Source organism: Solea senegalensis, linkage group LG4 (genome assembly GCF_019176455.1).
Source record: "Solea senegalensis isolate Sse05_10M linkage group LG4, IFAPA_SoseM_1, whole genome shotgun sequence".
Taxonomy (NCBI): domain Eukaryota; kingdom Metazoa; phylum Chordata; class Actinopteri; order Pleuronectiformes; family Soleidae; genus Solea; species Solea senegalensis.
In genome coordinates this window covers 363469-651826 of record NC_058024.1, presented here as the reverse complement: position 1 = coordinate 651826, position 288358 = coordinate 363469, and the positions used below count along the sequence as shown (strand labels likewise).

The 288358-nt window shown below is 42.2% G+C and overlaps 2 protein-coding genes and 1 long non-coding RNA gene across 7 annotated transcripts; 2 read left to right on the top strand and 1 right to left on the bottom strand.

The window, feature by feature from the left end:
* The first annotated feature begins 64302 nt into the window (after nt 1–64302).
* LOC122768544 (chemokine-like protein TAFA-1) lies at nt 64303–212461 on the top strand. Of its 4 annotated transcripts, none has more exons than XM_044024615.1 (6): nt 64303–64498; nt 67585–67721; nt 177832–177972; nt 196029–196153; nt 197876–197967; nt 209993–212461. In XM_044024615.1, exons 2-5 carry the CDS (start codon nt 67598–67600, stop codon nt 197900–197902), a joined length of 417 nt encoding a protein of 138 aa, XP_043880550.1. In that variant the 5' UTR covers nt 64303–64498; nt 67585–67597; the 3' UTR covers nt 197903–197967; nt 209993–212461. The 4 variants fall into 4 exon arrangements, with proteins under 4 accessions (XP_043880550.1, XP_043880548.1, XP_043880549.1 ...); XM_044024613.1 differs by having other exon boundaries at nt 196809–197967; XM_044024614.1 differs by lacking the exon at nt 209993–212461 and adding an exon at nt 203205–204221 and having other exon boundaries at nt 196809–197967.
* LOC122768545 lies at nt 205556–207933 on the top strand. 2 transcript variants are annotated; one of them, XR_006360318.1, is made up of 4 exons: nt 205556–205834; nt 206886–206917; nt 207117–207209; nt 207441–207933. It is a non-coding gene; the product is annotated as an uncharacterized LOC122768545 (long non-coding RNA). The 2 variants fall into 2 exon arrangements; XR_006360317.1 differs by having other exon boundaries at nt 205556–206917.
* A 43084-nt stretch (nt 212462–255545) lies between the features above and the next one.
* tafa4b (TAFA chemokine like family member 4b) lies at nt 255546–286223 on the bottom strand. The gene is made up of 5 exons (XM_044023199.1): nt 286090–286223; nt 284571–284686; nt 278932–279087; nt 260487–260611; nt 255546–256457 (listed from the first exon to the last, which is right to left on the bottom strand). Exons 2-5 carry the CDS (start codon nt 284683–284685, stop codon nt 256446–256448), a joined length of 408 nt encoding a protein of 135 aa, XP_043879134.1. The 5' UTR covers nt 284686; nt 286090–286223; the 3' UTR covers nt 255546–256445.
* Between the last annotated feature and the right edge of the window lie 2135 nt (nt 286224–288358).

The following is a 288358-nucleotide window of genomic DNA, read 5'->3' as shown; positions in this document are numbered from 1 at the left end:
TCCTTTATCCTAATCCTAAACTAAACCCTAACCCTAACCCTAAAAAGCCCTTAAAGTGGTGGGGCCCAGGCAAAATGTCTCACAGATGAAAGGTCCTCACAAATATATATATATATATATATATATATATATATATATATATATATATACACTGCTTTGACTTCCATTCATCTGGACAGCCTTAACCAAGCGTTCTCAGTGTTCAGTGTGCCGTAAATAGAAACGACAACGAGTTTCTTATTTCTTTTACGTTATACACAAATTTATTAAAGGTTTTCACCACATTTTCTATCCGGCAATCAATAAAACAACAACAACAACCTTGAAATGACCATTTCAATTCTGGATTTTTGATGTCAGGGGTGTACCTAATAAAGTGGCCGGCGGGATTATTCCACAGCAGAAATGTCATTCTTTCGTAGAGATCCTTCACGTCACACGGCTGCCCTTTTTTAACCTTCAGAAGAGAGAGAGAGAGAGAGAGAGAGAGGCTCCAGGCAAAAGTCAGTCAAGCCTGAAAAGAAAAGACAGGAACCTTTAAAAAACACAATCTGAGGCTTTTATTGACATTATTTTCTTATGTTATTGGGGCACAAATCACCGTTGCACGTGCCATAATTGCATCATGATGCTGTCGCTCCTCACGTGATGATTGATGGCGTGAAAATGATCAGCACTGGGGTTTTCCTTCAGTCCGCTCTCTCTCTCTCTCTCTCTGTTTTTCTTTCCCACGCCGTTTATCGTCATGCTTTATCAGACGTGTTCACACTGATATTCACACTTGTTGATTCATAAATGCAGAGAGAACGCGGACATTTCCACAGAGAGCGGACGCAGCGCTGCCCACTCAGAGCGCTTTCATCAACCTAAATCAGGTTCATTCAAAGTTATGTGTGTCCGGGGTTATTGTTTTGTCGCCAACAGGATTTTTTTATGGGGTTTTAACGTGTGAAAAGCGATGTGACGGATGCAAATGTCGCCGCTCAAAATGCAAATGCACGTCGTTACATGCACGCTTTCCCCTTTGTGCTGCCCGTGTGTTTGAACGGAGAGAAAAGACACTTTCATGCTTTTCTTTCTTTCTTTTCCTTTTTTAAATGCATAAATCTCCTCTTCTTGTGCCCGAGGAGTGTAACACTGAATTTAAATGTTCAGCAAAAACGGGGGTGGGTGGGATACAAGCGCTGGAACATTACACAAGGTTGTTGAAGATAGTCAGGCTCCTCCAGGCACTTTAGTTAAGTTCTGACCCCATTGTAAATCCATCAGTGCCATTTTTTTGCTAATGAACTGATGTATGATTTACGCCGTCGCTGGAGCTCGTTTCCTCCCCCGATGCCTCTCGCAAAGTGCTGACATCACATCGCTCGCTCTTCATATCCAGCAGGACCTTTTGTGTTGTTATTATTGGACGTAAGCTGATTTGCGTTATTCGTCTTAAATCCCTGCTTCAGTCTGGTCGTCATCGATAACTTTGGGTCTCACACACACACACACACACACACACACGGGAAAAATGCTTAGTGGAAAAAAGTTTCATCTCATAAAAAAAACAATTACTAAGCTGATCTCTGGTCTACATATGCATTTTCATACAGTTTGCTGAGTGGCTCACTTTATATGAGGCCAGTAGTTTCTTAAAGAAGTCTTTAATACCTTTGTTCTGCGAGTGCTTCTGTTTCTGTGGTCTTTGAAGGTCAAGTGTGTTTATTGACACAAATCAAAACATTTCACTTTAAAACGAAGGCCGTGCGTCATGGTGGCAAAATGTAGGACTCAAATCCAGGCTAGTTTAATAAAACACGGTTACTAAACCTCCTAAAATAGCTATGATTTTAAATCTTTTACTCATGTTCCCCCAGTCAAACTCAGAGGTGAGTGAATGACTGTAAAGTGCTGATAAAATGAAGTAAGATCTATAAAAAAAACATTGAGTACTGGCCCAAGTTATAAAAAGCAGGGTTAGCTAAAAGCACTCATGGCTAACGGCTATGCTAACGAACGTTGAACGTGCACGCTAGCGTAGCGCCGCACATGATGCAAGAATTTAAATCTTACGTGATTCTGGTTAAAGACATTCCTAACTGTTTAAACTGGAGGTGTTAGCTTAACTCTTAACTCTTCTGTTGTCGCCGACAGGATTCAAACACAGACGAGATTCACGAGCGCGTCACACACTTCTCAGGACCGGAATTCCTACACGGTTAAATAAACAAGTGCCAGATGAGTATCATGAAAAAGGAAGTGTGCAGTGAGAGAGAGTGTGGAGCAGTATCGAAATAAAAGTACTTCAGTTACTTCAGTTCACTTTGTTAAAATCTGCAATACTTAACACTGAAATGTGAAGATTTGCTCCTGAATCCACAGATGACATAACTAGATATATAGTAATTAACAACTGGGGAAAAAAAAGGTTAAGGACTTAGTTACAAAACTCACAAAACACAAAATAAAGCTGAAATAATTCAAGGCAGGAGGAGAAACTTTAAAGAAAAACAAGAACAGGAAATTACCTTCAAGCAAAAGGAGCGGAAACACATGGAACAGGATGAACCGACACTGGGGAGGCGGGGATAACACAGGTGAATCACATCAGGGCGGGGCAGACAATCAGGACGGGGGGAAACCGGACATTGGGAAGATTTTCAAAATATAACAGGAAACTAAAACGGCACAAGGCTAAATATCGTTAATATTAACAAATACAAGCTGGCAAAATGAATTTCATAGCAGGTGGAGCCAAGCACTGCAGGGCATGCTGATTTAACTGAGAATATGGAAAGTAAACCTCAGCAACACGCCTAATGTTTCGAAACAGATACAGAACGGATGAAATATTTGGTTTATGGACTGAAAAACTCAAGAGAAAATGAAAGAAAACGGAGAAAAATGAGACTCCAATTACGATAAAAGTGGAACTAGTTTGAGTGCAAGATGATTTGAGTTTGCCGGTCATCAGAGACCAGGTACAGTACCTGCCACATGTTTATTCAGTTGTTTGTGTTAAATATACACATTGCAATTCATTTTTCAGTATATTTTTGAATGGCAAGTACAAGCTCAGGGCTATCATCAATAATTACAATCCCCAGCTTTTCCCATGCTGTGACACAGTTGTGTGTGTGTGTGTGTGTTTCCACATAATATTGTCCTCAGGTCTGATTTTACGCGGCACTTCTCATTGATTGTTTAGTTTTCAGTGTGATTAAAGTTAATGATGTTCTTCTGGCCTTCCTCCTGCACGATGAATGATTTTTAGACCGTGGGTGGGCGAGGTCATGGTGCGAGTTGACGCTAAATAAACAGACAGGCAGCGACGCGAATGTGTTAAACAGCATATACATGTGCATGAGCATCACTGGAGCAATAAAGCAGACGGATTAATCTGGGATGAGGGAGATAATCTGGAGATGGAGTTTCCATAGAGACCACACTTGGTTTGGATATGAGTGATTGTTGACATTTGGAGAGGTGTAACTGAACAAAATTTTGGATCAATTTTGGATAAATTTTGGATCAATACCATCTACCGCTAGGAACCTACCTTCCTACCTAACCCTAACCGTAACCCTTACCCTTACCCTACCTACCTCCCTAACTAATCTGTGAGTAGTAGATAACTTTCCCATTGACTTCCATTCAGACTTACTTCATTTAGCAAACAGTCTCCCCCTGGTGGCTATATAAATATACTGTATTCTTACTCATGGGTTGTCGTCAGCTAACAAACAAATGAATGGTGTCTTCCATTTATATCGGAAGTCAGAAGTAGGAGTGCCGACACTCCCACATGTAAACAGATTACAAACAAACACTTAGAGCAACGACGAACTTGGAAATTCCCATTTACGTCTACAACTGTATCGCACAATAGTTCCACATTCTTAAGCTGTCCGTGGCCGTGGTTCTCAAACTGTGGTGCGCAAGCTACCTCTGGTTGGTTCTTGGAGGAAAATCCGAAACACTCTTCTGTTGTGTGGAGCTGGAGTTGGTCGAAAATAAAACAAGTAAGGATAAGAAATGAAATGATAACGATTAGAGTCACATTATCTCTGGCTCCATCTCAATCTAATTTCACTACACCAGTGTGTGAAGTATATGTGAGGTGAGAGGAGGCTGATGAGAGAATAACTGGATTTAACGTTGGTGATAATGGTGTTACTGAGAGAGCTCAATAATCCTCAGGTGCTACGTGATATGAAAAAGGCGTGACAACCTCTGCTCTACGCTCGTCGAGCTCCGTCTTTAAGAAGTCATTTCTTCTCCGGATAAGCAGCCATTAGCGGAATGTGTCTGGAGTTCATCGACGATGCTGCTGCAGTGACGCCGGTGCCCCGCGTCGCTGAACCCCACCCTCTTCCTTTCTCTGCCCTTGACCTCCAGCTGCAGCTCCGTCGTGTCTACACAGACACAGCTTCTGTGTTTCTCGGGGATAAACAGCTCTGAATGTTGACAATGACTGTAATTTTATGAAGAGAGGTGAGAAACTGTGGCTCTTTATTCTCCTAACATGATTACAGGCCTTCTCTGCTGCCTGCGCGAGGACACAGTGTAATCTAAAAGCAACACCTGGGCCACTCGGCGATGCAAAACAGACACCATGCCAAAGTACTGGCACTCCCCCCAAAGTGAATTATGGTGGGCTATTCAGGTCTGTCCTGACCTTGGAAGGATGTGCATGCTGGTTTCTGCTCTCGCAGAGAAAAAGATGAATTCAGTCTTTTATTACAGAGTCGCTGTGAAATGTGTAATATATGTTAATGCTTCTGGGACGTGGACGAGGACGAGGAATGGTGTTAGGTGAGAAGAGAGGGAGGGGAAACTGGTTCAGAGTGGAGACGAGACGTGAGAGAGGGACAATGATGGAAAGACGGATGGAGACAGAAGGGAGGACAAGGGCATGTTCCCACCGCAGCTGATTTTCTTATCTTCCAGTCAGCGTGATGTAAAGAGCAGTCTGACGTGGAATATTAGGTGTTTTTCTTCTTGCTCTGAACTAAAGATCAGTCTCTGCTGTGAATGACAGTCATGAAAGTTGACAGCGCTGCCATGAAAATACCAGCAAGCAATGAAATTCACCTGCGAGCGCTGAGACAACCTCTTTTATTTCAAAATAAATGGCAGATTTATAATGAATGAAACAGCCCAAAAATCATGCCATGAATAAGATGTTTTTCATGTTAATGTTACCGTTTCTTTCTTGATAATTATGAATAACAATCATTTTAGATGTTTGGTTGGGTTTTATTGTAGTGGACTCTCTGGGAAGCAGATAAACGATCTCTGTTATCCCAAGATAACGCATTAGTTTATCTCGTTATAAAACGATCTCAGAGAGCGCTCCGTTATCTTGTGATAATGAATTGACTATTCCATAAACTCAGTGTCTGTTCTGGGCTTCCGTAGATATTAGTGAAAGCATAAAAATGCTAAATCAAATAGTTATCTGCGAACTCCACGTTCTTGTACAGCATACACGCTGCGGTGATCATTTTAAACTCGTTTGTAACAGGAAATATTTATGAAGTTCACGTTAGGTTGACTTGGTGAAAACAGCAGGGACAGGAAGTGGGTGTGGTCAAGTCAATGGTTGGGCAAAATAGCCCGACTATATCTGGTAAGCTGTCAGCCAACGATGCAGAGATGTTCTACAGTCGGTGTCTGCAGAAGTTACCAAAGTATTTAGGGATCTTCTACTGCTCACACACACACACACACACACACACCCCGCCCCCCCCAGGCCTGGCTCAGGAGGGAGGAGGGTCTGAAACAACTACTAAGAGACAATGGGAAAGTTTTCAATCGATATTGGAGTTTTTAAACTTTTAGAGTTTCCTCATAGCAACAACTTAGTTAAGGACGTTGTAAATGTCAATTGAACGCACCATAAATGCACAGGTTGACTTGGTGAAAACTGCAGGGACGAGCAACTAGAAGAGAAACTAGAAAAGAAGAAATACATCCATAATGCATGTGTTTGATTAGAGGACAGCAGGATGACATGTGAGTGCTGCTGTACATCCCAAAATAACACGAGCGGCTGCTCTGGAAACAGCCCGACACGAGCCGTCGAGGTGTGAACACAGACACAGTGTGTTGATGGAACCTCCGCCGAGGCTCCAGTCGGATCACTCGGCCCACACCGGCCGCAACCGGAGCCGCATCAGGCGGCATCAGGCGGCTTCTCCTCCCAGAGCGCGAGCCACGCGATCCTCCCCCGTCTCCCCCCGTCTCCCCCGCAGCTGATCAGCATGTGAGCTGCTGCCAGGAGGAGCGAGGTAAAAAAAAAAAAAGAGGATACGAGTAAGTAATCTACAGCTGCCATGATGGCGTTGAGGAGCCCGGCAGTTTCCGCTCTCCTCTTCCCCACAGTCGCAATCCCGGGAGCTGTCAGCGGACGCAGAGTTATGCTGTGATCAGGGAGAGGCCATTTTGTCAAAGAGATGAAAAGTGGAGAGAAAGAATGTGAGCAGCTGAGGTCTATAAAATTGTTTTATTGTGTTTCGGAGAGAGTCGCGCTCTCTCAGCACATGGCTTTAATTAACAACATGGACGCCGCTGCAGGAAACGGTTACTCGCAGCGTGAGCGCCACTTCATGTTCGCAATAAGCCATGAAAACTTTCACAGTGAAAGCGCCGCCGTGCTGGGAAAATTGCTCTTTACTGTAATTAGCGAGTGCAGTAAAAGTGGATTTACCTGATTTATCTGTCGGCGTGTGACACAGTGTTATGTTACTACTTTACCCGGTAACGAGTAGTGTAGGGGATTAAAATGTACAAAAACATGATGATAATAATAATGATAATAGTGCTTCACAAATGTATTAGCCACCGCTGCAGCATAAGTGATTTATTACACTCTTTATAACACACACAGCACTTTGTTGTCATAAACGAGGACTTTGTGACCAGGTGCATTGTGAATGCGTTGCTGCTTTCCAGATAGGATATGAAAAATACATGGGATTCAGGAGGTGGAGAGGGTGAAAGTGCAGCCTCACGTCAAAGCCATCGCAGAAAAGACGGGAAGACCCGGTCGCATGAAAGATTGACGAGGCACTTAAAGCTAAGATTAACAAAGTATGGAGGGAAAAAACAAAAAGGAATCTTTGATAAGTCGCCGTAAAAGAACGCGGGAGGAGCTCTCGCCCTCCGCCAGATAACTCCTGAAATATAAATCAGTGTGGATCTGCGAGGCGCAGTGCACACAGAGAGTCTGTCGCTCTCAGCTGTGATGGTCCTTGATCGCGGGTCATGTTTTATAGAAGCTGCAGCACAAAGAAAATGGAAAGAGTTCCTTCATTGTTTTATTAATCCCTCAGTATTTGATCTGAAAACTAAAAAAAAACCTCACTGTCCTTTAACAACAGTTTCACGTCATTTCATTTCACGTTATTGTGACGTCGTCGCGTGAATGCATCTCGTTATAACATGAGAAACATCGTTATAATAATAGAGTTATGTATAATATATAATATTTTATAATAATAGACTGAGAATGATTACATGTATGAGTCTGTTGGTGAAAGACAGAAGCTTTTTTTAAAGACTTCAGACACTGTCTCTCTGTGATGTGAAGCCGCAGCTTAAACTCCAGTAAATCTTTACTGAACGTCTCCTCTATTTAAAGCTAATTGTTGCATCTGTAAAACAAGAAAGCAACAATTTCCCTGAGAGAAATGGATCCATGTCATTTTCTGCCTCAGAATCCATTTCCACCCACAGTTAATGTAACAGAGCTGCACCTCAAACTGTTCACCATGCAAATTCACTCATTTATCTACATGACTTGATTTAAATTCTCTAAATGTGGATTTAATCTCTCGTGTGAGTCGTGTTGGCCTGTATTTGAATGTGCTCCATAAATACAGAAAATGAACCAGCTGTTCAAAAGACTTTCTTAATATTATTGGATAATTCATTCTTTTTGGAAACGAAAGCATCATACAGAAGAGCGACTTCATTGAATTAATTAAATATCATTTTTATTCAGCCGATTCAAGACAAAACAATATTTTCAAATTAATTAAGCCTAACTTCTATTAAACTGTTCTTATATGTTTTGGGGTTTTTTTGCCTTAGAAGAAAAACAGATTTTGCAGTAGAAAAAGTAAAAATATCATAACAATGTCATGAGATAAAGGTTAATATGAAATATTAACTGCTCCTGGTTTGAATTAAATGCTTTATACATTTTAAAACAAAACAACTTTAATTAGTATCACCCAGATTCATTAGCGAGCCAGTTGTTTTCATGAAACTTGGTAAGTTTAGTCTGAACAACTTTTTTAGGAAAAGGATGTTCCCCTCCAGGAAAGCTAACAAACAAAATAACACTTTTTTGAGAGAAGAGGACAAACAAGAAAACTCTTTTGAGGAAAGCTAACAAACAAAAAACTCTTTGGGGGAAAGCTAACAAACAAAAAAGAAAGAGGAAAGCTAACAAACAAAAAACTCTTTTGAGAAAGCTAACAAACAAAAGCTAACTAACAAACAAAAAACTCTCTTTTGAGGAAAGCTAACAAACAAAAAACAAAAGCTAACAAACAAAAAAGGAAAGCTAACAAACAAAAAACTCTTTTGAGGAAAGCTAACAAACAACAAACTCTTTGGAGGAAAGCTAACAAACAAAAAAGGAAAGCTAACAGAGGAAAGCTAACAAACAAAACTCTTTTGAGGAAAGCTAACAGAAACAAACTAACTCTTTGAGGAAAGCTGAGGAAAGCTAACAAATCTAAAAGCTGAGGAAAGCTAACAAACAGCTAACTTTTGAGGAAAGCTAACAAATCTTTTGAGGAAAGCTAACTCTTTTGAGGAAAGCTAACAAAGAAAACTCTTTTGAGGAAAGCTAACAAATTTGAGGAAAGCTAACAAATTAAACACTCTTTGAGGAAAGCTAACAAATGAGGAAAGCTAACAAACAGAGGAAAGCTAACAAATTAAACACTCTTTTGAGGAAAGCTAACAAATTAAAAACTATTTTGAGGAAAGCTAAGAGGAAAGCTAACAAACAGAAAACTCTTTTGAGGAAAGCTAACAAACAGAAAACTCTTTTGAGGAAAGCTAACAAACAAAAACTCTTTTGAGGAAAGCTAACAAACAGAAAACTCTTTGAGGAAAGCTAACAAACAGAAAAACTCTTTTGAGAAAGCTAACAAACAGAAAACTCTTTTGAGGAAAGCTAACAAACTAAAAACTATTTTGAGGAAAGCTAACAAACAAAAAACTCTTTGGAGGAAAGCTAACAAACAAAACACTCTTGAGGAAAGCTAACAAACAAAACCACTCTTTTGAGGAAAGCTAACAAACAAAACACTCTTTCAAGGCAAAACTACTAGCAAAAACAACAAAAGAAGGACTACTTTCACAATATGAAAGTAGAAAACCTGACGACACAGGGGCACGGACAAGGCTATGGCACGCGGGTTTACAACAGGTTCCATCCTATTTATTTTACCACCAATATACACACACTAGCTAATGGGGAACAGGTGGAAACAATCAGGGCGGGAAAAACACAAGAGGAATGGGCAAGTTACCTGAAACGACAACATTAGCATAAGACAACAACTAGCTTTCTTGGTCATGACAATAATGGTGTTACTGAGAGAGCTAAAGGGTTTTTACAGTTCCTGCTACGTTCGACGTGACGTCGCGCTGCTGTAAATACATTTCATGTATAAAGTTCATACACACACAGCTCATAACGCGGCTTGTGTGTCCTGACGAGTTAGCGTCAATAGTGTCTGTACGTAAACGTGCCCGAGGCGGTGGAATTAGTCATGTTGATAAGCACTTTTTTTTTTTTTTCTAATTGCATCACATTTGCAGAGAGACACAGATAAACAAAGCAGAGACGCATGTGATGTTTCTTTAATGAGTTCATGGTAAGATCAGACATTAGAATGTCTCCGGGATATTTAGTTCATCTCAAAGCCACAAATGAAATGAACAAATGTGGATTTTTTATTTATTTATTTGTTTGATCGTTATATGTAATGACTCTGACTCTGCAGGGAGGGACGGACGTTCGACTGACTGTGACCTTTACATGGCTTTTATTTCACACAATGGGAGCTGGGCTATTTCTGAAGGCTGAGGGCTTTTGTTTTTTTTTACTACAGAGAGCTTTGAAATGATACAAGAAAACAAGACACACGTGTCTTTAATCTCAGACACACACACACACGCACACACACACGCACACACACAGTGATGACCTCTATTTGGATTCTATTTTTTTACAAATATACTTTTATTTGTTCACAGAGGCTTTTATTAACATACACACACACACACACACACTTTAGCAATAAGTCAATAACAATATACACATATTGCAGTGGTGAACCGTGAGCACGACAGCTGCTCACTTCACCTCAGCCGTCATTGCAGAGAAAATAATCATATCATCGCGGAAAAAAAAAGCGACAGTACGATGAATTGAAAGCGTTCAACAACTGCAATTCTTTCATTAACGATGACAAGGATGTAAACAAAGACAAGACCAGAACATCAACATTAACTTCAGAAAACTGGAGACCATTATGGCGACATCGTTGAAATGAAATAAACATACTCAGTGCAAACAAATATAACCGGGCCTACGGATGATTCTGATTGGATAACATGTTTCATTGCTGATGGGAATGTGACAGTTAACTTAACTTTAGAACATAGATGAGAGCAAATATTATTAAATCTATTGTATTAAACTAAATTGAATTAAATGACATAGATCTTTTAAATATATATATATGTAATATAATACTCTTTTTTGAGAAACATCATACGCTGTTTCTCAATACTCAAGTATGCAAGTATGTATGTATTGTTCTGCTGTTTGAATGTTGGCTGGCGCCAAGTGCTGCAATCTCATTACCGCCACCTACAGTGTTGATAAATGAACATATGAAATATTTATAAATAAATGCATATATATTGTTATTATTTTCACATTTTAACTTCATTTATTCCTTTTTTATTTATTTTCAATTAGAAATATTTTCATTTATTTCTATTAAAATATACAATACAAATAATAATGTGGAATGTGGAAAATAGCTATATTACAGCATTATAGAGTAGTATATATACTATACTATAAATATATAACGTGTACAAATATATAATACTATTTATAAGTAATTTACATATTATATTTAAATACAGATACAATGACTGTGCAACTTTAATATAAATCTAAAATTCAAAGATAAAATAAATAAAACATTAATAATATACAAACTTTCAAACTGTCAGGTCAAAACATTAAAAACAAAATAACAACAAATCAATGGATCACACCGGTCATTTCATCAGGACAGGCCGAGGTAACGCTGCCCTCTGCTGGACACAGTGAGCGCTGAGCGTCCGCAGAGGCGGAGCTTATCACCTCCGACAAACGTCGCTGACAAACTATAAATACGTCATATCTTCATACACAAACCACATGTTTGCTCCGCCGAAATGTATTCTGGGATAGTAAAATAGTGGATGAATTTGTAAATAACTGCCAGATATTGAACGTTATTCTGGAAAAATTTACATTTTCTGGCTCCGTTATGCATTTATTTTATGAATTTATTACTTATGGGAAACATTTCAAGAGCAACAGGCTTACCTGGACAAGCGGGTGTAATGCGGAAGACGTAGTCCACCAGCGTTGGCCCCGCCCATCAAGTGCAGTTGAATTCGGAAGCAAAATTTTAGAACTTGAAAGCAAAGAGGACTGATTTATAAGCAACATGGTCGTATGTTTTTAATTACAAACATTAGTTTTGATAGAAGTTGGAGAAATATGTTCTCGCATTTTTTTTTCTGTTTCGATCTCAAAAAATGATTATTCTATTGAATAATAAAGGAACAGAATTCTCTCCATAAGACAGACACTTTGAGGCTCAGGTGTTTAAGGGTAAAGACAAGTTGTTTCACAATCTTTGTTTTGGTCACGTTCAGATGGTTCACCATCACTTGGTCCTGGATGAAACTGTTTCTAACGAGTTCTGGATCAGCGCGAGCGTACAGTAAACGTAGAATAACCTTTCAAACAAAGGCAGACGTGGCTCTGCCTCAGGGCGACAACTCGCCAGGTTCTTTCTTGTCACGTACATCAGAGAGAGAGCGAGAGAGGAAGACGAAGACGAAGAACACTGGAGAGAAAATCATGTATTTACACTTCAAACACTTGCTGGGTTTTATTTCAAAATAAATAATCTAAATAAATAAATAAATAAAAGCCACGCGTTCTCTCGAGACGTCTCCTGCTGCCGACAGACGGGGGGGGTAAAATAGTGTCTTGTCAGCGTGTTTGCACACGGGAGCAGAAAATTCCCTGTTACATTCATAGAAACAGAGACACAGTGAACTCGATGTGACAACAACACGGAGAGATAATGAGTTTTCTTCTGTTAAATATTGACTTCACTCACTACAGTATAAGGCTGATGCCAGTGCCGCACCTACGCTTTTCTTTCTGGTGCCCAAAAGCAAAAGACCAGATTGGGATCCGGTGCCCGGGGAAGTTTCCAATAGAATGCCATTGTTTTGTAAGAGTATTTTTATTATTTGTGAAGCTGTGCACTGGCAGCACCACCAGCACGCGAGGGGTCAACACGGTCAAGAGTACGGCGAGTTCAAGACCCGTACCAACGAGCAGGAGCGCGCTGAACAAAACAGATCACGATTTTGTACCTTAAAGCAACAATGCTTGGGGACATGTGGTGTTTTACATCATTTGAAAAGAAAATATTGTACTGGCTTCTTTATTTTATAAACTATCTACTACAAATATTAACCGTAGAATCAGATCAATGGTGTTGTTTAAATACTGTATCGAATCGTTTATCACAGAGTGAGATGTGTAATCCTAGTGCTTAGCCACTAGAGGGCGGTTTGTGTAGAAGTGGATGAGTAAATAACATGATTCAGAACGTCAGTAAAGCTTTTTTTTGAGATGTTAATGTTTCTAAACACTAGTTTCGAGTCGTGTGCAACAGAATACGACGACAATTCCAGATTATCTTGGGTGACGTCGCGACAGGAGGTTTGGATTAAGACCGGCAGAGTACAGTATCTATCTAACGTGATAGAACGCCATCATTTGTGTGTAACCTGGTGTTTTTACGTTGTTCACTGGTGTGACTGTGACATCGGCACAAGAATTCCAATGAGCAAAAATGGAAACTAGTCCTTGAAACGTGAGGGCAGCTTTGAAAAGGCCCTTCCCCCGTTTTTTAAATAAAAGATGACGACGACGACGATGATGATGATGATGACAGCTAAAGAATTCCTGTAACTACTGCTTGTATTGTTTGTGCACAGAGTTCATATCGAGTCTGAAAGATCAGCCAGTGGAGCTGCACTGAGCTCCTGCAGCAAATAAAAATAATCCTATATAATGTGAGCGTCAATACAAACACCCATCTCTCTGACATTTAGAAAATAACCTTAATCTGCAGCCGTAACCACGAGGAGCCGGAGCTTAGAGGTAATGTTCTCCTCATGCATGGATGGACTGAAATCATGCGAGGGCGTGCTGGCGACTTGAGATCCATCTCCTCATGTATTCATGTGCGTTACTTACAGGAAAACATGCCTCGTGGACATTGATCTCAGGCCAATGAAGCCGGAGGCAGAAATGTCTTTATTGTATTTCAGCCTAAACAGCCTTTCATCTTACTCGTAACAGTATTGACAGCATCATGAGGAGAGACAATGAGATGCAGTCACACAGAGCTGCACTTTATCCGACTGCGTATTCTTTTACGTTATTTTTAAACCTTCTCCGACGTTCCTTAAAACCTGCCTTCTTTCAGTGTGGCAATGTTTTTATTTACCTTGGACAGTAAGTAGGTAAATGCCAGCAAGGAGGAAAAGAACTCCAAATAATAATTTCTTATCAATACTTAAACGTCCAAAAATAGCAAAATAACTTAAATCATTTAAACTATGAGCAATAACACATTCTAGCATTCATTGATTTTATTTTCAATTCAATTCAATTCAATTTTATTTGTATAGCGCCAAATCATAACATACATGATCTCAGTACATAGACAACATCAAAGAGAGCAGAGAGTGTAGAGAAGCTAACACTGGAGTTATATGGTCTCTCTTTCTAGTTCCTGTCAGAACTCGTGCTGCAGCATTTTGAATGAACTGAAGGATTCTAACAGACTTGTTAGAACATCCTGCTAATAAGGAGTTACAGTAATCTAATCTAGATTAACAAAAGCATGAACTAGTTTTTCAGCATCCTGTAAAGACAGAATGTTTCTAATTTTCATAATGTTCCGCAGGTGGAAGAAGGCTGTTCTGGAAATGAGTTTTATGTGTGAATCAAAAGACATTTCCTGGTCAAAAGTAACTCCAAGGTTCCTCACAGTGGAACTGGAAGCCAGGGTGATGTCATCTAAAGTGACAATGTGGGCAGAAAGTTTTTCTCTGAGGTGTTTAGGGCCGTTTAAAAGTAGAAAGTTACAGGTCATCCAGGACTTAATGTCTCTGAGACATTCCTGGAGTTGAACAACCTGATTTATTTCATCCGGCCTCATTGATAAATATAGCTGTGTGTCATCTGCATAACAATGAAAGTGTATGTTATGCTTTCTAATAATGTTCCCTAGAGGAAGCATATATAAGGTAAAAAGTATAGGCCCAAGCACTGAGCCTTGTGGAACTCCACAATTAACTTGTTGTTTGTAGTGAGGCTTTATCATTAACGTGAACAAACTGGAATCTATCAGATAAGTATGATTTAAACCAGCAGAGGGCAGCACCTGTGATACCAAGAGTCTGCTCCAATCTCTGCAGTAGAATATCATGATCAATGGTGTCAAATGCAGCACTAAGATCTAACAGGACAAGTAAAGAGACTAGACCATTATCTGAGTTACTAACTTTAACTAGTGCTGTTTCTGTGCTATGGTTTAATCTAAAACCTGACTGAAAATCTTCAAACAGGCCATTAATGCACAAATATTCACATCATTGATTAGCAACTGCCTTTTCTAAGATTTTAGAGACAAAGGGAAGATTAGATATCGGTCGGTAATTAGCTAAAATATCTGGGTCAAGGGTCGCTTTTTTTAGAAGGGGTTTAATAACTGCTACTTTAAACGTTTGGGGCACATATCCAGTTAATAAGGATAGATTAATTTGAGTTAATATAGAGTTGTTAATTAAAGGAAACACATCTTTAAACAGTTTGGTGGGGATAGGATCTAACTGACAGGTTGATGGCTTAGATGATGAAACTAATGATGTTAACTCAGGGAGATCTATAGGGGAGAAACTGTCCAACTGTGCACCTGGTGCTTCTAAAGCTCTTGTACTAGAAGATGAGTCAGTCCCAATATGAGGGAGGAAATGATCAATTTTTTTTCTAATTGATGTTATTTTATTCACAAAGACGTTGATAAAGTCATCACTGCTCAGTGTTAAAGGAATAGATGGTTCAGTGGAGCTGTGGCTCTGTGTCAGCCTGGCTACAGTGCTGAAAAGAAATCTATGATTATTCTTATTTTCTTCAATTAGAGAAGAATAATAGGCAACTCTAGCTTTGTGTAGGGCTTTTTTGTAAGCTACAAAACCATCTTTCCAGGCTATATGAAGTTCCTCTAGGTTACTGGAACGCCATTTTCTTTCTAATCTACGTAACGTCTGTTTAAGAGCACGAGTATTGGAGTTAAACCATGGTGCTCGTCTCATCTGATTCACCACTTTCTTTTTCAGAGGGGCAACACGATCTAATGTAGTACGCAGTGAGGCTGCTGTACTATCAACAAGGTTATCTATGAGGGCGGGAGTAAAATCACAAAAGGTACCTTCAGATGTACTGACATATGGCACCGAGTTAAATAAAGGTTGCACTGTCTCTTTGAATGTATTCATATTATTATCAGACAGTATTTCTTATTTATGTTATTGTAGTTCATTATTGAACAGTTAAATGTGAGTAAATAATGATCAGTAAGGAGAGGGTTTTGAGGAACTATGTTTAAGTTATCAATATCAATACCATAAGTTAAAACAAGGTCGAGGGTGTGATTAAGGCAATGAGTTGGTTCATTAACGTGTTGAATAAAACCTATTGATTCCAACAGCGAGTTAAATGTGCAGCTAAGACTATCACGGTCAACATCTACATGGATGTTGAAATCCCCTACAATTATGATTTGATCTGTTTTAAGCAACTCAGATAAGAACTCAGAGAACTCTGATAGAAACTCTGAATAAGGTGCAGGTGGACGATAAACTGTGACTATCATCATTGGTTTCTGTGATTTACAACTAGGATGAGATAGATTAAGAATAAGGCTTTCGAACGATGAATATCCTAGTTTGGGCTTGGGATTGATTAATAATCTAGTATTAAAAATGGCTGCTACTCCTCCGCCTCGGCCTGAGCTTCTAGGAATATGGGTATTAGCATGAGTGGGTGGAGTTGATTCATTTAGACTGACGTAATCTTCTTCATGTAACCAAGTTTCAGTTACACAGAATAAATCAATACAATTGTCAGAAATTAGATCATTTATTAAAACAGATTTTGAGGAGAGAGACCTTATATTTAATAGTCCACATTTAAAAGTGGTATTATTTGACTCTATTTTATTGTTGATATTAATCTTTATTAAGTTAGAATGTCTAACTCCTCTTCTGTTTGTTATTGGTTTATTTACTTTATTTACTTTAGTTTTTACTTTAGTAGGTCGAGGGGCAGACACAGTCTCTATGGGGTTTTTAATTGGTGACAAATCGAAAAGAAGCACAGAGAAGCATGAAAGACTGCAACAAAGACAAAGACAGCTTTCAGAGACCAGATCCGATTGCACAAACTGTCGTGTAATTACGATAATGCAGAGATGCGATAGGTTGTGTTAAATGTGTTTGAACGTAACTTAGCGGGAACAATCTGAAACAATGTGGTGTACCATCTAGTGGTCACCATGTGTAACTACAAGGGACAAGTACAGCTTTCGGCTACTAGGATTAGATTACCAGGTTACATTGTCAGATTATATGTATTAGAATCACATTTGACTGCTGTTTAGACTACAGTCCAAATCAGAGGTTTGTAAGAATATCCAATCAGAATCTGATCTTCTTGACCAACTGTTCACACTATATAAACTGCAAGTGATGAGATCTGAACTGCGTGTGTCCATGTTTCTGTGTGTGTCTCGTCTTCCACATGGATTTCTGTAGTTAGAGTCCATGCTGTGGAGAAAACAAGTCGTCTAAACAATCTGTGCCAGTTTCTGTCCCAAATGGTTCTTCTGATGTTAAAATTATTGCCTTCAATTGTCGATCGTTTTAATGCACGACAATTAACTCCCTCTGGATCTACAATATGTCATTGTTGTTGTCATTTGATTCACACGCAGATGCATGCGCGTGGAACCGTGGTGGAGAAGACACGTTGACAACCCATCTCAACTGGATCTGTAAAAATCTGGTTTTTCGCCTCAAAAAAATCAAGCTACATACAATCTGGATCTGCTTAAAAAAAAAGAAGTCCAAACAAGGCCCAAGAGCCTCGCAATTTATATGCACATAGAGATGAAACACGTCTTCTTTGTGACAGACTCGTATAAAAACACACAGAGAGAGAATGAGAGTCAGCGCGAGCACAGAGGTTTTATATACAACACATCCAAATATATCCAGCCGATGTGTTACCAAATATGCAGGACCTATTTATGTCAGCGAGCATCAGCGCATCCCACTTTACAGACACAAAGTGCTTCTTCGACTCCTCGGCAAAGCCGAGCGTTCGGGGAACAGCGTGTCACACATAAGAGGAAACAGCTGTACTGTTTGCAGAGCTGTGGTCACCTTTTTAACCTGGATTAGATAGCTAGATTACACACACCTAAATAGATTCTCCACTTCCCGAGACCATGACACACTTAAATACATGAAACCTTTATTTATGCTTTAGAAACCATTGAGGAGTGAGCCTCATTTAGATTGAGCAAAAGCAACAACATAGGAAAAACACAAGGCATTTAAATGAAGTTAATAAATTATAAACCGTTGGATTATAACAACTTGGCAGATCGCAGTGACCAGAATGTAAAATATGACATTAATACTTGATGTAAAAACCATAAAAGATAGACTACAGTTATATAAAACTCTTGCAAACAGAAGTTGTCATATTTTTTAAGTGTCCAATGGGGACAAGTTGATGAATAATTAATTGTGCATTTTGTGTATTTTGTGTCCATGAGTCATGAGTACTAAGAGGAGAAAACAGTATTTCCAAATTCAGAATTAAAAGTAAAACCAACAACAAACAAAACAAGCACAGTCAGAGGAGCGTGTCTGTTAAAATTCTATCTGTAATAATAGTTTTATAAAAGCTGGTCGCTATATGAAAAGAAAAACCCTAAAAACAAATTAAAACGATGTCTCTCTTGAAGAGACGCCCTCTCAACATTATTTTTGAGCAGCCATTCTCAAACTTTAAAATGCAGTGGCCCAATTTAATGCTGAAAATCTTCTTTGGCTAACCAAAACTGACCTTGGTCAACACTCAAGACAACAGGAACCAGTTTTTCTATAAATATTATTACAGTCAGAGACAGAAAATGACTGAAAATATCTTAACCAGGCCTTTCCATGTGTAGCATATTCAGTTATCCACAATTTGTCCATCAAAATCATTTGACATGTAAAAGTGACCTGTATGCAGATGATGCCATCTTGTAAGTATATGACAGAATGGCATTAAATTGCTGCATATAGTGAAGATGACTGGGCCCAGGACTGAACCTTGTGGAACACCTTCCATCATTGCTGAGAACTAGGATTGGTGAATTCACCATTTACACACACAGTATGTAGTTTCTGTCGCTGGGAATCTCTCATACGAAACAACAATACAAGATGATGTATTGATGCTTAGAGGAGTGTGGGATCATGGGAATTGTTGTCTTGTTATGTGTTTGTCTTTTACAGGAAGGGCTTAATGCAGAAATGTTCATTTACTGCATTCTTCAAGATGGAAAAAGATACCAACCTTTCAACTGCCAGCTGCTCAGAATCAGCAACGCAATATTAGATATATGTGTCATCTGCATATAAAATGTGAACACATAAATGACCATTAGCAAGGACTGAATTTCATATAAATAGTGAAGATGACTGGGCCCAGGATTGAACCTTGTGGAACACATTTTGCCACTGTTGCTAGGGGTCTCTCAGTCAAAGCAACAAAACGATGATGTATTGATGCTTCGGAGTGTGGGATCATGGGAATTGTTATCTTGTGATGCGTTTGCCCTTTACTTAAATCGTGAAGGTGACTGGGCCTAGGATTGAACCTTGTGGAACACATTTTTAATATTACTGCTAAAACAAAACCTCTTGGTGCCGTCCCTCTTTAATAAGTGCTTGTATCTGTATGAAAGGTATAGTTCTGGAATTAAATCAAGGATTTTAGAACACACAGCAGAGCTGAGGGGGAAACAGGCCTGCAGGGCAGACAAGAATCTTCCAAGCAGTCCTTCTACTTTGAGGCATTTCATTATTTCCCACAGTATTTGTGATGACAACGAGAAAGCAGCAGCTTAGTAAGACTTTTAACTTCTTTGTGTCACAGAGAAGGGAAGGTCAGTGTTATCAGGCTGCGCTCAAAGATATCGAGGTGTCTGTAGAAGAAGTGGAAGCCGAGTGGAGGGAGGGAAAGATAGCGATACGTGGCAGATAAGGCGAGAGGGAAAGAGACTGCTGCATACAAACTCCCCATGATTCCTCACAGATGTGAGAGGGAACAGCAGCAGCAGCACACAGACATCAGCCGACACCGCTGCTCTGACGCTAACCACTGCTGTCAATGAGTGGGATTGACTCCTCCTACTCAGGATCAGGGGCCGGGGGCGTCCCAGGGGGCGGCTGCAGCCTGAAATGGAAATACAGGAAGTAATGTGTCAAAGGGAGGATGCGTCGCTCTCCTTCTGTCTGCTCATCCCGCTGCTGCTGCTGCTTTATTACTGTCACTTTCTGTCCATATTAAGCCATAATCATACATGGCACATAATCACGTTCACGCCACACAGAAACACTATCAGTTTCCCATTGATTCTTATTGATTTAAAATCCTCTGTCAACAGGAGCGGCGTCTCAGAGCAGTTCTCTTGAATTAAATGCCTGAAAATGGCCAGGCTGATTCAAAAATGATAGAAATGCAACAGTAACTTGTTACAACCATTTATGCCTCTTCAAGTCCACGCTGGCCACTTTATCTTATCATTAGTCATTCTTTTCTGGCTGGAAACTGAAGTGTATAAGCCGCTCTCTCACTCCTACACCAAACTCCATAGAGAAAATCTGTGTTTTTTTTTACTTAGGAGCTGCTGATCAACTGCTGCCATGTTTGCTAAACGTATACAAGGGATTTCAAGCACAGAAGTCACACAACGCACAGTTGAACTTACACATGGAGGTGGAGGTGCAGCAGTGGATCAGCAACTTAACTGTCGTGCTGTGATGTAAAAATCAAAAAAACAAAACTCCCTTTCCATTTGAAAAAGGCAGACAAACATTTTCTCAGCGTAGCGCTGACTTAAACAGGCCGAGAGTTTATTAGGTGATTAGGTGTTCCTCCTGTCCCTGTCGGCGGCCATGTTTTCAGTTAGAGCAAGTGTTCAGTTCTCAGGCGGCTCCGTGGCAACGATGCAGTCAGTGTTGATAATGTATGAACACGTGCAACACTCCAATAACCCATTAGCACAACTGGCCGGATCAATAATACTGCACTTTGAGAGATTTCCTTTATGTCCACGTTAACAAAGACCAGCAAGAAAAGCCATAAATGTTTATAACATGCTATTAAAGACATTTAATGTACACTATAAACCTGTAGCTGCTAACAAATAATGACTCACTGCCTCTACTGGAGAAAATCTGTTTATATACAGTATTCATTTTTATGTTTGTTTGTGGCTCCTGGCAAAAATTACACATGCTCAGCCTCAGAAAGAGCACAGCGGCTCTTTTCCGATTCATGCATCCGCCTGTCAGCTCTGTTTAGGTGTTGAAAGGCAAGATATCAAAATCTTTAAATCTTTGATTCATGCAGCTCCAGACACTTCAGAGAACAAAGCAGCCCTGGGCTACCCAGACTCTGGCAGCGCAGCCTCGGCGCGATGCATTTAGCCAGCATGTGTGTGCGTGAAAGGATCTTTAATGCTGGCCACAAACCCCCCCCCCACGATGCGGTCGAAATGCCGATATGTGTTCACCGGGAAAACAGGCCCAGATCCGGTCCCTGCTGTGCCGCTCAGTCAAACCCCCCGCGTGTGTCCCCTTTTTCCCCAAACAATGCGACTCAAAAATCACTCGCGTCATCTCTCATCTAGTTGATGAAAGAAGTCGAGGCTCGCAGGCGCCAGAGAGCGGAGGGAAGAGGGAGAGCGGTCAATTTTATGCAAAGTGAGCGGAGCGGAGTGGAGGGGTGTTTTGTTTCCATAGTTAACAATCGTTCTCCCCTGTTTGTGAGACCTGATACTGGTCTAGAGAGTCGTTGGAAGAGAGCTCAGGACAGCGTTGTAGGTGGCTCATAGTTGGTGTCTTAGTCCACCTCCTCTGTTGAGTCATGGTTTCTCCAGGTTCACATAGATGTCTTCCTTCACTCCTCTGTCTTCAAACCATCTGTTCCCTGGTCATAATGTAAAACATTCTCATCCTCATTAAATAGTGAAGGGGACCGGGCCCAGGGCTGAGCCTTGTGGAACACCTGTTGTCACTGCTTTGAATTATAATTGGTGAATTTCCCATTTAAACACACAGTACACTATGTAATTCCTGTTGCTAGGGGTCTCTCAGTCAAAAAAAATGATACAGTACTAGTGGCTCCACCCACAACAGTCGACCTGAGTAAAACCTCAGCACAATCGAGCCTTTTCTGTATAGGCTCGATTGTGTTTCCCAAAGTCATTTAAACCAATAGAAATAAAATCAAACTAAAGACCCTCCACCATTTCATCTGACTTTCATCATGATTTCATTGTGTTTGATCTTCTTGCTGAGCCTTATTTTTTGTTTCTTTTCACAACCGTTCACCAGGTCAGGTCGACTTGACTTTGATTCTCAGTGAGAATAAAAACTGAAAAGATGTTTCTATTGTGGACTTTTGTAAAAGATCAAAAAGCTCGGGTGATTGTATATGTATAAAGTGTAAGTATTTATTATCTATCTGTATTATCTAATAGAGTTATTTTACCTTCAAAGTAAAATCATTTCAGCTACATTTTACAGCCTGGACTTAAACTGTTTAAATCTCTTTTTTTCATGCGTTACATTCTCTCTGTATGAAAAGTGCTGTATAAATAAAGACTGACTGATTGATTTTTATGTCAGCATGAAGGAGTTGTCTTCACACACACAATCAACAGTTTGAGTTTAGTTTGTGAACCTGTCAAAGTCACCAGCTGGAATGTGACGCCTCTAAAATAAGATCTCACTTCTCACTCACAGATGACGGAGTTCTCTTTCTTTTTTTAATTCATGAGCAAAAAACATGGTGGTGACATCAGCTGTATGACGCAGAGGTGGAGGGGGCGAGCTTAGGTTCGGATGAGAGGCGGCGGGGTGGGGGTCGTCTGAGGAAGAGGGAAATCAGCAATTCAATTACATGAAAGCAATTGTTTTTTATCTTGAGTGCAAGTTAATGAAACTAATTAGTCTTTGCAGCGTGAACCCTCTGGCAAGTCAGATAATCGCCACAGGCTCAGATAGTGCCAGTCAATTTTTAGCTTGCTGCAGTTGGGGGTGGGGTTGGTCAAATCAAGGCCTTATCTGTGCAGCAGAAATCACACCTGGGGTTTATTACAACAACTTCAAGAACTCTTTTCCACTTTAAAACGCACTGCTCATTTACATGAGGAGGAATCCACGAAGAGACACTCTTATTTCATTGATCCGGTTTTGACAAAAGTGCTTTACAAGGTAAAAAGGTTCAATAGCAAGGTTCAGCAAGAACATAAGACACAATAAATCTTGTGCAAGGAAAAAAAAATGGTCAGAAGACTTGAGTCGGATCCATCTGGACAAAAATCTTTTTCATCCTGAAGAGAAGGTCAGAGAGTCTTTAAAAGTGATTTTCTCAAGCGTGTCATGTAAGGGAAACTACGGTGGCCCGCACACAAAAGGGAAACACACTGTGACGGCTTTTATGAAGATCACATTTGGTTCTCTCCACTTGATTATATGCCAGCAAAACTGTTTTTAATTTAAGATAACAATTCCTTTAATAAATATAGGATCATTTTATACGGTCATAATTTGTCTCACATGCTTAAATGTAATCGCCTTTCTCATTTTAGGCCATGTTGAATCCCTCAGGGTTAACCACTACAACACTTAACCCTTCTGCTACCATTTGGCATGTGCACTTCTCATCACCGTAACTCCTACACCGTTTGTGATATCAAGAAAATTCAAAAACTATGGACTGGCAACCCTCATGTGGAGGATAAAGCTGTAGAAGATGGATGGATGTGTTATTTTACACTCATTGAACATTTCTAATGACAGTTCTACAGCCACAAAATCCATTTGTCCAACTAAAATCGAGCTAGTCTTAGTCGGACTAACATACCTGGATAATGCGATTCATAGTCTGATTACTCCTGCATGTATAGGCTTAGTCAGACTGGAGTCAGACTAACCCATGGACCAACATTACCTCGACGTATAAAATAAAAACATTTCGGTGAAGGAGCTGCAAGTGAAGGTGCCAGCAGAAGTGGGCCGTCCAAACTGTATGGTCACAACTCTAGACGTGGTTCAAGGCTATAAAATGTCCGTGACTGAGCAGCGTGCCATCACATGACCTACATTCAGATCTGACGTACAAACTCACCAGTGGTGATCTTTAGTTTGCAGTTGTTTTGACACATATATCACAGATTTAACAGCTTATTTATGAGCATACACATTTGACACATGACTATGAGGCACCTGCAGAAAAAAGATTTTTTCAACCAGGAAGGCAAACACTTGCACTGAGCTTGTTTATGAACCAGATTCAGACAAAAACCCTGACGCATGTGAAGGAGTCTGGTTCACAGACGAATGCTCGTCTCACCGAGAGACAAACACAATGTTTCAAACTCAAAAATGTGACGAGGCAGTGATTTAGCGTCCTACACGCTCGGGTCAGAGGGTTCAGCTGCAGCCCCATCATACAGATGCGACATCCACAGAGGGAGGGTCAGAAGAAGAGAGAAGTAAAAAGATGAACCAAAACCGTGGCCAAGGCCGGACTGTTCCAGCTTTAGTTCGGATGCAAGCAGAAATCAAAAGGTCACACGAAAGTTTTCTGCAGAAAATGTTTTTCCTCCACTGCCTCAGATCCTCAGGGGGACAGTGGACAAAGTCTCCTTTAGTTTTATTCTTTTCTGCAATTATGAGCATTCATTGTAACGATGTCCACTCTTGTAAAAGCTACTTGTTTCATCAAATAAGTTTCTTATCACATATCACATAACCTTCTACTCATTCATTAACTTTTTACACTGTATTTTGTATTTTTGTATGAAGAAATAAAAAAAACTACTTAAATGTACCCAATGTTACATTAACTATTGACTAACATGAAATTATGGATCATTTTTTGGATTTTTGGGTCCCTATAGGCTCAGGTCAGGCATTCATGATCTGCAGTCATGGTTCTCACACTGTGGTACGTGTACCATAGCTGTGTACCATAGCTTCCTCTGGTGGTACTTGGAGGAAAATCAGAAATACTGTTCTACCATGTGATATGTGATCGGAGTGGAGCTGAGGAACTGTGACCTAAGAATGCGTAGAAAACCAAATCAATTACAGAAAATTAGTATAAATTAACACTTTAACACCGAGCGTATTGCAGACAAGGGCATTTTACATTACCGTAATTTTGTGACGGTAATTTCCATTTTTTGGGCCTGTTTTTGGACAAATGTTTTATACTGTTGACATTTCAAATTTAACATATACAATCTGCTGTTCATGTATACCTGCAGTGTAACTTTTTGTTTGTCTTCATTTTAAATGTGTTATCACACCACTTGAACATGCAGTGAAGTGTAAATAACTGCCAGATATTGAAAGTTATTCTGGGAAAAATGGGCACTTCACTGACAGGACATTTTCTGGTTCTCTTTTTATGGTGAAAATAAGGACATTTCTATTGTCCCTATACCAGTGTGTGCCTCCTGTGAAAAGTATTTATTTACACCATTGTATTTTAACGTTGGTTATAGTGGTGTTACTGACAGAGCTCAGTATTTTCTCTGAATTAGATTACTATTTTGTGTCATGTTTATTGCAAAATGTGAGAATATTTTGTAAATACAAATACAAAAAAAAGTAATCAGAATAAATGTTAAAAAGTAGCTCTCAGAAGAAAAAAGAGAGGAATGAGGATTAGACCGTCAGCAGCGAGAGCTGTCCATGGTCCTGAACACAGGCTCCGTCATGAATAACAGTGGGTGGGGATCTGTCCATGGTGCTGAACCATCAAGCAGCTAAAAAGCAACATTCCCTGACACGTAGAGTGAACCCTGGTCTGAAGCACATGCATACGAAGTCGTCTTTATTCAACATTCATGAATAATGAATTTTTCGTGACCTAAGTTTGTTGTGTTTTTTTTTTTTTAAATTTGAATGTTTGAATATGACTGGCAAATATTTATGCATGACTGCGGTGAACTTGTTCAGTAACTGAAAATACATTTAAAATAAAATAAAAAAAGGGCACAGTTTGATCCGAGGAGATTCAGACATTAACGGAAAAAAGAACTTTGTGGAATTACGGCGATGGATTGCTCGCAGCATTGATCTGAAGAAGCATCACCTTGCGTTTCCTGTTTTTTAATACAGACGATTGATTGACTGACCTTCATGTATATAAATGGACATGACCCTCGGTGTGGCCGGCATTTATTATTTCCACTTAAACCCCCGCGTGTCAAAGAAGCTCTACGAACCCCCGGCTTGTTAATCAATGGCCAGGACTGCGTGAGGATCTGTCGATCCACATCAGGAAGTCATGAAAAACACAAGTGAGTGAGTGAGTTTGGGTTCAGTCGTATTGTGAAGTGCGGAATAAAACAGCTGTGCTTTGCAATGCCCTTTGATTTGATAAAAAAAAGACAATAATTATTTCTTTTTTTCCTCATTGCAGCTAAAGTTGCCATCAATTTCACAAACACTATTAAAAGTTCAAGCAAAAAAAACAACTTCGCTCATTATCTGCTCATCGTTACACTGATGGAGGCGTCGGAGGAAAATTTCTAACTAAAGTTTAAAACACTTTTGGACTTTTAGGTTTGTGTTCACGTTCAATATTTATGAAATAATTAAGTGTACTGAGCGATCACTCTACTATGATTATACTGTATAATCTATTCTTTTTTAATGTGTTTTTATTCATATATATCATTTTATAAATATATATATATACTGCATATATATATATATATATATATATCATTAATTGAATTAAATTGAAAATTGCTTTAGTATAGCAATTATATATACGCATACATACATTTTCAACTTGTCCTGTGGAGGATAAAGCTGTAGAATGTAGAAAATGGATGGATAAATGTGTCTCGCTCATTTACGTAGGGTACAACTCTCCAAAACGTTGTACTCCAAAATTCCAAATGGCCGACTTCCTGTTGAGTTGAGGCCATTGTTACCTTCGACTTATTTCTTTGTCTTGGTCTATAAAATCTTCCCACCAAGTTTGGGGAAATTCGGTGGAACTCAATTTTGCCTCAGTTGTCATATAGAGTCTATAGAGACCTATAGAGACAGTTTTTCAAAGCCACGGATATTTGTGATTATTGTACTCACTGCACGATCATTTCTGTACACATGGGACAAACAATTGTCTTATTGCAGGCTTAGAATGTGAAGCCCCATTGCTCTGTAGCCCAGAGAATGGCAAACTGAAAACAAGGGGTCCCTAGTGGCCTCGATGAAGTCCTCTAAACTAGGGGGGACAACCACAGACTGAAGACTTGGAGTCGCAGATGGTTCGAATGAACTCACCCAGTCCAGCAGTGATGGTATTCTGGCCCAAACCATCTTATTTCCCCAAACTTAACTTTAACCTTCACCTTAACCTAACCCTTACCTCAGCTCAGTTTTAGTATAAAGTACCTAAAAGGTAAAACTAGAAAAACACATAACAAAGAATTTGTGAAAACTGTACTTGAAACACGTCTTCACATTAAAATGTAGTCATTTACATCTGATTAAGATGAAGTCTCATCTGACTTGATAATATCCGAGCTTGATTTATGTTTAAAATCTAAAAAGTAAAGCCTTTTCTCTTCTGTAGCCTCCTACATTGGATTGAATGATACCGAGTGAGTCAATAAATGATATTTTGGAGCCTTGGGCCAAAATATTAACCACAACCAGGTTGTGTGCAGCAGGCGTGAGGAGGAGGAGGCGGCTCGTGGACTCTCTTTTATTTCTTTATTTAAAATAGCAAGCTGCAACTTTTCTCAACATCTTACAACTGTGTGGGTTCATCTCATGTGTAGGTTTGCTGCTGAGTGAGAAGCACGCGCCATAATGTACTCACGTAAACGCGACTGTGTGACACAACACTGATTCTCTTTTGGGTTTGACTGTGCGACCGTGTGCCACATCTCTAATGAAGTCAGCACAGTGTCAGGAGGCCGATGTCCACATTACTCCTCTGACATTTCAGCTCCACTGAAACGGAAACCACCAGTGCAAAGATTCCATTAGGTGTGCGGGGAGCACGGCGGCAGAACAGGACACACGCAGGGATTCCTCACCCTGTCATATCCTCACTCTCACTCTCTCTCTCTCTGCGAATAATGAAATCAAGTTTGGCTCCTCTGTCGCCCACAGCTCTGTCCAATGTGCTATTGCATCATAGGTCACAATAAAAACAGTTTCAAAAAAAGACATCAGATTTAACCATTTTTGGAACCCTTGTATTGGGAGGAAACAATGGAAGAAAGAAAGAATGAAAGAAAGAAAGAAAGAAAGAAAGAGAAGAAAGAAAGAAAGAGAAGACGACTCTGCTGTCCTACCATTGTGTGACTAATCAAGTATTATCTTAAATAAGCAGCCTACAGTTAAGCTGCTTTAAATATAGAATAATAAAATTGCACTTGGCTGTTTTTTGTTTTTTGTTTTAATCCTAAAATGAGTCAACGCAGCTGACGTGATTACAGCAGTGAGACATTTACACGAGGCGGCTCATGTAGAATGCTTGGAAAATAACTTGGAAATGTCGCCACTTTCACAGAAATGTGCCTCAAAACTAAGAAAAATATGAAATTGAATAAAGTAAACACAAATCACAAGCTGTCATGTAAGAAATGTTCACTTAAATACGGTCTCTTTTCTTGATTAAGCTGATTACAGTACACATAAAATACAAAAATAAAAATGATACGTCTGTATTTAATCAGAGGTGGAAAGAGGACTGCAGTATTCTACTCAAGTAAAAAGTACTGCTCTAAAAATGTACTCAGAGTAAATGTTACTTAGTTACTTTTTTTCTTGTGTCGTGCAAAAACGACAAGGGAACACAAATCTTTACAAATTAAAGTGCAGACAAAATGAAATATGTAAACACATCACATATCAGTCAAAAAGGACCTTAATTTCCCTGTCCTCTTCAATCACCTGTCCCCGTCATTCCCCAGTCCTCATCATTCCAAGTTTCCAGTGTGTGCATTTATTTATTTATTTTAAATTAATGCCAATATTTTCATTTTTACTTAGTAACAGATGTGATTTAAAATATAGCAAAGTACAGTACACACTTAAGTCAAAGTAAGTAATTACTTTCCACCTTTATATTTAACACATATTAACACACAAACCAGGAACATGAGTAGAATTCTTTTATGGTAATAAACCGTTGTGTAAATAACCACCTGTTAATGTGCTAAATTAGCATTTGTATTTTGTTATTGTGAAGTCACCATATTTAATAATTTCCTGTTTAAACGGTAGTTTATTTTGAAAGGGGGTGCCCATGTAATTGATGCAACTTAACAGCGAAAAAGGAACGAAGCTAACGGGGAAAACCGGTGACAAAGACGACAAATACTGTACAATTTTACAAAGATAACGCAAACGTTTCACAGAATATTAGCACCAGTCATGAGTGGCAACAAGCTAATTTGTGGATTACATTTTTTTTCTACATTTATTGGCTAGTTTTGTAAACTTGCTAGCTTATTATGCAACGGTTGAGTTTGCTATTCTGCTAGCATGACTGTATTTACATTTATTTCCATATTTATGGAATTTCTTTTTCTTTTCTGTTAAATATATGTTTATCTTTATATGTTGGTCTTTGCCATCAGATTAAATAATTGAACCATCAGTCAAGCTTTTATTTAACCGGATGCTACACTTCCAGCTAGCTTGTAACTGTAAAGTATTAATATCTTATTAAGACAGAATTATGCATTTTCTTAAAATTATATATTTTTTAAAAATTATTTTCCTTTTTATGCAAAATAAACAAGAAAACATTCCCAGAAGAAAGGCACATTTTTCTTCTTCTGTTTTGAAATTTCTAGTAAAAAAAGGTAAAAAAAAAAATGTCTGAAACATGAATGATTTATGATGCACTATAGCAAAACAATGACCCGCACAAGGTTTCCTGGAAGGAACATCGTCTTTGTTTCCTGACCATGAAAACGTAACGTGGACGAAGCTTGAAGCGGGATTATCTGGCGATCTGTTGATACCTTTGATATCTGCTCAAAAACAGAAGAACTGATGATGGGACAGAAAAGTACAGGAGAAACATTTCAGTGTCGTCACTAAAGCGCCGGCTTAAGATTGTTGCTGTACGGGATGTAAAGATAGATTCCTTGAAATCCAGCAGGTACAAACGGCTCAAAACCACGTGACCCTGTCATCACACCAAACAACAGACACATTGATGTCCAAGTATAGACGGACTTCAAAGTTCCAGCGTGGCGTCTCTATTGATACAACAAATCTACAATCCCGATATCCGTCTCAACAAAGAAAATAAAACATTAACGTTAAAAGTGCAGGATTTCTCTATTTATTCACCACATTCAGAGCAAAGTGCATAAAGTCTATGTCTTGAATGTGGATGGAGAATCTCTTAACGTAGATTTCTCCACCATAATCCCGCTGTAAACTCCCTCTTCTTCTTCAGCCAGGTCACTTCCACTAGAGTTACCAGTATCAGAAATGCCTCGGATACTGTCGAAAATGTGGGCATCGGTATCGGCGAGTCCTGGAGTCCGTGCTCCGATCCGATACCGCGTCATTTATTCGAGCTCCGTTAGCTCTGACACGGTTCTTCTTCGCCGCTCTTGAAACAGTTGCGCTGTGCTGTTTTAGAGGTGTGAAGAAGAACTGATCACCTGACGCCCGGTGAGTGAAGCCGGCTGGAGGAAGGACGACGATACGTCACCACATCGATATTCTGACCCAACAACAGAGAAAGGAAATTTTAGTTAGCAGCATATGTTCAGTTAATTATTTACTTTTATGGATCGTATTTGTTTTTAGGTCCTTGAATTCTCTCTGCGTTGCTTTTAAAACAAAGCGGCCTTATCTTTGAAAAGTGCCGCGCAGATAAAAGTGCCTCGTCTTTACAAGTAAGTCAATAAAGGATGTAAACTTCCTGACCCTGGTGCTTAGCACCTCAAACTTTCTCCACATCAATCACTCTGTCCTGCGTTGTACGCGGGGAAAGCTCCACCTGGGTTAAAAAATGGGCTGTCGGTTCAGTGTCCTAAATTTCAGCGGCCCGCTGTCATATTTACTGTGTGAAATATAATGCAATGAGATGTGGCTATTAGAGTGGCTGTAGCTCTTCTTGATCAGAGCGCTCCGGGACTTTTTTATTGGGTTAGAGACGCACAGCTCGAGAGGGAGCGGGAGTAACAGATGGATGGATCCTGTGGGCTTCACGTACACACCAGTGCAACACACACGTGGCTCAATAGGTGCAAACTTGCCTGCACAGTTGCCTTAGTTACTGTTGAACATTAGCCATCGATTGCGATAACTCCCCAGATTAGACTGCTTGAGTCTGATACCGCGAGACTAGGTTTTCTCACACAGAAATACACTGTACTGTACGTGCTGTAAACACAACAGACAGGAGCACACTGGGCCTGCAAGGATTCTTTCTGTGTGGTGTCAACACGGGATGTTTTATTCTGAAAAGTAAAGCAGGTGTTTTATTTTCCTACTTCCTCTCCCACTCGTGCTGAATTCTGCTGAATTTACGCGGCTCTGCTGCGACCGGACACGCGTGTACTTTGTGTACTTTGTGTACTTTGATACGTTTGACTAAAACACAGGTGCATCAGCTCCAGCGGCGGATCGGAGACTCAGCAACGCAACCGTTCCACTAACAGTGGATGTTTGGGCGCAAGAATCTGAACCCCGTGTTTTGAACAGTGGTGAAGACGACGGGGAGAAGGGTGGTTAAACTAAAAAGAGCATGTGCTGCGTTTCATTTACATCTGAACTTGGAAGTAGGAATCACGTCACCAGGTTCAACGTGTTCCAGCTCAGAAGCTGGAACCCAAGCGTATCTGGAGCTTGCCATTGTTAGTGTTTGTATGGAGTTCTGCCATGGCTATGGAATCCTGGAGGGATTTGCAAACAGTTCAGAGGCTGTCAATCACTCGTATTTGCCGTAATTTATTGTCAAATTTCCTTTTATTGGGAACATATTTACAACACTGACATCACGTTCTATTGAAGAAACGTAAAGTTTATACTGACATTATGAATCAAGTGAGAAGTAGAAGCTCATTTTCCCATAGACCTCCATTCAAACACACTTCTTTTTGTCGCCCTATTATGGTTTGTCAATATATAATTACTGTCATCTGAAGGGTTCTTTTCATTTCTCGACTTCACGTCAGCAAACCTGTCTCTCACTTCACACTTGAGTCCAAAATTCATGTCTTTAAATGTTATTTGTTGAGATCCTCGTCACGTCGGGATAGTCATAAAAAAATAAAGATGTCTGGGAAGCAAAAACAGAAAAGAGAAATCCGGTGGACGTTGCAATAACGGGCAACACTTCAATTCTCCCGTCTGGTGTCTTTGTTTACTTAGACATGTGCAGGTTTTGCTTGACAGGCAAATAAAATCAGTCGGCTTGAAAGTGGAGTCAGAAAACGTCCACGCTGAGTCATACACACTGTTCTGGAACGCTCGGAGATAAGCTGGTAAAACAATCTGGCAGGAAATAGAATGTGAACTGAGCTTAAATTCCACTGAAAGGCAGGATGAAGCAGTAACAGGTGCAGATAATCCGGCTGTGTGGAAGTGAAGGCGGCACCGATGAGAGAACGCTTGAAAACAAAGACAGAATATGAAACAAGTCCTGGACCTGCTTCATTTCATTTACTTACGATTGAAAGAACGAGCCGTGGAATTTCACAGAATTTCAGCTGAATAGAAAATGACGTTGCGACGTTGTGAGGTGAAACAAAGCTGAACTGGAGGAGACTCCTGTCACAAAACTGAGCTCTGAGTCCATTTGCCGTCTCATGAGAAACTCTCAAACGGCAGATTTGACTTAGTGAAAAGCGCCGCCACTCTAACGAAAAGGCAGCACTAATGAAGCCCCCATACTATTCACCATGGCAACGGTGAGAAAAAATGGCTGCCAGTGGGGACACAAAACAAAAGCTGACTTTTATCAAAAGGTTCACCTGATAAAACCTTTACGAGCTTGAGTGGAGAATATCTTATTAGGTTTTTGGTCACTGAGTTAACGGCTCACTCTAACTGCACCAAACCACGATTTTACATCCTGGTGATTCACTGCTGCTCACGTCACATGACGACACGTCACGTCTGCTCCTACAATGGCTGATATTTCTGTTGTTTATAACACTAAGCACTAATCAGATCGAGTCTCTGCTGGTGTATGATGTTCGACATAATGTCAGACAACTATGTGCATTTAAGCATAGTGGGCAGAAAACTGTGCCCCCGCTACTAGCGGGGATCCCGACTCGCCTGTACCAGACTCCCGCTCCACTTCCTCAGCGGAAGCGACTCCGGTGAAACTGAAAATCTGGCTGGTACAATCTTCGTCCGTTTCCCGGGCGGGTCATGGACATATTCATCCCTTGGCTGTGCCTCGGCGTTTCCTGGATCCCATCGACGCCTGCCTTGTACCTGTCACCGTCTTGAAGACATAAAAGACTGGATGTCGCTGAACTAGTTCTAGTAACCGACTTTGGACCTTTGGCACAATATATGAAGCCAGTAGTCTCAAACCTGGGTTTTAAGATAGACAGTGATTTTAAACTGGACCGGCAAATTGGTGCAACAGTGAAGTCCAGCTTCTTTCACCTTTTCTTGCACACAAGCACTTTGAAGCAGTAATCCACGCCTTCATTACATCTCGGCTGGATTACGGCAATGCACACACGTCTCCGGTTGGTCCAGAACGCTGCTGCTCGCCTCTTAACTGGAGCGCGTAAGAGTCAGCACATCAGTCCTATTCTGGCCTCCCTCCACTGGCTGCCTGTGCATTTTAGAGTCCATTTTAAGATTCTTTTATTTGTTTTTAAATCTTTAAATGGTCTCGCCCCGCTTTACCTCTCTGAGCTTCTCCATCCCTACGCTCCTGGCCGGTGTCTCAGGTCAGCTAACCAGCTGCTCCTGGAGGCACGAGGTCTAAGCGGAAGCTCAGAGGGGAAAGAGCTTTTTCCATTGCCGGTCCCAAGCTTTGGAACGTCCTCCCGCTCCACATCAGACAAGTCCCCTCACTATCCATCTTTAAAACTCATCTTAAAACCCATTTTTATTCCTTGGCTTTCAACTCAGCATGAGACTCTGCTCTTGTTTTTAGTGTTTTATTGTTTTTATTTCTCTAATATTTTTATTGTTTTATTGTTTTTTATTGTTTTAACATTCTAGTTGTTTTATTTCTTTTCATGTGCAGCACTTTGTCTCAGCTACGGCTGCTTAAAGCGCTTTATAAATAAAGTTGAGTTGAGTTGAGTTGGTGTTTATCCTTCCTTTGAATTGACCTAAAATGACACAAACTTAGCAAAAAGAGGCAGCGATAGCAACAGCATGTCCTGTGACCCTGTGAGGTAAAAATGTGGTGTAGGGTGTTTGAGTTAGTGGTTTATGTACTTGAGTTTCCAGGTAGAAATAGCTGTTTAATAGGGAAATAAAGCAAAAAACAACAACAAACATATTCTTAAGATATCATAGACTTAAGATGATGTGGGTTTTATAATATGAGGCTTTTGTTAAGTGGCTAAAATCTGTTTTTCTTGGGTGTCCATGGATTCGCCTCCGACTATGAATAATCCCTTTAAATGTGGTTGCAGTCATTTTACTACATTTGTAACGGCGCAGAAGTAGCGCCTGGAATAAAATACTGAGTACTAATACTAATACTAAGTATTAGGGCCCGAGCATGAAGTGTGAGGAACTTATTGTTCTCCTTCAGATTATTATTATTATATCTGTGGCTTTCCAGTCATTTTTGAGGTGGTTAAAATCTAGCCCCAGGGCTCAATAGCGCCCCCAGAAGTCGGGACATGGTCAGTTAAAAGTCGGATTAGGACGAAATTTGGTGAATTGGTCAAGCTTGGTCCGAAGTTTCTTTAGGATTTTTTTTGGGAAATTTTGATGCGAGATAGTCAGTCAGTCATCATCTAACCGCTTTATCCTCCACCAGAGGGTCGCGGGGGGTGCTGTGCCAATCTCAGCTACATCGGGCGATAGGCGGGGTACACCCTGGACAGTTTGCCAGTCCATCGCAGGGCCACACACAGATAGAGACAAACAACCATTCACTCTCACACTCACTCCTACGGTCAATTTAGAGTGTCCAATTCACCTAATCCCCACATTGCATGTTTTTGGACTGTGGGAGGAAGCCGGAGAACCCGGAGAGAACCCACGCACACACGGGGAGAACATGCAAACTCCATGCAGAAAGGCCCTTGTTCCAACCGGGGCTCGAACCCGGGTCTTCTCGCTGCAAGGCGAGAGTGCTAACCACTACATCACCGTGTGACCCTGATGCGAGATAAAGTGGCAAAAATTGTGTTAAATGCAACATTTTGGATTTTCTTCTATCGTGTTGTATTCGCACATACTTGTTCCGGTTTTGACCAAACTTGATGCACTTGTTGCTCTAATGATTCCAAACAAATGTCTAATGTACTTCCATTAGCTCCGCCCACCCAGAAGTCGGCCATATTGGAAAAACAAAAAAGGCTAGTCAATGAATTTGAATGAACTTGTCTTAGCATGTTTGAGCTAGCCGCGTCAAACTCGGTCCATAAGTTCATGATTAAAAGTTATCAAAGGATTTTCACCACATTAAAAGGCGTGGCCTCAGTGCGCCGACAAAGTTGACGTTAAAATGGCGGGAACGCTACTTTAAAATTCCACTTTTGAAAGCTTTAATGTAAACAGAATCATCGGATATGACTGTGTGCAGACTTTTATTTTGTTTCATTTTCTTCCTCAGCTCCACTCTGATCACACACAGTAGAACAGGGGGGAGTGGCTCAGTGCTCTAAGTGTGAAAGACATCGTGGTCGCAATAGTTGTAAGTTCGACTCCACCCCTGACTGATTGTACTCAAATCCATTGTAAGTGGCTCTGGATCAAAGTGTCTGCTAATGTAACAGTATTTTCTGATTTTCCTCCACGGGCACTCGTGTTCCACTGGTGGTACACGCACCACACTTTGAGAATCACGGATTTAGAGGACACTGAGGGTATTGAACTAGAGGGAAACCTGCAGAAAGTACCAACAAAACAAAGTTAAGAATTCAACTTCAGGTCAACCCGTACACATTTAGACGCAGACACAACATAGCAGCGCCTCCACTGTCTTTTGGGACGCGAGTGAAGAATAAGAAACCATCGACTGAACCAAATAAGAGTGAAATAACCGGCCCCAGACCCACTCCCATTGTTCTGGCTGACAGTGACAGAAGCCCAGAGCCTTCGTAGGAGAGAAGCGTCTAATATCTCGCAGCAGTGCTGATGACTGTGCCCTTTCCTCCCCCCCTCTCTTTTCCCCATTGTGTCCAATCCACAGATTGGATTTACGGGGCCTTTAAAAATGAGTCCAACTTTTTATTGCACTGCTCGGTGAGCAGAACACTGGCCCGGAATGAAATATAGGAAGAACGAGGCGGACGTATTTTATTTGAAAGTTTTCACCCACTTCTAAGGTCACAGCTGGTACACGGAGCCGGGTCAGACTTAACATTAGTTTAGTTTTTAAAGCTTTGTTCTACTCACGATGTTAAAATACACTGTGGTATATACTTTTTTACAGACAAAAAAAAGGGACAGTCTGACATTTAAGGACACAGATGAAAGTGAAGACTGCGCTTCGATCATTTCCTCCCTCCCTCTCTCCCTCCCTCCCTCCTCTGCTTCACTCTCCAGATTAATTATCTGAAAAAAAAAGCCAAGGCCACATACTAATTCTGTCAGAGCAGGAAATAGAATCAGCCCTGATATAGATTTATTTGAGACCAGATACACACGACGACACACACATTCACACTTGTATTACTGTCGGCGACGAGTTGCATTATCTTCACGGTCAATTATTCTTTTTTTACTTTCACTATCGCTGTATTCTGTAAATTGTCTGTAAATCTCTTTTGCCGTGATTTCACAGTTCTACCATATTACTGTGGTTCTTTTTTGTACTCTGAATTCACCATAGCACTTCTTAAAACAAAGATACACAGTACTTTACAAAGTTTGAATTAAGCAATAAAAATTGCTGTGACTTCACAGTACTTACAGGATATTACTGACATTTAGCACTAATTTCCTTTTATAATTTACTAGTATTTTCATTTATAATAAGTTTTGTGCTGTGACTTCACAGTACTTAAGCAGTATTTTCCTTTATAATTTAGTAGTGTTTTCATTTGTAATGACAGTTTTCTGCTGTTCACAGTTCTTGTGTTATACAGGATATTAGTGGGATTTTTTTTCTATAAATACTGTGTTTAATTGTACTGTCATACCTATAGTAATTTCCCAGTAAAAACCCACACACACAGTATGTTGTAAATGATCACAGTAAAAGCCTGTGAAAGCCCAGAGATGAGTCACGCTGCACATTTATGATGCATTCACTTACCGTGCTGCAGGTGAGAGTGGTCGCGGGGGGAAAGCGGTTTCAAAGTTGCTGCTAATGACGTGCCACATTATGCATATTAAGAAAAATATTCAGACCTCACACTAAGAGCTGGAGAGAATATGCAGCGTTGCCCAGGGCCGCTGCATTACATATACAGCACAGTATAGGTTAGCCATGCATAAATGTATATATATATATATGTTTATATAAAGGAAACAAACAATGTATGAGTTTGGTCGTAAATGGCAAGAAGAAGTGAACAATGACCACGTTTCAACCTTTCAAACTCATTGATCTGCTCGCTGGTAAAGGAGGGGTCAGCTAATTCACACTTGGGAAATCATCGCTGACCTAAAATGTCACCAGCTTTTCTCTTTCTTTTTTCCCTCCACAGGTAAAATGAGCAGTAAGGGAAGAGGAGGACAGCCCTGAGGGGAATGTCACCATGGATTTCCTGGATTAGTGTTCGGGGAGGCGTTGAAGCAGAGTGACTGAGGCTGTGTTTGTGGACACGGAAAGGTAATTCATTCATTCATTCATTCATTAAAACTGCTGCTAATGCTGCCCGCGCGGTTCTTATAAGACCAAATCTGAAGGAGGAGGTTCACTGAGCAGCACATCCACACAAACTCATGTTATTAGCTTTGAAGAGTCTGAGTCTGGGTTAGAAATGAGCTTGTGGCAAAATGCCCTTGAAATCAATTTGAAATTGCCCTTGAAACTCACATAATGAGGAGTTTTCATGTCCCCACTAAATAAATATTTCAATTTCGCAAAGCCAGAGTCAAAAATGGCCAGCCAGGTATAGTAGCACATATGCTTCTTTTGCCTTTTCCATGGCGGAGAGCTGACATCTGTGCTAACTGGCTAGCCTGGGTTAGCACAGAACATGGAGCGGTTTCGATTTAAGATAAGTCAAACTAAATAGAGTAGGAACTGGCCCATATTTAACAGATTATGTGACAGAAACAGTTACTGCTACGAGCCCGGCTAAAAAAAAACAAACAAACGCTGTCAAAGACTTTACTCATCATGGTGGAAGGACGGATTCGATCAACACATCCAGACTCTGAAGAGAATAATGTCAGGGAATGATTAGATAAACTTTATTCATGTGGAAATTGGAGAGCAGCAACCCTAAAACACTATCCTTTAGGCTGTTAGCTAATGCTAGCTACGGCTAACTAGCCTACTACTACCTTTATACCCCAATTATACCTCATTGTCCCCAGTTGTAATTACTAGTGGCGCCGTGGTTCTCTGCGATCTATAGGTTTTAGCTTCTAACATTGTGTGTTTAACGGGATTTTGTCAGTATGACGTCTTGAAAACAGCCTTCGAATGCACAATGTTGCCCCTTTGTCGAATAATTAGATTACGTTTTGAAAGCTTGATGGACTTTAAGTGTGAAAAGCCCAAAAATATTCACTTTAACACAATATTTTAATCCCGACATTGAGGCGGCCTGTCGGCAGTCAGTGTCCCGTCTGTTGTGTTAGATCTTGCAGGTCACATTAACATCGAGCTTTTTCATGATTAAACAACAAAGAAATCATTAAAAGTGAATCATTGTGGTTTGTGGACAAAACAAGACGTTCGAGAACGTCATCATTTCCAGGTTTTATAATTTCTGACATTTTATGGACATTTTATAGGGATTACTCGATTAGTCGAGAAAATAGTGGACAGATGAGTTAATTATGAAAATAATTGTTAGTGTCAGCTCTAGTGGGCAGCTGGCTCTCATTGGTTATTGCGGGTCACTACATATCAATGTCAAACATGTTTAACTCTTACAAATTTAAATTGTAAGGGAGGACTCTGATGTGTTCGATGACGACAAAATGGCATCTGTTAATCCCTCACACTGCAGGATCATTTGACCAGATAATCTGTTCAAATTGACACACAATTATCCTCTAGTGTGGGGCGGGGTTTAATGAAAGTTTAATTGTTTTTACACAAAGCTATTTTGCACTGAAATGATCTAAATGTGGTAGAAACGAAACATTTCATTTCCCTTCACATCTCTTCTCACTGTTACCATTTCATAAAGAATTCCAGACCGTGTTTCTTGGCGGTTTCCAACCACCACCACTTAAGATTCATCCCATTAAAGTCCAGAGCAGTCAATTTACCAGCAGGCGCTAATAGATGAGTCAGGAGGCAGGACTTAGCAGGAGATTGTTGCTGATTACGACCCTTGTTCTGTTCATTTGCACAGACCTCAGTTAATTGACTCCCGAGCAGCGATCCATTGGACACACACTATCTGCTGCCAAGCTGCCCCCGACCCCGCTGACAGCAGGGAACAGAAGAATGGAGCTCATTTAAAAACGAAGCGTTTCTTTCTGTGTGCGATACGCGAGCGGGGTTGTTGTTTGTGCGTCTAAAAACAGACAGAGAAGAGGGAAGAGAGAGGATTCTGTTGCTCGGATAATGTGCAGGATGTGGAGCAGAACAGCAGCAGAAAGGTCAGAGGTGACGCGGATGGAGCGTACTCGACGAGGCGCTGCGTGGAAGTGATTCAGTTTTATAAAAAAACTAATTCTCGGATGTTGCACTGGTTGTTGTGCCATATGCACAAGAGCCAGGTTGTGCAGCAGCACACTTCACCAACACAAGAGTGGCTTCATTTTTTTGTCTGGACCTTGAAAAGAAACAAGTATTGTTGACTTTTAGTTCACGAGTGGAATTCCATGCAGTCAAATACTCATACGAATGTGAGAGAAAATAAGTATCTAATATAAAATAATCACATAGGAGAAACACACACACCAATGTTGCACTAACGGCTCATTTCTGCTTCTTTTACTTGTGAATCATCCTCAGCAGAGGAGGCAGAGTGTTCAGTTTACCGGCTCAGTGAAGGAAAAGCAGGGTCAAAATACCACGGGGTCAGTCCAGTGAGGCAAGCAGAGGTCAGAGAACAGGTCAGTTTAAACAGACCAGAAAAATACACCAGAGCTCAGAATAAACACAGGCCAAACGTGAATGTGAGTCGATTTACATGCAGGGGAATCTAATGAGCTGCAGGTGAAATGGAGGAATGAGCTGATGGCTTGCAGAGCAGGATGTGAAATGATGAGAGAGAGAGAGACAATAATGAAGGGTTGTGTGACGTAACGAAACACAGATTTAGTCTTTAAACAGTCAAACTCAAGTTTGTGTTGCTCTGTAAATATGGAATTCGATTTTATTGGTTTGAAAATACACTTTTTGTTTGCAATGACGGGAATCTTGCTTTGTGTTCGCGCGCCAAACTTATTGATTGTCCGTCTGGAACTCGTTCCCCAAGTGTCCCCCCGCTGACATTGCAATAATCCAAATAATTGTAAGGCTGTCGTTTGAAATCCTTCCTTGTGATTTACCAAAGCAACACAAACCTATCACCGGAGGCAGCAGCAGACCCAGCAAAATAAAAATGGTCATTTTCTCTATGGAAAGTACATCTAAATAAAAAGCTTGAACTGAAGTCATCACAGACTCCATGCTCGTCTTCTTCTTCTGGACAGTCTCACATTTCCCCAACAGCACAAACACAAGGCCGTTCCATCTGTTTCCATATCTGTATCCAACGACGAGCCTCATTAGCCCGCTCATTGACTTCACGCGAGAGGTCAGCTGACCCGTTGATTTGTTGATTTGTTGTCACCAGGCCAAGAGGACGCGTTATTATCCAAACAGACATGAAAGGGTGAAATATTAACGCTCTAATGAACGGTTGAGGAGTTTGTTCTGCCGCCGCTCCACACTGCGACACTCAGAACGAAAATAGAAGTGCAGCTTTAGCGCGGCCCATTATTTACCACTGGATCATCACGTTATGATGGTTTCTGTGGCTTCAGTGGCCTTTTAATAAGCTTTTACTGAGGAAATGACATCTGTGCTGACAAACAGGCTCTCAGTCAGGAGCGAGACGCTGTCCCTGATAAGAGCTCCTGATTCGTTCAGTGATGATGGACGACTCACATCAGTCAGCTCAATAAAGAGCGCGTTGTGCTGCAACAGTGAACTAGCAGTTATTTTTATGATCGTCACTTCATCTGGATTATCTCCTCATTTAATCCATTAGGTCGTTTTTATCTGTGGAATGTTGGAGAACGTTGTTGAAAAAGTTTGTCACAAAAAGCCTAAAAATATTCACTAAAACAATGATTTGATTCATTCATTGATTAATGAATGAATGAATGAATTCAGTGGGGACCTCTACAGTTTAAACAGGCAAATGTTATAATAGAAGGTTTAAAGCTGAATTGAATACCTTCACTCCTTCATACAGAGGTAAAACAGATTTCTCTGAGCGTGAGCTCGGCCGCAGCATTCGTGTACATTTGTACACGGTGGTTGGGGGGGTGGGCTGGTGGGGGTCAGATGAAGCAGGAAGTTGTCAGCAGCTGTGGCACAGACACAGGTGTAACCATGGTAATCCAGTCACAACCATCACAACAATAACACGCCTCATCAACTGAAACATGTTCATGATGTAGTTGTGCTGTGAGTACTTTTTTACCTGGACGCATATTCACAGTATACGGAAACTTATTGCCTTCACTTGTGTTTTTGGACAGTAGGGGCATTTTTTGTGTATTTTTTTTTATTATTAAAGAGATCATTTTCTTTTCTTTCTCTTAAGTGAAAAGATCTTTTTTTTTCCTGAGAAACCAAAATCTGCTGTGTTTTTCTGAAGTGACTCTATGCACAGAGCTAAGGGGTAACTTGGACTTTGAAAGGTAACGGTAATCCGGCTCTTTCCGACAATCCTGGGTGTCTTCCGATTTGAGGCTGATTTGAACAGATTATCCTTGAGTGTGAGGGATTAACGGACGTGATTCATCGGACACATCAGAGTCTTCCCAATTTTGTGATCGGGGACGTGATCAGAACCCCACAATAACCAGTGAGTTGACCTGGAAACAGATGTTGTGTACTTTTGTTTAGAAGTGCAACGTGTACAACACAAGTTGTTTCCATCTTCTCAGCCATGACTTTATCCACAGTTTGACGTCACCGACAGTCCGCTTCCATATCTGTTTATATTCTGAAGTCGCGTTAAATCACATAGTTTCTGTGAGATCCCAAAATCCCCGGCATCTCCTCCCTGAAACGGTCTGAACCAAATGTGTGGTCCTGCGTCTCCACTTTGTGCTTTCTCAGGATTAAAACACTGCGTCTCTGGTCTCCAACGGTTTTAAAATCAAGTCCATCAGGCTTTTGCATTGAAAGGCTGTTTTCAGGCCGTCATACAAATAAAACCAAGTTAAAAACACAAAGATAGAAGCTAAAGGCTCATGTTACCCCTCGACAACTCCGTTCATCCAAGGATTGTCGTCAGGCGACGCCAACACCAGGCCAATCCAGACTCTTCTCATGTGTCGCTGGTGGAATGACCTCGCGAGCGCCAGCAGAACAGGGTCTTTCTTCAAGAAGCTCTTGAAAACCCAGCTGTTCCAAGAGCATCTTCTGTCCTAGCACTTTCCTTACCCCCTCCCCTGCACTTGGATCTACCTCGGCACTCTCACCCTCTGTCAGTCCACTGTTCCCATCTCGTGGAGTTCAAGCCTACTTCTTTGTAGCTTATTCCTCTTTTGTGAGTCGCTTTGGATAAATGTAAATGTAAAACATTGATAATCGGTTACAGAGGTGGTTTGTGGACCCTGCACAGGCTCCTCAGGACTTTGCGGTTGTTCAGGCATAAAGCACTTCTGGATCTGCTGGACACTGAGATGTTTCTCCTCTGAGATCAGTTGTAATAAATGTTTCATGGACATGAGACGATGCGTTCGAAAACAGCCCTTTTTTGAATGTAATTCACTTGTGTGTGTAGTGACTCACGGATTGAGAAGCAGGGCATTGGATTTCACTCATAAATGTTTTAAAAATCCAGCAATATTTACGATCATCCCCTTTTATGGCTAATCTATAGTGGAGCCATTAAGCGTGCATTAGTGAGTGGAGTACATTTGACCTAATCCTGGTCCTCATAGAGACGTCAATAGCCTGCATTAAGCCTGCCTAAATAAAAACTATAGCCTTGCAATGCTTTTTTTTTCTTTTGTTTTGTTCTGCGCCGGCACCGCTTTCAAGACTCCGTCCACCTCCGGCTAATTGGGACATCCATAACTGGAACATGATCCCTCTGTGACTATTTCAAACCTCAGGGACACGGAGGACGAGGCAGGAGAGGGAGACACTGAAGACGGAGAGAGAGACGAGATGAAGAGAGATGAAAAGAGCACTCCCATTAGCAACAGATGTATTGCTGCAGGAACGCTAAGACAAAAAGTCTCTCTATCTAATTACTGCTCCTTCAAACCACATTTATATTTATGTGATTTTTTAAATGTTATTTCAGCTAAGACTGGGTTCTTAAAATACACTCAGAATGGACTGATCAAATTTGCTTTTTTTTTGATAATTTCGTCAAAGCAAAGAGAGAATGCATAAAAAGTGAATTAGTGGCGCCAAGGAAAACAGCCTAATCACCAAACTGAGTGGAGAGTAAAATATGAATACATACGTTTTCCTGCTTATTTGTTCAAATTCAATTTTACTTTTACTCAACATTTATTTAACCAGGTTGGCTCCACTGAGATCAAAAGATCTCTTTTGCAAGGGAGACCGGGCCAAGAGGGCAGCAGCATAATTACATTAAAAATCACAACAGATAAAACTGACCTCACTTTTCAATCCACAAAACCTTTTGACAACTTTTCGCCTCTGATGTGTTGAGCTGAGCTTTCTGTTCGTCTAGAACATCTTCCCACCGAGTTTTGGGAAATTGGATGGAACTCAATGTATGCCGAATAGGGCACTTCCTGTTTTGTGGAAAAATTGACCAAAAACCTGGAAAAGCCTTTCAACCACTTTGCATCTTTGATGATGAGGGTTGGAAGGGTTGAAAAATGGACGCCAAGATTCCTAATGGCTGACTCCTTGTTGTGTTGAGGCCACGGTCACATGTGGGAGGAGGAGGAGCTAAAGAACACAGACCAAATCAATCAAATCAGACTTTATTTGTATCAACATATTTTCTTTTAGTTTATTTATAAAGCACCATTCATACACAAGGCAATTCAAGGTAACAGTAACCCCCCCACACACACACACACACAACACAAACCAGAATAAAAAAGCTAATAAATGCAATCTATGGACAAATATTAAACGTATAAGAAGAAGAATATAAAAGTAGAAAGAAAAGAACACAAAACTCAAGTCTTAAAAAAGGTTAAAGGAGCAAAGTATGCATGTATATATAACATCTTGAACTATAAAGTGGTATTAATTCCCCTTAATATTCCCCTTACAATATTTGTGTCCCTTAAGACCATGGTTCTCACACTGTGGTACGTGCACCACCAGTGGTTCGCAAGCTTCCTCTGGTGGTACATGGAGGAAAATCAGAAAGTGTTTAAATACCAGGGCATGTGATCGGAGTGGAGCTGAGGTGTGTAGAAAATCACCTCATCACCTGATCTCCATCTTAATCTGATGAGGAAGAGGAGGAGGATGAGAGAGCTAATTATCTTAGTGGGAATCAATCTGCTGTGGTCTGCTGTGGTCATGTTTGTCACAGCATCCAGAGAATCAAGGCTCTACTCGCGCTGCTGCAGCATGATAAAAGATAAACGATCTGGAGCTGTGTTAATATTGTGACTCCTGAGGAAGTGGTTTCCAGACCGTCCTTAGGACGGATTGCAGTTCAGGAACGCCAACAAACCCTCAAACCACGTCCAACTGTGATTTCTGTGACACCATTCAGACCCAAAGTTAACGTGATCTGCGTGTGATTCAAACTCTCCAGAAGGGCGTTGATACCAGATCTCATTCTGGCATGAAATCTTCTCCACTCACTCCCGTCACGCTGGTCCTTCACGCCTCCACACCGACAGCGAACTGGAACAGAGCAAAAGAAGACGGCTGCAGTGTTGTAGCTCCGGGCTCATGTGCTGCGTTTGGGAGATAAATGGTGACACGTGAATGACTCTCCTCAACACTCCGCCCTCTTTGTCACCTAGTCAAAGTCTCCGGGCTGCTCTGGATCGGCTGTCTCGCTGATGTGAATGGAGACGTGAGGGGTGGGGAAGGCTGTCTTGCCACTGCTCCCAGCAGCCCTCTCTGCCAACGCGGCTTATCACGCCCTCAAGTGTGTGATATCTCTGCTGCTCGCATCGCGCCCAGGGATCTGCTCGACAAAAAGTAGAACGTTCAATTCTGCCAAAACATTTGGAACGCAGACGTCTTCCAAGAAAGCACTTCTGTGTTTGTGACACAAGATTCCGATTTCATGTGAATTCTGTGATCATTTTGGAGGATGTGGTTAAAAGTTGGTTAAATATTTGAGCAATTTTCCTTCTGCAGGCTTCCCACACCTTGGTTGAAATACAAAGATTTTTCAAGGCCTTTCCAGGACTAATTTCCACAAATTCAAGGACCCAATGTGCTGACAGTTTGAGATGGGAGGACAACTTGTCTTTGTCCATGATGGCGTCCACTGTTATTGATTTGCAGCATGCTCTGCATCTGGGCAAGTGATAGTCCTTAGGACCTTGAGTCAAGGTGAGTCTTTGTCTTTTGTCTTTGGTGAGACAGAGATCTTGTTTTGCTCTCTCTTTGCTTTACATTACTCACTCCTTGTCCTGCACGGAACAGAGAGACACCCTCACGTCAACAGACAGAGAAAGAGACAATCAACTTAATTCAAGCCCTTTCAATGACCCATGTCTATTTAGGGCAATTTTCATAAAGGATTTCAAGGACCCACTTGACTTGGCAACCCTGGAAACCAGGTCGAGGGCGGAGGTACGACTAGGCCATGGGGTGTCCATTTTCTTGTTGTATTCTGCTTAATAGATGAGAGAAATGATATCATTATAATGGAGCTGCAATTGATTCATCTATTAACTGGAAGAGGTTAATCAATAATGGTTAATGGTTCGAGTCATTTTTTTCATTATTGAAAACAAGCTTTCAAAGAAATCACTTTGAGGATAAAACAAAAGAAGATTTGGGAAACGCCAATCAACATTTTCTGACCAAACAACCAATCGATTAACAGCGAAAATAATCACATGACAAACTTTTGAATAATTGCAGCTTAACTAAAAAGACAAACCTGATGGTGGCCTAAGACTTTAGAGTCGAGCAGAGTACTGACATACAACATGTTAACCCCGCCCACTCCCACTGAATTAGACATGGTTATTCCACATGCTTTTAAGTGGACTACGACGTTGCATGTCTGCAATTTGAATCCAATTTATGGAATTATTGACCCATGAAAATCACATGCAAATGGGATCAGTCACGTACAGGTTAAGTGAGCACTCTCGGCAGCCGCTAAGAACTTTACGGCTCACAAATAGCAAATGGACGATGAGACGAGGCTCACTCCAGTCCGTCTTTCTTTCTTTTCCTCCCTCTCTCTCCCTCTCTCTCAATAACTCAGCCCGGCATGAATATAAATGCAGCCCCGGTGAAGAGCAGGGACCGGGTGCCGGTCAATGGCTTGCTGCTCGGCCTCTGACAGCAGCGCTCTCCCCTAATGGGTTCAGCCTGACTGGATTCAATCATGTCCCGTGATACCCTCTGAAGAGGATGTAAATTGTCAATCAGACCTCTCTCTCTCTCTCTCTCCTTCTCCCTCCCTTCCCCTCATGCCTCTCCATCCCTCGCCGCCGTCTTCCCCTCCTTCCACCGCCGTCATCCTCCCATCCTTCACCTTGTTCTTGCTGCCAATTTTACAGCCTCCTCTCTCTCTACAGCCTTTTCACATATTAACCCCGACCTCCTGTTTCGCTGTTTCGATCTGCCCCAAAGATATTGACACGAACCTCTGCAGCCTGAGTGAAATAATAAGCAGAGAAGGTCACGTGCGGGGAGTATTAATCAATTATTAGTAATGAGTGCTGTGGAATGAAAAATGGCCTGACATTGGATGCATTTTTTAAGGTTTGCGCAGCATGTTTGCGGCACTTATTTTCCCTTCAGAGAGAACGTGTCACGTTATCATCAAACCTTAAAACACTAGATTCACTGAAGCACAAGAGAATTATACATGTAAAAAATATGATGCAGTACATAAGGAAGTACATGTATGTGTATATACAGGTTTCCGGTGAAATGTAAGACTATCATGAATGTCATTTACCCTTTAACACTGAGCGTATCGCAGACGACACCCGTTTATTTGGTCCCAAACTGTAGCGTCCACGACCTTGGAACTCTTTTTTCCACCGATTTCACCGACTCACGATAATCACTGTGTCCCAGCGATGCATCGCTGAACCCGCACTTCCCCATTTTGTAGATAGATTCTGCATTTAACGTTAGTATTTACTGTCTCTGCGTTTGTTCCCTTGTTAAATTACAACGGAACATAAATCGAAACTAGTTCCCCAAAATTAAACAAGGGTAACTAAACTTTATAACTCAATAAAAGTAAAGTTCATCTCTTTCTTTCTTTTTTTATTGAAAACTGTATTTAAGATTTCTTTTTATTGCCTAAAATTCAGATTATTGCATTTTAAGACCCCGTGGATACAGTATATAGTTTCACCTGACTCTCTCTCGCTGTTAAACACAGGAAGTGGTTTGTTTTGGACCCTTTGGTTGAGCACACACACAAGTCCAAGGGTCAAAGGCTCACAATCTGCATTCACGACAGGACAAAGTTTGAAGTGGACGATACTGTTTGTCACTTTTGAATTGGACTATTTTACTGTATTTTACAGTAATCTCTTTAGTTTATTTGTCCAATGACCCGGAATAATCATTTCTCAGGGTGCACAACGTGACGTTCACCCATAAGTGTTTGTTTCTAGAGTTTTTATTGTTAAACAAGAACAATATCTATCAGGCAGATGATCCTCTTCTAAAGGGAGAAGCTGAAAAAAGGAGAAGAAGAATATCTGTTCAGTTATATTCACTGACTTCTTGCCACATTTGTGTCCCGGGGGACAACGAAGACAACGGACTATGTGCTTGAAATTTAAGGTCGCACTTTCACACTTTTGAATAAGGTATTCCCCTCCTCGCCTGAGGTGGCGCCGCATCAAGAATTACTGATGGAGAAGACGAGACGAACAAGGAACAAGAAAAGTCGCTCAGGAAAACTTCTGTTTCCTCCACATGAGAGCAAGACATGGAGCTGCGTCTATCGTTTGAACATATGCGCTGCAACAATGGGCTCGTGTACCCACAATGCCCTGCGTTGTGCTCCAGAGTTCGCTTCTTTGGTGCAGATCAGAGTTTGGTTGGAAAACGAACTAGGATTCGATTTAGAAGAAAACAAACACGCTTGACCAAAGTTACTGAGTTACAGGCACAGCAACATGAAAGCTATCAAACATAAAATCAATAAGTAAAACAGTAAAGTAGTAAAATAATAAAATAGAAGATACAAGTTGGTAAAATGTCCAGTTATTGTAAAATCTTTGGTCAGTGTTTGACACACATTCATGCTTCATGGCACTTGTTTTTCCCTCACTTCACACACACACACACACACACACACTGCTGCAGGATGAGAGGATGAGGAAGTAGACCTGATCACCACATGCACTCTTCACCCTCGTCATTCTTGTGAACACAGTAATGACTGAGGCTCTGAGGCGAGTGCTGTAGAGGTGAGTTTTTCTAATCTAACAGTCCTTATTTAAAATGTACTGTACATATATAGTATACATATACATATGTATATATATATTAAAACAGTCAGGGCTGAACCAAAGTAACAGTGGGAAAAAATGTGAATGCAGAATTGATGGAAAGAGAAAAGTGGATGCAAACGTATGCAAATCCACTCTGACGGCTGATGAAAGTGAAGTAGCTGGGCTCACTTCCCCCATTTCACTCCACACGGCGTCACAAACACTCATTATGTCAGGGGTTGACACTCCGCAGTCAAGCTGTGATGTATCGCAGGACTCTTTAAATACTCAGTAAATAATTGATTTTTAAAAAAAAAAAAAAACATCGGATGTAGCCGTTCCAAGGCAACATGCATCAGTGTCACTATACGTGATGTATGGAAAGTCAGTTAAGAGCTCATTTCCCTCGCATTCAACCAGGAGAGGAAAGGCCCGAGTAAATAATCACCACATCGCCAGAGGGGGAATCTCACGAGCTGAGTGCTCAGGAGACTTCACATGTCTCCTGCAGAAGTTAACCAATGAGACGCCACCACCAATCTACAGGTGGTGTATGAAATGTGTCATGTGAAGACATAACATGATCAGAAAGTATCACTGGAGATAGAGAGAGCTAGAAAAACTAGCTTCATTGATAACAATGGCTGGGGTCGATCTCAGCTGACATTAGGACTGAACAATTCTGAATAAATATCTTCAGTACAGAAATAAAGTGATATTTATATATTATTTGTGCAGATGTGTGAGAGACAAAGATGTCCCCTTCAGTCTTTAGCATAAAATGTATAAAGATTGCGACAAAAATGAATCGAAAATGATATTTTGACATGAACAACCGTTCACTCTCACACTCACGCTTCACGTCATGTCCATGTTTACGGACCGTGGGAAGAAACCAAGTGTACTCGGAGAGAACGGCACACAGAGAGGCCCTTGGTTGAACTGGTGTTTGAACCAGTGACCTTCTAGCTGTGAGGCATCAGTGCTGGCCACTATTTGGCTGCGTGATCCTTCGGCCTGCTAACAGTCACAATGGTTGGGGCCACTGTGTACATTCACGTGTACTTTTGACATCATAGAACATTAGATTCTTCTTACCTTGTGATCCACATGCAAACTCTTTCCCATTTGGATCATAAGCCAAACGAAATGTTGTGCACTGATCAGCCTTCACAGCCCTATTACACACTCTCGTGACGTTGTGTTATACCTAACTTACACTGTACCAAGAATGATGAATGATGGGAGGCGGCAACCACTGCTCACTGGGTGGAGCCAGTGTTTGACCCGTGAAAACCCATTTCATTGAAGGTCTTGCAGGAAGAAAGTTCTACCTTCATTCTCTGCTTACACTATTTCATGCATTCATTTGGGTGAAAAAGGTGAAGGTGTGACACTAACACAAAGTCCCCCTCTGCCTTCTTGCCCTCTCAATCCGGCGTCTTTCAGCCCCGTGTGCAGATGACTGCTGGAATTGGATGTTTCCTCTGAGACTTATGGGAGATTGAGCTTTGCTTTGGAGTGAGTGTTTACAGCTCACTGACTCGCCGTCATCCAAAACATGGTCTGTCCGTCAAGGTCAGCGTGTGGACTCTGAGGGTTGAGAGTCGTTCATACAGCAAATGTGCGTCTCACATGGTTATTCCTCTTCACTGGGGCTGATTCAGAACGACAAAAAGAGAAGCTGTGTTGCTCCTCGCGGCTCGACGCAGTTCCTGGATTGAATTGCAGTCATTATTGTTATCCATGGAGGTTTGGGTGAGTCAGTCTGGAAGTGCGTTCGATAATGCTGCTCTGAAGGACGGATGCGTCATCCTCAGTGCCTCTCACTATGGACTCGATTATTTTCATAATTGATTAATCTGTGGATTATTCTCTGGTAATTGTTTGGTCCATAAAACGTCCCAAACGCCGCTCTCAAATGTCTTGTTTTGTCCACAGCTCTGATGATTTCTGACGCTGCAGTGAAATGCTGTGCATGGATGCTTAGAATTCAACACCTGTGGCTCTTTTCCTTCCCACAGATCATAACTGTCAATAAAGTGGAAAAAAAACCTGGAGCATCTTTATCTAATAGCAGATGGAAAATGTCACTCCACGTCCTCCGTGTTACCCCGGCCTGCTGAGTCACGCAGCAGTGGCTGCAATAGCTGACAACTCATGTGTCCAATTCACACCTATTTTCCCTTCCCAGCAGAGCAACGGCGGCTTTAATCCGTCCCCACAGGTTGGAACCATCTCCTTTCTTATCTCCCTCTCTCTCTGCCTCACACTGACTGATTGACAGGCAGCTTGAGTTGTTATAGAAGGCACCCAGACAGGTCAAAGGTGAGCGAGCACAATAATGTCTTTATGAAACTCTCCTCCCCTGCTGAAGTCAAGCCGGGTGTAAGGAAGGTCAGTGTGTAGGCTCTGTACCTCCTCTCTATTCACTCGCTTACCTTGAGAAGCGCGCGGCTGACTTATCGCCCTGGAATTGGCTGTGCAGCATGAATGCAGCAGGAGAGAGAAGCCAGATGAATGTCTGAATGGAGCTCAAGTGTGAATGCCTTAAATGTTTTGACTCTCTCTCTGTCTGTCTGTCTGTCTGTCTGTCTGTCTCCCCCTCTCTTACAGTTATCTCAGTCAGTCCTCCCACAAATTCAATAAGTGTACGTGCACAGAATACAGTCTGTGATCTGTGTGTTTTTAAAAAATGACCCGAGTGAAGAGTAAATCTCGCTGAAAGGGCTCGTGCTGTTTTGCTCAGTGTGAGGGGGGATCAAGCTCGCTCTGAAATTACTTATCAACTTTTAAATGTAACGCCGAAACAGTCGACTTCTTTGCTTTTAACTTGTCATTACGGTGTTCAAAGGTATTACACAGTGTTACGACTCTGGGAAAATGACACCATCTGCATTTATATTGGTCCCCTTTAAGCCCTGCTTTCACTATATTATTCTCTCGGCGCGGCACAAGTTTTAATAGAAACACGACGACTCGATCCAAGGCTCAGAGGAACGGGATTATTCCATGTTTTAAACAATGGCCAGAGTGACTCTGAGGACAGTATCTGTGTCTTAAATGGGGCTTTGTTAATGTTAAACAACCAGGGACACAAAAGTTGTCTGTTGTCTCTTTAAGTCCATTTTAGCTCAGCTGAGTTGTGCTCGTTGGTGTTTTTTATATTTTGTTGTTTTACATTAGTGAGCGCACATAACCGAGAACTCGAAAACTAGTTTATATACAGTTTATATATGTGTATGTATATGTATATATATATATATATACATATTTATATATATACATATGTATATATATATAAACATATGTATATAATTATAATGTTTTCATGCTCGATTTACTTTAAAAAAAGTGAAAGTTTCCACACCTAGGTTGCCATCAAATTCAAGGACCTTCCAGGACCAATTCCCTCACATTCCAGGACCGAATATACTGACGCAGTTTAAGATGGGAGGTTGTAACTTGTAAGAGCGTCTTTGTCCATGATGGCGTCCACTGCATCTGGACAAGTCAGCGATTGTCCGTAGAAAGTCAGTCTTTGTCTTTTTCTTTGGTGAGACAGAGATCTTGGAATTTCCATTTCCCAGACATCACGTCATCATTTGCTCTCGCTTGTTTAACTTTACTCGCTCATTGTTCTGCACGGAATCTCTCACGTCAGTGTCCACAACACCGCGAGGGATTATGACTCCACGTTTGTCCTGCGTTTGTCCAGCATCCTGACTCTAATCCTAATCTTAGTTCCAATAGCATCACATGCCACCACTTCATCTGAAAGAGACTCACCTGGCGGGGCAGGTGAGTCGCACTGAGCGTCTCTGACAAGGAAATTCTATATTATATTATTCTAAATGATGATATGATATGAATAATTCACTGTTGGCCGTGGAAATGTTGATGATATTAATACAAATGAAAGTGTGTGAGCCAAGTGAATATCCGCTAAGCCTAACCTGGATATTTAACATAATCCTAACCTCCTTCTCTGACTCTGTGAGTCTGTAAGGCGACGCCAAGGGACGTGACAAAGCGCTGCCGGGATATGAGAGATTATGGTTCAATAAGAAACTGCTTACTCGAGACATTGTTAGCATCACTTTTTACCAACTTCCAAAAATAATCCCAGGAGGAACGTCAGCCACGACATCTGCTGCGTCTCCCAAACGTCAGACGTTGTGTGGAGCTTCTGCTAATGTTTTATGTTTTATGTTTTAGGAAATGATTGGACATACTAACCAATGCAGGACACACAGGAAGAGGACGCGCTGTGTTTGTGACACTTTTAGCTCAGCTTATAAACAACAGGTCTATTACCCAAAAAAGAGACTCACTGGTTAAGTGGTGCTGAGCAAACCGGACCACGTAGCGCCAAGTAAACGATTCACCTGAATAATAATGTGAAGGAATAGATTCACAAACACACTTGGATGTTAAACTAACGTGGATTAAACTGGAAGTCTTTATTATTAAGTAACAAGACTTGTGCCTACAACGCTCTCACTCTGACATGTTCCGTGTTAACTTTTGATTCATGGGCTCTAGCGTCTGAATTGTTAATGTCACACACTCCCACTCTGTATTATCAAGTCAGATAAATCAATGGCTCTCACTCCGAGACTCCGAGAATGAGTTTCTCACATAATTCAGGTTGTGTTGAAGAGCAGCGGCAGCCATTGTGGCGAGGAAGCCACGAGCAATCGCTCCCTGAGACACTTCTCTTGTTTCCTTCTCTCTCAACAGCATCAGTCTTTTTTATCATGATTTTTGCCCCCCCCCTCTCAGCACGTCCCTTGTCTCATCAGGTTAATAGTGGTGTATTGAGCAAAGCATTTCCACAGGTGGTCTCCTCGGGCCAGAACCCAACCCCCACTGTCCCTCGTCCAATTACAGCAAGAAGGAGAGGACATTTTTATCGGTCTGTGAGGAGACATTTCCATGGCTGCCACCGTCTCCTGGAGTACAGTCATCCAGCGCTCAATTACTCCTCCGTCCTGAAGCGGCGAGGGAAAAGGAAATGCTGCCCGCTGAGATTTGGTGAGTCCCAGTGCATTAGCAGCTCAGAACTCCTGACCCATTTCAAACACACAAAAACACCAACTTACAACTTCTTCTTCACTGCTACCTATAATTGAATATGTGGGGGGTGGGATTCTGTGAGCAGGAGAGGAATCATGTTCAGGGAAAATGCAGCCAATAAAACGATAATTTAAATCAAATTCAATGAATCTGAATGCAAGGATGAAGCGCACATTAGCAAACACAGTGAAAGCCAATTTGATAGCGAAGAAAAGATTAAGAGCTTTATATTGGATCAAAAAAAGGAGGAGAAATATGTTTTGTGTGCATGTCATTTGGTTGTTTTTCTCCCTGCAACAATATTTATGATGAATTCAAACAAGCGTCTTGTTTTCTGAATTAAATTAAGAACGAACAAATCGTCGACACGACATGAGCGATGTTAAAAACAAGAGCGCGGCCGTTTGCCAAGGCTTAAACCGCGGTTTACTTTTTGATCCGCTGGATTCAGGAGAACTTTCTGGGTCTGTGTAGAACTTGATCTGCTAATAGCTATTACCATGTGAACTCAGCTAAACAGGCTAACCAGCTCCTAGTGCAGGCTCTGGACAACACCCTGCTAACAGACCGCCAGACCTGTGCAGGGAAACCACTACAGATGGTCTTCAATCAGCCTGAGCACAAGTCACCCCTCTGTTCATTCAGCTCAAATTCAAATCACTGATTACAGTAACTACCAAGTGCTCCCGCCCACTTAAATGTTCTCCTAAAGACGCTTAAGTTACCCCTCGACTACTCCGTTCATCAAAGGATTGTCGTCGACACCCGCACAAGACAACCCTAACTCTCGAAGCTCTTGATGACCCAGCTCTTCCAAGGACATATTCTGTCCCCGCACTTACCTTACCTCCTCCCCTGCACCATCTCCTTCTGCACTTGGATCCACTTCGGTGCTCTCACCCTCTGTCAGTCCACTGTTTTCTTACCTCGACTTCTCCTGTGTCGCTTATTCCTCTGTTGTAAGTGGCTTTGGATAAAAGTGTCGGCTCAATGCTTACATGTTAACGGGACTGAAGCACGTCAGATTCAAACCGCCACCACGTCTGTGATCAGGATCACATCGGGATGGAACGTGCCAAATTTTGGATTCGGTGAATAGTTGATCATTTTCAGACGGATCCGTGAAACACTGTAGACAGGAAGTTGCCGACAGAAGGACCAACTTACAGAAAAACCCAGGCCTATGAAAACTTAACCTCCTTGTCAGAGGTAATAATGATTTTTCACTCACAAATTCATATTTCTGAGCCGTTTCCCCAGCGGTGTTGCACTCAATAGACTTTAAAAACTGCAATCCTGACTCAAGACAGGCAGATTCACCACTACAGTATATGTCAGTCAGCATGTGGAGTGAGTGTGGAATGAAGCGCTCAGTTCATCTTCTTCTTCTTCTTCTTCTTCCTCCTCCCTGCTCGACACTCACTTCTATATCATCGACTTTAATCCGGGCCTATCCTGGTTTTTCCTGCGCTAATCTCAGAAGGCATGGACGATGATATGTTACTTTCATTTGGCAGACATTCACAGTCACCTGATTATTACGCTCTTACAATAGCCCACAATCAACAAGACGACATAGATTCTTCACCACGTCTGAAAGGGACAGGAAAGGTGAAGGATATTCATCTATTCATCTATTCAACATGCAACGTCACCAACACACGTGACGTCATTTTACACAGCGTACAAGGTCAAAGAGGTCAAAAATGTGATTGAGATTGTTTTTGTAAGTTTATTGAAGTTCAAAATCAAAAATGAGGGGAAAAATAATAATGAAAGAACTGAGAAATCAGACAAATGTTTACATATAAATAATAAATAGATGATAATGGAATACATTTGAGAGATTTGTATATTTAAAAAAAGAAAAGAATCAAGATATTAAAAAGTAATGACTTAGAGGGGTATTATTATTATTATTATTATTATTGTTACCCTTGGCAAGTTCTGCAATAACATTTCCAAGAATAATAAATAGATTAGTTACTAAATCATGAGTCAAAGTTTTTCAAAATCAAACCAAAAATGTATTCTCTTCGCTCAGCATAGGAAGTTTGTAAAACCTTGGGTTTAACTGGTAATCCAGATTTTAGTAATCCAGTAATCCAGTATTCATTTAGAAAAGTATGCTGGGGTTTATTCCTTTCCGTTTGTCTTGTCTTTGAACAGAGAAACATCGAAACATTCAATGTTCTGCATTTTCTCGTCCCCAAAGTACAAACTGAACGGGACAAGAAAGCATTTCAATTTTCCGTATTTAATACACGTCGACTTTCAAATTCCACGCTCTGGTGAAACTTTCCTTTGTAATGTAAGTATGGTGCTGCCCTCTTGACCTCAGTGGGAGGGCCTTGCTGGTGTTATGCTGTGTTCACACTGGACACATTGTGTCTGACGCTCGAGCGGCACTGGGATTCTCTGGATGACGTCGCGTACTACGTAGTCCAGACTCTTAACGGAGAGGGAAACCGCCATCTTGTGTCTGTGGCTGGGCACACCATTCACTTCGGGAGCTTCGTGACAGGACGGATGAACCTTCACAAACCTTATTTTTCTTCAGTCTGTGCTTCATAAATTCTCTTTACCGCTCATTCCCCCGGTGCTGCCGGACTCTTTGGTCTCCCCTCTGTTCCTGAGCCATTAAAGCCTGACTTTCCCTGACCTCTCCACTGTCTTCCTGTAATCCCGACATCAGGAAGGTGAAGACCACGACTCTCTGGGCCACCTCAGCTCACCTCGCCTGGATCAATGATCTGCTCCCTGGCTCTTCTCCGCACAGAAGACAGCGTATGAAGACGTATTTGTGCGCCATTCTTCGACCAGACTCTTTCACCAAACTGATAAGACAGACAAGTCTCTCTCTTCCCCGCATCGACTACCAAGGCATGAAGGAGATAGTTATCGGAAACCAGACAGCTCTGCTCCTCATTTCATCTGTATAATGTGCTGCTATCTGTGCGAGGAGAGACGCGGGTGATGAGTGGAGGACTGCTTTTAGCACCCTCCATAATCATTACAAGTATCTCCTCGTGCTTTCTGTCGGTGAACGGCGCTCTTAAAACACGCCAAAGCACTTTGTCTCTGTTTATCTGGGCATTTTCTTTCTCTCCAGATACAAACTCACCCGTTCAGCAGGTCCTTCAGAGGATTGTTACTCACACACTGAAGGCTTTTTCCCACCCCTTGGTTTTATCATATTACAGAACACATTTGAGGCACTGACGGACTGCTGTTCACGACACCGACCAGCTCAAACCATCTGCTTGTTTTTGTTGTAGATACTCAGTAGTTTGCAGGTGCTTCGGTTTTTCAGGTCAGGTCAGCCTGAGATGTCCTCATTCTGAGTCCAAGCTCTTTTCACATTTGATTTTTTTTTTGCTCATTTCAGATGCTGTGGATGTTTCTGAACATTTCCACCTTGGCCTCATTGTGTTCCTCTACAAGTCCTACCTCTACTCTTTCTCCTACTACTTCCTTACTTGTGTATTGCAGTTTGTACCATCAGTTATAAATTGATTTGACCTTTGACCTGATGTGTCTGCCTGACCCTCAGACTAAAGATCTTCCAGATCTGTGTCTTCAACCCTTCAGGCAGGGAGCGGCTGTGATTTTTGAACACAGAAGTGACAGATGTGAGGGTTCAACCACAGGTGCAGGTACAGGTGTCTTCACTGCAGCAGTGTGTGTGTGGACATGGACAGGCAGCTCAGCTGTCCTGACACCTGGACGCTGTCAGTCCCCACACAGGTGGCCGTGTCGCCGCGTTTGAGCCTTTCATTTCTGAACGGCGCGACGCACTAAACACAGGGAGCGATAATAAGAGGCGGAGGCAGTAAAAACACTCATTTCCCTCTGGATGCACAGGCTAACAATCGTCTAAACAAACTGAGAGGGACGATAATGAATGGGAAGCGATTCAGAAAGCCATGCATTAACTGGTCCAGAACCTGCCCCAGGAATCACATCACTCCACTGGCTTCTGGTCAAATACTGCTCCTCACCTGTAGCCAGCCCACATATTATAATATATTATGTTATATTATAATATGTGGCCTGTGGATCAGCTTGATCTGGACCACGATACCCTCAAAGACGACAAAATGACCTCCCAAAGAGAGTCGACTGTTGTTGACTGTTACCCGCTAACGTTAGCAGCCTTTTTAAGTGTCATAGCTTCATGCTAAATTCTTTGTGATTAGCGTTCAGTTACCGGCTCACAGGAATAAGGTGGATGGCCGTGAAACCCAGCGTTGCTTTTGCTGACACAGCAGCTTTTACTCTCACAAGAGCCGCTGAAAGAAATGAAAACGTGTGAGAGGTCGTGCGTGCGTCGGGAGCGCCTCACCCCTCCAAAGTTCCACTTCTATAAATCGATGTGTCCGCGGAGCCAAGTTCCCTCAGTCGTGAACACCTGTGAGCGAAAGCAGAAGATGAACACGGTGATAAATGTGAAATAAATGATTACTATAGATCAGGCGCCTTCATTTCATTAATCATCTCTTCTTCACCGTCCACCAGTGAGCAAGAGTTGCTGCTGCACACTACTTCCAAATTAATTTTCTCTGCCTGCCTTAATCTTTCTCCCCCTTTTTTCTCCCAGTGATTTTCTTCCTCCTGCTGTCTACTGCCTCTCTGCGTCAGACTACCTTTCTCTCTGATAGAATGTTTTATGCAGAGAGTGTGTGTGTGAGAGTGTGTGTGAGAGTGTGTGTGTGAGTGTGTGTGTGAGAGTGTGTGAGAGTCGGCTTACAAAGACAACTCCCCTCGTCAGATGTAGAAATGCTTGGTTTGCTCCACTGAGAAATGATGTTAAGTATGCAGGAATAATCGTGGACAAGGTCTGGGCACAAAGCTGCTGATGCTGATGCTGATGCTGATGCTGCTGCTGCTGTGCTGGTGCTGGTGCTGCTGCTGTTGCTGTGGTGCTGCTGCTGCTGCTGCTGCTGGTGCTGCTGCTGCTGCTGCTGGTGCTGCTGCTGTTGCTGCTGCTGGTGCTGCTGCTGGTGCTGCTGCTGATGCTGCTGCTGCTGCTTGTTGGGCTCACATTTGTAGTTTTTTTAAGGCTGGAGAAATTAATTAGTGAAGGGAACAAACAGAGCGATGCCAAGTAAAGACAAAATGTTGCACAGCGCTCTTTATTCCGGTCATCTCACGACAAAACAGCAGCAAAACCAGAAGCTTCTCAAAGCTGCATCTACAGTACAAAGTAAATGTGAAAAGGTTTGAAGTTTTCCTGAGAAGAAAACCTCCGTCAGCAGTCTCCCCTCGCTGGCTGAACCCTTCTGTTACCATCTTGTCATCATGTGTGTTCTTCTCATTAGCGTAAACTCCTGTAGACTGAAGGCGATCTGTCCGGGGTCGGACCCTCCACCTTTCAGATTGACACAGCACAGGTTTATGCATATCCATTTTCTAATCATTAAAATCATTACATTTCAGTGTCTGTGATTCACTCAACTGGACATGACATCGTTCTCTCTAATGTGATTTAGTGAGGATGCTTATTTTAAAATCTAAAAAGTCTATTTATATAAGATAAGAGAATATGAGGTTTTCCCTCGTGTTTGCGGGCAGCGGGTGATGTATGGAACAAAATAAAAATCCAGATCCAAACACGACACGGCGTTGGCCGGTGATTGGTCGTCTGTGGTTAAGTCTTGGCACGAGCTGCGGTAACAGCTGTTTGGAAATGATGGAAGCCCATGAGAGGCGCCGGACCACAACAACAATTCCTGAATTACTGTGGGATCCTCCGGTGCCGGTCCGCTCTCCCATCACAGCTCAGACGCTGAGGCTGAATGAAAAGTAGGGAGACTGCAGCAAATTAACATCAGGGAGGGAAAAAAATGAAGATACAAATGGGGGAATTGTACTGGTGCTGCACACTGCTGAAAGAACATGTCGTAATTGGATGCCTTCAATCTTAAGTTGTCCTCTGAGGCTTGTTTGTTGGCCTGTTTCATTTCACGCCTTCGTCTCAATCTAATGGGACGGATCATCAAGACGTTTAACGACAGAAACAAAATGAAATTCAAGCGTGCGCGCAATTAAGGCTCCTCACAAAAGGAAATATCAACAAATGCGCACAAACACAAATAAGCCTATTAATTGCTAATCAAGCCATTTTGTATGAATGCAGCTTGACAGCGTTGAAACAATAATCAGTGCGGTAATTGCTCTGCGGTTCCTGCTGTGAATGTGAATCCGGTCACTTAACATGCTGCGTGTGCTCTACACGCGTCCTGGCGGCTCAGTAATAACTCAGGTGCCATCAAAGAACACTCGTTTTATTAGGTACACCTGACACCCGAGGCTGAGCGCTCAAAGACGGCCTCCTGCAAATGCTGGGCTACATTTAAGTAAGTAATCCTCATTAGTTTGAGGAAATAAATCAGATTTGTATCAGATATGTTGGGATGTTAAACACACGTGGACCATATGATCACATGACTCTTTCAACCAGTGTAATGGTTCAGATCAGTGGATTCATGCCCAACAATGAAAGTCTGCTAAATCACCTTTCTTTCCTTTCCTAATGCTCAGCAGGTTACTTGACCATGTCCACATGCCTTAAAGGGCCAGTGTGTAACATTTATTTAGTGAGTTAACAAGTTTTCTATGTATTTAAAGGAAGGTTATGACACAAAGGCAGAACAATAACATCCTTCATGTAAAGGCCTGATATGTGTGAGGTGACACTACTAGATTTGACTTAACCTTGCACACTGGACCTTTCATAAATGGAGTCGCTGCCATGGCATCGGCGGATTAGATATCAGCGTTAACGAGCAACATGTGAGCTTTAACAAGTGCTTGCTGAGTGTAATGCAAAGGCAAAGACACCATGACTCTATCCTTATTTGTGCCAGGTTGTTGGCTTTACAAGGAAATCGCTGTTCTGAGCTACTATTCTGTAACCACACCACACTTCTGCTGTGTTTTCATCACATGGTATGGTTAGGTTTGGTACAGTACTGTACAGTCTGGAATGGTGAAGCTGTGGATCAGACTTGTGTTTCCACGGAGAACAAAATCTGAACTTGGTGGGCGGGGTGTGGGCTGTGCATGACAACAATGAACAACGACAACGGGCGACAACAAAGGACAGCGACAACGGGCGACGACAACGAATGACGACAGCGAACAACGACAACAGACAACAACAAAGAACGGTTACAAAGAACGGTTACAACGAACGGTGACAACGAACGACGACGACAACGGACGACGACAACGAACAGCGACAACGAGCGACGACAACCAAGAACAGCGATAAGAAACGACGACAACGGATGATGACAACGAATGACGACAACAAACAGTGACAACAAGCGACGACAGCGAACAGCAGCAACAAACAGCGTCAACAGACAATGACAACAATCAGCGACAATGGATAACGACAATGGATAACGACAACGGACGGCGACAACGAACAGCGACAACGAACATTGACAACGAGCAGTGACAACGAACAGCAGCAACAAACAGCGTCAACGGACAACGACAACCTATGATGACAACAAACAGCGACAACGAACACGACAACGAACAGCGACTACAAACGACACAGCGTCGAACAGTGACAACGAACAGCAGCAACAAACAGCGTCAGCGGACAACGACAACCTATGATGACAACAAACAGCGCGAACACAACGAACAACAATGAGCGACAACGAACAGTGACAACGAACAGCAGCAACAAACAGCGACAACGAACGACGACAACGAACATTGACAATTGCTTCGCCTTACATGGGATATTTCCACCATTTGCAAGAGGTTCACATTTTTGATATTTTTCTGTTGCCCAATCTCCATCCTGATCTGTAACATTTTACTCCTCCAAGGTAAGGGTGCCAAAAATGGACTGATGAAGGCTGGTTAGTTACTACTATTCATTTAATATACGTACAGTACTATCAAAACCCAACTGACACTTTGTTGCCCTGCAGCTTGTAACTCTGTGGGAATCACCCCGTGACACCAACAGCAACGACAGCGCCCTGTGGTATGAGGCAGTGACCGGCGATTGTTAACACTCTTGTAAATGCCACCTCACTAGACATGTGGATAATGAAAGCCAATTTGGGAAGCTGGATTATTTATATATATATATTTTTTATTTTTTTCCTCTAAGACAAACGCGGACTGTGCGGTTTTGTCACATATAATAAAAATAATATGACGGCAAGAAAAGCAGCTTTGAGACAGAGCTTCATCATGTCACTCATGTGTCTGCTCACGCCCTCAGCACCGACTCTGTCCTCCACTGACTGTCTGCCGGCTTATTTAGCTCCTCGGGCTGTGGATTGTTTTGAGTAGCATTGAGTTCATGTGCTGTGAAAGTGTCACAGAGCGTGAGTCAGCTGTGGCAGGTGCGTGGGCTCGGCACATACTGTAAACCTCTGCTTAGCCGTGTAATGAGTTTAAAGAGGCGCGCTCCTCTGTACGGACGCGACTGCTCGCTTTCACAGAGGATTCGCTCACAGGCTCTTTTTCAGGCTGACACTGTAAATGCATGTTTGTCACAGTTTGGCCATGAAAACAAACTCTTACTCATCACCTGCACAAAAACAGGGATTTCAGTCTGCAGCTGAGCTCACAGCACCAGTCAGTCCAGCTTTTTTAGCTCTCGAAGGTTCTACATTAGATTAGATTAGACTTTATTAATCCCACACTGGTGAAATCCACACGTCGCAGCAGTTAAAGGACAGAGAACTGAATAGAATAAACAAAACAATAAAATAAAATAGACGATTGGCGTATTTCCACCGGCTCTGCTCGCCACGCCACGGTTTAAGTAGAGTTTCCACTAACATAGTTCCTGCTCAGGGGAGGTTCCACAAGTGTGCTGAGGAGGTAACTATGTGATGATTGGTCACAGGACGAGACGTCACACACACAAGTCACCGCAGTTTCACTCAGCCATGCAGTGATGACTCCGCCCATGTTAAGTACAGTAGGTACTGTTTTTGTAGTGGAGATGCAACCGTGCCGTGCCGAGGCGTGGTGGTGGAAATACGTCATCAGTCTTCTGGTTTCCTTGCTGAAGCAAACCTGGAAGTAGCAATATGTTGAACAGCCACAAGGGGGCAACTCGGCTTTTGGCAAATAGAACTCAATTTGAATGGAAGTCTGTGAGAAATTCACTTGATTTACACTAGTAAACGTTTCCATGACAACGATGTAGTGTATGGTTTTGCTAGTTTCAAGCTCGTTTACTGGCGTGTGATGTTAATTCTGTGAGTTTTGTTCCCACACAATATGAGTGAGTGGACACCGGTGTGATTGACAGCTGCTCTCGTCCAGTCTGCTCCCAAAACCTCAGCAAACATGGCGGCGCAGATTCTCGTGTTTGGCGAGGAAGGAAGGCGACTTTAGTGACTTCATTTACAGGAATGTTCACACACAGTTTCTGTCTCTCGGGTTCACAGATCACATCCAGTCAGCAGCACTTTCCTCTGGGTGAAAACGACGGGTTTCAAATGACAGAAAAGAAGGGAAGATTGTTACATAACAACTCCATGTTTGCCGTCCTGTTACGACATAACAGTGAATCACTTCCTGTGTGCAGTGCAGTGTGTGAACGTCGACATTTAAACACTTGATGGAATTCCGCGGACGCTGGACGAGAAGTTGTAAAGCTAGCACACGCGGAGGACAAGGCCACGACCAGGAGACGAGGACAGAGCGAGCCGATGTCACGCGACGCTGTGGACGTAAAGATGGGCGTGTTCATAAATCATGCTTCATTTGCTGATGAAGTGTTGATGCAGGAGTGGGCAGTCTTGCTTTAAGACATGTGATCTGACTCTCTCTCTCTCTCTCTCTCTCCAGCTGGGCTACATTGTAATACACACACACACACACACACACTTGCTCGCTCTACCTCTCTGACACAGACTCTACTTAGTGCGTTGGAGCGAGGCACTGAGGCTCACACACACACACACACACACACACACACAGCAGCACAGCTTCTCAATGGGGGGAAGCAGCCAAGAGCAGACAGAGCAGTCGTTCCGCCGGAGCCTTCCGCCGCACGCGTGAGAAAGAAGACGACAAGTGAGGAGGAAGAGGAGGGAGAGGAGGGGGAGGCAAATCAGCTCCCTGTCATCACAGCACAGGAGTTGCACTGACAGGAGGAGAGAGAGAGAGAGAGAGAGACAGGACTTTTCAAGGGAGGAGAGGAGGAGACAGGTTGCACTTGTGTGGCTGATACAGCAGTGGCATCTTCAGCGTCCTCTTCCCTCCAACCCTGACCACTTTGTGACAAACACTCCTGGCTGTGTTTTTGCCTTTGGTGACTGTCACAGGATTAAGAGAAATAAAAGGAAAGGAAGTGAGCACCAGCAGCAGCATCAGCAGCAGGAGCAGCAGCAGGAGGAGCAGCAGCAGGAGCAGGAGCAGGAGTCCACAGGAGGGAATATTTTTTGTGTGCTGTGCTGTTTGTACTGGAATTTTTCAGCAGGAATCTCTGGCTCTAAAGTATGGATGGATTTACCACAGAAGAGTGAGTCTGCTGTGCAGACAGACAGGCGCTGCTGGTTCTGACTGAGCCTCCTCTTTTCTCCAGAACACTCAGGTAAGGAAGGGTGTGAGACTTTCCAGGAATACTGTACCTCTGCTGTTGAGGAGGTGGATTTAGCACAACTTCATCTCATTTCATCTCATTGTCAGAGTTTTGCTTTTTAAAGTCAGGTCCATTTTCACCATCTTTGGATGGACTGTGTGTTATTTATTATCTCGTCGTCTACAGCTGTTCAGGAGACGAGGGGGAAAAGTATATTTTATTACATGTCTGTTCTCATGTGGAGAAGAAAATGTGTCAAAGACGTGAAAACATGGAATTAAACTAGTGTGTGAAGCGTCCCAGTGCTTCACGTTATTCACACGGGGACATAGAGTCAAACAGACGTGATGACTTCTTCTTATATATAAATACTGTTATAGAGTAAAGGAAGTTGCAGCCATGTTTGTCTGCTACATTTGTGCCGGAGTCACTGCTGGAGTTAGTGAAAATAAAGAGCAGGAAACAAAACGAGTGGAAGTTAATGAGTGAGTGAGTGAGTGAGTTAGAAGCAGGTGCAGAGGCAGTTTGCGCCGCACCTGCAAGTGCGCGTCAGCTCACGAGACACCGCTGGATCTCACAATTACGCACAGGAGGATGAGCTCAGAAACGTTCTCCTGTTTTCCTGAAAGCAGCTCTTGTGTGAACGGCTGTGGGTTAGATTCCCTCCTCCTCTTCTCCCTCCTCCCCCTCCTCCTCCTCCCTCATGTGTTGATGTTCTTAAAATGACTCGCGGATTCACGCTGGCTCGTTTTTAATCAAAGTCTCCCGTGCGTCTTTTTCTCGCCCCTCCACTGAAACGCTGCTGCTGAGAACCACACACTATTTACAGCGAGACTGCTTTTCCCTGTCACGCGTGAGGAGCTCACGCAGCGTGTTTTAATATGCAGTCGACACACACGCACACGCTCATTATGGCCGCGCGCGTGTGTGTGTGTGTGTGAGGGGGAGAGCGTTCATATTTATTCCCTCCAAAGATCTGTGGATTATGTTGGATTTGGTGCAGAGGTGCGGGGGATTTGCAGCGTGCTGCTCATAATTAGATGCGTAATTTTCGCTGAATTTTAATCAGCGTCAATGTCACCGAGGGTGCGCGTGGACACGTTGGGTGATAGTTAGTTGTGGAGTTTAATCCCAGATGAGCAATAATGAACATGTAGTGAGTGTGTGTGTGGAAACTTTTGTCCAGTCTTTAAATGTCAAATTCATCCTAAAACCTTCATGTTCTTTCTTAGAATCAAAGTAGACAGTGTTGGATTAAACAGTGATTATTACTTATTGATGCAAATTTGCCCATTTTGCTCTGAAAAGCTTGATAAATGCTGTAAGTGAACAAAAAAAACAGTCTTTTCATACAAAATGCAGTGTTTTCATGACCTCTTTTAGTGTATTTAGTATTAATAGAGCCACCAGAGACAGACCATAAGTGTTGGTAATGTTACTTCAAAATCAGAAACTGGCCAAGTATCTTTTTTTGGCATCACACACTGGGGAGAATTTGCTGCCCTGATTCCTAGAGACTGGCATCAGTCAGCGGATGAAAGGCGCCGCATCATTAACGTCTGAATCCAACATTTAGAGGAGATTACACTCACACTGTTTACATCCAACATGTCAGGGCACTTTGTATCCCTGAATATATATAAATATTATCTGTGGATTATGTTCCAGATTAATGGTTTAGTCCATAACATGACAAAAGAGAAATTATATAAAATGATGATTGCTGTTTCGTAAAACCTCTAAATAATGATGTTCTCACAAAATATTCACATTTTAGAAGCTGAAAAGTCAAAAATAGTTGACAGTAACTTCAATAAACTATGAATTAACAGATTAACTGTTGACCTTACACTCACACTCGTTATGTCTATTATTGTTATTGGTACGTTTATGTAACATTAGAAACTGCAGAGATTAAAAATGAAGCTGGCACACGGACGTGTAGATGACGTTCTCCCTCTCTCTCTCTCTCTCTCTCTACTGATCAGCGTAATGGGATTAAATCTCGGTGAAAAGTGAACAAATACAAAGGCGAGTGCACTCAAAAGCCTGTGTGCGATTTCATGCAGTGAATAATAAAAGCGTCAAGGTCTTGTGTTTTCTAAATGTCCAGTTTACATTTCCCTCTTTGTTATTTGAGGTGAGCTCACATTAGCCATGTTAGCACTGAGTTCATCTGCAGATGTGTGTGTGTGTGTGTGTGTGTGTTTATACCTTTTGTATACCTGAGATAAACACTGACCCTGTCAGGACCAGTCGTCCTCATGGAGACAAAAACCTGATCCTGATGCGGCAGAACCTCATCTCTGAGGAACTGGTTCAGGTTAGGGTTCGTGGTTAAGGGTTATAGGGATAAGGCTTTGTTTAAAGTGTGTGTGTGTGTGTGTGTGTGTTACAGTGATTCTGTGAGTGGCTCTTGTTGTTGTTGTTGTTGTTGTTGTTGTTTTTGTGCACGATAAAAATATAAAGCTTGTTATAAAACGACCAGACTGACACAGAAAAAACACAGCCTGCATTTCCTGATGTTATGAAGTGTTTCATCATCACTCTGAGCCTTGTATCAGCACTGTTGTTGTTGTTGTTGTTGTTGTCGTCGTTGTTGTTGTTGTTGTTGTTGTTGTCATTTTCCTTTGATGTTATTCAGAGGACATTCTCAGGCACATAAATGTAAACAAATGTAACCAAATTGGTTTCATGTTGGTGTAAATACTTTCCAACGACAGGCTCTATTAAGCCCCGCCCCCCCACACTCGAGGACGATTGGCCAGATTTCGGTCTGCAGGTTTTAGGCTGATTTGAACAGATTATCTCCTATAATGTGAGGGATTATCAGACACATCAGAGTCTTCCTCCGGCTTCCTGCCACAGTCCATCAACATGTAAATTGCCCGTGAGAGTGAGTGGTTGTTTGTCTCTGTGTGTGTCCCTGCGTCCAGGGTGTGACTCCGCCCATCGCCCTCCGTCACAGCTCAGTGTGGAGGATAAAGCAATGGCGCGTGAGCAGAAACGGATGTCGCGTACTTTTGTTTAGAACCGTAACTTTCAAGTTTTGGATGTAACTGTCTCTCTCTCTCTCTCTCTCTGTCTCGCTCTTGCAGACTCAGCCTCACCATGTCCTGGTTGTTGGCCATGTGGATTAGCCTGGGCTTCCTGCTGCTGTGCCAGGCCACCCTGTACCAGACCATCCAGCAGCACCACGTGGCCCGGCCCGGCCGCACAGACATCCTCACCCTGGGTAAGTGTCGCCGCCGCCGCCGCCGCCGCCTCTGACAGACTCGCAGCTTCACGGGAAACCAGTGGTGACGAGTGCACGAGTCTGGACCCGGAGCTCAGAATCATGTGACACAGCAGTGAGGTGTAGTGTGGTGATTGACCGGTTCCAAACAAAATCCCTTAAATCCTCTTTTCCTCACTCGATTTGAACGTTTGAGATGCTTGTCTTGACCACGTCTTCATGACTAAATGCACAGTTGCTGCTGTGTGATTGGTTGAGTTAGATACACGTGTAATTAATAACCCCGCCCTCGTTCAGTCACATGTCCTGCTGCGGGGTGTGTGAATGAATCCCTGTCCGATGCGAGTGAGCAGGTGCGGACATCATTTCTGTGTGCGGTGAAGAATTCTGGACAATTTTCAAAAAGCCGTTTCTGTGCTGGTTACCAAGGGAGCTTTGATGACTGTGACAATTATGTTTCCCTCTTTTGCTCTGGAAACGTTGTGCAATGAAGCTTCAATGCCTCCGTGCTCTGTCGGGGCAGGGGTTGGGGGGCTGATTCATTGTCTGATTATAGAAAAGCTCAGCAGTGTTGTGTGTGTGTCGGTATGGTGTATGTGGGAGTGCAACCTTTTATTTGGCTTTCTTTAAGTTTGTTTTTTTTAACAATGATTGTGACTCCCATGCTGAACCTGCTCGTGCTCCGCGGAAGCAAAGCAGCTGTGAAACTCTGATGCTATCGTTTGCTCTGTGTGTGTGTGTGTGTAAGCTAAAGGATAATAATTGAAACAGCAGGAGGAGAAAACCAAAACAATTGTAATAGAAAGTTCTCAAATGGCTCTTTTCCATGATACAGTTCTAGCTTTACTCGCATGAAAGCAGCTGTTTTTCATTAGAATCAGTTGATTTAAAAACTTCACTGAACGTTGGGTCGTGATTCACGCTCACGATGGCAGATTTTTGGACATTTCCTTTCTAAATGTTGGCGATTAACGTTAATGTTTTAAGGGATTTAAGGGATTTTCTTAAGTCTTTTTAACTGATCTACAGTCCGGCGTTGTTGGCTTGGATTCTTGTGTGGAACGTCGGCTCACCTGGTCAGAGCAGGTTCTAAAACAAGGACCAGGTGCCAGGAACTGTCTCTGATGGAAAAGCAAAACACACACCGTGTGGTGCCAGAAGCGTGTAATGAAAACAAGTCTCTCAGTTCCCTTTAATTGGAACAAGAGCGACAGAGAACCTGGAGTGAATGTTTTAAAAGCTCGCCTCCAGTTCTCTTGTTTGCTCCCTCTGTCGTTATTTGACTGGTTAGCGAGTCGCGCTCAGAGCACGAGGAAGTGCAAAGCTCAGTAAGTGTCTGTCTGAATAATGCAGGCGTCCCAAAGGAGACGAACGGGGAGGAAGAAATACTCCCCCTCCTCTCCACCGCTCACCGCCACGAGTGCAGCTCTCGAGTCACGGTTCTTCCCGTCAGACGGATCGACTCTCACGCCATGGAGGGATCGCACATGTGCACCGGCACGCCACTCGCTGACACGTGTCACGGACTCGGGAGCTGATGTTTGTTCTTTTTAACGCCATGATTGGAATACTTCCACTGCTCTGTGTTCAAATTAGCTTCAACTTCTCAAATTATAAACTTTGCTGAGGCGTCAATGGTCTCAAAGTCACTGGATTCTATAGAATATGTTTCCATTTTTCTAAATGTTGTTCCCGGTAACATGAAACAAAGATGATGCGTTTGTTTTGCCTCTCAGAAAACCGCGTCCACTTTTTATTTTACGGTTTACCAACTGGATTAAAATGAAACTTCCTCCAGTGCTCGGTCTAATCTGACCCGTGTTCCGACTTCGCCAAAACGTTAGCATGTTAGCAACTTTAATTGATTTCTGAGTGGGTTTTATTCAACTCACTCACGCCAAAAAAAGGCCGGCCTAGGTGTTCATTCCACACATTTCTACACCATCTCGAGCCATGGTTCTCAAACTGTGGTACCACCAGTCGTACGTGATTCTGGTGGTACTAAAATCAGAAATACTGTTCTGCTGTATAAACCAGGGGATGTACATGGTTTAAAAAGAGCCTGGGTGAGGGGCACCAGGGAACACATGGGGGCCCGCAGAGCTTTGTCTCCATATTTGTGCATCTCTATTGGATCATCAGATGTTTTTGGTCCAACATCTGTGACCTCTGAACTTCAGTGACCATGACTGCGTAATAAGCAAGTCTCCTCGGGTCAGTTAGCGGCTAAACCTGATCGCAAAGTACCAAAGACTGTAGGCAGTATCGCTGGAGTGACCTTGGTTTTGATTTTATGGAAGCACTGGACAGTTTTTATTCGGGGTTCTGGTTTGTCCTGGACACAAGTCAGAGGGGGCGGGGCTTCAAGGAAAAGTGGTTGGGAACCACTGGTGTGGATGAAACAAACATGATTGTAGCATATCTCAAATTTCCGTCACAGTGATGATTTATGGGCCTTTGTAATGTTAACGTGAGAGCGGTTAAATGTGAGAGCGGTGTGAACACGAGGTCTGAAGAACGCTGGGGAAGGTGAAACAGCGTGACGCTCCGTGTTGTTTAACGACACTCTGGATATAATCCTAATATAATTTTAATCCTCTCACATTCACACTGTAACTCCAGCTCGTACGGAAAACTTGTTTTTTTCTTTTTTAATTAAACAGAGCTGTGATGTATGACAGCTGTGATTGGTGCTGACAGTCAAGTTTTAATGGGATGTTTTATGATATTTGACAAGAGGGCGCTTAAAAAAAAAAACCTCAAACTCTGCTGTATTTTCTGTACAATTTACTGTATGTCATGTTATTTTTTTATTTCTCTCACAGGATTAGGCCGACATCAATCTTACTCAGGCGCTCGAGTGGCGTTAACTGATTTAACCAGAACTGCTCTCTCAGAAGTGAAATGGTATGATGAATATTTGAATTAGAATTGATTTTATAATTTGAGAAGCTCTCTGGTTTCACTGAGGCCACAGCCCTCAGATATAAATAGACACGGCTATGTAGGACGGGGCGGGCGGGGCCGGGCGGGGGGTAAAATGGAGACGTCTCCCCGTGAAAGAATCCACTGGGGTTTTTTTTCTGTGCTTTGTTGTTCACTATAATCACATTTTAGTTTCTGTGAGATGATGAAACTGTGTCTGACGATATTAACAGCTTTAAATGTTGAATTATGACGTAGTGTCTTCTTTAAAAGTGTTTGTTGTCTTCTGAAGTGGAATCAAAATATTGATTATTATTATTAGCAATATCGTGACAGGAGTAAGATATCGTCGTAGATTTGAACCGCTGTCATATCGTGATGACGTTTTCCCCCTGGTCTTAAAGAGTGTTACTGTGCTAATGCTAATCAGGCATTAAGTCAAATATTATAACATCTATGACGATGTAAATTTGATTTATTTTTCCATTTCTTATTGTTGTGTGTGTTCAGTGTTAATTAAAAACAACAACATACAGTACATGTTGTAAACAATTATCATAGAAAACACTTTTTTAGAGTCATTATTCTTAAATCTAAAGTGAAAGCTGACCTTGAAAAAAAAAGTGAAGTAAAAAATAATGTGAAATTTATATAAAACTCTTCTTCGATTTAAACTCATATTATTTGTGTTGCAGCAGAATTTATGTAAAAAATGTAAGATTCAAGGTAACAGAGCTAAAGCACAGAAATGTATATTTATTGTCGTATTTATAAATGTTGCCACTGTCACAGCAGCTTTACATGGACATATATTATATTATAGGACGCAGCCTAAAGATACTGAGATATCGTTTGTAATCTCAGGGATTTTGTAAGAAACAAGTCTTTTTGGATGGTGACAAGTCAGTGTTGATTTTAGGCTCAGATTTAATCCTCATCTGCCTCAAACTGTGAGAAAAAAACCTTCTCTGTATTTTTATTTAACGTTTCTGTGACAAATCGTAGTCGTCAGCAGCGGCGAGGCGGAGATTGAGTAATGAGTGGCCCGGCTGCTCCAGGAAGCGGCGCCACGTCGCACCACGTGTGCCGTGGCAGCGCAGCTCTGGCTTGTTTCCCCCTCCATGAGCCTCAGCGTGGCACGTTCCCCCCTCTGTGTCCCAGCTCATGTGGCTGAAGATTGATGGCGGCCTGATTGTGGGCAGCCAATTCTGGAATCTCAAGGAATAATCCGCTACACTGACAGATGAGCTGGATGTGACACACACACACACACAGAGACACACACACACACACAGAGAGACACACACACTCGCCGTAGCTCCAGTCCACATGAACCAGGCCACTGTCAGTGAAGAGCACGAGTGTCAGTTCACTGCTGCGTCTGCTAATGCCACGTCTCCTCACTGTAGTAGAGGATTGTCAATAATTTACCCCGGTGCTGTATTCATTTACCCCTGTTCTTGGTGTGGATTATGTATCAATGCCCAGAGGGGCAGTCTGAATATGACAACACTCGCTTTGTGTTGTTATGATGGCGTTAGCATCCGCCCCGTCCTCGCTGATCAGATTGCATGTGGATAAAGCGCTAAAGTTGCCACTTTTCACCGTAATCTAGTCATCTGCAGATTGTTCTCTTCATGGATTAAGAGGTTTCTATGTCTGCTCATGAAATGTCATAAAATGTCCAGATGATAATCTTTCTTTTTTTAGCCACAAAGCAAAATGAGTCGTCTTTAATGTTTGTTTTTAACAAAGAAATCATGTGATCACCAGTGGCTGCGGTGAATGTGCTGTGTCTCAGAGGAGTGTGGACACACACATACAGAACTTGTGATGGTGGTTAATGTCAGGTATGAACGGGGGTGGGGGTGGGGGTCACGTGGTTCACGGACGGCTCAAACACAGCGCTCTAACGCGGGCGTTTCACTTCCACCTTTGTCAAACGTGTCGTTTCATGAGCGGCGGCGAGCGTCTCACGCGGAGCGGTTTGTTCACACGGGCATCAAACCTGCTGCGTGGCAGAGATATGTTTAAATACTCGTCTGGACTCTTCAGTGTGAAGCTGTGCATCCGTCTGTCTGGAGAAAAAAAACATTCACTGAAAATTCTGGTGTAAAATGTAAAATAGGCACAAACATATCATTTTTCCATTTTCTTCTTCTGTGGAGGTGTAAGCTTTCACAGTGTGGACGACACATGCGTCCACACTGTGTCGTCAGTGCTGTGCCGTTAAATGAAATCTTTATTTACAGCCACGTTTGACGGCCGGGACTAATTAGTGCGAGGACTCGTGGTGAGAGAATATTCAATTAAATTACAAGTCACTCAAATGGATTACATCTCAATCATTCGTTCCCTGTAAAGTGGGCGAGAGAAGAAGTGGTTTGATGGATTACTGACCGGGTTTATCCAGATCCAGGTCCTGAAGCCAAATAACTCTGTTATTCACGTAGCTGTACTTTTACTCCACTACATTTCCCCTAACTGTCTTCATTACTAGTTATTACCAAATAAAACCAGAAAAAGAAGAAGGGCTGGTACATGGTCTCGTGTTGGGGATGGGAGTCGGTACCGGTCTGATACTGGTCTACATTACTTGGATCGGATATCGGACAGATAGAAATGTAAAATCTGCGTCATGTTTGAGGCTGTTTGTGATATCGGTATCGTCCCCTCGCTAGTGTCTGTATTTATATAGCACTAATCTACCACTCAAACACCCATTCATACAGTGCAGCACACACATTATCTCAAGGTTCTGTACATGGACAACATCATCGAGAGCACAGAAACACACGAGAGGCATCAGTGGAGAGAAAAAACAGAAGACAGAACCAGACTCAAAGATGTGCAGCCATGTGCCAAGACAGGTTGGGGTGAAAGGACAACATGGAGGACAGGAGGAGAGGAGAGGTGGGGGATAGAAAGTGTGTCAAGTGTCTTGCCCATGGACACAAGGACACATGGACACATATAGTATAGTGGAACTTTTGACACTGAAGTACAGGAAATGTAGACTTTTACTTCAGTAATAGTGACTTCAACTTCTATCCAAGTCATTTTCTGGTGACATGTACTTTTACTCAAGTGTCCATTTTAGTTCAGTTTAGTTTAGTCCATTTAACTAATAACTAAGACTCAATCACACCATTATAGTTTTACTATTATTACTAATGATACTAGAGCTGTGTAGCAGCTGTTGGAACATTTAAAATTGAAAGATATTTTTGATGTACTGCGTCTGTGCTCAGGGGCTCACTTCTCTGGCTTATAATCCCAGATTGGGTAGCATTTGCTTTTGTGGAAACATGTTGCTGGTTTGCGTCTTTCTGACTCCGTCGGCTCTAAATCAAACTGTGCACGGATACACGTCGTCCATTCTATGTGACAGAAAATTTAATTGGAAACGTTCATTTTGTAAACACGACGTACACAAATCCGGCGGAGCTCAGATCCCATAATCTACCTCCACATGGGATTATAATTGCTCTGAAAAGTGTGGGATTAGCCTGGAGATCTCTCTCTTTCCCTCTCCTTATATCACGGAGCATGTCCTTTGAGGTAATGAAAGCAACCTTTCTGAAAAACGGGGCAATAACTGGCTGATCATTCAGGTGCTGAGGAGCCCTCGTTTCGCGCCTGCATGGCCTCCTCCTCCTCCTCCTCTCTCTCTCTCCGCCTCCCTCCCTTCATCTCCTCGTCTCTATCGGCCTCTCAGACGATTTGTCATGGATCAGATGAGACAATTTGTCATGGATTAGTGCACTTAAATGTCTGTGTGATAGTGGAAGCAGTCACTGGAAAAGCTTAGGAATCCTATTACACTGCGTTTTATGGGCAGCGCGAGGAGGAAAAAGAGGAGTGGAGGTTGAATTGGCATGTGAGCCATTCCTTGACTTTTTACTTCACACAAAATCAGATGTTCCCTCCGGACTGGAGGTTATACATTCTCTCTCTTTATTCCTACACATGCAGCACATTCTGTGTTCAGTTCATGTCGCTCTCACCTGTTTTCTAATGGCGTATTAACAACCAGCGAACGGTGATAATAGTGAGCCATGCGTAGTCTACCAGTCGATAATTGCAGTGATTACTAAAATGGTTAAAGTGCACAGAAAGCAATGAAAAAATGTGTCATTAACCGCCACGCCAAATTTGAATGATTAAAAAAGTCGCTAAGTGTTTCAAAAATTTGGTTTTTAAATCGTGTAAAATTCAGCAGCAGTCTCCACTCACACACACACACACACACACACACACACACACACACACACACACACACACACACACACACACTTTAGTGGGGACCAAAGCACATAAACGTCACTGTTTGTACAGAATATTAAAAAGTAAATACTTTTTTAACAAACATGTAGAGAAGTGAAAATACTCATACAAACATAGAACTGGTTTAGCTACAGTCCTGCTCTCTGTCGCCCCCTTTTTGTCTCAGTGGTACTGCAGTTTGCTCTCAACTTCATTTCATCATCTTCAGAAATTTAAAATAATGTTTGTGTGTGTGTGTGTTTGCATCGATGTAAGAAACATTGTGGTGATAATGACGTTTGATGGACACTACAGTATTGTCATTCATCCATTCACACTATTTATTATTATATATCTCTACATGCAGTTCTTTCTTCTTCTTTTTCTCTCACCCATTCATTCACAGTCTGCCTGCTCTGTAAGTGTCTTGCCCAAGGACACATTAGCATGCAGACAAGATGAGCTGGGGATCGAACTGCCGACCTTTCCCTTGAAATATAAGCCGCTCTCCGTCCTCCCTGCTGATCCACAGCTGCTTTTCTTTCATCGCACAGGTGTTTACTTTTAGTCAAAAGGTAAATAAGCAGACGAGTGGCTGACGAGCGTGAGTTCTTCTGATTCTGCTGCAGCGACGGCCAGTTTGAAGCCTGAACTTGACTGTTTTCACTCGCACCATGTGCTGTGCTTATGAATGGACATCACGCTGCACTGGAGAAGACTCGAAACAAGAGATAGAGACCATAAATACCTCAGGGAAATGTTCAGTTATCAAGGAAGAAGCAGCCTGTGGACCTGGTGACCTTTTATGCATACGTACATGAGCTAATGCTTTATAAATTACACTTTTATTAAACTTAGTATAACTGTAATGTATCTATTTAGCCACACATGCTAACACTTATGCACTCTTTAAACTAAATAGACATGGGTCATTGAAAGTGCTTGACTTTGGTGCAAGAAAGACACGCGCGGTGTTGTGGACACTGTCCACTGTCTCTCTGCCGTTGACGTGAGATAAAAAGTGAAACAAAGAGAAAGAACAAAATGATGACACGATGCCGGGGGAAATGAAAAGTCCAAGATCTGTCTCACCAAAAAAGACACTCACCAAGACTTTGACTAAGATTGTCCCAAAAAGGACAACCGCTTAAATCCCTCATGGACGAAGACGCTCTCCCATCTTAAGCTGTGTCAGCACATTCAGTCCTTGAATTGGTCCTGGAAAGATTATCTTTTTTAGATGAACTATTTTAATGATGGACTCGATCGGTTTCTTGAGTTCTTTGAGCTTCTTAGTTAGTTAGTTTTTTTATTAATCCCCTTAGGGAAAGTATTCCTCTGCATTTTGACCCATCCTAGAATTAGGAGCAGTGGGCTGCCACACTGAGTGGCGCCCGGGGAGCATTGGGGGGTTGGGTACCTTGCTCAGGGGTACCCCAGCCCTTTTTTTTTGGCCGGGTGGGGATTTGAACAGGCGACCTTCTGGTTACAAGTCAAGTTCCCTTTCCACTTGTCCACGGGCTGCCACGGGCTGCTGTCTTAAATGTGAATATTTACTCGTAAATAAACCAGTAAAAGTCATTCACTGACCAAACACCAACAAGAACTTCATGAAGAAAATAATCCACAGGATAAATAATCGTTAGTGATTGGAGCCGCGGTTTAAGTGAACAGCCAGTTACGCCGCTAAGTAGTTTTTCTGTTGGGTCTGATTTCCTGTCACCGGTGTGTTTATTCACTTCTCGCCACGAGCCTTTAAGTGAATGCACTCTGCGGCGTTGTCTCCGTAATCCCCCGAGTGCACGTAGACGGTCACAGATTAGATCTCACTCCGGTCTGATCTGGGGTAATTATGTCAGGCAGTGAGCGCACAGGTGCTGTTTACAACAGGTGGCTCGTTTCGCCCCATGATTCTTTAATAAAGTGAAGAGATTCAGACGAGTCCAAACTTTAAACGGCATGTGTGCGGATTCTCTGTGTTTATAGTCACGTTCTCTCGTTTCTGTGTCGGTTCAGGTGCAAAAGCCAGAAAACACACACAATATCACACAATATCACATATTCAATCAGGAGTGTGACTTGATATCATAATATAGACATACATGAGTTAAACACATTATTCTATATCTATTATTTCTACGATATTTAATATTTAGAATTCCAGGGGCCGAAACCCTTCAGGTGTGACTGACACCTTTATTTCTATACGAAACGCCTGATTTGTCCCAAAGACTGGGCAGGGACCCACAGATGGGTCGTTGGAGACTCTTTTTGGGGCCCCCAAACTAATTTGAGGATTTTTTTCCAACCTTTTAGTCAAAGCTCTATGAGCAGATGTTTTAAATGACATAAAATAAAGATACAATCAATTTTGCCAAACAAATTGGCAAATAATATCACTCTCTTTTGGCTCCATTGGCTCCGCCCCAACTGTATACCTTTCAGATGAATACATGGATAAACAAAGCATTAAAAAGTTACTGTGTCATATATATATCATCATCTTCTTTATTCCTACTGTCTTATCTCATCACATCTTGAAGCCCCTGAAGCCCTTTACTACTGGCGCGTGTGCTAATGGAGCGGAGACGCTGCCAGATAATTGTGATGCAGCGAAGGAAGCGAGCTCGCGGCGTCTTTTAAAACCACTGCGGGGGACAAACGTTACTCACCCAGTGTTTTGTTTGCAGAGGACTCTGCAGTTCTTTCCCCGAGCAACTCATTTACCCAGTGGCAGTCAAATGAGTCGTTCTTAATCATTCCACTAATGCTCTTTCAAAAGCAACTCACTGTTGTTTTGTAGAGGTTTAAGTGGTGAGTGTGTTTGGTATTATTTCCTCGTCCCAATTCAGAGGGAAACAGCCAAAGAAAACACGTCGAGCTTCATTGGTTTGTCTTTTCTTTCGTTGTTTTCTGGCTTCATGGAGGACTGAAATGATTTATTTCTCTTTCACATTTAGACATTTTATTTGTTGGTAGAATTGTGTCTTTTAGGTTCATGTGGTTTTGCTCAATATTTGATATCAACTATATACTTTTACTGCAGGGCAAGCTCGTTCCTGCTTTATTTAACAAAGGAATCACTAACACTGAATAATCTTTGTCAACATGTCAACATTAAATGGAACAAACAACTAATTGATTCTAAAATAAAGTCTAAACAAGGTTGCCAAAGTGTCTGTTACAGTCTTTAATGCACGTACAAAAGACACAAACAACACAACATATTTAGTTACAACAGGTGGAGACTGAAGGTAAAAGTGTGTCTTCTCTAGAGCAGCAGCAGCAACACAAACTACCAAACCATGATCACTTCTTCTTCTCCTCTGGTTGAGACGTTTTTGAGAGGGATACTGAGGCTTTTCAGGTGTGGCAGTTGCTGTGTTTGAGTAACGGAACAAAAACCGAGTTGGCAGAGTTTGCAGCCCACAAATAAACATTTTAAATTGAGGATAAACGTGGCGGAGCCAGTCATCTTTCAACTGGAAGGTTGTGGGTTTCGATTCCTGTCACTGGGCAAGACACTTAACCTCACGTTGCTCCTGACGCCCGTGACAGCAGCGCGTGAATGTGCATAAACCATGTGTGATAGTAGACGAGCTGTATGAACGTGTGAATGGCTGAATATTGTAAAGTCATCAAGACACAGGTGTCACTGCACCTTTAAAAAAACCTTCTGGAAAGTCCTCTCTACGCCTTCATCCGTGACTTACACGTTAACTTAGCTTAGCTTAGCCTAGCTTAATGTGAAAAGCCTTGTTTTTTTGCCTTTTAAGGTAAAATTCAAGCCATTTTATTATTGTAATAATAATAATAATGATAACACATTTTATTAAAAAGTGCCTTTCAAACACTCAAGGACACTTTACTGAGGCGAACAATAAAATAACTGAACAATTAAAGGAGGAGGAGGAAGTCAGTGAGATACGGACAGGTGAGGTTGTGGAGGGCCTTGAAAGCCTCCAGGAGGATTTGGAATTGAATTCTGAAATTGTGGACTTGATGTGGTGATTATTTCTTACATTTGATCACATTTGAATAAAAACACCAAGAACGACAACAAGGTGCTGTGGCATGAAGGCTAAAAGAGAAAGTGATTTAAAAGGAAATAGAAGAAGAAAGAGGCAAAGATGCCACTGCTGTAACACAACAACAACAACAACAACAACAACAACATCACAGATAATTACCAGCCAACTTCACAGTGTCTCTGAATATGCCAGTGTTTGTTCTGAGGCCTCATTTCTCAATCTAAACACTTACATACGCTCACTGAATGTTTCTTTCTTCCTCATAAGACGCGTGTATATGTAATCGGTTGCCAAGGTGACTTGCCGTGTCGTCGCAGTGAATGGATTACAGGAGGTCTGGAATAATGGGCAAAGAAAAATCCTCCTGCTTAAATATGTCCGTGCTTGTCAGAGGGAATGATGGAACGCGTGTCTACGTCTCCCAGCCGCGCTGCTCCGTCAGCATTAGCTCGGGTCTATTTGTCTTGTCTGTCGCGTCTGAATGAATCTATACGAGGCAGCGCTGCGTAGCGTCTTATCTGATCCTCGTCTGACAGCGCGCGCTCTCATAATGGACGTCAGCTTGAGGTGTCACAGTCGCTGTGTGTGTGTGTGTGTGCGACACGTGAAATGGATGAAGCTAAATGTCAGGACAGACAGGACATCGTATCTTTGAATCTGTGTTTTATTATTATTATTATTATTATTGTTATTATTAATAAACGTGCCAGTCACTTGTACAGTACATGTGCGGGACAATGAGCATCAGTATGTGCAGCACACGTCAGGTTCATGATGCTCGATGCCCTCGCAGCTCTGTGCTCTGTGCCTGAGGATGAAGGATGAGGTGACACCTGTGTGTGTCTGTCTGTTACCTAATGACCCAGCGGAGATTTCACCGCCTCTCACACACACACACACACACACACACAAACTATCTCCTACTTCTTATTTTTAGAGTAAAGTAGCTTTGAACCGCGGAGGCAGCACAATCGATTTGACTTAAGATTTTAGTATTAACCCTTTGTTAACCCTTTAACACCGAGCGCATCGCTGACGACAGTTTGGTGAGAAGTTGCACGTCAAAGCCAACGTGTGGTTATTACGGTAGTTGTACTCAAGAACCTGGAACATCAGCGTCTGTGAGAGTGGGAAGAACACCTGCACATACAAAGACTGAAAAACTCTTATAGTAAACACAGTTTCATACTGTTCCAAACACGCAGCATCTGTTGTTGTTGTTCATTTACTCCATTTCAAATTGATAAAACAGTATTTTAACGTGCAGTCAATTGTAAATAACTGCTGGATATTGGAAGTTATTGTGGAAAAATGGACAAAAACATTTAGATTTCAGGACATTTTCTGACCCTTTTATGGTCAAATGATCTCCTTTTTAACCTTGTTTAAAATCCAGATCTAATTTAAACCTGACACAGGTGATTTGCTCTAAAGTCACCAGAACAAAGATTCTTCATGAACCCGTTTTAAGAATCGCGTGGACCGTTCTTCCCGGTTTTGAAAACTATTTTTCCTTGCTGTAGTATTTTATCGAAGCCCGCACAAGCACTTTGTGATTTTTATCTGTATAAATAAACTTTACTTCCTAACTTTCCGATCTTTGTGGTTCTCCTGACATCCCGTCTGCTTGTTAGCTCATTTGCTTTGGATCTTCTTACTCACAGATTCCTCTATAGATCAGTTCCCTCTGTGGCGTTGCCAAAAAAAGACATGTTTAACGTGAATCGCCTTGGGAAAGCAGGCGGCGAGTATTTGCGAGGAAATATTATTTAGCACTTGAGAGTGCCTGACAGGCTGGTTTTCTTTCCTCCTCTCACGTCCCAGAGGCTTGGCTTGTATTAGCTTCTACACTTTTCCAGCAAAAAGACCTTTTTTGACCTTCTCGCTGTAAGTTTTGTGATTTCGCTTGGAATGAGGATGACTGCCTGCTCTGGAGAACTTGTTCAACCCTCTCCCTGAAGGCATCAATAAAAATATGAGCACGTTATACAAGACGCTGAGATATAAAAGTGTATTATTGGGAGCGAGCTGATAGAATCGAATACCTTTCCGTACGCCATCTGTGATCACCACATCTTTTCCCCCCATCCGTGTGGATTTCACAGCTCTCCGAGGCATAAACCGTGAGGCGCGCATGCATTGGAAGTGCACACTGGGACTGTACTGATGTATATCACAATCCCTCACCTCATCTTTTATCATAATGTGCTTTCCCCCCCTCCCCTCCTCTCCCCTCCCCGTCCTCGTGGAGTTGGATGTGTGCGCTCATAAGCTTCAAAACAAATACGATCACTGTTGCAGACGAGCTTTTGCTTTTGCAAGACACTCAGTCTTCATCATAACAATCATAACCGACGTCCATCCGGGAATTTTCATCCAAATCCGTCCTTCACGTTCTCACAGACGACAGAGACAACAGAGGTCAAACTAGTCAAAAAAAGCTCTTCTTGCATTATTTTTCTCCTTTGACGTCAACGTACAGGATCTGCTCTTCATCATGACTCTTCATCATGACTCTGCAAATGTACAATACAAGAAGGACCTTGAAACACAGGAGAAGTTAGCATGGCTGTGCTAGCTGTGGTGCTAACCTTGTTAGTAGTACCTTCATAGTTGATATAATTAATTATAAACTTGTTAGCTTAGCGGTCAAGTACATTTTCTCAAGCTCTCAAATTGTTTCTTGAAAGAATTGTGATGAGGGTTCTTGTTGTTCTAGCATGGTTTTCCAACAGCGTTCCCTCCTATTTGCTCCACCAATGTTCAACATTTGCTAATCCTCTTTGCAGAAGAAGTTCAGATTCTCCCTCAGAAAGTAGAGTTTTCAAACGCACAGCAGTGATGGTGGTGGTGGTGGTGGTGGTGGTGGTGGTGGTGGCGCCAGGTTTGGTGACTGAAAGCTACATTTGGCTGCTTCTGTCACCTCCTGCTTTTCAAAGGACGACAAATGAAAGTGTGCAAGAAAGAAGTCAAGTTGATATTTAGGTAAATGTCTCCCTCGTTTGTTACGGCGCCACCTACTGTTTCATGTCGGTAAAAACAATAGCGCTGCCTCACATTCAGACACATGTGTTGTGTTTGTCACCGATTAGCCTCATGTCATGTAACACACAACAAAGTCTATTAGCACAAAGGCTAATTACCTCGCCGTCTTACTGGCGATGCGTAGCTTGCCAGGTGCCAGGCTATGGGTCCTTGAAATCCTTGAAAGTTTGTGAATTTGAAGAAACACTTTCAAGGACCTTGAAAGTTTTGGTAATTGCCCTAAAACATACATTGGTCATTGAAAGTGCTTGAGAAAAAAGTTAAGTTGATATTTTAGATAAATGTTTCCCTCGTTAGTTACGACGCCACCTAATGACCAGTGGTGTTTTGGACACTTGTCCACTGTCTCTCTCTCCGCCGTTGACGCGAGACTCCGTGCAGAACCATGAGCGAGTAAAGTTAAAACAAGAGAGAAAATGACGACGTGATGTCTGGGAAATGAAAAAGTCCAACATCTCTGTCTCACCAAAGACAAATGACAGCATCCCAAAAAGGTGCAAATCAGATAAAAGTGGACAACATCATGTCAAAGCTGTGTCAGCACTCTTTGTCCTTGAATTTGAGGGAATTGGTCCTGGAAAGTCCTTGAATTTGATGTGAACTAAGGTGTGGGAGCCCTGAGAGTCATCTCAGCGAAATCAAGAACAGAATCTCTGATACTCGTGTTGCACCGAAAGATGCATTTAGTCAGTTTTGTCACAGACTCTGTATTACAAGCTTTTTAGTATTTAGCCGTCATTGATTTCCCGGTTGTTTTACGTGCGTGACTTAAGGACATAATGAAAAGCATGTGCTCTTCTCCTCGTCAGGATTAAGGACTTTAGTTTTGCTCTCAACAAAAGACACAGAGACACAGAGTCGCTGTGCAGTGTTTTGCTGAAGAAGAAGAAGAAGAAGAAGAAGAAGAAGAAGAACCTCAGGCTGACTTACATACACTCCCTGTATTGCTGAGCCTGATCCCATTTTGACAAAAACTCCTCCTTTTGGCACAATTAGAGCATCACTTTCTGACTGTGAATAAAATACAGTTACAAGTGTTTGGTGACACACGGCGAGCGAGAGCTGTGGCACGCTGGCTGAATGTGTTTTTTTATTAACCACCGTGGCCAGCATTACACGTGCCATATTCACCGTCTGAGTCACTGGCGTCGCACGTCCCGTCCTCACCTTTATCTGCCGCCTGATTGCGGCGTGGCTAACGCGCTCGTACTGTTAGTGTGATTTACAGCAAGGATGGTGTGCAGCTGTCAGGGCAGACACGCCAGGCTGGCCACACACTGCTGTAGTGCTGGTATTACACTTTTGGATGATTCACATGAGAGGGCAGCGAGCAGAAGCCCCACACACACACACAGACTTCTTGGCTCCTCAGCAAATAGAAAAATGTCAGCCACAGCTTCAGCTGGGACAGAATTAACAAGGTACGCATTCAAAGAGCCATGACTATCTGTCCCACTGGTGGGATTAACACTCACTGGCCACTTTATTAGGTACACAGAAGACCTTAAACAGTTGAAGTGGCTCACTGTGGTCTGATGTCGCTTATTGTTGCATTTCTGTCGTCTTGAACCAGTCATTTCCCCCGATATCTGGCATGAACAAGGCATTTTAATGGACTATCCTCTGTAAATACTAGAGATGGCTGTGTGGGAAAATCCCACTAGATCAACAACCCTAACCCTTGATTATAGACACTTGCATTAATAAGCAGTTAAACATGTGTACCCCATAAAGTGGCCAGAGAGCGGATTTGACACTATGCAGGAACTATTTAGCAGGTAAAGTAGAAACTAGAGTAGTCTAAAGTCTAAATTATGAGATTAAATCTAAATTATGAGATTAAGTCTAAATTATGAGATAAAAAGTCTAAATTATGAGATTAAGTCTAAATTATGAGATTAAAACTAAATTATGAGATTAAGTCTAAATTATGCGATAAAAAGTCTAAATTATGAGATTAAGTCTAAATTATGCGATAAAAAGTCTAAATTATGAGATTAAGTCTAAATTATGAGATTAAGTAGAAATTATGAGATTAAGTAGAAATTATGAGATTAAGTCTAAATTATGAGATAAAAAGTAAATTATGAGATTAAGTCTAAATTATGAGATAATAGGTCTAAATTATGAGATTAAGTCGAAATTATGAGATAAAAATCTAAATTATGAGATTAAGTCGAAATATAAATAAATAAATAAAAATCAAGATTATGAGATTATTACAGTTAGAATGATATGATAAAAACAAATTCATAATGAGATGAAATTATTTCCACTTACTTACTCTTAATATACTAGGATATTTTTATTATCACGGCTGTTTTACCTCTTTGTGGGTTTCCGTCCTCGAGAGACGGAGAACGCCTGGAGAAAGTCTTCAGAGTATCATCAGACATTGGTAATATCAGTGTGCGGGTTGTTCCTTTGTGTCGACATTGTCACATCCACCACATTCTCGTTTTAAAGGAGCTCTGTGTGATTTGTGTCTCGGCGTTTTTGTACCACAACAACAAAGGCTCTCGGGCTGAGACGTGCAAATAGGAGAGCGATCATTTCCACTCACGCGTCCGCTGAGGCGGAACCGCGGTGTCATATTTTCTCAGCCTCCAAAAACGCCTCTTAGATTGTATCTTATCCCTTTGATGGCTCAGCGTTACCCTGACGACAGACGCAACATCACTGTCATTTACAGCTACGTTAATTTCACAGCGCCGTTATCCGTCGACTCGCTTTCTTTTTTAGTTGCTTTGCAGGACAAACTTTACAATCTGGAAATGAAGTGTTGTTCTGGCTCACAAAGACGCCTCAAATAAAGATAAAAGGCACGTGGGAATAAAGTTTATGGCAGCGTGTTTGAGGAGGGTTATTGCTTCAGGTGAAGCTCAATCACAGCCAATGTCAACGGCCAGTGTAGCATTTTGGCCTCGTCTGACCCCCACAGGCTAAAAATAGCTCTGAAATCCTTTTATTTCACGGCAGTGGTGGACTTTATTTACTTTATTCAAGTATACATGGAACTCTGTGCTCACACCTGTGAGTGTTCAGTTATCTCCAGGCCTGGTTGATGGTGACTTGTCTTCTCTCTTCCCTGCCATTTTAATGACGTACCTGAGCAGATCCCGCCGCGTGTTCACGCCACAACAATTCTTTCCCATACTGGCCACAATCAGTGGATCAGATATTAAAAAAGAAGAACCCTAAATATGACTTAAGTGCTTTATCGCCACCATTATGTGCCGGGGATGGTGAGTGAGGTAAGTGAATGTTCTTTTGTTAGCGATTCACTTTAGGTAGAAGACTATAATCATCCATCCATCCATTTTCTACCGCTTTATCCTCCACAGGAGAGTCGCCAGTCCATCACAGGGCCACAACCAGGGTTCAGACCCAAGGCAATCGCACATAAAAAGAAAGAATACTTTGATGTGTAGGAAATGTAAAGGAAATGCATCATAATGGTTTTTATCTCTCATAGTTGAACCTTTCGACACTGAAGATGGTGAGATCCACATTCTGAGACTGGGTTTGAGTCGTATCCTGGAAATACGAGCCATCGTTTTTAAAATACTTTGTTTCAACAGTGAGAGAATGTTTTGGTGAAGTCACATCCTGTGTGCAGTGGTTCTGCTCCACCGCGAATCATCCTTTAAACTCTGTTACTTCCAGTTCCCGCCATGTCTCTGTACATTTGCATACGTGCTTGGCGGGATATCCGCCCGCTTCTGTTTGTGCATTTGCCAGAAAGAGAGTGGAAAGAGAAAAGAGCTTGTGCTTATGCAAAAGAACAAGGTTAGGATGTGCCTTTCCTGAGCCAGCCGACCTGCTGCTGCTGCTGCTGCTGCTGCTGCTGCTGCTGCTGCTGCTGAAACCACGCCAGACAGATGGCATCTATTTGATCAGGAAGATGCTGTGATGGTCGTCCAGGAAGTAAAGAAGTAAAGAGTTAAACTCCTTCTCCAGCTCTGCGTCATTGATGCGCTGGTTGGTCAGCGGGAGTTTAACATTTCCTCCAGCGTTGGTTTGTAATCTGACCCTCCGACACGGCCTCAGCCACATGTTCACATTTGTCCAAGATGATAACGCTTGTGCCACAGATAATAGCAGTCGTGCTAATATGAATCTATCATTAACGGTGTGGAGTCTAATCTGATCGTCTGCCTGACCCATCCTCGGTCAACATGAACATTGCTTCAAAATAAACGTTGTTATCCTCCACACGAAGTTTTGAGTGGTTTAATCGTGTGATGATGTCAAAGGTTCAGTGTTTGAAAGGTGAAGTATCGTCATGATTTATGGGTTTTTACGGTCACTTTAGATCATGAACTCTGGAGAACTCTGAAGGTTCAAATCTTTCTTGCACACGTTTAATCTTGGATGTTTTTTGGTGTTGGACTCCGCCCATAAACATGTGACCAGTCACTGAAACAGAGTCAGAGTCTTTAACAGACGACTGGGTAAACGCTCAAGTTTTTCCACCACGCCTTCTCTTATTATCCCTGACTTTCACCATCTCCTGACATTTTACTGCTTTTGCCGAGTTTTTTAGTATCTCACCAAATATTTAGTACATGCGTAACAGAAAGATGAGATAAGATGTTGAATGAAGAAGAAGTGGGTCTGAGAGCTGAGAGAGGTGGCGCTCTCAATGTCAAAGCTCCAGCATTTATACTATAAAGGGGAGGAGTCTGGGACAACAAGCCTCGTGCTGATTAGACAAGTGGGCGACAAAAGAGTGGACCAGATGATGGACTAAGAAGACCAACAATTGACCAGAGAGATACGATCAATACCTGGATCAACAAATGACATGAACTGGACTCTCATAAAACACGGTTTAAAGTTTTAGTGAGAGTTTAAATTGGAATGTGACTCGCCACGTGTTACATTGCTGCACACGCTAAGAACACACAGCGCTAATCCTGGCGATGCACGCGCCTGATACGGGATGAAAGGGGCGACGTCTTAAAAGCGCCGCGTGTGTTTAACTTCGCGTCGCGCGCCCTCAGCTTCTCCCTGTCTCTTGACACGGGGGGGGTGGAGACGTTTTTCCACGATCACATTCAGTCCCTTATCTCGTCACACTTGCAAATCCATTTTTCAAAAGGTTAGACTTTAATGGCAAGAATCCCCTCCTCCGTGCCCCCCCCCCCTTGCTGCTTTGAGATTACACATTTCACCCCGAGCATCAGACAGAAACTAATCCTCGGTCCAGTGTGAGATACGAGGCCTGTGCTTGCCATGTGGATGACGGCTCTTCAGGGTGTAGTTTTCATACATGGCATTTAACAGGCCCACTCTCCACACACACACACACACACACACTGAAAAAACCAGCACGCGAGGCACTAAACCAGATGCACACGGCCGCACTCCCACACACACACACACACACGCGTCTCAGCCTCGTGCTTGAGTATAGCAAATGTTAAATAGCAAGATAAGCACTTGGCTCATCATAGTAAGCGTGATGAGTATCCTATTAAGTGCCCTATGGCTTCCACTCTCTCTCCCTGAATCAGTGGGCCCTAAGTGGGCAAATTAATATTTAATGCCTGCTACGGACACTTCGAGGGCTTCTTTCATTAAACTTGCAGAAGGCTCAACGACATCAAACCACTTGACTTCACCTTTTAGAACATCTGGCTTCTGGAAAACTTTGAAAAACAAAGTTTTGCCCCCAAATTGGCGGAAACTGGCAATAAAGTCGACTTGACTCTTAAGTGAATGCAAGTCTTCTGGTAGGACAAAGCTAGCAGTTAGCCACTTGTGGGGGGTACCATTGGCTGCAAAAAATAACTGGCATTCCCGAGGAGTTAATGGTCTCAATCACCAAGTTCAGGTCGTGTTTAATAGAAAATGGGCTCAATTTTGGTGAATTACGGCCCCATTCACAGGAAATGACTACAGCAGCGTCGTCGCGGGCGGCCGCCGTCAATTCATAGTTTCAAAAAGTAAAAGTGGAGTTCATTTTGCAACTAGAATACTCTGTCCATTTATTTTATATACTTTTCTTTTAACTATATTCATGTTTACATATGTTTACATATGTTTACATATATGAATATATTGAGGATGCAAGCTAAATCGTTTTGAAAGAAAGACTTCACTCTTCTTAGCCCCACAATCAGCGACACTTCAGTTACAAGCAGAATGACAAAAATAAAGAGGGAACACGCTGACAGGAAGTGATGCCGATGAGCCAGAGTGAAAATATTTGAAAGGGGAATTCATTCCAGTTGTTTTGGTAATTAAGACGCATTCATTAAAACTGTGGAAGGCAGAGCTGCAATCTTTCCATCGACTGTTCTTCTTCAGCCTCTTCACGCTCAGCAGCGCTCAGCGTCTTTAAATGGGAGCGATCACTGTTCGGACTCGCTGCACTCAAGCTTTCTGAAGGGTGTCCCGACTTCAAGAATACATACATCAGGAGTGTTCGGCCCTATTAATAACTCTCTCCGCCACAGGATTCAGGTTACTTTGATCCAGCACATCTTAAGCTGAGATAAATACACACATCTTGACGTTGGCTCGGGATCTAAGCACTCGTGTAACCCTCTGTGCGCATGAAGACTCATTATTAAAGCATTCACAACCCTTTGGGAACAGTTGAGTTTTACATTTAAATAAGAATGACACATGTAAAGGTCCAGCTGATGGCTGATGACAGTGAGCTGTGACTGGACACCAACGGAGACGGTTACTGTGGAAACGTGTCGACTGTAAGACGACATGTACACCTCACACCTCGGTGCTGCGAGAAGACAAGTCAGCGGCTAACGAGGATGATTTCTTTGTGAGTTGAACGCGAGGTACGAGTGCGCAGACGCTCTGGAACAAGTCCGGCAACAAACGAGCGAGTCATTTTGAAGACAGTGGAGTTTTCTTTGGAAGTAAACCCGCAGCTGGATGTTTTAGTTCCTCTGTGTCTATTTCTGTTCTGTTGTGTTTCAGTGGAACTCAACCTTGTGATCGTGAACAGGGAATCCTGAGAGCGATCATGTCTCCGGCGCTACAGACCCAGCAAATGCACTGCTGCTACCAAACACACAAGCCTGAGGAACGAGACATGGAACTCATGGAACTCTCTGCGTGTTTCCTGATATACGCGTATATCATATAACTTAAGCTCCCAGTCTTCGTGTGTCCATCCTTCTCTGTAGAGCACTGATGAGGTCAGACGCTGAAGTTCCGGCTCACAGTTTGTCCCAGAGGTGCTCGATGGGGGTTAAAGGTCAGGGTCAGTCAAGTTCGTCCACGTCTGCATAGTCCTTGCTTTGTCGCGTTGGAGCAGGAGAAGTTGTCCAAAACGTGTCGTTATGCTGCAGAATGTCCTTCAGTGGAGACGAGAGGACCTGAATAGTTCGTCATCCCTCTCGTTTGTCATTCAGTGATTAAAGATTCTTTCTTCTCTTTAAATAACGGCATCGAGGAGAGCGCCGCGCGTCAGACGACAGACTCTGGAAGTTTCCATTGTGTTTCCTCTCGTGAATGGAGCTGTGAGCACTGGGCCATAACAATGAGTTATTGTGCGTGTGTTTAAGTTGTGCGCCAACACAATTTAGTGAGTGATAAAACAGGAGGAGAGTAGTGGCTGTCAGCGCCGTGTGCTCAGAGCCTCCATTCACACCGACCCTCTGCTCTGAAGACAATTCATAAACTCTTAATGGACTGCACAAAGTTGAGCAATTCATTCAGTGACTGTATCCATGTCAGTAATCAGCATCAGTGCTCAAGGGTTTGTGGAAACTTCAACCATCACTCACACACACACACACACACACACAGCAACATTCTGCCACTCTGTTATTCAGCCGCTGAAGGCTTTGCATTGTGCTGCAGATCTGAGAGCGATCCTTTCTTCTAAAAATCCATTTGTACCGTTCCATTTCTGCTGCGTTTGAACATGATCGCGCGGCTCAAACAGCACCGGCAACATGCGTGTGTGTGTCTGTGTGTGTGTGTCTGTTGAATAGAAGCTTTTAAATTGTTCACCTGCACAGTGTTTCTCTTTTTGACTTGTCGGCGCTCACACTCTGCAGCTGTCAAACTCCTCGACTTGTTTCACTACAATTGATTATTTAACCCTTAGAACGCAGAGCATTACTTTTCCCCAGTACTTTGTTAAGACGTATATACAGAGGCTATACAACTGTGCTATATAGTTTCTTATATCCCTTTATTTCAGCACGGATCTTTGTTTTTTTTCATTTTTACCAACTACAGAAACACATTTGGAAATATGTCACAGTTCAAAGTTCACCGGGCTTGTTTTTAATTGCTCTCTTGAGTGACTTTTGCACACTTATATCACTGCTTTATATCACTACTAAAAAATGTGATATAAATTCTCAACAACACATAAGATAACCAAACAAGCTATTAAAGCCTGAATATGTGACCTATGAACACACACACACACACACACACACATAAGGCTTTATGTGTGTTTTTTTGATCAGAAACAGGAAATAAATTGGCTTCTTTCTCCAGCTCTTGCTGTTGGACTGGTGACCTGTCCAGATTGTAGGCGGGGCCTTTTGCCCTATAGTATGTCAGCTGGGATTGGCACCAGCAACCCCCTTGCAGAAAACCTGAAGCTAACTTTGTACATTTTCACATTACATTTTACACCCTGGGACAGAAGATAAGATAATCTACCATCGCGTGTGTCATTTGTTAATGAATCATGAGGACAGAGTTCTGCTGTGTGTGTGTGTGTGTGTGTGTGTGTGTGTGTGTGTGTGTGTGTGTGGACCATCACGATGTCGTTATTACAGCTACAATCACATCATTTAACTTTGCTCTGCTGTGTTGTTGTGACAATCAGTGTGTGGGATCAGGGAGAGATTTCCAATCTCCTGACGTCTCCCTCTCGTCTCCACACTCACTCTCGCACTCTGACCTTACTTCACACTCCACTTGGCAGGAACACTTACTTAAACACCGCTCTCCATCCTCTCGCTCTCTCTCTCCTCATTACTTTTTTATTCCTCCCACATGTTGGGACCGCGTGGCCGAGGTTAGAGTGTTTTGTATGATGAGTGTAAATCTTGTGTTAATCGGGATATCCCCCCCCCACACACACACACATCAATTACAGTCGTCTGCGTCCATAATAACAGGAAGTTGATTCTCTCCTTCGTTTCAGAGAGTTTCATGAACAGGAAATAAAAGTGGTGAAAAGCAAGAAGATGGATTTATGTTATCAGAAGAAACTGAAAGTAAATTTATTTTTTTTGGCTGATAAGAACCAATCAGGCAGTGATTGCGAGTCACTTGCATCAGAACAGCCCACAGACCACAGACCTTACATGAGAAATAAACCGAACCTTCTCAGCGAAGTGAATCCGCTTCGACTCGACTCCATTGATTTTATGAAAATTTTTTTCTAAACTATTTCTGTTTGTTTTGTGTGAATTCTGTCCCCGTGTGGTGGACAACAGAGGATGAATGGACACCAGTGTCACTGAGAAATGACTGACACTGAATCATAATAGTGGGAGCACTGACTCAGTCACAATCTGCTTTATTTCATTTCTCTCCGTCAACTTCTCCTCAGAGCAAACATGGAGGAACGGTGTGAAGCGAGGAAACACTTTGATTCTGATGTTAATTGTTCATTTCTTTTTTAACCCTGTCAATATACAGTGTTTGTTATTCTCTTACCTGCTCTGTACTTCACACATGCAGCTGCGACACCTCAAATGCACGTCGAGCTACATCTTCTACAGAAGATTGTTGTGCTCTGGAGCTGAAATGTTCCCTTTTGTATTAAAGGTACATGACGTGTAAGACATGTAAGAATGACAAACCTAAAATCCTTCTTACCCTGCTCAAGCTCAGCAACGCTCTGCTTTGGAGATACGTTTAAAATGTAAGACAGGATGTTGAAGGCATCGTAAATGTAGATAATGTTTGACAAACAAAAAGACAGGGGAACATCGGGTACACGTGTAGCTCCATGTTTTAGCACTCTGGAAACTTTCTATAGCATCCTACACTTTGAATCATGCAATATGGTCACTAATTCTCCCTGTTGCACTTATTTGTCCTTTTAAATGTTTATTATTATTCTTATTATTGAAGCCATGGTGGTAAACCGTGCACTGTACACTTCTCTGGGTCTCTTTGCACTGCGGTGTGGGGTTGGATCAAAAGCTCCCCTTAGATCAGAAACATGCCAGAGCAGGACTGAACCTGCACTGCAAAGGTCACGGTTCACTCCATTATTCATCAGGTTCTCATGCTAAAGCCACAGAGATTGATTTAGAGAAGCGTCTCCCTTTCTATACCTGTCCTCCCACAGAGACCTCTGTGTCCTCCTTTGCTTTTCCAAAAAGCTCCTCGGCTCTCCTGTGGATATGAAACAAAGCAAAGGGAGGGGAGAGGGGGAGAGGGGATGAAGAGGCAGAAAAAGAGAGAGAGAGAGAGAGAGAGAGAGAGAGAGAGAGAGAGAGAGCACCTTCCTCTTGTGTGTCCTGACCCAAGAAACTCTTGATTTAGCCATCGCTCCCTGCTCCAGCCGCCGCCACTACCACCGCACAAACCACAACACAAACAACAACACAAACCACAACACAGACCACAACACAGACCACAACACAGACCACAACACAGACCACAACACAGACACAACACAACCACAACACAGACCACAACACAGACCACCAAACCACCACACAAACCACAACACAAACCACCGCAAAACCACAACACAAACAACAACACAAACCACAACACAGACCACCGCACAAACCACCACACAAACCACAACACAAACCACAACCACAACACAAACCACAACACAGACCACAACACAGACCACAACACAGACCACAACACAGACCACAACACAAACCACAACACAGACCACAACCGCACAAACCACAACACAGACCACAACACAGACCACCACACAGACCACCACACAAACCACTACGTGAAACACAAAAACCTGGCACCAAAGCTATAAATTCATTATTATAAATGTGTGTGTCTCTGTGCACTTGTTCACAGTTAGCTGCCTAATTGCTCACTTTTAACAACCAAAAAAAGAACGTGGCTCCAAATTAGCGTCTTAGCTGAAGTAATTGTTTACACTAGCGACAGTTAGCTGCCTAGTTTTCTCACTTTAAACAACCAAAAAAAAGAGACCAACACTGTTAATGAATGTAGTTTGTGTGACTCTGTGCATTTTTTACACAACTGTCCTCAGCTGAAACCAAAACATTATCTTAGCTGAAGTAGATTCAGAGGCTAGCGACAGTTAGCTACTGTCCTCACATTTAACAACCTGAAACACCTGAACCTGGCGCTAAGGGTGTGAATTAACGTTAAAATTAAATTTGTGGACTTTTCCCTCACCAAGTTTTAGCTGAGGAAACTTCCGAGGCTAGTGAACGTTAGCTGCGTTAGCCGTGTCATTTTCTTATATTTAACAACTTGAAACAGCGTGAATGAACTTGATGTGTGAGCTGTACAACATTAACTACAATGGAAATCATTCTGTGTTTACAGTTCCACAAACATGTTGTGTGAGCGCTCCACGCTTGGTGCCGCGATGGTGATGTGGTGAAGAGCCTCGTCTGAGCGCTTGTGTTTGCTCTGTCTGTGTGGTGTGTGTGTGTGTGTGTGCGAGTGGCTAACGCCTGTTGCTTTATTTACATCATGTCTTTTTAATGGAAACATTCCTCAGCAAAGTCAAGACCCACAATGCACTTCAGCGACGCTTGATGCCTCTCCATACAAAGTGAATAATAAGATGAGTGTGTGTGTGTGTGTGTGTGTGTGTGTGTGTGTGTACCTGTTTTTCTCAGTAAAGGACAGAAAAGAAAAGTCTTTTCCAGTGAAATCTGAATACGACTGGACGCTTGTTGTACATTCTGTTCAGTTATTGTATTCCCCACGGAGCACATGCGCTGTCGCTGCTCCAGCTTATTTCACTTTATTTTATTTTTTATTCTTCACACGCCCCGCCGGTGGCTCAGTGGTGGCTCTGTGCAAACGCTGACCCTCACGGTCCGGGCCTCTGCAGAATTTCTGACGTTCCTGCTGCTCCTGGGAATGTTTTGAGGAATGGAGGGCGAGAGGTGAGATCTATAACTGTACACACACACACACACACACACCTATGCAGAACAATGGAAGATTTCTGTGATCCCCCATTGCTCAACTTACTTCTCTTTTACTTTCCGTCTTTCTTTCTTTCTTCCTTTCCTTCCTTTCCTTCCTTCCTTTCTGTTTTTGAATAGAAGCATACAGTATCAGCAGCATTAGCGCGGATCAGCTCTGGTGCTGCAGCAGACTTGCTGGAGTGTGTCGAGCCCACAGGGGTTTATGTCTTTGATGTAACGCACAATAGCCAGTGTGAGAGGGGAGAACACGTGCACACACACACACACACACACACACACACACACACACAGACACACACACGTCCCGTTTGATACAGTCTTATAGTGGAGTGATTAGGAGAGGCGACCCAGCTCAGGTGTGGAGTGATGGGAGGAAGCAGGAGCCTGCTGCTCTTTAGTTAGAGGAAACCAATACTGTGTCTGTGGATAGAGGAGTAATTATGCTCAAGGGTCGAGAGCAGAGAGAAGTGAGCATTTTGGAATAAAAGCCAATGAGAGGAGGAAGAGGAGGAGGAAGAGGAGGAGGAGGAGGAGGAGGAGGCTGTGTTTGTCACCCTCGCAGGGTGGATTTCAGATTCTCCACCATGTCACCCCCCACAGCAGACGGCAATTAAAAAGTCCTCCACAGGGATATTAGTGTGTGTTTATGCTATGTGTCGTGTGAGAGGGAATAACCATATGTGTATTTACATCATGGTGCAGCTGTGCATGAATTCATCCAGTCAACACACACACACACACACACGTGCACGTGTGCACTCGCCTGTTTACTGAATCCCTTCCAACACTTGTTGGTGGTCTAAGGGCCATGAAATATTAATGCCCCCGCTCTCTTAATGATTCATAAATTGTATTCCGATACTCACCACTCTGCTGCTCCTCACTACTTTCCACTCTCTATAATTGGACCGTTGGCTTGGTCAAGAGAGAGAGAGAGAGAGAGGGAGGGGGAGAGAGGGGGGAGAGTGTGGTGGTGAGAGATGAAAATCAAGTTTTCTTCACACATTTTCAGCGGGCTGTGTGCAAGTGCTGAGAGAACATAATGTCAGTAAATGGTATTCATGAACAAACGCTCTCTGAGGGAATGTGTTTTTTAGCATTCACACCAACACGCTGACACGTGCTGTTTGTTTGGCCGGGGGAGGAAAAACAAAAAAAAAAAGACACCTCACCAAATATCAGCGTTCACAGACAGGAAACCAGGCAGTGCTTTATTATCAGTAGATAATGTTTTCTCTCTCTTTTCCTCCTCACATTAAGATACAGAGAGACCTCGCTCTAATGTGTGCTAATCTCGAAGAAAACAGATTCTCACATCGTGTTTGTTTTATTTATTTATTGCCGAGCATCGATCGGCGCGGCAGAATCACCACTGGGGAGTAAATGAAAAGAAAAGAAGCTCTTAATATGTCGCTCCTCTGCGTCTCCTGGATTTCACCTTTGTTTTGCTTCAATAACAATTTACAAGATGGGACGATAATATGAGGATATAAGAGGGAAGACAGCGGCTGCTTCAGGTGCTCGATCCCATTACTGCACTCACACTGCATTTAGAGAACCTACATATTAACCAGCTCCTCAGATTAGGACCAGTTTTTGATCTCCATGAGGACTACTGGCCAGTGTTCATGCTAAAAAAAAGGTCAAATTCAAGTCACCAAATCACAGCATATATGATCTTTACAGGAAGAAATCTATGGCAGAATCTGCCTAGGCCGGTTGTGGTGAAAGGAAAAGTGGGGGATAGAGGAGAGGAGGGGGGGGTGACAAAAAGGGGGAGAGAAAAGGAGACAGAAGAGCGAGATCAGGAGCAGATATATAACCTGAAAGTGTTGAAAACTATTTTATTCAAAGCATAATAATGATGACCATACTACTAATAGTACCACTAATTATAACAACGATCCAGATCCCTCATAACTGGATCTGGATCCTGCAGCCCAGGGTTCAGGTGCAGAAAGAAGACACAGAGACAAAGAGACATCTTACATCTGCAGCTTGATCGGAGAAAATGTGAAAATAAAACTTGTTCGTATATTGTAATATTTTTTGCTCTCACTGGCCATTGTGTGTCCTCTGGTGCTGCATCTGCTTCAACATGTGGTCGTTACTGTTGCCTCGCTGACCTCTGGCATCAGCAAGGCATTTTCACCCACTGGATATTCTCTCTTCTCTGGACCGTTCTCTGAGAACCCTGGAGCTGCTGGTGGATGAAAATCCCCGGACAGCAGCACTTTCTGAAATACTAGCAGCAGCCAGTGTGGCATCGAGACCATTTCACGAACAACAGGAACCAAAACCTGCCAGTCTCAAAAAAAGTTTACAGAATTTATTACATAAAATAGTTCTTGTACTTTTTTTATGAACTGCACGGTCAAAGCAGGGCAGCGCGGGGTGAGGGAAAAGGGTGAGTACACACACGTGTTTATATAAAGACTAGACAAAGACACACAGGTGAAGCACATTAGGGCGGGGCAGGAAATCACAAAAACTGGTGAGCAGTGAAATGACCAGTGAGTGAGTGTCAAAACAAAATAAATCACTGAAGTCAAAGGCCCTTCACTCAATCTGATGCTCAATTCTAACGTCAGCCGCTCACATGACGACATGCAGCTGTTGTCATGTGACTGGCTTAACACCGCGTGTATCACACACGTCGCTTCACCATGATTATGCCACGGTTTGTGACGATTTGTGCTATCGCTAACATTCCAGCCGTTTCTGAAAGCTGAGCACGTCAAAGCCAGCGTGTGGTTGTTACGGTAATTTCACTGGCTGTGTTTCAGGAAGGCAGCGAATCAGAGCGTGAGGAAAACGCCTCTACATAGTTTGAAATTTGAAATTTCTGGTGTTAAATAAACCTTTTTGTTTTTCTTTATTTTAAATAGTTAAAACAGCATTTTAACATGCAGTATATTGTAAATAACTGCCAAATAATGAAGTTTATTCTGGAAAATGAGCAAAAACAAAGGCTTACTGTAGGTGTTTAAGGTATTAGGTGTGCCTAATAAAGTGAGCGTGAGCCGTATCGTGATCCCTTTGTTGTTGCACATTCACATCTAACACTGGATAATCTCCAGTGTTCAGCGTGAGAATTATTAGATTATATCACGCACGCTCGTTCAGTCACTGGCTCTCTTTGGCTCGAGGAGCAGAACTCCTGCTCTCATGAATAAAGAAGGCAGTGAACAGCGATCATCAATCAGTGACACGGTGGAGTGTAACGGCATCGGCGGCCTCTGCGTCTTCACCACTCACAAAAATGTCCTCTTCTCATCTAATGGTGATCCATTTCTTTTCTTTGGAGAATAAATGAACAAATCAGCCCCCCCAAAAAAAGAGCACTCGATAAACCACAGCGTCTCCATCAAACGCCGGTTTCCCCCGCGGACGACAGACAAAGGTCAGTTCCTGGGAGAATCTCCTCGACAGGAGCGTCTTCTTTTCCTCAGCCTGAGCTCACGCTGACCACAGGCTAATGAAGACTGATCCACTATGTTGTGGGCATATGCAACAACCAGGGGACAGAGAGGTGGACAAAAAGACAAGAAAGACAAAGAACATTCACTCACTTTTCCTGAATAAAATCAGCAGCACTGAGCTCTTATTTAAAACTCACATGTAAATATAGACAATCATCAAATAAATGAGTGTCGATCAGCTGAAACACACAAAGACTGTGCTCACATTGATCCTGAAACCACCTCGGAATGTGGTTTCTGTCATCAGACTTCTGCGTGTTCGGACCTGAACTCGATCTGCACAGGATTGGATCTCTCTGGACCAGGGGTGGGTCAACATATGGATCCGGGGATGTTCCGGAATCACCGAATCACTGTATGGTGATATTATTGGTTTTGTGTATGGTATAAATGTGTGTGTAGTCTGGACTGATGTGAAGACCAGAGTCATGCGGACTCTTAATGATGGCTGATTAACACAACTTTAAATTGTGTTCAGTATTCAGGGGCCGACCCGTGCAGTGCTGTGTTCTTATAATTGGAAGGAAAGGGTAAGAAAGAGGGAGGCGAGTTTGTTGTTGTTGTTGTTGTTGTTGTTGTCGTCCGTCTCTCCTATTACTGCAGATGCTTTCCCAGGTGGAGTTATGAGGGGGGTCAGAGGCCATGTGATGTAAGGCCATGATGGTGCAGCTGCTGCAGAGTTTGGAATAAAGTAGGTTTCACAAAGAAGAACGAACAAAAAAAAGAAAATATTGAGGCGGTTTGGCAATGATGAGCCGATTCAACACACAGCACAGGTGTTGTTTTGTCTTTTTAAATCATTTAATTGGCAAAAGGAGAGAGAGAACAATCAAGGTTGAGTGATATTTGTCTATATAAGCGCCTCCTGATGGAGGAAATATCGTTTTTCCCTTTTTATTGTCATCACTCTCTCACAAACTCTAACTGATTTGATTTATGTAATAATATATATGTATATTTTGAACATGTAAATACAACAAGAACAACCAGAATAATCATATTTCGTAAAGTTTAGACATGTTCCAAACCTTTATACCAAAGATATTGTTTGTTTTTTTAAATGATTTCACCGTACAACACCTGCAAAAGCTTAAAATGAAATGTTCCATATGTTGTTCATCTTTGCTCCTGACTGTAAAATCACATTTCTCTGACCGTGACCCAGAGAAACATTAGAAAACACCCAGCCATTAACGACCCTCACATTCCTCCATCATTCTCCACCAGAACGAGACACGGCGCGTTTCTCAGGGGGAACAACCACCTCGCGTCTTCTCAGCCTGAGTCATGTTTTCACGCCCGCAGCGACCGCCTCCTCGCCTCCTCGCCTCCTCTTCCCGCCCACTGCGCTCGTATGTGGGGATGGGTGGAGGAGACGATGAAGCTCGTGGCCCCCCCGGGTGTTTCCACATCTGGCGTCTGCCACTACCACTCTGTAGCGGCAGACTCGCGAGCCGCCGTGATGGCCGCCACGGGCGACCCCTCCCCCTGCCACCCCCCATTCATCCCTGTCTGCTCAAACGGGGCCACACCTCTGCAGGCCTCTGTGTGTGTGTGTGTGCGCGCTCATTTAAATAGTGTCCACGGCGTTCATGTGTCAGACCAGAGACGGCGGTGGACGCCAGAATGCCACTCGTCTTGTTCTCTGACTCGCTGTCTGACACATTTCTGCTCTGCCGACGCAGGCGTTGACTGAGCGTTGTCTGATTATTGACTCGCCTCAGGGTGTTTGAGTATAAGCTGCTGCACAGACTGTAAATGCCTTCCCTCTATTCTTCCTGCTGCCACTTCTCACCTCCACTTATGTCTGTGTGTCATATATATACACGTACGTATATATATACATACATGTATACTGCGTATATATAGGAGGCAGTGACTCTACAAAATAACAGCAAGAGCTCACTTTAGATGAGGTTGTTTCTCTGCGGTGTTTTTGTGTAGATGAGGACACTGACGTCTTTTCTACGATACAGCATGACTCGCCTCTCCGTGACTGTAATAGCTCCTCGGCGCTGAGTGAAACTGCCGTGTATTGAGATTTCAGACATTTCCTTTGCTCAATCTTGCAGATTAACACGTGTTTTCAGGAGTCTTTTCAACCGTTGACCAATCAGGGACCGGCAGTCTGTTGACATCACATTTTAGTATCGGCTCAGCTCGCTTGGAACCAAGTACCGGGTACTGTCACTAATGGAAAAGCAGAAAAAGGGGCTCAATCCCTAGGAACCGACTTATAAACATCTAATTAGAAACTCATGGAACGTCGTGTCCATCCGTCCGTCTAACACATCAGTTGGCAGGTGACTCACTCAGAGCCGACTTTGACATCGTTTGGATAAGAAATGCCAGAGATATCTGGAGAAATGCGGATGCAGATTTACCTGGACTTGTTTTCGGTGTGGACGGACGCTTAGTCCAGACTGACATTTCACTCCGTGTTTAAGATAAGGCGGGAGAGGGCGAGGACCAGGAGACAGAACGGGAGGCAGGGCCTAATCGTGAGGGATGGTTGCATCACGCGGCGCTACGCAGACAGACAGACAGAGAGAGAGAGACAGTCCTCCATCTCACTTATCTCCTGTTTACTCAATTTCCTCTGAGACGACAGTGCACCTGGGGTCTGGTGCAGCCCCCCAGTGCTCTTCAGCAGCAGCCCCCGCGAGATAATAGCCAATCCAGCTCTCTCTGCTCCCAAACCAGATGAGGGCCAAAGGACCTTGTGCTTTGTTTAAGATTTCCAATGAACAAACCCGTGTCCCTGTGGCAGGAAATCATTAGAAAAGCAGACAGACTTGTATCAGACTCCTTTCTGGTCCTGTAATAGCAGTGAGGCCATGTCAACTCTTCAGCCACTGATTACACGGCGGAGTCGTTCTCTTATGATTATCACAGAGCGTTACTTTCCTGTGTTATTGGCTGTCAGAGTGGCATGAGGTGCTGATAACAGTGATAAGCACCTCACGGCAAAGTTGCTTTGATGTCGTCTGCCATTATCCTCCCACTCCACTCCTTCTCGTCTTTGTGTTTGCTGAAGGAGTCGGATGCAATTATCAGACACCTCTCTCTCCGCCTCTGTGTCAATACGTGGCTCGTCTGCCGGATACATAACTCCTCTCTCAGTCCATCACGGTCCAAACACTTTTCCCATAAAGAGGCAGTCACACACTTTCAGTCTGAGGCCCCCGGAACTCATGTTGTAATTCTGAAAAGACCTCCTGTCACTTTGGAAATGGTTGAAAAATAGCAGGTAATTTGACGCTTGAGCGTTAAAACCAGACGACTGAGCGATGATTTACAGACGGCAGAATAAAGAGAGAGAGTTTTCTTTCCCTTCAGTTTGACAGATACCGTGACGACTGATGATTATTGATACCTTGATATTATTGGTATCGTGGACGGTGTATCGTATCGTTCCCGCTACTATTTCACTATTTAATTACACTGCTGTACTTGTCTGTGCAGATACAGTAACCGTGTAGTTTCAGCTAAGTTAAGCTAATGCTAGTTAGCCAGCCATGTCCCACTTTTATCGCGATATCCCCGGTTGAAAATGAACGATATTCAACACACATGGAAGCTGGTGATGGTGACTGAGAATCAATGAAGAATCAATGAATTTGATTTGAAATCTGTTTCTGGTTGACATTAGCTTGTAGCTGATATTAGCTTGTAGCTCATATTGTGTCTTTCTCCGTCCATTTATTGAATGTATGTTGTTCTTTAAGCTCCTCCTCCTCAGTCCAAAACTGAATTAGACTCTGTTTTCTGTCACTGCCGACTGGCTTCTTCCGTTATTTCCGGGTCAAACCTCGGGGCAGGAGCTGAGAAACACGGTCGAGTCATACTAATTACTGCCTCAACCGCGTCGTCTGTGTGTGTTTTAGTCCCACTCTGAGAAATTTGATTGGGTCAGACTGAAAGAGTACAGATTATTTTAGTCAGACTAACCCCATAATTAGATTATTTTCCCAGCACCATGTAAATGCACTGGCTGTTGTGAACGGCTGATGCTCAGTGTGCCTCCCGGCCTTCCTGTGGGACACCGGCCTGACACTTCATGAAGACGGACGGATGTGTACCTCACAGAGTCGGGGAGTGTCTCACGCTCACTGCAGCACAGACGCTGGCCAAAGGAACAGTGCCATACAGCATCCAGTAACGTCCCGGGGGGGCGCTCTTTCTGGTCAAAGAGGAAAAATAACCGCAGGTGAATCGTTAGGAAACCCAAACCCTTAAAAACCCAAGCACAAATCAATGAGCAGAGCTGCCTGCGAGGAGCACACCGACCAAACAGCCTTCCACTTCCCGATTGCCGCGCTATCAACATTTCATGTCGATGTGACGGGAGCAGCGGGAACAGTGGGGGGAAACCACTTGGGTCCTATCCGTCATGGCGGAGACACACGAGCCGCCGAGGCCTTTAAGACATGAAAACAAAGATATCACCTCCATGCACTCGCGTACGCCGCGTTGTCGGAGCGCGACGTACAAGCAGCAAATCCACTTCATATGGAGAATCAGACGCAGCTTCTCTGACTCCTGTGTTGTTGTACAATAAGTCTCACAGTGAAGTAATGCAATCTCAGTGTGTAGCAGACGAGTGAGGCTTTTAATGTCTCCTGTTTCTGCACTCCATAACGCCCGATCATTGCTAACCGCCTTAACCTCGCACCTCGGGAAAGGTGAGAGATAACAGACTCCTATCACTCGAGGAGGAACCACACTTAGCAGGGAGAGGAATGCTCTTAAATGATAGATTTAACAAGGAGGTTCTCCGAGCCGCGAGGGAGCATCGGGTCAGAGGACAGACACGAGCAGGAGACGCACAACAGTCTAAATAATGCAGGTTTAGTCCCACAAACGCCTCGTAATGTTAACTGAGATGCTTTACCACACGATAGGACTCAACCCACAGGCCAGGTTGGGTGTAATGTGAGGCAGTTTAAGCTTTTATGGTGCAGTGGATGTGGTTCTTTAAACGGACGGCCTCCTCCCCCTCCTCCTCCTCTCCCTCCTCCCACAGAGCCGCAATTAAGACAGAAAGCAAAAACGAGGCAGCGAGTTACTCACACACACACACAGTCAAACCCGGGGATGATAAAGAAACAGATGGTGTTAGGCGGCCTGTTTACACTACTACACTAAACTGCAGGGACGTGAAATACACCCACACTGGCAAACTGACAATCACTCACATTAGTGTGAGTCAGACCGGGAGGATTGACCAAGGAGAAAGTCAAGAATGCTTTAAAGCGTTAATGGAAATGTCTGGCAACATGTGATGTCACAAACTCAACAACCTGGAGGCGGGGCCGTACGTTCACATCTGAGGTTTTACAAACGTGTCTCTGGTCCTGTTTCTGCATGTGAAAGTGTGATTGTTGAGATCAGAACCTGGAGTCCTGAAGACGTACTTTTGGACAGGATGATGTCATAATCCCACCTCTGTTTGCTCTTGCAATCACTGTCGCTTTCTCATTCATTCATTCATCAGTGCATTAACTTCAGCCTGCTAATGTGAACGTAAGTTAACTTTCCCCGCTAATGAAGAGGAGCATTTAACATGAGACATTTGCTGCTTCATTTACATGCAAGTGGACGTACTGCGCTCTCTCTCCTGTGACTCGCTGCATGTGTGTGTGTGTGTGTGTGTGTGTGTGCGCCTCTGCACAGATGCATATTCATGCTAAATGTTTGCATAACGATGAATGCGTCCTCTGTAACTGCAGCATTTCAGCACAGTACTCCCCTCGATCTCCTGAAGCTTGTTCTCATTCAGCAGGCGATATCCTGTCTGTCTGTCTGTCTGTCTGTCTGTCTGTGGCTCCCCACTCATTAAATGCACACTTCTCTTCTTGCCTTGCACGCACTGTTATTGAAGAAATGTGCAAAAAAAAAAACACAATTAATGACTCATCTACATGTAATTACATCAGATTATTGTCACGTTCCACTCGTCTCCTCCTCTGTAATCTATGCGAGCCCACTCGCCTTCACCGTCCTCTTGCTTTAGCGTCCAGGAGGCATGTGCTTCGACACGACGCTGCATACGCTTAGATATAATTGGCGATGTTTCATAAAGACCTTCCTCATGGAGAGCTTGCCTGATGATTACTTATTTAGATTTGTATCTTTTCCCGCCGCTGTGCCTCAATGTCACCGTTTATTAGTCAGTGTAGTTGTCACGCACTGACAATCCTCCCACTCAAACGCTCACAGATAATCTCTGATTACACAGACACAGGATTGTGTGACTTTTCTGATTCCATTATGCTCGTGGAAGGCGACGGGGAAGCGCTCGGGCGATTTGAAGAGACGCCAAAGACCGTGTACTCTTTATATAATTTATATACAGGGCGCACAGTATATATATTACTGTAGGGCCTCGGTTCTCAAACTGTGGTGCGTGTACCACCTGTGGTGCGTGGGTGGTAGTTTTGACCCGAGTGCGTACCTTATCTCTAATCTAACCTAATCTAATCTCACTATAGAGCCTTTCGAGAGCCACGTCACAGAAATGTGCACATAAGATCCTTGACCTCCTTGTAGCGTAGTTGGCTGTGAAAATTAAAATAAAATAGACGTGGTCTGCGGCTCCAAGCATTAAACAGAGAAGACTGTGGTGATGCTACTGCAGTTAAAGAAGCTTGCGTTTGTAGCGCTCACTTCATTTAAATTATCATTTCTGTTAGATTACCATGAAAAGCCAGTGCACACACGTCCAGTATATGAAACCCATGCTGCCTGTTGTTGTGGTTGTAATGATGTTGTGGTCTTGGACGTAGCTAGCTTGTAGTTAGCTGCCGGCCGGCTAGCGCGCTGACAGGTAAACGTAGTGTGCTAAAAGCGTTCATTATAAGACTTGTATGCACATAGACTTTCTCACATGTACGGGCTAGCTTTATCTATAAGGTAAGAGTGGATATCTGACCACTTGCTAATATCATCTAGCCAATCTGTTATGGAAGCTGGCTCAGGCAGACTATTGCCGTCAGCTAGTACTTATTTATTTACGACATAAGAACATTTTCAGAATTATTGGGTGGAGGACCGTGGACATACGTGGTCTTCGCTGACGTTTTCTGGCGCCAAACTGCGCGCGCATGCTCGCTAGGCTTGGAATGTTTGTGTACAATGATGAGTGATGAGGGTGTTACTGAGAGAGATCAGTATTTTCTCAGGTGGTTCTAGGTATAAAGAGTTTGAGAAGCCCTGTATTTGTGGTTGAATTAATTAGAACTTAAATTAAAAACATGAAGATGAGACTGCTCCATCACTCCTTGCCTTATATGAAGCACTCTGTGTGACATTTAATCTGAATGAAAAGAGCTCTATGAATCAAGAACTGATTGATCGATTGACGAGGGGTGCCCAACAAGTCAAAAAAAAAACACAGAAAAAAACGTTAGCCAATCATCCGTCATGTTCGGTAACATATACCCTTATTTTGAAATGCCCATACGGCTACAAAGGCAGTAACAGTTCACGGAACGCACGACACTGAAGGAACATTTTTCATTCCATTCAGTGTAAGTCATCAGAGTGAGGGAATGAGTTTGAGTTGTTTCATACGTTCATGTTAGCGTTTTTTTAATGTAGATCTTTTTGACATGGTCATTTTAAAAGTAGCTGAATAACTGTGGACATCCCTGACAGATGATTCCAAAAGCACAAAGACAGTCATGACGACACGGCGTCTAAGAAAAGGTGGATGTAAATGTAAACGTTTCCACACCTGGCGCTAATGACGAACGCTGCTGAATCAGGAATCAACACTCAAACTGATTACCACGTTATCAACGCGCACGCTCGGTAAAGACAACATGCCGCACGCTTTTCATACACTGAAGGGTGAAAAAATAAACATTTGTTGTGATTGTGTCGTCTCAGCAGCAACTAAAAAAGTGCTATTAATTCCAACTAAAGCTGCAGACTGTAGCTTTTGTGATAGTCACACAAAGTAGAATCTATGAAACAGCCTTGGAAGAGTAATTAAGCAGCTACCTGGGAAAAAAAACTCCCTCTGATGCCAAAGTTTTCAGAAGCTCACCCCGGCTTCAAAGCAAAAACAACCCCCGAAGAACGGAATCCAGTAATTCATTATTTATTATTTACTGACTATGCACTGGAATAAACAAATTCTTCTTCTTTTTTTTTATTATGCACCTAAATCAACCTCTAAGCTACGCTGCGCGCAGAGTAAACAACGGGTGTTTTTAGCTCCGGATTTTCTCCTGCAATCTTCTTCCCATTGTGTGAAAATAGATAAAGAGAGAGGAAAGAATCCTCGGCAGTCGAGGGAAAAAAGGGCAGCTTTGACTCTGACTCCATTTTGAGCGGGAGCCTGGTGGATTCTGGGTGACGCTAATAGCGAGTGAAGCGCTAGCGCGCCGACTAATGGGAGCTAGCAGAGCGTCTGCTTAGCGCGTCTGGTGACTGAAGCCTAAATCTGCATGTTTTTCATGATTTATTTAATAAAGAAGGCCTCTCTCATAGCAGCATGAGCTGTCATGTAGGATATCACAGATTAGGCATAAATTAGCTAACAACTACAAGAGGCACGCAAACAGTAATGAGCTTTTGAAATGTGATTATTGTGTTGTCAACATGATGAATTACTTTTTACTTGCTGTCCTATATACCGCGAGAGGCAGGGAGTTTCACACTTGCTGACCACTTTATTAGGTACATCTGTTCAACAACATTTTCTCGTCAAGTTCTGCCAAGAAAGGTTTAAGTAGTCAACTGGAAAAAAAAATTCTGTACACACATTAATCACTGATAGAGGGGATTCATTTAAGCATGAATCATTATTGTGCATCAGAAGTGAACATGCACACTAAGCAAAGGAGTGGTAGATATCTACACATCTACTTTGTTCCAGGATTATAAATCGCAAATCTCCTCGTAAGATAGAGACAGCTTTCCCATACCGGGAGCTGAATCCGTGCCACCTGGGTGAAAACCAGGAATCCTAACGGCTAGACCGTTTGGGAATGGTGCTCAGGATTGTTGTCAGTCCATATACGAGCTGCGTAGATGGCACATGGATGTTTTATTAACAGCATGTTTTGAATATCTTCAGGAATTAGCTTTGAGACCAGATCAGAGTGGCTTCTTTAGTTCTGAACTGAAATTATAGCTAAATCCTGAAGATGACAATCACCTGGTTGAACGGGAACCTTCACAGACATGTTTTAAAGCAGGGAACATTAGGATGAAGAGAAATATCTTGTTGATGCCAAAGATCCGAGGAGAATGGCCAGACTAGTTTGAGATTAGCAGTGGCTAATATTGTTGCCTCTCAGCAAGAAGGGCCACCCCGGTTTCAATCCTGGTTCAAACTCCCTGTTGGGGTTGGAATGTTCTCCATGTCCAGTGTTCTTCCACAGTCCAAAAACTTGCAGTTTGACCATCAGACTGGTGACTTGTTCAGGGTGCATTCTCTGCCCTTTGTCCTACTAGACCAGGGGTGTCAAACATACGGCCCGGGGGCCAGAACTGGCCCGCCAGAGGGTCCAATCCGGCCCACAGGATGAATTTGTTAAAATTTCACACTAATCTAAACATAATGTCAAATGCTCCAGATACCCGTGACTAAATGTTTGTGCCTTTATAGATTCAGTATGCTGTGTAAATATTGTTGAAATTGCACTTATATTTCTCAAGAAATTTCATGTTTTGCAAAATTATCCTTCATTAAATGTAAATGTTGTTGTTCATAGGTTATTATTCTATTATTTTGCTATTTTTACTGGTCCGGCCCCCTTGAGATCAAATTATGCCGTATGTGGCCCCTGAACAAAAATGAGTTTGACACCCCTGTACTAGACCCTCATGTGGAGGAGACAATGTCTGAGTGTCCTGTGTCATCAGGTGTCCTGTGTACCTAATAAATTGGCTGGCGAGAGGAGAAAACCACCCGAAAAGACAAACAACCTAAATATGAAAGACAGAGTTGAGTGGTGAGTTAGCCAGTGTCTTTGAGGTGTCCTCTGATTCAGCGCTCACTCAGCACACACTTTATTTCCAAGTCTGTTTGAAGATCCAGCCGAAGTGTGTCAACGCAACACAGATTAAAAAGACGCCCTCGTCGCCGACACATCGTCGCTGATCGCGTTCAGACCAGACGAGGACGCGCGACAGAGAGTTGTGCACGTTTGTGGGGGAACTCCTGTCATTTCTCGCTGTGATTTAATGATTCGTCGCACGTGGAAATGGAGCACGAGTGATGCAGGGAGTATCAGCATGCCTCCACCAGTGTGTGTGTGTGTGTGTACGTCGGTGAGGCAGCAGGATGTGACAGGGCTGTGCAGCAGCAGCAGCAGCAGACACTGAGGAATAAATCAGTCTTTGCGGATGATTCACACATGATGGATTAAGTGTTCAGCATCTCAGTGAGAGTGCTGTTATTGTAAATAATGACCCCATCAGCCTCCCGCATTATGCACTAAACCTGTTCCTCAAACGTTACAGCTCGGGCAGCGCTGTTATTCAACAACAGTGGTGCTGTCACTGTGGCTGGAAATAAAGCTCCCCGTGACAGCCGTGCCTTTATTGCCCGACACTTCATTAGCTTGAATCTGCTCCCCGCGGTCTGATTTCACCAACTACTGAGTAATGATGAGTATCTCAGAAAATCAACAAACACTTCAGCACTAGCACGAGTGGTCTTCACCTGGAGAAACAGGCCCAGGTCCAACACCTCAAAGTTAGCCTGGGTGAATTGAATTTGCTCTCGTAGCCCTCACAGGTTGACTGAAGTGTAATCCTCTACTACACCTCTGGGAATCTTCTATGAGAGCTCACCTTTTCCTTTCTTCCAGTGGAGACTGGTATGGAAATATCGTCTGAAGGACAGAAATTCATAAAACCTCGTACCAACTATTGAAATAGTGTTTTTCCATTAGGTTGGAAGCTGTGAGAGAGAAAGGCGAGCCGCACAACTTTGCGAGCTCCTCAAGATAGCTCCGGTAACGATGCTAACGCTAACCTGAGCGTCATGCTAACTGTGCTCCATTATGTTATGAAATACTGTTCCTTTAAAACCAATCGGAGTTGTGACCTTAATATTTAATGCTTGATATCACATAGACACAGATTCAGATTGTTTTATGTTGTTGGAAATGTTTATAAAAGATAGCTAATTGCATTAGCCGCGGGCTAATCGCGCTAGCTGCGGGCTAATCGCTAGCATTTAAATGTGAATTTGTTTGATTTTTGTAGGAAATGTTGATAGCATTCACGCTGCCAAAGGTGCCTTTATATTTTGTTTTGTTAACTTAAAACCATTTCATAGTAATTTAATAGTTAGCATTAATAGTATTTACTGTCTTAATTGCTGATATACATGTTTGATGTGGACATGAGAAACAGAAGAAGAAGAACTGTTAGAAGAATTAATAATTTTATGGCTGATTATAATGTGATGTTTAAAATGTTATTAAGATTCAGAAATAGATTTAAAAGGTTAAGAAACATAAATATCTGGTTTCAGAACTGTCATGATTTTATTTTTATATTGTAAGATGGAAGTAAATGGTTGAATGATTGTTCATTGGAACTGACCTAGTTTATGTGGTGTGTTTATTCATTTATGTAATGATTAGAGTTTTTTATATCCTTTACAAAGGATCGTTACGTCAACCATAAGAATCTGAACTCCTGTTCTAAAGTCTTCAAAATTGCCAACTGTCAGTCACACTGGTGTCCACTCACACGAGTACTTTATCATCTATTCTTAATTTTGACGTTGATGACTCAAAACTAGTGATTGAGAAAATGAACTCCTCAGGAAAAAAGATTATAAAAATGATAAATCAACTGAGACTTCCTTTCAAAGAAGAGTCCTTTTTGCCCCTGGAGGCCGTTGAGTTTATTGTTACTTCCTGATTGACTTCACTGCGGAATCTGGAAGACGTCCATTTTTATGCAACTTTTCGATCCAGTGTGGATTTTCCTCGAGTCGTCATTATGAAGCAGTTTTTTTGAGAAGATATGTTGCTTTTCTGAGGCGCTTTTGATCTACTTTTATATACAAATTACTGTCGATGTCTATTCTTTTTCCAAATTATTAGCTGGGAATGCTGAGTCAGCATCGATTCCCCTTGTTTTTGATTCTTTACCTCTCTTCCATTTATCGGTTCAGACAATATAAACAATACATCCAAAAAAAAGATACTTTTTGACATGATTTTACTTTTTACTCAATTATTATTTGTTAGGAAACGAGTGGAGGGCTCACATCAAAGGCAACAGACGTGCTTTACTCTCTCAGGAAATAAATAGAATGGAGTGCAGATCAAAGGCAAAAGCACAAGTACTCATTAATGGATGTAATCTCATTAAAGTGCGTTTGCAGGAGTTGAATTTTTTGCTATTTTTTGATATTTCTGTATTTTCCTATTTTAATCAGGATCATTGCGAGTCTGCATGTGGGACGAATAAAGGATTATCTTATCTTACCAACTGCTCAGCCCACAGATTTGATGAATGAAACGGGATCTTCTGGTCGTGAGTTTCTCTTGAGAAATGCACCATTCCACTTATTCTAAAACATTTTGATTTTGATGATTAAACAACTGATAGACGGCCATCACACAACTCCAGTATATGTTGGTTTTAGCTGACGTACACTGTACATGCGATCACTGACCTGAGGGACGTCCACGCGGATCCAAGCGCTGCGTCATTGTTTGTTGACGTTTGTTTGCCTTGTACTTTGAGGAGAAAGTTCATATAATTCCCCATCGTCGACCAGGTCCATTGACAGCCGGTTTTTATTCTTCTAGCACTAAGTTTTTAAAGGAGCGACCGTTGTAATCGATCCTCTTAAAGGCTCAGAGCCATGCTGCAGATTCTATGCACTGGGGCTGAGGGTTACCATGGAGACAGCTATCTGGACTACGTAAGTTATGATTTATCAGAAACACCCCCAGGTATGCAGCCTAGATACTGGAGGCTCTCGGAGGACGCCTCTGCTGTATCCTCAGCGTGTGGTCAGTGAGCAGCGGATTTTGAGACCGCTCAAAATTCTTTTGGCGCTTGGGGACTACAGACCATGTGACATGTTCTTGGTGCTCAGAGTAAACCATTGACAAAAACTCTGTCATGGCTTTTTGAGTTCAGAGTCGGCTCGGGGGCTTGTAACCCGAGTGAACTGAAATCATTACGACCTTTCTGGACCTGGCTCTGCAGAAATAAAGCTGGGGGAAAAGCGGGTCAGAGGCCAAACGGTGGCTGGGGAACGGGTCAGTGATTACAGTAAGAGGCTCGGCCGCTCATCGATCGCTTGGCGCAGGCTGCACCGGGTGAATGAGTGGAGCTCTTGCAGACTTGGAGACAAAAATGGAGCTGATGCAAGAAACAGGAAGAGACAGAGAAGGAGGAGGAGGGCGGGGGCCAAGGAGAGGCCAGGGACACGGCGCTCGACGCACTGTGAAGTGTCAGAGTACGAGGGTAGGAAGGGCCGTGTCAGCGAGTGTTGTGTGTGCGATGAAATGTGTGAAGTGATCCTGAACTGAGCACCTCTGGAGAAATGCTTTGTTCTTGGTCGAGTGGTAAACTCGCACTAAACAAAAGGGAAAAAAAAAAACATTCCACATTTTTCACTTTGAGTTACAGAGCAGAGTTAGAGACGTTACGTGAGTGCACCAAAAACCAGAAATCCAGCGCTCACATACTCCAGCAATCACGGTGATTATGGTTTATTGAAAAGCTAATTGCCTCAAACGGTCCCCTGTGGATTTTTCCTGGCTTGCTTATGGAACTGATGAACACAAAAAAAAGAAAGAAAGAAAGAAAGAAAGAAAGAAAGAAGAGGCTTTGAGAAAAAAAACATGATGCAGTGTTTTCAAACTTCAGAGAGAGGCTGTCAAGCTGTAATCGAAAATGCTGAGTTATGCTTTAATGGTTTTATACAACCACAGCAACGGGGGGGAAAAATGTTTATACTGTTCGAGACACTGCACCATGGTCTGTTTTTTATTTTTAAATCAGTCCATGTTGTGTTATTATTTGCCTATGCATGGATTTCCATGGAAATACTTTGCAAAATAAGCATTTTTTAAAAAGTATCGTCCATCAGTTAACGATATACTATTAGGTTTACACTATCTATAGCAAGTGTATTCCAAACTTCTTTTTATGTGGGGACCCACTTTCTAAAGATGAACAACTATCATGAACCAATTCACAACAATAAAAAAAACACACAAGAAGAAATTGTACAACTTTATGTAGACTTTGAAGCACATGAAATGTCATTTATTATTAATAATACTATGTTGGCCTGGATCATTTGTTTACTTTTTGTACTGAAGTTTGGACGACTATAGTGAATGTCGACCACACCCTGAAACCTGCACATGAAACAGTGTCTGTTCCTGAAAGCGTACTTCCTGTTGCCACTAGGTGGCACAACGACAAAGAATAGAGACGGGGTGGAAAACTGCTGCATGGCTAATGGAACACAAAATGTGAGAATGTTTGAGACACGTATCCATAAAACTACGCCTTTGATGTGTCGCATTTTTTTAATGTCGGTACATAGGGTGCAAATCGCCAAAGTGGTCTACTTCCTGTTGAGTTGAGGCCATGGTTACTGTCTATAACTATAACATCCTCCCGCAAGGTTTTGGCAAATTCAGTGGAATTCATATGCCGAGGTCATAGGGCACTTCCTGTGACTGAAACGCTGAGGGTTGCCGTGGCAATACCGTCTTAAATACGCAAAACCTTTTCTGCTAACTTTAAACCTTTGATGTGTCTAGCACCTTATAGAGCCCTTGAGCGACGCACAAGTCCGGGAACCATGCCGATATCGCATTTTCTGCCAGACCTGACCTCCATGCAAAGTTTCAAGAGTTTTTAATGCATGTTAGCCCCCTCAAAAATGCCTGTAAAACCACAGATATATTAATAATCTGAAGGATAATAATAATGGCCCCATAATCGGACTCACCTGAGACCAATATGTGGATCCAGATCCAAGCTCTGTGAATACATAGATGTACTGTACCTACAGTTGGAGACTTTATTGTCCTCTATGGTCAATTTGTCTCGCGCTCAACAAGGTTAGCCCCATTAGCACACACAACGATACAAAGAGCACACTTTGACTCGAACACAGTGGACAAACTCATCATATGTTGTCCTCCCACTCCAGCATGCAGCCGCGCGCCGTTATTTCCCTCTCAGCTCCGTCCACACTGCAGCTCGCGCGCCGCCATCTCAGTCATTTTACCCCCACAGAGTTAAATGAGAGGTGGAGGCCACAGTAGTGTGTCTGTGCAGTGCACACTATAATCTGTCCACACACACACACACACACAGCACCTGTACTAGACGTTATAATCAACAGCTGCCTGCTTCCCTCTCTCTCTGTATCACACCGGTCATGACCTGAACAGTAATCACTGCCTAATGGTACTAAAGGAGGCCATTTATGACACGGCTCCTGGCCTTTACGCCCCGGGGCCACATATACAACTTGCCCTTCAACTGCTGGGGTTTTTTGTCCAGTTTCAAGGGAACTACTGTGGGAGAAAAGTCGTGAGGAACCGCGAGAGTTATGGTGAAATCATTACAATACGGCTGCTACTGAGACAGATAACACGGCTAATTAACTAGCCACCATCAGCTAGTTTCGCTCTTTACAGAGCAGAGCACTCTGTGTGTGTGTGTGTGTGTGTGTGTCCAAAAATGTAAAAACCTCACAAGTTTAAAGGACTTTCTCAGAGACCAGGTTTTAGGGTTAGCCACTTGGTTGTAATAGCTATGTGTAGGGAATACACAGTCTCGTATAAAGTACCTAAAAGGTGATACTTGAGTAAAAGTACAAGTATGTTACCAGAAAATGACTTTGGTAGAGGTTGAAGTCACTTTGTTATAATATTACTCAAGTAAAAGTCTTATAGTTTACGACATGTACTGCACTGATATAAAATGTACTTATATAAGGTTTTAGATGAAAAAGTGGGTTCAATTCAAACACTTAACCCCCATGTTGCAGCGTGTGAATGGGTGAAAACTGTGGTGTAAAAAGTCTCTGTATGAATACAGACCATACTACCAACTCTTCTTCTATATACAGTAACAGCTTATTTGTACTGCATCGTGCGGTTTTAGTCGACAATAATTTGTTTTTTTTGGTGGTGGTGGTTGTTGTTGTTGTTGTTGTTGACAGTCTGACCTGACAGTAGCTTATAGCCTGAATCAGCATCACTTGGCAGTGGTTTAAATGTCATGGACGCAGCAGTAAATGCTGTGTTTTTTACCGTGTTTACATTCAAACACAGCTGATGAATAAAAACAGGAGAATTGCTGCTTTTGTGTCACTTAAGGACAAGAAAGGGATCCTGGAAAGTGTGGATCACGACACCTGTCACATCACAGACAATGGCCATGTTCTGTGCTCGCAGATTTCACACTTGGAAATCGGAATTTGAGCCAGAGCCACCCCAACAGAGCCCTCGTGGGGGGGAGCTAAATATAGAAACTACTTTCCATTTTTCTTTTCATCAACACAGGGGCTGCTGCCCAGCGTATTATTTTCTCATCATGCAAATTGGCAGGAACTCGCTACCATTTGCGTCGTTCGTCTATTTGGCAGAGGCAGCAACTTCAGAACTGGAGGGAACAACTTACACAAAGCTGAGCCGAGGCCGTGGAAAGTGACAGAGAGAAAGAGGAGTGAAGGAAATTTGAATGAGTGTTTAAATTCACTGATTACATTACATTACATGTCATGTCATTTAGCAGACGCTTTTATCCAAAGAGACTTACAATGGAATAGAGCACAGCGAGTCAGCGAGGGGTGGAATCAAACTTGCGACCATTGCGACCATGATGTTTTTCGCACTTAGGGTACCGGTCTTAACCACTGGGCCACTCCACCCTGATGCCTCGTCCACATGAAACATAACGTTCACCCTTCTTTGTATGTAGAGCGTCTTCTGTAAACACGGAAATGTCTCCATACACAGGGAAACTCCCCCAGAATGACTCTAAGCGCTGTAGTACATATGCCAGGCCTGTGTGTGGCGCTGTGGACAAACTCCAAACACAAGAAGAACACAACAGTGGGCTATGACGTCATAAGTATTGATTGTACACACGAAAACCCCTAAACTTGTCTTTGTGTGTATGTACGGAACCTTAACTTAGTTAGACTTTGGTTCCCAAAGCCTGGGTCAGGGCCCACAGATGCGTCGCAGGAGATTTTATTTGGGTCCACAAACAGAATTTTCTTAACGTTTTAGTGAAGATTTATGATTAATCCTTTAACACCTAAGCCTCAAAATGCCCGTGTGGACTTTTCTTTTGGTTATTTTATGCTTTTTGTCCATTTTTCCAGAGTAACTTTCAATATCTGGCAGTTATTTTTGAATTTTCCTGCATGTTAAAATGTCAATAGATAATTTAAACAGTGTAGTTTTGAACAGTAACATTTGTTGTCCATGTCCAAAAACAGGCCAGAAACTTATGTACAGGTGTTTTTTCCAACTCTCTCCTCTCTGATTCGCCGGCTTCCTGCAACAGAGCGAGTGAAATTACAATAATAGTCACACATTGGCTTTGACGTGATTCACTTCCGAGTTAAAAAATGATATTAGGTGTTAGAGATATGGCCGTGAATTTGACTGATGTTGTGGTTTGAGTCGTCTTTAAAAGAAGGAGCGGTTCTCCATATGAAACACTGTTATAAACCATACTAGTCTGGTTATAAATGTGTAAATCATTAATGTGTCAGCTTCAGTAATGAAAGGAAAATACTTACATATTCACTTTAGGGAAAGAAGGGAAACCCCGGCGTAGAAAAGTGTTTGTACAGCGAATGCTTCGGGAAAATAATATAAATAAAGCAGCAGGTGATGAAAATAGTGTGAAAGACAATACGACGAGCGGCAGAGAGTCCGTGCTTCTGGCAGAATGAAGAAAGAATAGTTTCTTCAACTTTCTTCTTTACCGTGAAGGAGAGAATTATGTGGCCGGGACGCGTCGCTGATTACGTCCAAATCTCTGCTCTTTTTGCTCCACTATACAGACGTCAGGCTCGGTGCGCTTGTTTTCTCCGGGCTCTTTAAACGGCACATTAACTCCAATCAAAGGTGCACTGAATGTTCACACACGAGGCAGAGGAATTGATCTCTGTTCTCTGGGCCTGTGGTGGCCGAGGAACGCTCCCGGTTCAGACCTGGGTCAAGTAAGAACTCTGCAATCAGAAATTCAGGATTTATTGATATATGTATTTAACTGTTTCTGGCAGTAATGGAGCATTTTCTGAAGTTAAAGTAGCAGAAAACACAACAAAACTTTACTTTAAAGGTCCAGTGTGTAACATTTAGGACATTCTTTGGTGTGAGAGATGGCTTTAAAATAAGAACCAGCTCAAATGCACAAATTGTGCTACAGAAACATGTAATATAATATTATTTTTACGTTATGTTTGTGTGTATACAGAGGCAGAGCAGGAACAGGCGGGGCCAAGTGAAATTCCTGTAAAACCTGGGTTTTATCAGCAGTAGAACTTCTTAACTTGTGTTTTTTTGTGGAAGTTTCTTCCTCCATGTGTGCTGAGAAACACTGTGTGAAGTCATTTGTTCATATTTAAAAGGTCTGGTGGTCGAAGTTTACCTGATTTGCTGCTGACATCTTAACCTCGAGAGATGAACTTGCTCTGACGCTAAAAGCCATTCGACCAAGACTCAAATTGCATTCAGACCCATGTGTTGGACTGCATTGCTATTCACTTCTACACGACGCACCTTTTTTCTTTTACAAATGCCAGACACTTGGAAAAAAACCAAAACCCAGATCTTTAGTGAGATATTCTCTCTCCCAGGAAAGTACATTTCTTGACACTGGTAAAGTTGCCACAAACCGTCAGACACTTTTGAGTGCCTACAATTCTGGCGTTAGAGAAGAAGTTAGTGCGCTGGAGTGGGAGAAAAGGAAAATGTCTCCAGGCGTATTCTGTGAGATGAATGATAAAATGATGCCCACAGGAAACACGGAGCCGCCGCGTGAGCAGAAATTACACACTTGAGTTGTTGTATTTTGGTTTGCGGGTGCATTTTCTGACATTTAATCCACATTGATGTGCGCTGTCTGCGACGGGGTTTCCAGCCCCGCGTGGCTCTCCTCGGCTCCTGCTGCTAAAACACTCGTGCATATATTCTTCTTTTATTTCCATTTACATGACCAACACTTCCTCCTTTGTGTCTCCTCTTTTAATTACTTATGATCACTCATCCAAGCACCTGACAAAGACAGTGGCAAAGATGATGCTCTTATTGCAGGAGGAGGAGGAGGAGGAGGAGGAGGAGGAGTAGTGTGTGCATATGTGGCGTGTCAAGTCAAATTGTTGTTACATTTCATCTTGCTGGCTCCTGTTTGTCTGCACCTCTGCCGGGGTATGTGCGTGCTCCTGTTGTGTGTGCGTGCTCCTGTTGTGTGTGCGTGCCCCTGTTGTGTGTGCGTGCTCCTGTTGTGTGTGTGTGTGCAATGACTGGCGAAGCAGGCGGCGTGCTGTGTCAGGGTCTGGGGGTGTTCAAACCTGAGTCAGCGGGGGATTTGCCTGTTGAAATGCAGATGTTAGAAATGGTTTGCCTATCGTATTGTTGCTGCTCTTTGGCAACGAGAAGCAGCGCAGCCTCTGGTTTTGACTTTGACAAGGGAGGGAACAGAATGATAAATTGTCCCACCAGCTTTCATCCAACCCACCTCCTTTCTCCCTGCGGTAGCATAGCATTGCATAAAAATATGTTTTCAAGAAAAGATGACAAAGTTATACACAGACAGGTACACAATGAGTCTCCGCCCTCTTGTCTCACCAGCTGCCACACGGCAAGCGGACGTCATGTAACATTCGGAATCAAAACGACGCCATTTTGGCAGGAAAACACGTAGACGTACAGTATATGGACCGGGCCACTCGTCTTTGCCGGCAGTTTTCATCAAAAAGTGAAGATAATGGACTGCTTTTGTATCCTGGGACACCAAAATAGTCGGGAATAAGCAAAGACCGGGAGACGAAGTGAAGAGTAAACACTTTTATTTTCAAAGTTCAACAAAAAACCCAGGATTTATTAAAGTCTTTTTAAGTGATCTACAGTTCGGCCTTGTTCGCATTGATTCTCGTGTCGGGCGTCGTGCTCATGACTCTTCCAGTGACGACACTCTCGTGGAACCTCGTCAGAGCAGGTGCCAAAAAAAAGCACCAAGCACCAGGTACCGTCACTGATGGAAAAGCAAAATAAAGGAGTCGTGCTGTATAACTGTATAATGGAAAAGTGGCATAAGCATCTACGGAGAGTTTATTAGAAAGCGTCGGAACACGGCAGGTCTGGAATAATGTCCATTCCTGCTTTTTTCCCCAAGCTCATGAAAGGCACCGGGATCATTATCAGGATCCGAGATATATTGCTTGATCTCTGTGGATTTAAAGTGCACAATGAACTCAGTCCAGCTTGAATCTGGCACTGGTGGCATTCACTATCGCAGAAGCGTCTCCTGCCAACTTGGCACACTGTGAGCCCACTGAGAGTCATGTGACTCAGTGTGAGACTGTGTGCCAGTTGTGTAGTAGAAGTGCTGCATAGTGCGGCTCTATATAAAACCATCATGTTTTATGGATTTCAGCTCCATGTAATGAGAATTCATAATTCATAAATAAAGATTTTTCCCCCCTCTACTCCTTCAGGATCCACACTAATTAAGAACAATTCAAGGCAACGCTCTCAACAATGAGTTGCAGCAATAATTACAGCCAGTATGTGCTGTTAGCTCCAGTGCAGATGTGCTAAGTTCGTTTTTTTCTCCCACACATCTGCAGCAGATGCAGCGTGTCAATGAATGTTGAACCGTTGCACATAACACTTACGCTGCATAAAAGAGTAGTTAACGAGAAAAAAGAGCAAAGTTTGTCGGTATGAAAATACAATAGAACACAAAGCTCCTGGGTAATTAAAAGCCTGACACGTAACGAGACCAGAGTCGGGTGTGTGAAGGTTTGGGGTGTCATGAGCTAATTAATCTGCAGAGACCATTGACACGGTTGTAGTTATTGTTAAAGAATCTATGAAATTTTCAGGCAAACTTTCAAAACTGGAAAATGGACATAATGGGAACTGCAAACTAAGTTAGTGAAAACTTCCATTGTGAAACATTTTGGAGGGTAAATATACATATATACTGCTCTAAAGTATGTTTAAATAAGTGTATATTCACTTTAAAATACATATTTGTTTGTGTTTGTGGCTTTACAGAGGCCGCCATCTCACACTGCCATGTTTTAACAGAAGCTAATGAAGCACACGACGACAGGAGACCACAACAGTTTACTGATGCGCTCGAGAAAAAGAGCAGTTTCTGGAACACACATGCACAGAAGTTCTGTTGTGCTTAGCATTGCTAACGAAACATGCTAGCAAAGAAGTTATGGTGTGCTTAGCATTGCTAACAAAACATGCTGGCAAAGAAGTTCTGTTGTGGTTAGCATTGCTAACAAAACATGCTAGCAAAGAAGTTCTGTTGTGCTTAGCATTGCTAACAAAACATGCTGGCAAAGAAGTTCTGTTGTGCTTAGCATTGCTAACTAAACATGATTCTGTTGTGCTTAGCATTGCTAACAAAACATGCTAGCAAAGAAGTTCTGTTGTGCTTAGCATTCTGCTTAGCATTGCTAAAAACATGCTAGCAAAGAAGTTCTGTTGTGCTTAGCATTGCTAACAAAACTTGCTAGCAAAGAAGTTCTGTTGTGCATTGCTTATTTCTGTTGTGCTTAGCATTGCTAACAAAACATGCTAGCAAATTCTGTTGTGCTTAGCATTGCTAACAAAACATGCTACGGCTAGCAAAGAAGTTCTGTTGTGCTTAGCATTGCTAACAAAACATGCTAGCAAAGAAGTTCTGTTGTGCTTAGCATTGCTAACAAAACATGCTAGCAAAGAAGTTCTGTTGTGCTTAGCATTGCTAACAAAACATGCTAGCAAAGAAGTTCTGTTGTGCTTAGCATTGCTAACAAAACTTGCTAGCAAATAAGTTCTGTTGTGGTTAGCATTGCTAACAAAACATGCTAGCAAATGTTAGTTTCATGACGGCAACACTAGTTTCTTTAAATTTGAATATTCTGGGCAAACGAAACCGCTACTTCATGTCTCCTCACGGTGGCGCTGGTCTAATGAATGAGGTTAAAGTTGTGTGGAAGAAGAGTGAGTTTACAGAGGGATAATGGTGGAGAAAAGTATGTTCAGAGATGCAGTTTGTTCTCTATGTTGTGAAGAAATAGAGAAATCCTGCACTTTTAACTTTTCACAGACGGTGATGTATCGCTGTGTGATTGTCTTGTAATATATTGATTATCACAGAGTCCTTGTATCGTGATATTATTGGTATCGTGGACCGTGTGTCGTGAGGTGACCCTGTGATACGACACCTATACACTCGTTGTAAAAGTTGTAAAAGCAATGAGCGAAAGAGGATTGAGTCCAATCCTTCCACACCGGCCCAGTAAAGCTCACACACTGTTATGTCTCACATAAATCCAACGCACTTTAATCCGGCCCACTATCCTCCCACTCGTCAAAACCACCGACAAGCTTCCTAAAGGAAAAGTAAAAGATCTAAATTTCTCCACCCTGTGCTGCAGCAGCAGCACTCTGACTGACTTGTAACATTAATTTCTCATGATGTGAGTCAGTTTTCATCAGTGTTAAACTTTAGCAAGCCCACGAGATAAGCATCCAGGACAGACGTGGGAAGGCACCCCAGGGCTGATGTGAGAACACGGCTGTCCCCTCCGCTCTGGAGCGCAGCGCACCCCCACCTACGTCTGAACGGCACATCAGCAAAATGAAATAAATAAGTAAAAATGGTTGAAACGTATACATTTTAATATCGTCTGCCTGAATGCCTTCCTTCCTTCCGCCGGCTCCATGGCCGTGTTTCCCAGAATGCCTTCACTGACTTTCCAATTACAGTGGAGAACAAAACAGCAGATGGGAACAAAAAGTGTGTAATTGAAACACACACCGCCAAATGTGTGTGTGGTTGTGTGTGTGTGTGTGTGTGTGTGTGCGCTGCATGGCTGGCACTATATGTAGCATTAGTTTTTTACATTTATCCACGCGAAATATTACATTATCTGTATATCATGTTTGGAAATACTCCTGAACAAAAGAAAAGGGTTGGAGACCCAATCTCAAAGAAACAAGGTCACCATAATTTAAAAGAAAGAGGCTCAAAATTAAATGACCCAGATTAACAGCACTGCCAGTAATCTCCAAGACAAACATGTAAAACTGCAGTCCTAAGCGTTTAAAATGGATAAAAGAGTCTCAATTCAAAACTCTGGACAGCATTGGCTGCCAGGAAGTTTCCAAAAACACAGAAATGAGGAGCTACACTTAATATTTAGTCTTGTAAAACTGTGTAAGTGCAGTTCATTTCCACATCCGGCAGAGACTGAAGCTGAAACTGCGTCTTACAGTGCGTCTGCTCCGAGCGGCAGCGACAAGGCAACAATAATGTGCTCTAAGAACTTTATTTAGGTTAAAAATCCACAGCTTTATTGGAAATCTGACAGTTAAAGTTCTGTGTACTGCGTTGCATGGGTGGCAGTGGGTGGTGCAACAGACTGAGACAACACGGCATAAACAGGAGTTTGGATTATATATATATGAACATTTGAATTGTGAATGGATTGTCTACACCAGTGCTGTCAAACTCAAATGAACCTGGAGGCCAATGAGCGTCTCATCTGGCCAAGATCTATACACATCTTATTCTGCAGACTGACGAGAACTTCTTTGTCTCTGCACAGATTTGCACAAATATGACACTCATCATTTTAATTTTGAAATAACTTAGAATGTCCATCTGGACTGTTTTTCTCAGTTTAACCATAAAAGGACCAGAAAATGTCCTGTAACTAAGTGATTTCTGTCTATTTTCCTATATCTGGCAGTTATTTACAATTCTCTGCATGTTAAAATACAGTTTTGATCAATTTAAAGCACTGCAGTTGTTGCGTGTTAAATTTGAAAGTGGAACAGTATGAAACTCATGTACAACAACATTTGAGTCTTTGTCCACATGTTGGCTTTGACGTGCAACTTCACAGCTTTCAAATTAAATCCAGTTTTAATTGTACAGCGCCGAATCACAACATACATTATCTGAAGGCTCTGTACACAGACAACATCATCGAGAGCAGAGAACAATTCACACAATGAGAAGAAGAAATCTCTGACAGAACCAGGCTCAGAGAAGTGCGGCAATGTGCAAAGACAGGTTGGGGTGAAAGGAAAAAAAGGGGGGACAGGTGGGCCTCAGAACTGGATCTGGATCCTGCAGCCTGCAAGATGAGGACAGAGACAGAGGACAGGAAGACATTGGAATTCTTACCGTTGCGTAACTCGGGTAATGCAAAGTGTGCTTCATCAGCGATACGCTCCGTGTTAAAGGGTAAAATCTGGTGTTCATTGAAAATGAGAATAATAAGGTAAAAGTTACCATTCCCTCTGATATCGCGAATCACAATTCCTGTCAAAATAATTACAATTGGATATTTATCCAACATCGTGACGCCCTAGCTGCCGTGGCAACAAGGTAAAACGTGGTAAACCAATGGCAGCGCAGCGGAAGGAGCTCCGGATGCCGTTGAAGAACACAGAGGAAAAAAAGCCTGTGTCGGCAGAACTGTATCTCCATCCATCATTCATCACCGTCACAGCACAGCTTCCTCAGCCAGCTATAGTTTTACATTATGTATTGTGAGCCAAGTGGTGTTGCAGGCTTATAGCGACGGAGAGAACAGGCAGCGCGCTCTGACTAAAAGGATTTTTCGTTCCTTTTTCCGTCTGTGTCACATATTTGCCTTCGTGCATTTCTGTGCAAAGGAAGATGCTTTTAATCTGCCCAACATGTGCTGGTGCAGTACGCAGAGGAAGAAATAACACACTCTTCTAGTTTATGAGCGCTTCAGCTAATCCAATTGGCCATGACCAGACAGCAGCAGAAACATGCCTCTGTGATATCTCACAGCTCTGAACTTTAGTATTTTCTTTCCCTTTTTTCTGTGCTCGTGTGGGAGACTCTGCTGCAGTGACAGCCCTGGTTTTATTAAGGGACTTCAATATCACTTTAAATCATTGCCAAATCCCCTTTTCCCCCAAGAAACTGAGGGAAGATTTTCCCCCGGTTGGAAATCCATGAATGAGGCAGAGAAAATAATTTTAGGCTGCTTTAAAAGGAGGTTTTATCTCCTGACACAGTTTAATGGAATGACTAAAATGACTTGGTAAAAAGTGCGGCTCACCACATATAAATATTCTGTCAACGTGCACTCCCCCACAGGGATCCATGTGGTCTATCAATATGATGGATTAGTCTTTGCTTACTGAGAGCGGGGGGAGAAGAAAAATTACTCAAAAGCAATAATTACACCGGCCCCATTTGCACAACAGCACACGGGCAGCAGAGTGAAGGACAAGAGGGGAACTTTACAGGCTCTGTTTTGCTTTTCCATCAGTTTCTTTTTTTTAGTTCCTACTCTGACGAGGTTCCGAGCGAGATTTTGAGTGTTAAATTTGAAATTTGAACAGTATAAAACACATTTGAAATGACATTTGTTTGCAATCAGAGAAGGCAATTATGCACCACATTCACGCAACAAGCCTCTGGCGGTCTCTGTTGGTCATATTGGCAAGTGCAGGTGTGTGGAAGCACAGACACACAGACAGACAGAGCGAGAGAAAATGGAAACTTATGTACAGGCGTTTTTCCAACTCTTGTGAAATTAGCGTAATAACCACGCGTCGGCTGCTCTGACGTCTCAGCTTTCAGAACCCGCTGGAATTTTTCCGCTTGTGCAAGCACGTGGTTGTGATACGCTCTGAGTCAAAGGTCAAATGTCCATATTTAACAGCGGAGTCTGCTGAAAGCTGGCGATCGTGAGTTTGAATCACGACCCAACGTTCAGTGGTATTTCACTTCAGTGACGTACTCAACGATTCTGTGAACATCAACTGATTCTAATGATTCAGTCGTATAGAAAACAACGTCGCGGCGGTTTCACGCAGCCGTATGAAGACTCCGCCCACGTTGAGCAGAAACTATGACGTCATGGCTGATACCTAAATCTAAATCTAGATCACCAGCATTATCTTTTTTTTTTTTCTTGTTCACGGTGGCTTAGTGGCAGACCAAGTTACCTTTCAACTGGAAAATCAATGGTTTAATTCCCACCTCTTTACATGCTGATGTGTCTCTGGGCAAGACACTTGAATGGAGTTAGACAAGGGATAGAAAAGTGCTGTATAAACACAGACGCTTTACCGTTTATCACCAATTTAATCAAAATCCAACAAAAAAACACAAGAAGTCAATGATTATTTTTCTGTGACAGGGAAAATAAGCCGCGCTGAGCCGCGTGTGTGTGTGTGTGTGTGCCGTCCGTCCGTCCGTCTCTGCTCTGCTGCTGGGCTGTGTGCATATTAATGATGCTCGAACCCTCGCCTGTGTTTCAGCTCAGCTGTACGTTCTGTCGTCCACTGAAGTCAACAGCAGCAGCACACTCAGCACTTTCATAAGCCCCTTAATAGGAGGCAAGGAGATCTGTAATGACTTTCAACAAACTGGGGTTACAGTGGTCTGGACCTCTGTGTGTTCACGTGAGCACACGTGCTGCAGATAAGCCCACAGCTACTGTACAGTGGAAAGACAAGAGGAATTAATTTATCTCTGAGTGACTGTGAAGCTGTGGGGCAGACGCTCGGCTAACCTTGATTAACTGATAAAAAGTTGATTTATGCAGAAGTTTCGGGACACGAGCGCATGTCTCCGTCTCCTTGTTTCATTTAGGCTGACACACACTCGTGTGTGTGTCTGTGTCTGTGTGTGTGTGTGTGTGTGTGTTTATATAAGAGCCGCCGCCTCCGGTTATACACTTTTATTTAGACTCTTCGCCGTCGTCCTGAACTTGTTCCATAGTGAGGAGATCCATCAAAAACAACAGTGGAGCAGAGGTCAATTGAGAGTGCGGCGCATGTGAGAGGAAACAATGGCTGCTGAATTATTGAGTCTTTCCTGTGCCATCAGCCATTTGTCCCAGGCCTAATGGGTTTCTTCTCTAAAAGGTAGAGTGAGTGTGTGTGTGAGAGAGAAAGAGTTTACTTTACTCAGAAAAAAAGAAATCCTTCACAGAAGAGCCTGAATTCTGAATGAACTCTTCTCGTAGTGTTGCTTTAATAAAAGGTTGAGTATTAGTCTAAGTGAAATTACTTTTGTTTGTCAGAAATTGAACATAATTGAAGATTTTTCTAAGTGTACAATCACCTGATTCTATCAATTGTTGTTTTCCATTAGCCAGAATCAGCCTTTTTATATTTATACCAACCCATTCCAACTTATCTGTGTATGAAAACACAGCAATTGACCAAAGTAGTAATTAAATAAACAGAAAAGACATAAAACACAAAAGTGTGATTTAGGTAGAATTAAGAGCAGCTCGGCTCTACAGAGGCAAACACAACACACGTGTTAGCTTAAATGTACAGTGTGTAAAATGTGCTCACTTCTCAAAAACACTTCAAACCTGGGTTTAAATGATCGATCACGCAGGATTTGATTAGCTTTAGCTTCTTATTCACTTCAATTTCTTGCTTTATTTGCATTCTGTTAGCTTCTTCACAGCTAGGCTAACATTAGCTACACCTTGAACCACAACAACTGTTAGCATATATTCAGAGGGATGCTAACGTGCACATTCAGTGGCCATTAGCCATTTAGCTAACCCTAGTTTTTTATAACTCAGGACAGTGCTCAATGTTTTTTTTTTAATATCTTCATTTTATTCTCTCACCATTGAGTTTGAATTACTATTTAAAATCGCGTGAACGAGGCCAAACACGCACATGTGGACCGACAGCATTATTTATTCAGACTAACCGCAGCCTGGGGTGGTATGTGGTTCACGGTGAGCAGAGGCTGGAGGCAGAGGCCACACCCACCCACACACACACACACACACACGCACAGGGGTAAGTCTTGAGAAGTCGTCATTGACTGACCCGTCGTCTGACTCCAGGTTCTGTCTGCAGTCATAGAAGAATCTGTCTGCCAGCACATTCGATTAATCCACACTTCCCTCGGGCTGCTTAGATTTAACTCTCATCACACTGTTACCAGTCAATATGAACCCTGCGCTCTCTGCACACACACACACACACACACACACACAGCAGCAACATATCCAGTGACACACACACACACAAAGGCTTTCACACCTTCCCAGTGCATGTACAGTATCTGCCCCTGTGTGTGTGTGGGGGGGGTGGAAAGTGTGGCGTCAGCTGGCAGTGAGGACCCCGGTCAGGTGTCTCCTCAGCACAAACGCAAAGTTAAAGTGCCAATAAACAAGCACAGCGGGAGAAATCAACAAGATGAAAACCTCCTGTGTCTCCCGCTCGCGCTCGTACGCCAACATGACGTGGAAGTGACGCGCCGCGGGCTGTAAATGTCCCGTAAGCCCCAAAACTACAGCACTTCCCCAGTGTGTGTTGGGGCGTGACTGCTGTCAGGTCATTGAAATCAAGCGCTCCGTCCCCGCTCTCCTCCCGTCTCACTCACTGAAGCGCTGATATTTTATCTCGCCGCACGCAACGTCCTCTAATGGAAAGCGGTGGCGTCTTAGCGGCCGAACGCCATCACGCACAAGAACAGCAATTCCTCCCAGTGATGGAGGAGAGCCAACGGGAATAGATGCATCCAAATGTGCCGGTGTGAGAGTCGGTGGGGATGGACCAAGCGTGACTGAACTCTGAGTGACTCGCAGTGGACTCACCTGCACTCACCATGCTGATAATCCTGGAACTACACTGTGTGCAATGGTGACGCTGAGGTCATGTGGAATGTGAGCGGGACAGTTTGAACCCCGACACTTCGAACAAATAACACAATGGCGTTTATTTATTCATGTATTTAGAACAGAGACACTGCACATGAGTGTAAACATGTTTCCAGTTGTAACCACAGATAAGGATCAGTGAGGAATACACTGTGTTCCAGTTAAAGCTGTAGGTGCGTCACTTAAATAAAAAGTCATTTCCATCACATTTAAGTCATTGCCAAGTGAGTTCCCACAATATAAATGTAAATATCTGTCTTTTTTCATCTCAAGACCTCGTGAAATCCTCGAGTAAAGAAGTTTGTCCTTGTCTTTGCAACTTCTCGTCCACAGTGGTGGACAGTTTTGGACAGATCTGTCAGATGAAGCATGTTCCATCTGTGGGCAAACCTGGAAACAAAACTAACAGAAGTTAGTCAAGATTTCATTTAGGTAAATGTCTGCCTCGTTTGTTACGTCGCCACCTACTGCCTGACGTACGTGGACTGGCCATAACTACCAGCACTGTGGACACTTGTCCACTGTCTCGCTCTCCGCCGTTGACGCGAGATTCCGTGGAGAACAGTGAGCGAGTAAAGTTCAGCAAGAGAGCAAATGACGACGGGAAATGAAGATTCCAACATCTTTGTCTCACCAAAGACAAAAGACAAAGACGTCACATCTTAAGTTGTGTCAGCACATTCCGTCCTTGAATTTGAGGCAATTGGTCCTGGAAAGTCCTTGAATTTGATGCCAATGAAGGTGTGGGAACCCTGGGAAGCAAAATGTTTGATGATTCCAGGTGTATAACACCTTTATGTGTGTGTGTGTGTGTGTGTGTGTGTGTGTGTGTGAGACATATTTAGTAGCGGTGAAATGTCACGGTGTAATTCAAACACAGGAAAATAAGAATGGGCTTTTTAGGACTCCAGTTTCCTCTCCCGGTTATTTTTAGACGGCCTCTACGACTTTGTCTCGCATTGTTCTGTCACCGTATGAATGAATTAAAGCCGGCTCTTAAATTAATATCCAGGATTTTGACATTTTAATTAGCCCTTTTTCCTCTGGTTGTTGTTGTTGTTGTTGTTGTTGTTGTTGCAGCGTTTTTTTAAAGCCCTCACTGAGGTGACCTCACTGCCCCGCTGCTCTCAGGTCTCATACATTAGTACATAGTAGTATGTGTGTGTGTGTGTGTGTGAGTGTGTGAGTGTGTGTGTGTGTGTGCATCCATGTACACATTCACCCTCAGACTGTCAGCTGTATGTCCCAGTGACAGCTGCAGCGGTCCATTAACTCTGCATGTAAACAGTGAGTCCGCGATTAACGCCGTGTCACTGTATGTCGTCGTTTACGTGTTCATCATGTGGAGTCTGCCCTCACACGATCCAGGGTTCTTTAATAACTTTATGATGACGTGAGACAGCGAGGTGTTTTAAGTCGTTTTAAATAAGACCCACCCTTATTTACATTATTTAAATCTTATTATTATATTATCTTAAATCTGGAATGTTTTTTAGATACAAGTCAATATTGACTTAGCCCTCACATATACTTCACACACTGGTGTACCACCAGAGGAAAGCTGGCGTTCCTCTGGTTTGTACACGTGCCACAGTTTGGGAACCATGGATATACACTATTAGGACTCTTAAAGAGCGTTCCAATCATATTTCACCGTGTGTCCACTGCCAGGTGCTTAATCTGATATCTGATAATCTGATTATTCCAAACATAAAACCATAAAACAGGCTTTGTCTCTTTTTCACCAGGAAACATTCAAACATCCAAACTTTTCCCAAACTAAAGCGTGTCCTCTGTGCGCGGTCACTAATAATTCATAATCCAATTCAGGGAAGTGAAAACATGAAATATTGGTTTGGCACACAGCACACAGTCGCAGTGAGAGCCAGAAAATAAATGAATGAATTCTCAGTCAATTTACAATATTCAGGTCACTCAGACGCCCTCGTTGCTCATATTTATTTAGTGTCTAATTACTATTTTCGTCTTTGTTTTTCTTCTAAAACATCGCAGCAAAGTCAAAGGATTCTTTTATTTCTTCTATTTTAAGCAGTTAATAATTCACACAGTATAAAATCATCACAAGTGAACATATTTATTCATAATTACCAGTATTGCTGTTTCAAAAGTGTGTCCATCAGTGACATTAACAACACCATTTAAGTTGTATATATATATAATATATGTATACTTTCTATTCTATATACAGTATTTATGGTCTGAGAAAATGCTTTGTGGACATAAAGGCAAGGACTTTTAAGACGCGTCTCCCTGGAACAAAGACACCGAGGATCTTCGCCGTGTGTGGGCTCTGTTTTTACGCATCATTTCACCGAGGAAATTGTTTCTTTCCGCGACATATTTCAGCAGCCATTAGCGAGGACTTGCCGAGACGCCGCGCTACTACAGGCGGCTAACTGCTGTTATCACACGCGCGATCCACCGGAGCCCAAACAATTACGAGGGCCCGTGTTCCTGTGAATATGTGTCACGTTAAATTTGCTCTGACGGGAAACTGAGGACAGGAAACGCTGCGGGGATTAATGCTGCGGTCCAGCCGACGGGGAACTATGACACACGCTCCGCACACACACACACACGTTTGCACAGCGAGTCTTGTGAGGACACGGCACTGACTTCCGTTCTTTTTGGACAGGTCAAATAAAACGTTATCCCGAACCAATGAATACATCAAACTAACCACAGGGTAAATATTTGCCCTTGACTTCACCAGGTTTTTAGAAGTGAAGTTCTGCGTCATTGGGACCAGGTCCTCAAGACGTGACAAATGTGAAAAAAACTCTTTCTAACACAATCTTAGGATGTGGGGTCAGTTCACCGTTCAGTTCACAGTTCAGTTCGATCCATGGTGAGTAAGGATTCTAACTGGCAACTCTCTGAGCCATGGTCACCAAAAGTGATGTACTGCAGCTTTAATTTTTCATAAGTCTTAAAAAAAAAAGAAAAAGAAAAGACAGTAAAGAGGAAGGACGACAACATATTGTCAACAAACACACGGGGAGAAAGTGAGGTTGATGAATGATGCAGAGCCGCTCTTACCCACACCAGTCTGTGTTCTATGTAAATAAGTCCGCCCCAAAGGTTTGGTCTATTTGAGGGGACGCAGCTCTAAAAACAGGCCCAAGGATTTTTGAGATTGGTGTTTTTAACGCCGTGACCTTTGAGTGAGTTGAATGCGCGCAGACAGCAGCGTGGAGCCTGATGAATAGCTCGGGTGTTTTCCCAGCTGGGAGAGCAGATGCTGAGAGGAGAAGCAGAACATGTTTTTCTCATCCTCTTGCACTCTTCTTCTCCTCCGTCTTCTCCCTGCTTCTAATCTTATGTTAGAGATATGGGGGGTGGTATGAGGGCTGTGGAGATGACACACTATTAACTCTCCTGGCGTTAATCTTAATGCCTCATGCTAGAGGACTATACACAATCCATTTTAATGCAATTAGCTCTTGCCAGAAAGGATGAGTTATTCAATGGGAGTATAATTGCGTCCTCAAGTTTTTTTTTTTACACCGGCTCATTTCAGGGATGTAATTACTTTCATACATGGTTTAACATGCGCTGCCTCTGACACATACAGTATGTACACACACATGTGGCACAGACATATGTATAATGTACACACACACACACACACACACACACAGTGGCACAGACATATGTATAATGTACACACACACACTGTGGCACAGACATATGTATAATGTACACACACACACACACTGCAACACAGGCATATGTATAATGTACACACACACACACACACACACACACTGTGCACAGACATATGTATAATGTACACACACACACACACTGTGGCACAGACATATGTATAATGTACACACACACACACACACACACACACATAGACATATGTATAATGTACACACACACACACACACACACACACTGTGACACATAATGTACACACACACACACACACACACACACACAGTGGCACAGACATATGTATAATGTACACACACACACACACACACACACACACACACACAGTGGCACAGACATATGTATAATGTACACACACACACACACACACACACACACACATGTGGCACAGACATATGTATAATGTATACACACACACACACACACACACACACACTGTGGCACAGAACATATGTATAACACACACACACACACACACACACACACACACACACAGTCATATGGTATTAAGTTGACATGTGATACATCATGGAATGTTTTTACCTGATTATTCAAAGTAGAAAACAGAAGACTCGGCCAGTGTTGGGTTTCATCGAGTGCTGGCATTCACATACAGTATATATATATATATGTATATGTGTGTGTGTGTGTGTGTGTGTGTATATTATATATTACACATATGTCTGTGCTGCAGTGTGTGTGCGTGTGTTTGTGTGCCATTCCCCAGCAGCCGACCCAGATGCAGCAGGTGTGCAGATTGATGGGCTGGCTCTGGACGCGTCACCCTGAGGGGGGGGAGACAACAACTGTGTCTTCTTGCTGTCCTACAAAGACATCCGGCTACTTTGAATTAAAATGAGACCGACTCATGCTTCCCGCCTCTGTTATATCTGCTGTGTCTCTGTGTGAGATAAAAGGACGAGGCACACGTGTTAATGCCGTCGTCGCTACGTCAGTGCACGACATGTGAGATTGTTATTGTATTCTGTCAGAGATTAAGAGTCAGAAACTTGTTATTCAAACACAGTGAGCGGTCGCTAAGGGTCAGAAATGCTAAACGTGCCCAAAAGCGAACCTAAAAAACATGAAAACAAGAAACATGTAGCGCAGAGGAGAAGCACAATGAGCGTGAGACTGCGAACAGGAAGTCTCCGAACAGGAAGCTTCCACCAAGGTTAGCATCGCTCTCTGGTCTTTCTTCACTGCTGCTGCTGCTGCTGCAGACACACTGTGAGAGCGAATGGTTGGTTCTTCTCTGCGTTTGCCAGGGTTCTCCGCAGGGGTTCCTGGTCATTGAAAGTTGATATTTAGATAAATGTCTCCCTCATTTGTCACGACAGCGCCACCTACTGTTTCATGCCCTGCAGTGCGTGATGTAAGTAGACGAGAACAAACGTAACCAAATGAAAATGAAAAAGGACTTGTCCAGATGCACAGTGTGCTGCAAGTCCATAAAAGAGCACGCCATGGTCTTACAAGTTGTGTCAGCACATTTGGTCCTTGAATTAGAGGAATTGAGTCCTGGAAAGTCCTTGAAAAGCCCCTGACTATGATGTCAACCAAGGTGTGGGAACCCTGGTTTGCCCCGTGACGTGCAGGACGAAGGGTAATCTCTGGATTACAGTAACTGTTTAAATGTCTGCTTCATCTCCAGTACACTGAGTAGAGCTGACAGCGCCGCTCACAGTACAACCCACTCCCCTACCTTACTCACTTCTTTCATCATGTTTGATGTTTTGATCGTTTTTCATGTACGTGACAGAAAGGAAATGTGATAAAACATCAGAGCACAATTAGCAGCATCGGCTCCCGCTCGCCTTAAAAGTAGAATAGACTGTGAAAACACAGAGACATGCAGCAGGATGACGACATTTAGACCAAAGCTGTTGCAAGAAGACAAAGCTGGACAAAATCAAAATGTCTTGCCGCTCAAGTTCCTGCTGCAGCGTTTACAGCGTTGTCCCCGTGAGGCCGGTGCTTCACCACTGATGTCCGTGTAAATAAAGGTTGACTGTAATGGACACAGAGCGGAGACATGAGGCCGATGAGCTTGTTCCTCCAGTCTGTCTGAGTGTATAAATAATGGAGATGATGTTGGGTGGTGGAGTGACCCCGGGTTCTCCCACAACTCTCGTTCCTCAGCGTTCAGTTAAATGTGGCAGGACAGCAGCGATGTTCAGCCATTTACGATAAACAGCCCGATCAATTTTTATGCACGGGTTTTACTTCTGCCACTGAATTTTATTTCACTGATACACATGAACTGTGGCAGGACAGACACATACTCTGCTGCTCTTCTTAGACCTCGCAGGGTTCGAACGAGATGTCACTAAGTCTTCATGACACGTATGGATTATTTGTTCATAGGTTCAGGGATTTATTTTCAATGTTGAGACATTTCCATGTGCCTCTTTTAATTGGACTTCTGTCCTTGTCTCAGAATAAAGTGCTCGCGGTGAATTGATTTATTGATTCTGATTCTGCTTCACCAGGTGGCGATATGTTAGTTTACTTTATTAGTGTTAGATTATTAGGTGTTAGGTCATTTCCAGTTGACCTTTTATGGTTAGTCATAGATCAACTTAAGAGCCATTCTGTGTCCTTCTCACTTTCAATGACTTCAATGAATTTGTTCTTCCATAATTTCCAGATCAAAGCTTTAGGGTTGGACACTGTGAACATGAGCATGAAATCTTGACTTGACTCCCACTTGCATTATTGTGGCGTGTTAGTCCGGCTTTGAGGCACTCAATCTAGACTGGGTAGAATATTGGACTGGCATGTGATGCTTTGGTCAATGTTCTGCTGGGACAAACCTTGGCTCCTGCCGTCCATGTGGACGTTGCTTTGACATGGACCACCGAGCATGGAAACTGTCGTCCCTGAAGGCTTTGGCCTCTTTCTCTCAGCAGGATAATGAACCATGCCATGAAGCAAACATGGTTCAGGAGCACAACAACAAGTTTGACAGATCTCAATCCAATCGGGCATCAAGCTCTGGACATTACATGCATCTCAACATCTTGACAGATCCTCAGCAGTCAACACACGTCTTCAAAATAAAGATCTCCCTGTTCCTGAAAAGAGATGTTTGCATTCAAACCCCACATCTCTGTCATGGCTGTCAAAGGTCAGGCCCTCTGTGCTGTTGTGATCAACCCTGTGCCCTTCACATTTGCTCCCTCCTCGTACGGCCCTGTCCAGCTTGTCCACATCCAGTGACCTAACCCCTCCTCCTCCCTCCTCCTCCCTCCTCTGCGTAGGAAATCGCTGACAAGCAGCTTTTCTTCTTTTTTTTTTTAAGGCAACCTCAACATATTTCTTGTCGCACCCTTGGAGCGCGTTACTGATTCCCCTCGACCCCTGCAGCACAGACGACCTTGACTGCAGGAAATGAAATCTCTGGAATAACAGACGGATGAAAGAACAGCTGTCATGGGATAAAGTGTAAGTGTCGCCCGGGCAGCGTTTCACTGACACCTTCATGTAACTCCAAAAGTACACATACTTCCTCACTGCAGAACGTTCAGGTATCTGTACTTGAGTATTGAGTACAAAGTTGTACTTACATTTTCTACATGTTGAGACGCAGTGAAGCAACACGTTCATAAACAAAGAAACTTGCGTGTGAGCTTTTTTTTTTCCCTCCACACAAAAAGGTGTCGCCTGTCACTGAAGTGATTTCCCGTTCACAGAGCTTCTATCTTTAGATGTTCTGTTACCTTCTCAGGTGCTGAGGGCTGTCATGTCCTGGCACTGGAGAACAACTGTACTCACACACATCTGAACCTGTACTCACGCAGACTTCAACCATCTCTTATTAAGTGAATCCTGCAGTGGACGAGTGATGGACTCGCTCTCACGGCCACGTTCCTCTATTCCAGTAACTGTCGAGATTATTCAGACATGGTTTAACTCCATAAGCTTAGTGAATGTTGCATGAATTGCATGGATATGCAGTTAAGTGTGTGCTAATATATAATTAACCATGAACAAGCTCCTCCCCACCACAGTGTCCTTCAGCTTCCTTTGCTTTTTCAGTGCAGAGTTAAGTCCACACAGCTGGCGGCATGATTTTAAATGATGACCCGCGTGTCATTATCATGCTGTCTCCACGCTCAGGCAGGTCTCGTGATGCACACTTCCTCCAACTCATTTATAAATGATCACAGCGTATGATGCAGCCCGAGAAAGACGGTCAAAAAAAAAAGAAAAAAGAAGGAAAATCGTGTAGCTGTCCAAGTGGATTTCACTGACATGGTGCTTTATATAGAGCGGAGTGGACTTCAGAGTGCAGAGAGTGAGAGGGAATTTTGTTTGGTGTTGAACTGCACTGTTGTACCTTCAGGCTACAGCTGTGGACACACAGGTCCAAGTGTGACATCTATTTCATTGGCTTTCTGCTGCAGTATTTACTCTTCCATTCCAGTGGGCTGTTAAAAACCCAACACACACCGTCTCCAGAGCCACAAATGTGACATTTAAAGCTGCTTCTTCTTAAGATAAAGAACGTCTACAGTCGGGAGTTCACGTTCACGTTTTCCATCATGAATCTTTCATTGCAGCACATGCTTAATGACGCTGTTAGCAGCAGAAACCTCTGGAGGAATCATCAGCACGTGGAACGCTCGTCATGTTTTCCCTCTGAATGTCCCCAAGCATCATGTTGACAGTATAGTGTCTCTTGTAAAACTGCTAACTCGTTAATAAACAAGCTGATGTGTGTGTGTGTGTGTGTGCATTAGCGGAATACAGTGATCCCTCGTTTATCGTTTTTACAATTATTCGACATGTTTTAAGGCTGTAAAACCCCTCTGCACACACTTCATACACTTTTCTCACATTTCTCACTAGTTTAAACTCTCAATGTTCAAACCTTCGTAGATTTTAAATCATAAAAGTATTATAGAATATAAACCTTTTCCTAGTTATTAGAAATAACACATTTAATTTTAATGATCAACCTACGAGGACACATCATCATTATTATTATTATTATTATTATTATTATTATTATTATTAATAGTGACTCACGCGTACAGAACACAATGCGCGTTAGTACACTGTAAAAAAAAACATGCAAAATTGTACTAAAAAAAATAGCGAAAGGTGAACCGCGTTATAGCGAATAATTCTCTGTTTGCATATTTGTGAAAAGCACCACGTTACAGGGGTCAGACATCGATCTTTGCATGGAAGAGAGACACTGATGACTGTTGAGTCAGAACATGACGTCCACCTCTGTCTGTCTGTCTGTCCCAAAACCTGGTCACAGATTGATGGTTAGTCTGTCAGTAAATTGGTCAGATCCATGACTCCCTCACCCTCTCATCAGGCCACATGTATTTGTCCCTTGTTAAAATTGCTCACATCTTCACTGATTATGAGAGCTGAGCAATGTTCAGCCACGATCCACGACCTTGACGTGCACCAATGTTGCGAGATAATCGACATTATTTGCTTCACTGGCTCCTCCGTATTAAAAAGCAGAGCAGAAGCTACAATTAAGGTCGTTCTAATTTTGCCGGTCCATCTACAACCCCGCGTGCTCTGAGATCCAAAACGGTCCTCGCTTAAATTTTTTGACAAGACAATGGACGTGGGGGTAAAGCCAGGCACATTAACCTTGTCCATCCTCATGGAGCATCTGCTGCAGGGCGTCCTCCATCACGGATGACCTTCCACCAGAGGCGTGACAGGTTCTCTGTCACACCTCAGCCTGGCAACGAGCTGTTGAGGAGGGGATGGAGTGTGAGCCCCGGTGTGCAGTTGAACTAAGGTGAACACTGTGTGCCACGGCACTGCGAGCTGCCAGCCCACCTGCTGACCGCGCTACGGCTGACAGCTACCTGGCATCGGCACGGAGCCGCATTACGCTGCCAGCTGCCCTCTGTAGCAGGACTGCAAGACTTTGGACAATTATTTTCCAGGTCTGTTTCTTTAAAGGAAGTAGCAGAGCAATTACACTCCTCATAGTGCAGTTTGTAGGAATAATATAGGATGTAAATGTTCAACTGGACCCAAACTGGTCTGGTCTGGACTTCCACAGTTCCCACACTCTAATTTAGACACCAGCAAGGAGACCACATTTAAGGTCTGTCAGCATAAAAGACATTCATGAGAGAAAGATCCAGGATGGTACTCGACATGGCGCCAAGGAGCCAACACCTGAAGTTGTTTAGGTCTGTGATGTAATAGGTCAACCTGAACGAGGGCTAATACTAACAAGCTGAGGGCGGGCATGTTGCCACCTAGTGTACTGGAGTCGGACACGCTTCATTTAATGAATCGATTCCCCGCCCGTGCTGGGACGAGGACAGTAGACCAATTAAATTGTGCAGTGGAGCTCCAGCTGTAGGTCAGTGAGCTTCAGTGAGCATGAAGACGAACTGAGCGTGTAGCCTGCCGATAAAAATCAGCAACAGGAGAAGAATGCAACGCAGTAAACGAAGGGTAACCCCGCGAGACGCGCGGCAGCATTCCACGTTCTTTAATTGTCCCTCTGTGGTTGGACGGTGGAGTTACTTTAGGTGCCAGACCTCTGTGCTCTGTTCCCAAACAGAAAGATGCCAAAAAGTGCAACAGAACAGATTGGTTATTTTGGTTATTTTGGCTATTTAGGTTATTTCAGTGTCTTTCACCAGCAACATCCACCTGAGGTGTAAAGCTTAAGCAAGCTGCCACACAGGTTATGTAAACAGTTACTTTAAATACCCAAGGTGACTCCAAGGTGGTGCCCACTGCCTCCTGTGTTCTGTGGGGGACTGTGGTGTGTAATGAGCTGTGGTGATTGATCAGAGGCTGGAAAGGGACTCATCAGCTGGAGCGCAGCCAGTAATGCCCATCAGTCAGCGTGGGACCGCGATCCGAGGCCAGCTGTAGTCAGACAAGAGCGGCAGGGAGCTCCTGCACCACACTGCTCACAACCTCTAAAAACCAGATCCCCCATCCTTTATTTTATTTCATGTTTCTTGGTGTGTGGTTTGTCTTCTGTGTGTGTTTATGCTGATTTGAGCCAGATTTGTTCAGCCGCTGCAGTGTTTGTGTGGTGTGTCATTTTCAGTTTGCTGAATAACTGTATGATTTGATAATTGCACGGAGCCACAGATAATAACAGCTGTGGAGAAACACACTTTCCTTTGTTTTTTTCCCTCTGTCGTCGGCTCACTGCTGCCTGTTTTTGCACCAGTTTACTTCTCGCCTCCATTGTTTTCACACTGTTATTGTGTGTGTGCGCGCGTCTCTGAGGGGTCCGTGTTCACCGGCACAGTAAGATTGCCTCTAAACGGGCTGCTGGTCTCTCTTAGTGGGGGATGCGGTAGCCATTATTCAGGCCCTGGCCTCCTCCCCGACAATCACCCATCCCCCATGACAATGAAGCTGGGCAGCAGTGGAAGCTCAGAGAGGCGAATATGACAGGCAGCATCCGGCTGTGAATATGGATGGCGGTGCTGCTACTGGAGCCAGAGGTGGTTGTTTGGTGGAAGAGGAGAGGCGGGGGCAGGGATGGAGGGGCGGGGAGTCACAGAGGAAGCAGAGCAGACAGACAGACTCCCTTATGCTGAGCTCTCCCTCTCGAGAGCCTGTAGTTATGCTTAAGCGCCGTGGAGCATCCACAAAATGCTAGCACTCAGTGACTGCTCAGCACAGGATTACACATCTGAGACGCAACTTGACCCGCGGGCTCGGCACAGTCAAGTGCGACTAATACAGGAGATAAATAGACAATGCTTTTTCAGCTTACCAAGATATTCTTGGACAGTGCTTCGAACCTTTGTAGTAACACTTTGGGGACTGACATCGTTGGTTGAGCATGTATTGATGCTTAAAAGCTGATACTGCCGCGTTTCAGAGGACGTCAGCTTAGGAAAGTGGATTTGGTGACTGGATTTGAGGACGCACTTTGGGAGTGTTCCGACCTGAAGTTAGTGCCGTCTACCTGTGATCGCATCACAGGTCTGAAGTGGGTCCCAGTGTTGCCTCGGTCTTCAAACCGAACCTCTGGAGTGACGGGTTCCCCTCCTCGCCTGAGGCGGTGCTGCATCAAGAACTACTAAAGGAGAAGAACAAGACAAACAATGAACAAGAAAACTCGCAAATTCTGTTTCTGGAAGAGGGGATCATGGAACTGCATCAAATCCATTCGTCTTGGGTTTTTTATCGGCTATCGTTGTACACGCGCACATATTTGGGTTGTGTTTACCCACAATGGCCTGCGCTGTAGTCCACTTCCTGCATTTGTTTCACTTGAACCAAGACCAACGTTTTTAGGCAGACCAGCTTTTGGTTGCTCATTCACGCCTCCCCAAACTCCACTCACACACGTGTGTATACGCTGATGTGGAACACATGTAACCCCACTCATACATGTGTGTATACACTGATGTGGAACACATGTAACTCCACTCACACACGTGTGTATACACTGATGTGGAACACATGTAACTCCACTCACACACGTGTGTATACACTGATGTGGAACACATGTAACTCCACTCACACATGTGTGTATGTGATGTGGAACACATGTAACTCCACTCACACACGTGTGTATACGCTGATGTGGAACACATGTAACTCCACTCACACACGTGTGTATACGCTGATGTGGAACACATGTAACTCCACTCACACACGTGTGTATACACTGATGTGGAACACATGTAACTCCACTCACACACGTGTGTATACGCTGATGTGGAACACATGTAACTCCACTCACACACGTGATGTGGAACACATGTAACTCCACTCACACACGTGTGTATACGCTGATGTGGAACACATGTAACTCCACTCACACACGTGTGTATACGCTGATGTGGAACACATGTAACTCCACTCACATGTTCACATGTTTGTGCGGGAAAAGTTTCCTTGAATTACGCTGGACTCATCGCTGCCATCAATCAGCACCTCAGGAAATCACATCATATTACTGGCCCTTCACTAATGTCGTTAGCGGATATTGTTCTGAGGCGAAGTGTGGACTCGCCCAATGTGATTAAGCCCTATGATGAATTTGCTCTGTTGTTTGGAGACCGTTAACCGACTAGAATGATTGACCTGAACCAAGAGCCTTCTGGGCATTTATTGATGTTCCCCAAGTGTTATTCCTTTAATGACTGCACTCTGATCACTGCCAGCTTTATGGCTTGAGGGAAGCCAAGTTAGACTAAATGGAGTTTTAGAGGTTTTATGGTCACAAAACAGTTCCAGGCTACTGTGCACGCGTGTTTTGGCAGGGATTACTGCTGCTGGAGTGTTTCGGCCCCCGGTGCCTGTTTTTTAGTGAATGTTTTTGATGACTGTGAGGGCTTTCACTTTAGGTAAAGGAGAGCCAAATGCCTCCAGGGCTCAGTTTCAGTTCATCTGAGGATGTTAGGTCTCTCCTGGGTTGAAGCTTTGGCAGTTTCAGGCAAGACAGAGTGGTCAGGATGCACCGCCGGTACTTTCAGTTTATTTTCAGCAGCTTTCCAGAGATACAAGAAAGAGGGGGAGGGGAGGTCAGAGGGTTGAGAATTACCCAGAGATTCAGAGTTTTTTTGTTTGTTTTTTTACTGGAAACTGTCCTTCCCTCTCACTTCTCCCTGCAGTAAATCATAATGTGTTTGTGTGTTGGTGAATGTACGCCCTCTTCCTATGTAGGCAGAAGTGTATTCAATCAATCAGTGGGTTATCTGAGCACAAACGCAGTCCCACGAGTCAGACAGACCCTTACCGCTTAAATTGATTCCCCTTGGCCATTTTGTCGGCGGCTGGGAATCGGGGAGACACATGCTCAGTGCAGACGGAATCTATATAGTGTGTATTTTAGTTTTCTCAACACATGTACGATCTGAGGCTTAAGACCTTTTTGCATGTTTCCTACTCATTCCTTGTTCTTCCTGTTCAATTTCAAAATAATTCTGTCCCTCTTTACTCTTTATATTCTGATTGAACAGTGCAATTATGTCTCACAACAACACTTTAAAATTAACACTACATCCCTCAGAAACCATCTCCACTCTCTGAAATCCCCGACAACAAAACAACCTCAGAACTAATGCCAGAGTCAGCAAAGCTCAGGATCTGTTTCTATTTTAAGCCTTTGTTGCATATATAATTATATTCTATATACACAGTAGATGCGCGGGTTTTTCCGTGAAGCTGTCAGCCAGAGATGTTCACAGTGCACACAGGGATGCGTGCACTGTGCTCTGCTGGTGTCCCCTCATGACACTTTAACTTTAATGCCTTTTTCATTTTAGGCCATGTTGAATTCCTCGGGGTTAACTAGTAAAACGAAGTAGACCTTAAAAAAGTAAAAAAATTGACTATAAAATATGATTTCTCATTTTATATTATACTCATATTATATATAAAACTCAATGTATTTAAAATGCTAGATTTGTTTTGTTGATATTAAATGCATATTTACGGAGGGGTATTAGGGCCAAATAAATAAAGCAGTATACATTCTGAGGAAACAGTCAGAATTCTGAGATTGAAGTCTCAGATTAGAGTCAGAATTCTGAGATTAAAAATTGGAATTCTGATTAAAAAAAAGTCAGAATTCTGATATTTAAATCTGAGATTAAAGTCAGAATTCTGAGATTAGAAATCTGAATTCTGAGATTAGAAATCTGAATTCTGAGATTAAAGTTGGAATTCTGACAGTTTTTTTCTTTACATTCTTTTTATTTGAATTTTTTCACATGAGCCTAATACTCTGTACAAACTATATGTTTACATAGTGTGCAATTTTATTTCATATATCAATATTAGCTGATATGCAGAGGGAGAGTTTTTGTGTAGTAAGTGATGTGTGAAAGCATAAGAAACTAAAACAGCGGCTTCACTGTGCTGCTATTCTCCTCTTTTATTGTACAGTTCACGGAGCAGGACGCCCACGGCTTCTTTAACCATGCTGTGGTCAGAGGATCCACAAATACTTGACACTTAAAATGATGAAATGCTGATGGAAGCAACTGAAAACCATCAAGCAGGAAAAAGAGAAAGTCGAACAAGCAGCAGATTCACCTGTTTGGTACGATCCTGTGGCATCTGTACGAGTCTCATTTGTAACGTGTCACTGAGCGCGTGGGAGTTTTTAAACGTGAGCCAGAGTTTGTGTCTTGGAGAGACTGAACGCACTTGGAGGACGAAAATGAGCCCAAACTGTCGAGATCTGTTCTTAATCTATGACGGAGCGCGACGCGGCGTCTGTTTAGTATTCACTTTGAGTGTCTGTTCTGCACCGACGATGCACTGACAGCCTTTCAACTGTTTTTGGTGGGGGCGGCATTGAAGATCCCTTTGCACAGTTGTTCCACCACACATTTACGTTCAAGGATCTGAGCCTGAGCATGGCTGACAATATCACTTCATGACTCACTGTACGCACAGTGGCAAGCCTTTGATCCCATCACACACACACACACACTCTGGCTTCTATGACTCGTGAGGACGTTACATTGACTTACATTGTTTTTCACGTACGTGTACTTTTACTTTGTTTTTTCTATTTCTATCAACGTTTACTTTTACTCGCCACATTTCCTCCAACCGTCTGTGTTTCTCGTTACTACCAAATACAGACATCAGAAGAAGAAGAAGACTTGGTATTATGGTCTGTATTTGTATAGTTTACGCTACAGTTTTCACACATTCACACGCTGCAACATGGCGTCAAGTGTCTTTGCTCATGGACACACGTGTAGACGTGCAGAGCCGGGATTTGAACCCACGATAGTTTTACTTTGAATAAACGTGACTTCAACTTCTACCAAAGTGATTTTCTGGTAACATACTTGTACTTTAACTCAAGTATCCCTCTTTGGTACTTAATACAACCCTAACTAACGCAGGGTTTTCTCAATCCAGGTCCTGTGGGACCTGCTTCACTGCGTGTTTTAGATGTTTCCCTGCTGATTCACATGGTCAAGAACTGCAGAAGCCTGATAACGACACATTTGAATCAGGTGTGTGCTGGAGCAGAGAAACCCTGTCCTAGTCCATACAAAATGTAATAATTCATGTTGTGGGGCCTTGGTTTTGACAGATTTAGGTCCTTAAAACATAAGTAAGACCTGGAACACACACACACACACAGGTCCACACAATCGGACTGCCTAAACAAAACCTTATTCCTCACCACAATTCACTCTTTCACATCTTAAACCTGTATCCTGTGATGAAAGTGAGCTTTAATGTGAAAAAGCTTATTTTAAATGTACTTAATTGATCTCAGTGCAGATTGACTTCAGATTTATAGTTGTGTATATTATTTTTATTGTCTCTCGAGCACTTTAGTGAAATGAGGTTGTTTTTGAGCGTGCTACAGAACTAAGATTTATACCTCAGCCATGTTATGGCTTTTATGTTGTTTTATTAGGGTTCGAGCACAAGGTGCGTAGAACCCTATTGAAATGGTAAGAGTTATTTTGTTTTATTTGTATTTTTGTCAGACCAAGGTCAATTTAAAGTTTCACTCCTGACTGTTTCACATTTAATCCACCAGAGTGAACGTTGTCGGAGTTCTCCGCTCTGCTTCACTGATCCTTTTCACTTTTCATGAAGTAAAATGACGTGATGCAGCTCGTAATCACTCAGACAGACAGACAGACAGACGACGATGACGACTCCACCTGTTTCTTCCTGTGATACAATTGTTTTTCTCTTAATCCTTTTACCATTTACTCACTCAGTCACATTGACTTTGATGTGAAGAGTGCGAGGGTGCGATGACCTTCAGCTCGGTCATATTCCCACATTTCAACATTCAAAAGACTCTGAAGACCCTTTTAAACTGAGGTCCTCCCTCATTAGGACCAGGCTTAGGTTCTCATGTGGACTATACTGGCACTAAAAGTCCTGGAATTAAAATGTGTTTCCTGCACTTGATCACGTGTAGACACACCCGAGACACATCGAGGACAGATTGTTATCAGAGACGCGCTGTGAACACAAGCGTGAATGCAACGAGTCTCCACACACAACATCTACGTTAGTACAGCTAACACAAAAGTGTCCTCTGCTTTCATTGGTTTTCAATGAAGACTTAGCGTACAGCTAACTCTGTGGTTGACGATACGGCGACACAGGCGACGTGTTTGCCCGAAGAAGAGGAGGACGACCGCGATCGGATAGCCATCAGATCTTGACGTGGACACGCATGTTAGCTACGGCTGCAGCTAACGATTATCTTGATAATCGATTATTAATCGGATAAAAATAACTTACCACAAACTTGGTAAGGGATCCAACATGGAGTTTCTTCAAGTGCTAATGTCGTTCTCTGCTGTGTCCGCCATTTGTCAAACGCACACGTCATGTGAGCTACACAAGGCATCGGTTCTCTTCTTCTTCTTCTTCTTCTTCTTCTTCTTCTTCTTCTGTTACGGCGGTTGGCATCCCGCTTGACGGCACTTACTGCCCCACATTAGGAGGTAGCAACTGTACGTGTAATAGTGTAGACCCAACTAATGGATTATTAGTTGCCAACTATTTTAATAATCCATTTTAATGGATTTACTTGATTAGTTGTAACAGGTGATGAAGCTCGAGGTAACAGGTTCCTGAAGAGGTAACAGGAACAAGCACACACACACACACACACACACATTGCATAGTAGTTCCTCTCACTGTGAGCAGATTATGATTTGTGGTAAACGGGGGTGGGGGGGGCGGCACACTAGCTGCTTAATGGAGTTGAACAGGATGGAGGAGTTTCACTCTCCTCTGCCAGTAAGACACATGACTGAAAGACAGGAAACAGAGGGAGAGACAGAGAGGGAGAGACAGGATTGCAGAGGAGATCCACTGGGATGTGTCAGATGATGAATCACTCAACGGTTCCTTCTCTAATTGGCTCTATTGAGTGCATCAGTGTCCCCTGTGGTGGGGGCCAAATGCCTCACAGTGTGTTTGCTTGTATTTGGACCTTTTTCTGGCATAAAGCGCTGACTTTGTCGGGACCAGTAGTCGCCGCGGAGACCAAAAACCTGGTCCCTAATGAGGCTCCACGTATTTTCTGAGGAACTGGTTTAAGTTTAGGGCTAAGAACTTAATGTAGTGTCCTAGAAAGACCTGCGTGTGTGAGTGTGTGTGTGTGTGTGTGTGTGACATTTGTTGACACATGAGATTTTTATTCCTAGTCTTGGAGCATGTGTGTGTGTGTGTGTTCTTGTTTTTGTGGCTTTGTGTGGACCAAAAATCGTATGTGGAGTGAGGACGCTTTGGCTGGTCCTCACATCTTTACAGGTCTTCTTGGGGGCTAAGACCTGGTTTTGGGGCTAGGGTTGGAATTGGGTTGGAATTTGGGCTCGGGTCCTCAGTATGAATGAAGCACAAACGTGTGTGTGTGTGTGTGTGAGAGAGCAGAACCAACATGTGTTGCTTTGACACGACTGACTTTGTGGTTTGACTTAACCGCCGGGGTGTGAGACCGCACACCAGGACACACCAGGACACAGCAGGACACAGCAGGACACAGCAGGACACAGCAGGACACAGCAGGACACAGCAGGTACAGTCAGATAAAACATGTTCTACTGATAATTCTCACCTGAATTCAGATGCAACAGAGCCGCCTGTCACTGCGACAAAAAATAATAAGAAAGAAATAATAATAAAAATCTGTCCCCACATGTCTGTCAAGTCAACAGAGTTGATTTATTGCTGTGCTGGTTTAGCTCTTGAGGAAATAAATAATAAAACACTTAAATAGACAATGAAACTATAACTTAGACGAGATCCAGTCAAATATTGTGCAGTGACGAGTGGAAGCGGAAGCTTAAAATAATCTACATCCAGTCTAGTGTACCGGATGTCAGTGACAGTAAGAAAAATGAAGAAATGGACTGAGGATAATCTGAGGATAATCCTCTGCTGTTACCTCTGAGCTGAGAGCATTACGAGCCTGCGTGAGTCCTCTCAGCCAGAAGGAAACCTTCAGAACTTCACAGAGGAGTTCCACAGGGAACAATGACGGGATTATTATTATTTGAATGTACCTCTTAAACACGCGGTAACGTAGCCTCGTGTTAGCTCTGCACCCAAACCCCTTTTCAGCCCAAAACGTTAGTGCTGGATTATGTTTCTATGCGTCGTGTAATTATCACAGAAAACAAGGCTTTCCCGGGAGAGTCCACTGTTGTTATTGTCCTTATTATTATCATCATTAGCGCCATCAGCTTGTGTGCAGAGTAAATATTCCGGCTCTCTCGGTTGTAGGACAATATCTGATTAATCCGGTGTGATTACGGGCGAGCATGGAGCGCTTCTCTGCTCTCTCTGCTCCGTAACCCGCGCTCCTCTTCATCGGCGGCCCCTCTGTCGTCGCTCTCCCGCGTCTTCTGCGACGCTCTTGAGTCTCTAATTAAAGCTGCTAACTGGAGAAGAGAGGGAAGCTCCCTGGGACGCTCTGAACACCCAGCGATAAACCTCAGTGGGACACTAACAAGAAACTTCCTTCCTCCATCCTCCTCCCCGCTGCTTTCACTTACCATCAGGCTCCACGTATTTGCTTTGATTATTTTCAATTACGCGTCTCAATTTGAGACCCTGTCAGAACCCCCACCTCTTTAAACTCCACACCCCTGCAGGTTTTTCCACGCGCTCGCACAGTTTGGATACGCGCAGACGCCGATGCTCTCGGTAAGTGGTGAATAATGGAGGCGACTGTCTTCACGCCTCACTCACTGTGAGAGAGAGAGGAAATGAGTAATAAGTCTGCTTAGACACGCACAGGCAATCTCCATGTCCCACAACAATATTCACATATTCTAAATTGTTTTGGCTGAAAACCAAACCTGAGGTTATATTATTGCAAAATGTGAAAATGTGTTTCCAATCAGAGTTGGTGCAAAGCTTCGGGTTACACCCGAGGGTCAGGGCCGATGTTTACAAGCCCATAAATGATAATGACAGAGAGGCAGTCACAAACAGTTCGGTCTGTTAGCATAGCATAGTTAGCCGTGAGCAGTTTTTCGTTCGTGTCGCCTCATTGTTGTTTGCTCTGTCTTCGTCCCGCGTCCTGTGTCGTGTCTCCAGTCATTAAAGTCTGCTGAGACAAGATCTGCTAGCCTGATGTCCACTGAAATGCTCCAGTGTGTTCACCAGCTTGCGTTTACTCTTTCTGTCGGCTGCTCCCAGTTTTTGCTGAGCAGCTAAATCAGCTTTAGCACATTAGAGCTTATTAGAAAAAACAGCCATCTGGACCCAAGAAACACACCAGTCAGGGACTCTGAACACACTGACCCAGACACTTCGGAACAATCAGAATCAGGATCGTTTCAGTTTTTCAGCTCTTTTCGTTTGTTGTGTGGTTCCAGCAGGAGATGATTCACTGGTCAGTTCAGAGGAGATGATTCACTGGTCAGTTCAGAGGAGATGATTCACTGGTCAGTTCAGTGTTTAAGAAGATAGTTTAATGCTGTGTTCACACGGGACGTGATGGGTTTACACAAAGTCACCGCACGGACACGAGTACATGTGATTTTCAGTGTGACTCATCTATGATCCCGTGAAAGTAGAACTGGAAGCGGTCCTCTTCCGTGATGAATTGGTGGAATCCTCGGCTTTTTCCAACCTGCAGTCTCACCATTAGATGTCACTCATTCTTACATACTGGACCTTGAAAATAAAACAGGTTTAAAAACGCCTGAAACCACACGACAGGGACGGACGTCTCCTGAGACAGAGGTGTCCAAGCGTAGGTGTGACTGAAAGTGGAGGGACATGCTACATGCTAATATGTAGTTTTCATATGCACAATAAACACAAAAAGAACTGTGCAGTGAAATTCTTACTTTGACAGAGTTTGTCACTCTCTCTCTCTCTCTGGAGTTTAAATGGAAAACTATAATAGATGCAGGACCCTTTAATTTATGCTGGCATGGTGACGACGGACAAGTGTGAATGTTGATTTATGCGCTGTGGCACTGCCCTGCAGTCAAGTGCCTTTGGACACAAGTGTTTCATTGGATTTCAGGAGTAATGAATATTAATCTCTCTGTGTGAGTCCTCTGGTTGCCTTGTTAGTGGAAGAGGTCAAAATAACAGGATAACATCAGACTTTTTTTTCTTTTTGTATTTGCATTAGGGCTGAACAACTCATCGAAATCTGATGAAAATCGCAATACGGCATGCTGTAATTTTCAAATCGCAGGAGGTGCAATATTTCTTAAAAGCCAAAATGTGTGGAAAATTGACCATTATAGAATGAATAAGTGTCCTGGACTATACACATCATATTCTACACACAGATCTGCACAAAACATCAAATTATGCAAAAAGTACCATATCAGGAATCTATGGAAGCCCATGGTCTGCCAGAAAAAGAAGAGGTAAGATAAAGCCTTGATAATAAAAATATCCTGTAAATTATGAGATTAAAAAAAATCGAAATTATGAGATAATAATTTAGATTTTTTTAATCTCATAATTATGACTTTTTTATCTCATAATTAATTTTTTTTATCTCATAATATGACTTTTTATCTCATAATATGACTTTTTATCTCATAATTTCAACTTTTTTATCTCATAATATGACTTTTTATCTCATCATTTCAACTTTTTATGTTATAATATGACTTACTTTTTATCTCATCATTTAGATTTTTTTAATCTCATAATTATGACTTTTTGTGTTTCCTCTTATGGGCTTCCATACGAATCACATCACATAGTAATTTCAGTCCAAATAAATTGCAGTTCGATCATTTATTCCAAATTGTTCAGCCTTAATTTGTAAATTTAAACCGAGAGTTCTTCGTTGCTTCTGGCACTTTAATCCCTGCAGGCTTCAGTGTGTTTTTACCACAGTTTGGCAGGTATCCTGATGAATGTGCTGCTTTCTGAATTGAACAAACAGACCGGAGGGAAAGATTGCATGTAACAGTAAGAAAGAAGGTCACCTCATCTTCCTGTAGTCGTGGAGTAAGTCAGCTGACAGGGCCATCATGGCTGCCACACCTGCTCTCGGCTCCACACTCATTTTGTCTGCGAGATAAAGGGAGGAAAAGAAAAGGAAGCGTCTTTGAACCTGCTTCCACATGTTCATGCTGAGAATAAGTTGAGCTTCCGGCTGAAGCGAGAGAGCGAGCGCGGAGCAGGGAAAGCGACGCAGGAGACTTTTCATCACTCATTGTGTTGCATGACTGTCCCGCTGCTCGAGGGAAGCGCCACGCTGAGCGCTGTCTGTTTGGCTGCCATTCGGAGGAAATTTAAGAAACATTAAAAATGGGAGCGTTTGCATAATGCCAACCTAATTTCTCCCCATTTTTTTATTTTTCATTTTTCAATTTTCAATGTTCTAACCTCCTTAGCTTCATGTTGACGTCTAATTCCACAAACTGCCACTTTCTGCCTCAAGACATGCTGTGGCTTCAAAAAGAGAGTTATCATATTTAACTGGTTTTATTATCAAAAATGAGCACCTTTTTATTTGCAGAAACAATTTGCTTGAGTGCAAGTTCTTTGAAGTGTTTCTTTACTAAAATCCTGGCCCTTTTTTGTTGTGGATAACGAGTGAAAAGCAACACCTCTTTAGTCATTTTGACTTCAATTTTAAATGTGGAACGTTGTAATTAAAGCGTAGTTTACACGGCAGGTGATATCCCATCATGAAAATGATGTTTTGAATAATGACTCGTCGACTGTGTCGTGCCCCGTTTCCTTTTGTGCTGCGTGTCAGCAGTTATTGCTCCAAATTGTTGTTCACCATTTAGGAGGTGTTGGATTTTGACTAATGAAATGTTTCTCTGAGTGGCCGCGCTTGTGCTAATTGCCACAGATTCCAACGCGACCCCGGAGTCACGACTAAAAGAGGTTCACCGACAGGAGACCTTCATTATTTCACTGCTCCGTGCAAACTGTCTGACTTCTGGGGGGGTTTTTGAAAAGGAAAAAAAAGAAAGAAATCAGTACAGAAAAGGTGAGAAGGCGAATGTTCGCCCGTCTCCGAGTCGTCCTTTTTCAAGGTGAGCTCCCCAGCGCCATCATAATTGAAAATTAAGCATTTGCTGCAGTATAATTAAACGGCAACCTTTGAACTCAGCGAGACCTCAGACACATATTAAGAGATTAGGGGCCTCGGATCTATCGACGCACACACACGCACACACAGGCTTGACAATGACACAGACAGCGACAGCTTAATTATTATGCTGCCTGAGTCATTAAAGCGTAGCCTCCTACATCACCTTCTGATTCCTACAGTCCAACTTCTGGGAATATCTAATTAGATTTTATAATGAATCATGAGGCGGCGTCGTGAAGTTGGTGGAAATGATGAGAAAGAGTGTGAAGGATGAGCAGAAGACAAGTCCCGGGGATTTAAAATGTGTGACCTCTGAACTCTGGATGAGAAGGAACCTGTGTTTGCTGTGGAAATGATATAGCGCCGCTTTTCCATAATACAGTTCTAGCCACTCTGTACTCGGCTCTGTACTGGGCTCGGACACGTTGTTGTCCATGACTTCATAGTTTGTCCTCATGCACAAACACACAAACACACAACAACACTGAACTAAATCATTAGAATCAGTTCATTAATAAAAAGATTTGTTCACAGAATCATTCGTGATTCGGGCTCACGATCGCCGGCTTTCAGCAGCGCTGTCGCTAAATACACCAGAATATTGGGATTTGGAGATTAACACATGTTTTCAGGGATTCTTAAGTCTTTTGAACTGATGTTGTTCCGTTTTGATTCTCGTGTCGGACGTCGCGTTCACTGACGACACTCTCTGACCAGGCTGTCGACGTCACATGTTAGTATCGGCTCAGCTCGCTTGGAACCTCGACAGAGCAGGTACTAAAGGAAAAAACAACATCCAGGTACCAGGTGCTATCACTGATGGAAGAGCAGTGGAAAAAAAGAGGGCGGAGTCGAGCTGAGTAGTGCTCGAACTGTATCATGGGACATTTGACTCACGGTTGGTGTTGTGGTTAGCACGCTTTGCCTTTGCAGCAAGAAGACCTGGGACCCTCATGTGGAGGATTAGCATGCAGTGCTAGTTAAGTGCTACGGTTGAGCATGTCAAGCCCAGCCCACTCTACCTCAATCACATCAGAAAGAACACTCAAAGCGACCGTTATTGTGTGTTATTGCTTTTCTCTGCAGGTTCTGTCACAATGTAGCGTTTAAGTGTTCACGCGGGAATCCTGGCTCCTTTGTAACGGGGCACGCGGCGTATAACTGCATATCACGCTACAATAACCTTTATCTAGTGTACACGGGTAAACTGTGCCGTGCGTATGGCTACTTAAAGCTGCAGTGTGTAACTTCTGCTGCCAAAACTGAGCTCGGTGCGAGAACACAAGGTTTGGGTCGTTGAAGAGAGTCAGCGATGCGTCAAATTGATTTCGGAGCCGCTATTTTAAGGTTGTTAAGAAAGAAAGTTGCTGCTTTACATGAGACAGAAAGTTCCAACTTAGTTCTCATTATGTGGTAGTATTTTAATTTACTGACCACCTGCTTCCCAACGCCTTGCTTCTAATTATCTGGCTCTGCAGAAAACGGTGAAATACTTTTAGAACATTTCTCTACAATGAGTCAAAGAATAGTCTTACATGTGGAACAGTAAAGACTGTTTTTCCACTCCTATCAGGTTGGTCAGTGTCATTTCTCTCTCCTTTAAATTCACCTTATTGAATTTCCCTTCTGTCTTACTCCCTCGGTTGTTTAAATAATGATAAGATGCGGACACGACATCATATTGTTAGCGTGATCTGAACGTAAGTGACTGCGATTCGTGTGCGACTCGCGTCTTCCTTTAAGTCTTGTGGGTCAAATAGACCTCGGCGAAGTAACGGCATCAACACTGAACCATAATACTCCCCTCAACTCTTCAACGCGGGGTGGGAGGGGATTGTTATGCGGGGGCCGCGATGCTTTGGAGTTCAGCAGTGGTTTAAATTGATTAGCACACAGTGTCTCCTTCTTATCCAGCAGAGAGGTCTGCATTTAAAGAGGAGAATCACGACAGCTCTTAATCTCGGCCCTGAATGAGGGCGGCGGAGCAGAGGCGATCGATGGCCTCAGAATGTAGTCTAACAGCCGCGCTCTGAAATATAAGAAGGAGCACAAAGAACACGAGCCTCGAGGAGACCCGCTGCGTCATTCAAGGCCAATATCATATGCTGAAGTCAGGAAATGTGATTTGGGTCCAGGGTCAATCTGGGAACGCTCAGCACTGCGTCGTGGACCAGACAGCTGAGCGGAATCCTTTGATATGGACTGGACTCAATGTTTTCACTGTGTCTCACACCCCTGTCCACTGCTGTATGTGTGTATGTGGCTGCCGGATAAATCACTTCCCAGCCAGCTTATTACGCCAAATGAAGGAATTCATCATGGTGACAGTCGGCCGGTGCGAGGCGTTCACTGTGATTTATCTGGGAGGAATTGATTGATTCATTAGTGAGTGAGTGAACGCACGGTAACCCCGCCCCCCCCCCCGCCCTCTGCCACATGCTGCTGTACGGTGTTGAAGGAACGTGTCTCCAGTGTGGAGATCGTAGCTTTTCCCTTTAGCAACAGACGCTCGCCGACGTCAACGAAGCTCAGCTCTTTACCTCAGACGGTGCAGTCAGTGGCCCAGAGCTGAGACATGCAGCCTAATTAGTTCATCCATATGCCTTCAAACGTTACGGGAAAGCGGCTCATAATAGTCACTCCATGTTAAGTTGCGTGAATTATGGCCGCGACTTCCCGTCGCTGAAGCGGAACGGACGTTTTCCACGGTAACTGGACGCTAATCATGGAGAGAAAATCACCCGTTTCACCTCAGTAGGGATGAGGTGAGCGTTCACTGCGTCACGCTCTTCTTCTACACAGTCAATTTTGTAGTTAGCGTTAAATTAAAAGTGTCAAAATTGTTCAATTGAACTCATTTTTGTGTTAACATCACACTTTAGTTTAATTCAAAGAGTTAAATTGACTCTTTTAGTGCTACTTTACATCACAAGAGCAGAGTGCAATGCAACAGTCAGATAGATAGTCCAGCTAAGGGCCATAGTCCGACTAAGACGGGCTATCGGACATTATGGTGAAATTCTAAAATGCCAAAATGCTGCTTTTCAGGTAAAAAAAATAGGTCTTGTTTGTTGAAAGACTCCAAAAAATCATTGAGACATGTTTTTTAATAAAAACGACGATCAAATGTGTCCTTTTTAGTACAAATCATAGTCCTATCATCTCTGACTCCCTGCAGGAAAGAGTTTCCATCATGAATGACATCGCTGTCATGGAGATATAATTGCAGTCTGATTTTGTCATGTGGTCACAGGAGACTCGTTTTAATACCAGGTGTGAACAGTTAAAAAAAAGGGCATTTGATTGAAGAGGTTTTCACTGGAGCTCGTTTACAGCCAAGAACTGGAATGATTGTAACTTCCGATGTTTTAGCAGCGCTGACCCACATTCACCGTCCGCTGAGAAACAAACAGTGTGTGGAGGTCAGTGAGAGACAAAGTCTTAATGAAGTTTTCATCTGTCGCGGCTGCAACTGAGGATTATTTTCCACATCCCCTCATCCATTGATTCTCTCAATTATGGAAGAATTGTAGTTGTTGTCGTTGTACACGACACATCTGTCATATTGGGTTTACGGTCATTTATAATAATGGTTCATATGTCGCCAAGATTATTTAAACCATATTGGAACACACTGCTTTTCTTCCGTTACTATGTTAAAATGTATATACAGAGGCTTTATTTCAATAAAAACTGTATTTTCACCAACTATATAAACACACCTGAGCAAGAAGTACAATTTCTTTTTTTAAATCAGATTGAATTTGTGAAATTTGGAAGTATGTCACTGTTTTATGAACAAAAACAGAAGAAAAAACATCTATTTTGTGAATGTTGTACAATTGTCGCTACTCAAAATGAATCATCAACACATAAAAAAAATTTAAAAACACATTTTTAATATAAACACACACCCCAGGATGTCCATATAAGGAGTTGTGTATTATTAAAACTGAGGGTGAATTCCAATATTATCGTCATTTAGATTATTATGACCATCATATTATCGTTAGCGTAATTGTTATTATAATTATTATAATTTTGTCATTACTGTTGACATCTTCTCAGTAAAAAAAGTAAAAAGTGTTTTCCAAACCCTTTCAAAAACAAAAGTTTCTTTATTTCTAGCGGTATCATGATCTGGATTGTAACTCGTGTGTACAGAATACATTCCCGACCCTCTTCATTCTCTTCCTCCGTCTCGTTGGCGGCGCCCCACAGCGTGGCCAGCAGGGGGCGTGTCAAGAAACCTTCCCAGAAGGCTTCATGCCAAAAATCTGAAGGTTATTAATTAAAATCTAAAAGAGAGGACATTTCCATGTTGGAAGACCTGGCATTTGCCTCGGCTGCGTTGACACTGACAAAGAACGACAGACACACGTTTAAATCAACTGCCTTTGTCTGGCTGAGATCAGGCGTCAGCTCACTGTTACACAAATGCCATTTATTTCCCGAACGCCAGTAATTAATGGCACTTGAGCGGGAGATAAACATGGCGGTGTCGCGTTACGGCGTTGGTGGGGATCCCGCGATCCCGCCATCTGTGTGTGTCCTTGAGAGGCGCGCTCTAATTCAATTTGGGTTTCTGAGAAACAGCTGGCAAACACTGTTATTGCATTTCCTCGTGTTTCGAGTGCATAGGTGTTGACACATCCGAGCAATAATGTGGAAATGAACGTACGAATGACTCGAGTGATGAAAATCAATCAAAACACAACGCACCGCGACAGTGTCAAGCGTTTAGGAGCATTAGCATGCGGCCAACGCGCCACTGGCTTCAGTGAGTTAATTGCAATAATTACTGCATGTGAGGGTTTTTTTTTTAGTCTCTTTGAAAGCTAACAGCATATAGCCACGTTTCTCAAACTGTGGTGTGTGTGCCACCAGTGGTACGTGAGCTTTCTCTGGTGGTACGTGGAGGAAAATCAGAAATAGAGCAGAGCGGAAACAATTACTCGATCAGCTATTTAGATTTTCACGATTAAAACAATGTTTCTGATCATTTTAGCTTCTTAAGTGTGAACATTGTCTTCGTTTCTTTGCCGCACGTAACAAAGAAATCACTGAAACTCAATCATTTTGGTTTGTGGACAGAAACAACACACTGGAGAACATCATCATTTCCAGGTTTGACAAACACTGACTCACAATTTGTAACATTTTCTGACATTTCACCGACCAAACGATTACTCGACTGATCGTGAAAATAATCGACAGATTAATGGATCGTGAGAATAATCGTTAGTTGCAGCTGTAGTTTGAAAAGGAGCAGGCAGAAGTATAACTTATATGTACCTGTACGCCACACAACTTCATTCTCTCTCTGAAAACGATGTCATTTGGAAGTAAGTTATTCTTGCTTTGAATATTATTGTTTCAAACTGAATCAGACCCAGAGATTTCTATTCACACCAAGTGTATTTTAAACATCGATGATCATGGTTGTTACTTTGAGAAGGCATTATTATTTTTATTATTATATTTAACCCGTACTTTGACTTGTATATAAACTTCATTTAACAATTCAACTTACAAAAAACACTTGAGCTACTTCATTCAACTGTTTACGTTTGTTAAACAGCTGCTCATGTCCCACAAACCTCACGTGCTCTTATCCAAAGAAACAGACACTCACTCACAGACGGTTTTAAAGAGCTAAAGACATGAACCTCAAAAAGGTCACGAGCCAGAACTCGTTACCGTGTCTCAAAAAACCTAAAAAAACAAACGTCGGTTACGCTCAAACACAGGCGGTGTTTTGTTTCTATGTCAACTCAGATGGAAGCAACAACAACGCGAAAGCTACTGCAAACAGGCTGGAATATGAATGAATGAATGAATGAATGAATGAGACCGTCTGACAGTGGACAGGTTCATTCTGAGGTCATGAAAAACAGCAATTCACACAATCAAGTTAAGTATAATTAGAGTGCCTGCTCCTGAGCAAGCATCTATTATAATCCTACGCATTTCTTCTTCTTCTTCTTCTTCTTCTTCTCCTCATTCCTCTTCCTCACAAAGTTTGCCGCATAACTCCTCCCACAGTTTTGAGAAAAACCCACACATCCTACATCGACATGCTCACAGTGTCGTAGAGACGTGGTCACAAGACTTGGGATTTCTCTCAACAATCGCGGTTAACGTTTTGTACTTTTTTAACGACGTCATTTTCTAGTTCTGAATTATTTTATCTTTCATTTCTGACCTTTACTTCTGCTGTTACACTTCACGCTGGACTGAAAATGACAAATATGTCGCACATTTAAGGTAAAACTTTCAAATGTTGCCCTGTCCTGAACCACTGTAAACTAAAAGGTTCCAAACACCTGGGTTTCCTCTGGGATTTCTTTCTTTTTTAGGCTTCAGCAGCATCAGCAGCATCAGCAGCTTCGGGGCCGTGGAGGTGTGAGGTGCGATCTCGTCAAAAACATGCGACAGCTCGGTCTGATCAGATGCTACGCGTCCACCGCGCGCGCACGCGTGTGTGTGTGTGTGTGCGCTACACTTTTGGAGACGTCTAATGAGAGACAGACACACACACACACAGGGACGACAGGCAGTGAGAAAAATGACATGGAGGCTTCTCAGACAAGCATTAGAGTGAAAGATGGTGTGTGTGTGTGTGAGACGCTGCTGATGAGTCGCTAACAAGCAGCTTTATCAAAGTGAGCTACGAGCTGCCAGCTGGGATCTTTCTTTTGACCTACCTTGGAGAGCGATGGATGGATGGTCAGACAGATGTATGGATGGATGGATGAACGGATGGACGGATGAACGGATGGAGCCCGAACAGAGAGAAATGGGGCGAGCGTCGTCTGAAGTGCTGTTCACACGCTGCGTTTCTTCGTAGCTCGTCTAAGCAGCTCGTCCCGTCTGCCAGAAAACAATCACTTATTCTCCTCTCATCACACACTCACAAGCCAGCTTACACACACACACACACACACACACACACACACAACAAGGACCAGGGACATGATGGATGAAGAGGACACACACACTGACTGCTGTTTTTGGCGTCGCACCAGAGCCACATCTTTGTATTTAAGTCAAAGTTCTATAAGGGAACGTGTATTTTTTGCAAGCACAATGTATTTGGGCTTACTTCTTTGTATTCTGGTAGATTATAATAATCTATAATCTTTAATAAAATAAAAATCAATAAGTAAATACCTGTTTATTACTACTTTATCTTCTATTTCCTCTAAAGTGGAACATCATTTACAAACTTCACATTATGTTCAATTTAAGAAGAAAAGCAAAGAAAACTCATTTTCCCATAGACTTCCATTCAAACGCAGTTATTTTTGCAACCCGGTGGAGTCGCCCCCTAGTGACTATTTAAGTTCTTTAGTTCATACAGACCAGTATATGCTTTATAGCGGTGATGATAAAAAAAAAACTGGGTCGGGACCCACAGATGGGTCGCTGGGAGATTTTTTTGGGTCCCCAAAGTTTTTTTGAAGTTAAGATTTACGTGTATAAGTTTTAAATAACATCGATTACATGAAGAACACATGGGTCCTTGAAGTCCTTGAAAGTTTGTGAATTTCAAAAATACATTTCAAGGTCCTTGAAAGTTTTGGAAAATCGCCCTAAACAGACGTGGGTCATTGAAAGTGCTTGAATTGTGTTTCAAGAAAGAAGTGAAGTTGGTATTTGAGTAAATGTCTCCCTGGTTTGTTACGTCGCCACCTACAGTGCCACGCCCTGCGTTGCCTGATGTACGTAGACCAGGACTACGCAGGACAAACCTGGAGTTATAATGACGGACGCCGTAAACGTGAGATTCCGTGCAGAACAATGAGCGAGTAAAGTTGAGCAAGAGAGAGAACAAATGACGACGTGATGCCTGGAAAATGAAAATTCCAACATCTCCATCTCACTAAAGACAAATGACAAAGACTTGATTTGACCAACATCCCGAAAAAGGACAGTCACCTGTCCAGACGCAGAGCGTGCTGCAACGCCATCATGGACAAAGACACTCTTACAGGTTGTCCTCCCATCTCGAGGTGTCTCTGCACACTCGGTCCTTGAATTTAAATGGAATTGGTCCAGGCAAGACCTTCCAAAAGTCCTTGAATTTGATGTCAACCAAGGTGTGAGAACCCTTGGAGTTGTCTTTGATAACTGGACACTTTCTAACTGTTTGACCAGCGACCGGGTCCAGGACGTGCCCTGCACCTTATGCTGTGTGTCAGCTGGGATTAGCTCATGTGGAGATAAAGACAAAAGATGTGGAGATAAAAAGATAAGAATTGTACAGTACCTGAAAAGGTGTGTTTTCTGCCGTAGATCAAATATTCTCTCTGTGTTAACACACTTCAGGCTTTCTCCAATTCATTTCTGTTTTTTCTTTGAAGAGAAATTGTCTCCGGTCTTGTTTTTTTCCTCCCCCTCTCGCTTCTGTCTCCCGTCACATGCATTAGTATGCACAGCCAATTCAGTCACACTTTGATGTGCAGCCACATGATTTCACAGTCCAGGCGCCTGGTGGCACAGATGAAATTTACAGGTATGTGGAGACTGATGAGCAGATCCACCTTTTCTTATTTCATCTCCACGCTGTAGACGATATGAAGCCGCACGCGCCACTGAATAATGGCTCTTTGTGTTGATACAAGAGTCTGGAAGTTTGACATAATAATAATAATAATAATAATAATAATAATAAAAACTTCATGGGAAAATATTTAATTCCTCCATGTTTTTCTTTACAATTAAATCGGGACTGAAGGTTGACCTTGAGACCGGAGTTCAAAAACAAAGTCATCGTCGATCTAATCTCGATAATTAATGGATACTCCAGCCCGTGTCGTTCATTATTGCTGATGATTTAATCCCGTAAGACTGGAGATGGCTTCTGGTGAGTGAATGACGGCATATTTCAGTGCATGATTGATTCCACTCTGCGAGGGAATCGCTGTGGAAGATGAAGTCATCACTCTCAGTCAGTCAGAGAAAGGAGCCAAAAGTTGGGAGTCTCTTTTTTTTAACGCACGTTCAAGAAGTGAATTCACTTCTTATTGTTGTGAGGTTTGATGAGAAACTGTGGCAATCTTTGCAGTATTTTCCTCTGCAGAGATTTATGAAAACATCTTTGATAAACACTTACAGTATCTACAAGTATTGATTCACAGAGACACAGAGGCAGAAAGTTTGCGACGGCGACTCGTTTATGATAAACTCCTCAATCGTTTTTCTTCTTTTTTTTTCTTAATAATGAATCATCTCAGTTGTCGATGTGATGCGTGGCTGGTTTTTTCCACCGCTGTGGCCTCGACACTCTCTCCACATTAAGACGTTATCTCCCACTTAAAAGCTTATCAAGCCGACCGTAATGATATTGAGTGACTGGATTGTGTGTTTTGATGGATCTCGCGGTGAGTAATCTGATGCCAAATTGCGTTCCGCTCGCCGCATTGTTCCGATTTTGCAGACTTGGCTCCGCGTCAGGATCTCCCCGTCTCGCTCGCAGCCATTTGTCACTGCCGTGGTCTTTTGCCCCAAAGGTGGAGAGAATGGGGTTGAAAACCCATTCGGCTGCTCTGTGACGGGGAAAAATAGATTATCATTGTCCACTGTCTGTTTGGCGTGTAGATAATTTGTTGAACCATTCTGTGCCGTGCCGTATTTTTCGACAGCCTCCGTGAGAGTGAGAAGTGAGAAGCTGTCAGTGGAGGTATCGTTGAGAATAATTAACTTTAACGGTGACTCAACACCATTCAGGCTGGTGAGAAGTAACAGTGAAGGTTCCTGTCAAATAATTGGGTCATAATTGTTGCCATAATCTTTGGAAACAATTATTTATCTCAGGGAATGAAATAAAAAAAAAACAGTTTCTGTTTCCCTGGAAACGTTTGGCCCAATTTATGCTGGAAAAATATCCTGATTATACAACAAATTGTCAAAATGATGGCAGAAAAATATTCATAAGTTATTTATCCAATGCTTAAAAACACATAATTCATCATATTATTGAGTGTATGACCCGCTATTTCATACAAAATGACAGATTATTTTAAATAAGAATGAAAATTGGTCAATAAAAGGTACAATCAACAGAATATGATGATAATTAGGATTTATTTTACAGTAACACAATTCAGATTGGAGATAATTAGCATTGAAGGCCCCTTGTTCAATGTTTTCCAATCTTTGGCGACGATGTACAATTAATCTTAATGAATGTGCTGGTTATTTAATCTGCTTTAATCTGAGAAACTCATTTAAATCAGAAAATACTGTGATTGTGTGACATGTCGTTAAACTGAGGGCAGAAAAAAATTTGCTCAGTTCAAACAGAACATACAGTTTATTACACTAAACAAGACGATAGAAATTAAAACTCCGTTTACAAATCAAATGTTCATGATGTTGATGGATTTTGCTGTTTGATTCATGGACTGATAAAAAAAATGTCATTCTTGAGTGAACGAGTTATTCAATTAAAACTGCAATAACTAAAGGTAACATCACCATGACAGATTTTATATTAATTTTACACCATAAATATGTTTTTTTTATTGTGAACCATATGTCGTCATGGATCAAAAACACACCTTTTTACAAGGAAATTGTGTAAAATATTGTTGCAAATATTGATTTTGCTCAATCATGATAGAATATTGTGAGATCATTTTAAGATTAAATCACCAAACGCCTACTAAACAGTTCTCCTGACCACACATGGCCTCCAAATCGAAAATAAATGTGTCTCAAATTCACTTCTCCTGGAATCTTAAGGCCACATTTTTGCTCTTTTTTTGGAAAGTGACACCAATGGAAAAACTCAAATGCAGTCGATTATTGTGGTCATTTAACTTGTGATTCAAAGTAGTCAGTGAGTGAACGGCCTGTGATTTAGTGTGGAGAAGAAATGATGAGTCCAAACAGCCTTCACACTCCTCTCCTCTCCACCGTCCTTGGCGCCGTTGGAGACCAAGGTCGTGTGCAAATGTCACATCTGACATCGTTCTTCTGCGTTGTCAAACAGCAGCTAAGTGTTTAGCACATTGATTTCCCTTTTTTTTTTTTTGCTCTTACTTAGATTGATCATCGCTTGGAAGTCAGTCTTTGAGAAGGTGATCAATGCTCCGCCGTACAATTATCATCTGGCAAATGTGCCATTTAAAAGCCAATATCCTTTCTAATGAGTGCTTAGTGAGAAATACTTTGTCATGTTCACGTCAGGCAATGACACCGGACCCAAGTAGAGAACGCAGCCACTGAATCGTAAAAGAAAGAAGAAGCTGTAAGCCTCTGCTAATGGACGCCGTGCATTTGACGCGTCTGTAATAATTACTTAGTGAGACGTATCACTGATGGGATATTAACATTACTGTCAACCCTAATGTATTTTCCATTAATGTGGCTCCATGGTTTCATTTGTGTTAACGTTGCCTTTACGCTAACTCACACAGCGGCTGACCTTTGACATGTCATTTCATCCTATACAGCAGTTCTTTAACCGGCAGCTCACATGTTCTATGGTAAATTCAGCTCTTTAGTGGTAAACACATAAACCTCCCATGGTTTTTATGGAGCACAATTGCTTGGCTGTGGCCTTCAAGACAAAAAGGGCCCATGGAAATAATTTGATCTCTCAATAAAAAAGCGAGATGTTGCATTTGACCAAGAGACAATGGATGAATACGTGTTATTATTGATGTTGTAGAAGGTAAGCAACGTTTGTCTGAAGTGGTCGCAGTGACTTGTGTATAAAGCTGCTGTTTGTGGCGGGGGTTTGAGAGCCTAATCAGCAGCTTTCACAAGATCATGTTCTGACAGAAAGTGTTGGTGTTTTGCACATTTTTGTGCCGCGTGAGCTAACAGCCACAGATCTGTGAGCGCCTCTTATCACGAGTCACAATCCTGGATTATCATCATCCAAGTATTCAATACATATACAGTACTTCCCTTCTGCAGCTGGAACAGCTTCATTTTGGAAGACTTTCCTCATTCTGAAGAGTTTCTATGTGAATTTGTGAAGAGCATCAATGAGGTCAGAAGAACGAAGAGAAAGCCTCGCTAGCAACTTCTGCTCCAGTTCATCCCAAAGGTGCTCGATGGGGATAAAGGTCAGGGCTCTGTCCGGGGGCCGGTCAAGTTCTTCCACACCAAACTCAAAGCCAGACCACGTCTTCATAGTCCTTGTTGGAATTGAAAAGGGTCTTCCTCAAACTGTTGCCACAAAGTTGGAAACATGTCAAGGAAGCCTTGGAATGCCACGTCCTCATTTTAGCATGAAATGGAACCTGGAATACGTACACTGCTAAAAGGGATAGATATGTAAAATGTGTACAACTGTGACTTTTAGCATTGAAAACGGTGACAATTCCAAAAAATGGCCAAAATCAACCATAAATGGCAGCTTTAGTCCAAGATGGCTGTCTTCCTGTAGGACTTTCGGCAAAGTCATCATTGACTTTTTGGACCGCCCTGACATGATTAACATGTGTACCAACGTTCGTTCATGTATGTGAAACGCCAAAAACGCCAAAAAGTCACCTGATGAAAGCTGATTTTACCCAATAAGCCCCTCCCATTTCCAATTTTTTTTACGCACATTCTCCAACCCACTTTCAGACGTAAATTACCACCAGGTCTGTGATGTGGTCGATTTACTACAGCAATTTACTTTGAGGAAAAATAACTACAACAATAATAATAATAATAACAATAATAACAATAACAATAATAATAATAATAAGAAGAAGAACTCCTTCAGTTTCAATAGACTTCTCCGCACCTTGTTCCCGCGTCATGGAAACATGGAGCCGTGCTTGTACCCGACGTCACACTGTGTCCATACACTCCCACCAGCCATTTGGTTCATCTTCCATTGTCAGCAATAGGCATGAATGGAAATTGAAAGATAATTTCACATGATAACAGGCTGTAAAACTTTATATACATAAAGTATCCACCAAAACATGTGCATGAGAACGGGTTGTGACCCCGTTTTGCTCGTCTAACCAGGAGAAAACATCCACTGTGGCGTCTGTCTCCACTTCTAGACCATTTCTATTTGATTGTCTCCACTGCAGACTTATGTTTTTCCTCTGGTTGAATCAAAAGCTGGAGCTCGGTCTAAGACCAACTGGAGACCTGAGTGTTGGTGAAGTGCTACGAGCTGTCTTTACTTTAACAAAGTTTGTGTTTTGCAAATACATTTTTCAGTGAAGTTCTGACTTATAATATATATATATATATATTTAACGTATAGTTCCTTTAAATTTCAAACTGACGCGCTTGCACAGCATGTGTCCTCGTGAATTTAAACAGCTGTTTGTGTCTGGAAGACTTTATGAGACAGCTCATAGATAAATAATAAGAGCACAGCAACAGACTTCTTGTGACACGTGTCACCGTGATGCAAAATCATGCAACTCCCAGATCGCTCGGCTTTACAAAGACTACGCAGATTATTTACACAGCAAAGTGCCCTCACCCTCTCTCTCTCTCACTCTCTCTCTCTCTCTCTCCCTCTCTCTCTCTCTCTCACTCTCTCTCGCAGTGCTCTGGGAATTTTTTTGCATGCATCTATAATTTGATGTTAAGTGCCTGCAGATGCATTATGCATGTCAGATAATGCATGGTGTGTAATCCAGACAGACCTCGCCTGAACCTGTAAGAGTGACATGTTGTTGCAGATCCCACACACACACACACACACACACACAGATGTGATCACCAGTGGAGACAGCCACCATGAATCAAAACCTCCCTCTGCTGTGTCACACTGTGTCACACTGAGTCACTCTGTGTCACACAGTGTCACTCTGTGTGTCACTCTGTGTCACACCATATCACTCTGTGTCACACTGAGTCACTCTGTGTCACACTGAGTCACTCTGTGTCACACAGTGTCACTCTGTGTGTCACTCCGTGTGTCACACTGTGTCACTCTGTGTGTCACTCTGTGTCACACTGTGTCACTCTGTGTCACTCTTTGTCACACTGTGTCACACTGAGTCACTCTGTGTCACACAGTGTCACTCTGTGTGTCACTCTGTGTGTCACTCTGTGTGTCACACTGTGTCACTCTGTGTGTCACTCTGTGTCACACTGTGTCACTCTGTGTCACACTGTGTCACTCTTTGTCACTCTGTGTCACACTGAGTCACTCTGTGTCACACTGTGTCACTCTTTGTCACTCTGTGTCACTCTTTGTCACTCTGTGTCACACTGTGTCACTCTGTGTCACTCTGTGTGTCACACTGTGTCACTCTGCGTGTCACACAATAGTCTGAATTGGCCAGAGGAGCAGACAGGAGTGCACTCAAAAAATAATGTGTATCGAGACGAGTGTTTCAGCCGTTACATTGAAGATGATTCAGTGAAGACGATGGTAACCATGGACACTAGTTTGATGTGATGAAGTCTGTTTGTACTCCTACAATAAATGGCAATAAATCACCGTTCAAAAGCTTGATTCACTTTTAGCAGAAAGAAGCCGCGGCCATTTGTGTGATACAACGACATTAAGATTAGACCGTGTCACTATAGTCCGTTCAGAATCAGCTGTTTATCGCCTTAAGTGATTTTCGTATTCCCGTAGCAGCTCAGCTTCAACTGTTCTCTAGTTTTGTTGTTTTTCACTTGACGGTGACGAACAAATGCAGCAAAAACTTCTACAGAATCTCAGAATTTATAATAACTGGGCCTGAAACGAGATTCTTCTGTTTCAAAGACCAGCTACTGATCGCATGATTATTCCAGTGTGAAGTTTGGTCACTCTTTCCTCCCATTTCTCTACGGAGCTCCCCCTACAGTTTTGGAGATACCATTTTTATGGCTACCACTTTATTCTCATTCAATTCACAGTATGCGGAAAAAGCCGGTCCGGCTGAATCGTGTTTAGATTTCAGTGGTCAAACACTTGACCTGCTTTTACTTTATTTGTTTCTCTTTTATTAAGAAAGAAAATCTCACTGTTGTATTCTGGCCGTTTTCCAGGCCTTGTGCAGCATCCCATTGTTTTTCCCTTCATGGAACGTCTCTGTTCTTTCTTCTCTTCAAAGGCTGCTCCACGGTCCTGTTCTAGAAGGCGTGTGAGTGTTTTTGAACGCACAGTTTAGTCGCTCATTTCACCAGCAGACGCTCATTTAGAGGGCGCACTGACCTGTGTCGCATGGGCACTGGATAGAGGTCAGGTGACACCCACTGTACTGTACTGCAGTGACACACACACACACACACACACACTGGCTGTAAAATCATGTGACAGCGTACAGTACATTTCGTATTTGCTGCAGAAACTTTTTCTTGTTTTATTTTGATCCCACATTTAAAGAGGAATGAATCCTTGCAGGAATATAAATGTGATTATTACAAACGGAGATATCCAGCAGAGTTCTGCTTACACCTGAAAGACCGTACCACTGTAAGTAGGTTACATCCTGCATACAATTACCATAATCACCTAAGCCTTTTTCCATTCATCTTTTAAAAGGTAACTTCTTAAAAACTTTTAATGTGTTTTCTTCAAAGTGCTGTTTTCACCTGCTCACTTCCCTGAACTTCCCTTTGTTCCCCGGGTCATTGACAAGCTTCATTTACTCGGCTGACTCGCTTTTCTTCCGTGATTTTAATGGCGGTTAAAAACAAATGTTCTTCACCTGTTGACACCGTCCGCCACTTTTTTGCGTTTTTTTTTTTTGACGTTCTTTAATGTTTTTTCAGTCGTATTACCGTTGTTTTTTTTTTGGCCTCCATGCTTTTACTTTGGGATACTCGTGATTGACGTGTAGGCGGTGACGTTTGTCAGCCGCCGCCGTCGCCTCTTCACCAGGCTGATGATGGTGTTTTCCTGGTGGGCTGAGTCCATGACACGGAGAGTTATATATGCCGGGCTATTACAGAGAACTTCTTAATCCAGTTTGTCACGCGGCTCCCTCTGGACGGGGTAATTTCATGGTGCTGAGCTGGTTTGATAGAGCCTCGGCAAATGAGGCACGCGGCAATCGTTAACTTTAATAACCATAAAGATGTGAGCGGTGGAGTCACACAGGCCCGTGAGAGGAAACCCATACAGGTGATTAAGAATCGAGCGGGGCCACGGGGCCGCGGGGCCCGGCAGCGCCTCGCATTCTTTATTCTTACTAATGGAATTACATGTTAAAAGATGTCAAGACCATTACCAGCAATGCTTTAATGCTTTAACTGCTCTTATTTAACACAAAAAACCTGAGTGAACGCAAGAGACAAAGACAGCTTTGTATAACGGGGTCAAAGTTACGGAACGCGGTGAGAGTGGCTTCACAGTTCCACATAAAGGAATACGTCACCAGTTTGCACGTGGCTCTGTGTTTCTAGAAGAGCAGAAGTCTTTTTTATAAATCCCTCAGTTTTTTCTCTGATAAAGATCGTTTTCTTTTGTATTTTTATATTTCTTATATATTTAATTCCTCGCTGGGATTTGTGTGTTTTACACACAATGAGCACTCTCTGTTTGAAGCTTGTGACAGCGAGACTCTTGCAATGCATTCTGGGAGTTGTTGTTGTTGTCGTTCATCTACATGAGCCAAAACTACTAATTACTATTAATTCATTTTAATTCATAATAAAGAAGGCCAAGAAGGCACTGGCTTCAAATATTATTTCACGTTTATTTCACATAAATGACCCAGTTTTAATAGACGGTGAAATATTCCTTTAAACGTCCACTCTGATGCTGCTTTGTATAAAAAGGTCTTCTGAGTTCTTGAGGCAAAAAAAAAGATGAAAAACATCATTTTTGCTCATGGAAAGTTGAAGAATGGCTCAAATTTAGGTGGAATATCGGAGGAAGGTCAGGTTTCTTAAAGCTGGAGCCTCTGTCGTCCGTATTCTTTAAGTAGAGCCATATTCAGAGGGAAGCCATAGCAAGGGAGTGGAAAAACAACATTGATTTGTGTGACTCCAGTGGAGCTGGGTCAGTGGTTCCTGTCAGTCAGCAGCTCCAGCTCTGGAGTGTCTTTTTCTTCCTTCCTTCCTTTAGGTCTGCGGCTGCTGCAGGCGATACCACGGCTACTGTGTCCCCGTGTTTGTCTCCTCCCATTACTGTGCAGAGATGCTGCCTCGGAGGAAAGTGAAGTCCCGGCCACATCAGGGTCAGTGAGGAACCAGCCCGCAGCCTTAACTCTGGCTGGTCCCAGCAGCGGAGTAATGACGGGCTTGAGGTTAACGCCGAGTCTCTGCAGCGTCCGCGTTCATACGTGACTGCACTTGTCAAAGTCTTTTCACATTAGATAAATAGCCGTCTTTCCTCCCAGTTTCTTTAGAGGCATTTAGCAGTGAATGGTATCAACTCCTGTGAAAGCCTCTTCCTTCAGGCGGCTTTTTATTATTCATTGGCAAGAGTTGGCTCTGAGGGGGAGAAACAGACGAGTGAGAACAAGTGGCCGAGGCTCAGTGGCTTAGTGGAGGGAGAGCGGTGCAGAGGAGAGCGGTGCGCGGCGGTGTTGACACATGTAAACACCTCAGCTCAGCAACATATTTACCAGCTTGTTTTATGATGCTGTCCTCAGTGAAGCCCAGTATCGCTGCTTTGAGCCTGATTCCATCTTAGATTTCCACTGAGCCCGTGATGCTCATTCCATCTGTCTTTTATAAAGTCATTTTAAATGATGTTACAGGTTTTGTTTACATCAGGGGTCGGCGCGACTTCATTATTGGAAGTCGATTCCGTCACGGTGTCGGAAAAAAGATGTGTCATGTTGGAACTGTCATCACAGAGTTCATATTTATTTACTGGACTTTGGTTTGTTTGCAGGAGTGATGGAGTTTACGTGGTTTCTTGAATGCATCTCGAAGCTGCTCCTGCACACTGTAACCCTGCAATACTTTCACTATCTCTCATGTGCACATAGATGTATGTACATACATATATACATAGATGTATGTACATATATACATATATGTGTATATATACATATATGTATATATTATTTAATACTCATATTCTTTGGTTCAGAATGAATGTTAGGAAGGTTGAAGGTTCCCCACTGATGTTTTGATACTGCTGTTTTTTTAATAGTTATGTGAACCTCTATTATTTCTCTGTTCTAAATTCGAGGTGCCGTAACTCCTGTAAACCCGGATATCGCGACCTTTTCTTAACGACGACATTTGTGCTGATTTATCGTTGCCGTCATTTCAAAAACCAGAGTGCTCCTCAGACCTCGTCACATCTCTCTTTTAAAACGTGTCGCCTTGTGTTTAGTGGAGCATATTTAGGAACGGAGTCGAATGAAAATGTTCATTTTCTGATCTGCGCTTCAGTCTTTTTCACTGTTTTGGACACTCTGTGTTAAATCGGCTGATCCACAGTCCACACTAAATTCAATTATGCTGCTTTGTCACTTCATTATCGCGGTGGTTTTGGATCAAATGATATATGATACTTATATATATATATACATATATATATATATATATATATATATATATATATATATATATATATATATATATATATATATATATATATATATGAATGATATGGCCCACATGCTTTAACTGCCAGAACTAAGTGTGTGTGTGTGTGTGTGGGAAACACTTGATGCTTCAGGGTTTGGACTTTTGTAAGAAATAAAATAAAATAAGAGAGAGATATTCTCGTCCTATAAAGCCTAGGCTGCATTTTCATTTAGTTTCATTTATTATTTTCTTGCGAGATGCAAAGCTGAACAACGCCACACTGGATGAGATTAGGTTCAGAGAGCATTAGCAGGAGTCGTGCGCTCCATCATGAAAATACAGCACCGACGTCTAATTCTGCTCCTTCCTGGGATTCCTCTCTCTCCACACGCACTCGTTTAAAACATGCACTCCCGTTACAGACGTAGAGGAACTTGAGCGCTAAATGGCAGTTGTGTGTTATTTTTGATAAAACATATAAAACTGTATGCGTTGCCAAAGGGAGGGACATGAACAGTGGTCGGCCGGCACAGCCTCTGAGGCGGCGGCGTTCTGTAACGCGTTTAAACATCATCCTAATAATGTTTAAGTCATGAAAGTCATTAAAGAAACATATGCAGAGGGGAGCGCTCGTCAAACTCGTCATTAATGTCCTTCTTTCTTCTTCCCTCAAATCTGACAAACATGAAGCTAATGGAGACAAACAGAGCGGCGCCTGTTTTCCAAGTCTTGGACACATGTGACAACTTTTCAGTCAGTCGCCGCTTCGTCGTCACGTTTCCAGCTGTGCGAGACTTAAAAAGTGGGTTTTTTCTATTATGCAACACAGTGACAGAACTAAACCAACTTCAACGGACAATCTGTCACTTCATGAAAGGTTTTAAAAAGAAAAGAGTGACTGTGAGAGTCTCAGTCTGTCAAACAGCCGTGCAGCATGTTCCTTCTTTTAAACATCCCAGAAACTCAAAGAGTGGAATTCCCATTCAGCGACAGCGGGATCTGGAATCCTGAGAGCGACAATTAGGAGCCATGGCGACGGAGGAGAACTGTCAGGAACACAGCAGCAAAGCCACAAAGGAGGAGGGACGGACTGTGGCGTCAGTCTGTGGCTTCATGACTGCAGTTGTTGATGTTCCGTCGGTGGTGACGTTGTTATCGGGAGGCAATCACTTAGCACTCCAGTCCTTTTATTTGTTACGTCTGCTCCACACTCCAGGATAATTCCGACGATCATGGATGTCTTCAGATTTGAACAGATTATGTGGCCAAATAAATCCTGAAGTTTGAGGGATTAACGGGCGTGAGTTTAACATCATCAGACGCATGTATTAAACATGTTTGATATTCTATGACCGAGCGAGTCGACCGGGGGAATCTCCTCTCGTGTGAGGCAAACTCAGGTTTTTAAAAAAGAAACGCTCAGCTGGGAGTCTCACAGAGCAAGAACAAAAAAGAAGAAAGAAAAAGAGGAAAAACTAAAAATATCCTCAAACATTGCTGTTGAGCCACATGTGCACATCTCATAATTAAGACTTTTATCTCATAATTATGACTTTTATCTCATAATTATGACTTTTTATCACATAATTCTGACTTTTATCTTATAATTATGACTTTGTATGTCATAATTATGACTTTGTATCTCATAATTATGACTTTTATCTCATAATTATGACTTTTTATTTATAATTATGACTTTTTATCTCATAATTATGACTTTTTATTTATAATTATGACTTTTATCTCATAATTGACTGACTTTATCTCATAATTATGACTTTTATCTTAAAATTATGACTTTTATCTCATAATTGTGACTTTTATCTCATAATTCATAATTATGACTTTTTATCTCATAATTATGACTTTTTATCTCATAATGATATCTATAATTTATGACTTTTATCTCATAATTATGACTTTTTATCTCATAATTATGACTTTTTATCTTAAAATTATGACTTTTTATCTCATAATTGTGACTTTTTATCTCATAATTATGACTTTTTATCTCATAATTATAACTTTTTATCTCATATTATCTTTTTAACCATATTTCCCCCTCGAGGGACAATAAAGGTCAATTGCAGTGAGATTGACTTAATATTTTTTTACTGTGGAACTATCGTGACCTACATCCTGTACACTGAACAGATCTGTTGTTAATGTGACCATTAGACACGTTTCCAAGGACACGGCCGCGCCGCGTAAACAAACCCAGTCATGTGACGTCTGCACCGCACAAGGGCAGATTGTCCTGGAACCGCTTTGACGATGATCAGAGAGTTCATCGAGGGCTAAATCATCAGCACGTCAACACAACGCGGAGGAAAGGTTCACAAACTTACAACAATATCACTGCAATTGTCAAAATCATTCAAACTGAAGGAAGCAAGTTTCCTTTATATAACTTGGTAAATTTAGTTAAAAGAACTTTCTTTTTTGTCTGTGTACAATCGCATGTTTTTCAGATAAATAATAAAGAGAACAAATGTTTCAGCTTGATGTCAGTCACAGTATGAGCTCAAGGCCGTGTTTTCACTATCTGACGCTTGTTGTTTTCGACCTTATGTTCCTTCATGGTCTCATGTCTGCTGACTGACCGGGCGCTCGTAGTTGTCACGGAAACAAGACGGCGACCCCGAGCAGATCAGACGATTGCAGCTGTGGCCTCACTCTCACACACACACACACGTGTCCTCATTCTTACTTCTATTCTAAATAGCTCTTTTGTATGGAAGCCCATTTCCCCCAGAAAAAAGGGGTAGAACAGCCTTGATAATAAAAATATTTATATGTAAGTAAGTAGAAAGTTGAAAATTCATAATCATGAAGTAAAAAGTGTGATGTTTGACTTTTTTATCTCTTAATTTCCACTTTTATCTCATAATTATGACTTCTTATCTCATCATTTCAACTTACTTTGAGGATATTTAAGACATATTATATTATATTTTCTGGTGGAAATGGGCTTCCATACTTTGGTCTGAACTGACAAATGATGAATCTTTTCCTTCACTGGTCGTTAGTTATTATTGTTGTTATTGTTGTAGGTGTAAGTGAAAGCACCAGGCGGCTGTTTTAATTGAAACTTACTTTATGAAATTTGGATTTTACTTGTGATCGCTTGTTAACATGCGGCAGCATTAATTAATGAACCTCATTTAAGTCTTTGTGTTTCATTGTTTCTTTGTGTAACAGAAACAGAGAGAAGCTTTAATAATCAGATTTAATAATCTGTGTTAATGTAGCTTGTGTGTGTGTGTGTTAACAATACCATGGAATATATGAATATGTTGTAGTTTCTTCTCCGTGTGCGTGTGTTCCGCTTCCTTCAGGGAGTGTAATTACTCCTCAGACTGTTCCTGTCCCGGGACAAAGTCTTCATCCTGGAGGGATTTTATTTCCCCCCTGATGAAGCATCACATACAGTAAAAGAGTTTGTCTCGTCACGGGCTCATTTTCAGTGTGACAGACAACAGCAGAGTAATGAATGCATTTTCCTCCGTGTGCAGCAGAAGCATTCAGGAAGTTCTGCTGAATTCAACGCACAAATTATTTTGACGGTCATTTTCACATCATTATTGTGATATTTGTGCAGATGTGTGAGAAACAAAGAAGTTCTCTTCAGTCTATAAAATACGATTTATTTAGATCGAGACAATAATTCATCAAAAATAATATTTTGACACACTTTGGCTTTAAAAAAATATTGAAAATTGAATTGAAAATAAAATTGCAGGAGGCCATTTTGCGATTTCAATCAAATTTCAACGAAATGTTCAGCCCTAATACTTAATGAATGGGTGAAACATTTCCAATCTGCATCATTTCGCCACTTGTACGGTATATTTATAACTAAGAAAGCAGAAATAAATTCAATACATGAACCAGGACTTCAAAGAAAATGTCAAATACACTTATTTTGGTGATAAAAATGTAGGTTTTAGAAGTGGGGAAGCAATAACCCTAATTAAGAGGCCTTAGTCTACCTCTTAATTATCATTTATTTCATAATGGCTCTTGTCAAACTCTTTTCTTTTGTTTTTTTTTACCTCAAGCTCCCATTCCGTCTCTCTCAATCAATCAATCAATCTCCACATTTTGCAGCCTCCCCCTCATTAATGGCTCTTAATTGGCCGCCGGGCCGAGCCCCGAAAACAATGAAGCATTGATTTCCTTAAACATAATCACCTCATCCCCTCGCTGTCATTACGGGGCCAGCGGGAGAAAAATGACCAGTCAATGGTCGCCATCGATGCCCTTCACCCCCGCGTCACCGGAGGCCAGAGAGCGCGGCGAGCCGCTCCATCTTCACAGGTTTGCTTTAAGCCCTTCAGCTGCCCGACAGCCTCCGAGCACTGCATCCATCAAAACATACTGCGCTCGGTTAGCGCTCGCTGTGTAAATCCATCATGGACATACAAAATAAAAATGTACATGAGCGACTTTGCAGCGCGACCTGAGCGGCGACGAGTTCAAGTGGCCGTTAGTTTGTGTGAGTGGCCCAGTGGACTCATCCTGGAGCCATTTACACGCCGCCTCCTCCCCACAGCAGATGGTTGATGGTGATCACGGCTAATGTCCACCTGCCACCAAAACTTTGATGTTTGAGACTCATATTTTAATATTTTGGTTACATTCATATCAAAAGTGAGCAAAAGAGAGAACATTTAACACAAATGTACCAATAACTAAAGAAGGAATAGACTTATTTTCCCTGTACAATACGAAGAAAAACCCCAAAAATATAGAAAATGTAGATGAAATTTCATGAAATTCAAGCACTTTCAATGACCCATGTCTGTTTGGGCCAGTTTCAAAAACTTTCAAGGATCTCAAGGACCTGTGGCAAGCAAGTTTGCATTTGGGAAACTAAGGAAAGGACAAAACGTTCCGTTTCTGGAACTCTCGACCACAAACCCTTCATAATACTGAGTGTCTTCTCGTCTTTAAATGTTTGTCTTTGAAAGGCTCCATCAATAAAATGCATTTGAAAGTTTTAAGGGCCTTGTTTGCATGTTCCAAACGATCGATGAACCTAAAACTACAGGTGAAACAACAACAACAGGCTAAAACACGTTATCAGAACACAATCAACCCAGATTTCACAGAAAATAAGAAGTCTAAAAAACTTCTTTAAACTGCACCTGATCAAATATAACAGCACACAAAAGTGCTTAAACTGCACTCTGCATTTTAATGACTTATTATATATATAAAAAAATAATCCCTACACTAAACATACAAGCAGCATGATCAAGTTCCTTAGACTAGAAGAAATTGTGAAAGCTCATATTCAATCATGTAAAATGTCATTTTTTTGTACAAACATGCAAATTAATGATACATTTTTAAATTAAATTAAAGTGTAAAGTAAATATCGAATGAAACTGGTGTCAAATAAAGTTTCTGACAAATGAATTCAACTTGATTTATTAGTGATTTTAGAACCAGAACTCGGGCCAATGAGTCTGATGGAGTTTCCTGTGACGTAACTTATTCAGGAGATTCGCTCCGACTTGAAAGTGAGTGTCTGCAGGTCAGGAAGCTGTGGGTTTGTGGGTTTTAAATATCAAACAACAAGCTCCAAGAGAGCGAGAGGGAGAGGGGGAGAGGGGGAGAGAGGGAGAGACATGAATACTGCACGACATGGAGGTCCAGCAGGGTGTCCAGCGAGTGTTTGCCTTTGGTCTGACCAGTGCAGACAGTGACGACGTGCACGGGGAGGAGAAAGCTGTTCCTGGGAACTCAGTGTGGTCGTTCATGACCCCGAGCCATTCCAAACATTTGCACAACCAAACCCAGCGAGAGCAACACACACACACGCACACACACACACACACACACACACACACAGTGTGTTGTTGCCATGGCAGTGGAAGCAGGAAGTCCTGTTTAAAACCTGGTTTCAGTGGAGTGAGACACAAACAAGATGGGATGTGACGTGGCCTCCGGTCTCTTCTGCTGCAGCGGCGGCTTAAAGGTGTAGCAGAGGTTTCAGGGAGCGACCACATGCAAACACGGAAAAGCCCTGAACCTGTATATTTTAGATACGTGTGTCACGATCACGATTAGAAATCAAATATGAATCAAAACGTCCCGATTTCGACCTTTTTAACCAAAAAAAACCCAGCGTTGTGTCTGTAGCCACTGTAGCACAACTACGTTAAAAAGTTTAAAAGAGTTATCACGACATGATCCGAGACTAAGCAAAGATTTGGACAATGGTGACACTGCTAGTCGCGCTAATCTAAAAATGACGCCATGATGTCATAGTCCCACCTCTCTCTCTGACATTCACGGTCATTCACCTGTTACCGACACCAGATATGACCAGGACCAGGTCCTGTCCTCGGACCTCGGACCTCAGACACGGGCGTGAAGAAGAAAAACAAGCGTCAAAAATAAAGGCAGAAGAAAACCAAACCACTTTTTACAGACTCTATATTTACTTGGATGAACAGACGAGCTCGTGGTTGTCTGTGACTCGGTGTTGTCATGGTGTTGTACAGATGGATGAAGCTCACTCTTCATCACCTCTACCACCAGAAAGTGGCTACATTTGTCGTTGAAAAAGTTGTGAAGGTCAAACTAAATAGAGCGACACATTCACAAAGTTTCCAGATCATTCTGTCATTCTTGTAATGTGTTTGGTGTCGCGTCACAGCACCACTCACAGGCCTGGCATATGTACTACAGCCTTTTTCGACAAAACAAAAGATTGTTTACATTGTTGTTCCCTTTTCCCATGTGGGTGTGGCCGTAGAAGATACAATGTTTTTAGGCCTCAGCAGGACATCGCGCACACACATGGTTTCTGGTTGGACATTTTGTCTCAGCAAAAGAAACGAGATGAAAGGCACAAGGACACACGTGTGTTCAGAGGTATTGTTATCATTATCATTATTATTATTGTTATTATTATTATTCTTGTTAATATTACAAGATGATTTCGAGGATTTTGTTTTCTGTAGTTCTTTTAATATCTGAAGTATGACATGTCATCTCATTTACCAGTCTTGCTTTTAATCTTGTAAAATAAGGACAGAATTGGATTGATTCTTCTACGTGTTCTTTAAAGTCATATTTAGATTATTAAAGGATGAGACGAAGGTAAAAGGTCTGCTCCTCTCCCCTCCAAATGATGAGAAAGGATGTCTGCTCGCCTCCCCTCCTCCTCCCTCCTCCTCCTCCCTCCTCCTCTCCTCCTCCCTCCCTCTCCTCCTCCCTCCCCTCTCCTCCTCCTCTCCCTCTCCCTCTCCCTCCTCCTCCCTCCTCTCCTCTCCTCTCCTCTCCTCCTCTGGCCTCCCTCGGCCTCTGGCCTCCTCCTCTCCTCTCTGGCCTCCTCCTCCTCTGGCCTCTCTCTGCCTCCTCTGGCTCTCCTCCCTCTCCTACCTCGCCCCTGGGTCTCTCCTCCCTCCTCTCCCTCCTCCCTCCCTCTCTCCCTCCCTCCCTCCTCCCTCGTCTCTCTCTCCCTCCCTCCTCTCCCCCTCCTCTCCTCTCCCCTCTCTCTCTCCTCCTCTCTCCCTCCTCCCTCCCTCTCTCCTCCCTCTCCTCGTGGCCTCCTCTGGCCTCTCTTGGCCTCCCTCTGGCTCCTCTGGTCTCCCTCTCCTCCTCTCCTCTCTCCTCTCCCTCCTCTCCCTCTCCCTCTCCTCTCTCCTCTGGCCTCCTCTCTCTCCTCCTCTGGCCTCCTCTGGCCTCCTGGCCTCCTCTGGCCTCCCTCTGGTCCTCCTCCCTCTCTCTCCCTCCTCTCCTCCTCCCTCCTCCCTCTCCCTCTCCTCCCTCCTCCTCCTCCTCTCCTCTCCTCTCTCCTCCTCCCTCTCCCTCCTCCCTCCTCCCTCTCCCCTCCTCTCTCCCTCCCTCCCCTCTCCCTCTGGCCCTCCTCCCTCTCCCCTCCTCTCCCTCCCTCCCCCTCCTCCCTCCTCCCTCTCCTCCCCCTCCTCCCTCCTCCCCTCTCCCTCCCTCCTCCTCTCTCTGGCCTCCTCTCGCCTGGCCTCCTCTCCCTCTGGCCTCCCTCCTCTCCCTCTCCTCTCCTCTCTCCCCTCCTCTCCTCTCCTCTGGCCTCCTCTGGCCTCCTCTGGTCTCTGTCCTGGGATGAGCTCCAGTGTAATTGTTGGATGGCGGTGTGTGTGTGTGTGTGTGTGTTGCAGGGGCTGTCACAGGAAGATAAAGAGTTTTTCCTGGGGCTCAGGGAGAGGGGAGCGTGGTGATGGAGGGCCTCTCTCCTGCAGCTCCGCTGACTGCATTAGCCCCTCGCTTTATAATTGTGTGAAGGGGGCACTTCCAGGTGCTCCCTCATTACTCACTGGCATGGCCGGTCCCTGGCAGCCAGACACACCTTGTCCTCTAGCTCTGTCTCTCTCTGTCTGTCTCTCTCTCTCTGCCTGTCTCTCTCTGCCTGTCTTTCTCACTTCACGTTGTCCCTGTCTCCGTCACCTTCTCTCGCTCTCCTGGGCGCCGCCCGGCGTCGGCTCGCGTCTCCTTCTCTTTTCCCTGGACTTATTTAGACTCCGCCCCCTCACCCCTCGCGCTGCACAGCTCATGTGTCAGCGTGAGTGGATGAATCCAGACGCGTCACAGAGAAACACCTGAGAGCTGCTGAGACAAAACAAAGACAAAACCATTTCTGTGAATAAAACACGGTGTTTGACGCTGTAGAGCCCTTGAGCAACGCACGCTCACAGGCACTAGTTAACCACTCATTTGGCTTGAATATAAAATAATAATAATATTATTAATAACATGCAGGACAAAAGATTTAAGAAAGTTGAAAGAGTTCTTTTATGGCCCTTTTTTAATCATTTTTCTTTTTATTGGCCCTTTGAAAGAAATTGGGATTTTATACTATAGCGAGTTTGTATTGTTGTTTATAATTGATTCTTATTTTTATCCTTCAATGATTTGAATTATTGCACATTTGATTCATTTTTGTCTGTGAGTTTATTGTTATCCGCCTGTATGACGACAACAACTCACCACTCTGGGATTATAAAGATCTATTCTTTCTATTTTGTCTACTCTTTTTTTCTCTACTTTATTATTTTCTATTCTGCTCTTTTCTCTTCATTCTGTCAGCCATGACAGTCTCGCGGCGTCCAGGTATCTGACTCACGTTTGAAAGATATCACGGCTCATAGTGGAACAGGTTGATATGTGGTCCTCACGGTGGACTGATGGGTGTGGAGTGAGGACACGTGTCTCAGCAGGACTCGTCCAGGTGTTCCTCCTCTTTCATTCATATTCAGGTGTTGTTTGGAGTCTTTCAGTCGTTTCGAGTGTATTCTGCGCCCGACACAGCTCCTCGCGACGTGTCAATCACACAAATGCAAACACAAGAGAAATACATTTGCATCGACACTGTGTGCACAGATAATAATGAGCTAAGTGTTCAGTCAAACTCTTACTCACGATGTCAGAGGTCACCAATCTTTCTCAGAAGACGCGTGGATACAGTTTATCATCCTAGAATAATATAAATATGTTGGACTTATTTTACCATTTCAATGCTTAATGTTATGCATTCTGTTGTATTAAATCAGTGCTGATAACATTATTCTTCAATAAATTAAATTAAATTAAATCTCTCATTTGAAAATCAGGAAAAGCGAACAGTCACATTCCACTGTGTTTTCTCTGCGCTGAGTTATCTGACACTTTCATTTGCTCTCAGCATGTCCTTGTGTTTTAAATAAGTACTGTATATTCACGTGTGTTCATGTTTTTGTGTTCAACCAGCAAGACCATGAATGGTCGTGGGTTATAGACGGAATAATACATAATATATGACCTTAGTTTGCTGTATAATAATAATAAAAAGGACACATCTCACTCAAACATCAGTTAAAATTCTGTAAGATGTGATGATTTTGATTGGAAGACAAACAGGAATAACTGAGCGATACAGTTGTGGAATAAACTGTGGAAGTGAAGATTTAAATCAAAGAAATAACTACATAATAAAACAATAAAGCCTTTTTAAACACATTTATGTCCAGAAGAACCTAATCGATCTTTCTACTTCCTGTGACATCACAGGTTAAAGTCAACATAGGGAAACTACCTTTATTCTACGTATGAGTGAAATCGCAGCGACTCACAGGAGCCAGAACTTGTTTTCTGAATGAAATAATGACCTCTTTGTCTGTCTGTCTGTCTGTCTGTCTGTCTGTCTGCAGAGGGAGGCACGTGTGAGGTGATCGCCGCCCACCGATGCTGTAACAAGAACCGCATCGAGGAGCGTTCACAGACGGTCAAATGCTCCTGTTTACCGGGGAAAGTGGCCGGGACGACGCGCAACAAGCCCTCCTGCGTGGACGGTGAGGAAAAACCTTTATTTCAATATTGTGCTTCTGCTGCTGCTGCTGCTGCTGTTGATGCTGCTGCTGCTGCTGCTGCTGCTGCTTATTATTAAAGTTTCCAATGAGGGAAAAAACCGTCCTCGTCTTTTATCAATGACCTCCAAACCAACATTCCTGTCATTTACAAAGAATCTGAGCAAATGATGTTTTATGACGGCACTCGGTGAGGATGCGGAGACGTAATGTGTCCTCTATTTAGAGAGGAGAACTCTAATAGACATCCAGGTTTACCGTCATCCAGGGTCGTGCAGGATCATCCAATATTGATGATTAAATATGCCAAAGCTGCTGTCGGACATGCGGTTTGTTTGTATGAATGCAGATGTGGCGGTACGTCAGATTGTTTTGTTAATGTCCGAGTGAACTCATGTGAGAGGGAAGGAGGAGGAGTCTGGGGCATCCACAGTGAGTGAGTGAGTGAGTGAGTGTTGTGCTCCTTAAGTCTCTGGACATTAACCCAGAGCTCATGTCTGAAATGACTCAAGTCATTTAACCTTTGTAGAGAAAATAAAACAACAATTAAAAGAAGCAAAAACCAACAGGACAATGTAATGAAATGAAATTAGAATAAACACACATCTAAGTGCTAATTAACCTCTTATAACACACATCATTCAGCTGCTTCTGTCCATTACCATAGAGAGGCGATAAGAATGTGCAGTATGGTGTCTTATATGGATGAAAATGTTAGTTTTTTTCATTTTCACCCGCGATATAAACACACCTGAGCAAAAAAATCAGGATTGAAGTTGTGAAATATTGGAAATATGTCGCAGTTCAAAGTTCACTTGGCTCATTGTTATGAACAAGAAGACAAAAGAAGACACACAGGATGTCCATCACCAAGGGTGCACCTGCGGCACAGATCCGGTAAAATGACAAGAAAGTATTTTAAAGAGGTCGTGGACTTTTTTTTATGCTGAGTTTGGTTTATCACAGTTGGACACACACACACACACACACACACACACACATTATTGAAAAAGTGAGTGTCCAAAACTGCAAGTGTCCAAATACCCAACAGCACATGTAGTCCAATAATGGACATCTAATGTAATAAAGTACAACTTGGAAGTACATCTACTATGAATTTATTATGATACTATTTATTTATTAATATTACTATATAGTAGTATACATACTACTACTTCTACTACTACTGTGATAGTACAGTAGTATAACAATCAAAGGCAAACATCACAAAATAAATAATAATGAAAAAGCTAGAGCAAGGAGAAAACAAAAAGTTATTAATATATACAAACAGTATATAATAAAGAGCATATATAAGAGTGTTTCTTTGGTTTATCCGAGTTAGGCTTCCACAAACCCGAGCACATTACACTGTATAACATCAGCCGTTCCTTTCTAATAATATGAGCTGCCGGGCTTCATGGGATAGTGAGCGGGATCCGGTCGGGGCCGCTGAGCACCTGAGCGAAGAGCATGTTGCACATCACATCGCCCGCGGCGGCTCAGGCTGATGGAAATGAATAACTAATAAACACGAGTCAGGGAAGCTGCGGGCGAGTGCACCTGAATTACCTCAGCTGAGAAAAACAATCAGGCTGAGGAACTCTGCAGCTCCACGTCTGCTCCACGTCTGCTCCACGTCTGCAGAGGAACCGCCATGCCCTCCTTCACTCCACCGAGCTCATTTAATGCTCCTCCGCCTCCATTCTTTCACCTCCATCGGCAGCGCAGATCAAAGTCTTATAAATGTATAAAAAAATATAGGAATTATGAGGAATGTTACATGAAAGGCCAGACAGGCCGGCCGTCCATCGCTGCTGACACTTGAGAAGATCCTAGACCAAAGGACTTTACCAGGGCAGATGAAACATGTCTCTGTGAAAGTTCTCATTAAACTGCTGAATTTTCTGTCCTTGGAGCTTTTGTAAAAACACCAAGAACCCAGATGTTGTGTTTGCCCTGTGGATGGAGTCGTCTCCTGAATGAAACATTCACACAGCTCCGACCTTGAGATGTAGCTTCTTTTTTTACATTTATTTTTTAAAGCAGACTGTGTGGTTCTTTTGTAGAGAAGCAGACGAGGTCTCGTCTGTCGCACATAAAAGACACGGTTATTTCCACCCAGATTGTGTCTTTATCACATGTGGTCTAGACAGACTTTATAAAAATAAGAACTCATTATCAGGCGTTTTCTCACCTCACTCACCTGGTTCCCATTAAAGCGTGTTGCAGATTTTCACACGTTCACTTCATCATAGACCATAACTGAAACTCTTCCTGTTTGAGGAGCAGGTGATACTGGTCCATTTCAAATATCATTACAGCCATTAAACACCCAAAACAACTGCTTACAAGTCACTAGTCTGTGTGTCCTGTGTAAAACCACCACACAAAGGCAGTTTCACCGTTGCCATGACGACACCAACCGTGTTGAGAAGGTACTATAAAGTCATGGGAATTCTTACATAAATTCTACAAACTAACCAGTAGACGGAAACCAGATAATAATTGCAGTGTTTTTATTCACATTTGTGTGTAAATAACACAAACTACAAACTTCCCTCACAAAATCCACAAACGACTGAGGCAGAAAAGGCTCAAGCTGTTGTGTTTGTTTCAGCAACGTTGTCAATCACAAACTGGCTCCGCCCAGCGCCCCAGCCCGCCCACTGTCCATTGACTCCCAGAGAAGCTGAGCTTCCGTGGAAGTTCCGTTTTTGCCGCTTTTGTCCAATCAGCGTCGAGCTTTTGGTGGTTTTTAATGCAGAGGCTTCTACGGGAATATGAAAATCACGTAAGACGATCTGTCGGTAAATGTGCGATAAACGGCGGATCCTGAACGAACTATACCCACTGAACTACGGTGGCCTTTGCACACCAAGAAAGTCATTTATTTGTGCCTTAAAGCTTCCACTTACAGACCTTCTGAAAGCAGCAGAACTTATGAAAGGCTTATCCTGAGACTCCTTTAAGCCATTATACACTTATACAATCGCGCTTGTAGGTTGTATATTTCATTTCTGCCAGTTAACCCCCATAATTGTTAAAACACAGATGTTGAAGAGAGTGGTGTAGACTGAGGCGTGGACGTGGAGAAAATGGAAGAATTCATTCATTCAAACACTTCACGCCTCCGTGCGGCAGGTGAATCTTTACCGTTAAGTGTATGGATTAACCGGCACTTATAGAAGGAGTGGTGGAAGAAATGGAAGTGACAAGTCACTGAGCAGCGAGATGTGCTTTACTGAGCAGCATTACACACTGATGGACACACACGTCACACACTGATATTTCCTGTGGGTAACCCCTTCATCGCCTCAATATCCACCTGCTTTAAAGCTGCCGTGTGTAACTTTGTGAGGATTTTACATTATTGATATACTGACTGAGGGAGCGCTTGTGTGTATACACCAGCAGTACAGGGGTGGGCGGGGTCAAGAATGTGTAACTGTCTTCTGCGGGTTCTCATAATCTGTAGCTGCTGCATTCCAGATTGATGGATAATCATAATTTACAGAATCAACTCTCAGAAGCTCAATGTGATCCACACCACTCTCTCACTGCCACGCAATGAGAGAGTGGTGTGGAGCCTCGCGGCTTATTCAGAGTTGTGTGAACTTCATTAGACAATAATGTAACAGACATTTGTTTATTTTTGAAAGGCCCGCTATCTTGAGTGAACCTGGACAAATCCTCCAGCGACTTCCAGACTTCTCTTCCAAAGAAGAACAATTTTCTTGTAGATGTTAACACGTTGATAATAGAGAAGCAGCAGCTGTCCTTCCGTCAATTCCCTTTTCAGTGACAGACGTCTGTAGACGTCTTTACAAGATCGCCATCGCTCCCAGAAAACCCAGACGATCCCACTGGTGACATCACCCTGATCATTGGTCTGATTGGTGGTCGGTCTGTCCAAACGAGTTCAGAGGCAGTTTAATCTACATCCACCGGTCACACACACACACACACACACACACACCTCTTGGAAGTGGAGAGTGATGACGCCCACGTTTCAGACTCACACTCCATCTCATTGAGATGTGGTGTGGTGTTAGCCAAACACAAATCAAGCTGTTTGTTATTAATTTAGACCTGGAGCCTCTATGGGACATGGGGCTGAAGGGCAGACAATAAAAACATAAAAATAACCATGTAGTTCTACACAACCGCTCATTTGTAGCTGGACGTGTCAGATGCTGCAAACACATTGTTTAATTAAAGTGTGTAAATTAATGACCAGAGGCAGAGGGGTCACTCTGTTCCAGCGGTTTGATTGTGTGTGTTTGTCACTCTCACACACACACACACACACACACACACACAGGAGCCTCGCAGGCTACCGGTGCACCATGTGAGAAATGATAGACTTATGGAGTCAGTGGTCCGGCCCCTTAGCAGCACACCGGCCTGGCCCAGATGGAGCTTTCTCCCCAGGTCCCAGTGTTATTAATGTTCCATCCAGATAAGGAACGATGCCGCAGCCCAGCTCATCTCATCGTGCCACCCCCACCCCCAGCCCCCCCGGGGGGACACCTGCTGCCACTGTTACATACACAGGTTATGTCCCACCCCCGCCACAAAAAATAAATAAATAAAAAAGTGGAACAGTCAGAGCACAGATATAACAAACGAGAAGTTTATCTTCCGAGGTCACTTGGTTTGGACACAGAGCCTGGAGGAGAGAAAACTTCTTTACTGTGCTTTTGAAAACTGCCAGGCTGCATTTTAGTCTGGACGTATGAAAACAGAGACCTAGAAACCATGATGATGCACGATGATGCACGTGTACTCAGCCATGACTCAACGATCAGCCGTGAATGAAAAGCTCTACTTTCAGGCCTCGTCCAGACATAAGCTTGTATTTTTGAAAACATAGTTTTGGGCTTTCAAACTGTGTGTGAAAACACACACATTGTGAGAAAACAGGGTGACACAGTTGTGTGGACAACAAGGAAAACCTCCAACATCATCACATTTGTTTGCGTGAAGAAAGTTGCGTCGTGCCGTTGGATGTAGCTGAACTTGCTAATGTTGCTAATGTGTCTTTGTGACTTTCAACATGTAGACGTTTGTGTTTCTCTTCTGCGCTTCTGAGGGAATTTAGTTCATGTTTTCATGTGGACAAAGATGGTTTTGAGTGCTAAGTGTGTGTGGACAGGATTCTTTTTTAAAAACAGAAGAGGAATGTCTTAGTCTTTGGAAATGTTGATGTAGTTCCACACCTTCACTTCCTGGTTCTTCCACTGACTAGCTTACCAGCTGTGAGTCTGGTTCACACTGAGTTTCTAATCATAAAGTGTAATATTTATTCAGTGAACAGATCTTCTCTCTTCTTTGTCTATTTTTGCCAGGAACTGCGTACATTACGTGTGAGAAATAGACGAGATGCCGACACTCAAAAGTAGAAATTAAAAATCCACTGAACCAGTCTAACTTTCAGTTTGGTGTAAGAAAACACTTGACGGCACAGTTGTTGTTTCTTCTGAGTAGAACTTTCTAAAATGAAGCCTTTTGTTGACACTGGTCAGATGATATATGTTTTAATGAGTTATGGGATGGAAATACTTTCAAAGTTAAGGTAATGTTTATGAATTTCGTTTATTCCCATATTTATTTATGTATTCAGATTCAGCCCAGACATTAGTGTGTCCGTTTCACGTAAACATGCCGGTGGAACATCTTCTGATACGGAACTGAAATGCTTTTCTGGACACAGATCACATGTTATATGAAAAGAAAATCAGATTTTAATAGAAAACATAGTAGTGCTGAAGCAGATTCTCCCTGATGAGCTGTGTTGTTGGTCATTAACCACCTATTGTCTCCAGTCATCACATGGAGCTATTTCAGTTGCCATTGGTAACCATTTGGGTCGTAATTACGATAATGGGATGTGATGAGCGTGTTTGCGTTGCGTGGCATCATGCTGAGTGTGGGTCTGCTGTCAGATTATGCCTCGTCGTGGGAATTGATTATTGTCTTTGACGAGTAGAACTATGTCCCAGTTATGTCAGGGCCAACACAACACTCAGATCCAGCCTCGCTGGGCCAATCATATGCACTCGGATTAGCCGCCGCACAACTGCTTTTATCCTCGTGTACGACACGTGTAAGCCCTTAGCTACACTTTACACACACACACACATTGTACATAATGCAGTCAGTGACTCAACACAAGCATGCAGATGCCCCCGTCGTGTCGCTGCAGTCGCTGCGGTCGCTGCAGTTGCAGTAGCTGCGGTCGCTGCAGTAGCTGTGGTCGCTGCGGCAGCTGTGGTCACTGCGGTCACTGCAGTCACTGCAGTTGCAGTAGTTGCGGTCGCTGCGGTCGCTGCAGTAGTTGCGGTCGCCACGGTCGCTGCAGTAGCTGCAGTCGCTGCAGTCACTGTAGTTGCAGTAGTTGCAGTCGCTGCAGTAGTTGCAGTCGCTGCAGTAGTTGCAGTCGCTGCAGTAGCTGCAGGCGCTGCAGTAGCTACAGTAGCTGCAGTCACTGCAGTAGCTGCAGTCACTGCAGTAGCTGCAGTCACTGCAGTTGCAGTAGTTGCGGTCGCTGCAGTAGCTGCGGTTGCTGCAGTTGCAGTAGTTGCGGTCGCTGCAGTAGCTGCAGTCGCTGCAGTTGCAGTAGTTACGGTCGCTGCAGTAGTTAGTAGCGCGCTGCAGTAGTTGCAGTCGCTCGCAGTAGTTGCAGTCGCTGCGTGTCGCTGCAGTAGCTGCAGTCACTGCAGTTGCAGTAGTTGCGGCTTTTGCTGCAGTTGCAGTTGCTGCAGTAGTTGCGGTCGCTGCAGTAGTTGCGGTCGCTGCAGTAGCTGCGGTTGCTGCAGTTGCAGTAGTTACGGTCGCTGCAGTCGCAGCAGTAGTTGCGGTCGCTGCAGTAGTTGCGGTCGCTGCAGTAGTTGCAGTCGCTGCGGTTGCTGCAGTAGTTGCAGTCGCTGCAGTCGCTGCGGTCGCTGCAGTAGCTGCAGTAGCTGCAGTCACTGCAGTTGCAGTAGCTGCAGTAGCTGCAGTCACTGCAGTTGCAGTCGCTGCAGTCACAGTAGTTGCAGTCGCTGCAGTAGCTACAGTAAACTCTTTCTCGGGTGAGACAAACGCACGCAGCTGCCGGTGAGCAGCCGATCACTGATGGGGAATGAACCCTTCTGTGTGGCTGCAGGTGCACAACACCGAGCATGACAGATTGTCATGGTGCATTTCAGATGGTTCCTGTGGGCAGACGCATTATGGAAGATTCTTACCATTAAAGGTACGCAAGCTTCCTGTGGTGGTACTTAGGAAAATCAGAAATACTGTTGATGTATGATGGAGATGAGGAATTCTGACCGTTTTCTGTGCGTAGAAAATTATATTATGGAAGTCCATTTCTTCCAGAAAATAAAAAGTGGTAAAACTTAGCCTTGATAATAAAAATAAATCAAAATTATGAGATAAAAAGTCATAATTATGAGATAAAAAGTCGTAATTATGAGATAAAAAGTCTTAATTATGAAATAAAGTATTAATTATGAAATAAAGTCATAATTATGAGATAACAAGTCATAATTATGAAATAAAGTCATAATTATGAGATTAAAGTCATAATTATGAGATTAAAGTCATAATTATGAGATAAAAAGTCATAATTATGAGATTAAAAGTCATAATTATGAGATTAAAACTTGTAATTATGAGATTAAAAGTCATAATTATGAGATTAAAAGTCATAATCATGAGATAAAAAGTCATAATTATGAGATTAAAAGTCATAATTAGGAGATAAAAAGTAATAATTATGAAATAAAGTCATAATCATGAGATAAAAAGTCATAATTATGAGATTAAAAGTCATAATTAGGAGATAAAAAGTCATAATTATGAAATAAAGTCATAATTATGAGATAAAAGTTGTAATTATGAGATAAAAAGTCATAATTATGAGATTAACAGTCATAATTATGAGATAAAAAGTCATAAGTATGAGATAAAGTCGAAATTATGAAATAAAAAGTCATAATTATGATTTTATGTCACAATTTCAACTTACTTTGAGGATATATTTAATATCAAGGCTACATTTTACCTCTTCTTTTGTCATAAATGAGCTTCCATATGAAACAAATAATTAAAAAATAATAATAATCATTATTATCACTTCATGTCTTGCGCCATCTTAATCTAATGTCACTACACCAGAGTGTGAAGTACATGTGAGGAAGAGGAGGATGATGACGAGAGAGAAAATCTGCCTCCTGTCTCTAAATTTACGCCACTGTATTTTAACGTTGGTGATAATGGTGTAACTGAGAGCTCAGTGTTTCCTCAACAAAAAAAAGAGATTTTAACAATTTAACAATTGCCTCCGGACTCTGTTTGTGTTCTGTCCTGTTGCTCCGCCCACCAAATCACAGCGAACATTCTCTCGAGGCATTTTACTACATACAGTAGTAATCCAGAGATTTTTCATAATTACACAAACAGGGAAATCACTATTGTCACAAACAGAATACTTTCCTTATTTATTAGAAAAGCTCGTCTTTATTGTGTGTGTGCGTACAGAAGATTAGGAACTGCGGATGAATGCCAAGACAACGTCTCATCCTTCCATCATAACTCCCACACACACACTAACACAATACCACTGTCATATCATCCACCACCCCCCCCCACTGTGCCTGTATGTGGCTGGCGAGACAAAAGCTGCTGCAGATACTGCTGCAGTTTAAATGGACCGAAATGAAAGGATTATACAGGACAATAGAAAACCATAAACACACACACACACACACACACACACACACACACACACACAGACGTAAACATAAGAAAAATATCCTTCTGGGTCAAAAACGATGTCCCTGTCACTCGACACAGTTGAAGATAATGATCATGAAGCAGCAGAGAGACAGTTACATACAGTTACATACAATATGTATATATATATATATATATATATATATATATATATATATATATATATACGTGTCTACATGTCAGCTGTGTGGGAGATACATTCTTTTTACCTGACTCACTTCTGTACCCACATAAAGAAGAACACATTGACAGTAGGAAGACATTTACAGTGACACACTGATTCAGTGGGTTGGTTTCCATCAGATTATTATGTGCGTTTTTGATTGTGTGTGTGTGTGTGTGTGTGTGTGTGCATGGAAAAGCTGAATGGAAATAAGGACAGTTTCACCAAAAAATAAATCAATCAATCTTGAAATAACGCTTGTGGGAGGTGGGAAGGCGTTTAGAAATCATGTGACTTCAGCTGCTGAACTTCAGTGGGCTGGAAACACAGATACGAGAGGGAACGTGTGTGTGGAAGTGAGAGAAACACACTCACAGCGTTTGAACATCCCTCTTTATTCAGACTTGAAATTCAGACTTTGGTTTTAAACCAGGGGTGTCAAACGTACGGCCCGCAGGCCAGTAGTGGCCCGCCAGAGGGTCCAATCCGGCCCACAGGATGAATTTGTTATGAATTAGAATCTAATCATAATGTGAAATACGATATTTTTCACTTCCAGTTACCTGTGACTAAATGTTTGTGACTTTAAAGATCCACATTCTCCAGAAATGTCATGTTCTTTAAAAAGACTCGTCATTAAATGTAAAACAGAGGTTGAGATTAACACTTGAGATTAAATAGGCGCTCACATTTTCCCTGGTCGAGCTAACGTGCCATATGTCACTTAAGCCACTACAATAATAACAATAAGCCCATTATGCAGAGCCGTGTTCAGACTCTTTATTGAATGCCTACTCATTTGTTCATGAGTGGAGCCAGAGAATCGGGATTCACATTGTTCCAGAATGGTGCAGCTCTACTTCTTAAACGTCTGTGCTTGTGTAAAAATAAATAAAACCTGGCCTCACTGGTTTCTGTGACGGGGCAAAGAGTGATGCAGCGTATGACCTCGGGTTCAGCAGGTTCCAGCCTGAGTTTCGCTCTAATTATACACCTGCAGCATTTTCTTCATGCTCCCTTGACCTACTTCCAATCCTCTGCTGCTGTTGCACAACACTCTCGTCTCACTGAGCAGGAAACTAAAGAAAGATATCTTTATTGTAATTCGGAGTTTAAATTGCTTGATCGCGGGGCTGTTCAGCTCCGTTTTGCCTGGTTTTATGAATGGCTGATTGATTGGACGCTTGTTTAGTTAATAACTGTGTAATCAGGGCACTTGCAGAGCGCTGACATATAAAGTACTCAGGTAAAGAGGAGGAGGAAAAACACCCACACGGCCTGAATCGATCCTTCACCCCCAAAACTGTCAATTTAACCCAACAAATTGTGAGGATTTAAAAACCTAACTGCTTTCTGCTCCACAATAGGCAACTCATTCATGTCACTCAGCCAAAAAGTAAATAAAAAGGGAAACACAAACACTTTGTTATGCAGTGATCTGAAAAAAGTCTTCACTGGCTCAGATTAAAAAAGTCTTCACTGGCTCAGATTAAAAAAGTCTTCACTGGCTCAGATTAAAAAAGTCTTCACTGGCTCAGATTAAAAAAGTCTTCACTGGCTCAGATTAAGATAGCCTTCACTGGGCTCAGATTAAAAATGTCTTCACTGGCTCAAATTAAAATAAGTATTTACTGGGCTCGGATTAAATAAGTATTCACTGGTCTCAGATTAAAAAAAGTCTTCATTGGTCTCAGGTTAAAAAGGAATTCACTGGCTCAGATTAAAAAGCTGGCTCAGATTAAAAACTCTTCACTTCGGGCTCAGAATAGAAAACTCTTCACTGGGCTCAGATTAGAAAACTCTTCACTGGCTTTAGATTAAAAAGTCTTCACTGGGCTCAGATTAGAAAACTCTTCACTGGCTCAGATAAAAAAAAGTATTTACTGGCTCAGATTAAAGATAGTCTGCTTCACTGGGCTCAGATTAAAAAAGTTTTCCTAGGCTCCAGATTAAAAAGTCTTCACTGGCTCAGATTAAAAAAGTCTTCACTGGCTCAGATTAAAAAGTCTTCACTGGGCTCCGGATTAAATAAATATTCACTGGTCTCAGATTAAAAAGTCTTCATTGGTCTCAGGTTAAAAATTACTAGCTCCAGATTAGAAAAACTCTTCACAAAACAAGATTAAAACTCTTGTTGGCTCAGATTAAAAAACTCTTCACTGGCTCAGATTAAAAAGTCTTCACTGAGCTCCAGATTAAAAAAAACTCTTCACTGAGCTCCAGATTAAAGAAAAGGTCTTTGCTGGGCTCAGATTAAGATAGTCTTCACTGGGCTCAGAATTTAAAAATCTTCACTGGGCTCCAGATTAAAAGTCTTCACTGGCTCTCAGATTAAAAAGTCTTCACTGGCTCAGGAATTAAAAAGTCTTCACTGGGCTCAGATTAAAAGTCTTCACTGGCTCAGATTAAGCATCTTACTAAACTCAGATGCTTTATCTTCACTGGGCTCAGATTAAAACATCTTCACTGGGCTCAGATTAAAAAAAGGTATTTACAGGCTCAGAGACTCATATTCACAGAGATCAATTCTCCTCCTCATCTGTCAAAGTGTTGAAACATGCTGCTACCTGGCAGGGTCAATCCATCACAGCACGGGCTCACTGATGATCTGACAGATGCACTTGTAAAAGGTCCATCGCTTCATGTTTTTCAATCAAGACCCAAGTCTCACTCACGGGTTGTTTGTCCATCAACGCGGCCGACGACAGACCGCTGCGTGGTCAGCGCCTATAATCAAACATTCTCTCACGTGAGGGTCATGTTGATGAGAGGCAGTGACATCTGATGGTGAAACAGCAGAACAAACGTCTTATTATAAGAGTTATAATAAAGGTTATAATAAGGATTATAATAAGGGTTATAACAAGGATTATAACAAGGGTTATAATAAGGGTTATATTAAGGGTTATAATAAGGATTATAATAAGGATTATAATAAGGATTATAATAAGGATTATAACAAGGGTTATAATAAGGATTATAATAAGGATTATAATAAGGATTATAACAAGGGTTATAATAAGGATTATAATAAGGATTATAACAAGGGTTATAATAAGGGTTATAATAAGGGTTATAATAAGGATTATAATAGGGGTTATAACAAGGATTATAACAAGGGGTTATAACAAGGGTTATAATAAGGATAATAAGGTTATAACAAGGGTTATAATAAGGGTTATAATAAGGTATAGGATTATAATAAGGATTATAACAAGGGTTATAATAAGGATTATAATAAGGGTTATAATAAGGATTATAATAAGGATTATAACAAGGGTTATAATAAGGTTATAATAAGGGGTTATAATAAGAGTTATAATAAGGATTATAATAAGGGTTATAATAAGGATTATAATAAGGGTTATAATAAGGATTATAATAAGGATTATAATAAGGGTTATAATAAGGATTATAATAAGGGTTATAATAAAGGGATTATAATAAGGATTATAATAAGGGTTATAATAAGGATTATAATAAGGATTATAATAAGGGTTATAATAAGGATTATAACAAGGGTAATAATAAGGATTATAATAAGGGTTATAATAAGGATGATAATTAGGGTTATAATGAAGATTATAATAAGGATTATAAGAAGGGTTATAATAAGGATTATAACAAGGGTTATAATAAGGATTATAATAAGGGTTATAATAAGAGATTTATAATAATAATAAGGATTATAATAAGGATTATAATAAGGATTATAATAAGGGTTATAATAAGGATTATAATAAGGATTATAATAAGGATTATAATAAAGATTATAACAAGGGTAATAATAAGGATTATATAATAAGGGTTATAATAAGGATGATAATTAGGGTTATAATGAAGATTATAATAAGGATTATAAGAAGGGGTTAGCAAGGTATAATAAGGATTATAATAAGGGTACAAGGGTTATAAGATAAGGTTATAATACAAGGGTTATAATGGGATTATAATAAGGTTATAATAAGGATGATAATTGGGTTATTTATAATAAAGTTATAATAAGGTTTATAATAAGGGTTAGGTTATAATGAGGGGTTATAATGAGGATTATAATGAGGGGTTATAATAAGGATTATTATAATAGGGTTAGAGGGTTATAATAAGGATTATAATAAGGATTATAATGAGGGTTATAATAAGGATTATAATAAGGATTATAACAAGGGTTATAATAAGGTTTATAATGAGGGTTAAAATGAGGGTTATAATAAGGATTATAATAAGGATTATAAGAGAAGCAGTTAGCAGCTCTGTGAATGATAAGACGTCTTTCATTCTGTAAACACTGCACCTTTAAAATCGTAAATCCAACTAAATGAATAGTCCAAAGTCCAGAAGCCAGGTTTAGGACAATGGTGCTGCTGTAATTGGTGCCTCTTCACTGGCCGGCAGACGCTGAGGAGGAATAAAGTTTGCTGATGTAGGAACAGAGGTCGCGCCCTCTACGCTGACGACTGCACGGGGAGTAGTTAAAGTAAAACGACTGATGGAGGTCAGCGGTCACCGGAGAGTCGTGCAGGGATCCCCGAACCCAGAGATGGCTCCTCTCCAGCGGTCAAGGTCAGAGCCAGATGTCCTGGTCCGGTGACAGACATGAACTGTGTGTGCTGTCTTCATCCTCCTCCTCCTCCTCGTCAGAACACAGTTGTTCCGCACGCCGACTAAAATTGCAACAGATTCTTAAGCATGTATATGAATATTTATAAGATACATTTCTGCTCATTAAACTTTTATTCTCCTTTTAGTACACAATATGAAGCTGTCAAGACAGTAATTAGAGGTGTGCTAAACTGCAGTCGCTGGATTATCAACATGATCTGCTTTGTGTCAAGGAAATAACTTTGGTGTTCCATTTTTTTATTTAAAACACAGAGCAGAAGTTCACAGTTTCTGAGAGGTGACATCATGTTCTCGGCTAACTCGCTGCACTGTGAAACATACGCATATAATGAGAAGGCTGTGCTGTGTTTCTCTGGTGGGATATTCCAAAAAAGAGTCACACATTTAACAAAAAGTGCAGCCTCAGCGTGTGGAAAGGCATTGAATCAGGCAACTTTATTGACCATCGCCATCACCATTTACATTAGTGTGAACTACACAAGCATCCAAGTGAAATGACACAGATGAAGCAGGAACTAGCAAACAAATGGGGAGGTTAGCGCACCAGCCACTTTATTAGGAACACATGTTCATGCAAATGAGTTGCTGTCTCATCAGCCAATCACACGACAGCATTTAAGCTCGTAGACATGGTCCAGACGACCTGCTGAAGAACTTCACACCGAGTATCAGAACGAGAAAGAACAGCGGTTTCAGTGACTTTGAACACAAAATGGCTGTCGTTCTGAATATTTTCAGAAACGGTTGATTAGATTTTCAATTAAATTCAGTTGATTCTAGCGTAATAATAATGGTGATGATATGATATGAATGATAATAATAATGATATTAATAAGAAGAAGAAGAATAGCCTCGAAAAATGGATCTGGATCCTGCAGCCTGCATGATGAGGACGCAGAGAGAGAGAGAGAGAGAGAGAGAGAGAGGACAGGAAGGAAAGACACAAACTCGGGAGAGAAAGAACACAGAACAAGGTTAATGTCATAGTCTAGGTCTATAGCAGCCTGACTAAGAGATGATCCAGGTTTCCCTGAGCCAGCTCTAACTATAAGCTTTATCAAAAAGGACAGTTTTAAGTCTAACTTAAGAAAAAGGAAATTAATGAGCTGTAGTTCTCTGGGTTAAAATGAGGAGACTGGATTAAAATGATAGGTGTCATGTGTACCTAATATAGTGGCTAACGAGCGTAGCTCTCCTATTTTAATGTTCATGCTCAAGTCTCAAGAGTAAATATTAAACGGTGCCATAATACAGAATGAAAACCAATAATCCAGGACTGGGATTTCCCAGGATTATGACTGGTTTACTGACTCCTCCTACTCTCAGAAACACTATACATACATTTTTGTCATCACAGAAATACAGTTTATATATTATACAGTTTTATATATAGAGAAGGAGGCACAAATGATATTATCCCAAACAATGATGCCATGTTTGTGCTTGGAACTGGATTTTTATTGTTTTTTTTTTCGTTATATCTTCTGTCACAAATTATACAAACTTCCAAAGAGGAATGAAAACACACATGCATTTTTTCGGTGAACCCACTTGCCCTTAAACTGGTGACAAATAAGTATTTTTTAAGTTGTAATAAAATTCATTTGAAAAACTAAGAGGCCAAACACGGTGGTGGTGGCATCATCATCATCATCATCATCATCACACCATAGAACTAATGAAGCACTTCTCCTCAGGACTGGGTTCATAATTAACGCACACTTGGTAAACATGAACAATGTGAAATGTGTGCTGAGCCCATGGCTGAAGACAGAGGTGTGATGATACAGTGTGAGGCAGCACAATCACAGCGGACCGTGGACCAGCATGTGGTCATTAGGTGCTAAGGTAAACAGCCAAAGGGCGGTGAGTGGACGCTCTCATTCTGGCTTTTCAGTGTCTGCAGGGCACGAGAGGCAGGAGCCGAGTCAGCCAAGATTCTGTAAGTTCACTTAACAGCAGTGTCTTCAGTGTCAACAGTCTTTGTGCAGCGCGTGTGTGTGTGTGTGCGCAGCGCGTGTCCTTTCACACACTCTTTCTGTGAGGGACGGCACTTTAACCGTCTCCTTCCATCACCGCAGGACGACATGTTGCTCACACAAACAACTGATTGGTGGTTTGTCAGTAACCGTGGCAACGACTGAGAGAGGGGAGGACAAAAGAAAAAAAAAAAAAAGGTTTTCCAAAAGGTTCAGAAACATGAGTTTGGAAAATGAAGTGTTTTCTACAATCATGTGACACAACGTGTACATATGCCAGATTTGACAAAACTAAATATACATAGAACACACACACACACACACAAAGAAAACGAGATACTGATATCAGCTGCGACCTTTGAATCTATGAAAGCATTTAACAGCAACACTTTGTGCCATTTCACACTGTTTCAAAAAGATAATTCTCCAGCTGTGAAACAGATATTCTTCTCCCATAAAGAGGAAATGAAACGCCCACACAGGATTGACTCAGAGAGAATTCTGTTTGTGGCTTTAGTTTAAAACAAACTGAATTCACCTTTTTATCACTGAGAGGAAATAACTATAACTTGACGTCTTCATCAAGAAACAATGATGTGCTTTTTCAGTTCTTTTGTAAATTCATGGATAACAATAATAATGAAATTCTAGCATTAATAATATCACTTTTTGGTTAAAGAGCTTCTACACATGGGTGTATTAACCATTACAGAAACATAAGATAATGATTTTGATGCATGTGTGTGTGTATGTGGGTTTTCTGTGGCCCTATGAAGGACTGACGACCTGTCCAGGGTCCACTACGGTGGCCCTGAAGACTCGACACAAATTCAAAAGCAGCAACAGAAGTCTGCTGTTGTGTAGTTTGTGTAGTTTGTTCCGGTTTGTGGGGCAGCGCTGCTGGCTGGTGTGCAAAGACGAAGAAGCGGTGCTTGAAGTGGGTCCGTGTGGTCCGGTGCGGTCCGGTACGCGGTCCGGTACGCGGTGCGGCGCGTCTTAAAGCACTTCCCAACGAGATTTGCCGCTGCGGTCATTTGTGTTCCGTGATGTCAGATTCTAGTATCAAGATATCAGAAAGTGAAGTCTTTTAAAAACAGCGGTGGTGCAGCATTTACAGCTCCGTCAGGTTTGAACCTGACTTACTGTTTACAAGTATTACAGATGTAGAAGTCAGAGAGGATTCACTGAACATATGGGCTGCGCTGAGTTAATTACAAGAACATATACTGTAGGTAAACAAAGCCCGCAGCCTAATTATTCATCCACTTGTTTATTTTTTATTTTTTCCTCAGGTTGCTCATCTATCATGAAAAAGTGTTTTTAGAATCATCTAAAAATCACATATAAAAAAGAGCGAGAGCGAGATGTTGATGAGAAGATGAGAACATATTTGTTTTTGTCAAAATAGCTGCAGGAAGAATTCAGTCGTCGTGTTAATGAGAGGCAATTAGTTTTGATTAAAAATGAGTGTGCGCGCCTTACACGCGACGCAGCCATTACAAAACAAAATAATGATTAATTTGGGGTCGGAATGAGACAATATTGTCAAGAGTGAACGTCTGCGCGCAGCAGTGTGACGATCGAGCCGCAGAAACATCATTCATTCACTTACTCGGCTGTGTGTTCAGCTCATAATAGAGTGTGTGGGTGAATGTCATGTGCACAAACTGTGGCTTCTTCTTCTGCCTACATTTCAAACTCTGCTTACTCGTGTTTTTTTAAAGCAATAGTATGTAACTCTAAAAAACAGGCACAAACGTGCCTGCGTACAGGAAGAGGTTTGTTTCATGGCGAGAAAGACAACAGCCATGTTGCGCTGACCCTGCCGCTGCTACTGTAAACACCCCGACCTTTGACCTGGGACACAGGGTTCATTCCTTAACTAACATTCAGTTCAGTTCCATCGAATCGCATGACATCATCTCTCTCTTCTGTCTCAACCTCACCTCCCACCTGTCCTTTCTCTCCCCCCTTTCTGTCCCCCACCTCTCCTCTCCTCTGACCCCCACTTTTTCCTTTCACCCCAACCTGTCTTGGCACATTGTGAGTCTGGTTCTGTTAGAGATTTCTTCTTCTGTTAAAAGGGAGTTTTTTTGCTCATTGTGTGAACTGTCGGGTTTCTGTGCTCTCTATGATGTTGTGCGTTGAGATCATGTACGTTGTGATTTGTTGCTATACAAATTGTGTAGTTTTCGTGTGTTGATCATGTGTGTGTTATTATACTCTTCATGTAAAAGCCCCACGAGGGATAAGACTTGAAAACCAGCAAAAATGAGCTATGAACCCACAGTTATGTTTAAAACCGCTGGTTTCTACGCGACAGCAGAACGCCATGAACGCTATGCAAATAAAATTGACTGATTAAACGTTGTTTTTCTCGCTCTGTGTGTATACATACATACATACATGCATATATATGAAAGCATTTATACACGACTGTGTGTGTGGACTCACCTGTTTTTCTGTTCCGTGTCTGCTTCACCTTCCTCCAGCTTCCATCGTAATTGGGAAATGGTGGTGTGAGATGGAACCGTGTCTGGAGGGAGAAGAGTGTAAGACTCTGCCTGACAACTCTGGATGGATGTGCTCCTCTGGGAACAAAATCAAGACCACAAGGGTGAGACCTCACACTCTCTCTCGCTCACACACACACACACACACTGATACTGTACATGCCTGCTCTGTGTGTGTGTGCTTCAAGTACAGTTTTCAATGTTCAATGTTTCGAAGCGAGGAAGCCACGCCGAAATAACGACGGAGCTGTTTGGGAACACTGATTAGATGTGTTAACAAGGCTTTACGAGCCAACTGCCAGCCTCATTTTTAATTCATTCAACTATTAAACTTTCACCGCGTCAGACCTGCAGGTGTGACTCGTTCTCGTCAATGAAAGCAAGCGGAAACGTGAGCGACGTGGCCGTAAACAAACTCGGCCTCGGGCACAGAAAGTTAACGGCCACTCTGCGTCCGCCGCTGCCTTCAGCTGTAAACCCACTCCAACTGCTGCATGCAAAAATAATGAAGGGAGTTAAGTCCTCAAAGCCAGCAGTCCGGCACTCTGTGACAGGTTGATCGCACCGTTTGTATTCATTTAACTGACTCGCGCGCACACACACTGTATTCTCTCACTGCTTGGTGACAATGACTGTGAATAGAAGCGGAGGCTGATGCGATGGTAGGGAGACAGACAGCGGAGGTTAGACCACGCGGGCTCGTCCCAAGGTCGTTCTGCAGATTTCAGGCTTTCAACTCAGGTTTAACATTTTCAGCAGGATGCTGATCGAAGGGGGGCTTTCCAGCCTGACAAGGTAAGGCCGCAGTATTTGGTTTTCCTTTAAATAATGCACATCTCAAAATGATGATGATTGTATATGTAACCCAAGCCTGTAAAAGTCCCAGATCTGTGGATTCTCTTCAGATTCTTACAAAATGTTTTATTTTCACCTCAGTAAATGTCACGTTGACTCCATTCAGACCTGGTAGTAACATCCGTATTAACTTTCCCATTACGTCCCCATTGCATCCTCTAAGATCTGATCACAAAAACCACATTTGGACGTGGTTTGAGGACGCAGGGGATTCAGATTCTGAGTTTATATTTGTCCATGTTTGCACCCTTTCCAGTCTACCTGGGTACAATGTGGACATGGACTTCATATGGTTTCAGTAACAGGGCACCTGATGGGGCCCCACGTGGAGGATGCATCAGAGACTCCGCCTCCTCTTAACTAGCCAAGAAAGTTGTTTTTATTCAACTTCCTGTTTTTCACTTTTCAAAGCGTCAATCTGAATATTTTGTGATGGGGGGAGTCTGTTCCCGTTCATTTGTGTCGTCTCAAGGTAGATTCTTAATTAAAGAAATCCCTAAACTGTCTCTCCATTAATGGGCAAAACTGACTATGAGACTACGTTTCATCCGGATCTGATCCAGATTACAGATTTGGCAGCATGTTCAGATTAAACATGTTTCAGACGTTCCACACAGATCGAGAAAGTCTTCTGGATCCAGTGGATCAAAGTGTTAAGGATGCATTTTAAAGTCATATCGCGCTAACCATGTGATCAGATCACGGAGGATGTGTTTTATTACATGGTCTGAACAGAGGACAGACGTCCTCGACACATGATTATAGAGAGACGAAAGAATCGGATCTAACAATGTGCACAATACAGAGAAACATCACTTTCTGGGACTTTGCTTCGCCCATAGGAAACAGTCACACTTCAATAAATAGAGAAAATGCAGATTTATTCACTGGAATCAAACAGGTCAGAGGTCAAGCTTCTTTTCTACCCAAAAACACACATGTGTTCTTTTCTCTTGACCCTCTCTTTGCAGAACACCCAGCCATACTCCCCTTTTTAGCTTCTGGAAGCAAAATGCAAAGGATGCTTCGACAGAAACTGAGCTGCATTCTTGCTTCTGTAAAGGTTAGTCGTCTTCTTCTTCTTCTCAAGGCTCTGTGTCGTTGTTGTCGTTGTTGTTGTTGTTCTTGTTTTGGTTCCTCGCGTTTCCTCACATCACTGTGTTGTGCAGAGTGGGACCCAGCGACTCATGTGTTCATACGACTTCTCATTAACCCAAATACTCAGAGTGTGTGTTTACATGCCGTGCGTGATTGGGCAGGCGTGACACAAACGCTGAACGCTCCACCACCCACTGTAAATATTTATCACCCAGCCACAGGCGGCGTGCGCTTTAAATATAACAGATAAGTTACTGCAGTTTTTCATCTAAAACGGTGTCACATTTATCACAGGAAAGTGTCGTGGTGAACTTTTACTCCACTACATTCACTCTGACTCTCTGTGTGACTCGCTGCTACCAACCTCTCACAAATACTAGTGAAACCTCTCACAAATACTAGTGAAACCTCTCACATAGACTAGTCTCTCACATAGACTAGTGAAACCTCTCACAAATACTAGTGAAACCTCTCACATATACTAGTGAAACCTCTCACATATACTAGTGAAACCTCTCACATATACTACTGAATCCTCTCACATATACTAGTGAAAATCAAACCTCTCACATAGACTACTGAGCCTCTCACATATATTAGTGAAACCTCTCACATAGACTACTGAAACCTCTCACATGAACACCTCTCACAGATACTAGTGAAACCTCTCTGTACAGGGTCTTTGAAGCCTCTCACAAATACTAGTGTAGACTACTGAAACCTCTCACATATATTAGTGAAACCTCTCACTGAACTACTGAAACCTCTCACTGTGAAACCTCTCACTCTGGTGTCAAACCTCTCACATATTAGGTGAAGCCTCTCACATAGATTAGTGAAACCTCTCACAAATACTAGTGACAATCAAACCTCTCACATTAGTAGACAAATACTAGTGACAATCAAACCTCTCACATAGACTAGTGAAACCTCTCACTTCTACTGAAAATAAAACCTCTCACAAATACTACTGAAAATCAAACTCTCACAAATACTAGTGAAAATAAATGAGCAGCTCACAGTGAAACCTCTCACATATACTAGTGAAACCTCACATAGACTACAGAAGCACACTATGCATAGACTACTGAAACCTCTCACACAGCCTCTAGACTACTGAAACCTCCTCTCTCACACATGGATACCAGTATACTTAAGCCTCTCACTGGAAATACTAGTGAGACCTCTCACATATACTAGTGAAACCTCTCCACACTACTGAGAGCCTCTCACATAGACTACTGAAACCTCACATAGACTGGTGAACCTCTCATATAACTAGACATAGTGAAACCTCTCACATAGACTATGACCACAGTGAAACCTCTCACGCCATACCTCTAGGTTAGTGAAACCCTCACATAGACTACTGAAACCTCTCCTAGACTACTGAAACCTCACACATACTAGTGAAACCTCTCACATAGACTACTCTCACATAGACTACTGAAACCTCTCACATATACTAGTGAAACCTCTCTACTACTGAAACCCTCCCTCCACAGACTACTGAAACCTCTCACATAGACTACTGAAACCTCTCACATAGACTAGTGAAACCTCTCACATATACTGAGTGAAAACCTCTCCATAGACTAGACATATACTAGTGAAAACCTGAAAACATACTGGTGAAACCTCCACATAACTAGTGTAGTGTCTCACATAGAGTACTAAAACCTCTCACATAGAACTAAAACCTCTCACAAATACTACTGAAACCTCTCACAAGCCTAGAAACCTCTCACATAGATTAGTGAAACCTCTCACCTCTCTCCATAGATTAGTGAAACCTCTCCTGATTCTACTGAAAATAAAACCTCTCACTACTACTGAAAATCAAACCTCTCACAAATACTAGTGAAACCTCTCACATAGATTAGTGAAACCTCTCACAAATTCTACTGAAAATAAAACCTCTCACAAATACTACTGAAAATCAAACTTCTCACAAATACTAGTGAAAATAAATCAAACAGCTCACAAATACTAGTGAAACCTCTCACATAGACTAGTGAAACCTCTCACATATTCTATTCTGGTGAAACCTCTCACTAGTGAAACCTCTCACATATACTAGTGAAACCTCTCACATAGACTACTAAAACCTCTCTCTACTAGGTCAGCTCATAGACTATAGTGAAACCTCCTCACATAGACTAAAACCTCTCACATATACTAGTGAACCTCTCACATAGACTTGAAACCTCTCACACAGACACTACTGGAAACCTCTCACATAGACTAGTGAAACCTCTCACACCTCTATACTAGTGAAACCTCTCACATAGACTAGTGAAACCTCTCACAAATCCTAGTGAAAATAAATCAAACAAACCTCACTACACAAATACTAGTGAAACCTCTCACACTATATATACTAGTGAAACCTCTCACATAGACTACTGAAACCTCTCACATATACTAGTGAAACCTCCTCACATCACATATACTGAGTGAAACCTCTCACATACCAGTGAAACTCTCACAGACTACTGAAACCTCTCACAGACTACTCCTCTCACATAACTAGTAAAACCTCTCCTCACATAGACTACTAAAACCTCTCACAAATACCTCTCACATGAGTGACAAATAAGTGAAACCTCTCACATAGATTAGTGAAACCTCTCACAAATACTAGTGAAACCTCTCACATAGAAAATAGTGAAACCTCTCACAAATACTAGTGAAACCTCTCACATAGATTAGTGAAACCTCTCACAAATTCTACTGAAAATAAAACCTCTCACAAATACTACTGAAAATCAAACTTCTCACAAATACTAGTGAAACTCAAAATAAATCAAACAGCTCACAAATACTAGTGAGCCTCTCATAGACTAGTGAAACCTCTCACATATACTATTGAAACCTCTATACTAGGAAACCTCTCACATAGACTAGTGAAACCTCTCACATATACTAGTGAAAAAGACTCTCTCACATATACTAGTGAAACCTCCGCAGTGACCACAAAGACTAGTGAAACCTCTCACATACTAGTGAACCTCTCACATACTAGTGAACCTCTCACATATACTAGTAAAGCCTCTCACTTAGACTAGTGAAACCTCTCACATATGCTAGTGACCCTCTCACATAGACCTGAAACCTCTCACACTAGTGAACCCTCCTCATAGACTAGTGAGCCTCTAGTGAAACCTCCTCACATAGGAACCTCTCAAATACAAATCACTGACTAGTGAGAAACCTCTCACAGCCTCTCACATAGAGTGGTGAAACCTCTCTAGCCTGACTAGTGAAACCTCTCACATAGGTCACACTAAAACCTCTCCACATAGACTACTAAAACCTCTCACAAATACTCGTGAAACCTCTCACATATACTAGTGAAACCTCTCACATAGACTACTAAAACCTCACTAGTGAAACCTCTCACATAGACTAGTGAAACCTCTCACATATACTAGTGAGAACCTCTCACATAGACTAAAACCTCTCATATACTAGTGAAACCTCTCACATATACTAGTGAAACCTCTCACATAGTGAAACTAGAGTAGAAACCTCTCACATAGACTACTAAAAACCTACTCTACATATACTAGTGACAGTGAAACCCTCTCACCTCTCACATAGACTAGTGAAACCTCTCACATAGACTACTAAAACCTCTCACATAGACTAGTGAAACCTCTCACAGTGACTAGTGAAACCTCTCACATAGACTAGTGAAACCTCTCACATAGACTAGTGAAACCTCTCACATATACTAGTGAAACCTCTCACATAGACTACTAAAACCTCTCACATAGACCACTAAAACCTCTCACATAGACTACTAAAACCTCTCACATAATACTCGGAAACCTCCTCACATAACTAGTGAAACCTCTCACCTCTGACACCTCTAGTGAGCCTCTCACATACTAGTGAAACCTCTCACATAGACTACTTAAACCTCTCACATATACTAGTGAAACCTCTCATATATACTAGTGAAACCTCTCACATATACTAGTGGAGACTAGTGAAACCTCTCACATAGACTATAAACCTCTACATAGACCTCTCACATAGACCAAAACTCTCACACAGACTACTAAAAACCTCAGACTACTCGAAACCTCTCCATAGACTAGTGAAACCTCTCATCCCACAAACCTCTCACATAGACTAGTGAAACCTCCTCTACACTAGTGAAAGCCTCTCACATAGACTAGTGAAACCTCTCACATAGACTAGTGAAACCTCTCACATATACTAGTGAAACCTCTCACATAGACTAGTGAAACCTCTCACATAGACTAGTGAAACCTCTCACATAGACTACTGAAACCATCGCGATGATTGGTCAAAGTCGTCTTTTCCCAGTAGGCTAACGTTGCTAGGTCAGGTCGACAGGTCTGTGTACTTTTACTTCAGTAATATTATTATAAAAAGTGACTTTTCTGCTGAGCTTCTTTTCCTTCTTACTCAAGTATCGATTCTAAAGGTACTTTGTAGAAGAGCGCACAGCGGTCAGTACAGCACAGAGAGCCTGTGATCAGCATGTAGTGGCAGCATCTGTCCCTCCTCCTTTTATAGTTTCCTTTGTTCCGTGTCTTGTCCCTGCTATCAGCCACTGTGTGGGCTTGATTACAGAGCCTCGTACCACTCTGCCAATCCCATTAGGCACTAATCTGTGACATGCTACTCACTCCGAGGCTGTGTGTGTGTGTGTGTTTGTGCACGTTGTGCAGCTTCTTATCAGAGGCCACTTAATATCCTGATCCCCTTCTGTTGTGAGGGTCTTGTTGAAGCAGCTATCAGTGCACAGCATAACCCACAGGCTACATGAAAAGGGCCTTTCATCCTGCACTCTGCTGCCCCCTTTTTAATCAACATTCCTCATTCACCTGCCTCTCGGGCCAAATTGCCTCATTTGTATTTGTGTCGTCACGAGACAGCGAGCGCCACAAACACCACACTGTTTCTTTCTTTCTTTCTTTCTTTCTTTCCCGGGCCATTTTATATCCTGCAGGTTTTTTTCCATTTTTGCTCTGAAAAGTGTCAGTGAAGCGTAATGAGGCAGCCGCACGCACACGTGTCCACGCTCCCACACACACACACACAAGCACACATCCATCTTTTATATATAAAATAAAGAAAGAAAAAATGGCATGAAAAATAAGCAGCCTCACAAAAAGCCCGTCCCTGACACCCATGTTTCTTCTTTTCTTTCTTTATGTCTTTCAGAGAGGGAGCCCTTCATTGCCTGTTCTGTAGCAGCAGACAAGGCAGGCGCTTTTGTTTGTGGAAGTCACAGTGAGAGAGCGAGAGAGGCCAAAAACACTCGCCCACCATAGATCTGCATTACCCGCTCCACTGGCTAAATAGATCAATCCATTCTCGCTCCCACCAAACAATTATACACCTTAATCGAGACGGCTGGAATGAAAACATCGTCTTAATTCACCTCCTGCTTTTGATGACGTTAAACACATGGAATCTTATATTAAACTTACATAATAGAGCTTTAATCAGACGGGATAGAGAGGTATTAACATCCACTCTTGTTGTAAAGCAGACTAAATGGTTTCGTTTATTCTTACACAGCCTTTTTGCAGCTGGAAAATAAAGTTTGTAAAGTGCTCATTTCCCCACAGGGACACACGTGTGCTGCACTGCTGCCTCCTCTGGTGAATCACACCGTTTCAGTCACAAAACAACACATGTGGAGGCAGCAGTGCATCATTAACTCCTCTGACGTACAAACTCGCTGATTGAGACAGAGACAGACAGAGAGGGAGAGAGAGACAGGTGACTCTGTCCACCACCATGATAGACATGAGCAGGTCTCAGTCTATACTTCATAATAAAAGCACATTAAAAACACACACAGCACACGACAGGACGTTTCAGAGCAAAAGTCACCTGCAGTGAAATCCAGCCTCCTCCTCTCATCTCCTTCACTCCTCTCCTCTCCTTCACTCCTCTCCTCTCCTTCAGCAGAGCCGTCGTGAAGCAAACAGAAAATCACAGCGTTGTCATTTGGGATCAATAATAAATGACTTTATTTTAAAAAGTACGAGGCTGTAAACTGACGCGTGGCCACGCCCCCCGCCGCCGCCGTCGCCGCCCCTGCAGCGTTTTTCTTTTCTTTTTTTATCCAGGTTTAGGGGTGGAGGAGTGAGTTTGTGCTATTGATTCATTTATATTTGTTAGTGTTTGCTGTTCTCATTGTCTCTGTCACATTAAATGGATCTTGATGTATTCTCTTGTCTGGAGTCGTCTGTTTTTAGTGCTGTTTGAAGAGGATTCTCAGCGGCGCGATTGATTTGTTTAGCTCTAAATGGGAACAGGAGGGCGGGGTATTAAAAAAGGGGATTTATAGCGACTGAATTCTTTGCAATTGTCCTTGGCTTCTTTCACTAACTAAATTCTGGGTAAATTGAGGTTTAATGCGGCCGGTGAATTAAAATGCAGATGGCTTTGCTGCCAGCTAACATCCTTGAGCGCTGCTGCTGCTGCTGCTGCTGCTGCTGCTGCTGCTGCTGCTGCTGCTGCTGCTGCTGCTGCTGCTGCTGCTGCTGCTGCACCACTTAGACAGAGGAAACACAAAAAAACGAACACTCTCACACACATGCACGTGTGAGCATTTGCATGCAGCCCTTCCTCTTCTTCCTCCTCCTCTTCCTCGCACTAACAAACCTCTGGTGGGTTGTGTGTGAGGCGGAGAGTGAGCCGTAAACGTGACACCTGTTACTGCTCTTGTTCTCGCTAGAGGTCGTTTCTCTGTGCGCTCCAGCGCTGTGATGTGTCGCCGTGCAGCAGCAGCAGCAGCAGCAGCAGATGACACACATGCAAATGTCGAGTGCAGAGGATTCCTGTGTTTAAAGATGATGAGAGGAAGGCGGGGGGGGAGGGGCTTGTTTAGAGGAACGACTGAAACACCGACCAAAGGAGAACAAGTGTTAAAGCCTTTTATTTAAAAGCAGAAGAAAGAAACACAGAGCCATGCTGCATTATCTGAACCTGAGTCTCCATAAAAACACTAAGATTCATGAATCATTCATTCATTCATTCATTCATTCATTCTTTCTGTGAGCAAATGAGAGTCAAAAATCAAAAACTGAATTCTAAGATTTGCTTGTACTGTAAAAATAAATAAATAGATGACGGAGATCAACTTTTCAACAACATAACTTTTTCCTTTGGTTACTTTTGACGGATCAGTCTGAATTAACTAAATGAAGTAAGAGTGACATCACCGTTTAAATCAATGCCACTTGTAACTCATCAGATTTCAGAGAAGTTCCATCTAATCCAGATCGTCTCGATCAGATTTCCGCTCTGATCCAGATTACAGATTTGAGGGCACTGCTAATTTAACATTGAAGAAGTTCAGATGTTTTAATCTCAGCGACGTCTTCACAGATCAGTGGATTGAGAGTCTTCACTACGGCCGCCACGTTTCATTTTCCTTTTAGTTTTGACACCGGAACTGTGCGACTGTGGCAGAGACGCCTGCAGAGGTTTACGTCATTTAAGGAAAAGGGAAAATGTTAATGATGTTAACACACTGAAAAAAGGGGAAAAGTGAAGTTGTTCAATTTACAAATATTAAGCTTGTATAAATAACATGAAATATTTCTGTTTCCCTTCAAAACATATGCCAATCTTGAAGATCACACTTAATTTTCAGCGGTGTTACATCTACATATCTAAATCATGTTAATACCAAATGAAATAGTTATGGTTTTCCTCCGCCCCCTTGGAGCAGTGGAAGGAAACCCCATCTATCGAGAAACTTTCAAGGAGGGAATATTTTGGGGTCTGCCATTTCACCACTGATGCTGCAAGCACCAACGAGTCATCTGCTTAAGGTAAATTTAATTCACTCTAATAAATTATCGTTAGGAAGTGGGAGACATCACTTCAGAATCGTTGTTTTCACTAAGCAGGACGTTTTAATCTGCTATTAACATCGAGCAAGTCAAAGTTAATGCTAGCGTTAGCTACCGCAAGCTAGTGCTATGCTAATGCCTGGAACAGAACTGTATATGCTTTCTCACGATATTCATTGAAATGTGTGCACACCGTGTTTTTGTGTAGTGTGAAATGTGCAGTATATCAATTACTTTTTGTCATTTATAATGGGAGTTTGACATATAGTAAAAGTGAATCTGTGGTATTTGCTGTTAAATAAGCCCCACGCACAGACATTGTATGTACAGAAGACTTTTTGCACGTCCATGCATCCGAGAAAGTTTCAAAAATTCAGAGCTTGGACCTGACGCGCCCGGCCCGACACAGTATATGACGTCATTTTTGTCACGCGCCCGGCACATTGCAGCCTGTGGGCTATAAACCGAGTAGCATCCAGCTGCAGCCCCGGAGACTATTGTGTAAACCGGTCGGCCGCGGTGTTCGGCGTGGTGGTGTCCGGAATGAAGGTGAGCTGGTCGAGGGGAACAGGTAACGGCGGTCGGCGTCAGGTCCCCGTTCACGCGTCGCTGCTGTCGAGTCGCCTCAGGTAGCGTCTAGCAACTAACTTAGAACTGGTGTGGACTAGTGGAATCCGACTGTTTAATTAAAACAAAGCATCGCCAGTGCTCTGAAAGTCAAAGTGGAGAAATGAAGCGTGGGTGTCAGGTAAACGGTGTGAGTAACTATGATAGAATGATAAATGTAATATAATATAGAGTTTGAACAGTTATCGCACTACCTCTGTTAACCCCTGGTAACATGTTTATCCTTAAGATGGTTTGGGTCAAATTGACCAGAGGTGTCTATGTGGTTTTAAAAACAGTATAATTCTGTTAACCCAATAACCATAAACATTTATCTGTGAGCCAATTAACACATAGTAAAGATTCATATTTGTTCTGAAGTTTGCATGTGAATTCTCATAATTGCCTCTCCTATGTACTCCAGACTCCTTTCCTTCCAGTGTCCGCCAGATTATAGTGAGTAGTGTAATCTACACACATTTTATTTAAACTTCACAACATATATTGTGAATACTTCACTTTACACACGTACCTGTGATTTGACACTCCATACTGTCATAAAGAAACCTAATAGGTTTGATCCTTGGCCTCGTTGAGTCAAATTGATTTGGAAAATCTGCATAAACCTGTTAATAAAGTAACTGTCTCTTTCCAGAGTGAGGACACTGAGGTTGTAAGAGAACTAATCATAAAGGGACTGTGCGTATATCTTCACGAGGACCCAGCACACCTGTTCATGGAATATGAGGTGAGTCCAACTAATGTATCATTGACAGCAGAATTTAGATTACTTTACAAGGACAAGTGTTTTGTTGATTATTTGAGTTGATAATTTGAGTCCCGGCTGTGTGTGTGTAACAATGCTTGTTGTGAATGTGTGTGTAACAATGCTTTGAAACCTTTCTACTTCCCCTTCAGGTGGTGATTGGTCATATTTTGCTCCTATAAAACTTAATTGAAATTATTGTCTGTCCTGTAGAGTGAAGACCATGCTGCAATCCAGGACGGAATCGGGGACACCACGGTGGGAATTTTCCTCATAAGGCAAAATGGCGGTAGTGAGGTAGAGGACATCCTTGTGGTCCTTGAAGGCCAGGCCATATTGGTCGACCTACCAAGTGTTGGAGTGGCGGTTGCCATGCCTTAAACCTGGACTACCCTCCTCAACTCAGATACACCTTTGAGGTGGTACAGAAAGTTGTAATGGAGTTGGAAGGCAAAGTGCTGTCAAAAAGGGCTCAGGCCCTGAAAATCCAACTCTTTGAATACAGATGGTATCTTAGAAAATGTCATAGTTTTCTGTTTTGCAAGTTTTGTTATATATGTTTATGAGAGCGCCTAAGTCTCTCGCGTTGCCTTAGTTTTGTCTTTTTTTTAAAGAGCAGCATACAGAGATTGCCTGGGACTGTAATAATAACCTTGTAAAGTCGGGTTCCTTTGTTTTCCTCTTTTTTTGAGAGTGGGTTTATGTGGTACCTTGCTCTGTTTGACATTTCTGTTTCCCAAAAAAAGTCCCAAAATAGATAGCCACTGATTTTAGGTCTTGTTTTAGGGCGTCTTGGAGAGCACTTTAAAAGGCTTAGAGCATCTTTGAAAAGTTGCTGATATAAGACACCGAAATGTTAGATTTTGTCAATGCTCAGTTAATAGTTAATGACCGTTCAAGTTGATGAAATTCAACTTTATCAACTTTTTGCACTGTTCTAAAGATATATTTTTTTAGTTGAATTAATAAAAGGGTTGAAGTGCAAATTTGTGTTAAGTGTCCTGTGTTTGATGAATTTTGCGTTGCTTTTCATATCAATGACTAATTGATCAGTTGGCAACTAAACAATGTACATCATACTAAATTATGTACATTTAATTTTAATGTATGTTTGGTAAATTCTAATTGAAATATAGTATAATAAACATAAAAAAATGACACAAATTGCATAATAAAAATGCAATTGCAATCACGTAATAATGATATGAAATAATTGTGCTACTAAAATGTAATTTTATTGTTTGTTAAATGTGAACAAATTGGGGATAATTGCATGATGAAATCATATTTGTCTAATGTAAAATTCTTAGGTGTAGTAAAAAGGAAATATTCATTATGGTGTAACATGATTTTATTATGTGCAATATTCATGTTGGCATAACATGATTTTTTTGTGTGCAACCGATGTCCATACTTTTTTCATGTAAATTCAACAGATTTTTTCTTTCAGTGCACACGTAAAAGATACACTGTAAAAAAATGAAAATCTGTACTTGAATTCACTATATTTATCTAATCACACCATTTTTGGCCTGATTTAATTATTAAGGCAGATCATTTTGCTGGAAACGAGTCATTTTCCCCTGATAGTGGTTATATTTTCATATTTTTGCAGTGAAATCCAGTTCTGTCCTTTTCAATTCATAACATTTGATCCGACCGTGAAATTTAAATGACGAGAAACAAAGTGCAGACTGTGAAAAACACGGTTTCTCTATCAGTTCAGTAAACAAATCAACAAAGTGCTTTTGAATCTGGACTCTCATCTGAACCCGGAGAGAACCAATCATTCACGCTGACCCCACTCTAACAAGTGCATGGAAATATTGTATGAAAAAAGAAAAGAAAAGACAATTTCACAACCTTTTACTGAAGAATCATTAAACACATGCATGTGACGAAGTTGTGATTCATTTACCAACAAAGAAAAGCTCTTTGACGTTATATTGTGCACAAATTTGCTCTTTTAAATTGTAAATTGGGTCGCGGCGGTTTGTCATCTTATAAAAAGTGGGTCCCGCATTAAAAGTTTGGGAAACATTTTCCCAAAATAACACGAGCGAGTACAGGTGCACACGGACGGGGCGAGTATATTAAATAATATTAACACAAAATGCGCACACGGCTCGCACAAAACCCTCCATAATCAAATCCACACACCTGGCTACCACCTGCAGAGCGTGCTGGAAATGTCACAGCTGTATTAGTCTTAGCTGAGCGGGATTATGGGATGTTTAATTGGCTCCGAGGTGTCCAAGAGACTTTAGATTTATTCACTGTAAAAAAGGAAAGAAAAAAAGAAAGATAATATGTTCCTGAGAAAGTGTTCACGGTCATGAACTCAGTGAGACATCGTGCACACAGATGTTCTTTTTCTTTTTAATTATATTATTGGAAATGAAGGTTGAGACTGGAGCCTGTTCAATAGCAGTCTGGAGGTTGCATAAATCCATCATTGAAACGTGTCCAGTCTGAAAGTTTGAATCAAAACGTCCCTGAACCTGAGTCTGCAGAGGCTTCCTTCTCATTTAAGTGAAATAAAAAAGATCCGAGTAAAAGTGGAAACATGTGCACGCGGCGCGGTGAAAACACCAATGACGTTTCTGTTTATTTCCTGGACTAAAAACACATGTTTCCACAAAGACTCCGGGGTCTAATCCTCGCACTTGTCTGCCTTTGTTCTGTCTAAGTGTACGTGTGTTTTCTCTCCCGCCTTCCTCCTCCTCCTCCCTCCTCCTCCTCCTCCTCCTCCTCCTGTGTTACAGATTCATCCCAGGACCTAACAGAAAGCTCCCCGCTGCCAGAGCCGCGTGCCAGGCCTTTTCCCCTCCCATCAACCCGTCCCGACTCCCTTTCTATTCCCAACCAACGGACTCAAACTCTTACACCCGCTGCTGCTGCTGCTGCTGACTGGATTACCTGGGACCACACAAAGGATATCCACGCAGATATAACAGCTTTGCTCACGTGGTGCCAAGGATTTGAAACCAGACTTAATCCCATGTTTGATCAACGAGCGCCGCGTTGGTGACTCTTCCTCTTCCACGCAGCTGTGGCCAGTTTCCAGCATTCTCTCTCTCTGTCTCTCTGTCTCTCTGTCTCTCTCTCTGTCTCTCTCTCCGTCTCTTTTACCCTCAATTTGTCTTGTAAAAACTGAACCGGCTTAGCGCGGGTTACTCGGAGGTTGTTAAAGCATTATCTGAAGACGTTCAGGAGGAGCTCTCATGGAACGTTGTGGGAGAAATGACCGTGATCTGCTGTTTCTCTCTGTGTGGAAGGTGTTTGTGGACTTCACTGCTTCACTGGAACAGTTTTGCCGTGAGGACGCGGTTTAGCCGGTGAACGTGACCACGAGACCACGTGACCACGGACTTTTATGTGTGGGCATGCCCAGTGTACATTCATCATCACTTCTTTTCTTTGTGTGTAAGATCATTTGTGTATATATACATATACATACATACATATATATATATATAAATACATTACAGATAAGAGCTGAGGACCCAGTCACATGACCCTGTTCAGAATTGGTATCAGCATCCGTAATGAGTAATCCAACCACAGGCAGACCTCACGATAAGCTCCGCCCAATGACCGCGGACATTTTCGAGTTTCAAGTAAAATGGTAAAAATCTTGGTAGAACTTGACAATTCTTGTCCTGCAGTGAAAGCCAAAGGAGACAAGGTGGTGATTTAAAGGTGACTTAAAGTGTTCAACTGCAGATTTAATCTCCATGGTAACTCGTTGTACTTCCTGTTATTAGACCTTAGAGCTCGGGATGTGGAGAAGAAGGAGGTCCAAGAGGAAAGATGGTCGCCAAACCGTTAAGAGCTTTAAAAACCAACAATTACATTTAGGGAGCGCCAACACAGGTGACACGTGGGCTCTTTCCTTTGTTTCTTGTCAGAAGGCGAAAACTGCATCATCATGTCGAGGCGTCTTCTCCTTCGTCGTGTCCACGGACTTTGGCGCCACCTGCTGCTTATCACAGTGAACTGAAACACGCGTCATTCTTTTTACTGATGGAAAAGTCAGTCGTCACCGACACTTTACCGTAACTCCTCGATAGTTTGCCATATCTCGAACAGAGGTGTCAAACTGGCGGCCCGTGGGCCACATGCGGCCCCCAAACTGATGACATGTGGTCCGCTGACTATCATCGTTATAATAAAAACATTGGCTGTGACAGTGATGTTTGCGAGCAATATTTTTATTATAATAATAATAATAACCACAACACATGTGGTTGTAATGATCACATCATGTTTTACTTTAAATACATTAAAATATTAATTACAGTTGTCCATGTTTTTATTTACTTGATTTTAGATGAATTTGATATTCATGTTGGTTTATTTTGCGTCATAAATATGTGACTTTTGTGAAGTATATGTCATGCCATGTCACAACAAGCACTTTTTGAAATTCAGTGAAATATCATCTTTATTACATTGTGATGGAATATTGTGTTGTCGTCAACCTGCTTCTGAACGTTTCTTCACTTTTCTGCTCTTAGACCAGATCATTGGCCCCCAGGTCATTTCAGTTTGACACCCCTGATCTAGAATATTTAAAAAAACGACCAGAGTTAATCGAGCTTTGCGCCCGTACACTTGTCATTGCAGAAGAACCTCGGGACTTCTGCGGTACGACCGTCCAATCACAGACGAGACTCAGCGACACATCACACGCTGGTGACGTCGGCGTTGAATAACTGCCAGATATCAAAAGTGAAAGTTATCTTTTTTGACAATTACAGCCAAAAAAAATCGAAATAAATCATGACGGTCATCGGCGGGCTAACGCCAGGTGTGAACGCGCGAGGTCTGATTACGCAGGACGGGATGTTAACACCACATCTGAAAGGGCCCGAGTATCGATCGGCCCCTGAATGTACTCCAGAGGCCTCGTGTCCTGATACGGTGTCAGTGTCTGCTTGCATCGGACAAAAGCCACGACGGAATCATTAAAAGTGTCGGGGTCACTTCTGTCGCTCGGCAACGAGCCAGAAAAAGCTTGTCGTTTCTGTAAAAAAATAAAAAGAAAGGAGGAAAAACACTTGTATAGAAGAACTTTCCACTGCGGGGAACCTGAAGAGCATCGGACAGAAGACGGGATTTATTCTGAGTTTTACTCACTAAAGGAAAACATACAGTGATATCCCTCCCGTAGACATAAGTACATTACAGCACAGCCTTATGAGAAATAAATATGGTTTTCTATACTGATACGCTGTCTCCCATTCCTTCACATGGTAACTGATGTCTGGTGAAAAATGTGCCTCTTATCACAGTGTGATGTGTTGTAATATGTGGGTGGAAGATCTTGTCAGGAGTTTCATTTCTATGATATGTTAACATTGCGACAGGGTTCGCTCGGATAAACAAGCAATCAACAGTATGAAAATGACTCACGGGCACTCACACACACACAGAGTGGATTTATCAGAACAGCACACTCAATTCATTCATGCAATTAGAATAAAGATTTCCAATATTGTGCCCGGCGAAATTCCAGATCATTTTCAATATCAGCGCGCTCCTCCCGGCTCATATGAGATCTGTCTCGTCTCCCCGTGGACGCGCTAGTGTACATTCATCATTTTTCGGAATTTGGCTAGTTTCAGTGGAGCCCAGGGCCTCAGTGAGCAGTCACAGAAGGTATGAAACAGACAGACACATCAATCTCCCACTGGTCCTGCCACAATCACAAAGGACTATGGGCAGGGAGGGAGAAGATCTTCTTGTTGTTGTTGTTGTTTTCTTCTTCTTTGTGTTCCTCACATCTAATGCGACTCACTGTCTTCCAGAGTTACTGAGCGCATGCAAATGAGCCCATGCACGTTCTGTCTGTACGCATGTCCGTGTGTACGTCTCCAGCTGCTGAAACAAAAACACACGAGTGCACACGCAAGAAAACAACACGGCGATGCACAAATGAAAGTAACAACAATCATAACAGACCGCTGACACACCGCGAGCACCATGAAATGCATAATCTACAAGTGTTTGAAAGAGGTTTGACCACTAGAGGAGCCAAACACACACACTTTAGTGGGGACCAAAGCAGCTGATGTACAGAATATAAATGTAAACGCTCTAGAAAAGTGACACAGTTTAACAACATCATTATTATTGTACACAAAAGGAGCTGGTTCAGCTACAGTCCTGTCTCCCTCTTCTTCCTGTTCTTCTTCTTCATCTCTACTTTATTTCAATATTTCGATTTTTAAATACAGCAGCAGAGCTTTGCTGTGTGAAGTAACATGTGAAGAGAAGAAAATCGAGGAAAAAAAGAGCAAAAAAAGTGCTTATTTTACTGCAGATAGCTAGCTCACAAGCTAACTAGCAGGCTAACTAGTAAGCTTGATAGCTCGCAAGATAACAAGCCGCTAACTAGCAAGCTAGATAGATAGATAGATAGATAGATAGATAGATAGATAGATAGATAGATAGATAGATAGATAGATGCTTTACCAGATAATTAAAAATATTATAATTAAGTGTAAAGCACAACAAATGTATAACAGTGGTTGTGCTAGTGAACCATTTTGTGCAAAGGTCCGTTATGATGAATATAATAAAGAGGTAGAGGATGAGTAATATATTATAATTACGTCATAATTCATATTGTATTAGAATGAATCAGATCAAAGGTGAGTTCATGAATGTAGTTGTAAACATATATCACGAGCTATATCTGCAGATAAATACAGGTACAGGTAAAGACAGGAACTCCGCGTGTCCTCTTTTACAATGCTGATGTACTTTTCTAGAGAGAGTTCACAGAGTCTGAGACACGTATTTGTGGAGATTATCCTTGAACTCACAGCCTCTGCTGAGAACCCAGGGATTTCTCTGTCCCTGCTAATGCCACTTCTAAGTCGGTTTTTGCTTAAAAGGTGCTCGGGGATCAGAAATGAAAGAGTTGCCTCTTCCCTTATTCTCTTTCATACGCTCCTTAGCTCCATGCAGAAAAATGATGGGAGTCCCGCTGTGGTGGGAGGCCCCGTTCCATTTTAGGCAGAGCAGAAAGGAACACAGCATGAATAGATAACAAGGTCCAGGTCCTCCTCCCCTCTCCGCGGTGCTGAGAGAGACATCCATCAAGTCCTGCCAACCTCCCACTGAGACACACAGACAGTCCTGTCCACGTCGCACTGGACGGCTAATGGACGCCTGACAGCGAGGACAACCTTTTTTCACACAGATTGTGGACAGTGTTGTTTAGAAAACATGCATTAGCAAACTCCCAAGGGTATCTCAAGTAAAAGAAACTGGAACACATTTGAACACTTCCAGACTTTGGACTTTATCGCACCTACATTTTATTCTTTAATCATTTTGCACAGAAAGCTATGATTTGTGGAAAGGGCACGCTCTTTATCTGTGACCATAATTACAGTCATTATGGGCATGAGTCACTCCAACTGTTGCCTTCACACTGAACATCTAATGGTGCTGGACAACTGACAGCGCCCTCTAAATCATCCATGACACCGAAACTTAGTGATAGCTGTTCACTGGCCTCAGGAATTATCACTGTTTACCGTTAAAAGCTATGAAGGTCAAAGGTTAGACTCCTGATTTAGTTATTTAATTAGTACCAGTTCCTTTTTGTATAATAATGCCGTGTTTCCATCGACACAGCACAGTGAAGTTGCATTTCCACTAGCATAGCGCCTGGTACCAGGCACTTTTTTTAGTCGCTGAGTGCCGTCACAGGAAGAGACGTCCTACACAAGAATCAAGCCGAACAATGCCGACCTGTAGCTCAGTTAAAAAGACTTAACAATCCTAGAAACGTGAGGAAATGTCTAAAATCTCACTATTTAACAGAGGAGTCTGGTGTGTTTAGTGACTGCACTGCTGATCGTGATCTCCAGTCCATGCTTTTAACTGACTGATGATTCAGTTACACTGAAAACAACTGCTTTACAAGTCACTAGTTTGTGTGTGTGTTGTGTTTTATGTTATCATTTCTCCAAAAGTTAGGTTTATTGACCAAACTAGACACTCAGTGGCCCCCAGGTCGTTGTTCTAATTGTATGTGCTAAATAATCCCAGCAACAACATCAGTGAAGAAGCATTTCCACTATCAATTGCTAAATGTTGTTTGTAACAGGGCTGTCGTCGTGTTTATTGTCATATGTATGTGAAGTCCTTGACGACAGTGGAGAGCATTGGTTTAAACTAAAGTGGTGGTGGTGGTGAGTTAAGGACACTCTTTCTTTCATATAATAACATCTTAACGATACCCATCTGTGCGAGCAATGTCATAGCGACGGTTTGACTTTGGGCAAACCATGCACACAAAAAAGTTGCCGTGACGACGTCCACAGCCACATTTGTGCAACCAAACAAGGTCACAGCAGCAAATGAACAACACAGTGTAAAGTGGAACACACCAGTGACTTGCTGCAATGCCATTATTTGTAACAAATGAACACTCTGACGGGCACACAATACATCACTGTCTCTGTCCCATGACACTGCACCAATGCCCGCCAACCACCAATACACTTGTCTGCCAAATGACTTGCCAGTCTATGATTGTCAGCAGCTGCCATAATGATAATTTATGTCTCTGCTGCTCTGCTATTTTCTTCACCTTATTTCCCCCTCCTGTTTCAAAACCAAAAACACAGCAGCTTGGGAGGGGTCAAACGACAAGATCCATCATAATATACGCAAGGCTTGCGAGCGTTGAGCGCGACAGGTCCTGTCCCAACGGGTCAGAGCGACTCCACCCCCCCACCCCCCCGGAGAGATTTCACACTTCCCACTTTCCCATTAAACAGAGCATTATTTTCACAGTGGTGTCTCCACATTTCCAGACTGACACCATCATAAGATTACAAACTAAAGATCTCAAACAGTATAATAATATTCTATTTAGACCGTCACTTTGTATCTAGAATTTGGAGTGTATGTATCCATATCTTCAATCTCTACCAATATCTCTTTGATAACGAGTCTTTTAAACCTTAGATGGTATGTTTAAACATACAGTATATACAGAGGTTTCTATCCTTTTTTTCAGCACAACCTTTTCTTTCATTTTCACCAACTCTATAAACACACCTGAGCAAAAAGTACTAAAAATGTTTGAAATGGGATTGAATTTGTGTCACAGTTCAAAGTTCACTTGGCTCGTTTTTATGAACAAAAAGAAAAACGGTCTAATTTTGTGACGTCCGCACAATTCACAATTATTGCTAAAATCACGACCAAAAATGCGATATTGTGACTCAAGAACACTTAAGAAGACAGAAGAAGAGTTGTGTATTATTCCCGCGGCACAGATCCGTGCCGTGTGAGCACTAAGGCTTAATTGAACAATGAGGACCGAGTGGCAGTTGCGAGCCGTTCTCTTTACATGCAAACTGTCCACGCTGCCTTTACGTGACGTCTGAACAGCTCCTGACATCTCCAACAAAACAAAACAGTGATGTCATTGTCAAACCACCTTATGGAATGTTTACAATAAAAAAAACACACAAGCCAAATGAAAATATGATCAATATTTCAGAATAACTTCGACCAATAAAGTATATTGGTGGGATGTGTAAGTTTGAATCATTCAGATCCAAATCTTGATACAAACTTTATTTAATCAAGTTGTTACCCCTGTTTTGAATGAGCCAGTCTTTTTGAAAGGAACAGATCCTCAAGGTCCAGCTCCCTTCAAAAAGAGCCATAAATCCCAGCTCTAATATCAGACTGTCTTACAAAAACCCACGTCTGGATTCTGCATCTGCACTGGTGTTATTCAGAAATTTAGACATTTTCCTCGCTTGAAAGACATGAGTCAATCAAACACTCACAGCTGCTACTTTATTCTACATGAACTAAATCAATGCTTCATGTAACCTGAGCATCACAAAAGGAATACACATGACTGGTACAACAAACTACAGCAGTGAACCTTAGATATGAGCACACGAACATATCGTGTAAAATATATTAATGTGGCATATGTTGAATAACCAGCAAATGAAGTGTGGCGTCGCAGGAGAAGCAGAAATGTCATGCTTTCTGAGCAGGTTTGTACAGCTTCAGGCGTTCTGCCAGAAACAAAGCCCTCTACCAAACCTGTCCAAACCTGCCCACACACACACACACAGGGCAGGAAGCGTATCTAACATTTGGACTAATAAAAGGATTGTGTTGCCTACACACTGAGCAAAAAGTTTTTCTATGCCACTGGGTTTGTGTAGTATCTCTTTTACAGACTCTGTTGGGCTGCCTTGTTTTTATAGGAAGAATATATATATATTTATCTATATCTATATATATAAATAAATAAATACTGTGTAGCCTGTTCAAGACTGTAACAAGAACATTTTGGTCAAATTTCGCCCTGTAGGTCTATTTTTTATAAAGTAGCTTTAATAAAAAGCAAAAAATGTGGGTTAGGTCTCCGACAACTTAATTTAAAACTCGAGAAAACTTTATTTGATTTTCACAATCTCCATTACATGGAGTAAACTAGGTTTTTATCTTGTAATATCACACATTTACACTGTTCTGACCTTGTCCCAGTATACGAGCACTGATGCTAGGTAGCGATATGTCCCCGTGAACCTTGTTAGCATTAGGCAGTTTCAAGTTTATCCAGCAGCTAGCTGTTAGCATTTCAAGCACCATTTTGAGTCATTCCTACCATTCATGAAAGTATTACATTTTTGAAAGATGACACAGCATAAAATCTGTCTCCTCGTCAGTCCAACAAACATACAGGCCTTGGTTTTGCGATGTTTTCATCACTTTTGTCATATTCTTCTGTGTACCAGCGTCTAATAGTGCTAATGTTAGCATTATTAAATGATTACTTTTATTGTTTGCCTGAACACAAACTGTCATTTTAGCTGTATCACATGCTGTTGACTTGGCATGCAAAGATGTTTTTGAGAACCTGGCGGGTTAAGGTTAGGGATTCTTAAACAACACTTCCAGCTCAGTAGGTCAAGTTCGATCCCCTGTCTCCTCCTCCTGTAAGGCAACAGCTAAGCAAGGCTCACCGTTAACATTTCTCCTGCATCAGTCCACTCAGCCATGAGGATTAAAGGCCATTATAAATAAAAGCCTCTGTGTTTACATTGGTAAACAGGGTTTGTCAACCAAAACATTAAATCTTAGTTAATGTACCACAAATGACAAACAAACGTTGCATTCTGACATGTAATTTAAAAAGCTCTCATTATTCAACGAAGGGACAATTTAATGAGTTTAGACTCTCACAATGAATGGCTCTGTTCTGTGACTGTGTCTGCTCTACATCATATCTTGTACTTCAAGGATGTCCCAACAAAAGCCCCTTTGATTCAGTTCCCTTTGAAACTCAATCACGATCCATCACAAAATTACAAGCAATAAAACCACAATCACACCAATTCATAAAAGCTCAATGGGCTTTACAAAGCACTAAAGTAAAATAAAGAATTATGACAAATAAACAGACAGTGTCTACATGAAGAAAGCCCAACTTAATAAAAAAATATTACATTTACAGTCTATTAACTTTGAAAAAATTCAGTTCAAATTTGGTATTTATACAGGAAAATACTGTTAAATCAGAGCTATATACAACATGTATTAGTGTGAAGATACAGCAGAAAACAGCACAGAACTCAGAACTGTACTGAAATCACAAGAATAGCAACAACAGAGACTTTAGTCCATTGGTAAATCATGCAGTAATTCTACCTTCAGCCAATGAGCTGTTTTGTTTTCAAAAATGCAAATGAGATGCTCAAGATCAAGCATGGATTGTGAAGGACATGTTTTTCTGGGACCTGGAGGAGACAGTGTCTCCCTGCAGGACCAAGTACATTCCTCATTTAGATTCAATGCTATTATTTTACGTAGGCAGGTGAAATCTGAGAGCCACACTTTCACAGGGCAGTGCCAAGAACACAAGCAGAAGCCTTCAGGCACAATTCAGTGTGTGACCTGTTGCCATTTTTCCAAGTCTTGTTGAGGCTATCATGATAATGTGCTGTTCCAGACCCAAATGAATGTAAAGCCTCGTTTCCACTGCATCATTTCAAGAAACACAATGATTTGTGTATGTTTGCACTGCAGTGAAAGCACAAGGACGATTATGGAAAATGTATGAGCAACCCACAGCAACAAGCTGTTCAACTCCAGTCCACCAGGTCGCTACAACTATTAGTGACAATGGGGTTATTGTTCCAACTCAAATATTTAGTAAATAAATGTTGTTTACTGAGATATATATCACAGTTAAAGTGATAATTACAAAGTTGATGGCAAGCTTTATCTGTTTGGACGTTCAAAAATGTATGAAAGAGTCACAGAGAGAGTTAATATTGATGCTAACTAGCAGCACCGCCAACAAAAGAGCTAACTGACAGCAGAGCTAATAACAGAGCTAACTAGCCGTAGAGCAAATAGAGAAGGTAAATAAAAGCAGGGCTAAGCAAAGCAAACCAACGGCAAAATAGAAAAACTAAACAGCAGAGCTAATAAATGAACTAACTAACAGCAGCGCTAATAACAGAGCTAACTAACCGTAGAGCAAATAGAGAAGGTAAATAAGAGCAGGGCTAATAGTGGAGCTAACTAACAGCAGCGTTAATAACAGAGCTAACTAACAGCAGAGCCAATAAATGAAAGAACATTTAATTTCAGGTCGACACAGTTGTGGTCACTAACATGCACACGACAAAATGACAAACAAATTAAAGAATATTTACAAAGTGCTGACAAGCTAACAGGGGAAATTAAAGCTGCTGGATATTTAATGAGAGCAGATTTCAGAAGCTATTGTGGAGATTGTTTGGCTGAAATAAAACTCTGCAGCAGGTAGCTCCACTCAGGTTTCACCCAGATGGCTTACACTGGGGGGGTACTTTCATTTAGTGTGTGGCTCCTGTGGTGTAAATGCACATAGTTCCTGGTAAAGTCCCAAGTTTCCGGTAATAGTTCCTGCAGTGTAAACACACCTTAATTCACACTGTTTTAATAAATCACCTTAACTTATCAACAAGCATGGAGTTACATCAGCAAACGTTTCCCTTTAACGAAGCAGCTGGTGAAGCAAACCTTCCATGTGCATGGTGCAGAAATCATTTTGGATGTTATTCCGGGGACAGTGCCCACCTGGGTATGACCATCCAGACTATTTCTATTCTATATTACCATCTCCACCTTGTTTTTCCCCAAGCTATAGTCCCAAATAGAATGGTGTCTCTGTCTCAAGGCGACGGCCATTGATCCACATTGGAAATGAGCTGCCACTGCCTGAGCCATCAGCACAGTGCATTTCATTTGTCAGGCTGCACTGATGAGTGCAGACAGACAGGACCATGCAACAGCAGACAGTGGCTCTATACGTATAACACCTCACACGCTCACGTTTTATGACGTGTTCTCACGGCCATTAGAATTATACATATTAGGTAATGGCCTCTCGTGTCTCATGAGCACGGGCTCGTGTTTGATGTCGAAGTCAACAACAGTTCAGAGCGAGCGGCGCAGCATATCTCATACATGACAAGTCCCTTTTCATGCTGGAGTTTTGACACACTGTGTAATGACTGCAGGAAATCTGGCTGACATAAATCTAACATGATGCAGGAAGTGTGCAAAAGCATGCACATCCAATCTGAGTAACCACTGGGTGGTGATGATGGAGAGGAGAGGATACAAAGAAACAATAAAAAGAACTGTCTGCACAACAGCTCCAGGAAAAAGACCATTTGCTCTTGCACCTGACCATTCCAAATGGTCATTGTGACGCCTTAAAAAGAGGACGCTATGAGGACACAGAAAGCCTCGCTCACTCGCTGAATCTCATAAAAATAGTTTTCTGTCCACAAGGACCATTTAATGTCATTTAATTATGATGACCAAATGGCATTGAGAGGAGCACATGCTTTCATCATGGCCAAATAATCCTGCAGTCTCGGTCTCATAACAGGAAAATGAAAAATAAATGAGAACTAGTTTGACACTCAGGGCAAAATAACCGTCTGAGGTTGGTTTTTTTTTGCATCAAGAGCCATATTTTCCTCCTGATGAATAAAACAAACTCTAGCTTGTAATGTTTCCAGGGACAACGGACGACTTGTGTGTCCCTCGCGGTTCCTGTGTGGTCACTGTTGGAAAGACGCAGCAGTAGCATGAGTTGTCATAAGTAACTCGGTGTGAAGAACACAAATGATGTTGGAAGGAAGAACACAGTTTCTAACACACTTTCTCAGGGGAAACAGAGTCATCTCTGCCACCATCAAAACATGACAGCAATCTGTCACCATTTCACTGTGCAATCACTTTAACATCATATGGGGCTTTTCCATTATACAGCTCTAGCACGGGTTGGCTCGGCTTGACTTGACTCTACTTGATTGTTGTTTTGCTTTTCCATTAGTGATAGTACCTGGTACCTGGCGCTTTTTCCAGTGCCTGCTCTGTTGAGGTTCCAAGCGAGCCGAGTCAATACTGAAATGTGACGTCGACAGAATCAAAGCAAACAAAGACTTAAAAAAATCATGCGTTAATCTCCAACATTTAGCAAGGAAATGTCCATAATCTCAATTTGTAAGGAGTATCTGGTGTACCTAGCGACAGCTCTGTGAGTCGAACCCAACGTTCAGTCACTGTGTCAGACAGAGTCTGTGCTCTGGTCATGCAGGAAGTACTGAACCATTCTGTGAACAAATCTTTTTAATCAACTGATTCTAATGATTCACTTACACCGAAAACAACCGCTTTACACGTCACTGGTTTGTGTGTTTGTGTCGCACAGAACAACAGTTTCACACAGCCGTGCTATGAAGTAATGGAAAACCATGTGTGTGATACAGGTCTGTTCAGGTTCAATTATATAAACATGATAACAACACTGAGTAGAGTAGAGGCGAGTTGTGCTAGAACTATATAATTCAGTGCTTGAAGTGGTACTGTCCACTCACTATTTTGAGAACCCCCACTTTTTAGACGATGCCAGATGTTTAGGTTATCTGTCCAATTCATCCTTATGGCCCAGAATGATCATTACCCAGGGTGCACTCTGTGACGTTCACCTGTCTACAGTAGTGTTTGTTTCTGTTAACCCTTCACACTACAGGACACTACAGGGCAGATAATGTGTTCAAACTGGAAACTTAGAAGCAGAAAAAGCACAAAAGCAGCAGCTGTGCTCCATTGAATCGTCGCATACACTCATTTAACAAGAAGCAGATCTGAGTTTAAAGTGTGATTCCCAGGACTCTGCGGGCCGATACCTGTACGTCCCACACCACAGCTCTCATTTCGTAGAACACCGGCAGTGCATTTCCCTCAAACTCCTGAAACTCACTCCCCATGTGAAAAACTTGGTGAAAGAAACGCCTGCACTGTGTCATCGATTAAACAGCTCTTATGATTCATAGGCAGTGTGTGCACTCAGCCACATAATCTCTCTTTTCTCATTTCAGCACCTTCAGAATTGCCTTCTAAACACAAATAACAACGGTGGCAGCAGAGTTGCCCACGACGACCCACGAGCGCGTGTGAAATGTGCCGCTCATTCGGCTGATTCGGAGGTTTTTATTTATTTATTTATTTATTGCCGCAGAAGTAAGGTTTAGTAAGTAAATCTTTGGTCAGATAAAGCCCATCAGCTCCACCTGAGAGAAGATCTGCTACTGATGACGATATTGAAGTTCTACCAGCTTCGACACGTCACTGCAGTTTTTAGTGTCTAAGGCTGATCTGAATACATGGAAAACATCACTATCGTGTCTTTAAACCCTTCTGTTACCACCCTGTCATCACGTGTGTCATTTCTCACTTCCATAACTCCTAGACCAATTCTACAGCCATAAAATCAAAATAAATCCAGGCGACCTGAATATCATGATGTTTCATAAAAGGGTTAAACTATTTCTGCAGCTGTGAGGGCTCAGCTTTGCATTTTGGTGAGGTTATGGTTAGGTTAACCACTTATAATAATGATAAGAAACTTTACTATATAAAGCACTTTTCTTAACAAATGTTACAGAGTTAACAGCCTAATCAAGCATAATCAAATATTACAAGGTGTCTTGTACAGGCTTAGGGTACAGATTAGGAATAATGTGTTGTTTAGGCTGTGCAAATGAATGGAAATGAATGGAATTAATGAAAGTCAATACGGTGTCTTAGGAAGAATAGCTGTGTGTGTGTGTGTGTGTGTGTGTGTGTGTAGTTGAACTGAGTGAGCACTGACAGCAAACACAGAGCTGTGAATCAGACACTAAACGTTTTTGTAACTGTTTTCATGTAAAACACAAAAAACAAGCAAATGCAAGACACTGACTGAGTGAACTATGAGTGTGTGTGTGTGTGTGTGTGTCTGTCACAGACTCAGCTCACACACACACACGCACACACACACACACACATGCTGCCGCTCTCTGACACACACACACACACACACACAGTCAAGACTTTGTGGAATGATACATATTAACATGTTACAGAACAATATCTGGCAGTACAGTAAGGGTTTAATAGTTAAGACGTTGTGAAAGATTTGATATTATTATGTTTTATTATATGAGAGTAATGAAAATGGAACTCAGTACAAAGTGCAATACGTGAACAGATAACTCATTTACCTAATTGAAAGATGCTTCATCTATAAATATTGCATACAGCATACATGCATGTTATTGTTGTTTTTGTTTTGTTTTATTCATCCAACATATTCTTAGTTATCAGAGACCATCAACCTAAGACCATCAACAAAAGCTGAAAAATGGCTACAATCCGCTATATTTACATTTTTAGTGTTCATTGAATATATGTATATATACATATACATATACATATATATGTATATATATATACATATACAGTTTATATATGTACACATACACACACACACTGTCCCTGTTTCAAATGAATAAACTAAATAAGAAAACAGGAAAAACATAGGCAAAAGCATCATAGTGGCTTCACTTATGTCGACTCATATCTAACCTCTACTCACAGTAATTATTTTCCACAATTCATTTGGTACAGATCAAAACCCTGCAGTATCAATAACCCCGAAAAATATGAACTCAGGTTGATGTAGTACCCGTTTCAGCCACTGTATGTAAAACGGCATATAATCCAACCATCAAGCCTCACTTTTATGTTGTTAAAGTAATACAAACTGCAACCTGAAGACCTGCACCCTCCACCCCCCCATCTTTATTACATTAATCACACTCACCTACATTAAAGTGGAATTCATTTAAATCCCCTGGGTTGCACAAATAATTTGTGTAGCCGGGTTGAAAGAGTTGGGGAGTCAAAGGCAGGATAATTAGATGGGACGATTCAGAAACCTAATACAAGATGTAATTAAGGAAATTAATAAGGTGTCAGCCCCCATTCACTGCTGCTGCTCCGCCTGATGATTAATCACAGCCTGGGCTAATTTGATTAGTGACAAGGAAAGGGATGACTTGGTAAGTCAGTTAGGAGAGCCCAACTCGACAGCATATGACATTAATAAAACATGACCAGTGGAGGCTCAGAGAGCCGAGGAAAATCCACTTGTGATCCACATGAAACGATCCCATTAAAGAAGTCGTCGGTTAAAAGGCCTCGTGACAGAGTCACTGATTGAGAAGTGACTCCAACTTAATCACTGCCTTAGATGTTTACACTGTGTTAAGTAGGAATACAATAAGAGTCCATTTATGTACGTCAAGGCTCAATCTAGCCTAATAATAACCCTTTAGGAATAATAGTTGAACCTCAAAATACAGAGATGTCTCTTTTTCATCACCCAAAAGGTACAAATATATTCCCAAGCAATACAGTTCTTCAAGTAAGATAGAGAGGCAAGTTGAGACATGAGCCACGGCTTTTGCAGGACTTCACAGGGCACACAGAGTTGCAGTGGCTAACACTGTTGCCTCTCAGCTAGAAGGTGACCCGAACCAATCCCGGTTTAAGCGCTCTTTCCATGTCCGTGTGGGTTAATCTCCAGGTGCTTCAGCTTCCTTCCACATTTTAAAGTGATGGATTATTTTAACTTTTGTAATAATGCCATCTGCTGACTGAAGATCAGAGAAAACTAGCTGTTGACACAGCAAACCCACCATCACCCTATCTCAATAGCCCACCTGGAGTCCCACAAGGTTCAATACTGGGGCCTTTCAAAAAGGTATGTATATGTTCATCACCCAAAGGGTATGTATATGTTTACAGGTTCTCAATGTTGCAGTGGCTAGGAGTTTGCATGTCCATGTGAGTTCAAAGATTCAAGAGAGTTCATGATCTACTGGCCCCTAACCAAACCATAAGGGCACAAAAAAGTACCCTTATAGGGCATCTCCCCAATGACGAGCTGTTGGTCCTCTAAAGGTGCAACTCTGCGTACCTTATTTTTTTGAGAGGAGATTGTTGTTATCGCTAAATAATTTGATTGTGCACCTTTACAAAACCATTGTTTTGTCCCACCTTTTTACTGTGACCCATCTTTCCTTTCACCCCAACCGGCCGAGGCAGATTTCTGCACAACTTTGAGTGTGGATCTGTCAGAGATTTCTTCCTGTTCAACTAAAACACAGCAAAGGTGCAGCTTTTATTTCCGCGTGGACACGTAATCATTCCCCAGAATGAGATAAGGTCTCAGAGACAAACTTTTTAGGAGGCTTGGGGACAGTATGTGACAAATTAAAGCAGTAATAGAGTGAAAGATGGAACAGATGAGGGCAGGACATTAATCACTGCACTAACAGAATGGAGGGTGGGTGGATCGGTCTTTCTTATAAGGACACACAGAGCCTGCCCCTTGACTCTAAAGGTCACAAATCAAAAGACGATCACCCGCATGGAATTTTAAGTTTTGATAAAAGAATGGTTTGGCCTCGTCTATTGCTCTGCTGCCATTGTGATATAATGACATCGTTGACCTCTTGCCCTCCCTGAATGAAAAGCAGATAAATCATTGTCTTTAAGTGAATTCAAATTGATTGTATTATCTTTATTTTTTATGGAGGGCAGGCGCAGGGGGGATGTAATATTAGTTCTTGTCTTTTCCTCTGCAGAGGTTTGACATAATAACATGAACTTGTGATTCCATCCATTTGCCTTACACATAAACAGCAGATATCAATATTACTCTGTAGATGGAGGCAACAAGGTTTTAAATCCACTTAATGATCAAACCATAGTGCAGAATGTGCTGGTGACCGCTTTTTATTATTAGCAAGGGCTGCAGCTAACGATTGTTTTCTCATATCAACAAATCTGATGTTATTAATTAGTTCAATGGTGACAATAGTTGGTGACTAATTTAGTTATCAGGTAATTGGTTAACCATTGCAGCCTATTATCACTATGACTGTCTGTCAGAAGAATGTCCATGAGGTTGTTAGGAAAACTATAAAAATCCCATTCCTGTCAAAAACCACAGATGGATGGATGATCTGGGTAAATCATCCAGGATAAAAAAAAATGGTCTCAATCTCTAGATTGAAACCTTGTGCCAATGAAACACGTCTGTGGTGTGTGTGGGAGATTCAACAATCCTGATTTCAGTCACAAGGTTTACGTGTTCAAATGAAAATGCTTTGATCCTTCCCCACACTGGAGGACAACTGGTCAGATTTTGTCCCGATCTATCGTAGGTGTCTTCTGACATTTTGAACAGATTATCTGGCCACATTATCTTATAGTGTAAGGGATATTTATGATTGATCAGTGATTGGGGGGCGTGAGCAGAACCAATAGAAGCAATAACCAATCAGAGCACGTCGACCAGGAAACAGATGTTTCGTACTTTAGTTTAGAACCGTAACTTCCTCCACAGTTTACACACACACACAACAGCTACTAACTGACGCCGACGACAGTCCGTTTATATTCTGAAGTCACGTTAAATCACGTTCTGTTAAATCGAGTTCTGTGAGATCCCAAATCCCTGGAATCTCCTCCCAGAAACCGTTGGATTAAACAGCAAGTGTGTCTTCACTAGTCTGGATTAAAACGTTGAAAATTGGTGACAAAGTTCTTTCTCCCACGTTTTTTTAAATCAAGTCAGATTTGAAAACCTTTAGTGTGTGACAGGCATTCATGGAGTCTGTGAAAGTGAATTGTTCCAGCACTTGTTCACATTGCAGTTTCAATTATTTCACAATCAATTCAACTTTGATTGTTAAATATTTATTTATTGCCCGAAATCTCCAAGGTTAAAATTGTTCCATGTGCTTTACTTTTATAAACACCAACATACTGTGCTCAATCATGTAAATGTATACAATCTAATGAGCTTGTTTATAAAAACAAACATCGCTCAATGCACACTGGCTCGATAGTACTTTAAAACCATAAGCCCGCCCCCTCGCTGTCTTTAATCCCCAGGGTGGCAATGGTCTTGACAGGGTCATGACCTGACCTGAGAGTGTGTGCATGTGGGGAACAAACTCTCCGAGGAATGAAGTGAAACCAGCCACAGAATGAGAAACAGTCAACGTCACAACTAAGCAGACTCCGGTGGCTTGGGGAGTCCGTCCCACACACACACACACACACACACACACACACATACTGCCGTGTATGAGGGCAGATGCTGCTAATTAGCATGTCATAAGCAGGCAGCACGATGCACAGCGGCACCAGCTCTCAATCCATTTCATGTAAAGAATCTCATGTATGAGAAAAGACATGTTTCACAGTGTTAGTGCATATTCATGGCTGTTCATTCAGTAGAAAGGACGTTTATGAAGGTTGAATCCAAGACGGATCCGGGAGGAAGTTCCCCATGAACCGTCCACACGGAACCTCCCACACCAACTCAAACCGCTGTAGTACATATGCCAGGGACTTGCAGCGTCACACCAAATACAAAGAAGAGGACGTTGTACACGTTACAGATATAAAAACAGAAACGGAGACAGAACGAAACGAGCCGGAGGAAAGAAAGGGACCGTTTCAAGTTTAGCAACAAATCGAGCAACTTTCGCTAAAGACAGGACGTTTTCCAGCGATTTATTATTCTTTTCACATCAACTTTAGTTACTTTTCATTGACAGTGGTTGGTAACACCGTCAAACAATGAATGACAGCACAAGACACAGATGACACATGAATGTGATGGTTTTCCTTAATCAGTGTATTTGCACATTCACCTAAGGATTAAGATTAATCCTAACCCTACTACAAAATATTCTGACCATCTTTAGAATTTTCCACAGACCTTTTCTTATCTCATCTTTTCTTTCACCCCAACCTGCCCAGGCAGATTTCTGCATATCTTCGCTAACAGTCTGGTTCTGGAATGGAGACAGAGCCACTTATTTTCCAACAGTTTAACGTTTTAAGCAAAATTAGACAATCAAGTTTATGATGATTTTTGAATTTAAAGATTCATTTTACATCATAAATAACAAATAATAATTTGTTATATAACAGTTTCATTTCAAAATGAACACTTTTCTTTTGAAATTCAGTGAAATATTGTCACAAATATTATTATTGCTATAATGTGCTGGAATATCCTGATATGAACCTTTTTCCACTTGACCAGCCCCCCTTCTGACCAGATTACACGCTCAGTGGTCATTTATATTGTTTTTACAGTCAGTTATTGTCACTGTGACGACTCATCTTGATCATGTGATCAGCTGGTTAAAGTGTAGCTCATTGTTTCCTGGTTTTGTAAGTTTCTGGAAACCAGCACTCTCCATTGTTTTGAATTGGGATTAAATGGGATTAAATAGTGCCTTCAATGCCTCTTGCGTGTTATGTTTCCCCAGAAAAAGTAAAAATACTGAAGGCTCTTGGGTCGCAATTGGGGAAACTAATAAAGACATTCACTGTGAAGAAGCAACAAACAGGCTGTTGAGCTTGTGGAGGTTGCTGGTTGGAATTAAACTCCCCACAGTCACTGGACAGAGGAGAAAACTAAATAAATCATCCACAAGAAGAAACACACTCAACTCGGATTTTCACTCACAACAGACAACACAGAAAAGTCAGAATGTCAGGAGGCAAAAAAACAACAAGCCGAGCCTCACGTGAGGAGGAGAAGCCGTCTTTCTAACCTCTCAGCCGGGCCCTCAGATGGCCCTCAGCTGCTTCCATTAACTGCTGATTAGCAGGAAACGCTGTGACCTGTGATTCTGGGTGAAGTCTTATTTATACAGAAACTATGACTGAGTCTAAGTCAGGACCCACAGAAAAGTTAGTTTTTTCAGCTTTTTGTCCAAAACCTATTATACAAAAAATTCAGTTGTGATGTTTGTTTTTAAACATATTTAAAACGCTGGTTTACCTTTTAAATAAAGACAAAGATAAGGTGTCACAAAAAATAGCCCAAAATGTTATATTATGTACAAATTTCCTGCAGTTCCAGGATGAGTCAGCGTATAAAAGGTTTGGAAAACACTGGTCTATGGTGATCATTTACACTTTAAACAGCTTTAGATACACACTCACGGAGCACTTTCAAATAATTCTACTACTGCATAGTCTCACAACAGCTTCATTTCTTTATGCCATGTGTTTGGGAACTTTCGTCATGATTCTGCAGATTTTTATTACATGTCATTTAGCAGACGCTTTTATCCAGAGCGACTTACAATGGAATTCGTTTCAGTTGACTTTTGCTCTCTGAAATTGCAGCTGCAAGTACCTTAAGATGAGTAAATTGATGACCATAAAGACACACACACATACAAGGCTGCAGCGATCATGATAATTGGTATAAAGGGTTCAGCGCGCACAGAGAAAGCAATTCTCACACCATTACACCTCTTAAACATCAAATTCTGACCTCACTTTTGTTTATCACGCGATTATGATTGACTCTACACATTGTTGCGTGTGTAAATCCTCACACCTGCTATCAACAGTCATGTTATCGGCCTGTACGTAGAAGACCAGAGGAACAGAGACATGTGTCCTCTCTTTCCCAGCTGCGAGAAAACAATGACGGGAGACTTCTCGTAGATTGTTCTCACGTCATCTGGGCAGATGTTTTTTGTGGAACTTGTGTGCCGTCCGACAACTGTTGTGTGATTGGCCAGAAATCTGAAGTGGGCGTGGTTAATGTGGAAATGTTGTCATTCCCTATGTGTCATACCACGCTGGTGGACTGACCTACCGAGCGCTACGAGAACCTGTCCTACCCCCTTATCTCCTTCTGTACTTGGATCCACCTCAGCACTCCATCAGTCCACTGTTCCTATCTAGTGGAGTTCTCTCCAGGACTACTCCTCTCTTGTAAGTCGCTCTGGATAAAAGCGTCTGCTAAATCTTCAGTGTAAGAGTTCTGCTCTTGAGTTTCTCCTCAGGTATGAAAAGTCCTGACCAGAAGTAACTTTGATTCTCAAGAAAAAGAGCATTTCTCTGTTTTTTAGACTGCAGCCCAAACTGTGTTTTTGTAAGCATATCCAAAACCAGAATCTGATCTTCCTGACCAACTGTTCACGTTATATATCGCAACTGATCTGTGTGTGTGTGTCCATGTTGTCATGGTCGTCTTCCATGGATTTCTATAGTTACAGTTACAGTTACACCGGGATAAACAAGTAGTGTGTGGACAACAGACATCTGTGTGTGTTTGTGTCCCGAAAAAAACAGAATAAACCAGGATTAAAAGGATCTTTCTGACCAGTTATTAATAAGTTGACCGTATATATGTATGAGTCCATTATTTACATAATCATTCTGTCACAGACAATTGACCATAGGTGTGAGTGTGAGAGTGAATGGTCGTTTTGCCGGCAAGTGTGCGACGTCGCCTGGAGAATCGGAAAAAGTCGTCAAACTTTGACCGATGAAGCGACTGATGCGCGACGCCGTTAGCATTAGACCTCTGAGGTTTGAGCTCAGGGAAATTCAACCACTTGCTCTTGAATTTTAATGTTTTCCTCACTATAATAATTGCACAACACCATTAGATGCAGCTTTACAGTCACACGCCTAATTCAAGCCAAACAAGCAAATGAGCTTCATTCACCACTGCAGTTTATAATCCTAATCCTGCCTCTACAGAGTTTAAACTGCAGAAGAAAATGCTGCTTTGTGTGAATGTCATGGCGTCACAAAGACAAGTCAAACTTTCCTCCCATAAAGTTTTAAGAAATGTCTCAATTTATGTATAAACTATGTTGACAGATGATAATACTGATAATAATAATAATAACGATAATAATGATACCAGAGCTTTTTTACCTGTTACACACTCTGTCTCATGCTAATTTAGCCTTGGCTTTGGCAGACATGAGTGACAGGAGCTAAAGTGTGGGCTGGCACTGACGGGCCAGAAAAACCCTTGAAAAATAAAGGTCATATAACACCTATCACTGTGTCTGTTAGACGTGATGACACTGTTAATGTGACCACACGTTTGAATGTGTGGGAGGAGCCGGGTCAGACTGTCAGAGACGTGGCGCGCACCATGTGAGACGGCGCGGCTGTGGGTTGTGTCGCGCCGTAATAGAGAGATGTGAACATCCCGGTGACAGCCGACACAGCGACGACACTCACGGTCGCTCATGAGGGGAATATTTACTTGAGTGGAAGGCAGATGTGCAGCATCAGTCAAGGATAGTCGGCGCTCTGACATTTACCCTGAGCAAACGGCGAGACATGTGCCGTGAATGAAAGTCAATATAACTGTCTGCTGGACAGACAGGGGGGGGGCAGCGTCTCAGTCCACTGCCTCTAACAGCTTCTGCAGCGAGGCGCAACATGTGCTGGCAGACGCTAAGAGTTCTCTCGCTTCATTTTAGTGCAGTGACGAGCGCCAAAGAGCTTCAGATGAGGACGAGAGGATTGACCCGACGTTGAGCCACATGTGGTTCTCCACAGGTCACGTCTCTGATCCGCGTGATCAGAGGGAGTCGTAACTCAAAATGGTCTCTGACGGAGTGTGTTCATGCTACTGCGCTATAGTTTTTACATTAAAGGTCCAGCGCTTCACCATTATACAGTTCTAACTCTGAGTTTGTGTGCCCATGTGCACACGGGCCGTGGTTGGACACGAGTGACCTGTGAAGCAGTTGTTTTTGGATCCATCTTCTACCACTTCAACATCCACAGGCAGGTCTCAGCAGACATGCAGGGCCACACATAGAGACAAACAACCATTCACTCTCACACCTACGCTCAAGTGTCCAATTTTTACCTAATCCCATGTTACTTGTTTTTGGACTGTGGGAGGAAGCCGGAGAACCTGAAGCTGGAGAAAACCCACACACACACGGGGAGAACATGCAAACCCAGAAAGGCCCTTGTTCCAACAAGGATCTTCTTGCTGCAAAGGCAAGAGTGCTAACCACTACACCCACCGTGTGACCTTTCATCAGAATCAGTTGATTAAAAAGATTTGTTCACTTACTTCCTGTGTGACTGGAGCACAGACTCCGTCTGACACAGTCACTGAACTGAAATACCACTGAACGTTGAGTTTTGATTCAGCCCACGTTTGACAGCCCGGCTTTCAGCAGTGCTGTCGCTAAATACACCAGACTTTTCTGTTAAATACTGACATTGAAGACATTTGCAAAATGTTTGAGATTAACACATTTTCAGATGATTTTTCATCTTTTCTTTTTAACTTTGATCTACAGTTCAGCATTGTTCACTTTGATTCTGGTGTCAGACCAGTAACGTCACTCTCTGACCAATCAGTGACCGGCAGTCTGACGTCACATTTTAGTTTCAGCTTGGAACCTCGTCTGAGCAGGTACTAAAAACAGCAGGTACCAGGTACTATAAATACAGCACCAGGTACTATAAACACAGCACCAGATACCAGGTACTATAAACAGAGCACCAGGTACCAGGTACTATAAACACAGCACCAGGTACCAGGTACTAAAAACAGCACCAGGTACCAGGTACTATAAGCACAGCACCAGGTACTATAAACACACCAGGTACTAAAACCAGGTACTATAAGCACAACACAGGTACTATAAACACACAGGGGTACCAGAACCAGGTATCAGGTACTATAAATACAGCACCAGATACATGGTACTATAAACACAGCACCAGGTACTAAAAACAGGATCAGGTACTATAAACACAGCACCAGGTACCAGGTATTATAAACACAGAACCAGGTACCTGGTACTATAAACACAGCACCAAGAACCTGGTACTATAAACACAGCATCAGTACTAAAAACAGCACCAGGTACCAGGTACTATAAACACAGCACCAGGTACTATAAACACAGCACCAGGTACTATAAACACAGAACCAGGTACCAGGTACTATAAACACAGAGGTATCAGGTGCTATAAACACAGCACCAGGTATCAGATAAACACAGCACCAGGTATCGGGTACTATAAACCAGGTACTATAAACACAGCACCAGGTACCAGGTGCTAAAACACAACACCAGGGTGCTAAAAACAGCACCAGGTACCATAAGCACAGCACCAGGTACCAGGTACTATAAGCACAGCACCGGGTACTACTATAAACACACCAGGTACTATAAGCACAGCAGGTGGGTACTATAAGCACAGCTACTATAAGGCAGGTACTATAAGCACAGCACACCAGGTACTATAAACACACACCAGGTGGTTATAAACACAGCACCAGGTACTTTATAAGGTAAAACACCACACTATAAACCAGGTATCAGGTACTATAAATACAATCAGATACCTAGTACTATAAACACAGCACCAGGTACTTTAAACACAGCACCAGGTACCAGGTACTATAAACACAGCACCAGGTATTACTATAAACACAGTATCAGGTACTGTAAACACAGCACCAGGTATCAGGTACTATAAACACAGTACTATAAACACAGCACCAGGTACTATAAACACAGCACCAGCTAAGCACACTATAAACACAGCACCAGGTACTATAAACACAGCACCAGGTACCAGGTATTATAAACACCAGGTACTATAAACACAGCACCAGGTATCAGGTACTGTAAACACAGCACCAGGTATCAGGTACTATAAACACAGCACCAGGTATCAGGTACTGTAAACACAGCACCAGGTACCAGGTACTATAAACACAGCACCAGGTACTATAAACACAGCAGGTACTATAAACACAGCACCAGGTATCGGGTGCTATAACAACACCAGGTACCAGGTACTATAAACATAGCACCAGGTACTATAAACACAGCCAGGTATCAGGTGCTATAAACACAGCACCAGGTATCAGGTATCACCAGGTACTATAAACACAGCACCAGGTACCAGGTACTATAAACACAGCACCAGGTACCAGGTACTATAAACACAGCACCAGGTACCAGGTACTATAAACACAGTACCAGGTACCAGGTACTATAAACACAGTACCAGGTGCTATAATATATATATAATATAATATAATATATATAAGTAATGCTAGAGCTGTGTAGTGGAAAGTTTATTGAGCACACATTAAATGTGTATAATTGCTTTAATTTGTGTGTTTTTTGTAGCTCATTAGGCACATGTACACGTCACACTAAAGTTCCAGCAGAAATTGAGAATAAAATAATAATTGTTGTTTTTCATTAACCTCAGAAGTAAACTTGTACACTGGGTCAGCTCCATGGAGGCCACCAATTATGACCAGCATGTTTTTGGAATAGCCCACAGTGGACAAACTAAACATCATTTTTGTTTTAATGCTAAATGAAAGCTACGTAGTTTCTCACACACAATTGGAAGGGAAGAGTGAGGCGAGGGATACTCAGCTGCAACAGGAAATATCTTTAATAAACAATCTTGTATAAAGTACCTTAAATGGATACTTGAGTAAAAGTATGTTGAAAATGTCTTTGGTGGAAGTTGAAGTCACTTTTTTATAATATTACTTAAGTAAAAGTCTTAAAGTTGATGACATTTACTGCACTTAAGTATCAAAAGTCATTTTCTGATTTAAAATGTACTTAAGTTTTAGAAGTAATTAAAGTATTAAAAAAGGGAGGAGTTATGTGTCTATATGTGTCCTTGAGCAAAGACACTTGAAATGTAAAAGTGAAAGTTGCCTGAAATACAGATAACAAAGTAAAAGAACAAATAAATGAATTCAGTACTTAAGTGCAGTAAAAGAGTATTTGTACTTTGAAATCTCAAGTGTCACCGGAAGCGACGACCAGTCACAGTACAGTTTAGACAGAACGTTCTGTTCCCCAATGACAGCTTACCAACAAGAGTCAGAAAACATGTCGCAGTACCAGGTTTTCAGAGAAGGAAAGTTTGACTTGCTGCTGCTGCTTGGCAGTGGATGCAGAAGCTGCCGTTGACTCTTTGGTCCTCGCCGCCAGCTTCACCGGCCTTCACCGGCACAGCGTTCTTCCTGGCAGCGGTTGCAGGTGCTGCCCTTACTGACATGTATAAATGATTTTATATTTATTTATTCCTGCCCGACTGTGCTTCATTACACTGATGATGCTGATCGTGACCTTGTGAGACTTCCTTTATATAAAGTTTGTCTTGTCCACTGTGCAGTCTGTGATAAATGAGAGCTTATATTTTCGGGTTTTTTCTTGCCCCGTTGTCGACGCTGCTGCGTCTTCCCGGCGTCCTTTTATTCCAGCTTGAGAAAGTGAAAACCTTTGAGACGGTAACTGTCATTAAAATGGACTTTGACGCCAAAGTGTCCTTGATTTAGTTTTGTTGAATTCGACAATGTGTGCGGCCTAAATGCAAACAAGAGGGAGGACAGAGTGTCCATCTCAGGGAAAGCAAATATTATTTTACAGTAAATAAACGTGTATGTGTGCACATGTGGAATCAAGATGAATGGTTTAGTTCACATTACAGTTAATACTGTCTTATTGTGAAGTAGTACAAGCTTGTTAATGATATTCACCATGTAGTTACTGTGTTATAATCCAAATATTCTCTTCTTCAGTTTGTGTGTTTTGAAAGTTGTGTAAATGTTAATGACATACTTTTTTTTAAATGGCAGTAGATTTTAAAGGCTGGTGCATTTTTCTCTTGATCGTACGCCTTTTTTCTCAAGGGCTTTCATTCCCCACACACACACACACACACCAACCCACTAGAGGTTTACCCAAGGACAATGGTTTGTCTGTTGACATCTGTCAGGCAGACAGTGTGACACTCCCGCGGACCCTTTCACACGAGCGTAGGCGTGAAGGAGCAATAATGAGGAGATGGTTTATGACTTTCCCCGTGGACATTTTATGCTATTACATTACCTAATGAGCGCTTACAGTTCCCTTGATCGTGGCCCAGGTTCTTTTTTGTTTTTTTCCCGCCGTGCAGCACTACCTGCCAAACGTACAATAATCAATTAAGAAGAACCTCCCTCTCACGGGCTTAAATTACCAGTGAGATGGATGTCGCTGGAACTCTGGCGGAGGTGAGGCGAGCGCAATCAATGCGAAACCAACGTGGTCAGAGGTGTCAGGGCTTTTTCTTTTGTGCTTAACATTTCAAAATGAAATGGCCCACTTTATGCATCTGCTACGTTTCCCGTGAAATAATTGGTTCCTGGGGTTTTCTGCAGTCATCCAAGTGGACCAGGCACTTGGACTGTGCACGGTCAAGGTTGCAGAGTCGCTAGGCGTGTCTGCATGAGTGCAGTGATTACCAAACACTGGGTCAGGACCCACAAACGGGTTGTGGGAGAGATTTTTTTCGGGTCCCCAAACAAATGAGCAGAATGTGTGCAACCTTTAGTGAAGAGCTGTGTGTAAGTGTGGTTTTCATATAGAACGTTTGGGAAACATGGGATTAGCAGAATGTTATGGACCTGTTTTAGTTACATTCATATTTCACATACACATGAATCACAATCAGCCAGCCGGTGCACGGAACACCACGTACACTCAAACATATGTGGATAACTTTCCCCTGTGACTTACATCACATCCTCCACTGTGTTGAATCAGAATTGCTCCACACAGCACCAGCTGTATGAACATCTGTCACACCTACAGATGGGATCCTGGTTTTTTCATGATCACCATTATTATTATTATTATTCAGAGGAACAACTAATGTGAGTCACCTGCAGTCGAGGATGACCTTGCCTTCTGCCTACAGCTTGTATGACATTCACTGGGGATTCTGACATTGACACTCAGGCACCTTCAGGGCATTTTAATTATGACACTTCCCCTGGTTTTGACAGGGACCTTGCTGACTGTTCTTCTCAGACAGCTATGCCACATGGAGGACGAATGGGGCCGTCCTCGCCGTCCTCCCCGAGTCTCTGCTCCCCTACGTCGCTGAAATGACAGGCTTGTTTCAGCGAGGATGTCAGGGAATCTGCTCAAGTGACCACAACGCCTCCATTTTGGCAGGAAGTTGTGCTGTTCCAATCCAAGGACGTACATAAGTGACAGCATACCATAAGCAACATGTCCCGAATACCCGTGGACACATCATCCGTGGACACTGTCCTCGCCGTTTCCGTGAACCAGCCTGAGACTTGCACACTTGCTGTCACTGATAAAAACGATTCGAACCACCTGTAACAATCTATACATGTTTGTAACTTCATCCCTCGACTCAACACAACAACCTAAAGTCTGTAAAGCGCTCACCCTCCCTCCTCACCAAAGTCCACGGAGAAAAGCAGTGATTTTAACTCACAGGGACAGGAGCTCCTGGTCTCCTGGTCTCCTGATTTGTGTCCTTAAAGTAAATCTGAATGAATGATTTTAAAACTGACTTTAAACAGCTTTGTCCCTGCTGACTGAGCTCATGTCATGTATTTGTTGCCATGTTTCTTTCATGTCTCCTCACACACACATTAACCACAGGCTCTGTTTGACTCTCATTAAAAAAACGGCTGATTCTATCAACTTTGGAAGAAGCTATTAGCTGATGATTGCATCGTTGGCGCTGCTACAGTAAGAGTATTAATCACTGCAGATGTGATTATCAGCGTGTTGTTTTTCCCACTCCTACTCTCACTAACCTGTGTCACTGAAAACTTTAGTGGAGTCTGTGTCTCCCATCTGTCGCGTGAATCCGCCGCGACAGCGTCCCCGATTTCCCTCGGAGCTCAGCTCTCGTATGCAGCGACCCAGAAAAGTTGCCAGTCAGCGCCGCAGCTTTGTTTACGTCTCAATCATCACCGTGGAGGTTTATGAAGGATGTTCACGGAACGGGATGGTTTTTTACCGAGGGTTCCCTCAGTTTAATATCAGCCGTTGTCTTTGTGTGATTCCCTGTGAGATCGTCATTAGGAGTCTGTGATCCAGGCTTTAATAGTTTGATTTCCTTCACTGGCAGAGTGTGTGTGTTGCGATGAGGACGACGAGCGTGGATGGAGCGTCGCTGGATGAGCGGAGTTCATGTTAATGAGCCTGACTACAGCCAGTTAGGGAAATGAAACAGATGCTTAATTCTCTCTCTCTCGCTCCTGTCCTCAGTGGATTGGCTGACTTTGGGATATTTCACCCAAATTAGTGTTGTGGAGTTGCAGTTTTTCTCTCCCTCTCTCTCGTTAGCATGGTGTCAAGTGTGAATCAAAGCTTTTACTAAACGCCCTTGCACTTTCATCAAGAAAGGCAAAGAGAAGCCTGATTGAACGTCTGTCCTCAGTGAGTCTTCACACCTGGCGGTCAAATACTTCCAAATACGAGGTTGCTTCTCCACTCCTGTAATCAAAAACACAAACTGTACAGATGAGTCTGATGTCAACGTGTAGAGCCTTTCCGCTCGTGAAGTGTTTCACAGGTCGTTTAACCCCCAAATAAGACCCATAGTGTTGGGTAAATGTTAGGGTTAACCCTTTATCGCGCAGTTGTTGAAATACTTCAAAATGTCGGTGTCCTTACGGTGCACCACAATCGTTTTTTACTTGTGTTGTTAGAACCCTAACCCTGTAAGCCGAACACTAACCCGCTGCTGCAGCACAGTGATGCCGTTGGTTAGAGTCAGGGTTGGTAGATATTGATGCCTTGTTGCAGCTATTTGATGATGATACACCAAAGTTTACCACCTATTTTAAAATCCCCACTATGAGGCCGTAATCCACTGGCACAGCTGGAGGACAGGCGCTCCCATTCACAGCCTAGCATCAAACCCCTGACGTTTCAGGGCTCTGTTTCCAGTTTGCAGCACAACTTCCTGCCAAAATGTTAATATTGTGGATCCAAGTGTTGGGTCACTTGACCAGCTGTCAGGACATAAGCGTAGCTCTACTCCCGTTGCTGTAACATGAATCAAGATGTTAGCTATCAGCAATCAGTGTTAATACAGTGACAGTGGCTATAAATAATCTACTAATGATTAGGTTTGGATTATGATGGGTTAGAGGACCAGCTGGGGAGCCAGTCTCTAATGAATCTGCGTCGTCAAACAACCTTGATGCATTCACAATAGATCTGGAGCGTTCACACCTGAACTGGACGTGATCAGATCACTCAGGTTTTCACAGGCTAGGAGAGAGAAAACCCGGCTCCATCTTTTGACAAGATTCACTGGAGCCACATTTCAACGTCTGTGTATCCTGGGGCTGCAGCGCCAGCCGCTCAGTGCAGCCATGGCTCAGATATTCTTGTCATGTAACACTTAAAGACAGTCAAAGGTCAGCTGGTGGAGGAGCAGAAGGGCCACAGATGGAGCCGAACCAGCGCTGTCACATCACCTCACACCTACCTGCAGTAATCCCACCACCACCACCACTGTTTATACACACACACAAGGGCATAGAGGACTATAAAGCGAGCTACACACATATGGAGTGGTCATATATTACCTTACAAATACATGCTGAGTGGATTAATGAGGGAGAACATTTATTTTATTCAGATTCTAGGGTGTAGGCGGCAGAGTGTCCACAGTGACCCTCTGCAGTAAGGCGAGTATAGAGCTGCTTTCTCCATGTTAAATGCACCGTCTATAACTAAACTTCAGTAAACCATGACATCATAAAAGACAACTGGAGAAGAGACACAAACACAAAAACAATCAGACACGTTACATACAATGATGCCCTTTACGACCTCAAGAGAACAAGCTTTATGTGGAGCTCTTCTTCTTCAGCTGGTCGCTTTCGCAGTCATTTACACGTTCTTTGCAGTTAAGCAGAACGTCTAAGGTAAGGTAAGGCAAGTTACTTTAGGGACATCGAGGTTACCTCACCTTAGCAGAGGAGTTAGAGGATATACGACCGACAGAGCAGAGGTCAAAGCATCCAGCTCAAGGTGACTCTCTGGATTTCCTTCCATAGAAAGCTTGTCCTGACCTTTCTGATCTTACAGAAAAATGAAAGGTTGTTGAAGCAGCCACCAAAACAGAGTGTGCACACTTCTCATTACTACTGAGCATTACTGAGAATATTCAAAAACTAAGGACTGGCGATCTGTCCTGGGTGTGACCCCCAGCCTTTCACCCTCTAGCTGAGATTGGCACAGCGCCCCCACGACCATCATGTGGAGGATACAGGGGTAGAAGAAGGACACTACACACACACACTACACACGTCAAGTGCATTTATCATTAGCAGTGGGGCTTAAGCTGTAAACAGGCCACATCATTACCAAGTCTAATTACATTTGGGTCTAAAGTTTCACTGCAAAGAGACACACAAGGGCACGCTGACACACACACACACACACACACACTTGTCCGGGGCAATAAGCAGAAAGAAAAGAGGTGAAAGTAAAAGTGCAGTTACAGGGGAAAAACTCCACTGGCTGTTGGGGGAGTTGGAAAATTGCAAAGTGATTCTGCAAAAAACAAATCTTTGTTCCACTTGGAGGGATAATCCCACCGTTATTGTAAACGAGCACGCAGAGGATTTGAGTTCACAGTTGTGGAAAACACCGGAGGAATGAATTCAGGTTACTGCACTGATATTGTTCAAAAACACACACATTCTGCTCTGATTACGCCGTTCATCCACACTATCCTGGCATTCATTTTCAAGTGTTTGAAGTCTCCAGTGCAGCATTTCAGGCTTTAATCCCCACTTTCTTTTCCTTTTCCATTCTTAGAAATGTCTGCGTTACCAGGTGACGCTGTTGGAGGAATCACTGCCCGTAGAATTGGCATGTGTTGCACTGGAGACGCCGCGCTGCGTTCAGTGTGCGTGGTTTTTCCTGCAGGTCGTTCGTGGTGAATATTTGTGTGGACGACGCTGCTGAACTCTCTGTGGGAGTGTCATCTCGAGCAAGCTCTGTGCTCTTTATGCAGTCTATGGTTGCTAATAGCATTAGCTCCGTCTGTTCTGCAGCACACGCTGTTGATGAGACCGAGGCTCGTGCCGGAGTGAAAAAACGGTGACGTCGCCGTCAAAGATCGACGTTTCCGTCTCCGTGGTTCTTCTTTTGCGAGACACGAGACACACCTCCCGTGCCGGGGGAACAGAACACAGAGTAGCGGGCGGGAGAGTGTGGGTGTGGTTTACAGATTCTCTTAAACTCTGTCTTGTATGTGTGGGTGATTAGTCTGGACTGATAGAAACTGTGAACTTTGAAAGTTATGATGTGGATCTGCTTCCTGATTGGTTGTGATTGGCTAACACTTGACCATCAGCTGTGAGATGAAACTTCATTTTAGTTTTAACTTTCACCTCAACCTCACTTTCAAAACAAAACCCCTTTGTTTCTCATTGGTGGGACGTGATGAAACTAAGACAGTGTGTGGTACAGTACAGTATGTGTGCTGCAAGGTCCATCAGAAATGAATAAATGATTCTTAATGTTCAGGAAATAAGCTTCAGATAACTGCAAAATGATCTAATTAAATGCATTTGGATTATTATGGGTTTAAGTTTAAATTCAGACTTAGCGCAAAAACTAAGGCAATTTGTGTTTGGTTGATTATTTCTTGCTAGGTTCTTCCACATGTGACTACAAATGAATATGTTGTTGAATTGCCAGTACGTCTCGTTTCTTCAGGCTTCAATCATCCAAACCAATAAAGGACACCAAAAAGCAGCCAATGGCAGAAGAAGCTGTTTGGCATTGATTTGCTTTGGCAAGTTTTTCATGTGCACAGCTCACATACTCAGCTCTGCTGCTCACACGTGTATTTTCCATTTCTAAGGGAAATAAACAGGCTTTTCCAAACAGTATAACATGTATTGCCAAGAAGCACTGTCACAGCAAAGAAATAATCGACCACACACAACTTTCATGACTTTTCGTGCCAAGTGTAGTTTCTCTCCTGTGAACTGCAGATGAGATTTAACAGAAAAACAAAAAGCCAGAGTCACTGCTCGTGTGTTAAACAGCACTGACACAGCTCCACACAGTGTTTCCTGGGCTCATTTGTTTTATTACATGTCAAATATTTGACAGTTGTCCCAACACTTAATGCAATAAGTCTGTAAAGAATTTTCAGAGCTTTTATCCACACGGAAACAGAACTTTCCTCATATAATATATTGGTTTTTCATTTTAAAAACTTTTCTGTAAACATGGCATTGTTTGATTCATCCACAGAAACGCCCCAAAAGGCTGTAATATGCCTGGCCTGTATGTGGCGCTGTAATGCTGCTACAGAAATACACCAAAAACAAAGAGGATGTCTAGAGGTGGAGCTACGACATTATTGGTTTCCCAAAGTTGAATATTGGTTGTATATGCAAGAACACAAGGGTGGTGTTTGTAGATGTCTTTGTGTCACTTTGGGACCAGTTTTTGTGGCTTTCAAAACATTGGCTCAATGTGGATAAGAAACCAAATTGGAACAAAGTCAACTGTGTTTATATTGGCACCCACACTCTTAGTAAGTAATAAAACGCTCATCTGAACATCGTTTTAATGTGAAAGTGTTGTAGCTGTGACTGTAGCCTCAGTCAGAGTCACATCCCAGTGTCATCCCCGTGTCTCCTCACAGGAAGGATGATCCACACAGCTCCAGTAGGTGACACCGAGAGAACAGACAGTGAGTTTGACAGGATTACACCTTCGGACTTCATCAGAGTGGAAGGAGCGGATAATAATCTGATGCACAACGATGAGGAGTGACAGCCTGATGACAAGAGCGGCGTGGTGAGAAGCTGGCTGAAGGAACGACAGTCTGTAATGAACAAGTAACAGCAGAGGCCTCTGAACAAAGTCTGACACGCCGCTTTTCCACTACACGGTTACAGCACGGCTTGAATCGGCACAGGGTTTTTTTTTTGCTGATAGTACCTGGTCCTTTTTAGAGGTTCTAAAAAGCTCAGATGATACTCAAACGTGACGTTAACAGACTGAGGCATGAGCACAAGAAGAATCAGTGGGAATGGGGATGGGGAGAACATGCAAACTCCATGCAGAGAGGCCCTTGTTCCAACCGGGGCTCGAACCCGGGTCTTCTCGTGGCAAGGCCAGAGTGCTAACCACTAGAGGAGTCTGTGTAAAGGTGTATTTATCTACTGAGAGGACTATGAACTCCTAAAGAGGACTATGATCTCCTGAGGAGGACTTTGAACTCCTGAGGAGGACTATGAACTCCTGAAGAGGACTATGAACTACTGAAGAGGACTATGAACCCCTGAAGAGGACTATGAACTCCTGGGAGGACTATGCTCTAAAGAGGACTATGATCTCCTGAGGGAGGACTATGAACTACTCATGAAGAGGACTGTGAACTCCTAAAGAGGACTATAATCTCCTGAAGAGGACTATGATCTCCTGAGGAGGACTATGAACTACTCCTGAAGAGGGACTATGAACTCCTGAATAGGACTGTGAACTCCTGATAAGGACTATGATCTCCTGAAGAGGACTATGAACTCCTGAGAGGACGAGGACTTTGAACTCCTGAAGAGGACTATGATCTCCTGAAGAGGACTATGAACCTCAGAACTCCTAAAGAGGACTATAATCTCCTGAAGGACTATGATCTCCTGAGGGGACTATGAACTACTCCTGAAGGACTATGACTCCTGAATAGGACTGTGAACTCCTGATAAGGACTATGATCTCCTGAAGAGGACTATGAACTCCTGAGAGGACAGGACTTTGAACTCCTGAAGAGGACTATGATCTCCTGAAGAGGACTATGAACTCCTGAGAGGACGAGGACTTTGAACTCCTGAAGAGGACTTTGAACTCCTGAAGAGGACTATGAACTACTGAAGTTAGCAACAATAACTGTAGTTAAAAAGACTTAAAAACCCTGAAGACATGCGTTCATCTCCAACATTTAACAGAGGAGTCTGTGTATTTATTTACTTTTATCTGTGTGTCACGTATAAAACGACATCACTGCAGCTTCACACAGCTGTGCTATGATGAGGAGTCCCGGGGATAATGGAGAACGATATCAAACCGAGTAGAGTCGTGCTGTGCCGTGTTGAAGTCAAAGAGTGAAAAGTGATAGAATGTGTGACAGGGAGAGATGTTTACGTGGTAAATACAAACGTTCATTACAGATGGAGATACGATCAATAAGCCCATTTATAGAGTCAGCGAGACAAACTTTGATGCTCTGTTGTTGTCCCCTCCTTTTCCTCCGTCTCTCTCCTCCTTTCCCCAACTCACACAGACTCTGCCACAATATGTCACGCAAGGGATATAATTGCAATAATGCAATTTGGTTCGGAGGCGGATTGAGACAATAATTGGACTCAACCCCAACAATGTGACAGGCTAATGATTTAGCATTGCCACTGGCTATTGTGAGAAGCGAGCACTTCCAACGCCACTGAGCTAATTTCCTCTGATGACGGTCTCAGCGAGTCGTCTTTGTGTCGGCACAAAGGAGCGCGCGGCCATGAGGCGGACAGCTCCATGATGTAATCCACCCACCCCATGCCACATAAACACATGTCTCTTGTCTGCGAGAAGCCACCCACTGTGTGCAGTTGCTTCATGCACAGAACATTTGAAGTCAAGATAAAGCGAAATCCCCCAAAAAACAGGCTCTTCAGTTTCCCCAGACACACACACACACTCATAGCTTATTACAAAGTGTTGTAAGACCAGGACTTTAAAGGGTCTGTTTGGGTGATCTGAAGACACATTATGAAGCAGTCTGAGACCTGGACTCTCGCTCTCAGTGATAACATGGCTGCGAGCAAAGCACATGAGGATAAAGGGATTTAAGTCACGTCATAAACTTAAGCCGAGCTTTAGCCTGCAAGTACAAATTTATCTCAGCATTAGTCACCACGAGAAACTGATGTTTGTAAATTGCACCAACGTCCATTAGGAAAATCATTTTTAGGAGCCGCCTCTCTCCTGCTGCTGCGTCATTAAATACAAACAAAGCATGTCACAAGTAAACAAGTAAACACATTTGAACTTAGTGATTGTGAGGCAGCTGCAGATGAACAATTATTCTTTTTCTATGGACTCTGGTGTCGGAGTATCCAACATATTCTTAAGATCTTAAGAATATGACTTAAGCAGATTAAGTTTGTTATTAACTGTTAGCACCAACTGTTCTACTCTCATCCAAGAGTCTTTTTCACTTCCACAACTGAAGAAGACTCTTGAACTCCTGAAGAGGACTGTGAACTCCTGAAGAGGACTATAATGTCCTGAAGAGGACAATGATCTCCTGAGGAGGTCTATGAACTACTCCTGAAGAGGACTATGAACTAATCCTGAAGAGGACTATGAACTACTGAGAGGACTATGAACTCCTAAAGAGGACTACAAACTCCTGAAGAGGACTGTGAACTACTCCTAAAGAGGACAATGAACTCCCAAAGAGGACTATGAACTCCTGGGAGGACTATGAACTCCTAAAAGAGGACTATGATCTCCTGAGGAGGACTATGAACTACTCCTGATGAGGACTATGAACTCCTGAAGAGGACTGTGAACTCCTGAGACGACTATGAACTACTCCTGAAGAGGACAATGAACTCCTGAAGAGGACAATGAACTGAGAGGACTATGAACTACTCCTGAAGAGGACAATGAACTCCTGAAGAGGCCAATGAACTGAGAGGACTATGAACTACTCCTGAAGAGGACTATGAACTACTCCTGAAGAGGACTGTGAACTCCTGAAAAGGACAATGAACTCCTGAAGAGGACTATGAACTCCTAAAGAGGACCATGATCTGCTGAGGAGGACTATGCACTCCTGAAGAGGACAATGATCTCCTGAGGAGGTCTATGAACTACTCCTGAAGAGGACTATGAACTCCTGAAGAGGACTATGATATCATGAGGAGGAATATGAACTCCTGAAGAGGACTATGAAGTACTGAAGAGGACTATGAACTCCTGAAGAGGACTATGAACTCAGGAAGAGGACTATGAACTCCTAAAGAGGACTATGAACTCCTGAAGAGGACTGTAAACTCCTGAAGAGGACTGTGATCTCCTGAAGAGGACTATGACCTGGATGACAACCTTCAGACATGTTGCTACATATTCTGGGATGGATTTCCTCGGCACTCAGATGTCCAAAAATAGTGACAGTGACACTGTGACATGGAAGTACAAATGATTGTGACGTTTCCTGATAAAAGCAGGCGACGTACAGTCACAGCACGTGATGCTACGTCTGTACGACTTTATTTGAGGAGATATTTGCACTTAAACAGTGCGAGCGCTCGTCTTTTGCACAGAAATAACAAGCGGCGGCAGCGACCGACCAGTGTTGTGAAAATGTGACTTGATCTCGATACCGTTTGTGTTTGATGGGAAGTGCAGCTCCAGCAGAATGACCACAGTCTCTGGACACGACGTGAATGTTAAATGTGCAGATCAAAGGGGGCTCTGAAACCTCTATGGGACCTTTTCTGGTTTAAACACAAGACCTTGTCAGGACCTGTAGTCCTCGTGAGGATTAAAGCCCGGTTGCACTCATCTCTGGGGCTGTAGTTGTAGGGTTAGAACTAAGATCTGAGTTATTGTTAAGTTAAATTAAGGTTAGGATTTAACTGGCATTAACTAGGCAGTAAGTGTTAATGGTTAAAGGTGAACCATAAAATGACCATGATATGTCATCAGAGATTAAGAAAATGTGGTCAATTGAAATAACAGCTTCATTGATAAAAGTAGCATGGCCAGTTCTGCTCACAATTTAAATACAAATAAGTAAGTTTATGTTATTTTACTGTTTAATGTTGTACTGTACTGTCATGTCCTCTCCTCATCATGTGATTTCTCTCTGCTGTCAACAGTTTCACTCTTAATCTCTGTCAAATTAAAGCTGTAGTGTGTAACTTTTAAATATCAACAAATGTCCACTACATTTAAACTATTGTCAGATAAGTTCACATAACGCTGATTAAGCTCCACACAACTTTCCCTTTAGGATTCTCTGCGAGGTTTTGTTTAAGTGTCTGTGGAGACACAGTAGAGTGAGACAAGTATGGAGACGAGAAGTTACACAGTGGAGCTTTAATTGCATTGGTTCAATGTGTATAAAGGTAAGAACCTCTTATATGGGACAGGAGCAGGTTTTCTATGAAATCTACAGGGAAACTAATCACAATTGTGTTCTCTCACACTGTGTGTGGACACAGTGTGACGCCAGGTTTCATGTGTTACGAAAGTTTAGCAAACAATCTCCACTGTTTTAAATAGTGATTGTAGTTTTTATAGATTGAATCGCTGAAGGCCACTGTTTTCCCCAGTAATGCTTTGGTCACGCTGTCAGTGGAAGTCAATGCAGTGTCCTAACAACAAGGCTTTGTGTTTATCCATTTATTTGTGCAGTGTTGGCCTTCATGTGTGTGTGTGTGTGTGTGTGTTGGCAGACAAAGAGCAGGGCTTGAAACCAAGCTGGTACATTTATTTATATCAGTTGGTTTTATGAGCCCTGCAGCTGGCAAGATGAAAGGTTTATGTGTGTGTGTGTGTGTGTGTGTAACAGAGAGACAGAGAGCAGATTATTAATGACTTTCATCCAGGTAAAGTGGGGGAAATATCACATGCATTAAATGAGTTGTTTTCTGCCATTTTGTGCCAGGGGCAGACAGAATGAGAAGCTTTGTTATGACAGTTGTCATAAAAAGCGGAGAACAGAGGCACTGCTCTCGACTCTCTGTCTTTACTCTACATATCCCTTTCCTGACTTGATTTTATTTTTTATTTTTTTTTTAATTTTGGTCCTGTTTTTCGCTCTTGCCTTATTTCTTTGGGGTATTTCATTCTTCCTTTCTTTATTTCTATCTTACTTTGCAGCCATCTGCTTGTTTATTTCCCTGGCTGTGTGGTTGTCATGAGCTGCCATGATAGCTTACCCACCATTTCACACAGAAAATAAACATTACAAAAGAAGAACACAGAGCGAGACGCTGGAGAGGAATGGAAGCAGACAGGAAATACTACACCGAGCATCCAATGAATCACCAGGTGTGAGCAAAGCGAGGGCTAAAAGGTAAGTGGGAAAGCTTTTTACAAAGGTTAGCACCAGGAAAGCTTTCCTTCTATTCCCCATGTTCAGTCCCTCTCAGCCCGAATCAATGCTCCAAAATCCCCCAAAGCCAGATCCTCTTACATCCTATCAATTATTCAAGCGGGCTCTTTTGTACAACCGCTCCTGTTTACAAGGTCTACCTGGACAATTGTAAATGTTTGTGTGCCCGCTGATCCCCCCATCACCTTCCAACCACACACGTTGATTACACGGTGATTTAGCTCAATTCTGCAAATCCCCCCCCACTCCGCGCACATCTGCGCTGACAGGGCATCTGTCACGCTGGCACACGGCTCGTAGCCCCCGAGCTCTCCGAGGGTGAGGATAGTAGAGGAGGATGAGGGCTCATCGTCTGGGCTGAGGGCACGGCATCTGGCTGCCAGTCCCGGCAGATGTTCTGGGGCTGAGTGAATATGGAGTCTGTTCCACAGCAGCACCAGGACAAAGGTGGATCGTGATAATAATGTACTTGTCAGCATATGTGAAAACGACAGCTCCCATGATAATGTTCCAGCTTCATCTTTTTCTACCTTTCCTATGAAATCTACGGGGAAACTATTCATTATTAGTCCGGTAACAGAACTCATGCGTTCCGGTCTTGTGTCTAACTCCTCTTTATCTAAACTGTGCTCATGTGGTTTAACCTGGGCGTACATACATGTACCATTTTAGTCGAATCCCAGTCTAAAGTGTCATGATTTAATCCCCCCTTCTTTTTTTCCCCCCTGAATTGCACCTGTGCAAAAAAAAAAGACAATAAATGGAGCATCCGGAAACCACGGCAACATGATGCAGAAAGTCTGAGGTCACTAACAGCACATGCAAGTTCAAAGATGTGATGAAGGGATTGCATTTTCCACAGTATCCCTCTCCGTATCCCTCACAGTATCCTGAATTAACCTCTTAATTTCAACACCTAACACACACATTTTTTCCTGATCAGTTGAGTTTGAAAATCTATGCAAACACACCCTGATTCTGTTTGTAAATAAACACCTTAATAATTTATTCTGACGTGTTCTTCACCTTCATGGAAGATAGCTGATGTTTTCAGTTAGCTTGTTGTTGCCGCTAACTGTACATCACAGACGATTTACTCGTGCAATGTGAATAAAAGACACGTCATATAAACTGCTAATACAATGTAACATGGTGTCCCAGCTTTGGTTAGACTACGAGAATCCCGAACACTGAGAAACTTCCACTCAAATGATGTTTCCCTGATAAGTCCCACGTCATGGTGGAACCTGCAGGGTCATTTTAAAAGTTGTACCACAGCGAGCCACACAAGCAGCGGAACTAATGGTTTCACTGTGTTTCATCGTCCCACGTTCCGTCTCATCGTTCTCTCCATACCTCACCTGCCAGGGAAATTTATGAGGATGCCGCTTCTTCACCCAGCGCAGCAGACAGAAGACGTTTCTCAGCAAAACAAACCATTCATTTGGTAAATAAGGAAGGAGAGGCACATTTGGATAATTAATTATGAATAATGCAGGCGCACTTAGCTGTTGTTGTCACTGTCGTAAACAATGAAACACTTGCTCGTGGGCTATTTTTTGCTCAGCATAAATCCGGGGCTGTGTGCCTGGCACTTCATTTCACATTTATAGTCATCTTAATGTGGATCCTCTCTGCTGGTGGGTTCTCAAATGTCACGAGTACATCTGCTGACATGGTTGGCAGCAGATCCAGCGTGACAATAAAGCAAATGCAATTCTTCAAATTAGAAAGATGCCTTCAATAGGACGGTGAAACGAGTGCCACGCACGGGTCACGCTATGTAATCTGTCACTTGGGCACAGAGCACGTAATATAATATGATATTTGTGTGCATTATCATGCTGCTGTGCATCCAGATTGTGTTTTTCCTTCTATGTCACGGCACAAAGACAGTCATGATGAATTTCACATACATAAGAATGACAACAACAGCTCCCGTATCCACCCAGAACACCCGTGCACAGGTGCATGCGCTCACCACAGGGTTCTGCTTTATCAGCGCGGCTCACATTGGCACAAACACGTGCTCTGCCAAGACTGCCAGGCTGCGGCCATGCTAATGCTAATGTAACCCTCCAGTCTGACAAAGGCTCGGGTCAGTGGAGCCTCCAGTGGCTAATTGCTTCAGAGAGATAAGTGAGTTTGACGACGCAGCACGGAGCGGCTCGGTGAGGAGACGCTAATGAATCCCTGATTCACTCCACCGTCAATATCGGCCCGTCGCAGGCCTCCTGCAAAATGAATATTAAAGACACTTTGGATTGTTTGCTGTTGAATTTGAATGGGGTGTTTTTGTCACATATTTCATGCTGCGTAAGAGAGTGGCGCTAATGCAATTAATCCCCATAGCATCACCTGAAGGTTAATCAGCTGTGGTAGCCGATAAAGCCACACGGCCATGATTCCGGATCCTGACGCGCTGCCTCGGAATACTAAATATGAAGAGCACTGACTGTAGCTGTGTTCTCCAGTGAGTTCAATGACGACAGAAGACCTGAAAACAATGACATTTGAATAATGTAGTTTCTTTGTCCAGTAATGATGTGCTCCAGTTATTGAGTTATTGGACTATAAAAGGATTTGATCTCATTTAGGCTTTGGCTAAATGGTTCCCTCTGAAGTGACAGTGACGGGACGGCGATGAAGGCGATCAGATCGTCTTCATCAGCTAATCTCCCTCTGACTTATATTAAATCAGGTTGTCACACATCTCTGGTCCTCTGACAAACTCACTGCATCTGTAGATTACCATTCTTACTGAACATGAATCCTGAACAGAGCTGCGGGCTAATACAAATTGGACTTGACAAAATGTGATGGATAAGCCAAGACAATGGTGTTTCGTCCCCATATTTTCTTAGCACTCACACTCACACTCTCACTCTCTCTCTCTAGGCATTCACTGTGTGAATTGCTGACAAGTGTGATGATGGACTGTTGGAGGCGTTTGGTTTGACAACACAAGTGGCCTCTCGGGAACCAACCAGGCGTCGTCTGTAAACAAACACATACTTTAAATACTCTTCACACACTCCTCCTGTCTCAATCACTGCAATTTCTCGAGGTAGCTCATCATTGTCCCGTTTCCCATCGTCATTCAAGCTGTGGATCTTCTCTTATTAGCATGTTGTTCTGCAGTTGTTTCCACCACGACTGGCTCCCACCAGAGCTGCAAACCCTTGTAGATGACAGTGGGACATTTGGGAGGTGAGGTTAGAACCCTGCTAACATTCACAAACCTCTTCACATACCGAAGAGGTTTGTGTCATATTGGTTAGAACCAGATATGTCTAAATATGGCACAGCAGGCGTTACACTGTGTGCATACGTAATTCTACCACTGGCTGTTTTATTTTTAAAACTTTAAAAGCTATTTGGTTTTTCACGTCAGCAACAGTTTGAGGTTGAGAGTAAAAGTGTGTTTTGTCTCTAACTAACAATTATTCCCTGAGTTGTTTGGTCCATTAAATGTCAGATGTTGGTTAGAGTTTGGCAAACTTCAAAATGATGATGTTCTCAAATGTCTTGTTTTGTCCGACCCACCAATATTTTCACTTTGAATCATTTTGTCGTCGTCATAAAAGACAAAAAACAGGAAGTATTCACATTAAGGAAAAACAAAATCAAAAGTAAACATACTTGTCGACCAGTGTTGTAATGTAATGAAGTTTAAGAACTTTCACGTATATCTGTACTTTACTTCGTTCTTTATATTTCTGACTGTAACTACTTTTACTCCGCTGCATTTCCTTAACCATCTTTGTTACTCGTTACTACAAAATAAAAGTTGAGTTGGTGACGTAATGCCTCTTTGTTGTCGCTAGGTGTTTTTAGCGGCACCAGCTGTTAGCCGCAGACTCGTTGTTTACAGGGTCCAACACGAGGCTCTGGTCTTCAGGTTTCTGGTCTCTGGTCTCCGGGTTTCTGTCGTACACTCCGGACGCCGGGTTTCAGCTGTCAGCTGAGCGGTCAAGCAGTGAGTCCTGAAGCTCCACAGACATTTCAAAGAGTTTCAAAAACACAAGCTTTGTCATCATTCCTGTACCTGTTATTATGCTTTTATTGTTAATAAATGTCATATTCAAAACTGTAATTGTTCACTTTGTTTAAATACTTTTACATTTACTTCTAATACTTAAGTACATTTTATATCAGAAAATTACTTTTGATACTTAAGTACAGTTAATGTCAGGTACTTTGAGACTTTTACTCAAGTAATATTCTAAAAGGTGACTTTAACGTCCACCAAAGTCATTTTCTGGTAAGATACTGCTGTCGACTAATCGTTGCAGTCCAGGAGAAAATGACTTCCTCGCTGCTTTCAGTCGTCTGTATTTTAAGGCTTTAAGGCCACTGTGGACACACCCTGAGAGCAGCATTAAGGCTTTTTAGGTTTGGTAACATTTTGTACTCACAGCGAACTCGTCTGGCGGTCTCGGTTGTTGAAGTGTTACGAGCCGTATTATTGGATGTGTGGAAACAGACAGAAGTTGTGCTTCATTTCTGATGATCACAGTGATGACTTAATGTGATGCATTTCTCTTAACAACCCCTTTAAAGTCACCTGGTTAGAAAGCGAGTGGGTTTTTTTATGGTTTCTTAAACACAGAGCCGACCACGTATAGATCCGTGGGAAGGCAGTGATGTCGGTTAAATTGGAATTCTAGAGCCTGTGTCTCATTAAAGGTGAATATGCTAATATGAAATGCCTCCAAGATACCTTGAGGCTCGGCCGTCTTCCTTCTCATAAATTGGCAGAGGTGGGAGTGAGCAGTGTGTGTGTGTGTGTGTGTGTCTGCAGGGCGGGCCATTCTGCACAGCAGTGGTGAATATACCCACAGTGCACTTTGCAGACTTCTTTTTTGGTTTGTTATTGTTGGTAACGAGCTGCAGTGATTGAGCTGTGAATCAACCTCCAGGATGTCGAAGAGGGCCACAATTATGATGTGAAGCATCACGGGGGCCAATGGTCCCAAAATGCACTGTTTAATAGCAGTTTTACACTTGGTGAATGCATGAATGTGTCTGTCACAGCCAGGGTTTTACAGCTGAGCTAATGGGGATGTGAATGTGACTACTGTTATATGCCAGGGCCGATGTTCTGTCCCAGTCCATCCATGCCCATAAATAATTCTTTATATCAATGAACCAAAGCTGCGGGCTGTATAAAATCTGACCGTGGGCCGGACTTAGGACACGCCTGGTATGTAAGCCATGGACTAATGCCGTGTTTCCACCGTGTAGAACGGTTTGGTACGTATGTTTTTCATGTTGCCATTAGGAATACAGTAGTACCAAAATAACCAGCCACAACTATTCCATTTTTTTGGTAACCTTCCCTTGGGATACCCAAGACAGTCGGCTGATTGGGCGACAGAAAAGCATGATGGGTACCTCCATCAGGCACAGCATGCATCCCAATGCAAGCCTGACCCAGGGCTTTACCGTACATACGGACTGTACCATGATGGAAACACGGCTTTAGTGTTCTAGGTGCAAAACAAACTCCCATTTGACCAGCGCTACGTTCATTTTTGGACGTGAATGTTCTCAAATGTCTCCTGCAATCAAGCACCTATATATTTTTATTTTCCCCTAAATTGTCCAAGGCTTTATCCTCCACATGAGGGTGAAAAGTTGGGAGCCAGTCCTTACAGAGACCATTTGCTCTGACACTCGCGCCTACAAGTCAAACTCGGAGAAAAGCCATTCACACATGAGAAGAACATGTTGACTCCACGCTGCTGGGTCACAGTTTTTGACCCATGAAACGGGAACATAATTAACAAAACTGACATCATGTCCTATTAAAGAAGAAGAGAACTGAGATCATTAACTCTGCAGTAAAACGTTAACTGATGTTATAAATCAAGTGTAGAAATGAGCAGGATCTCCCCATTAAAATCAACCAACTCTGTGCCAGGCAGCAGCGTAGTGCAATTTGTCCTCAAATATCACCTTCTAGGACAGAGGGTATGCTCATTTTAGGAGGAGGTGGGGTGGCATTGATGCATGTTTCTTGTTCACCTACGGGAAGAATGCTTTTGTGACGGTAGGTGCATTTGTTTGTGTGCAAATGTCTGCAGAATGTCACCATGTCCACACTATAAATTAGCCATTGTTGCTGAGACACAACTCAAGGAAAGAGGGCATCGTGGTGTGTGACTGGCCTAACTGCAGTGCTGCACCGTCGGCCTAAAAATATTCCATGTCAGTGGTCCCGAGAGAAGCCCAGTGCTATCCAGGCCTCTCAGTAATGAGAGCGCGGAGCTGCCTTGCGACTGGTAGCCCTGCTGTCCCCCCCCAGCTCCCTCTGGCTCAGAGCTCAGCACTGGAGCTGGAGAGGCAGTGCACAGATTTATCATAGCTCACAAAGCAGCACGTCTGAAAGCAGAAGCTCTCATTCGCAGAGGAGCAGCCCCCAGCGGGCTGACCCCTGGGCACACTGACCCAACACATTCACATATCAGACAGGCAGACAGATACAGTTTGGGAAATACTTTGCACTTGGATATATGTCTGTGGGAGAAAAATGGATTTAGAAAGTACAAGAGGCAAGAGCCTGAACAGAACAGCAGCCACTGAGATATAAAGATCTACTCTATGGGACAGCGTGTCAAAACTATTTTAAATGTTCCATCTCTGGTTTTGACATGCCGTGTAGCAGAAGAGAGAGATAGTGGAACAAGAGATTCAAAGAAAGCGAGAGAACAGACGATTGGAGGTGGTTTGCTTTTGTACTTTTGTGCAGTAACAATGAAAACACACTGAACTGTCATTATCTGTGGCAATTACTGCAGTGAATGTCACTGAAGCGTCGATGTGGATCGACAGTGTGTGTGTGTGTGTGTGTGTGTACAGGAGCATTCCACATCTAATCAAGGCCCTTTACGAGACCCTAAATCTGTGGTTCTCAAACTGGGGGACGTGTAGCACCAGTGGTACGCAAGCTTCCTCTGGTGAAAATCAGAAATACTGTTCTACTGCATATACCGGGGTATGTGATTACCTCAGGTTTGACAAGAGAGAAGCAAACATTTCCAAAAGAATGTGAAACAACAAGTCGTCCTCTGTGTTTGAACATTTTATGGGCCTCGTTTTAACAGTGAACATAAGAGATGTCACAGATTATAATCCATGAAAGAGATATAAGTTGGAAGGCTGAGCTTGAAAACGTTCCTGGTCAAAAATGAGACGGATGAATCACACTTTTTTTCTTTTTCCAGAGTTCATATTGTACCAAGCTGTATGTGAGTGAGGCTCAATCACCAGAGCCATTTTAACCAATAACTACTGAGGAAACGTGGGGCAATGTTTTCTACATAGATATATGTATGTGTGTACATATATATACTTATCTACGTCCGGTCAGACATTTTACAAAATGCTCAGCTTCAGCTTGATGTGACATCCACAGCAAAAGATGGGAGATAATCTAGAAAAACAAAACATTCCCAAACGGCTTCAACTAGTGCAAATATCATACATGAATTTTTAATACGCTGTTGTGATCCTACGCTGCAGTCCCTAATTGGAACAGTCTCCATGGTGTGCAACTTGACCCACACGAGCAATCGGACGCTAATTTGCTAGTTTATGAGCTGCTATCGCGTTTCATCATTTTTGTCCTCCAGCATCAACTCTGAACGCAGCGTTCATTCACAAATGCTTTGTTGAAATATATACTTTGAAATGTTTTAAATCCATTTTTTTTGAGTCACACGTTGTCCGTCGTAGACTCCATTTTGTGTCCGGACGTACCCTGGGTGTCCATTATTGTAGTCCATTGGTTTGTGTTCCGAGTGTACACAGTTTGTGATGAGCACATTTGTATCCCATTGTTTTGTGATGGATCGTCTGACAGTGGTTCCTTCCCTGTGATATTTTCCCCTCGTCGCACACTCTAAGTGTATGAGTCATCCTTCCTTTCCACATGGAGAGTTTCAGGTTTCAGGCTCGGTGGCTCTCTTGCTATCGTGTGACCTAAAAAAGAAACAACACCAGAGATGAAGAGCAGACATGTAATTACATGGAGAGACTCCGTGTCCCACTTCACGCTTGCAAAAGTGAATATTTTGTTTTGAAAGAGCCAATCAGGTCACAATAGTGATTTTCTTTTTGCTACTTTGGAGTCACTGTCCTTTTCATTGGATTGAAAACTTTTTATTTACACTTGGGCACTAAGTCGATGGCAGTCAGACAGACAGACAGACAGACAGACAGAAACTGGGAAATGTTTGTGTTTGAGAACTTATTTTTGTAAACCATTTATTTTTGTTTCTTTCAACTCGCTGTCCTGAAAATAGTTTGTCTACACTCGGGCAATATAGCTAGATGGATAGCTAGCTAGCTAGATATATAGATAGATAGTTGGATAGATAGCTAGCTAGCTGGATAGATATATAGATAGTTAGCTGGATAGTCAGATAGATAGTTAGCTGGATAGCTAGATAGATATATAGATAGTTAGCTGAATAGCTAGCTAGCTGGATAGATATATAGATAGTTAGCTGGATAGCTGGGTAGATATATAGATAGTTAGCTAGATAGATAGTTAGCTGGATAGTTAGCTAGCTAGCTGGATAGATATATAGATAGTTAGCTAGATAACTAGATAGCTGGATAGATATATATAGATAGCTGGATAGATATATATAGATAGTTAGCTGGATAGATAGCTAGCTACCTGGATAGATATATAAATAGTTAGCTGGATAGCCAGATAGATATATAGATAGTTAGCTGGAGAGATAGCTAGATAGCTGGATATATATATAGATAGTTAGCTGGATAGATATATAAATAGTTAGCTGGATAGCTAGATAGATATATAGATAGTTGGCTGGATAGATAGATGGATAGCTAGATACATGGATAGTCAGAAAGAAACATGTTTGTTCTTGATGCCTTCTTTTTGTAAACCATTTATTTATTCGCTGTGTTTTTCATTTGGATTGAAAACATTTAGTTTTTGTCGCTCTAGGCGACAGACTGATTGGGAACAGAAAAACATTTCTTTTACATGGGCAGTAAGTTGATGGCACATAATTGGAGATGTAAAGAGCTTGTTTTACATCAACAAACTCAATCCATGCATGTTTACAAGAAACAGACACACTCATATATAAAAATAAATAAATCATATTCCAGTCCCTGAAGCCCAGGATATGTGCTACACATATACATATATATATATATATATGTATATGTATATATAAATATCTTAAAGTGCAGAGCGTTTGCTTTTCCTCGTTAAACCGTGTTCTTCTGCCTCACTCAGGCTCATCTATGAATCCTTCTACAGCACACCTACACTGTGTGGGAGTGAAATCGAGCCGGACAGATACAAATCATTGTGGTGAGGTGAGTTAGAGAGAGAGAGAGAGAGAGAGAGAAAGAGAGAGAGAAGCAGGATAAAGAGAGACATAACGAAAGCGAGGGAGTGGAGCTACGTGAGCCGTTGCCAGGGAATCGAAGTCCCACTGCAACTATCTCCACTGACATCTGCCACCAAGTCTCCAAGTAACCGCTCCCTGGTCCCAAAACACCTCGCAAATGCACAATTAATGTCCACAGATGCAGTCAGCCATCGGTTCCCTCATTCCTCTCGCTGTTGATCAGCTAAGCAGACACGGTGGGAGAAACAAAACTGAGAGAGAGAGAGACATGGGAAAGAAAAGGAGGGCGACAAAGAAGGAGTGAAGGAAATGACATCGTGCAACAGAATGAGGATAATTGCACCTGTCAGTCCCAGTGTTGGTGTTAGGCCCAGGGTCATTAATTCCACTGTATGTGACTGAGCCCAGCAGTGCTGCTGTTCCTCAGTCTGTCTCACTCACCAATTTAATTATGACTCTTAATTGTAAAGCCTGTGTGGAAGGCCCCGGCCATAATGCATTCTAATGAATGCGACAGATGTTGTGCTGTTTTGCCATCTCTCGAGCAATTACTCTTACGGCGCCTGCTCCCGCTTCCTTCACAACTGTTTCTCTTTTTATATTTCACCTGTAAATAAACTGCACCTGCTCCGTCCCACAACGCACACACACACACACACACACATGTGCGCTCGTCACTCCCACAAATTAACTTTCACACTTGGACAGTTTACAAAGGGGCCGTGAAGGAGCCTCATTAAAATCAACTCTTCTCGTCGGAATAGTGTCAGTTGAACATGATCGCACACAGCAGTTGTGTGTGGGGAACACAGACCACAGACCACAGAGGTGTTTGCTTGTTCCATCTCTTGTTTTGGTTTTTTTTTTTTCCTGCAGATTACTTGTTAATTAGTTTTAAACTACCTTTGCAATATTTAAATTTGGACTTACATGACCTCAGATCACGTGGTAACATACACAGATACAGTACATCGAGTGAAATGCTTGTGCTCAAGCAGCAGTGGTTACAAACTCTTTTTTCTTTTTTAAATAAATAGACATCAGAATAATCTCTAATCACTTGTTTTTTTCTTCTTCTGTGAGAGAATAACAATAAAGGTCAACAGTGTGAGGTGTGGTGTGAAAAGCCACTCATCTCTGCTTTGATTATTATTCTTTTTCAGAAAATGAGATGCAAAATTAAGAAGAAGAAAATGGAAACAAACAATATGAATATGACCGACTGGATAGTGTAGGAGCTTTCTCGCTCCACAAGATGGCAGTGGTGCAACATTACGGATGCAAGCTGCCGTTAAACTTCATAGAAGAAGAACTCCAAAACTCTAAAGAAATTAAAATTTTCACCTTTTTGTGCTATTCATATATTTTTCTTTAAATGTTTGACATTTTCCCCACTGACGATGAACGGAGAAGAATGCTGCCCTCTTGTGGTGGCAACTGTGGTCAAGACATTTCATTGGAAGGCAGGTCGTGCACGGATGAGGTGACTCAGCATTATGAACTTTCTTCTACAAATGCACATTTCCTACTTCATTTCATACGGTCCCCTCTCTAGTGACACCTGGTGGACACAGGGCGCATCAGCAGCTTCCCTGAAGCCACGTCCAGTTCAGTTCTGTGTCAGTCTCACAGCTTCCGTGCGTTCACTCGTTCACTAATTGAACCGAAATGTTTCACAGACAAAGAAATCTATTCAGTTGAAGATCAAGGTCAGTCCTACTTAGACTTTTATTTATTCTTTTTGGACACTGCTTTAGCCTCGGGGGGATTTTATGTTGTTGTTTTTTCAGCTTTGTTGTTACACACAACAAATTAGAGGAGATCAAAGCCACCGCGATAATTGGGCCGGTCAGATATAAATGTAGACAACACAGCGGAGGAAACGGCACAGGCAACAAAGTGAACGTGTGAGGTGACACACGCTTAAAATGTGCACATGAATGTATTCAAAAGGAAGAGAGACAGGGAGGCAAAAAGGACACGCACAAAAATCCAGAAATGATTGTTGGGCTCATGTCGGGTTCGGTCATTTCACGTCGTTACAGCGGAACGTGTCATAAAATAGGCTGCGTTAAAGTGCTTAATGAAAATAAGGTGTAAATAGAAGTGGTTTTTCTGTTTAGAAACAGGGTTTTATCGTTTACGACGGGACAGTGAACGCATCACACAACATTTTTCCTCGAGTTATCAGTGGTTACAGTTCAACAAGAGTTAGTAAAGAAAAACTGGATGTTGTTACGATGGCGAGTCTGAAATTTTATTGCAGTCATAAATGCTGCAGCGTGTTTTCATGAGGCTTTAATTGTTTCCTCCTCAGCGTAACAATAACTTTAGTCTTTTGTCTCAACCATAAATAAACGCTAACAACTCTGCGTGACAATCCGAGTCCACTGACTCTGTGTGTGTGTGTGTGTGTGTGTGTGTGTTTAAATAAATCCAGAAGGTTCTGTAAAGGTTGAATGAAGGTTGTGGCACAGGAACGTTCTGGAACGTTGTGACAAAGTAACGTTAGGACAAGTTTCCACATCAACCACAGGACAACCTAGTAAAGGAACCTTCAGGGAATGTTCCCGGAACGTTCTGGGAACCTGAACTTGTCGTGTTTGTTTCTCACCTTGGTGGTTTTGACTTTGTTGCCAGTGCTGCAGGACCAGCCAGTCAGGTCAGGCAGGACCTTACACTCCTCCCCGTCCATACACGGGTGCATCTGGCACCACCACTTCTGAGCTACGATGGAGGCTGACGCAGAATATGGAGATTCAAGGAGGGAAAGAAGACAGAGACCAGGTTAGTGAAACAAACAACAACACGACTGTTGTTTTCATCACGACAAAACAAGTGTCCATCATCATGTAGAAAATCAGTGTGATGCGGTCTTTTTCATCAACAACACACATTAAAACAGCCTTAATAACCATTTTAAACAAGAACAAACACAAATGTAAAGTGCTAAATATGACAAAATGAAAGCAAAAATAAGGTAGTACTTCTTACTACATTATTAAAATTGCAAAAACACGTGCGGTGACGACTATCGTTAGCTTCCGACAATCACACGAAGGCAACAGTGCTGATCCAGCGCTTCGGTTCAGCTCAGTCCCTCAGGTTCTGAGCAGTCGACGTTTTCCCACCGCAGTGCGATTGCTGGGATTTTACCTGAGGAGCTACCTGTGTTTTTCATTTTAATCAGATTAACGTAATCCCATGTGATCTTGAACCTGGCGTGGAAACTGGAATCCGCCAGATAAAATAAATGAAAGTAGAAAGAACAAGGGAAATAAGACACATGAACGTCTCACTCTCTGTAACCTCGAATCCTGGAGGCGAAAACAGAACCAGTGTGTGTGTGTGTGTGTGTGTGTGTGTGTGCAGATAAGATGCTTCCTATACTTTAAGCAAAGTTTCCTCTTCTTTCGTAACTCTGCGTCCCCTGGTGTAATCTACAAAGGTGATAATTACACCATTTGCATAAACTAGAAAAAGATGATAAAGTAGTCGTTTAAAACAAAACCATCCTGAGAAACAATGATTTTGATGAATAATATTGCGACTCCGTCTTTGAAAAATGAAAACATGATTGAAAGAGGGGAGATTTAGAGTTAAAATAATGAAATGACAATATGCTGTAGACATATTTAGGTGTAAGAGAATGGATGAGATCCAGCCTCCGAACTTGGCCTGATCTACAGTAAATCTGGTGTTGAGACAACGGCAGCTGACACTCAAATCTACCAGATCATCTGACCCCCTGTCTCCATGGAAGACAGTCTGACAGCTGAGAATATGTAAGCTCCCCCGCTCCATCCATCATCCGCACAGCCTCCCGTCTCCCAGTGAAGACAGAGGGAGGGATGGAGAGATAGAGCCAACTTCATTTGGTTGCAGGATTGATGGTGTTTACGTAGAAGGGGAATTTTTTTATGATCTCTGGTGACCGTTGTTTTCAATGAAGGGAGGAGATGAGGTGTGGGATTGGCAGGAAAAATGGCCTTTCAACTGCATTATGCAGAAGAACATGGACGAATCCACTCGAGCACCGCGGAAGATAGAAACACTGACAGAGAGAGAGAGAGAGAGAGAGAGAGAGAGAGAGAGAGAGAGAGAGAGAGAGAGAGAGAGAGAGAGAGGGAGGAGGCGGGAGGCAGGGGCTAAACAATAATAATTATTATTATTATTATAATTCTTATAATAATACTAATAATAACAATATTAATAATAACAATAATAATAATTATTAGTATTGTTGTAATTATAATAATAATAATAATAATAATAATAATAATTAAAATAGTAATAATTATAATAATAATAGTAACAACAATTATAAGAGAGAGAGAGAGAGGAGGGCGGGAGGCAGGGCTAAACAATAATAATAATTATAATAATAATAATAATAATAATAAGAAGAAGAAGAAGAAGAAGAAGAAGAATAACGACAATAATAATCATAATAATAATAATAATCATAATAATGATAATAGTAATAACAAAAATAATAATGACTCTTTGGTATCGTTTTCCATTACTGTAGTACCACCTCAAACACATCAGGTTTTATAGGTTTTTTTTCCGATCATTCAAAGACACTTTAACAAGATAACAAATAAAGGCGGTCTGTAATAAATAAATGCAATTAAGTGCTCCAGTTTGAACAGGTGGGTCTTGCGACACATGCAAACTAGTGACTTGTAAAGAAGTGGTTTCCAGTGTACAGAATCATTAGAATCAGTTCATTAAAAAAGAATCGTTCAGTACTTCCTGCATTACTGTTTCCTGCTTGCGCTAAATACACCAGACCTTTTAAACGCATCTTAAAAAACATTTTTAATCTTTTTTATAGTTTTATTGTATGACTTGTTCATTTGTGTTGTTTTTATATTTTCTACAGTATTTTATTGTTTGTTCTTAGGTCTATTAGGTCACATGTCTTATATATATTATATAGGAAGTGTCTCTGATGTTTCAGCGGTTGTTTTTAAGGTGCTTTATGAATAAAGTTGGATTGGACCAGACTCCTCTGTTAAGTATTGAGATTTCCTTTGCTAAAATGTTTTCAGGGTTTTTAAGTCTTTTAAACTGACCTACATTGTTCAGTGTGACTCTTCCACTCACGTCACTCTCTGACCAATCAGTGGTCGACAGTCTGTTGACGTCACATTTTAGTATCGTCTTAGCTCGCTTAGAACCTCGCCACAGCAAACACAGCACCAGACACCAGGTACTTTCACTCGTGGAAAAGCAAAAACAAGTGGAACTGTGAGTGAAGAGGCTGTGTGAGGATGACCGAGTCGAACCCAGGGAGAAGCAGAGGAGAGAGGGAGGGAGACGAACACACAGAGAGGAAAAGAAGCAACAAACGTGTTGTGAGCAGTGCCAAACTGCAAAGTCACCACAAAAGAAAAGAAAAACTAACTCTCACAGCTATCACAAGACGTGACGTTGAACACATTGTTATGATGCATGAGCTCAGTGGCAGTAAGCGCTTCTAAAAACCAATGGCTGTGTAATGCTCGTTAATGTGGCCATTATGGTGTCGACAACGGTGCTTTGCACGGCGGGAGTGTTATTTAGAGCTAATGGCCATGGCCTGTGAGTGCTATTATGGAGTTAGCATTCCCTGCAGCTCATCTCATGTTTTACTAGCGGGGTGGGGTAGACGTGACACGCACCTGCCTGTGGTGTCAGAGAAGGAACCGTGTCCTGTGGTGTCCTGTGGTGTCCTGTGGTGTCCTGTGGTCTCACAGACAGGTCCCGACAGGTCAGTGATAAAGAGATTACATGAGTGCTTATTGCCTGACTTGTTTCTTGTGAGATCATCAATTTGGAGAACCATGACCTACTGTAGTTGTGCAGAGAGTGACGGATGCTAGATTGATTCACCCTGTAACTATGAGGTCAGCTATTGTGTAAATGGCCCATAAATGTCTCTGTTTGCAAGCTTTCTTCTCAAGATATATGAGGTTCTTGGCCTTAGCTGGTGGAGCTCCCATTTGGTGTATATAACTGTAAATTATGAAGCCTTATGTCACTGTCTTTGCAAGTGACATCCTTTGAAAATGGACAGTAACAGTGGCAGATGTAGTCAATTGTGGCCCCATGCACCTTTCTCCACAGACCTGGCGCCTGGTGAGAGGGGCCGACTTCTGTTCCCCGACCCTTGCATGGTTGCATGGATCCAGGGTGTACCCCCGTCTTTTGCCCTACGTTGGCTGGAATTAGGGCTTTAAACAATTACTTGAATAATCAAAACTATTTTGATAATCGATTTCATGGTTTCTTAGCTCCAAATAACAAGAAATCCTTCAAACTGAATCATTTCCGACATTTGAGAACATCATCATTTCCAGGTTTGACAAACACTGATTTTTCTGGACCAATCGATACCGACAGATTAATCGATTATGAATTTAATCGTTAGCTGCAGCTCGAGCTGGAATTGCCACCAGCGACCTCATGTGGAGGATAAAGCCGTAGAAGATAAGTGAGTGAGTGAGTGAGTGATATCTGGAGCATCAAGATGTGATAACCTTCATCTTGATGTGGACCAAGTGCAAAAAAATTGTGAAAAAAACACGCTAATTTCTCGTATTCATCCAAAGAAAAAATCCCACGACTGACACAACCAAAGACATCCGCAAGAGCAAAGAATTGAAAGGTCCTGCCAATGGGAAAAAGAGCTAATTATTTTATTTGTCCATTGACAAAAGAAGTCCTGAATCATACGTCACAGCCATGCTAGCTACTAGCCTGAATGTCCAGATCATTTTGTAAACCTCAGCTTATATAATAAATAATGGCTTTAGCTACAGATTTACTTTATTAATACAAAGCTACTACCATGTTTGTCCAAAGACAAACTAAATCCACAAATAACACCTCTGAATCTGCACCCTGATCTGCAAAAACACAGCCACGCTAACTAGTATACAGCATTTCCACGTTCTTTCCTAAAACTCAACTGACAACAGTTTATTTGTCCAAAGACAAAAAAGTCCTCAACAAGTGCATTAAAGCCATTCACATTAGCATGGACACAGTCATGCTAGCTACAACCCAGTGTTTTCAGGTTATTTCCTGATGCAAACTTTTCTGGATTTTAGACTCGTTTTTGTCTAAAAGGATCATTGCTTTTAAATCATGACAACCCATTTCATGTTTAGTTCCCATTTCGTTAGGTTAGGAAATGCTTAAATGCGGGGTTTTCCACCACTGCGTAAAGTCTCATGTCTGATGCTACAAACACGTCTATATCGCTAATTATCGCTTTAGCACAAGTTGAATTTTGAGGAAGTTTTACAAAACTCGCGGGGAACGCAAAATATTTCTACACACGTAGACTTCAGAGAAGTGGGAGTGGGTTCGAGTTCGGTCAATGTGTCGCCCAAATCAGCAGATGTCATGGTTGCTATTAGTTGGCAGCAGCTTCATGTTAGCAGGAGTGAGTCGTGCTACAATGGCTACAACTTCAATGCTACGTCGTTTCAATCAATATTAGATTTACAATCGAGATTGTGACACTCTTAATAATTACTGTTTAAAGCAACTAGCAATAAGAGAAACTGGTAACTGCTTATTTGCCCAAATAAGTACCCGACTAGCACCATGTGAACAATTCCTAATTAATAACCAGCCATGCTAGCTACTCCTGTGTGTCCACGTTCTTTCCTAAAAGTCAAACGACCAGATGTTGCCTTTAAGTTTACAGTATCATATATAAACAAATATAAAGCCAGTGCCAATGTGAAAAATAGCTCATTATTCTTAGCTCATTTATTCAAAGACAAAGAAGTAGCGCCTCTAAAGCCAGAGGAATTAGCACGGATACAGTCGTGCTGTTTCTGAAAGTCAACTAACCATGCAGCTGCTGGCTTTATCTACATATTTACTGTCCACAAAGTCAGGTGTTGAATTCATCAACACTTTAGGTTGTTCATTAATTGCAAAGTGAACTCCACCAAACCCTGGAAGAGCATTATTAGGCTGTTAAAATGACTCTTCTCTGCACTACCTGTCCTGTGAACTCTTTAGTGCGTGTGAAAATGAATAATTGCCAAGTTTCTCGAAATAGAAAATACTGTATGTGTAGTCTGCAGGTACAATGTGTATAACACATGAAGAACCTCTCACCATGGCTCTAATTGCATCAGTCTCATTTAGAGTCTACATTCATATTCACAAAGGTTGCATATATGCTAATTAAAAGGAGTTTCATCACAGTTACTATTAGCTTATTACAACTCATTCTGCACCCAGAAAAAACCCCTCACTTTTTAAGTTCTTTCTCTCCAATGTTCAGGGATCAGATGAGAGCAAACATGTCTAGACAGTGCTTTGCTTAAGGTGCAGGTGATTAGGCAACACAAGGGACCGAGGCTATTCAATTCCCTCGGTTCAAGTCGACTCTAAATGAGGTCTGTTGTGGTTTCCTGCTACAAGGCTGCCCACAGCTCTGTCTCTGCTCCTGCCATCGCAACACGTCAATCCAGCAGCACACCTTACACATGTCACTCAGCGTTAACGCCGGCGATGGGTTACAGCTTTTCATTTCTCTTTGTGTATGTGTGAGCGAGTGCGTGTGTGCGTCAGCTGCATGAGCATTCAGCCCAACAAAGCTGCGCTTTATTTCCTGCTGCTGCTGCTGCTGCTGCTGCTGCTGCTAACAACGCCTGCACTGTCGTTGTAATGTTTGTGACATCAAGTGGACAAAGTTAAAACTGCAGGTCCGCTCTTCTGCTTTTTATTTTTATTTTTTACAGTCATACATGAAAACACCTTTCATGAGAGTTCAGATGACTTTTAAGAGAAAATCTACTTATTTTAATCTTTGGTTTAAATATTTGGATTTGCTTCTATTATTATTTCATAGTTATACGAATAGAATATTCTAACATTCCCTCATACACTCCTGGTTCTGTAAAAATGTTAAAAACGTGGCATAAAATCAAACGTTCCCTATCTATTACCCACAAAAGCATGTATTTTCCAGAACATGGACAAAGTAAGATTTCTAATGCGATGGACGGATGTCATTTTCCTCTTTGGTTTATTTTTAAAATGTTTTGCTTCATTTTATATGTATTTTAATGTCGTGTATTCTCTTGTTTCACATTTATGGAGCGCGTCTTTGAGCACTTGGTAAAAGTGATATAAGAATAGAATATTCTAATAATAATAATAAACTAAATAAGAAACTGCAGGTCTGTAACGGTCTGTGACCATCCATGAAGACATCATTCATAACTAGTTCATTCATAACAAAAACGAAACAACACTAGAATCACCCAGAATCCTCAGCTCTGTGAGAATACAATAATAAATCTGTTAAAAAAAAGTTCAAATGTGGCATAAAGTCTTACATTTCCTATCCAATACCTACAAAACCAATGTTTTTTTTTGTTTTTTTTCACAAGTGTAAAAATAGATGTTATTTACTTCTTTGGTATTAAATTTGCTTCTTTTGTCATTTATTGAGCTGTGGCTCAGTAAAGGATGAGCAAATAGCATAAGTGTGTGTTTGAGTGTGTGTTTGAATCTGTTTAATCTGTAATCTGAAGAATGTGAATTGAGTGTGATTTTTTACACACTATTGTCGTCAAATTAAAAAATATAAATAAGAATAGTTCAGACTCTTGTCAGCAGGTGTGTTTATATAATTGTTAGTGCACTTTAGTTGATGGCAATTAATTAACACCTCTGGAATGCATGCAGTTTCAATCACTGCAGGTATTTTACAAAAAAACCCTCTCTTTTCATTGGCTGGAAGACATGTGTCACATCACATCACGTCACCAGAAATAAAAATACACAAGTTTGCACCCAAATCCATATGCTATGCAGGAAACAATGCTTTAAAAAGAAATCTGTGAATACAATGTGAGATGTGAGATCACACCAGCAGACTCCACATAAAACACAAACTTCATCTCCTCTGAACTTTCAATTCACGACAAGGAGCGGGAAGGAGCTGGGAACTATTAAATCCTGCTTAATTTCACATGCTCAAAAACGGAAGCCGTGTTTCCACCGAGGTGAGCGCTTCAGTTCGGGACAGAAAGGTACATATTTCTGGCGTTTCATTAAGAAAAGTACCATACTAAGCCTCAGCCGTTCCATTTATGTTCCCCTGTTCTCATACAACGTTTGACGCCTTGAAAAACACAGCTGCTGGACGTCCTCCACTGTTGTCTGCTGTGTTATGTTCCATGTCATTGTTGTGCATTGTTGTCGCACCTGTACGACAATTCACACTACGCATCTCGCAGACGTGGCCATCGGGCACAGTCCCTATCGTCTAAAAGAGGTGAAGGTACTGTTGTCAGTCCAAACACAAGCCTGTCCCAGTAACTGTACTGTTCCAAACTGAACCAAACTGTACCAAACTGAACTAAACTGTTCCAAACTGAACCAAACTGAACCAAACTGTTCCAAACTGAACTAAACTGTTCCAAACTGTTCCAAACTGAACTAAAACTGTTCCAAACTGTTCCAAACTGAACTAAACTGTTCCAAACTGAACCAAACTGTTCCAAACTGTTCCAAACTGAACTAAACTGTTCCAAACTGAACCAAACTGAACCAAACTGTACCAAACTGAACTAAACTGTTCCAAAATGAACCAAACTGTTCCAAACTGTTCCAAACTGAACTAAACTGTTCCAAACTGAACCAAACTGAACCAAACTGTTCCAAACTGAACTAAACTGTTCCAAACTGAACCAAACTGAACCAAACTGAACTAAACTGTTCCAAACTGTACTAAACTGTTCCAAACTGAACTAAACTGTTCCAAACTGAACCAAACTGAACCAAACTGTTCCAAACTGAACCAAACTGTTCCAAACTAAACCAAACTGAACTAAACTGTTCCAAACTGTACCACCAACTGAACTAAACTGTTCCAAACTGATCCAAACTGAACCAAACTGACCCAAACTATTCCAAACTGAACCAAACTGAACCAAACTGACCCAAACTATTCCAAACTGAAAACTGTTCCAAACTGAACCAAAAACTGAACCAAACTGTTCCAAACTGAACCAAACTGAAAACTAAACTGTTCCAAACTGAACCAAACTGTTCCAAACTTAAACCAAACTGTTCCAAACTGAACTAAACTGTTCCAAACTGAACCAAACTGTTCCAAACTGTTCCAAACTGAACTAAACTGTTCCAAACTGAACCAAACTGAACCAAACTGAACTAAACTGTTCCAAACTGAACCAAACTGAACCAAACTGAACCAAACTGTACCAAACTGAACTAAACTGTTCCAAACTGAACCAAACTGTTCCAAACTGAACTAAACTGTTCCAAACTGAACCAAACTGGACCAAACTGTTCCAAACTGAACTAAACTGTTCCAAACTGAACCAAACTGAACCAAACTGAACTAAACTGTTCCAAACTGTACTAAACTGTTCCAAATTGAACTAAACTGTTCCAAACTGAACCAAACTGAACCAAACTGTTCCAAACTGAACCAAACTGTTCCAAACTGTCCAAACTCCAAACTGTACCAAACTGTTCCAAACTGTTCCAAACTGAACCAAACTGACCCAAACTATTCCAAACTGAACCAAACTGTTCCAAACTGAACCAAACTGAACCAAACTGTTCCAAACTGAACCAAACTGTTCCAAACTGAACCAAATTGAACCAAACTGTTCCAAACTGAACCAAACTGTTCCAAACTGAACCAAATTGAACTAAACTGTTCCAAACTATACCAAACTGAACCAAACTGTTCCAGACTGTGCCAAACTGTACCAAACGGAACTAAACTGTACCAAACTGAACCAAACTGTTCCAAACTGAACTAAACTGTTCCAAACTATACCAAACTGAACCAAACTGTTCCAGACTGTGCCAAACTGTACCAAACGGAACTAAACTGTACCAAACTGAACCAAACTGTTCCAAACTGAACTAAACTGTTCCAAACTGAACTGAACTAAACTGTTCCAAACTGTACCAAACTGCACCAAACTGAACTAAACTGTTCCAAACTGAACCAAACTGTTCCAAACTGTACCAAACTGTACCAAACTGTTCCAAACTGAACCAAACTGTACCAAACTGAACCAAACTGTACCAAACTGTTCCAAACTGAACCAAACTGTTCCAAACTGTTCCAAACTGAACCAAACTGAATTCCAAACTGAACCAAACTGTTCCAAACTGTTCCAAACTGAACCAAACTGAACCAAACTGTTCCAAACTGAACCAAACTGTTTCAAACTGAACCAAATTGAACTAAACTGTTCCAAACTGAACCAAACTGTTCCAGACTGTGCCAAACTGTACCAAACGGAACTAAACTGTACCAAACTGAACCAAACTGTTCCAAACTGAACTAAACTGTTCCAAACTGTTCCAAACTGTTCCAAACTGTACCAAACTGCACCAAACTGAACTAAACTGTTCCAAACTGAACCAAACTTAACTAAACTGTTCCAAACTGTACCAAACTGTACCAAACTGTTCCAAACCAAACTGAACCAAACTGTTCCAAACTGAACCAAACTGTTCCAAACTGTTCCAAACTGAACCAAACTGTACCAAACTGTTCCAAACTGAACCAAACTGAACTACGGACAACTGATGACGATATGCCAAGGCAGAGATATGGTAGTATCATCTATAGGGCACATTCTATCCATTGCAGTTCTAAAGTGGTTTTTAACTCACCATAACCACACTATTTACTATTAGAACCAACTGAGGCCAGAGTAGTCGATTCAGAGTGTAGCAGGAAGTCATGCCTAAAAACGATAAGGCACAGACGTCAGACGGCAACAACCACGTAAAGAAACAACGTCCTCGACAACGTGCTGAGAGTGAAAGAGCTGAGAGAACAGCCACTTCACAGCCAGCAGAGGTAACAGGTAACTTAAGAGCGAAGTAAACCGCTTTAACACAGTTCCCTTTTTACCCCACAAACATCTGCACTGTCGTTAACCTTAAACTGAGTCTACTTCAAGTCGTACTTGTTAAATGTCCATTGTATTTGGCACAAGTTGGCAGTTCTTTCATGGCTCTGTTTTAACACAGGGAAATAGTTGGGTTACTCTACTGTCCTAAATACCAGTCATTTCAATCTATTTGAAAGTGGTTAAAGTTTAGATCTGAGGTCTCAAACTTGCAGCCATTTAAAGCTCCATATCAGAACAAACAATTCTTGCAATATCTATCATTTGAAGCTGATTTCCAACCCCAACTAAACAATTGCTTTTTCCGCAATAAATATTGACTTTTCCCATTTGTACTGACCAAAGTAGACGCTCAGGCGCCTGGTTTAGATATTCTTTCATTTCTGGGGCTGGTAACACACACACACACACACACACACACACACACACAAGGACAAACAATAGTGAAGAAAATGTATTATATCTAGTAAACAGCTCCACACACACACACACTGACACATTTAGAGACACAATGACATACACACAGCATACAATAGAGCAGATATTCCAGTAAACAACAGAAGGTTGATGTGAGCTCAAACACTAAAACTTGATTTCTTTGGCCGGTAATGAAACCCAGTTTGTCCGTGACCACATTTCACAGCAAACCAAATCCACTCATCTGCCATTTTCATCACGGCCACCGCGCTCATCCCTGTCGTCCTCCGTCACCTAAACACACTTTACCACCAGGGTTTTTATGGAAATGTGTAACTCATGTGGTCTAATGTGGTTATTTGTGGTAAGTACTAAGCATGACTGGGCGTTCCAATGTGTGGAATGAGAAAATGCACATATTCTAGTATTTATCACGCTTCTTTGTTGTTCTTCTTCCGCTCGAAGTCTGTACCGAGACTTTGAGAAAACTGCCGCAAATCATACGTCAAACTGTGCGATTCAATAAGAAGTGGAACGCTATGGCTTTTCATTTGGAGTCAACATAGTGAGGAACATCATGAAAAACTGCAGAAAGAAGAAATTCCCATGGGAAATTAATAATTTATATACAATAAATTCAAAATGTCTCCCTGTCACTATTTATTCCATGGTAGTTTCAACTCTTTTTTCTCACTTTAAACCTTAAAAAAAAAAAAAAAAAAAAACTGTTCAAAATACAACCTTGAAGTGCCACAGACCATCTGAGGTAATTACAGTCAGGTCCAGCAGAGGCCGCTGTGAGCGCAGCTGGACCTTAGATCCACTTTGAATGCCATTTTGGCTAATCAGAAAAACAAAGTGAATTCTATGTTGTTTTGCTGTGAAAATGGAGAATAGAAGCTAAAGCGTCCAAACAGGACAACAGAGCATCTGAAATGTGACAGGCCAACGTATTTCAGGTCCTTCACCACATATTATGGCAAAGTAGAGAACTCACATGTTAGCTTAGCAGTTAGCTCCACCCGAGTGAAGCGCGAGAACATTACTTGACTAATGCTGCGTTGCGTTTGTAGTCGGAAGTCGGACTTTTTGTTTTTGCCATCATACAAACACGACTAGTTTTACCTTAAATAGCACTTTTTGTATTTATTTCACAGTAAATCTGTCGTATTCATAGTACTGTTTAATTTTTAACCACAGACAGCAAAATACCACGTAGAGCATTTGTTATGGAAGTGGTATCGCTACCTATTGCTAGCCAAAGATACTACTGTGTTTCCAGCGTGTGGGTGACTTTACACCCAGTGTTGCCAAGTCCTCACTAAGGAAATTGAGCAATGGGCTTGATCCAATAAAAAGTCGCTAAATGACATCATCACCTAATTTTCCCAAGTTGCTGTGTGTATGTAATTATAAAAGACGCTGTAGGAGAGAGGAAAAGACAAAGCTAATCAAAAAAACAGTCTAAATACATTTAGAACCACCAATTAACTTTATTCTTTCGAGTTTTTAATGTATTTTAGACAAAGACATTTTACATTTACAGATCGAGTGATTCATACACTTTCACGTCAGAGTCTCCAAAAGTCTCCAATCACATCAGGAAAAGTCACTAGATATAGTTGCTTTATTGCAAAAGAGTTGCTAGAGGTTGCTAAAGTCGCTAAGTTGGCAACACTGGTCACTCCCACTTCCAAGATTCAAGAAGTTTATTGTAATATATACAAAAAAAACAACAACCATGAAATGAAATTCTTCACCTTTGCAAAGCAGATCAACATTAAATGATTAAATTAAGAAAATAAACATACAACAGTTTGAGGCTGTAGGTTTGGTTTCAGGTTAACTTTTAACATTATTTAGAAGTCTAATGTCTTTATGTTTGTGAGTTGTGTGTGATTTCCCACTCCTGTAGCGCCTCCCTGAGGGAAGCAGTGTGAACTGGGTGTGTATTGTCTAATTATATTGTTCTCATTTCCATAAAGTGTAATAATGAGTAGTGTCGTCATGTATCTGTGTGTGTGTGTCAGAAATAAAGCTTGTGTCATTACAAGTAGAACCTCAGGACTGCCACAGAACGAGCGTCCAATCACAGACAAAGATTCCAGTGCGGTTGAATAAATAAGAAGTGAAAGTTATCTTGGGAAAAGGAAGCAGAAGCACATTTTTTGACAATTCTAGAGCCATAAAATCCAGGCGTCCCGATTATCACGACGGTTATAAGAGGGTTAAACTCTTCACGCTTTTGTTTTTTAATCACCACCTCTTCATTCACACAAAACACTAACACCACTAATTCCAACAGAAAACAAAAGGGAGACGGAGCCCGAAACAAAAGCAGTAGCTTTTGTGATTAATGAAAAGAGAAATCAGGGGAGAAAACACGGTGATGAATGGAGTTCACTTGAGAAAGTTAGTCTCACAGTAATGGGCCCTGCTCCCATTTACTCCCGCTTCAGCCGCGGCATCAATAATGGAACTCCATTTACGCTGCACGGGGATTTCTCTTTCCATCACAGCTCAAAATCACAAAAGGTGAGAGAGGAGCTCGAGCGCTCAGAGGTCAGAGGTCAAGCACGACTCACACGATAAGTGAATGTGATCTGAATGGAGTGTGAGAGTAGGACAGTCATCAGTGTCATTCCCTTCTTTTAGCAAATTCTAAATCCTTGAAGTGAACAAACAAAAGCAGGAGCAGTGGAGCAGTGGAGCAGCACTCTGCCTCCTCCCTGAAAGGTTGACACACGCTCACATGATTCCTTATTTATCCCAGTTTTCATTACAAAGCCAATCATCTCTGCTCTGCTTCCCTGAGTTTCATCATTATCGAGTGATTGTTCCCCACGCGGGAACTCATCAACGAGGCTGAACAACAAATCTACTCCACTTCTTTTATTGGGTGAAAATCGTGGCTGAGACGAACTGTGCTCTGTGTGGTGATGTCAGACGTGGAGTCATTCGAATGGGAAAAGCACCGTCTACTGGCTGCAGGCGGGAACTGCAACACCAGTGTGGCTCACACTGACACTCTGACTGTGTCAGTCATGCACAATTCAAAGCACACAAGCTATAAATTTGATTTTCTTATTACAAAAATGGAAAGAATAGTAAGAAATTGACCCTTAGTGGGGAAATAATGGTGGTGTTAAAGAATAAACATAGTATAAAAGGTCCTTTTTTGCAACATTAAAAGGCATAGAGGAACACATTAATGTTAGAAGAGAAGATCACTGAGCGTGACATCACACCATTTCTCTCTGTGTTCTTAAAATGAAACCTCTGCTTTTGCTATATTTCTTAGAGAGGAACCAAACGCAGGATGTTTTTTCTTAAACTAAAAGACAACAAAAAAAAAACATCCCAGAATCAAACAACAAACCCATACAGAACCCAGTTTACCACAATATACCAAAACTGAACAGATAACCCCACATACACAGAGATTAAATAGACTCAGGAGGCTGGATTAAGCGCTCGCAGCGCAGGTGAAACTCATCAGGGCGGGACTGACAATCTCAGACACCAGCCAGAAACTACAAAATGAAAACTAAATCAAGGTTCATTTGAGTCCTGCAGGAAATGACAGAGACACATAATAATCGTCACATAAACGGGGCTAATATTGTGTATTTGTCGTCCTTTGTCGTTGTTTTTTTCTGGGTTCACTGTCACAAAACATAAATCATGCTAAACAACTAAGACTTCATCCCCTGTCATTATTCTGCTCATTGTTTATTTTCTGTTCTTAATGTCTTAATGTTTGTTGAGAGTCTGTTGTATTGAGATACAAGATCTCTTCTTCCTGGGAGTCCAGATCAAGATAGCAGCACAAACGATTTCAGATATGAAACTCACAACAGTATCAAAGCTAAAAGGAAGCAGTTAAAGGAGATACCAAACCAACAAGAGCCCTAATCCCAAGCCTTCAACATGTTTCTTTCATGACGCTCCATAAAACAAACGCCTTTGAAGGTGTTTAAAGAAGACAGCGTCTGCAGTGAAGAGATGTTTTTTGCAGCTCGTTCCATGTCCACAGTTGCATAGAAGGAGAAAGCAGTTTTACCAAATTCTGAGTTCCTTCAGTAGCAACATTTAGGAAAAGTCGAGGCTATAAGAGGTCGATAGGAGTCACTCAATACAATCTGACAAACGTTAGATAATTACAATTATTTTGTCGGATGTCGACGGGAAAACTTGGGGAACGAGTTCCAGACGGACAGCGACTCCAAACCTGCAACCACTTCCGGTCCATTGAGCTGTCACTCCAAAACTCAGTAGTCAATCAGCAGGCAGCTTCCTAAGGCCCGCCCACAAACAAAAAACCACGGCACAAAAAACAAGTGTCTTTTCAAACAATAAAATACAATATTTTTGAACGATTAAATCGATATTTATTCTGCTTGAAAATATTGACACAAATCTAATTCCATACATTTTACTCCTCTGATTAAATATAAACCACTGTACCGTCTCAGGGGTGTCCCCCCTCATGTTAGTTCACGCCGTGCGTAATGTGACCTCAACTGTTCCGGACCAGTCACATATTAGCATAATAACATGAAAACAACAAGGACTTCAAATGTTTCCCTTGTTTTATGTTGAATAAAGAAACTTTTCACAAAACACATGAAACACCTGAAATTTCTTGAGAAAAACGAGTGAAATTTGAACAATATTATGTCTAAATTTTGCTTTTACACGTGTGCATTACAAAGGCACAACGCAGTTTAGTCGCAGGTATCTGGAGCTGAAAAATATAACATTACCTCATTTACACAAAGTCATCCTGCGGGCCAGAATGGACCTTCTGGTGGGCCGGTTCTGTCCCACGGGCCGTATGTTTGACACCCCTGCTCTGGAGGAGACCACCACACTCTAACTTTTACTTTTGTTTTATGGATTACTTTGATTCTTTGTATTGATTGTGTGTGAAATGGTGGCACAGTGGCCAGTATTGTTGCCTGACAGCAAGAAGGTCACCAGTTCGGATCCCGTTTGGTCTTTCCATCCAAAAACACTCTTAATGAACCGTAGGTGAGAATGTGAGAGTGAATGGGAATGGGCGTGACCCGAACCCCTCATGTGGTAGAAAATTAGTGAATGAATGAGTGAAAAACATGCAGGTTAGACTTATACAAAATGTGTGTGATGGACTGGATGTGACCCCGCCTTTCGCCCTCTGTCAGCTGGGATTGGCTCCACCTCCCCCCCGTGACCCTCATGTGGATGATAAAGTGGTGGAAAATGAGTGAATGAATGACATGAATCCACAGTAACAGTCTCTTCATGTTTGTTTTCCTTACCCCTCGTGTGTGTGGTGTTGTGTGGAGTCAGTTTGGATAACCCGTGTGCTCCGCAGATTCACTGGCGCCCACTCATGTTTTGAGACAACTGTGTATTTTTCTCTGGTGGAGGCTAATGCAGCGTGATTGGCTGACGCACTGTGTGTGTGTGTGTGTGTGTGATCTCAGCGGAGCATCTGTGGATGATGGGGGTCAGTGACACTGGGCAGGAGCTTTCACAGCAAACAAGTGGGTGGAACACGATCGTCTGTAAAAAAAAAAACACGACCCGAAACTGTCTGACGTTACGTCAACACAGAAGAGCCGGGTTCAAAAAACCTCCGATTTTCCGATTCATGTCGTTTGAAATATCGGAGACATTAATTGAAAGGGCAAACCATCCATGTCAAGAGGGTCCAAGATCTCATACTGAGTCGTAAAATCTCTCATTGCCACTTCCTGTATCCTCTGCACAAATCCCACGAGACTATGGTGGTCACACGAGACTTAATCGCGATAGAATAAAATCTCTCGATGCCATTTCTTGTATCATCCGCTAAAATCTCGCGAGACTTAATCTTAAAATAAGTCACCCGCAAAACAACATATCGTCACTGTTGTCTTCTTCTGATGAGCAACAAGGCACCTCACAGCACCCTCTGCTGGACAACTTTATTACATCAAAGTGTCTGACGTGTTTCTAGTCTGGATATTTTTGAACTTTAACAGGTTTTTCCTCCGTGCAATGTTTGAATTATCACCTACAACTGAAAAACAAAAAACAAAACCACTGTGGATTGTAAATTATATCTGTCTATACCACCTTGTATATATATATATAACATATACTAGCACCTTCACCTTACTCATTTATTTATTTACTTGGATATACTGTGATTGACACTGCAGAGTGGATGCTAAGGTACAAGTGATGTACTTTTCAATGTTAAGGGGGATTAATATGACTCATTTGAGGGCAATTTTTAAGGTAAACATGCATATTTTTTATAGTGCAGGTTGTACTTTCTGTACAAACACTAAAATGAGGGTTATGACTAAAGTTTGATGTTTGCTGTTACTGCTGCTGCTGTTACTGCTGCTGCTGTTACTGCTGCTGCTGATGTTACTACTGCTGCTGCTGCTTACTGCTGCTGCTGACTGCTTACTACTGCTGCTGCTTACTGCTGCTACTACTGCTGCTGCTGCTTGTTACTGCCGCTGTTACTGCACTGCTGCTGCTGCTACTACTGCTGCTGACTACTGCTGCTGATGTTACTACTGCTGCTGTTACTACTGCTGTTGCTGTTACTACTGCTGCTGCTGTTACTACTGCTGCTGCTGTTACTACTGCTGCTGCTGCTGTTACTACTGCTGCTGCTGCTGCTGCTGCTACTGCTGCTGTTACTACTGCTGCTGATACCTGCTGTTGCCACTGCTGCTGCTACTGCTGCTGCTGTTACTACTTCTGCTGCTGTTACTACTGCTGCTGTTACTACTGCTGCTGCTTTTACTGCTGCTGCTGCTGCTGTTACTACTGCTGCTGCTGTTACTACTGCTGCTGATGTTACTGCTGCTGTTACTACTGCTGTTGCTGTTACTACTGCTGCTGCTTACTACTCTGCTGCTGTTACTACTGCTGCTGTTACTGCTGCTGCTGTTACTACTGCTGCTGCTGTTACTGCACTGCTGCTGCTGTTACTACTTGCTGCTGTTACTGCTGCTGTTACTACTGCTGTTACTGCTGCTGCTGCTGTTACTACTGCTGCTGCTGTTACTGCTGCTGTTACTACTGCTGCTGCTGTTACTGCTGCTGCTGCTGCTGCTGCCGTTTACTACTGCTGCTGCTGTTACTACTGCTGCTGCTGTTACTACTTCTGCTGCTGTTACTACTGCTGCTGCTGTTACTACTGCCGCTGCTGTTACTACTTGCTGCTGTTACTACTGCTGTTGCTGTTACTACTGCTGCTGCTGTTACACTGCTGCTGTTGCTGCTGCTGTTTGCTGCTACTGCTGCTGCTGTTACTGCTGCTGCTGCTGCTGCTGTTACTACTGCTGCTGATGTTACTACTGCTGCTGTTACTACTGCTGCTGATGTTACTACTTCTGCTGCTGTTACTACTGCTGCTGCTGCTGCTGCTGCTAATGTGCTTCTCTTTTCCTTCAGGAATAAGGACGGCCAGGAGACTCTTGGCAGAGCTTCCATTACCTGCATTAGTGGCTGTAAACTTCCAGTGGGGCATGAATTACAGACTGTGAGACGACAGCAGAGACGCAGAGAGACACACTTTAAGACAAGGCTGTCAAACTCAATCACACTGAACTAACTTCAGTGGACCATGTTTGATTGTTGATATCAGCATGTTTTCCTTCACTGAAATAGAAAAGGATCAGATCTGAAATAAAGACCATGGACACAGTGAGACTCGTTTACCTTCCACACATGAAGGTCTGGCTCTGGTGGTGCCGGCGACCTGCCCCGGGAAACAGGAACACTTGACAGTTTGAGAGCGCTCCTCAATCTTATTCTTATTACAGCAGCGATGGACGGCCACCACTTCACACGTCCCCTGCTTCACCTGGTACGACACTGAGATGGAGAAACACAGAGAGAGAGAGAGAGAGGAAGCATTTTTCACGTTTGAATTTTCAAACAAACAAAAGAAAGAAAGAAAGACTTCTTCAGCTGGATCCTTCACTTTTCCATCCTCCTCCTCAAATAAAAACCCTTCAGTGATGTGTTGTTGGTGTTCTCAGCTCACACATACATGACTCTGAGTGAGCAGGAGAAATACATGTTGACAGAAAATAGAATTTATTTGGTTATTTCAGACAAAATTAGATACAGGTGTGTTTTTATGACATGCAGCTACATGTGTGTGTTTGTGTATCTGCACTTGTTTTGCTTTCGCAGTGAAAGTCATATTCAATATGACGAGAATTAGCCTCACAAAAATTATTACATTTAAAAAAAAATCTCTTAGTTAGGCTGCTATAGACCCAGACCGATGGGGGGATTCCTGTGGTGCACTCACTCTGTCACACTGAGGGTATGAATATGACTGCATTATGTCATTAACCTTCTCTCTCTCTGTGTGTCCTCATCTTGCAGGCTGCAGGATCCAGATCCAGTTATTAATATTATCATTCATATCGTATCATCACCATTATTATTATTATGCTATAATTAGTTAAGTTCTTATCAACGATCTCTGCTGCTGCTTATATAAATGAAAGTTGGTGTGAATGCAGTGTGTTGATTGTGTGTATGTTATTAAACGGTTCATGTAAAAGAACCATGTTTAAATCCCTATTTAAAGTCTATTCTATTCTCTATTCAAGCACCTTAAACACACACTGAATATTTTTTTTTCCCACCTAAAGAAAAACAAATCCCCCACAAATGTTTAGGTCAAAAAAAACCCACAACACGTTGCTTGTGGCGTGTGAATGGATTGCAGTGGTGTTATCCTCTGCTCTCAAAGCTTGTCGTTCACTCTCTGGCTCCGTGCTGGTGACATTACTGCGTCTGAGCCTCTGAGCGGCGCAGGAAAAACCTGGGTTTATACTGTACCACAAAGCCCTCATTCCATTTATGTCCGTGACTTTAACTGCACAGCAAAACTTTTTCATGCTCGGCTGGCAGACACACGCACACGCACACACACACACACACACACAGAGGCCACGGCCCCTCTCATCCTTTCTGATTTAAAGTTTGTTTGTTCTCTCCTCTAGAGAGAGACCCATCAATGATCCCTGGCTCTCTGAGGGCGTCGCTCCACTATCATCCCTCCACTTTCATTTCCCTCACTTCTCTGTCTCGGGCTCTCCTGAGGCACACACACACACACACACACACACACACACACACACACACACATATAAAGCCTATATCCACTGATGGAAATCTTGAACAAAACCGAGCAGAGATCTCAGAGGGATTTAAAGAAAAATATCTGTGAGGCAAAAATTTTAAAACGAGACAGATACAGCTGTTTTTTTTTGGTTTTTTTTCAGATTTTAGGCGCGTCGTCACCCAGAAGAATGTGAAAACCTTGAGATTTGAACGGTGCCATGTTGACTTGTAGCATCACGGGGAACCAGATACCAGCTGTCAACCACACTGCTGGTTGATGAAAGTGGAGTGCAAAAAACCCAGAAAATATTCACATTTAAGAAAAATCCTGAAAAACTAAATCAAAATAATTTAGTCATAGATTAAAAAAATCGTATAATGGTTGCAGCCTTAGATTGAAGTAAATGGTGTGTTTGTATCGTGCTTTTCTCGTCTTGATGACCACATCACATCTTACTCATGGGGTTAAATGTCTTAGGTCGAAGCTGGGAATCAAACCCTTGTCCTTCCAAATGAAAGACGACTCCCACTACCACTCATCCACCATCTCCACCCAAACTCACTAAACGCTTCTTACGTCTGCTCTGGAGAGGAGAAATTTGATTTATTGACCGTGTATGTCTGACTCCGCCTCCATAGATGGCACTGTTTAGTGTGTATTGAATCAGTTTCCTGTTGACCTTAACGTCACAGACAGACAAACAGTGAACGACAACATGTGCATGAGCTGTACATATATGTGCATACATGCAGGAATAATCGGACTATCAATCACATTATCCAGGTTTATGTTAGTCCGACTAAGGCTTGTTTAGTTTTAGTCAGACTAATGTGTTTACATGACATTAAGAAAACCGCCTCCTTCTTCTACTTCCAGGTCAAAGACTGGGGGAAAGAAATACTGGTGCATGTGTATTACTCAGACTAACACGTTTATGTGACACTCAGAAAACCAAACTATTGTCTTAGTCTGACTAAAACCGGACTTTTGACATGCATGATACAGTTCTAGCTCTATTCGGCTCTACTCCACTATCAGTCACGTTTCTTTTCCATGATGTCATAGCTCCTCCTCAACGTGGGCGGGGTCGTCATAGTATTGGCTGCGTGAAACTGCCTTTTAGGATTTTTAAGTCTTTTTAACTGATCTACAGTTCGGCTTTGTTCGGGTTTGATTCTGGCGTGGGACGCCGCGCTCGCGACTCTTCCAGTGACGATACTCTAGTATCGGCTCAGCTCACGTGGAACCCACAGTACTAACCTGTGACACCGCACAGAGGCAGAATGACGACGTCGACAACGGGATTAAAGCTTACGTACTGCAGCTTTAAGTCCAATTCAAACGACGTGGAGTCTTTTATTATTTATCCCAGTGTGTGTGTGTGTGTGTGGACGGATTAAAAACTGGTCAACTGACGGTGTCCCACTGCAGCAACAGGCAGCTTGTTAGTGAGAGGGAGAGAGAGAGAGGAGGAGGAGAGAGGAGGAGGAGGAGGAGGAGGAGGAGGAGAAGTGTCAGAGGCAGCAGAGAGAACAAAGAGCTGCTCTCCTCCCTGTGGCATAATGAGGTCAGAGAGTTCACAGGTCTCTACTCTTAAGTTCTACATCAGAGCAGCACTGAGGCTGTTTGTGTTTGAAAAAGCGTCTTCTGAGGCGTGTATGTGTGTGTGCGTGTGTGTGCGTGTGCGTGTGTGTGTGTGTGTGTGTCTGTGTGTGTTGCTGTAACCTTCACATAAATCATATCTTATGTAAAAACGTCTTCCAGCGGCAAAAAAACAAAACAAACTGTTATTTGAAGGGTTGAAAGGTCGTCGATCGAGCTCCTATTGGACGACATCACCTGTCAATCATCTATCGTCCAATCACAAAAAAGAGCTGAAACTAAAGATTGAAACTCCTCAATTCCCATCGACTTCCATTCAGACTGTGGAGGCGCCCCCTGGTGGTTATTCAACACATGTTTACTTCCTGGTTTGATTCAACCCCGTGTGCACTTTTAAAATATTTTACAACCTGCCTGTAAAAAAAAAAACACTCTCATTAACTGGATTAAAATCTTAATCTTAGATTAATATGACGTGACGTGCCTGCATTTGGTTTTCAGTGTGGAAGGAATTTATTCCATTGAGGTTTAAATTGTCAATAAACTGCTTATAAAAAGGTGCAAAATATCTATATTTCTAGTGCTGCTGAAAAATAGCAGTATATTTCTATTTGTCTTGTGTTTTAAAATAGAACAAAAATCATAAATGTTCCTTTACTTCACTTACATGTGGTATATATATATATATGAGGATTTTATTTGATCAATAAAGGAACCTAATGATTTTCTGTAGCGTCATGTTACTGACAAATGTTCACTCACAGAAAAAAAACAACACAACGTCAGGTCAATATTCACACACGCTGTGAACAAGCCTGACTCTAGATTTAATCATTTATGTATAATGTTGTGCATTTAGAACAAACAACATGGAAATGTTTGGAAGGAAGAAGAAGACGGAGAAAAACAAGAATGTTATACGATGATGGACAGATGTGTTTAAAATAAAGATCAGAGACATTTTACCATGAATTCAAAAATCTCACTGTATTGACTGAACAGAATAAACACATATAAGAAATATATGTACATGTGTCTTCACGTGTTTGTTTTTTTTACACTGTTTTGATTGAAAAAGTGTAATAAAAACTTTTTTAGAAGATTTAGAAGTTTATAAACTTTTTACACAAACTATGAGAGGTTAAAAGTGCCCATAATATGTATATATATATATATATATATATATATATATATATATATATATATATATATATATGTATATCTGCTCATGTTGTTAATTTAACTATTTTATGATAAATTCAGAACTGGATTTATCTGTAAAATATCTTAATATGAAACCTGCCATTCAGAAATGATATAAAGAATATTAAAGTATATATTTATTCATATGGTACTTTCTGTCTGATGCTATAACAAAGCAGTCACTATTAAAGTTTACTCATAAGCTTTTCTGTTAAAACAATGAGACAGGAAGAGGAGCATTTTTTGACCTGCAGAGCCACCATGTGGCGGCAGACGGTACGACAGCAGAGAGCACAAAAAACCACAGAGTCATTAAAAACTATCTCCCAGCCTCAGACCACAGTCTGTCTGCACTGCTGACGTCCGAGTCTCACATTTGAAATAATTCAAGTAAATCGTCTGATTAAAAAGCAGATTCAGTGCAGAGTCGTCGTGTTTCACAGCTTTAAAGGCCGACGCTGCACCCGCGCTGACCTTCACCACACACACACGCACACACACACGCACACACACACGCACACACCACGGCGCTGCGCGCCGCACACGCACACACACACGCACACGCACACACGAGCCGTACAATGAGCAGTGAGAGCAAAGACAGGAAATGAATTATAAATTATTATTATTTATCATAATTAAGTTCAAGGTAAAGTTGAAACAGGAGGTTAAAAAGAAAAACTAAAGTAAGCTGTAAGATCATGTGACTCAGCAGAAATAAACAACCTAATAGTTAGTATTTATTTATTTATTTATTTCATATGTTTAAGTAGAATTCCTTCAAAATAAAATAACGTTTTAATATTATCTCTTCTTTCAGTAGTCATTCCTTCAAAATAAAATAAAGTTGTTACGTTATCTCTTCTTTTAACATTTCCAATCTTTTAAAATATTAATTTAACGACCCTTTTATTTATTTTTTATATCAGCTCCAATAAGAACCAACTCCAGTCTGGAATAGAGTTAAATTGAACTCATTTTGTGTTAATTTAAACACTAAAATAGTTTATTTTAAAACAAACTACTGTGATGTGTTACTATGTTACATTTCACACTATTTCATAATGGATTTAGTCCTTAATCTGAACTGGTGTCATAATTTCTGCCAATCCAGACTAAAAGAAGCAGCAGTTTTCAGCAGCAGCGTTCACAGACTTCTCCTCTACAGTCTTTATGTCATTTACTGCGTCTGCTGAGGTTTCATTATTCAAACAGTGAAGTGATTTGTGTTTAAAACCCAAACAAGGTCCTGTCTAGATTAGGTTCCGTCAAAGTGAGGGACACTGTTGTCCCTCCTCGTCCTCGTCCTCGTCCATGTTGTGGACGTGTGTTGGAGCGCCGCACTGACAGTGTAATTAACCTCTCTCAGCGAAGGGAGGGGAGGAGTTCAGAGCGAGACCCGGCGTACCTGTCTGTCCCCGGTGGTTACGGCCGCCGGCAGACACCAGGTCAACGCAGAGCGTCACCACGGCAACGAGTAAGGCCACCTGCAAAGGCCACGCTGACCTCCCCCACAGTTTCATCCTGAGGGAGGGAAAAAAAAAGAGAGGACGGAGATTAGGAGCGAAAAGCAGCAGCCTTCAACAATTACATCACAGCGAACAATAAATGATGTTTTTAGAACAAACGCTAACAAGCCACTTTAGAAGTAAATGAATAAATAAACAAATAAATAAATGAATGAATAACAAGAATAAAATGAAACATTTAACTTTTACAATAGCACAATAAAATAAACAATTCTAAATGAATTAAAACAATAAAAAGAGAAGGAAAGAAGTGTGAACTTATGTCAACTCTGTACATTATGTCTTTAAACTCAAAATTTAAACAATAATTTGGATTTTTTCATTTTTTTTAAAAAGTTTAAATTATAAGTTCTGACAGAACTTTACTTCAAGAGTTTATTTGTGTCAAAATTTTAATTGCAGATTAATTTATTAATTCATCAATTAATTAATGAACTTTGGCGATAAAAGTCATCCATTTGCAATTCCCCAGACTTCACAGTTTATAATTGAGTTCATTTTGTCCAAAAGTGAAATATATTCTGTAATTATTCATAACTGTCAGGAGAGACTGAAAACAAAACCTTAATGTCGCTAAAATGATTATTATTATTCATGATTCATTTCCTGTTGATTGAAGCAATGAACTGTTATTTGAAATGAGCTAATATTCAGGAAAACTAGCTGATTAATCTGTAATCAATACCAGATAATGACGAGGAAAGTAACTGTGATCGTGAATTATTCATACAAGGTATTTAAAAACCTTTGTACGTCCTTTAGAGGCGAACTCTGTCACATCACAGCTGGTGAGAAAGTCAAGGCAATGAACAACAACAATAATAATAATAATAATAATAATAATAATAAACACCTGGAGATATAGAAATATAGCAAAATATTAGATAATAAGATATTTAAAAAATAGAATATGACATAAACTGTAAAGGATTTCCCATTTTTTTAGCTGAGTAGGTAAAAAAATTTAATTTATGGATTATGTGAAAGAGTTATTAATAAAATCCTAAAAAATACACCCTAGTTAAATTTTTATTATATTTATTTAGTGTTTTTTATTTAAGTGTTTTTTTTATAAATGGAATGACATAAAGAAAATAACATTGATGATGCAAAATGAATGTATACATTTCAAATACAGGCAGAAATAAATCATAAATGAATTATAATGAATCATAAATCAATCTAACTTGATATTAAGAGGTGGGCTGCATGAACCGATGGGGGGCACAAAGTTTGAGACTGCTCTACACCATGTGTGTGTGTGTGCGTGTGTGTAATAATGAGACCAAATAAAAATAAAATGTCACTGCTCCAACTGGACAATAAATCAATAAATCAAGTTTTTATTCAGTTTTTATTGTTGTATTATTTTCATATTTTGCACAGGACGTGTCTCACCTGCCGTCGTCTCTGCTGTCTTTTCTGACGCGTCTTCCACTGACCAGCTGCTCTATGGACGGAGCGGAGAACAGGTCATGGCGACTCCTCTCTCCTCCTCTTCCTCCTCCTCTTCCTCTCCTCAAACAGAAGAAGCCCCTGGAGGGAGAGAGAGATGGAGAGGAAGTACAGAGACGTTCAGTCAGAGAGGTCAGTCTGTCCTGAGGCTCCTCAGTGGACACACACACACACACACACACACACACACACACAGGTTTAGATGTGAAGGCCCTGGGTGGAGTGGCGGATCCATTGTTACGGCAAAAGTTTCACACTTCCCACGGGCTGAAGCGTAGTCCACACTCATCATCACCGCTGCCTCACTCTTTCACTTTTTCATTCACTCACACATTCCATCACTCGCATGTTAAAGATCCAATTTTAGTCAGACTAAGACAACAATTCGGTTTTCTTAATGTCATAAATGTAAACACGGTAGTCCATCCAGCTGGTCTTTGTTGGACTAACATAAACCTGGATACTCAGTGTGTTCACATGCACAGTTTAATCCAGCTAAGGCCTTAGTCTGACTAAAGTCTATCGTCTGAAACCGTCTTAGTCAGACTAACATAAACCTGGACACTCAGTTTACATGCACAGTTTAATCCAGTTAAGGCCTTAGTCTGACTAAAGTCTTTCATCTAAAACCGTCTTAGTCGGACTAACACAAACCTGGATACTCAGCTTACATGCACAGTTTAATCCAGTTAAGGCCGTATAGTCCGACTTGCAGTGCAGTTGGACAACTTGCAGAGTCCGAGTATTCATGCAAAAGCGACTGACTGGCCGCGTACGTCTGCCTCTGCCTCCGTAGGTGGCGCTGTATCTCTCTATGAGCTAGAGCGTATTGAATCAGTTTCCTGTTGACCTTTACGTCACAGCAAAACAAATGTGCATGAGCTGAACACAAAGTCTAACTCCAGTCCGACTGAGTGCATATGTGCAGTAATCGGACTATGAATCACATTATCCAGGTTTATGTTTATTGTCTGACTAAAATCAGACGTTTATGTTAACACAATGAATGCTATTCATAGTCCGATTACTCCTGCATGTACACACTTAGTCGGACTTGAGTTGGACTTGGCGTTCAAGTACGTGGAAGTAAAAATAAACATAAATTGTTGTTGACGAGTCTTAGTCGGACTACGGCCTGTTTGTCATGAACGTGTTAACTTTTAACATAAACTGATCTGAAATTGGACTCTGGAATGTCAGGGAATACAGTAGAATAAGACCTGACTGAGGGAGCGTTTGTGTGTATCCAACAACAGAGCGGGGGGGGGCGGGGCCACAAGTGTTTATCCAGTCAAATTGTTAGAATTCAAACGCTTTTTTTGGTGAGTTTTCCAGTCAAAACTCTGACCTCTTTACGCTCGTCTCTATCTATCTATCTATCTATCTTGATGTAAAATGACTCACTTCCTGTGTGCAGTGCGGGAATGTCGCACAAGTTCTAAACACTGCAACACTGGGATCCCAGAGAGAGTCGTGTGGAGCTGAGAGCTCTTAATCGTCATCATGGTGTGAAGCCATTTGACAACAGTTTGTATGAATGAGATGTTTTAAATTTAAAAGTTACATACTGCAGCTTTAACACACTGTGGACACACAGGAAAAGCAAAGTGAACGTGAGACATGAGACAAAACCTGTGAAACATGGCACAGAAACATTCACCTGCAGCAAATCAGGTGATTAAACGAGCTTTAATTCCCTAAACCCGTAATCCTTAACCTAATCCTAACACCAAAACCCTTAAAAAAAGCCCTTTAAAGTAGTGAGGACTGGACATATATGTCCTCACAAAGACAAAAAAGGATTTGTAAAGTGTGTATTAGGGACAGGGAGAACTGTTGTACAGGTCACCTTTCCATGCCCATGACCCCGACTGGCCACTAGAGGAAGTGACATCACCCCCCAAAAACAGGAAGAGGTCTTTCCAAAAGGTTTGTCTAAAAATGTGTCCTCACAGTCGACGGCAGACACACACACACACACACCACATTTGCTTAGTGTCAAAGAACAGCAGGAGACACTTCCACCTAATTACAGCAGATGCACACACACACACACACACACACACACACCGTCCTGCTGTCTCTTTACAAAGGGACAAACTAAATGAAAGACAACAGATTCACATTAATAACAAATGTAATGTTTTAAAAACCCTTCATTATTCATCAGGACTCATTGAGATGCAACTTCCTGAGAAGATGTCAGCTCCAG

What these genes read in the sequence shown, in the direction of transcription:
- LOC122768544 (XM_044024613.1), top strand. Translation starts at nt 67,598, where the DNA reads ATGTCCTGGTTGTTGGCCATGTGGATTAGCCTGGGCTTCCTGCTGCTG. An exon ending in CAAGCCCTCCTGCGTGGACG is followed by an intron (nt 177,973 to 196,028) that starts GTGAGGAAAAAC and finishes ACCTTCCTCCAG; the next exon opens with CTTCCATCGTAATTGGGAAA. An exon ending in ACAAAATCAAGACCACAAGG is followed by an intron (nt 196,154 to 196,808) that starts GTGAGACCTCAC and finishes CATTTTCAGCAG; the next exon opens with GATGCTGATCGAAGGGGGGC.
- tafa4b (XM_044023199.1), bottom strand. Translation starts at nt 284,685, where the DNA reads ATGAAACTGTGGGGGAGGTCAGCGTGGCCTTTGCAGGTGGCCTTACTC. An exon ending in TAACCACCGGGGACAGACAG is followed by an intron (nt 279,088 to 284,570) that starts GTACGCCGGGTC and finishes TCTCCATCTCAG; the next exon opens with TGTCGTACCAGGTGAAGCAG. An exon ending in CAGACCTTCATGTGTGGAAG is followed by an intron (nt 260,612 to 278,931) that starts GTAAACGAGTCT and finishes ATTCTGCGTCAG; the next exon opens with CCTCCATCGTAGCTCAGAAG.